This window comes from Mauremys mutica, chromosome 5 (genome assembly GCF_020497125.1).
Source record: "Mauremys mutica isolate MM-2020 ecotype Southern chromosome 5, ASM2049712v1, whole genome shotgun sequence".
NCBI lineage: Eukaryota > Metazoa > Chordata > Testudines > Geoemydidae > Mauremys > Mauremys mutica.
Genome location: NC_059076.1, coordinates 107,978,528 through 108,189,845, shown reverse-complemented (window position 1 = coordinate 108,189,845; position 211,318 = coordinate 107,978,528). Strand labels below are relative to the sequence as shown.

Here is a 211,318-nt window from a genome sequence, read left to right as displayed (position 1 = left end):
GAGCCCGCCGCCTTGCAGTTGGAACCTGCCCGGAGCCTGCTGCGCGCCACCCCAGGGCTGAAGCCGGAAGCCAGAGCCCCACTGCCCCCGGGAAGGTGGGGAACTCACAGGTGTCTGCTACTCCAGCACTGTGGCTCCAAAGGGGGGCAGGGCCAAACCCACCCTGGCTGTCCCAAGGGAGGGGCCACTGTTTTCCCCCACCCGTCCAATCACTGCCCAGAAGGCTCTGGCCGCAAGAAACACTGATCTATCCTCTGTGAATTTATCTAGTTCTTTTTGGAACCCTGTTATAGTCTTCTGTTATACTGTTAATAAGGTCATTATTTTACTAGGCTTTTGCTGAAGGGGTGGCTTCAGGGAAAAGAAGACGTTTGGATGAGAATTTACAATTTTCTTGGGTGATTTCTACGAGATGGGGTGGGGTTGGTTTAGAAGTTGTCATATTTTGAATTTTTATGCTCAGTTTTGTACATTGGAAGTATTTGTACAAGGTTCTAGAACATAAGGATAAAGAGATGTAGAAAAAATGGGAAATGTAGTGTTACTTTAACTGAAAGAAGAGGAGTAGAGGCATTAGGCTCATAATTAAATTAGAATCATTCTTGTATGACATGTATAATAGAGTTCTGTAAAGTGTGAGTAGAGGTTTAAAAATTTAGATGATTTAAGTCCAAGCTGTTCTCTGTAGTCTTTGAATGGCAGTCAGATTTGTTCAGACCCTCCCCCACTCTGAAATGATACGCTGCTTTCTAAGGAGGAAGAGCATAATTGAGGTTAGCAATCTATCTGTCTCTTCTGAGATGATTTTTCCTTCCAATTAATGGGGTTGTTGCCTATTAATAAGCGGTTTGTATAAACATCTCTTTATATTTTCCTACTCTAGTATTTACATTTATCAGAAGCAAACAAAATTTGTGAGACAGAGATTATTCTATTTGTTGTGTTCCCAACCAGTATTTTTGTACATTGGGACAGTTCTAAACATGGTCATAAAAATCTCAGTCCTGTCTTTTTATTTTTGACAAAGTAAATAGTCTTTCCTAAACAAAACTATTATTTGCCCAATAAGATATGTACAATGCAGAAAATGTTCTAGTATAAGTAACCCTTAATAGATAAGAGCTGATATTTTTTTATTCACACTTCAAAACAATTTTATGCAGACTATTCTAAATGGTAAGTCTTTTCTCATTTTTTTGTTTTTTGTCTTCTGAGGGTTTCACATTAAGTTCTAAAATTATATAAAGCTTGGAGACAACCTTTTCTAAACCAAAATTATTGAAGCAAGTTTCTTATAGTCTTAAAAGTTGTCTTGTTAATGTCTTTTAGACTGAATTTTTTTTCTACTTTTAGAAAAATATCTTTAATCTGAAAACACAATGGTAAGATTTTGTTGTTGTTATGAAGAAAGTGCTTAGTGTATTTCTCTTCCCTGATTTGAGTCTACACACTCAAATAAAGAAATGTTGCTGATATCATTCAGGAAAATATTCCAAGGCAAACAGAGCAAGGCCACAGAGTTTTACTCAGCCAAATTCTGACTGAAGTATGCCCTAAACCCCTAATTCTTGGTGGGACTGGACCATTCAAAGGATAGGTTATTACAGGATTTAGAACCTTTCACCTCCAGATAAACTTCCCAGTTTGAAACCAGGTCAGATCAGCAGCAATAAAACTGATGACTTTAAGTGGTATATAAGTGAAATAAGTTTGATTGTTTGGTCCACTTTCTAGCAGGCAAGTAATTTCTCACTCAGCCAGCACTAGTTTGCAACCTTGCCATTTTTCGGCCATCGTGAACTGAGCCACACAGCTTCCGCTGCAAACTCTGCTCACACTTCCACCGCAAACTCTGCTCTCCCACTCTTGCAGCTCTAGCGAGCTTCCCAACTCTGTGAAAGCTACAGAAGACAACCATTTACCACCTTTTATCGGCCATCTTGAACCAAACAGCTCTCCTACGTTTTGTGCCCTTTTTTCCAGGATTACCCATGCAGGCGCCATAGCGCGGCAGGCATGGAGCCCATTCAGATCTCCGCTGCAGTTTTGACTATTGTAAATACCTCGCACATTATCCAGCAGTATGTGCAGTACCTGCAAAACCGGGCGAGGAAGCGACGACAGTGCGATTTACTATACTGATGAGGACATGGACACAGATGTTCCTAGAACCACGGCATGTGGCGATTGGGAGATCATGGTGGCCAGGTTCATGCTGTGGAATGCCAATTCTGGGCCTGGGAAACAAGCACAGACTGGTGGGATCGCATAGTGTTGCAGGTCTGGGATGATTCCCAGTGACTGCGAAACTTCCGTATGCATAGGGCCACTTTCATGGAACTTTGTGACTTGCTGTCCCCTGCCCTGAAGCGCAAAGACACCAAAATGAGAGCAGCCCTCACAGCTGAGAAGCGAGTGGCCATAGCACTGTGGAAGCTTGCAGTGCCCGACAGCTACCGGTCAGACGAGAATCAGTTTGGAGTGGGCAAATCCACTGTAGGGGCTGCTGTGCTGCAAGTAGCCAATACAATCACTGACCAGCTGCTATCAAGGGTAGTGACTTTAGGAACTGTGCAGACCATTGTGGATGGCTTTAATGTGCTGGGGTTTCCTAACTGTGGCGGGGCAATAGATGGAATGCATATCCCTATCTTGGCCCCAGCACACTGGGGCGGCCAGTACATAAACTGTAAGGGGTATTTTCCATGGTGCTGCAAGCACTGGTGCATCACAAGGGACGTTTCACTGACAACAACATGGGATGGCCGGGAAAAGTGTATGACGCTCGCATCTTCAGGAACTCTGGTCTGTCTGAACAGCTGCAGGAAGGGACTTACTTCCTAGACCAGAAAATTACTGTTGGGGATGTTGAAATCCCTATAGTTATCCTCGGAGACCCAGCCTACCCCTTAATGCCATGGCTCATGAAGCTGTAAACAGGCACCCTGGACAGTAGTAAGGAGCAGTTCAACTATAGGCTGAGCAAGTGCAGAATGGTGGTAGAATGTGCTTTTGGACATTTGAAAGCGTGCTGGCTCAGTTTACTGACTTGGTTAGATCTCAGCGCAACCAATATTCCACTTGTAATTGCTGCTTCTTGTGTGCTCCACAATCTCTGTGAGAGTAAGGGGGAGATGTATATGGCGGAGTGGGAAGTTGAGGCAACTCGCCTGGCGGTCAATTTCACACAGCCAGACAACAGGGTGATTAGAAGAGTGCAGCAGGGCGCGCTGCGCATCAGAAAAGCTTTGAAAGCCAGTTTCATGACTAGCCAGTGTATGGTGTGACAGTTGTGTTTGTTTCTCTTGAAGTTACCTGCCCCCTATATATATGAAAGGAAATAAAGTCAAAATTGTTTTAAAACTGTTCTTTATTATTTGTTGCACAACACATAGAGAGAAATCAGAAGGGAGACCTGGGAGTGGCGGGGGGGGGGAATATTGGGTTAGTGGGGTGGAAAAGGAGGGAAGGACAAGTCCAGAAACCAAATCAAAAGTTCGCATATGCCAGCTTTCTGCTGCTTGGGCGATCCTCTGGGGTTGAGTGTGTGGGTCCCTGTAGCCCCTCCCCTCATGTTTTTGGGCATCTGGGTGAGGAGGCTATGGAACTTGGGGAGGAGGGAGGGAAGTTATACAGGGGCTGCAGCGGCAGTCTGTGGTCTTGCTGCCTTTCCTGTATTAGATCCAGCGGAGCATGTCAGTTTGCTCCCCCATGAGCTTGACCATAGCGTCCTGCCTGCTCTCATCACGCGTGTCCCCCCTCTCTTCATGTTTCTGTAATGCTTTACGGGACTTTGCAATTGTTAGCCTCCACGCATTCAGCTGGGCCCTATCCGTGCGGGAGGACTGCATGAGCTTGGCAAACATGTTGTGGAAGTAGAGCAAGAACTGACAGGGATTTGAAGGGGATTTCAATGCAAAAAGTCTCTTTTGTGAGCAAGAGTTAGGCTAGCTGTTACTCTAATAACGCAAGATTTGTAGAAGCGAGGATTGTGTGAGGCGAGTGGGAAAGAACTGTGTGAGAAGTTGTTGCAACCTTGTGTTAGATATGGAATGTAGACTGTAGTCTAAATAGAAGTGAGAAAAATAAGATATCAAGATGACTTATGTATAAACAAAATGCCGCTGTTGCTTATTATTGTGTGTAACAAAAGGTATAAATGCTGTAATTGTTTACCTGTAGAGAGACCTGCCTAGGATGGGGAAACCCCGTGTCCTAGCGCACTCTCTCCCTCTATGCAATTGCTTGAGAATAAAGTATCTGACTTTGCTGCATCCAACCAGAGAGTGAGAACTATGTTTTTCTCCGACAATGTCGTCCCGAGTTCGTTTTTTCTGCCTTCTAATCTGGACCAGCCTCTGGGACGGAGTAGATAGGAGCTGCGTTGAAACATTTGCACCTGCAGGAGGAGAAAAAGGGAGGGTAGTATTTTAAAATATACATTTCAGAGAACAAAGGGGACACTTTTTGGTGTGAGTAAGCCATCACACACAACCAGGCAACAGAATTCAGCTTGCAGGCAGCCTGGGACACGCGGGGTTCTGCTTCTACATTCATTTCAATGCTTTCAAACTGCTGGTTCCCCTTTCCCATAGCAAGCAATGCCTGGTGGGTTTGCCATATAAAAGGAGGGCCTGTGAGTTCTCTGGGATGATTGTGTGTGTGTGTGTGTGTGTGTCTCTCTCTCTCTCTCTCTCTCTCTCTCTCTCACACACACACACACACACACACACACACACACACACACTTGCTCCGATGAGGCTCTGAGCAGGGATGAGCCCTTTAAACTAAACGCCCCCCCATCGCGTGGCTCTGATCAGGCTCTCATTCACCAGAAGTACCCTCTCCAGGGTCATGGTCTGGGAGCCTGCCTTAGGAGTGGGGGGAGGCTGTTGGCTCCAGCATTAAGAATAGTTCCTGGCTAGGGGGGGAAACGGATTCCCCACTTGCCGCCTGTGTACTGTCCCTCCTCCTCCTCCGCCTCCTCCTCTTCATTCTCCAATGACTCTTCCTCCTCTCTCCATGCAACTCCCCCCTTGCAGGTGTCCACAGACAGTGATGGGATAGTGGTGGCGTTACCCTCCATAATTGCATGCAGCTCACGGTAGAAGCGGTATGTATGGGGCTGTGATCCAGAGTGCCCGTTTGCCTCCCTGGCTTTTTGATACGCTTGCCTGAGCTCCTTGATTTTTGTATGACACTGTGTCCCTGGAGTAGCCTCTTTCCGTCATGGCTCTGGAGACTTTAGCGTACGTATTTGCGTTCCTTTTTTTGGAACGTAGTTCTGCCATAACAGACTCGTCTCCCCAACATACGATGAGATCCAGTACCTCCCGTTCAGACCATGCTGGAACTCATCTGCGAATCCGGGACTGCGTGATCTCTTGTGATAGTGGACTCTGCATGGTCACCTGTGATGGTGGACTGTGCTGACGGTCACCTGTGCTGATGGTGACCAAACAGGAAATTAAATTCAAAAGTTCCCGGGGCTTTTCCCGCCTACCTGGCTAGTGCATCCGTGTTGAGAGTGTTGTCCAGAGTGGTCACAAGGGAGCATTCTGGGATAGCTCCTGGAGGCCAATAATGTCGAATTGCATCCACAATACCTTTAACCCGGGATTGCGATCTCAATTTAAGCGCTACTCCACTTGCCGAGGTAGAGTACAGAAATCAGATTAAAGAGCCCTTTAAATAGAAAAAAACTGGTTTGGTCGTGTGGACGGAATCATTTTTTTTTCTGAATTAACTCGGCTAATTCCAAAATAACAGACTAGTGTAGACCAGGCCTCAGTATTATAGTAAGTTTTCAGGATTTCCCTCACCCACAGATGTAAACATTCAGCTGTGTGATTCCATTTCCTGTATAGTAAACTAAGGTAGCAACAGTTCTTCCTTCAAGTGTCCTCTGAATATTCTTCTTTGAGTGATTGCTCCTATGCATTCCATTGTAGGTGTGCGCGCCGCGCGTGCACGGTTCTTCGGAACATTTTTACCCTAGCAACTCCGGCGGGCCGGCTGGCGCCCCCTGGAGTGGCGCCGCCATGGCGGCTGATATATACCCCAGCCGGCCCGTCCGCTCCTCAGTTCCTTCTTTCCGCCCGTGACGGCTAGTAGGAACAGTGGAGTGCTCCCTTACCTCCACAGCCCTAGCGTTTCTCCATAGTTTAGTGTATATAGTTGTTAGTATTTCGTTAAAGTTTCCTGTTATAGTTGTTCAGTTAGTTGTATAGTGTAATAGTTAGGGAATTAGAGGGGTTAGCCCTCTTCTTCCGCCCCGGTGCGGGCTTATGCCCGGAGCACCGGGATTCAAGCCCTGCGTGGCTTGCCAGCGGCCGATGCCAGTGAGTGACCCGCACGACTCCTGCCTCCGCTGCCTCGGAGAGTCGCACAGGACGGATAAGTGCCCCATTTGTGTGGCTTTTAAGCCTCGTACGAGGAAGGAGTGAGACTCTCGTTTAAAACAGCTCCTTATGGAGTCGGCTCGCCAACCGCCGGCACCAGCTCCTTCGGCACCGAAACCGGCCTCCGTGAGCAGCGCACCGGCAGCACTGAGCCGCTCCAGTACCGACACGTCTCGGCACCCTGCTCCAAAGACCCGGCACCGCTCACTCTCTCCGAAGAGGAAGCAAAAGGTGCCGAAGACGGCCACTGCGAAGCAGCAGCAAAAGCCGTTAGTCCAGCCACCACCGACCAAAACGGTACAGGCTGAGACAGTGCACCAGAAGTGCACCGGGCCGTCGACTCCGGCGCCGCAAGGGCCGTCGAGTCCGGCACCTCCCAGCTCCCCGGTACCGACCGAGGAAGAGCTGAGGCTCCCGTCCACGCCGGAGGCGTTCGCGACGGCGAGGGAGCTGATCGACCTCACTGCTGATACGGGCCGTCAGCTTCCGCCACCGCCGGTGCGGACAGTGAGGTCCATCGGAAAGCCAGTGATGATGCGCCCTCCTTCTCCTGGCGGCCGAGGTGATCGGAGCACCATGATCCGCTCTCGCTCCCGTTCCCCCTCTAGACGGCAGTCGCCAACACACCGGGGCCGAGCCGCACGACGGTCAACATCGAGACGCCGCTCCCCATCTCGTCACCGGTCGCAGTCCCGGTACCGCTCGCAATCGCGGTACCGGTCGCACTCCCGGCGGTGCTCTAGGTCCCGGTCACCAAGTCGCCGGCACCGCTCCAGGTCCGGCTCCAGGCACCGCGGGCGATATCGAGACTCTCGCAGCCGCTCACGGCGACGTCGATCTCGATCCAGGTCTGACTCCCGGCACCGCCGGTCGAGCTCCCGGCACCGTCGGTCGGGCTCCCGGCACCGCGCTTCGCGCAGATCCCGTTCGCCCGTCAGACCGCATGACGACCGGCACCGTCCGTCGGCACCGGAACGGCAGTTGACTCCGGCACCGGACGTCCGCCCGGGACCCGCAACGGCTCCTCCCTGGCCTTCGAGGGAGCCCTCAGTTGCTTCCCATGAGGGCAGCGCAGTAGACTTTAGAGCAGGCTCTCTGCCGCAGGACCATGGACCCCAGCAGTGGGGATTTTGGGTGCCCTGGGCTCACCATGAACAGGGGGCTCCCCTTCCTCCGAGACAGCCGGGCTCGGCGCGCTCGGTGCCGGTGGCCACGGTCAGCAGGCCACCCCTGTCTCCAACGCCACAGACAGCCACTCAAGGCACGCCGTTGGGGCATGAGACGCTGGCGCCTGATCGCCCAGAGGCAGAGCAGGCACCTGAAGAGGTGCTTCCAGGTCAATCCTCGTCCTCCTCTCCCGACGAGGCTGTGGCAGGGGCGTCACCATCGGAACCCCCGCCGATTGACCTGAAGGCACATCAGGACCTTCTGCGGAGGGTGGCGAAAGCCATCAACTTACCCGTTGAAGAGGTCCAGGAGGTGGATGACCCCATCACGGATGTCGTGGGAGCTGACGCCCCCGTGAGAGTGGCGCTACCTTTCATCCGCACGATCCAGCGGAACAATGCCGCTATTTGGCAGTCGCCATCCTCCGTCCCTCCCACGGCACGCGGCGTGGAGAGGAAGTATTGCGTGCCACCTAAGGGGTACGAGTACCTTTACGTGCACCCCACGCCGGACTCCTTAGTGGTACAATCTGTGAACGACCGGGAGCGTAATGGACAGCCGGCAGCTGCGCCCAAGTCTAAGGAGTCCAAACGCATGGACTTGCTGGGACGCAAGATTTACTCGGCGGGCGGCCTACAACTTCGCATCGCGAATCAAATGGCCTTGCTATCCAGGTACACGTTTAACATCCTGGGATGCCTGGGAAAGTTCGCGGAGCTCACCCCACAAGACTCCCGCCGAGAATTCTCGGCCCTCCTAGAAGAGGGCAAGCTGGCCTCCAGGACCTTGATTAAGGCGGCGGTCGACTCAGCGGACTCGGGGGCCAGGACGGTGGCGTCCAGTGTAACCATGCGACGCATCGCATGGCTGCAGTCGTCCACTTTGCCGCCGGAGGTACAATATACCCTCCAGGACCTCCCCTTTGAAATGCAGGGCCTGTTCTCCGAGAAAACGGACACACGTATTCAGACCCTGAAGGACGGGCGCGTGGCAATCCGCACGTTGGGGATGCATACTCCGGCCACTCAGAGGCGTCCCTTCCGGCAGCAGCCCTATCGGCCCGGGCAGCAGGCCAGGTTTCGGCCATTTAATAACCGCAGGGCCCCATTCCGCCGCAGACCATCAGGCGGGCGCCGTAACCAGTCCCAAGGCTCGTCCAAGGCCCCTCAAGGTCCCAAGCCGGCCTTTTGATGGGACGCCCGAGGACGGCGCACCACTCTCACCCCAGGATCCATCCCCTTTGTTTTCAAGTCGGCTTTCCCGCTTCCTTCAGGCGTGGTGTTCTGTAACATCGGACAGCTGGGTGCTCAACACCGTGCAGCACGGCTACCGCCTACAGTTTATTTCGCCCCCTCCCTCCCACCCACCTTCCCCGTCCCTCTTCAGGGACCCCTCTCACGAGCAAGTCCTCTTACAGGAGGTCCAGACTCTGTTGAGCGTGGGTGCCATCGAGGAGGTGCCCCCAGGCAGGCGGGGCAGGGGATTCTACTCCAGGTATTTTCTCATCCCCAAGGCGAAAGGAGGTCTTCGTCCCATCTTAGACCTCAGGGAGCTAAACAAATACCTCTGCAAACTCAAGTTTCGGATGGTAACCTTGGGGACCATTATCCCTTCCTTGGATCCGGGAGACTGGTTTGCCGCCCTCGACATGAAGGACGCTTACTTTCATGTGGCAATTTACCCCCCCCCCCCCACAGACGCTACCTGCGCTTTCTGGTCAACGAGACCCACTACCAGTTTGCGGTGTTACCCTTCGGCCTCTCCACCGCACCGAGGGTATTCACCAAATGCATGGCGGTCATAGCCGCAGCCCTCCGTCGTCGCCAAATCCATGTGTACCCGTATCTCGACGACTGGCTGATTTGTGGTCGTACCCAAGACCTTGTAGCGGCTCAGGTGTCCGAGATACTGCATCTGTTTCGGTCCCTCGGCCTGCTCGTCAACGCCGACAAATCCCACTTGGTTCCGACTCAAAGAGTGGAATTCATAGGAGCCGTCCTTGACTCCACTCTGGCCAGAGCCTGCCTCCCTCGGGCTCGGCACGAGACGTTGGCCTCCCTGATACGGTCACTACAGGCCTTTCCAACGACAACAGTGCGGTGCTGCCTACGGCTTCTAGGCCACATGGCGGCGTGTACGTTTGTGACCGCGCACGCAAGGCTGCGACTTCGCCAGTTCCAAATGTGGCTGGCATCGGTGTACCGCCCTCAGCGCGACCCGCTAGAGATGGTGGTGGTGGTGCCGAGTTCCGCTCTCCAGTCACTCATCTGGTGGCTGGATCCGGAGACGGTCTGCGCAGGGGTTCCCTTCCGCCCTCCTCGGCCGTCGATCACCCTGACCACGGACGCATCGGCGCTTGGATGGGGGGCTCACATGGCAGACCTGCACACCCAGGGCCTCTGGTCAGCCCAGGAGCTCTCCCTCCATATCAACGTTCGGGAGTTGAGAGCGATCCGTCTGGCGTGTCTCGCCTTTCTGACTCACCTTCAGGACCGCTGTGTAGCGGTGTACACGGACAACACCACGGCCATGTTCTATGTCAACAAACAGGGCGGGGCTCGCTCCTCCCCGCTCTGCAAGGAGGCGATGCTCCTCTGGGACCTTTGCGTGACCCACTCGATTTGCCTCGAAGCGTTTTTTCTGCCAGGAGTACAGAACACGCTGGCCGACCGTCTGAGCAGGTCCTTCGCCTCCCACGAGTGGTCCCTTCGCCCAGATGTGGCTTACGCAATCTTCCAGAGGTGGGGATTTCCCCAGGTAGACCTCTTCGCCTCCCGGGCCAACAGGAAGTGCCACAGGTTCTGCTCCTTCCAAGGGCGAGCTCCAGGCTCCCTCTCGGATGCGTTTCTCCTGCCGTGGACAGAGTCCCTCCTTTACGCGTTCCCTCCGTTCCCGCTCGTCCACCGAGTGCTGCTCAAGCTTCGGAGAGACAGGGCTCGCGTAATACTCGTCGCTCCGGCCTGGCCGAGACAGCACTGGTACACCCTGCTGCTCGAGCTGTCGGTTCGGGATCCCATTCCCCTCCCGCTATGGCCGGACCTCATCACTCAGGACCTCGGCAGGCTTTGTCACCCGAACCTGCAGTCCCTGCATCTTACAGCTTGGTTCCTGAGTGGTTGACCGACGCAGAGAGAGGATGTTCGGCGGCGGTGCAGCAAGTTCTGCTGGAAAGCAGAAAGCCTTCCACGCGCTCTACTTACCTCGCGAAGTGGAAACGCTTTGCGCTATGGTGTGACCAGCGAAGTCTTAACCCCTTCTCAGCCCCCATCCAGACCGTCCTCGATTACCTCTGGTACCTGAAAGGTCAAGGTCTCGCGATCTCGTCCCTCAGGGTGCACCTGGCAGCTCTGTCGGCCTTTCGACCCGCTGTAGGAGGCCGCTCCGTCTTCTCCAACCCAATGGTAGCCCGCTTTCTCAAAGGGTTAGACCGTCTCTACCCTCAGGTGCGTCCTCCTGCTCCGACTTGGGATCTGAACCTGGTTCTCGCCCAGATGATGGGCCCGCCCTTCGAGCCCTTAGCCACGTGCTCTCTGCTCTATCTCACCTGGAAGACGGCCTTCCTCGTGGCAATCACATCCGCCAGGCGAGTCTCAGAACTCCGCGCCCTGACGGTCGGTCCCCCGTATACCGTCTTTCACAGGGACAAGGTGCAGCTTCGACCACACCCGGCCTTCCTCCCCAAAGTGGTCTCGGCCTTTCACCTCAACCAGGAGATCTTCCTCCCGGTCTTCTTCCCGAAGCCGCACGCCTCACCTCGTGAGCAGCAGCTCCACACCCTGGACGTCCGCAGGGCCCTCGCTTTCTACATTGACCGAACGAAGCCCTTCCGGCGTTCGACACAGCTGTTCGTAGCGATCGCAGACCGCATGAAAGGCGAACCGGTTTCTTCGCAGCGAATTTCCTCCTGGGTGACGGCCTGCATACGAACATGCTACGAGCTTGCTCGCGTCCCCCCGTGCCGACTCACTGCACACTCGACCAGGGCGCACGCCTCGTCGGCCGCCTTCCTGGCCCATGTTCCTATCCAGGACATCTGTAGAGCAGCCACCTGGTCTTCAGTCCACACCTTCGCCTCCCACTACGCGTTGGTGCAGCAGTCTCGAGACGACGCAGCCTTCGGCTCTGCGGTATTACACTCCGCCACGTCTCATTCCGACCCCACTGCCTAGGTAAGGCTTGGGAATCACCTACAATGGAATGCATAGGAGCAATCACTCGAAGAAGAAAAGACGGTTACTCACCTGTAGTAACTGGTGTTCTTCGAGATGTGTTGCTCCTATCCATTCCAGACCCGCCCTCCTTCCCCACTGTCGGAATAGCCGGCAAGAAGGAACTGAGGAGCGGACGGGCCGGCTGGGGTATATATCAGCCGCCATGGCGGCGCCACTCCAGGGGGCGCCAGCCGGCCCGCCGGAGTTGCTAGGGTAAAAATGTTCCGAAGAACCGTGCACGCGCGGCGCGCACACCTACAATGGAATGGATAGGAGCAACACATCTCGAAGAACACCAGTTACTACAGGTGAGTAACCGTCTTTTCCCTCTCCTGAGATGCACTGGCTGGTGCAGTCTGAATGGTAAAAATCTACTAGCAGTAGTCATTTCCTCCCACATGCCTCCCTTGCCTGCTCCTCTCCCCCATACACACTGAACTCTGGATGTTCTAGGGCAATGGATTAAAAGGAGCGTGGTGCTCCACTACCTCAGTTCCTTCCCCCATGACCCAAAGCCCTTTGGTAAGTAGGACTCCAAGGTAGTGAAGAAAGGTGGATGTGGAGTATGAATATGCAGAGTCCATCTCAAAGAACCTCACTTACAGGTAAGTGTCTTCCACATATTCCCATTCATGGGATAGATTACCGAGAACTCTGGGTCTCACCATCCTGGGTCAGAATACTGCTTATTAAACAAGGAGAGCAGGACTGCCTTGTCAAATTTTGTATCTGATCGAGATTCCGAGTCTAAAGAATAATGTTAAGTAAAAGTGTGAACAGAAGTCTAGGTTGCTGCTCTACATGCCTCTGCCAGAGGAATATGTCTACAGCAGTAGTTCCCAAACTTGTTCTGCCGCTTGTGCAGGGAAAGCCCCTGGCGGGTTGGGCCAGTTTGTTTACCTGCTGCATCCGCAGGTCCGGCCGATCGCAGCTTCCAGTGGTCACGGTTCGCTTCTCCAGGCCAATGGGAGCTGCTGGAAGCGGCGGCAAGTACGTCCCTTGGCCCGTGCCACTTTCAGCAGCTCCCATTGGCCTGGAGCAGCGAACCGCGGCCAGTGGGAGCCGCAGTCGGCCGAACCTGCGGACGCGGCAGGTAAAAAAACCAGCCCGGCCTGCCAGGGGCTTTCCCTACACAAGCGGCGGAACAAGTTTGGGAACCACTGATCTACAGAAACTTGTGCTCCACCACCTCAGTCCCTTCATCTGCAATCAGCTGGATGGTTACAATGTGGCTGTATGATCCGTACGGATTCCTAGTAGCTAAACAGTTGGTATAGGTTAGTTCTTTCTTAAGTACACAGTGTTGTTTAGAGATCATTAGTTAAAGGATAACATGTCGGATCAGAAGGCTAAGAATCCTGGATTGAAAACCTGTCTCATGCCTGTGGTATTCCCAGCATGAGATGCACATGCTAGGTGCTTGGCATGTTAGGGGGAAGGTCATTCTCCCTCTAAATGGCTGATCTGCTCAACATTTACCACAAGAGCAAAGAAAGAAAGACAAAACAATCTACCTATAATAAAATTGCCTGAAGTGCCGACAGTGGCGGCTGGTTCTTAGAGACTGGCTTCAGCTGCAACAACCATAGGCGGCAGGTTTGTGTAATTTTTGGTGGGGCCCAAAATAGTGGTGCCCCTCCCCGCCCCCCGCTCCCGCCCTGTAAGCCGATATAAAATGAAGCTACAACGCGTCAGCGCCACAAGATTACAAGGGTCAATTAAAAGTGGAAAGTCAGAAGCAGCACTTGCCTACTTCAATATACAGTATTATATTTTGTTGTACCTGTTGTGATGAAGTGGGAATGTTCTTAATATTTTCTCTGAATACTGTGTGGGTGCCTCAGTTTCCACTGCAAGATGCCAACTGAAGGTGTTGGGGACAAAGAGATCAGGTGGCCTCCTTGTCCGGAAGAGACACAGAGGCCAGAGGAGGGAGTGTCAGTTTGGAGCTGGCTGGGGAAATGGGGAGAGACTCAGAACTTGGTTCTGGGCTCCCCACCCCGCAAGATGGACCTGACCGAGGGGTTCTGTTTTCTGTACCAACAAGCTCTGTTTAAACTGTGTTCCCATCATCTAATAAACCTTCTGTTTTACAGTCTGGCTGAGAGTCACATCTGACTGCCGAGTTGGGGTGCAGGGACCTCTGGCTGCCCCAGGACCCCGCCTGGGCGGACTCACTGCGGAAAGTGCACAGTGTGGAAGGGCATGCTGAATGCTCTGAGGTCAGACCCAGGAAGGTGTAAGCTTCTTGCCCTGGAGACAGTCTGCTCAGAGAGGAGGCTCCCCCAGAGTCCTGACTGGCTTTGAAGGAGTGGTTCCAGAGCATCCCAGCATCTCCTTCTACCCCAGGCACTTCTCAGAAGTCCACACAGGCACTAACACTCCCTCCTCTGGCCTTTGTCAAGAAGGCTAACATCATTTTGGGCTGTATAAGTAGGGGCATTGCCAGCAGATCGAGGGACATGATCATTCTCCTCTATTCAACATTGGTGAGGCCTCATCTAGACTACTACGTGCAGTTTTGGGCCCCACATTGCAAGAAGGATGTGGAAAAATTGGAAAATCCAGTGGAGGGCAACAAAAATGATTAGGGGGCTGGAGCACATGACTTCTGAGGAGAGGCTGAGGGAACTGGGATGGTTTAGTCTGCAGAAGAGAAGAATAAGGGAGGATTTGATAGCTGCTTTCAACTACCTGATAGGGGGTTACAAAGAGGATGGATCTAGACTGTTCTCAGTGGTAGCAGAGGACAGAACAAGGAGTAATGATCTCAAGTTGCAGTGGGGGAGGTTTAGGTTGGATATTAAGAGAAACTTTTTCACTAGGAGGGTGGTGAAACACTGGAATGGGTTACTTAGGGAGGTGGTGGAATCTCCTTCCTTAGAGGTTTTTAAGGCCTGACAAAGCCCTGGCTGACAAAGCCCTGGCTGGGATGATTTAGTTGGGAATTGGTCCTGCTTTGAGCATGAGGTTGGACCTTATGACCTCCTGAGGCCCCTTCCAACCCTGATATTCTATGATACTCTAAACTGACCACCAAATTTAAGTTGCGTGTTTTTCCGGTCAGGTGAGGACTCTGGGGCAGGGCTGGGGATAAGGAACTTGGGGTGCAGACTGGCTGCCCCAGGGCTAGAGCCAAAGAGGACTCCCCTCCACCCTCCCTGGCAGCAGCAAGCTCCAGGGGAGGGACCCCTCCTCTCCCCCGCAGTTCACTGCACATGCTCCTAGGGTCCCTCTCAGGTCCAGAAAGCCCACTCGGCTCCCCTATGGTGGGTACCGAGGGGGGAGGTTGCCATCACGTATGGCCTCCCCTGCTGCCACCCCTCACCATAGCCTCACTGGGGGATGGGGCTGCCCCTTGCCCAGCATGGTGCAGGAGTGGGGACTGCAGGGTGGTAGCTGGGAAGGGGCACAGTATCACAAAATTCACCTAAGCCCCAGCTGCACAGGTCTAGGAAGCTCCCCTCCCCAGTGGTGTAGCCAGGTTCTAACATCAGGGGGAGCAAACATATCCAATTACTAAAAAAGATGCCAGCCAACATATCCAATTACTAATCAGTTAGTTCTATAACAGGCTGCCCTGACCCCATCACCCCCTGAAGCACAAGGTAGAGGTAGGCACCACCATGTTGTGCAACAAACACTTGACAAAATTACTGGACTTAGTGATGGACAATGCAGGCAGGTGGGTATTATGTCATTCAATCATTCAACCCATAAAATTGCACACATTTTGCCTCAGTGAAATTAAATATCCAGAGAATTACTGGGCCTGTGATGATGATGATGACCAGGGCTTGCTCACCTGTGGCTCCCCCTCCCTGTGCTGTGGAGGCACAGCCAGGCAGGTCTGCATCTGCAGGCAGGCACCCTGCCTCAGGTGCAGCTTCCATGGGCCCTGCTAGCTACTAGACTGGGAGCCTCCCGGCCAATGGAATGGGCTGGGGTGGAAGGCAAATGGGGAGATTGTAGGGAGCTTTGGAGGAGGGGAGGCAGTGGGGGAGGGGAGTGGGCTGGCACAAAGGGGAGGGCTCTTTGGAGAGGAGTGACAGGGGCACAGGGGTCATTGGGAGTCTCTCGAGGGGGGCAGAGGGTTGTGTGGGTCTCTGTGGGGCAGGGGGCTGTGATGGGCGGAGCCAGCTGCAACCTGGGTCTGCTCTGCGGGGGGTGTTGCTATAGTCCCCTCAGGAAGCCCCCCCCCCATCCTGTGTATTTTATACCAGCCCCGGGGTGCCCATTGCTGCTCCTTTCCCCACCCACGGCTCCATCTGTCTGTCCCCACAACTCCCCCGGCTGTGTCCATCTGTCTGTCCCACAACCCCCTGGCTGTGTCCTTGTGTCGGTCTGTCCCACAACCCCCGGCTGTGTGTGTCTGGCTGCCCCCACCACCCCCGGCTGTGTGTGTCTGTCCCCCTTCCCTCCCGCTGTGTGTGTCTGTCCCACAACCCCCAACCCCCTGGCTGTGTCTGTTTGTCCCCACCAACCCCCCCCCCGGCTCTGTCTGTCTGTCTGCCCCCCGCTGTGTGTGTCTGTCCCACAACCCCCAAGCTGTGTCTGTTTGTCCCCACCAACCCCCCCTCCCCGGCTGTGTGTGTGTGTCTGGCTGCCCCCACAGCTCACAGGCTGTGTCTGTCTGTCCGTCCCCCCCCCCCCGTGTGTGTCTGTCCCACAACCCCCTGGCTGTGTGTGTTTGTCCCCACCAACCCCCCCTCCCCGGCTGTGTCTGTCTGTCTGCCCCCCGCTGTGTGTGTCTGTCCCACAACCCCCAAGCTGTGTGTGTTTGTCCCCACCGACCCCCCCCTCCCTGGCTGTGTGTGTGTGTCTGGCTGCCCCCACAGCTCACCGTCTGTGTCTGTCTGCTGCTCACAATGCCCAGGGCTCAGCCACTGCCTGTGGCTCGCTCCCCCTCCCTGCTGTGGAGGCGTGGCCAGGCAGCTCCGGCACCGCCCCCGGCAGCTCCCATTGGCTGGGGTTCCCAGCCAATGGGCTGGGAGTCCAGTCGCTCCTGAGGCCCCTCCTGGGAGCTGCTGCTGCCGCTGCGGTGAGTGAGAGCGCCGGGTGTTGCAACGCGGGGACCCCCAGCACAGGGCCTGGGGCCCAAACATTGGTGGGGCTGAGCCCAGCTCCTGGATTATTGGTGGGGCCTGGGCCCCACGGGCCCATATAACTCGCCACCCCTGGCAACAACTTCACCTAGAAAGAAGTAAGATTCAGCTTCTGTGTGAGGCACAGGTTCCAAGAAAGTTAAGGATCAGAAAAAGACCAGGTTTGGATCAGTGACAGACCCTGTTCCCACAGCTATTCCTTTCAGAAAGACTTTGGTTGTGGTACTGAGAAAAAATGTGCAGTCCTCCTCAGTGTTGGCCTCATTACAAAGAGCCAATCCAAGAGAAAAGGATTTACAGGGACAGAATCTCATTATGGAGTCAGGCTCTGACTCAAGCTCTCAGCGCAGAGTTGGGAGTCATCCCTTTTTGGATCTGACAATATCAGATCTGGAGGAGTTTATTCTAAGAATGAGATCTAAACATCCAAATAAGAGAACTGATGAGGGTTTAACAACTAGCACGGCACCGCATGGTATTACTGTTAAACCAATAGTTCATCAGGTGGATTGGCGTATGGTGCTGCTGACAGTTTAGCTGGGTACTGCATCTACAAACAGTCAGGCTGATTGCGTCTTCAAGAGTCTTCGAGTGAGTAAAGAACAGGAAGGGTTCAGGAGATCTTTACTGCTGCCGCTTCCTAAGACCACTTTGGGATACCCGCAGAAGAACTCCTCTCTGCTCTCCTTTTCAAGGACGTTATTGTCTCTGGTCCCATCTGAGCAATAAATGTATTCGGGCCAGAAGAGAGATGCAGCTCATATAATAGAACTAACAAAATAATATTATAATCCATTCAATGCAGCCCGCTGGATCCACAGGCACAGAGATATTTCCAGCAGGATCCATCAGTGGGGTTTTGGCTTGGGTGTACCTCTTCAGGTAAGGTGGTCCCACTGGCCATTTCTGGCACCTTATCCGGAAGAATTGATGTATGAGGACAGACCTTCAGAAAGACAGTATCAGGGGGACATTCATTTGTCAGATCCAAAGAATAAGGTCCAGGCAATGCTGCTTACTCAGAACAAGTCACCTTTGGAAACAGATGAAATATTATCTTATGAGGAGGGACTGGAACTGGCAGAGTTTGATTCAGAATTAAGGAACATTTGTTCTCTAGTTGAAAATGTAGGGAATATAAGCCATCAAATGATGCTCTAGCCTTTCATGAATTAGTATCCCAAGTGTCAAAGATGTTAGATATTGCTTCTGTTTTTGTAGAGAAATCATCACATCCTGCAATCTTTTATATTTTTGGGGCACAGGCTATATAATGAACCACACTTCCATTGTTAGAGGGGGTTGCTTCAGACAGCAAAGGCAGTCTGGAAGACCTCCTCCACCACTCAGCCTCTGTCTAAGAAGACAGACAAATTACATCATTTCCATCAAGAAGGACTTGCTACATTTCATATTCATCTGCCTCCTAATCAGTTGGTGGTTGAAGTGGCACTTCACAAATCAAAAGTTGCACAAAATCACTCTACTGCATCAATAAAGAAGGGAAGAAGGTGGATAATTAAGAAGACAAATATTTTCTTCAGCTGCATTGTACATGCACATTTCCAACTATGGAGCTGTCATGGCTAGGTACAAATACCATCTCTGGAGCAATATGTCCTCTTTTTCTTAATGCTCTTCCAGAGAAACACAAAAAATAATACAATGCTGTTTTGGCTGAAGGACTGAATGTTGCTAAGCAACAATTGAGATCAGCTTTTGACTCCTCAGATACTTCAGCAAGATCAGTAGCTTTGACTGTCATTAAGGAGACACGGACGGTTAAGATCAGCAGGACTCCCTTGCAAAATAAAAATGAGGATTGTGGATGTTCCATTTTGAAGGAGATAGTCAGTCTGTTTACTGTTCAGACTGATGAAATACTAGAGAAGATGAAAAATGTAAGCTCCACTGCTAGATCTTTAGGTTTCTTTAATACAGGAGAGAGGCCTTATTTGACTCATTACATAAATATCAAATGCAATCCGAACTCCTTTATGTCCTTCAGTTCATTACAATTATGAGAAAAGGTCATATCATTTCCACCTATTATATCCCACACCACCAGCTACAACCGAGGAAGAAATTTAAACCTTACAATATTAAAGGGAAAGTTTCATGTTCATCTTCTATGTTTCCTCTAAGACATCTGCTTTGACACAGAGCTTCAAGCCAGTCCACTTGGACATTACTTATCCACAGTTTGGGTACCAGTCCCATTTTGATAATGATATTGGATAGATGCATTTTAGAAGTTTATTTCATGTGGTTTCATAATTTAATTCAAACCTTTTCCCCTAACAACCACCAGCTTCATATCTGGGCAGAGATCAAAGTCATCTCGATTTGTTTAAAAAGGAGGTTCAATCTCTACTACAGTTAGGTGCTACAGAGGTAGTTCCATGAGATTGCAGAGGGAATGGGTTTTACTTGTTGTTTTCTATTCCCCAAAAAAGAAATAGGCCTTTGCTTTATTTTGGATTTAGAGAGATTGAACAGATAGGCTGTACCTAGACTAGATAGTTTACAGCAGCACAGATATAGGTGCAGCTGTGCCACTGTAAAATCTCATGTGTAGCTGCTCTATGCCGAGCAGTGGCAGCTATGCTGTGAACACTGCCACTTCCGCCAGCAAAACTGATGTCACTCAGGAGGGGTGGGGGTGTTTTTTCACACCTCTGGGTGACATAAGTTTTGCTGACATAAGTGGTAGTGTAGACATTGCCTTATATAAAGAAATGATGCTTCTGCATGTTGTCTCTAACTTCTATAATACCTTCTCTTTCTCTCCAGGAGTGGTGTGTACCTCTGGAGCTCAATGATAAATATGTCCACATTTCTGTAAGGCCATGTCCTTGGAGGTACCTGCATTTCAGTGTTGAACAGGACCATTTTCAGTACAATGTCCTCCTTTATGAGTTGTGTACAGCACTCAGGGTGTTTACAAAATGCCTGTGTGTTGTAGCAGCATAGTTAAGAAAGCTGTGGACATATGTATCCCGCACCTAGAGGACTGTCTAATAAAAATGTCATCCAGGGAAGATATCTTAGTACATGTAAATCAAATATGTTCACCATTTGTCAGTCTGGGAGGTCAGATACATTGGGAAAAGTCCTGTCTAAATGCACTTAAAGGAGTCTTTTTTTATAAAAGCCATATCGGACTTAACTGTGGAGAGAGCTTTTCTCCCAGACAAGAGAGAGATTAAAATAAACAGATATATACGTTGCCTCCACCAGTTACCAAGACAATTCATTCTTTTCTTCCTTTGATTGCTGGGTCTGCTGGCATCATCCACAGCAGTGACTCCTTTTGCTTGTCTTCAGATGAGAGACCTTCTGCACTGGTTAGCAAAGAAATACCAGGTTTAGATGGCATGAATAAAAAAAAATTAATTCCACAACAAGTGTTAAGGTCATTAATGTGGTGGACAGACAATTAAAGTGCAATGAAAGGTATACTTTTCAGTCCCCTTTAGACAATCTTCAAGGCTGTTTATAGGTCATGGACAAAAAAAATTAAAAAAAGGTTTCTGTACAGACTGTCTAGATGGGTTACATTAAGCATTTATGAATCTTATAAATTGTAGGCAGGGCCGGCTCCAGGCACCAGCCCAGCAAGCAGATGCTTGGAGTGGCCAATCGTGAGGAGCGGTACATCCGGGTCTTCAGCAGCAATTCGGCGGCGGGTCCCTCACTCCTTTTTGAAGCCAAGGACCAGCCGCCGAATTGCCGCCGAAGACTGAAGCGGCAGCGGTACAGCCGCAGATAATGATTGTGGGTTTGTTTGGGTTTTTTTTCTTCCTTTTTGCTGCTTGGGGCAGCAAAAACCCTGGAGCTGGCCCTGATTGTAGGGATTATCCACTCCTCCCGGCAACAAAACTCATTCAACTAGATCAAAGGCAACTTGTATGGTTTTCTGTAGACATATTCCTCTGGTAGAAATATATAGAGCAGCAACCTGGAGTTCTGGTCACACTTTTACTTAACATTATTCTTTAGACTCCAGACTCTAGCTCAGATGCAAAATTGGGCAAGGCAGTTCTGCACTCCTTGTTTAACTAGAACTCTGGGTCTCACCATCCTGGGTCAGAGTACTGCTTATTAATCTATCCCATGAATGGGAATATGAAAAGGACACTCAAAGGAAGAAATGAATGTTACTGACCTATAACTGAGGTCCTTTGAGATGGATCTGCATATTCACACTTCACGTCCACCTTTCCTCACTACCTTGCAGTCCTACTTACCAAATGGTTGGGGTCAGAGGGGAAGGAACTAAGGTAGTGGAGCACTACAGTTCTAAACACTTGCCCTAGAACATCCAGAGCTCAGTGAGGGGAAGGCCAAGGGAGGTGTGTGGACACTCCAATGACTACTGCTAGTACATTTTACCATTCAGGCTGCACCAGTCGGAGCACCCCACGACTGGCAATATGTAGAGTCTATCTCAAAGAACCTCGGTTACAGGTAAGTAACCTTCATTTTCCCTGCATAGCCTCCTCAAAGGCAGAGATATTTTGAGATTTACTATTTTAAAAAATATATTTTTTGTGTGTAAATATATTTGGAATATATTTCCCCCCTCTATATGGCTTCACGTTGTACTATTCACTGGTATGCTATGTGTATGAATTATTCTATCTTTGCTTGAAATTAGAATATAAACGCTGTACAGCAGGGACCACAGGCCTGGTCTTTAAAGGTCCTGGTTCTCTACTCTGTTACTTCAGTTGGAGTGAAGGGCCTTGAGCACCTTAAGAGTTTGGGTTCCCTATTGGCTTATTTGCTTGTACAGCACCGAGCACAGTGCAGGCCCAACCTACACTAGGAGAATGTCTAGTTTTATCACTATCTATTGGCTGGTCCCCATGAAGAATGTGCCTGCTACTGCTTTTGTCTAGGGGAGTCAATCCTTCTGCTCAAGCATTACAGGCTCATGCTATTACCACAGTAAGTCCTGGACCTGTTGAGGGCTCAATTTTGTTTTATATATTAGCTTTTATGTGAACAAGCTTCAAATACCATTTAGCTCTATTAATTAGAATAGTTTGTACATATGTGACTTTTAGCATTTTCTTTTTTGTAAAATGTCTCACTTCCTTTTAGAATAGAAAGCTTTCCTTTTATGTCCCTTCCTCAGTGAAAAGATGCTAAACTTATGAGTTAATTTAACATAAGCTTGATTGTGTGGCTCAATGTTTTAATATGGATCACTAGAACAACTGTTCATAAAGATATTTTAAATCTCACTCCTACAACTCACTGCCTGTGAAAGAACTGTTCAATTGAAGTGTACTTCTGCTTGGGGTCCTTAGTGGTGCTCTTGTCTCATTAATAAAACCCTAGGCTTAGCACTTCATGGCTGAATCATGAGTAGACCCCCCAGGCTCATGGACTCTAATCCCTGTGCATTTCAGTTTCACGATCACATTGCCAAACCCACTGCAGAAGGTCTCAAACTCGTTAACAGTATGTTAAATGTATCTTAGTCCATCAAATAATCTTTCTAGTGCCTTGCTTCCTGTGTGTGATCACAAAATTTCCCTGGGGCCTCTATAGCAATTTGCACAAAATGTTACAGTATTTGTTTTTCAGCTGCCTTGGATGTGACAGCTGGTGGGTCCTTTCTGGAAGAAAGCAGGGCTTGATTTGTGCCAGGTCTTGCCAACGCTGAGTCCCACCCCCTCGCTTGTTCATAGCCCTGGCACCTCAGGGCTTGTCGCATCAGTTATGAATGTAAGTAAATTGCAGGAGCCCCGGAACCCTTTTTCATTACGAGTTAAGCACTGAAAAGACGTTGTCCGTAACCCTTCCCTCTCCCCTTCCCCCGCCTGCCTTCAGCAGGGGTCTCCCCCCGCTGGCCTCCTGCCTGCAGCTGCCCTGTTGTTTTTCTCTCCTGGACCAGCTCTGGAGCCACCTGCGCGTCTCCCTCGTCCCTCCCTCTGCCCCCCCCGGCAGCTTCCTGTCCCCCTGGCTGGGGCAGCCCCGCTTCCCCGCCGCGCCTCTCACAGGGCGGGGCCCCTGCAGAGCGGGCGCCTCCCTCCGGCTGCTGGCGCGCGCCCTTGGCGGCCTCTCTGCAGGGACGGGCCCGGACCCCAGCCCGCCCCCTGAGCTAGCCCCGCCCCTGCCCTTCTTAGCTCCGCCCCCTCGCCGGCGCCTCTTTCCCCGAGGAGTTATCGGGCACATTTGCGCGGTGACGTTTTTCCGCGCAGGCGCAGAGCCCCGGAAGCCCGCGGCGGGAGGCAGCGTGGGGCGCAGGGGGCGGGCGGAGCGCGGCTCGGCTGCCGGAGCCGGAGCCGGAGCCGGGCGGGGGTGGAAGCGCCACAGCGGAGCCGGTTGCGGTCGCTGCAGCAGCGGCACCGATGAGCGGGGTCCGGGTCCTGAGCGGCGCCCCGGGGAGGCGGCCGGGGGCAGCAGGAGCCCCCGTCCCGGTCCTGCTGCTGGGGCTGGGGCTGGGGCTGCTCCTGGCCGCCGCCGCGGGATGCGAGTTGGAGTCCGGGGACGTGGCCGGGGGCAGGAGAAGAGGCGGCGCCTCCGCGGCAGAGTCCCCGGCAGTGATGACAGGTAACAGCCTGGGAGGGAGCGTCCCCCGCGCGGGGACCGGGACCCCGGACAGGTTCCCCATGGGCCCCGGGCAGAGCCTGGGACTCATCAGCCGAGCCCCGTCCCGCCCTGCCCCCGGGGAGACCGGCGGGGAACCAGCCGAGCCCCGGCCCGTCCAGCGTCTAGAGACCATCCAGACACGCTGCAGCCCCGGCGGGCTGGGGTGGGGGGGGTGCGGGGGTGTCTACGGGCTGCTTTCCTCTCTGCGGCCGCGGTCTCCCCTTGACTTGCAAACTCCGCCAGCGCTTGGCTGCGCTTGCGGGTCCCACCCCGAGTTCTGGCGAACCTTCCTTCTCCCCAGCGGGGCTGGACACTGCGGAGCCGCGGCTGCTCTCTGCAGAGAAGCCAGCCGGGTCTGCGGGGGACTGTCTGGGGCTGTTTTTTGGATGTTGTTGCTTGTGAAAATGAGCAGCATCAGCAGCAATGCGGTATTGACTCTGCTGTGAGAGCTTAGCTGGCAGTCACAGGCTTCCCACTCATTAGCCCAGCGAAGCCCCCGGAAAAGAATCAGAAAGTGGATCTCCGCTAGAGCTTGTCGAATTAATGATCTTGTTAAGAACTGGAGTCCCTTCTCCTGTGATAGTCTCCTGTTGTGGGTTGTGTTTGTGAGAATGGAAAGGGTGTTTTGGAGGTTGGTTGGCTCGGAAGCTCTCTTCAGGTATAATGAGACGTCCCTCTTAACCATTTATCGTGAGTCTAGCTCCCAGGACATGGCTTGTACTAATGAGTTCGTGATTCCTCAGCAAAAAGGCACGTTCCTGGCATCTTTCACAGGGTGGAGATGTCTTAGACACACACACAGTGACTATTTAATTGTGCATTTATATGTATATTGGTGGGAAGGTTGCCAGAGAAACTGTTAATTTAATTCCCACAAAATGTATCTGCAACACTAGTGTGCAGGTGATGGGTCAGAATGTGGGTGGCTTTAACAGAAGAATCATGAACAAATTTCTGTCTGTGTGCTGTGAAAGGACCCCTAGGGTGATTTTTAACAGCTTCAGTGTGGGTGGGTGTGGGTGTATATATATCATGGAATCTGCATGGGCCCATTAGACTTGTATCAGAATATGTGGCAGTGAATGACTCAGTAGAGCAGCAAAACAGCTTTGGGAAAATTAGATGGCCCTCAGAAGCCTAATGGACAAACTTGCAAGTATTTCCAATATTGCCAGCACAGCTGCCTATAAAGCTGCCAAGGAGCCAGATGCTGCAATGAAAATCATGCCTTCCCTGGGTCCTGGATATGCTTGCATGGAAAGCTTTTGCTTCAGTTTATTATTTTTAAAATAATGCACATACTCAGTTTTATCTCTGTAGAGAGTAAAATGTTGGTACCATTGATTATTTGAAAACACAGATTATGATGAAACATTTAAAAGGAGTGTCCGTAAAACAGCCTTTTAATCTTAATATACATTTTTCATTAAGAATTTGGAAATATTGATATCAATCAAGTAACAAAGTACATCTGTTGAGATGCTTGTGTACATTTTAATAAACTATTCTAATATTTTTGAATGGTAAGAAGCTTATAGCAGTTGTGAAAATCCTTAGACTGTTGGGTTCTTAATTGCAATGGGACAGGATTTATACATAGATGTTGTATTTAAAAGTGGTTAAAAGTAGAGTAGAGCTTTGGTGTGGGGTCACCAGGCTTAGAAAAGTCTAATCAGGGAAAGGAGTAAGAGGAAAACATTGTAAGGATGTAAGTCAAAAGAGGCAGGGCCGACCCACGACATTTTGGCACCTGAAGCAGGGAGCTCAAATGATGCCCCTATGCCCCCTCACTTGGGCCAAAACTTTGAAACGTCTCTTCTGCCTTCTTCCTGTTCTACTCCTCTTATGGTACAGCTCTGCTACCTACCCCAATGAAAGAGAACTAACAACTTGAAATGCCTTGTTCAAAAATTTTAAGTAACATTTAACTTTCAAACACCTGAACAGCAAATGTAACTTTTCTTGTCTGCATAGTAAACACTGGCATTTTTATCTGTTTGAATAATCAAAGTGGTGCTTTCCGTGCCTTCTTGGTTACAAAGATTTGAACTGCTTCCTGGAGGTCCACAGTCTGGGCCAGCTCATGCTCTATTGAGATGCTTGCAAGGACGACCAGCCTCCCCTGTGTCATTGTGGAGCATAGATGTGTTTTTATTAACTTCAGCTTGGAGAAGCTGCGTTCTCCACTGGCAGCTGTTACAGGAAGTGTTAAAAGTATGCACAGAGCAACAAAAGCATTTGGAAAGAGGGTGGTCATCTTATTTGTGTACATATATTCCAGAACAGCCTTTGGAGTTCATCCTGCTGAAATATATCTTGGCAGGGCTTTCAGTTCATCACCTACATCACTCGCATCAATATTGCACATGTCATTATGTGTCAACATTGTCTCTAGTGCCCTGCATTGCTGGTGTAGGTCTTCTTCAGGTATAGTGCGGAGTTTTGGAATATCATACAACATCCCAAATATACTGCTGTGTTCCTTGAGCTTCATGAAACATTCTTCAGCTGACTGAATTGCACAATCTAGCACCTGGTTAAAGAATTCAACTTTGAATTGTTGTTTGGGGTCTCTTATGGGATTATCCCGTGCCTCGTAATCAAAATGTCGTCTTTGTTGACTCTTGTATTCTTGAATGGGTGGGAAAATAGCTTCAGTGTGAAGTTCCTCTGCCAACTTCTGTGCGCTCTTCAGAACGTTTTGAAATCCCTCATCTGACTGGTAAGACTGTAGGTATGACTTTGCTTTGTCCAGTTGTTCCATTGCTCCAGATATATCAAGGTCAACGCCTTGGAGTCTCTTTCTTACAACATTTATTTCAAACAGTATGTCATGCCACAACACTAAGCCACACAGAAATTTGAAGTTATGTATGTTTCTGGTGACTCCATTTCCCTCTGCCACTCTTCTCCCATGAACAGTTCCTGTCATAGCATTATCCTCCATAATAGCAACTATGGCATCATCTATCTTCCCAATTTGGTGTTTGATAGGCTTTATCGCCTCCACTCGACTTTTCCATCGTGTGGCACTCAGTGGTTTCAGTGTCAGAGAGGATGTTCCCAGATGTTGCTTCAAAATTTGCCATCGGTGAGTTGATGCAGAGAAAAATATATAGATGCTTTGAATTACATAAAAAAATTCAGCAGCCTCACTAGAAGCTGATGCTGCATCACTGACCAAGTTCAATGAATGAGGACTGCATGGGACAAAAAAAAGCTTGAGGGTTTAACTCTTGGATCCGTGTCTGCACTCCTCTATTCTTTCCTCTCACATTGGCACCATTATCGTAGCCCTGACCTCTCATGTCAGCTATCACAATTCCTGTATCTTCCAGCTTTTTAAGAAGCATATTTGTCATACCAGCTCCTGTAGTATCATCAATGTCAATACATTCTAGAAAATGCTCTCTGACAGTCGCTATTGCAGGGACATTTTCACTGTTGTTGTTACAAAACGCACCATTAAAGTCATTGATGTCAGTTGTGCAATCCAGAATAAGAGTAATATCTTGCTGACTTCAGATCTGTCTTCTGTTTGACTTTTGTTGCCAGTAACTGTATGATCTCATTTTCAATTGTTTTTCCAAGGTAGTGGTATGTGTACATTTCTTGGGTGGTGACTCTTCGTAGATGCTCCTGGAGTACAGCATCAAACTCAGCTATCAGTTTTAAGGAAGTTTCTATTGTTTGGCACATACAGCTGATCTGAAGTGCCACACAATGCTAGGTTTTGGGTAGCAAGAATTCTCACAATGGTGATGAGCCTTCTCAGAACATTTTGCCAGTAAAGAGACTCTGATGCAATCTTTTCTGGATACTGATCATCTGTGGTGGCCTTTAACCTTAGTCTCATCTCAAGCTCTTTCCACCTATGGAATGCTCTCTGGTAATTTGCTGCCTTCTCATGGCATGCCAAATTTCTAGCCAGATTTTTCCAGTCCTTTGTTACTGTAGAACCCAATGTGACTGGAACATTAGACTGGAAGAGTTTGCAACAAAAACAGTATGCAGCCTTCTGGGGTTTTGAGTACATAAGTCATGGCCTCTCCACTTTGTCACCATTGGGGATTTCACATCAGTAATGTGTTGGATGGAAATTTCTATTGTCATTGTCTTTGGGGAACATGAAGTTTTTCACTTGCTGTGGCCCACGCAGTACAAGGAAGTCCCTCAGGCTACTGCTCAAGTGGGTCCACAGTCCTGGATCATCTAGACTTAAGGAACTAAACTCAGCAGCAGCTGTTTTTTGTGCCTCCACCACACACTTCTCTGATCTACACTTTTCTTCAGGAATGTGCATGGTTACATCCATTTGAGATGGAGATATGGATGCTGCAGTAGCTGCCAGGTCACCTGCACTCTAACTGGAAGATCAGGCATCTCCTCACCACTCACATCCCCACTGGGACTGGAAGGCTCAACATGAACATTTGTCTGTGTATCTCAGGAGAGCTCCTTCCTTCTTAGACAGAAAAGCTTCCTTTGCTTTTTTTCTTTTTCTGAATGCTGCCCCAGAGGGGCATTTTCTTCTTTCAGTCATGACTGCTGTTCTGTGCCAGCTATAGTGGCTCTCAACACTCAGCTGAAGGGGACAAATAAGCAGGCTGGTAGCAGGGCCTGAGTGAGGGAAGATATCAGAGTCTTAAGTGCCTAACTGGCTCCTACTACTTCAGTTGACTTCCTGTTCTCCTCAAGTGGGTTCAGGGAAGCAGCAGGAAACAGGAAGCTCCCTGAGAAGCTGGTGTTAATCAGTTCAGGCTCCTGGGGATGCTAGAGAGGTACATAAGAGGCTCCTCCTCCTCTCTCTCCCTGCAGCTCCTGCTGCTTTCTGTTGTTCCCTCTCACGTTTTCACCTGCCTGTTATGTCTTTTGTGCCCTCCTTCCTCCAGGCAGCACTCCACCATTTCTGTGCATCTAGAGCAGAGAGAATACATATGCATCAGTAGCAGACACAATTTTCTACACTCTGGGTCCTAGTGGTGCCCCCCCAGAGTCTGGCACCTGAGGTGGCTGCCTGAGTTTGCCTCATGGTAAGGCCAGCCCTGAAAAGAGTTTAAATAACTTAACAGTGTAAAGACTGTTAATGTTAAATGAAACAGTATTCTTGGTGCCCTGAGATAAAATTGTTAAATTTCTGTGGGTAAGATCTTAATGAATCTCTTAATGATAAGAATGACCTGAGGGTTAAAAAATGCAGGCTCATCTACAATATTTGAAATCTATAATTGATATCCTGAGTGACTCCTGCAATGCAGGGAAATGAGGCAGCACAGTCTAGTGAACTGAACTTGGATTTGGGCGATGGGCAGTTGTGAATTCCAGTCTTAGCTGTTCTGTTGACTTGCTGTGTAGCATTGGGCAAGTCACTTTTATCTTTTTCCCTGTCTGTAAATTTGGGATCATACCTCAGAAGGGCGTTGTGAGGATTTGGTGTTTGTAGAGTGTTATATAGTGGTGGTTGTTGGTATTAGTAAACAGTTCAGAGATAGGGTACTGTGATTTATATTGATGCCGCTGTCTGTATTTCATCATCTTTACAGACCAGATGAGTTGGTTTTTCAAGTGTGGATTTATATGAAATATAACCACAGAGACCTGTTCTGATTTTATGTGGACTGTAAAATGCTATCTTTAATCATTGTACAACATTTTAATATCTTTATAGCCTTTACAGCTTTTTCTCTTGTGGGGCAAGAAATCTTACTTCATAGCGCTATGTGTATTTAAGGTGCTCTGAGTGATTTTTTACTGGATTTTTTTGTTTATACATCTTTCACATTTGAAATATCTCAGGCAAAGTGCAAGCTGCTATACTTGCTAACTATGTATTTTTTTTAAAGCGTTATGTATAGCATCATTATATATATGGATGGCTTTGTGGACACCCACCTCACTGTCCTTCAGTCTGTCCAAAATACTACCATATAAACAATTCCCTGGCTTGCTATTTTATCTCCAGCAATTCTTCAAATCAACTGTTTAGCATCAGTCAAGTTCCTTGGCCTTCCCTTCAAAGCCCTACACAGCCTGTCCCCCCTCCCCCTCCCGCCTACCTTTTCTCATGTTTCTTTCTACTATTTCACTCTGCAAAAAATGTACATCTTCATTACTACTTTATCCTACTTGAGTGCCTATGCCGCCTTCTTTGAGACTCCCTACACTTGAAACGCTTCTCTGATCTTGATTATCATGGCTCCATCCTCATTCTGTAAATTTTTCCTTAACACAGGTGATTCCAAAGCATTCTGTGGGTTATGATTATTCCACAGAAAAGTGTTGTCAAACTAGACTATGCTGGTTTGTTCATTTACTTTAACTGTATATACAATTTAACTCCTCAGCTTTGAGAATTATTGAAAAGATGACTTCTTTTCTCTCTCCCAGAAGTTTTTGAAAAAATTACTGAGGTCTTCTATCTGTCTCAGAGCATCCCTGCAAAAATATAATTAACACTTTTGTACTGTTGTTCTAACTCAGGGGTTTTCAAACTGGGGGTCAGGACCCCTCAGGGGGTTGTGAGGTTATTACATGGGGGGTTACGAGCTGTCAGGCTCCACTCCAAACCCCGCTGTGCCTCCAGCATTTATAATGGTGTTAAATATATAAAGTGTTTTTAATGTATAGGGGGGGTCGCACTCAGAGTCTTGCTATGGGAAAGGGGTCACCAGTACAAAAGTCTGAGAACCCCTGTTCTAACTTGTAGAGATCTTGAAAATGACTCACTAATTTGAATTGAGGGATTCAAAATTAGAGCATTCCAAGAAAAAAATGTCCTTCTTAAGAAACAGTTGCTTACTGTAGACCTGTCCTTGAAAGGATTACTTCACCTAATTTTTTGTAGGGAATTATAGAATAGAAGCTAAACACGGAAAAAATATCCCTGTCAGTGCCAAGTTGTTTACCATGCTATAGTTTTGTTTTGTTTTTGTTTTATTTGTATAGTGGTAATATGTAGTAAATCCAAACTTGGATCTGGACTGCATTGTATTAACACATAACAGAGGGATCATCCCTGTCATGAAGAGTTTACAATCTAAGTATAACTCAACGAATGGATACAGCATACAGATGAGAACCCTGTAATTGCCAGGGTTGCCTCTGAAGCCTTTTTACAAAGTTGACGTTACATTAGTTGCCTCTGGTCATCAAGTACAGAGGCTGATTTAAGTGGTAAGTTGCATACCACAGTTAGCAGTTCTGCTATTTCATATTTGACTTTTTCCAGAAGTTTTGGGTGAATATCATCTGGTCCTGGTGACTACTGTTAAATATATTAGTTTGTTCCAAAATCTCCTCTATTGACACCTCAGTCTGGAGCAGTTCCTCAGAATTGTCACCTAAAAGAATGGCTCAGGTGTGAGAATTTCCTTCAAACCCTCTGCAGTGAAAACCAATGGAAAGAATTCATTTAGCTTCTCTGTAATGGTCTTGTCTTCCTTGAGTGCTCTGTTAACATCTCAGTCATCCAGTGTCCCCACTGATTGTTTGGCATTCTACCTGCTTCTGATGTACCGAATAACAATTTTGCTGTTAGTTTTTGTCTTTTGTTAATTGCTTTTTACATTCTTTTTACACTTGACTTGCCAGAATTTATGCTCTTTTCTATTTTCCTCAAGGTTTCCTAAGGTTTGACTTCCAATTTTAAAGGATGTCTTTTTGTCTCTAACATCATCTTTTACTCTGTTTAGCCATGATGGCATTTTTTGACCCCTTTCCTGATGATGATGACGATGATTATTTATTATTATTTTTATTTGGGGTATACATTGTTTCCCTGCAGCTTGCAGGCATTTCACTCTTGTGACTATTCCTTTTAATTTCCATTTTACTAGCATCCTCATTATTGTTTAGTTCTGCTTTTTGAAGTTAAATGCTACTATGGTTGGGTTCTTTTCGGCTATATTCCGTTCTTGTACTAGATCTTGTTACTTGGGACTAAATCAAGAATTGCCTCCCTGTGTGGGTTCCAGGACTAGCTGCTCCAAGAAGCAGTCATTAATGGTGTCTAGATATTTTACTCTGCATCCTGTCCTGAGGGGACATGTACCCAATCAATGTGTGGATAGTTGAAATCTCCCACTATTATTGAATTTTCTGGTTTTTTTAGCCTTTCTAATCTCTCCGAGCAATTCACAATCACTGTCAACATCCTGATCAGGTGGTGGTTAGTATAGTCTGACTGCTATGCTCTTATTATTGAAGCATGGAATTTCTATCCATAGAGATTCTGTGGTCCAGTTTGATTGACGTAAGACTTTTTATTATATTTGAGTCTACACATCTGTCTCATATAGTGCTACTCCCACACTATGCTGTCATTCCTACTTATTTTGTACTCTAGTATTACTGTATCCCATTGATTATCATTGTTCCACCAGAGTTCTCTGATATCTATTATGTCAGTATCCTCATTTAATACCTGGCACTCAAGTTCACCTATCTTAGTATTTAGATTCCTAGTATTTGCGTACAAGCTCTTATAAAATTTGGCAATATAAAGTTGTCTGCCTTCGTGTGATGTGATTGACTTTTGATTGTTTCTCTTCAGATCCTACCTGTACTTTATCAACTTCTGTTTCCTTTTTACAAGATATAGAGAATTCCTTTTAATAAATCCTTCCCAGGGGATGTGTGTGTTCAAACTCTGTGCTCCTCTGCACCAGTCAGCTTTCCCCCAGCCCTTCGTTCAGATAATTTTATTAATGTGCTGCTCTACCCCTGCAGATGAGCTCATGAAGAATGTGCACAAACATACACCTTGTTAAATTAGGTGTTTCAGGTTGTGTCTATACTTTGAGTTGCGCAATCAGTAGCCAGGGAATCTGTATAGCTAAGCCATTGCAGAGCCCAAGTAAACTGTTACCAGAGTTTAATCTAATTTTTGAGTTTTCCCCTGCTTGATACAGAGGTAAGCTCAATTGGTGCAATTCATTGCTACTTTGTCTATACCTGGGGTTTGCCCTGATACAGTTACACTGGCTGTTGGCTAGCAACTGCTGAATGCCAACTATCGAGTAGGGCTTGAATATAGAATTAACGAAGGCTTCTTTGTCCATAGTTGAGCATTTCCCAAGACTTCCTTTCAGATGTTTCATATCTTTAGTCCTCTACTATTTTATTGTAATGGTACTGTAAATGCCATACCCCTGGGTTGAGGCAAGCTTTGTTTCATCCAGGGGTGTTCCTTAGGGACCACTGGTGATCAGTGAACATTGGCTAGTGACACGATGCTTATTTTTGTTTCCTTCTGTTGCATTTCATTACAGAGAGCTGAAGATACATTACTTTCCATGCAATGTGAAAGTATTTAAAGAATGGCTTCACTTGTCACAGGGAAGTGTTCAGTCATAAGTGAGAGTAGGGTGATCCATGTTATCTTGAATGCGAGAGGACATACTGGCAAGTCTACCTGCATACTTGGCTGTGGTCAACACTATGGAAGACGCTCTTCTTTCTTAATACTTCCTATGTATATTGAAAATAATAATAGTTAAACTACTAAAAGTTAGTGTCCTTTTGATCAGTTTCACTTACTGAGCTGTAATCCTGTGTCCCTTTTTACTTAACATATCTGTGTTCTGTAGATACATTTTAGGGGAAAAGAGATGGGTTATATGACTTATTCTAAGCAGCTGCCATGTAAGGTATGAGGCATAAAAGTGATGGTTTGCAAGTTTGTACAGATTTTATTGCCATGAGTTAGGGGTGGAGCCATGAGTGAATGATTGAGATCTTCTCAAACTTAAAGGCAAGAAAAAAAGTGTTTATGCCATATTTGTTAACTCTAACAGTCTTAGTTTTATGCAATATTTGTCCTTTCTTCTGGGTCCTTTTGCTTTTCCCCTTTTAAAGCTAATTACTATGGGAATAATGACATTACTGGTATGAAAGGAGTTTAGTGACATCCACAACTGTGGCATAGTTATGTAATAGCTCTAAAATTCTTTTTAAAATATAGGGATCTATGTAATGTTTATAGTATATGGCATAAATATATAAACCCTACATATAGTCCTTAAAAACAAAATACACCCCAGTTTGTGGAATATAGGAGTAAAGTTTCAAGTTATATAAAATGAACTTCTCTCATACTAAAGGCAACAGTGTTTCCATAGTAACTAATATATTTAAGAGGGATAGAAAAAAGAGGGGGGAAGTGAATAAAATGAATACACATGGTTGGAATTGCTCGTGTCATAAACAAAATGTGATGATGTTGAGGTACTATAAAGTTTTTATTGTATAATTCACTTATGACTAATACGGGCACCCCAAACTCATAGCAGTAATTTGTATCTCCCCATAATATCAAATTCTCAGTTTTTGTCATTACCCCTTCCTCCTTCCCCGTACTTTCTTCCCCCATTCCATCTCTCCCAGAAAGGCAGTACCACACAGATGAATGTGAAAGGAATAATTAAAATTATGTGCAAAACACAGGAAGCTACTCTTTGGTTTAGAGTAAAATCTGTATCTATGAAGTGGGAGGCAGTGTTGTCAGAACAACTGAGAGGTTTTTAAAAAAAAAAAAGGGGGAGGAGGGAGGAAAGGGAATTTATCTCCCCCTGAAGCCCCTTTACCGTGGTGTATAAGGGCTACAAACAGCTCACAACGTGCCGGAGAGAATTTCTCTAATGCAGATGATACGCTGGGCTTCTATAGGTGGACCTTTGCTGGTCCCCCTGAAAGTCCTGGCTGTAGGAAGTGAAGCTCAGGATGGAAGGGGTCTGGCTGGGTGCCATGCCACTGACCATTCTGGCTTGTGTGGCACTCAGAGTAGTCCTCAAGACTGACTCACCATGGCTGATTTAGCTTACTCACCAGCCCAGAATTTGGTGGGTGCAAAGATAATTTAAACCTACTTTGGCCACCTCTTTTCCTTCAGGTTGTGTCTTCTTTGCTGTGCCACTCAAAAGCATTTAAAAAAAATCCTTTGTGCTCTTTCCAATTAAAATTAGTACCCAAATTGTGGGTGTGTTGTTTTTGGTCCCTATTGTTAATTGTTTATAGGAAAATTTGCTTTTCTTCCGCTCACTCTCTGAAACTGAGGGACAGATGATACATTTTCTGATGCCGTTAATGGTCTGTTCCAAAAAGTCAGTCTTTCATCTGTGTTGTAGAAGTGTAAGGCTGGAAGGGACCTTGAGAGGTCAAGTCTAATCCCATGCGCTGAAGCAGGACCAAGTAAACCTAGACCATATCTGACAGGTGTTTGTCTATCTGTTCATAAAAACCTCCAAAGATGGGGAATCCACAGCCTCCCTCAGAAGCCTGTTCAAGTACGTCACTATTCTAGTTAGATATCTTTTCCTAATATCTAGCTTAAACCTCCTTTGCTGCAGATTAAGCCCGTTACTATTTGTCCTACCTTCAGTGGACACAGAACAATTAGTGAGTCAAAGTGGGGGAGGTAATATTTTTATTGGACCCACTTCTATTGGTGAGAGAGACAAGCTTTCAAGCCACACAGAGCTCTTCTTTAGTCGAATAAGATACTACCTCGCCTACCTTGTGTCCCTAATGTCCTGGGGCTGCCATGGCTACAACTACACTGCATATACAATAAGAACAATTAATCACTCTCCTCTTTATAAGAGCCCTTAATATGTTTGAAGACTTTATGCCTAAAGCCCTCTTAGTCTTCTTTTCTCAAGACTAACCATGCCCACTTTTTTAAAACCTTTCCTCCTAGGTCAGGTTTTCTAAACTGTCATTTCTGTTGCTCTCCTCTGGAGTTTCTCCAGTTGGTCCATGTCCTTCGTAAAGTGTGGCACCCAGAACTGGATGGAGTACTCCATCTGAGACTTCACCAGTGTTGAGTAGAATGGGACAATTACCTCCTGCGTCTTACATACGACAGCCCTGTTAATATACTCCAGAACTTTTTTAGATAAAGGGAAGAGTCAAATTACTGTAATTTAATAAGCACATATGCTAATGTTGCTCACAGATGTATGGGGATAGTCTTCCCACTTCAGTCATATGACTAAGGACTAAATTATAGTAGCATTGCATTATTAAACTTGAACATAGTAAATTGAGATTTAAGTATCCTCCATCTGGGGCTTATATACTTGAGAAGCAGCAAGCAAATTCGCATGTAAAAATTCTTTTTTTTTTTAATGACTTTATTAAGACCATTCAGATTTGTCAGCAGTACCTGTAGCAATTTGAACCAGTCTGGTTTTACCACAAAAGCAGTGATAGTATGGACTAACTACGTTTGGGACTTCCGTGATGCTTCAATTTTATATTCTGTTTGTTATATAGCAAGAACTGTGCCTATGCCAGATTTGCTAGGAAGTTTCTGAAATGATTTCCCTGTCCAGTGTGTGCTAAAATTACTTTGAGAGTTTTTTATGGGGGCTTCAAAAGGCAGTTGATTTTCTGCATCTGTTATGTCCACATCTGAAGAAAAGAAAGGATGAGAAATTGTTGCTGGTAGATTAAACTCTAGTAACCGTTTATTAGCAAAGATCCTTAGCGGTAACCACTTCATAAACTGTTAGAGGAGGAAGAGAGAGACTAATCTCTCATATATATCATTTGGAAATATCACTGCCAGATATTGCAACTGCTTGCAGTATCTTTGGGGACCATTCTTTATTAAGTTAATGAATGGTTTATGCACCATTGTAGGCAAAGGATTGTATGCAACTTCAGTGGAGAGGATTATCAGAGCTCCTTCAGAAACTAAAATCTAGATCTGAGGAGGAGTGACTTAGGCAAATCACTGAGGCTGTGGACAGCTCCAGAGAGTTATTGCTCCCTGGGGAGGCTTGCATATACTGGTTTAAACTGGATTTTCGGAGGCGTACAGACAAAGACAGGGTTTTTGGTATACAGAGGCTGAATTTGAGGCAACTCAGTGCCTTCTTTTGATTCATTGGGCAGAAACTTCTATCCATGAGGGGACCCAACCTTTGTGGAACAGTTGTAAAATCTTTGGCTTACTAGGACCCCATGAGACTGATGGGGGATCCCTGATGTGCTTTTAGCATTCACATAGGAAGTTATTTTTCAGTGTGTTTTTTTTCGATATCACTTTTGCCCTATAACATTTATCTTGCCTTGTGAAGATTTGGTATACACTGTTGCAGCTCCTGGAGAAAAAGTTAACCACTGGTGTTGGACCCCAGTCAGACCTGCTGTGGGGTAATCACAATGAGGTGCAGAAAGACTGCAAGCCCAAACCCCCAGTATGGAAGGAGAAAGACATGGGGACGTTGCCTGAGAGGTGATGACTGATAGTCTGAAACCTTAAGTGGGTGCCTTTGAGGGACCACGGAGGGGGAGATGTAAATACAGTTACTCCTGAAATTGACTCACTTTTTTCAGTTTTTGTGCATTAGTAAAATGAAGAGCAAAAATGACATGAAAGAAATTATACGCTTGATGTAAACAAACTAAAGCTAATTTGTTGATTAGTTTGACATTTGTTTCAAAATCATGTTGATACAGGAGTTCCCCTTTCCTGTAGCTTTACAGTCATTCCCTAATTGCTATCAAAAGGGCTGCAAGACAATTGTTTTATTATTTCTAACTTGCAGCTTTTATTTGAGTTACAGGGATGATGGGGAGGGGATAAAACTTAGAAGTGTGAATTCATTAGGCAAAATAAATAGCTAATGGTTTGACTGTGAAGCATGGCTTCCGGTTTCTATATAGAGTTCTCAAATTTATCTTAATTAATGGTATGTATCTTGGAGTGTCTTATTTTTTGTCTTGTTACATTATGAGATATAGAAGAAGCCTACACATGGTGTTCTCCTTGTGACTTTGGAACTAAAAATCATGTTAATTAGGTGCATCAGAGCAGGTAACACTTGGCCAGTGCACATTTTTAATTAGTATTTGTCTTTTGAGGCATATAGTTTAGCAATTAGATTGTGGAACACTGCCACCTACCAGATCTCTTATCTCCTGCCCAGTTCAAATTTACAACAAATTTACGCTCACCAAAGTGAAACTGCACAGCCATAGAGAGTATTGTAGTTATTGAGCTATTTAAACCTAATCTTGTTGACTGAAGAATGAATAGAATTCCACTGCCTCCTAAGCATATCAGTGTTTGTTACTTGAAATACACCAAGTAAAATAAAACTCACAGAAAGTGCAAGAATGTTTTTGTTTTTAAACAAACAATTTCTCAAAACGCATTCTCTGTAGTGTCTCTTAATTTGGTTGTGTTGCTGGAATTGATTTGAGACATGTAGTTTCAGTATCTCTTCCAAGTCTCTTTCCTTGCCTCTGTTTAGGGACAGAATTGGGCACATATAGGGGGAAAGTAGGACCAGGTAACATATGAAGGTGTTGGGAGCGGGAAGAGAACACATAGGAGGAAAGCTTGCTGAGAGAGAGTTTGGGAGACTTTTGATCAAGGCAGAAAGTTAAATCATGGTGCCTGCAAGTTTCTGTACTAGGACTGGTGTTTTAATGTATTGGATCTGAAAAAAGGGGTCAATACTGAGTGTCTAAACTTGCAGAAGACTGAATTAATTAGATTTGTCAAGACCACTGAGAACTGAAGAACTTCTGAGAGACCTAACCAAAGTAGGTGAGTGGAGAAAACAGTGGCAGATACAATGTAGTGTTGGCACATGCAAAGGAGTGGGTGTTGAAGGGAATAACTTGAACTATATAGACACCTTTCTGGGTTTTAAATTAACTGTCACCTGTTTGTGGAACACTCTGTGTAGCGGTGGTATAAAAATAATCAATATTAGGATGTATGAGAATGGTATGGAAAGAAAATATGATAATCCCACTCTAAATCAGTGGTATGACCCCACTTGGAGACAGTCTTCAGTTCTGGTTACCTAGTATCAAAAAGGTTTTAATAGGAATAAAGGAGGTTCAGGGAATAGTAACAAGAATGATTAGGAGCATAGAAAAGTCTTATATGAAGAGAGATTGAAAAGACTGATTGACATGCATCTGACAAAGTGGGTATTCACCCACGAAAGCTTATGCTCCAATACTTCTGTTAAGTCTATAAGGTGCCACAGGAATCTTTGTTGCTTTTTACAGATCCTGACTAACACGGCTACCCCTCTGATACTTGAAAAGACTGGGATTGTTTAATTTAGACAAATTCCAGGGGACATGATAAAAGTATAGAAAATAAATAACTGGAATTCTAGTCCTTTTTTCTTTTAAAAGAACAAGGGTACATTCATAAACTTCATCTGACATGACCTTGAAAGGTGCCATTCAAAACTGTTAGAAGGAAATACTATTCCACACAATGCATTTACCCTGTGGCAATGGGATCTTCATGCTAACAAGGCCAGGAGTTCAGCAGAACTTTTTAAAAAGGGCTAGGCAGTTATATAAAAACAGTATCTGATTTATTATAATTTGGAAAAAACCCTAGCTTTGGATTAATATAAATCCTCATGCTTCAGGGTTTAAGCCAGTTTCTCACCAGTCATCACAGTTAACCATCTGCTGTAGGGCTAAAGGAACACATCTACGCATTCACTCCAAAACACAAATATTGTGTATGACAGTGTCATGGGTAGTGTTTCAAAATCTCAGATTGTTGGGTACTGCATTGGGAAAGTATTAACTAGGGGCAAATACTTGTTAGTGCCCTAAGACAGTTCCCCTGAACTCTTTGGAACTGTTGTTGTGTGTTTGCGTTAATATATGCCCATATATTTTCTGTACCAGCACATATTTTTAATGTCAAAGTGCTATACAAAACCAACCTTCATTACCCATTTATCATCTCTATAATTGCAGAGTTCACTCGGGACAAGAGACTCTGTCATTCACTTCCTGACTATTCTGTTTTCCTTCCTCAGTGCTCTATTGGTGGTATTCTGCAAATATCTAAAATGAGTAACTACGTGGAGGATTAAATAGGGGAAGGCTAAAATGGTGCTGTAAATTGCTGTGACAGGGTCTTGCGGTGTAACTTGTATGCTGTGATGAATGGTTTTTGGGTGTCATTGCTACTTGAGTGGAGTTTTGGAGTAGATAGTTGGTAAAATTGTTCAGCGGCACCAGTAATTTTGTAAGTGTGATTTGGTTTAGCTAATGTTATCAAATTTTGTGCACTTTGTGACATTGCACTCTATATGATTTTATGAAAATATGCTAATATAACTGGAATATGCTTCATGCAAACGGTCTCTTGTAAGGTATCATTACAAAGCTTATACTCTGAGTGTGATCATCATCCTGTTTGTATAAATGTATCACTCTTGTATCTGAAACTAGAAATATGAAATATAACTCTGAGGGCCTATTGTAATTATGCAAAGTGTGGGCCATTAATGGTGGTTTGGAATCTTGATGACTCCCATTAACCAGGACAATTGTCTGCAAATGGCTCTGTTTTACCTGTAAGTCTTCCTGTATATGTGTGCTGGCAAGTGGGTAATGAAGTCTTAGGTCATGGCTACACTTGCAGATGTGCAGCGCTGGGAGGTACAGCTGTGTAGGGAAAGCGTTGGTGTGTGGCCACACTCACAGCTACCAGCGCTGCAGTGTGGCCGCATTTGCAGCGCTGTTGGGAGTGGTGCATTATGGGCAGCTATCCCAGCATTCAAGTGGCAGCAACGTGCTTTTCAAAAGAGGAGGGTGGGATGGAGTGTGACAGGGAGCGGGGGAGAGAGAGAGAGTGGATTTTTGGAGCCGACACTGTGTGTCAGCTCCCTGCCTTGCAAAGCCTGCCTTGCAAATTCTGTGTCAGCTCCCTGCCTTGCAAAATTTGACCATTTCCTCGACCCCTCATTCACTCTTAACTGCAAGTAGCCTGCAGACCAGATAAGCAGCTGCTCCAACGGACTCCCTTTCTCCCCCCGCCCGCTGTTTCTCTCCTCAAGCAAACACTAGCTGTAGACATTCATCCCCCTGCCTGCCTCATTCACAGCAAACAAGAGCTGTGTTTGTTTTTTAGATAAGCAGCTCCCGGAGCCCCGAGTTCACAACAAAACAAAGAGAGTAATTTAGTTAAAAGCATTCTGGGATATCTCCTAATACCCTGGAGGCCAATAACAGTGCTGGTGTGTGGCCACACTTGACGAGCAGCGCTGCATCACCAGCGCTGCACTCGTTATACCCCAAGCAGACCAGGTGTACAGCCAGCGCTGCAGCCAGGGAGTTGCAGCGCTCGATGTGCCTTGCAGGTGTGGACAGTTACTAAGTTGCAGCGCTGTAAAGCCTCCACCAGCGCTGCAACTCTCCAGTGTAGCCAAGCCCTTACAGTGACATGTGATCATGTCACCTGAACTGGAATCCATCTTTAACCTGGTGCTTTTCCATGGTGGGGGGGAACCACCCAGAGGGACAAAAGATTCACGCCTTATTCAAAAGATATATAAGTGGGTGGAACAGAATAAAGGGAGAGCCATCATGAAGAATTCCCTAGCTACCACCTGAGCTGGAACAAGAGCTGTACCAGGGGAAAGAATTATGCCCAGGTCTGGAAGGTGTCCAGGCTGAGGAAAAAACTTACTGAAGCATCTCTAAGGGTGAGATTATCTGTATTAGATTTGTGTGTTTTATTTTGCTTGGTAATTAATTTTGTTCTGTCTGTCACTACTTGGAACCACTTGAATCCTACTTTCTGTATTTAATAAAATCACTTTTTACTTATTAACTCAGGATATGTATTAATACCTGGGGGGGGGGGAACAGCTGTGCATCTCTCTCTATCAGTGTTACAGAGGGTGAACAATTTGAGTTTAACCTGTATAAGCTTTATACAGGGTAAAACGGATTTATTTGGGTTTAGACCCCACTGGGAGTTGGGCATCTGAGTGTTTAAAGATAATAACACTTCTGTAAGCTGCTTTCAATGAAGCCTGCAGCTTTGGGGCAAGTAATTCAGACCCTAGGTCTGTGTTTGAGAAGATGGGTGTGTCTGGCTCAGCAAGACAGGGTGCTGGGGTCTCGAGCTTGGCAGGGAAAGCAGGGGCAGAAGCAGTCTTGACACATCAGGTGGCAGGTCCCCAGGGGTTTCTGTGATTCAGCCCGTCACACACTTGCTTAGTGTTGATTGGCACATTTTAAACACATCTAAATAAACTGTTAGTTTCCTTGTCACATGATGACTGGCCCTTTAAAGGGAGCTGTGTCAAGCCCCACCTGTGACAAACATAGCTTGCCTCTCCAGGTGGAGAAAATGAGCAAATGTGCATGACAGGCAAGTCATCTAGCAAATCAGACCTTCTGCAGTGGAGGTAAGAGGAGTCATCTGGGGAGAGCTGAAGCAAAGATTCAAGCAGGAAGAAGCCCTGGGAGTTGCTGCTTGATAGAGAGCGGGGAGAGACTCCATGAGTTGCTCTACACAGAGACATGCTTCCCAGCACTCAGGCAGAGGGCCTAGTGGTGCAAGCCTGCAGGGAGTATGAGCCAGCTAGGAAGGCTGGAATGTGGAGAGAAAGTCTGCTGGAGGAAAGACTCGGCAGGCAGGACTAAGAACCCTGCACAAAGACCGAGGGTATTGTGAGCCAGCTAGGAACACAGAGTGGGAGTTCTTGTGTTTACTTGCCAACTTAGTTAATAAACCCAGACCCCAAGAAAGGGTGTTTCTCAATATATGAAATCCTATGTAGCAGTTATTATGGAACCCAAGTGGGGGAAACTGAGACAGTGACTAGCCTGAAGCCAGATGGGGTAGGCCCCGCTGCTATATTCCTAACTGGTGAACTGTGGCTGATTTTTGGTCCCTGGTCAAAAGTTAATAAAAGTACAAATGCTGTTATGTTAGTGTGTTCAGACTCACTTAGCAGGTTTCAGGTACAAAACTAAAAAAATTTAGCTCAGCAGAGCAAAAAGCTGCTTACAAAAGCCAGAATCCATGAAACAACCTGTGTCCATTATTCATGTTCTTGTTTTTACCTCATGAGATATGAGAACAGCAATATCTATTGATCAAAGATTATTTGTGTCCACAGCAGTGTTTTTATATAAGAGAAAAATAATCTTACGCCTGTTTAGTTCTTGTCAATTCTTGTTCCAAAATTGCTTTCCTTGTGGTATGAAAAAAATTACCAGAGGTTTAAACTTAACAGCTAGAGGGAGGTGTGTATGAATAATAAACTTGGCGGCTCCATCGGTAAGGTTTAAGTGTTATAACTTAGTATGAGAGTATGCAACCGACAAAGTGGGTATTCACCCACGAAAGCTCATGCTCCAATACGTCTATAAGGTGCCACAGGACACTCTGCTGCTTTTACAGATCCAGACTAACACGGCTACCCCTATGAGAGCTTGACTTCTTACCACTGCTATCTACTAGAAAGGAGAAGGATCTATACTGAGCAGGATGGTGACTCTATTTTTCATAACAGCCAGTAGCATCTGATTAGTAGTCTAAAAAGTCTGAAGATCAAGCTAGCCTCTAGCTGCTCAGAGGGAGGGTTTTATTTACACTAAAACTCCTCCCAGAGCCTTTTGACTCATGGGATCTGAGCATAGAGGAGCAGGGGAAACCACTATTGTTCTCCAGACTTTAATTTGTGTGGTCCTCCTTTAATAATAGATCTAATGTTTGCTTATGCTTAGAACTTTCCCAAGCCTGGGCAGTGTGAAATTGACATGTTAGTTTCTGTGCTGCCCATCTTGTTGTGAATATCAGCAATTAAACTGGCCAGTCTTGTTAAAGCATGGTTCTGCTCTGATCAGTGACTGTAGAATTGGCATTGTGTGTATTCCCTGAGTATGTCAGTAACTAAACTTTCTCAGTCTGTACAAATAAATTGTTTTTCAGCCCTGCAAAGTAAATGTGGAATCTGGACATGAAACTTTTTTTTTTTTTGTCTCTCATAACCATCAGGTGCAGAATATTCATTGTTTGGTTAACAAGTCTGATGTGTGAGGCTGAGGGCAACTACCTTGCTGTCCTGGAGCTGTATTGGCTCTGCTGTATTAATAGAGTAAAAAGGTGTCAAAACTTACATTGGTTAGTAAAATAAGCAGATACAAGAACCAACTGAGCAAAAAAACTGCATTCCTTTGCTGTCACCTTTCAGCAGAACCAAAAATGAATTTCTTTCTGGTTGGCAAAGCTATGGTCAGCATTAAATTTTTTGAGATGTCTGACTACAGACTTGGGAGGATGAAACTATCCATCTACATTTCTGTTCACATTTGGAATGTTTCTAGCCATAATGGCTAGAAACTTCGATTTAAAAAAAATAAAATTAAAAAGCTTAAATTATTCAGAACTGATATCAAGTCCGACAATCACCAGGGAGGCCTCCTATTAGCCACAGATTGGATTTTTTAAAGCCTGGTTTTCATATATCTGTATGGTGGTGTTCTCCTTTGATATTTGAATCGGGAGCACCCTTCAATAGCAAAAAGCATTTTCAGTAAATCCTGATATTTATAGATTAAAAGCTTTTGCTATATTATTGTGTAGTATGATGATTGTAACCTATAGCTTATTTTATCATTATTGCTCCTTAGCTTGAGTCTGGTTCTCTTTAAGAAAGGGATATTGAATATTAGTAGGGCCCTACAAAATTCACGATTCTGTGAAATGTGTGACCATGGACCGTGAAATCTGGTCTCCCCTGTGAATTCTGGTCTTTTGTTTACTTTTACCCTATACTATACAGAGTTCACAGGGGAGACCAGTGTTTCTCAAATTAGGGATCCTGACCCAAAAGGGAGTTGCAGAGGGGTCACAAGGTTATTGTAGGGGGATTATGGTATTGCCACCCTTATTTCTGCACTGCCTTCAGAGGTGGGTGGCCAGAGAGTGGTGGCTGCTGGCCAGGCACCCAGCTCTGAAGGTAGTGCCCAGCCAGCAGCAGTGCAGGAGTAAGGGTGGCAATACCATACCATGCCATCCTTACTTCTGCGCTGCTGCTGGTGGTGGCACTGCCTTCAGAGCTGGGCTCCCGGCCAGCAGCTGCCATTCTCCAGCCACCCAACTCTGAAGGCAGTGCCACTGCCTGCAGCAGCGCAGAAGTAAGTGTTAATACCACAACCCCCCTACAATGACTTTGCAACCTCTTTCCTCCCCTCCTCCCCCCCCCAAAAAACCCAAAAAACCAAACTCCCTTTTGGGTCAGGACCCCTGCAGTTAGAACACCAAGGAATTTCAGATTTAAGTATCTGAAATCATGAAATGTACGATTTTTAAAATTCAATGATCATGAAATTGACCGAAATCGACCATGAATTTGGTAGGGCCCTAAATATTAAGCAAAAATACTCTCCCACATCTTTTTTTAACTCTGTTATGTAAAGTACTGGAAATTCATAGACTAAATAGCTTAAATCATGACAAATGCATGTAACAGTTCAGGCACCTGTTTCTTTTACCTACTGAAGTTCTGACAGCCCTGCAACTGTTAGTACAAGGACTTTGCAGAATAATCAAGCATTGTAGCTTGACCAACACATCTTGTCCAAAAGTTAAAACGCCCTGTTATGCACACTAGTGATTCTGAGCTTTCTCTACACCTGGCATGACCGCTTGTAATTTTATGGAACAAAAAACTTGGCATGCTTTAAAAAAAAGAAGGGGGGAAAAAAAAAAGGCAACACCTGCTCACCTTCATGGCCATTCCAAACTTTTATTAATCTTTCCCTTCAGATTCTCAAACACAAGTTCTTTCAGAACTGGACCAGGCTTGTATCTGTAGAATGGATTGATTTAAATCACTGATGTTGATCAATCAGGAAACATTAATTTTAATTATATTTTCCTTTTGTACTTTAGAACCTTACTTTCAGAAAATCATTTTCTGATTGACTGGCATAACCATTGAAATATGTTTTGATTATTTACAGCTAAATACAGCTTTTACACTAATTTTGGTACTTTTTGCTAACCAGGAGGATATACTATAACAATGCACAAGTATGTAAGCAATTATATGTCTTAATATGTAGAAATTAAGAGTGACTGTTTTTTATTGTTAATCTAGTAAAATAAGAAACATTTAACTATACTGATGCTTTGTGTAAAATTGCATTTGTATGGAAATGGGAATTAAAAACTGCAAAAACATGTTAAGTTTTTATTAAATAAAATTACTTTAAACAGAGGGAAAAATGAAACTAAGTTTTTCTGCACAGTATAGTGAAAGTACTGACACGGGGGGGGACGGGGGAGGGAGCAATAGGTGAATACTAGAGTTTGATTCATAGTAAACTGAAAAATGATACCGATACTTAATACAGTATGAATGTGACATGCTGTTTTAAAAAGTGAGTAAAAAAAGCAATTCAGTATGTCTTTTATTGAAATGATTTTAATAGATTGGGTCTTAACATAGGTTGTCATAATTCCAAATTTAATTTTAAGCAGGTTCATTTTTTAAAAGTAAAGCGTATGATAAGTGAAATTAAAAAATCCCTCAAATTGAAATTGAATAATTTTTAAATAAAAATTAATCTCCCTTCCATGTTGTGTACTCAGTGTTTTACATGAAACTGAAAGTGTCTGCCAAACTCTCTGTGCCCCCTTGGTGTTTACGGTGAGCCACTCACAAAAGCAAAAAACTTTCTTCTGCTGTAGTAAACCAGTCTGGAGCAACATAGTAAGAATAAGAAATGTAAATAATCTGCTCCAGAAATCCAAACTATCAGGAATTTTGTTAGTTGTCTCTTAAGAATGTATTTCATGCTCACAGGCAACAGAATAGTTTCTCATGTATTGGAAACTATATTTCAAACTGTTCCATTTTAGGTCTTAACTGAAACGTAATGACTTCATTTTATGGAAGTGAAAGCTTGAGTATTTATGGAATGCCGAATATTCTTATTGTTGATGAGCCATGTTGTGCTTAAATTCACAGCTGTCCAGCACATAATAAAGGGGGAAGCATGTTTTTAATTACTTTATGAAACTTCATGCCCGAATGATTTTATATTGTGTCTACAACTAAGCCCATTGGAAACTATGGCAGCCTATGGAGTAAAACTTCAGATTCCTGGCTTCAGCCAGGCCTTCATAGTTCAGGGCCCCAGTGACATAAGAGCTTACTTGTGGGACATTCTTCACCTGAAGGGACCCTCTTGACTCCTTCATTTCCCACATAGGGGCAGGAGCATCTGGCTCATCCCCCAGATGCACCACAAGGGGTAGAGAGGAGAAACTGAGGCGCACAGCTGAAGTGGCTTGTGTAAGGCCACAGCAAATTGTTGGCAAAACTGGATTGGAACCCAAGTCTCTTTACTTCTGGTACAGTGTCCTGTCCACTAGGCTGTGCGGCCTCCAGAGCATGATGGAACGAGAAGTATTCATAATATAATCAGTGACATTATCCTGTACCCTGGTCCCCTATTTCCTTATTAGTTTCTTTCACTTGCTACATAACACCTTTTAGACAGTAAGCCCTTTTGGTGCAGGTACTGTCTTTTAGATCTTTTTGCAACGAGTTTTATAGCACCCAAAAGTGTGCTAAGCAAATGATGATTCATTGCTCTTGTAGAGTGGCTACAGACTCCGTTTGAGGTTGAAGTACTGTGAGTATCTTTGAGTATGTCTTGCTTCTTCTGTCAGTTACATTAATTATAGCTGTGATGTTTTAAAGCTGTTATTCAGATATAGGTAGGTGGTAACCTTTTTGGTATCCTCATCCTTAATTTGCTCTTAAAAACTCTGGGGACTTAAAAAAGGCAGAAGTAGAAAAGGAGGATAAAATAGATCTGAAAAAGCAGAAGCTTGCCTGAAAAACAATGTTGAAATCAGTTATGAAGTTATGCCTTCAGTCATTTTAATTTAAAAAAATGTAACTAGATTTCTATAGGGCTTTTAGCTGAAAAGTTGGGTTGCAATTTATAAAAATTGTTAGGAATTTCTTCAGAATGTCTTATGTAGGGTTTTCTTGGATGACCTGATAACAGCCAGCCTAGAGACTCTGGTGCTCTCCGCCCTGGTGTCTTTTTTTTTCCCTACTGTTGTCTTAGGGCTTGGCTACACTTACAAATTTGCAGCGCTGCAGCAGGGTGTGAAAACAAACCCTCTCCAGCGCTGCAAATTGCGGCGCTGCAAAGCGCCAGTGTGGTCAAAGCCCCAGCGCTGGGAGCGCGGCTCCCAGCGCTGTCCGTTATTCCCCACAGGGAGGTGGAGTACGGACAGCGCTGGGAGAGCTCTCTCCCAGCGCTGGTGCTTTGACTACACTTAACGCTTCAAAGCGCTGCCGCGGCAGCGCTTTGAAGTGCTAAGTGTAGCCACAGCCTTAGTTGCTTTTCTGTTCTGCCTTCGTACATGAATGTCTCAAACCCTCCTAGGCTCACATTCAGTTCACCACTAGAGACTTACTCCTGTGTGATCCAGACAGTGACTCACATCAATCAATTGCCTTCTGCACCCCAACAGTTAAAGTGAGTCAATAAAAAAAAATAACATAACTTTCTCAAGATCAGTTTTACATCTTATCAGTGTGTGGATTTTATACTGCAAACTCTCTTGCACACCATTGCATAACAAATGTACGTGAATTTTTGATTGGACAAATGCTGAATAGGTTTCAGATGGGGGGAGGGATAGCTCAGTGGTTTGAGCATTGACCAGCTAAACCCAGTGTTGTGAGTTCAATCCTTGAGGGGGGACCACTTAGGGTTCTGGGGCAAAATCAGTACTTCGTCCTGCTAGTGAAGGCAGGGGGCTGGACTTGATGACCCTTCGGGGTCCCTTCCTCTTCTATGAGATAGGGTATATCTCCATATATTATTATCTAAATTCCCAAGCAACATAAGAATGGCCATTTTGGGTCAGAACAAAAATCCATCTAGCCCAGTGTTCAGCAGATGCTTCAAAGGGAATGAACAGAGCAGGTAATCATCAAGTGATCCATCCACTGTCACCCATTGCCAGCTTCTGGCAAACAGAGGCTAGGGACACCATCCCTATCAATCCTGGCTAATAGCTATTGATGGACCTGTCCTCCATGGATTAATCTAGCACTTTTTTTAAACTCTATTATAATCTTGGCCTTCACAACATCCTCTGGTAAGGAGTTCCACAGGTTGATTGTGCATTGTTTGAAGAAATACTTCCATTTGTTTCTTTTAGGCCTGGCACCTATTAATTTCATTTGGTGACCCCCAGTTTTTGTGTTCTGAGGAGTAAATAACACTTTCTTGTGTACTTTCTCCACAGCATTCATGATTTTATAGACCTCTCTCATATTCTCTCCCCCCCACCCCCGTCGTCTCTTTTCCAAGCTGAAAAGTCCCAGTCTTATTAATCTCTCTTCATGTGGAAGCTGTTTCATACTGCTGATCATTTTTATTGCCCTTTCTGAACCTGTTCCAGTTTCTTTTTTGAGATGTGCAACCACATTTGCACGCAGTATTGAAGATGTGGGCAGACCATGGATTTATACAGAGACAATATATGTTCTGTATTATTATTGATCCTTTTCTTAATGATTCCCAACCTTCTGTTAGCTTTTTTGACTGCCGCTGCACATTGAGTGAATGTTTTCAGAGAATTATCCACAATGACTCCAAGATCTTTCTTGAGTCGTAACAGCTATTTTAGAGCCCATCATTTTATACATATGGTTGGCATTATGTTTTCCAATGTGTATTACTTTGCATTTATCAACATTGAATTTCATCTGCCATTTTGCTGCCCAGTTTAGTGATATTCCTTTGTAACTCTTGGCAGTCTGCTTTGGACTTAAATATCTTGAGTAGTTTAATGTCATCTGCAAATTTTGCCACTTCACTGTTTACCCTTTTCTCCAAATCATTTATGAATATGTTGAATATTACTAAGTCAAGTACAGACCCCTGGGGGACACCAGTATTTACCTCTCTCCATTCTGAAAACTGACCATTTATTCCTACCCTGTGTTTCCTATCTTTTAACCAGTTACTGATTCATGAGAGGACCTTCCCTCTTATTCTATCATAGTTTACTTTGCTTAAGAGCTGTTGGTGAGGGACTTTGTCAAAGACTTTCTGAAAATCTAAGTACACTGTATCCTCTTGATCCCCCTTGTCCACATGCTTGTTGAACCCCTCAAAGAATTCTAGTAGACTGATGAGGCATGATTTCCTTTTACAAAAACCATGTTGACTCTTCCCCCCACAGATCATGTTCAATGTGTGCCTAATATTTCTGTTCTTTACTGTAGTTTAAACCAGTTTCAACTGGCCTGTAATTGCTGGGATCACCGCTGGAGCCTTTTTAAAACATTGGTGTCTCGTTAGCTATCTTCCAGTCATCTGGTACAGAAGCTCTTTTACGTACCACAGTTAGTAGTTCTGTAGTTCTCACTTACGGTGAGAGATGAGGGATATGTGAAAGAGGCTCTGTTGTGAGCTATGTGCATACAGGATATGTCTACACGTCAGTAAAATACCTGGGGCTGGCCTTTCTCAGCTAAATTGGGTTTGTGGGGCCTGGGCTGTGGGGCTATAAAATTGGAGTGTGGACATTTGGTCTCTGGAACTCTTCCCACTCGCGGGGTTTCAGAGCCTGGGCTCCAGCCCGAGTGTCTACACTGCGGTTTTATAGCTCTCATGAACCAGGCCAGCCACAGGTGATTTATCGCAATGTAGATGTACCCATAGAATTTGAGAAGCAAAGATTGGGCTGTCATCAGTCCAGATGGCTCTTAAACTCTAACAGAAATAGCTTGAAGAAGTCTGCATGCTAGCTCTGCTTTCAGGTTATGAGAACTGGAAAGAACTGTCGTTATCACCACATGCATTTGTTGCTTCTGGAAACTGTGAATAACATTTTGTACATCAGAGAGGAACGTAGTGCAAAGTTGTAAATTGTGATACCATCACCCACAATTGCTCAGAATCATGGAACTGTTTGGTTTAGTCACAAGTGATAGAATACTCTTCTGCCCACACTTTCTCTACAAACTAATGCCGTGCTGAAATTGTTCTAATTCTTGCAATACTAGTCAACTTTGATTGCCAGTGAGATTGAGGTACACTTCAAAGAGCGTGGATGATGGGCAGAATTGGTTTCCTCTCCAACTGTCTGAGATTTTCCTGCCTTTCATCAAAGTAACTGACTGGCTCAAGGAGGGATCCAAAAGAACCCTGCTCTTTCAAGAATGAGTAGGGTCCTGTAGTCACTTGTCAGGAGGCTGTGACCATTCCTCTCTCAAGAGGACTTTGTAGAAATTTTCCAGTCTATACTATACTCCCTTGGGCTAATATGCTCTACTTGGGGCTACCATTGAAGCCTCCTTAGAAAATCTAGGTAGTGCAGTGTAGGAGCCAAACCCAAACATGTGCTGAAGGTTTTGTGCTTTCTCTTTTTACTTCTAGGGAAAATCTAATGTGTGGGTGACAATTAGGGTTGCTGGAAGTCTGCAGGAGTACATTTTTTTTTAATTTGAAGTTCTTAACCATTGTCTGTTTGGAAAGATGATTTCTCTGCAGTAGAACAATTAAACAAACCCCCAAAACCCTGCAGGGTCAAGGAGCATATGTGACCAAAGGTGTTCGGTGGAAGAAAACAGTTGAGAGTGCTACCAGAAACCTTTTAGTGGAAGATTAATGTAAATGGCAGTTACATTAAATATTCCTGCAAGTATTTATAATAATCAAATAGAATTTGCTAAGCAAGATAAACAATTAAAAAAAATCTCCTGAATTGGTCTCTTGTGGGGTTTTCTTTCTCTATCATTGAATTCATAGCATGTCTATAAACAGAATTACCAGTTGGATGTTTTGAGGGAGGCATTTTAATAACCTGGCATGAGTGTTCAGAAACTGGATGAGAGACTTTTTTGGCCTTATTGCCTTCTGAATTTCTGTAAGACATTGTGTGGTGCTTGCTCAACAGAATTTCCAAAGTGTGTGTGTGTGTGTGTGTAGCTATGCTTATTGCTGTTTTTGGCTATGTCCAGACCTGATGGGTATAAAGAGTCCAGCTATTCAACACCGGGAAATAATGTTACGTTATCTTTCTACCCAAGGGCTACCAAAGTACTTTACAAGATGTATACAAACAATACACAAGGTTCAGTTTACCACTGAAATGTGGTGCCATTTGTGCACAGTAATTCTACCAACCAGTATAAAACAAGAATTGGAGTATGTTCCCCAGTTGAAATAATAAAGTGAGTTGTAAATAGGTAGGATATAATTTGCCAGCTTGACATTTGGCTGGAACACAGGGGGGTTAACACTCCTATTCCAATGTATCCTCATAAGATCTGTAATAATTACAGGTGGTCAGGGCGTTGTTTTTTTTCTCTCATTGAAAGATTACACTTCCAACAGCACATTGCCTAAAGACATGGAGAGAAGAAAGCTGCCCATTAAATCGTGTATCCTGTTTTCTGCAGTCTCATGGCTATTGTTTGGATTATTCCTACCCAAGTACTCTCTTTTGTTGTTGTTCTTTTGTCCATGCTGAGCAAGAGTTAATAAGAAGCTTGAGTTATGGAGAAAGCATTGTCTGGGTTACCAGTGTCTCTTATTCAGCCTGCTTGGTTTTTTTATGCAACAGATTTGTTTGTGGTGAGGTTTTTGTTTTTTAAGTAGTATTTACGTTCGCTGGTGTATATTGGTGGTTTCTGGCATATCATTCACTGTTTTGTTTTATGCAGTGTTTGGTGTCTTTAATAGGATCAGATTTTTAAGTAGCTCCAATTAACTAATGTCCTGAGTAACCTACCATAATCATTTTATTGGTAGCTAGGTGATAGTTTCACTAGAAATACTTCTGGACCATATGAGCTTCTCCTGCCTTGGCTTTATGAGACATGGTTGTTCAGAGGTTGGAGCCATTCTGAAATTAGATTACAGAAACTTCCCCTGTGGATTTCTTGCAGTTTCCTCTCAATTTGAAGTGCTTACTGAGGAATTATAGGGGATTACTGGCCATTGTCAGAGACTGAATAATGGCCTGGATAGGATGCTTGTTCAGCTGCAGAATGTTACAGGAGAATGAACCAACTCCAAGGTCAGGCAAATCCATGGGTTACTTCCGAGCACTGAAGTAGCATAGTTGGAACAAAATAATCTTTGAGATGTACACTTTCGGTTTATATAACACACAAATAAAAGCTAACATAGGTGCTTTGTAGAAATCCAAACCAATCACAGGCATATGTCATCCAGGGCCATGTTACTGAAATTGCATTTTTCAGGAAGGGAGGGGGTTCAAATCTCTCGTGCTATCAAGGCTCACCAAAACAGAATAAAGTCAGCTTCTGGAACAGAAAGATCATATGGCTCTTTTGTAAGGCTATGATCTACAAATCTGCCCATGCCTTTTGGAGATGTGGAAACTGAAGTCTTCAATAGATGGCTCTTTCAGCAGGAAATTGTTACATGCTGTAACTCCTTAGTAAAGTCTACTTTTGGGGGTGCAAGTACACTCTTTTTTTTCTTGTGGACCATGTTGCTCTTCAAATCCCATTGTGAACCTATCCTTTCTGAAGAACATAGGAACTGCTATGCCATCTGGTCTGTCGGTTCAGGATATTAGTGTCTGTTCTAAGAACACTTTGTCAATATGAAAATGCAGTAGTGGTGCTCCATGAACGGAGCCGAAGTCCAATACTTCTCTGGATGCTATAACTCAGGGGTCGGCAACCTTTCAGAAGTGGTGCACCGAGTCTTCATTTATTCACTTTAATTCAAGGTTTCGAGTGCCGGTAATACATTTTAATGTTTTTTAGAAGGTCTCTTTCTATAAGTCTATATATTATATAACTAAACTATTGTTGTATTGTAAAATAAACAAGGTTTTCAAAATCTTTAAGAAGCTTCATTTAAAATTAAATTAAAATGTTGATCTTACGCTGCCGGCCCGCTCAGCTCGCTGCTGGTCTGGGATTCTGTTCACCTAGGCCAGCAGCGGGCTGAGTGGGGCCCGCGGCTGGGACCTCAGATCAGCAGTGGGCTGAGGTTCCATCCGCTGGCTCCTGCCAGCTGGGATCCTGGCTGCCAGACCCGCTCAGCCCGCTGCCAGTCTGGGGTCCCGGCCCTGCCCACATACAGTGGGTACCTACCTTCTCCCTGGTTCTGGCCCATTCTCTTCCTCTCTCTGCACTGAGCTGATGGTGGGAGTGCACTGAGCACAGGGCTGGGGGCAAAGGGTCAGGCCAGGAGCTAGAATGAGGGGAGGGGGCTCAGGGTTGGGGCAGGAGGTTTGGGGCACTTACCTGGGCAGCTCCCATTTGGTGCGAGGGGTGCAGGTGGGAATGTGGGGAGGGGTGCAGGAGCTCCCATTTGGTGTTCAGGGTGGGGATGTGGGGGGTGCAAGAGTCAGGATGTGGGGGGAGTGTGTGGTGCCAGAGTCAGGGCTGGGGTCGTGGACGGGGTGAAGGAGTCAAGCAGAGGGCTGGGTGTGTATGAGGGGGGTACAGCCTCAGGGCAGGGGCCTGGGGGGTATGCGTGGTGCAGGGCTCAGGCCATGGACCTGGGTGGTGTGCGGGGCTCAGGGCAGAGGGGTGTGTGTGTGTGGGGGGGGAGGGGGAGTCAGCGTAAAGGGCTGGGGTGTGTGTGTGGGGGGGTCAGGGCAGGGCGCTGGAGGGGATATGCCCCTATTCCACCTCCCCTCCCCCTTCCCCGCAGCCTTGCCCCCGCTTCTTCTTTGCCTCTGCCGGGCACAGCAAGCACGCTGACTCTGCTCATCAGCTGGCAGGGAGGGAGGGGCGGAGAGGCGGAGGAGGGGCAGGAACCCAGCACACTATGGGAAGAGGCAGGGGATCTGGTAGGACCAAGCTTCTGCCCCTTGCCTGGGAGGAGGGGAGGCCGGAGAAGAGCGGGCTGTGCTGTGCTGGGCAGGATTTTTAATGGCACGCTGCTGCCTGCCGGAAGTCCGGCAGGCAGCAACGTGCCATTAAAAATCAGCTTGCTTGCCATCTTTGGCACGCGTACCATAGGTTGCCAACCCCTGCTGTAACTATTGCAAATTGCTTGTCTTTGCTGCCGACTTAACTCAGGCTCAATCTTAATGTGCTCTGTGTTTATGCTTCCTAGAGATAGGGCAGACTCTGAGGTAACTGTTAAAATGTACTGCTACCCTGAGGTAACTGCAGACGGTCACTTGCCCCCTTGTCCGGAAGCAGGCTATCAATCTGCCTCTGCTCAGCTTCCTGCTTGCAATTTGCAGTTTCTCTACTTTCACACACAGCTCAGTGTTGCTGAGGCTCAGAACCCAGCTGAAAATGGGGATGCTGTGAGGCAGTTAAGGACGACTGCATAATATTTCTATTATGTGATTTCTACCCGAGGGTAGCAAAAGCCCAAGATGTGTTTGTGGCAACTGCCTATAATAGAGGACTCTTTTCAGTGAGTGGCCATGGATATTGTGGGAGACTTCAGTTGAGGACCCTGACTCACAGCCCACATGGAGGTGGGGCAGAAAGGAATCTCTGCTTGGGGAAAGAACATGGGGATAGTTTCCGCATATACACACAGCCCATGGTTAGAGACGGATTTCTAGGGAGGGCATACCAGGAGATGAATTTTGTGGGCTACACAGTTTCCTCCCACAATCCCCAGAATGGGCAGATGAGTTGTTTCATGACACTATGTGAATGAAATATAGACAGGTACAGTGAATTGTGGCACTCTGAATCTTGGGATATGTGCCCGGATAGCTAGTCATGGTCAGATAGGCACTGTTGTGGATGCAGGGCACGACAGCATATGACAGAGCTTTTGTGGGTGAAACTTCTGCAGGTTAACTTTTATCTTCTGACTTAGTGCACAGTGAAGACATAGCAAAGTTAGTTGTTGGGTGTGGAATATAGTGATACGTTCATTAGAGGCTTAAAAAGTTGCATGAGAATATTTGGTGCAAGGTTGTCCCTAAGGTGGAGCCCTGCAAAGTTGCTGAGGATGTATCAGAGGCTGCTTGGAGAAGTCTGTGTCTGGATGATATGGTATTTTCTTCCCTCTGGACATTACCCATACACTGGATATAGTTGATGCACATACCTATTTTTTGCTTGGATGCCTTTGAACCTAGAGTGAGACAGTCAAAGGAATTCTAGTATGTGATGTATTTTTGCTGTGTAACTCTGCTCTATATGTATACCAGCGTTTGATTTTAAGCTCAGTTGCACAATATATTTTTTGTTATCTCTGTTGATTTAACAGAGTAATTCCTATGCTTAATTCTCCTTATTCTTTATTTGCCTCCTCTCAAATCAGAGCTGTAGTTTTCTCTGTTCAGGCTGGGAGAGGAGCCCCTCCCCAGGTTAGTTGATCTTTTCTGTTTTGGTGGCAATTCTAGAGCCTTAAGTATGGCTTGTCAGTTTGCTCTGAGGCAGCAGTAACCTAAGCACTTCCCTGGCGTTGTGTACGCTCATGTTTCTGCTAACCTAGATTATGATGATAGGGCGCAAACAAGGAACTAAATGAAGTGGAGGAAATAGAAGCATGGGCTGTGGTTTTGAGCTGGCTTACAGGAGGGAAACGCAGAGAAGAGGGAGGAATGTTTGTCACAGGAAAAGAATCAGTAGAAAGAAGGGTCTAGTTATGAGCTGTGCTTCCAGGAAGTGCAAAGCAGAAGGTGCAGCTCACTGGAAGAGGGCAATCAAAGGTGACATTACACCACCTTTACATCATCAGTATTGTGTGCTGTGACTGGAATGGCCCCCAGTGTAAATTATAACAGTTTAGGGCTGCTGTAAAATACTTCATCAGTCCTAGCCTGTCTGAACTGCAGTGCACCCTGGGGTTCATAAAGCACATGGTCCTGTGGCTTACTGCCTTTGGGGTGTCCCTGTGCTCGAGCATGCGTGGGTGACAGTACAGAGGCATTTGACTACTCTAGGCTGTGGTAGCATTGTAGAAATTCTCTCTGCCCCCATGCCCTTTACATCTCTGGTACGCTGCTGCACTGACATATGGGGGCTGAAGAGGAGGGACTGGCTCTATCCTGAAATGTTTAATTTTCATGTATATTATAGATTAATTAAAACAAGGTTTCCTGCTTTCTGATTTTAATCATGATTAAAATAGCTGTTTTTAATCACCTTGACTTAAATCATTCAGTTCTAATCATGTTATTTTCCAAAGGAAAGATTGATTCCCATTGGTTGGTAACCATTAAAACATGTTGATTTGCAACTAAATGTAGATTTTTACACTAACTAGGAGGATATATGAATATGGGTGTGTGTGTGTACGTACGTGTACACACACACACACACATTCATGCAATTATACAGCTTACCTTATATTTATTCACTCTTAATTTATACATTTTTTTTATTGTTAAATGGTGAATGATACATTTCTTAGTTACTAGATAACTATTTTTAGTTGTGATTTGTATCAACCTCTTTGTGGATAGAAATTCAAATTAAATTAAAAACACACAAACCAGCATTTTACATTTTTTTAAAATTAAACTACCTTAAATATGGTGGATCCATAAGGAACAAGTTTATCCAAATATTTTGCATTTAAAACTGATTTATTAAACAAAGGAAGTATCTGTGTGCTTCAGGTCATCATATCTGTGAAGTCTTTAGAACTTTTATTTCATCCTCCAACACCCAGGTTTGATTCATAGGTTGGAGATGGAAAACAAGCTTTACTGCTTTTTCAATTCCCAAGTGGTTTCTTAATTTTGAATGAACTAGACATTGAACTGAACTAACTGAATAAACTGAAATGAAGGTATCCTCTCTCCGCCTGGAGAAGAGGCTATTGCTATCAATAGCTGGTTTAGCACTTCAATGAACCCTTGTTCCACATGCTTTAGCCAGTGACTTCCACAAGTTCAATGGTCTGTCTTTAAAAGTTGGCAGCAGACATGGACTGATTTATAATATTTACTTTATTTAATACCTAATCTATTACAATGATTTCAATTATATTAAGTTTAGGCCTTACCATTGATTGTCAATATCTAAATTTGTTTTAAACAAATTTATTTATTTTTTTAAAAACCCTGTATTTAATTTAAATAAAATCTGGTTTTACTTTTGAAAAAAATCATTGTTTTTGAGTATCCATCTTGTATCTAAGTATTAAAAGCAATAGGACATACACTTAATAAAAATTTACATTTTTCACTTTAATATTGGTGCATAATAACTAGGTAATATCAAGCATTAATTAGTGTGTGTATGTGTGGGAAACAAAATTTGAAATAGATTATTTTGTTTCAGCATCAGCGGACAGTCACGAGCTCTGGATACCATTCCATCAGAGATTCTAAAGGCAGACTTGAACAACACAGTAGACATTTTGATAAGCCTCTTACAAAAATATGGGAATAAGAAAAAAATATCAAAGAAGTGGAAAAGGATCATAGTGAAGCTGTCAAAGAAAGGAGACCTCAGTCAGTGTGAAAACTAGAAGGGCATTTAATTGCTGTCTATCCCAAGTAAAGTATTTATACACATTATTCTAAGTGGAATAAGGAAAGTGATAGATTCAAGGTTACAACAGACACAGGTATGGTTTGGACAGGAGGATAGGTCAAATCATCTCACAACAGTTCGTTGAATGGCAGTCACCGCTTTATATGAATTTTAGTTTTACAAAAAGCCTTTGATATAGTCTATGGGACATTTTAATGGAAGTTGCTATTCTATAGTGGAATGCCTCAAATTTATGAACCTATTCAAAGCTTCTATGAAAATAGGACATGCAAGCAATACCTATCTGTTCATTCCCTCTGAAGCACCTGGAATTGGCCACTGTCAGAAAACAGGATACTGGGCTAGATGGATCATTAGTCTGACCCAATATTGCCATTCTTAGCAGCAGCTCACTAAGCTGTTTAAGGTTACTATGGCTATTAGACAAGGGTGTCTTATTTCACTCGTTATCTTTTTACTGGTAGTGGATTGGGTAATGAGAGAGACCACAGAACAACCAAGGAGCATACAATGGACTTTTACCCAGAAGTTAGAGGACCTTGACTTTGCAGATGACATCAACTTGTTATCCCATAGCCATGGAGACGTGCAAGCCGAAACAAACGATCTCTAGGCTTATGCACAATTACTAGGGTTGAAAATCAACACTGAGGAAACTAAAACCATGAGAAGCAAAACACTACAAGAAACACCAACAAAGCTTTGTGGGACTGATACATTAGAGGTCTGATATTTCACACACATTGGCAACGTAACTACAACTGGTCGAACAGACATTAAAGCTAGAATAGCAAAAGCCAGATGTGCTTTTGTAACTATCTAAAGCTGATCTGGAGAAACAGAAATCTTGCCCTCCAAAATTCTAAACTAAACTTTGAATATTTAACACCATTGTAAGACCAACTTCACTATATGGTGCTAAAATTGTAGACTTAAGACCTTACTATCTAAACTCCAAGTTTTCATTAACAGCTGTCTCAATATCAAATGACCAGTTAAAAAAAAATCAGACTAAGAACTCTGGAGCAGGATAAAACGAACTGATAGGACAGGAAATTATGGAGTGAAAATAGAGAGAACATATATGGTGGAAAGATTGAAATAACATAATAACAGGTGTTGAGCTGGAACCCTGAGGGCAGGAAATGATGAGGGAGACCAAGGAAAATATGGAAACACACAACAGAAACAGAATTGAAAGCCTTCAAAATGAAATGGGAAGAAGCTAAGATTGCGGCAGGAGTCTGGCAAAGCAGGAAGGACCCATGTTCTGCATAGAATAGAGAGGCATAAGAGAATTTTTTTTCCAGCTGCTTAGAGCATTTTAAAAGGAAAATAAAACACAGCTGCTTTTCTGTTAGAAATGTATTGTTAGATATTTCACATCTTGATTTAAAATAAATAAAGGGAGGCATGATACACGACTGAGAAGGAGACGATTAAGAGGATCTTAACAATCTTCCATAGTATGCCAACAAATTTTATGAGAACAATCTTCCCAGCACACCCTGATCTAATAGATGAGATTTATATATCCTGAATTATATAATGTGACCAAGAATTTCTCTATATTTAATATTTGATGTAGGCATTAAAATGTAAAGAATATTGCTGGATTTTTTTCTCGCTTTCTACTACTGTGGGTAAAAGGAGTTAGATTTCATTTAGTATGTTTATGTGCATTTCTAAAAGGACTGTTGTATCAAGAAGAAATCTGTATATATACTATTTTTGTTGGTTAATATTGCCTAGATTATAGAGGTCTACCGGTGGTTATATAATTATGGGAATAACATTTCCATCTGGTTAATTAGGCTCTTAACCAATGGTAGAATAGTTTTTACAGTACTCGATATCACAGTCAAATGCTGATTGTCTTGCATTCAAATTGAAGTAGCATGTCTTTTTAAAAAAAAAAAACCAAAACACATTCCACTTTCCAGACTGATGTAGTAAAATAAGATATGTGCTAGGTTACAGTGAAACAGTATATTTATTTTAATAATTATATATATTTATTTTAATAATAAAATATTAATAAAATCCTGTGAGCGCCCCCCCCCAACCTCTAGCTATTCAGAGTGAGCGTATGTTGCTACTCATCCATGATGTGGGATTCTAACTCTCACCCTCCTAGCCCCTTCTACCCTACAAGTGCATTAGATTGGAGTAAATAGGGTGCTTGTGTCACATAATATATAAAATCTAATGTAAAGAGACATGGCCAACTCAAAATCTAGTCAGTTAAAAAATAGTTGCATAGTTCCACGTCTCTAGTCAGCTTTTGTGGTTTTACAGTTACAGTACAAACACCAGAGTTACGAACTGACCAGTCAGCCACACCTCTCATTTGGAACCAGAAGTATGCAATTGAGCAGCAGCAGAGACCAAAGGGGGAAAAAAAACCCCAACCCCCAAACACAGTACAGTGTTGTTAAATATAAACTACTAAAAATAAAGGGAAAGTTTCAAAGTGCTATTAAATCAGTGTTGTAAACTCTGAGGTTCTACTGTACATTTTTTTTTTAAAAAATGCTGTTGTCTCCTTTGTGGCTGAGTAAAAGACCCACAGGAACAGGACGGATCTGGGTAGTAAGTTTCACTATTCTGTCTACTTAAAGTATTGACAAATATATGAATTGGGGAAAAATATTTGTTTACATTTGTAAGCCTTGCTAATACAATACAGGGAGGGACTGAAGTATTAGATTCTGTGACTCTTTAAATAGGAAAGTGCTGTGAATACAATGTCCCTGTTGCTCTCTTTTAATAAAGAACATTCCTAGCATCTTTGAATACTACATAAATTTTAAAAAATCTTAAAATTAAACAAAAGAACATATACTGTAACTAGGAAAATAGTGTGCATTCTAGAGTATTAATAACACAATCTTGGTTTACAGTGAGTGGTAGTCTATTTTAAGATAATTTAAACAATATATTTTTAACATCTGAATTATACAAACATATTACTTAACAATCCTTGTGACCACAAATTAGAGGAAAGAGGCTTATCTATTTTAAATTTTATTAGTTATTTAAGTTGAGATGGTGAGTGAGTCGATACAAATATAATGTATGCTTGAGAAATTCAACTAGAAAGTACCATCTATAGAAAAGAGCTGTTTGATGCATCAAATAGGTGGTGTGTAATGGATTGAATGAACTGGAAGAATAGAGGCTCATGAACGAATAGGTGTTAGGCAAGGAGTTCTCAAAAGTGGGGGTTGTGCCTTTGAAAAGGGCAGTGTTCTGTAGGCATCTTTGTATTCCTGTATCTGAATTAAGCTCAGCCCTGGAACAGATACAGACACTTAGAGACAAGAATAAGGGAAGAGGAAGAATAGTAAAATAATAGTAAAAAAAAGATGACAAATTAACATTTTAAAAATATTTTATATTTCAATAAAATGAATGTTTATAGAATAGTAGCATATATAGTGCCTGCTTTGGGACCATAAAAAAGGAACATTTGCCTAAAATAATATTTGAGAACATGGTAATTTTCTGTGGATAGAATATAACAGGGATCGGCAAACTTTGGCACATGGCCTGCCAGGGTAAGCCTGCGCCGCTTCCCGCAGCCCCCAATGGCCTGGAGCGGTGAACTGCGGCCAGTGGGAGCCACGATCGGCTGAACCTGCGGATGCAGCAGGTAAACAAATGGCATGCACCACGCCAGAAGGTTGCCAATCCCTGGAATATAACTTTGGTTTCATGCTGAATAGTCTCTCTGTAAATTTTGAGTTTTTAATGGTCGTTGTGTCTCTGTACTGTTTGTGCAAGCCCAGGCTTTTGAATTTGTGAGAGAAGGTGACTTCCTACCTCTGGTGATTCATTCTCTTCTTTGGGTGGGGGTGGTTTAGTACTATCAGAGTTGACTTTTATCTCTAGATCTTTGCTCTTCAAAAATATCTACTCCTCTTCCCCTCCCCCACTTGCACTGCAGCAGTTAGGTAAGTAACTTTTGGAAAAATTCTGTGTGGATTAACTTTCTCTATAATTACTACAACATAGACTGGACACACAAATATTGCTCAGGCCACTGTAATTATGAAAACAAAACCAAACTAGAGCACAAGTCCCTACAACATCACTGGTAGATCCGTGTGAAATATTTTTTGACAAGAGTCAACTTGACAAAAAAATCATTTTTTTCCAGTGCATGAAAACTATTTGTGAATTTGAGTTGAATTTGGGAAATAGTTTTGGTTGAAGAAAACTTAGTTTTTTAGAAATTTCAAAGTGGTTTGTTTCAACATTTTCAAAACACTGTTTGACACTGCAGATTAGCATGTTAATTGAGTAAGATGATTTCCCATTTTTGTAAGCTGCATTGTTTATCTGAGTAGCCTTAGAGGTCTGGTGGAATGTATAGGCCACAATACACAGAATAGATGGAAACTTCTAATTCTGAGTACCCCAGCATGGTCTGTTAGTGCTGTCATTCCTTCAGAAAACAGCTAGCAATTAGTGCTCCTACTGAGCTCACTAAAGAGAGTAGCTACACATGGGGAAATTGGTGTCCCCAGTGTTATCTCAGAGGAGTCTCAAGCAATGACGTTACCAAAAATTCTAGGGCTACAGCCACTTGGCCATGACTGGTTTCTTTTCAGCTCCTCACACATTATTGCTCTGTCGGTCATCTGCCTCAGGTCTAGGATTTCTGTTTCTACTAGGTTCCTCCCTGCTGTTGCCCAATGTGTCCCCTATTCCCCTACACACACACTGTCCCAAACTCTCTGGCACATCTTCTCTACCTCTGGCTAACTCAGGTGCAGTGTAAACCCTGTTTCATTGCTGCCTCTTTGGTGTGGCAATGGCTGATCAGGCAGCCAATATGGAGTTGAATATATGACATCCAGCTGGATCCCTTTCTGTATGGGTGCAGATATCGGCTAGCACACATCTTAGTTAGGAGTGCACCAGTCTGAAAATAACTTGTGTGGGCCTTTCAACCCTATTTGCTTAGAATAAGCCTAAGCAGTCCCTGTGAAAGTGGTGCACCTAATTCACCTGATAATAGCATGACTTGCACATTTACCAAACAGGTGAAAAACACATGGGCCACCAGATATACCTACAGCCACATCTACCAAAGCCAAACAACCTGCAATTTAAAGGAGCTAAAACACTTCTGCTCTGTATGTAACTTTCTGATACCCCTGATCATGATATAACCACCTTCATTCTCAGATGCTTGATAATTTATGAATCGTGTGGTAGCACCCAGAGACGCCACTCAAGACAGGACATATCCAGGGAGCCTTGTTAATAGATAAACTGTACCATATATACTTGACAAGTAGTCATGCATTTAAACCTATATTACATTTACCAAAGGTAAACCTCTTAAATAATAGGCCAAAGGCTTTACCTTTATGTTCTGGGTAATGACAGTGACATGGTTATTCTATACCTAAACTGCTGTAGAGGGAGATTTCAGTCTGACCTTAAAAGGTCACCAGTTCCCAGTGAGAGGCCCACTGACATTCTCCAAATACAATTCAAGTGTATTAAGTCTGGTTATATTGTATGTAGCCCTGACTTTCCCAGCAATTCCCTCCTAGATCCTTCCCTCTAAATCTGCTTTGAATTCCTTAAGTTCCCGAGGAATATTCTCTCTGGAGGGAGAATTAATGATGGTTGAAGTTCAGTTTCATCTGTAGACCTCTTCTCCCTTTACAGTCACTGGGAGATACGGGGGCCGCCCACAGCCACTGGGAGCTGCCCACAGCAGCTAAAGCAGAAAAACTTATGGAGGTCTCTGGAAGTCACAGAATCTGTGACTTCCATGACCTGCATGACATAATTGTAGCCTTACCAATAATTTATAAGCTAACATGTTCATGTGTGGATGTAGCTGCACCTCACTGTATCTAAAATGTCTGATGCTTCGGTGTTTTAAATCACCCGTTAGATGCCCTTATTCCTAAAGGTGTTACCTGATTTCAAGATGTGCCAGTGCATAATTATAGGAAGTGGGCAAACATCTAGCAGTTTTGACCAACTGAGAGTTGCATCTCCATGACTGGGGTGTTTGATTGTGTGCCCATTTCCCCAGCTACATGGTCACTGACTTTGCCCTTGTGCTTTGTGCGTCAGGTGTGCTGGTTTTGTGTGTGTGCACACATACATTTCTGTCAGAAGCGCACATCTGCTTCTGAAAATGTGGTCCCTAAATGTAAACTCTAAAGAGTTGACTTCATTTTTTTACCCTTTTCCTTTTAGAATATTTCATGTGATCTTGAATGAAAAAACAGAAGGGAATTTAAAGACTCCAGTATCTAAAATTTGTTTATTAAAACCACAGTCAGAAAATAATTGCATTAACCCTTCCCTTCCCTTCCCTTCCCCTCCCCTCCAAAACAAAACAAAGAACCCTTTTATACTGTACAGGGATTAGACTGAAAATAACACTGTATGTTACGGCTAACTTCTGTTTTACAATTGGCAGAAGATTATATAAAGAAAAACTTAGTCCTTTGTAGATGGATAACTTCTTGGTGTAAATTTATGAAATATGCCAATTTCCCATTTGAGATTGATTTCGTTAAATATGGTTACTTCAGAAGAATTTTAATAGCTTTACTGTGCTTACTATGTAAGCTATTTCTGGCTAGTACAAGAAGGATTTTAACTAACAGTGTTATTGAAAGGCTAGGCTTTAATAGATTAATACTCAGGCGCACAGTTTGTACAGTTTCATAGAGCAGCTGATGGTGTATAGAAAAAGTTGGCAAAACATTCTATTTAGAAATAATTCTGTTTACACATTATATTCATCATTTCCTTATCATTTCCTACTCAAGTATTTACACACACATGGGCTGTCTCCAAACTACTGAGGTCTCCTTAGACACCCATCCCCCCATCAAGACTGAATTTTCTTGGATTACAAGTGGGCATTCTTTCAAGGCGGAGAATGGGGTTGAGCTTTGCAGTTCCTTTCATTTTACTTCACTTTGTGTGGCTTTTGAACCTATACAAATTCTAAAAACTTTATTACCTGATGTGAATATGTGATCTTCGGTTTTCCATTTCAGACTCCCAGGATATTTAAAGTTCAAATATCTTTTTTAGAAAGTAAAAATTTTAAGATCAAAACTAGTCCTTTTATTAAACTCCAAATCTAAGTGGTGCATTCATGTACACATGAAATGATTAAGATTGAATGGGACATTCCTGATGAATGCTCATCTAACACATTAGTAAATTTTATATCCATTATAGAAAAATAACTTTCTATAGAAAATTCACCTAGAATTTCTACAATTAATTTGTGTAGATTGTGTCCTTTTATTTAACCATCTTGGATACCGCAAGGATTTATTGCAGAAGAGACACTACAGCTTTTAACAGACCCTTTCTCTCTCATTTGGATTTGAATTTATTTTTAAAGTTCTTGTGGCACGTTGCTCTAAAAAACCCAGAAAATTTCAGGTTTGTTGCTTGCTTTCTCTCTCCCTCTTTCTCTTCCCCCTTCTTCCCCAATTCCCTGATAGTTACAGTATTTGCTTTGCATGAGAGCTGCAAGTGCTATCTTGTATTTTTATCAAGATTAAGTTGTAGTCAGCAGTAACTTCAAGCATATAACCCTTTCCAAAAGTGTCCTCTTCCTTTTACTCACCAGACCAGAAAACTGTTTCTCAAAATCAAAACAAACTATACTGTCTGGATGCAAGAAAGAGGATAGAAATCTTAAGTTCTTAAAAGCTCTTTGATGCTGGTGTGAAAGGAAGGCCAAACTCTTCTCAAATTTACCATGCTAGATGGGCCTTACTGCTTCTCAGAAACATACATTACCAGTGGCATTTAAGCTCAGTCCAGCAAAGCTGTAGCTTGTGTGTGGTAAAGGCACCTCACTGCTAGGAATATGTACAGACATGGTTTGGGTATCCGTTTATTCTTTGTCATTTACCCTGGGCTGGGCATATCCATGATTGACTGCAGTCTTGGCTACTAAATATCTGCATAGAAGTATGTGTAAAATTTCATCATCTCTTAATTCTCCAATAAAGACTGCAGAATGGACAGCAACTTTGTTTCTGTGTTGTGTGGGGATATGTGTGTGCGTGTGTGTGTGGGGGGGGAGTTGCAAAAAAACAAAACAAGAAAGCCAGTCCACTCACTATGTGAAGATTATTTATGTTTACAATCCTTGATCAGCTGCTCTTCCTGGATCCTGATCAGGCTTCTATTCCAGACCCAAACCTTGGCTTCCATATGCCCTTCATTTGCTGGGACTGGACATTGTTTAAGCTCTGGAGTCTTCCCAGTAATCCAACTGTTTAAGCCCTGAAACTGGTGCCAGCTCTCCAAGCCATTCCAGTAGCAATTGCATACTGTGTTCCACCAAAGCTGTGGACCTCTTGTTTACAGTTTAACTCTTGGGGCACCGTGTGATAGTATAAGGCAGCAATGAGTTTTTTGCAACAGAATTTCTGAACATAAGCACATTTCACTCTTGACAAGCACAGGAGATACACAGATCTAAGTAAAAACAACAAAACCTGCATACAGATCCCTGCTTCAGTTTCCTCACCATAACAAGAGCCATTTGGGATTTATTCAGTATTTCTTCAGGGGATCTAGAAGTCTTCCTTCCCTTTTGCTGCTCAGCCTTGTCTGTGTCTGGTCTTGGTCTGTTCCCCTCTCTGAAAATGGCAGGGGTGCAAATCTTTCTGTTATAAGATTCCAGTTTCTCTCTCCCTCCCTCCCCTGGGTCAGATGATGCTCCTCAGCAACTTCATGTCCCTTGTCAGATGATGCATTGCTTGGTTACAACTCACTAAGGCTGTGTCTACACTTCCATTTTCAGCACTAAAACTTTAGTCGTTCACTGTGTGGGCAGAGGTTTACGGTTACCCCTTCAGAAATGTATCATAATGAACAAACAGACATGCAGGCTTTGCAAAGGGTTCCAACCAGGAATGTCTTTGCTTTACTAGTGTAAAAAGTATACATGTCTAGATAAAAACAAACACCTATGTGCATTTCCCTCTCTCCTCAACAGTCTTGAGTATTCTTTGGGTTCAGAGCAGACTCCTCTGAGTCCAGAATCCTCCAAATTTTAGTGTCTCCTCTTTCTTGTTGTTCCAATTTCCTTCTTCCTCAGTTGGTCCCAGTGTTTAATTGGTGCCAGGGCTGAGACCTGGCACATTTTAGGTTTGGCAGTTCATAGTCCTGGCACCTCTGGGCTTGCCACATCAGTTATTAAAGTAAAAAAATTTCTTGAGCTCCAGCACCTCTTTCATAACAAATTAACCCCTGGCTGGTCCTGTAGCTAAAAGGCTCCCTCTGCTACAAAAGCATGTTCAGCTCTTCTGCCAACTTTCCTTTGTCTCACTTCCTGACCCACCAAGTCTCTGTGACTTCAAAAGGTTGCATCACCACCTTCATCCTGCTGCTGTGGAAATTCCACTCCAAAATCATAGGTCTCTAGACAAGTGGGGTGAAACTGGTTCCATGCAGATTGCAGTTACCCCATTTTTCTTTTAGGGCTCAATCTGTTCAGGTGCTAATAATCTTTAATGAGCATCCTATTCAAAGCCAGATACACTTGTGCTTCTTCCTTCCTTAAAACAAGGGCTATGATGTAAGAGACAGATGTAAGAATATAGACAGTTCATAAAATGAAACTGGAATACATAAACTGTAAATTCCCCCAAATTGGCAGATACATACAGACATACTCTAATCTGTCAACTTTACAAAAACCTCCATTAAAAGAATGTTAACGAAGTACTCACAAGTCAGACAATGGCAGTTATTGGTCCAGGCAACCTTTGCTTTGCTCTTGGGTGCACATTACCGTAGCCCTAAACTGCAGTATAATTTTAAGTCTTGAAAGAATGTTGCTCTTCAGAGTTTATTCATAAGTGCATGTCAGAACTTTACAGTTCTATAAACCAGGGGTCTCAAACACACGGTCCATGGAGTTATTTCCTGTGGCCCGTCATAGGCGCCAACTCCACTGGCAGCCAAGCTCCAAACATTACTTAGTGTTCATATTTTATTAAATCCCCTTTTCGCTTTACAGTTAACACATTGACTTTTAATAGCATAATAGGTTACTCTTCATTTTTTACTATACTTTTGTATCATTATATGAAAGAGTTTCAGTGATGCGATCCTCGGGCCAATGTACTAGTCCTGTGGCCCTCATGGTGATTTGAGTTTGAGATCCCTGCTGTAAACTATTAAGTTGTGGGAGGAGCAGGAATCATCCTCATATAGAGCAGCTGTTTCGTTTGATCAGTAAGGGATTCGTGAACAGAATAAGATGTTTGAGATGGGGGTGAACTGAGAATTTGTCAATCCCCAAAAATCTAAACTCTGTTCAATTGGATTGGTTTTTGTGAGTGAATATTATGCCTTGTTTAAGATAGGGATTTAATTACTGAAGGAGAAACTAAAACACAGTAGGTATGACTAATTTTATATGGTAATTCTTGTGACTGTTTAAGTTACAAGAATATGCCTGAAGGAGATGATGTAGGAGAATGATTTTGTATATACTGAAATATTTTGCTTTAAAAGATACAGTGCCAACAGATTATTTTCAAAGAAACTGACATATTACAAACAGAGGTGGAGAAAAATTAGCAATTTATACAATATTTCCTATTCATTTTATTTTGAAGGTCAATGGCAAAGAGACAATAGAAATTATTTATTGGAACCCTGAATACTTAATCAGCCTCCACCATATAGCATTATGTTTGATACCATAATGAGTGAGCTGTGAAAAGAGGAGAAAACAGTCATTAAATGGTAGATATCTCATCACTTACACCACAGATACTGGGCTGGGATTGTCTAGAGATCAGAAATGCTGCCATACTAAGTATATAAATTAATCTACCAGAGGTATTTGTTAAACATTACGCTGCACATCTTTGATTTGGTGTGATGATAGAACTTACACTATCTGAAGGAGATCGATATATGTTGTAAGCAAAAATTCACGGAACAGGTTGAATTTTGTAAGATTCTGTTTGTATCGATGAGGTATTCATCTTAAAATGGAAGTGTTGGTCTGTAACTGTAAATTCATATATTGTGGCAGAAGTGAGTCTGAAAACAGGAAGGAAACCTTTTCTCCTTTCTATTTTAATAGAAAAGAAGGGACTGTAGACTTGGGTCAGTGGATGGTTATAATCATATGCTAGGTTTTCTTCTTAGCCCTGGCCTCACTGAGTGCACAGAGTGGAGGATTTGCAATGAATGAGGCAGCTGTTGAATATTTGGATCTCTCACAGCACTATGTCATTACACATCCCCACCTATCTATCCTGTCTTGAGGGCTGAAATAAGTTTGGTAAATTTGGTTTTAAATGTAGGCTTAAATTCTACATCTGCAAGTAGGACCTCTGTTCTACTCACTGTGTATCCTTGCCTCATTCACTGCACACTGAGTGAAGAAAGGATTCTGCAGGAACTTTGCCTTATTGTTATGTGATATTTCCTAGTGTGATGGGGCAAGGCCAGATGGCTACAGTAAAGTGGTGAGGGACAGGTATGTTAGCCCAGGCTAAACAAATCCCTGGTACCATGGTAACCAAATGGCAGTTGTCCAGGTTAATCGACACCTGGGGCCAATTAAGATCTTTCTAGAAGGCAGTGGAGGTAGCTACATTGATTGGGACACCTGAAGCCAATCAAGGGCTGGCTGGAACTAGTTAAAAGCCTCCCAGTTAGTCAGTGAGGTGCGCGTGTGAGGAGCTGGGAGCAAGAGGTGCAAGGAGCTGAGAGGGAGAGGGTGTGCTACTGGAGGATTGAGGACTACAAGCATTATCAGACACCAGGAGGAAGGTCCTGTGGTGAGGATAAAGAAGGTGTTTGGAGGAGGCCATGGGGAAGTAGCCCAGGGAGTTGTAGCTGTCATGCAGCTGTTACAGGAGGCACTATAGACAGCTGCGATCCACAGGGTCCTGGGCTGGAACCTGGAGTAGAGGGTGGGTTCCCCCCAAACCTCCCAAATCCTGATCAGACAGAGGAGAAGTTGAACCAGACTGTGGGTTCTATCAGAGTGGAAGATCACTAAGGTGAGCAAATCCTCCAATAAGCACAGGACCTACCAAAGTAGAGGAGGAACTTTGTCACACTAGACCAATTACAATCCCTTGGAACTGTGTGTAACACAACTAGCTGCCATAGCTGTCACTTGGAATATGGCAGAATTTCCTCTGTTTGTGCACTCATATGCAATTAACCTATAACAAGCTTTTAATTTCTCCCCTCAAATCAACCCCTCATTGTTAAATTAAAATCAATGTGTATATGCAAAGTCCATTTTCTTTAAACTTTACAGTTCTGTCAAAACACTTTAATTGAACCAGCAAAAGATGTTACCCATCACTAGGAATTATCTTCTCAACTTTCTATCTCAAGCAACTAAGATGCCAGAGCTGTTGAAGAAAATGCCAGTTGCTTTTATCAAGTAAAAAGTGGTGGTGGTCCTCCCCTCGACTTCATGCTAAAAACCAACGGAACTGCTTTTCCTGCTTGTACTCTGAAATAAATCAGTCATGCTCTGAGACAGTCTAAGCCTCGATGATTGATGTAAAAGTTCAGTTTCAGAAAGTTAGAAGTAACTGAGACAGACTTTTCCCTTACATTCCGAGGAACCCAAACTATAAAGGCAGAGCTCTGTGTATTCTACATTAAGCTGGACCTAACTTTTTTAACAAGTGTCAAACTAGAAATTATACAACATCTGAGGGTAAATTTAAAATTGTGGTTTACATAGAATTAAATATGAAAATGAATAATGCAATCCATATTCCCTGCATTAATTTAACATCAAAATAATTCAATTTTTTTCTTCCTCTCTGATGTTAACCGTACTGCAGAATTTTTTACTGAAAACATGTAATTGCACTGAAGATTTGTTCAGGCTAAGTTGGAGGTTTGCACAGCTTGTATGGGATAGTTGTGGTAATTTCAGGTTTTAGGTGCTCACAGAGTGGTTGAAGCATTCAATAAATCTGTTCTTCATCTTTCTTTTTTGGACAGGGCTGCAGGTGACTTGAAATCTTGGGAGTTTTTGTTGACCTGGTCACCCAACCCAGCAACTCTTTACAGCCAGTTGCCTTTCTACTCCCAGTATCTATCATTGGATGTAGTATATAAAATGTTGCTTCTGAACATTGTTATAAAACTGGCTGTCACTGCAGTGTTTTAGTCCATAAAATATATCTGCATTTTTAGTGGCCTCACAGTTACTGTTATTGAGCAAACTATGGAGGTTTCATCTTCTTGTTGTGATGTGAACCTAGCTGAAACACTTTATTGCTGTGCTAAAATCTTATGATTCTACAGTGGAACAGAGTTCAGATTTTTATAATCCGCACAAAAAATGGCGCTCTCTTCACCTCCAAGCACAGATGAATAGGCACTGTAGTGAAATCTTGTACTAACACTGAGTAATTTTCAAAATCTACACTTAACTATGAAATATTACTATATTTAATTAAAATTAAACTACAGCTGACACAGTCCATCTGATATGTTTACTTAACTGCCAATTCAGAATAGGTCCTGCCAGTCATTAGTTTAGTAAAGTCACACAAAATTCAGTGTTCAGCAAATACTTGCTAGCTTTCTTACAAGTGAGCGCATATCAATAAAATAATAAACTATGGTATGTTTAGTGTCTTGGAACTGTCACAGTTAACAGCTTATAGCAGCAATTGGTAGGATGACATGCTCAGGGACTCTTAACGTAAGTGCAGTTAACTCTGAAAGCTAGCAGGTTTTAAAATTGTGTACCAAGTAGCTGAACACTGGAAGCCAGCTTTATCGGGAATCACAATTAGAGTATTAGTGTGGACTTAACAGATCTTACTTTGACAGACCATATGTCCTCTTTGGCGATTTTACAGAGGTGGAGGGAGAGTTTAATACGTGGAACTATGAAATAGGGCAGTTATGAGAAGGTGTGTTTGGTAAAAGACAAATGAGCATATGACATCACTTTGTAATGATGTGGACATTTAGGCAATGCCAGAAAACATTTTTAAAGCCCTGGCACCACGTGTAATAGTAAGACACAGTAAAACAAGAAAAATCAAAACGATTGTGATCTTGTCAGTGTTGTAAGGTTGCTTACATATTTTGTTAAAAAACACATGCAACTCTTTAAATTATTTTCACTTGATGCTTTTACATGAATTCTAATTGTAATTTGACATTGTGTATAAGAGCTTATCACTTCTGTAATTCCTGCATTTTTTCAAATGAAAATGAGACCTAGTTGGGCATGACAAGCCAAATCACTGCAGCCCCATCTTACATACACCTGTTTGCTTACATTTACTTACTTAATAGAGACAGGTGGATTTTTTGCTCTTAAAAAGCATACAGTTAAATCCTTTTGAAAATATATCAGAAATAACAATCAATCTGTACTTCTCATTTGTATAAAAAGGTAGTATAGTGGAAACGCTGATGTCTCTGGTCATATATGGCACTGTGCCCATTATCCTAGTCTGAATGTTGTACAGAGCATATTGCAACTGGAGGTTTTTAATTCCAGATATCTGAGGTCTCCAGTTCCATTTACAGGATGTATCCAAGCAGACTTAAGTATCTGATAACTGATTTCTTTAAAGACCTGGTAAGTACTCTCACTGGTATATGTGAATCTAACGCTATTTAAGTTATATGCCCATAAGGACATTGTAATAATAGGTACTTAAAAAGGGAGAGAGAGAGAAAACCCTTTAAATGTTAGACTGAAATTCAAGCAAGCAGTGTTTTAAAAGAACTGAGTATTACAGTTTAGTACTCAAAATGTGATACGTTCTTTACAAACAAATCAGTAAAAGCCATGGTCCCTACTTTGGAAATATATCTACTTTAAGATACAGGATGATAGGGAAGATAGAACGTGATGCAGGGCAAAGGGATGGCAAGCAAGGGTTACAAATAAAAGATGTTTGGTGGGTCTGTGGATGTCTCTTATTGGTCCCTTGAAAGTCTTTTAGAAAAATGTGTGGCATTTTCCCCCTTGCATGTGGTTAAGGGAATGGATGGTCTTGAGCGCAGTATGGGAAAAGAAAGGGAGATGGTGGGGATTGACAGAGTATGAGAGTGAGACTGAAGGTGAAAGGGTTGGATAATGTATGATGAGAGGAGGAAAACTGATAAGCGATAGGATAACACAGAGGGCACAGACACATTTAGCTGAGAAGCGTAGCTTGGCAGAATGAGCTTGGAAGGAACAGATGTCTGTGCAGGCCTAGCATTAAGTGCCCTGTGGTTCTAGTATGGACTGCAGCAATGATGGCTGGAGCTCATTACTTTTATTGCTTCATGGGGAGAATCTGCAGGGAAGGGCAGACAGTCTTAACCCACTTCTAGTGTCCTGGTGGAGGCTGCCTTTAATTAGTGTTATGGTTCTGTGTGTGTGTATTTTCACTCAGATTGATAATCTTTACTTGAAGTACCTGTGTTACAGACTTGGTTTAACTGGATGAGATAACCAGGATCTCAGTCTTTTGAAATGCTCACAAGATGACACTCATCTGCCAAAAGAACATGCAACTGGCTGTTGTGTGGTTATTTGTTTTCAGTGAAAGTATTCAGTCACTGAGGCAACTCGTAAATTGTATTTCTTTATGTTCACAAATATTTTTTCTTTAAGAAGAGAAACAGCTTGAGTGCAGAAGTGGGAGTCAAGAAGTGCTCAGTTCTAATCTGGCTCTGACAATGACTTGCTCTGTTACTTTGGGCAAGTCATTTAGTATCTGTTTCCCCATCTGGAAAATGGGGTAAACACATCATCGACCCTCTTGAGTCCTCTGAGAAATATTTTTTTTTTTTTGGTGCTTTGTAAATAAAGAACCAAGAATTTCTTTAAAAAGGAACTCTTTGTTTTAAAAAAATCTGCTGTCAAGCAGCATGGGTTGCATTACCGTATATTGTAAAACCTTCATTTTATGGGTCAACTTATTGCTTATTAGTTGGACTATGGCTAGATTCAGGTGTAGCACATTCAGGCACCATGCTAGTTCACCTCAGTCCTGACCTGCAACCCTAGTGTTTTTCCTGTCTTAGACTAATGGCAGTCACTTCACACTACACTAATTTTTTATAGAGATATTTATCCTTTAGACAAATGTGAGGAGGCTCTTAAGAAATTGTCCAACTCCCTTTTGTTTGTGACACTTCAATAAAATCTTGTAAGATCTGAAAGTGAAAGTCAGCATTAAACCTATGTACATGCTATTCCCCACCTTTATTTGACTTAAAGAACTATATATATTTTTGAGTATAAATCCCCCTTTAAAGAGCTTCACTTTTTGCTAATTAATTCCAGTTTTATGACTCACCATATCCTAGGATGTGTGTGTCTTGTTTAAGTGAACAGTTTACTTTATCAGGGTCTAGTTGCTCTGGGCACCAGAGATAGTGACTCCACTGTCTGACTTATATACTGAAGTCATTGACTTTTTCCTAAAATATAAACGTATTGAGAGAACTGGACACCGCTTCTTCAATGTAAAATGACTATTAAAAATAAAGGAATATTAGAAATTTTAAAGAAGTGAACTCGCAGAAGGGTGCATAAAAATCAGTGACTTTATTTGGCATTTTTTAAATTTAAATTAAATAGTTTTTAAATTGACAGCCAATGTGGAAGCCTAAAGTTAATATAATCTGTTAAAATCATTTAAATTACAAAAAACAATATTAAGCAATACATATTTGTTGCCAAGTTTTAAAGGCAGTCCAACTGCTGAACTGGTGGGTGGAAGTCACTGACAAAGCATCTGGAACCAGAGTTTGTTGAAGTGGTAAATCAGCTTTTGACGGCAGTACCCTCTTCTGCAGGTAGGGAGAGAATATTTTCTTTACTTCTGTGTGTTCAGCTAGTTCAATTACTAGTTCTTTCAGAGTTAAGAAACTAATTGGGATGTTAAAAGCACAAGATAAGTTTTATTTTCCTCTTCCTATCTATAAATAAATAATTACATGTGAGAGGATGAAATTTACTAGTTCTAAAATCTTGAAGATGGTTACCAGAAATAATCAATTCAGATCATGAACCTCAGATAATACAACTGTTGTTTAATAAACCAGTTAGCTTTAAATGCAAAACAAGTTTCGATAAACGTTCTCTTATGTATCCAGCACATTTAAGGTAGCTTTACTTAATTAAAAAAATTTAAATGCTGTTTTTGTGCATTTTTAATTGAATTTGAATGACCAATTAGAGCTTGACACAGATCACAAGTGAAAAATCAATCTAGTATATGGAAAATGGTGTATGACGCATTTCTTAACATAATAACAAAATAAAATTAAGAATCTGAATAAATATACGCTGCGCTATATAACAGCATATCTTTCTGGTTAGCAAAAAAAGGTACCAAATTTAGTATAAAAGTGATAGTGGCCATTAAAGATGTTGATTTGCAACTACCAGTAAGAATCAACCTTTTTCTTTAGGAAAATAACTCAAAAATACAAATGCAAAACAAGATTAAAATAAATTATTTAAATCAAACTTTCCTGCTTGGTGATTTAAATCACAGAGATTTAAACCAAGCCATCCTGTTTGGCAGAAGATACTCTTGCTTTTCTAGAAAATAAGTTATATTAAGCTTTTGAGTTATAGTAAGCATAATCTGTTTTAAAAATATGCATGGTAAGTCTGCAGTGCTCTCTACGATACTGATATTGTAAAAATGAATCACTGTCTAAATGTTACAAATGTGTGGGTTATAACATAACTGAAATATTATTTTCTGGGGTACATATGAATACCTCACTTTTTCAGAGGTCCTGGAAACTTCCAGGTAGTACTCAAAAAATATTTGAGATGATGAAAATCCAGTGAGACAAGGTGACCTGGGACCCCACCAGCAGTCTGTCAGCCAAGTTTATCACAAGAAAAATCCCTGTAGCATATTAGGAAGAGCAAAAATGTCAGTTGTGTAATCCAGAATTGGACTTGGGTGTTAACTGCAGGATGGTTCATGCCTCTTCTGGAAGAGGAATTGTAGTGATGTCTTCTTAGCTGCTGGTGATGTGCACTACTAAATCTGTGAATATTTATTCTCATATTAAACTGCCTACACAAACTACAGTATTTTTGTTAAGCATTAAAACATGCTAATGTCGAATGGCAATACAAAGAATATTTCAGAGGAGGTTTACAAATTTTAATATATTTAAGGCAACTGAATATGTGAATTATATTTATGAAGGCACGGGCATAGCAGTTTTGCTGTAAATATTAAAGGAAATTTACTGGTCTGTGCACATATGATGTAATGCTAATAAAAGCAAATATTTAAAATGCCTTTGCACTGATGGATTAGATCTTTCACCATGTGTAGTGTATCATTCGTAGTTTGGGTTTTCATCAAATATCTGTTTTGATTTGTCCTCTTCAAAAACAAAAGTAAAAATACATTCTGACAGCGTCTAGTTACCGGAACTCTGAGGGGTCTGTGATATTATAAGTGGTGTTTGTAGGGGATTAAAATTGATTCCCTAGTGTTGGGACAGTTAATAATACATGCCCTAGATCCACTAGTGTAGAAGACTAAAGTAATTCAGTAATGCCAGTGATGTCATGTATGATTCATTGATATAGGATATGATTATGAATCATGTGCGAAAAGCAATATATCTGAAAAAATAGATGGGCAATTAAAAGTATAATCTTCAGAATGTGAATTGTTATAGTTTTGTGTGAAAATGTTGCTATTAATACATGATTTAAATTGCTAAAGATGTCTTGAGTTAACTCATATGTACACAGTATAATTTTTGCCATTTTTTCATAGTGGCCCTTTTCATGTATTCCTCAAAGTTTCAGTTTAAGATAATTTAGTTTTTGTGAAAAGTTTCATAATTGGACCGATACTACATACAAATTCTATTAAAATTTAAAATTCAGTTTGTAAAACTGGATCACATCTTAGTCAATGAAGTGAGTTTTCAGCACTCTTGACTTTGTTTTAAAGAATTAAATCATTTTAGATGTTTTTGTTCATGTTAAGTAGTTGTGCATTAACATCACAATTTTTTACATGCTGAAAACTTAAAAAAAATTATCTGCCTCACCACTGGTAGTATTTCTATCTTATTCTGGGAGCCTCTCTCCTCCAAAAAGATAGCTAATGGCCCACATGCTGTCTAGCTCCTGGGTTTTACCCAGGGGGTGAGGATTGGCCACATGTGATGGGATTTTGATGTGGGCTTCTGTTCAGTAAGGCTAGATGTCAGATCACCAGAGCTTACGTAATCTTTTGCATTTCCACAGTGCCAAACCATACACATTTGTAAGCAGGAAACTGATATTTTCTATCTAGAAAAACAATTGTAATTATGAGGAAGCTTGCTTGGCAAATCCCATGTACATGTTTTCAGACATCCGGAGGTCACCTATAAATCACTTGTGCTTTCCTGACCAAATTAAGCTTAATTGTGTTAAGCAAGTGGTTTAAAATACCACACCTTTTTTCTTGATGTCTTTTATATTTGTGTGTGTGCCATAGAACAGTTTTAGGCTTGCATGTCCCAGATCATTTTTTATTCCACAGGATGGGAAGGGAACAAGTAATTGTTACTCCTCCACTATTCAATAATCAGCTAAGGTGTTTTTTGTTTTGTTTTTTAGGACACACAGTAAAAGTTTCCTTGGACATGTTTCACCCATTCATCACACATTCATCAGTAGTCAGTTTTATAAAGTGGTAGTGCTAGGAGGATGACACAGGGTCAGAGATCCTTGGAGTGAATACAGGGCTGTAATTCACTTGAACAGCTTAGCTGATGACGTGTGTGGCTCACAAAGAACACAAGAACTCCCAGAGTGAATTCAAAACCTCATATCCGCCCACTACCGAGCCATCTTCTACAGTGTATGAAATACAGTACAAAAATTACTTGGAAATGTTCTTGCTCAATTAGCAAAATGAATGGATTTGAGAAATTATTTCATTGTCAGTGAAAATCTTCTGTATTAAGATCAAAAGTCGTATATACTTTTAGTTTTTATTAAGGCTTTGGTTTTAGTTTTAACAGTATTGTAGAATTCATAACCCTTGTTTAGTTTGTACGTGAACTCTCAGCGCACACCCTGTTTCACTCAGATTCTCAAAGTATTTATTGTGAGGTGAATGTCGTCCATGCTTGTTCTTTGCCCAGAATGAGTTTTTTCTTTCAAAAGTTTGTAAAAAATACACTCATCTGTTTGAATTATGTGAGCATGAAAAAGACACCTGACTTTCTGTACTCTGGAGTAACTCAAGCAGTCTTAAAACTTGGCATTTGGCTGTTTCTTCAGGAGAAATAAGTCTGAGCTATGATATAATTTTAAAAATCTTTTCTCACTTAACTGTCAGTCCATACCTGTGCCTCTGGCCTTGAACAGGGATCAGAACCAGCAGCAAGATGTGAGCACTTAGTGCGTTCATCTCAATATCTGTGTCTTTATTTAAAATCAGAATTAAAGAGATGACTTTTTTTTCTTCTTTTCATCAGTTTTCCTGAACAAACTAATGTAAAAGTTAAGGTGCACATGTGATGCATGGCCAGAAAAGGTTAAACATCCTGCAGGATAAATGAGTCAAACGGGAGCACTGACCACTCCAAGTGAGGAGGGGAGCAGGGGAAGTTGGAGATGGAAGAGGTTTGTCTACATGGGGAATTTATTGCCAAATAGCTAGTACACTTTAAATTCACATCCTAGCTTTCTGTGCGGTAACTTCCTGTGTAGACTAGTCCTTAGTCTGTTAACCACTGTATACAGTAGTTAATTTGTTTAGTGATAGTGAGCCTTTTCTCTTCCCCTTCCTGCCTGCCCCCCCCTTGAAGATCTTGAATTCAGCCTTTTGCTTTTTGTCCGGCCAAACATAGCTACTAAAGATTTAGTTCTTTATCAGGAAATCTGAGACATTGTAAAGATCTCCTGCCTTCTCCCTGTCAGAAATCCATGTGAAATACGATGAATGAAGATGTGCACAAAAGCTTCCTCTTGTGGGAAAATGTTGCAGGACATGCCTGAATGGTGCTAATTCAGAAGAGTTGGGAGAGTCTATTGACTTGCTTCAAGGAGAAAGGCCTTTGCTTTAATTGTGTGTGTTTTTCATAGCCATGTCAAAGTAAAATTAGTAATGCAGCGTGTGTAATGTGGTAGACTGTAGAACGAAAGCATTTTCAGACACCAGGTTTTTCTAACTGTGAGTAAATGTTTTGGATTCCTCTACAGTCTACCAGAAAGTTAACCATCTGTGCTATTTATACAAGGTGTATTTCAGTAGTTTAACCAGGAAAGACTTATTTTACAGCAAAATGTGAATTAAAACCCATTTACTAATTGGCTTTGCTAACGGTGGTGTACTTTAGATTTCCATTTATTTTTACACTTCTATTTAAATTACTTTTAGTATTAAGTCCTCAGAAAGATCTGTTGGAGGTGGGGAAGCAAGAGGGCTTAAAAAAATCCACTAACTTCCAAGAAATGCCTAATATTTTGATTTGACATGAAGTAACAAGGAAGATATATAGCCTCATACTTTGCATGCCATGAGATCCACAAAACTTATAGAATACATTTATGTATGTGTCATAGGTCTTCTCCCCCACTTGGAGCTTTTGGGTTCCAAGATGGGGACCTGCATGGGCTCCTCTAAACTAATCCTAGTCTAGATCCGGTTCTGCTGCCACCAGTTAAGTTTAAAGTGGGTAACACACTGCCTGTCCCCCAAACTTCCCCTGGGGAACCCAGATTCAAACCCCTTGAATCTCACCAGAGAGAGAGAAACAGCCAGTTCCCCTCCCCCCCTTCCCTCTCTCCAGTCTGCTCCGGAGAGATTACACACCGAGTCAAATCCTTGACTCAACACAAAGAGGGGCTCACCTCCCCCTCCCCTTCCCTTGAAAATGCAACCAAGAGAAGAATCAATCAAGTCCTAAAAAGAAAAGAGTTTATTAAAAGAACAAAAAGAAAGTACACTATCTCTGTAATACCAGGATGGAACAATACACAGGGTCTAATTTATAAACCTGGAGAGATTTCTCCCTCCCCCTTTCTTTCTCAGTAAAAGCAAAGTAACAGCAACAGAAATAAAGATATTCCTTGAGCAAAACACACAATTGCAAATGTAGAAATAAACTTATAATACTAGTTCGCCTTTTTAACACTTACTAGCCTGAATAGATGAACAATACTGCAGAAATCTTGGAGGACTTGAAAAAGGTGTCTGGACTCCCTTAGCTCCAAAGAGAGACTCTACTCAAACAAAAAAAACAGAAAAAAACCTTCCCTCCACAGAGATTTGAAATTATCTTGTCCCTGATTGGTCCTCTGGTCAGGTGTTCATCAGGTACTGCTTGTTAACCCTTTACAGGTAAAAGAGACCTTGACCCTTAACTAACTGTTTATGGCAGTATGTTTTGTGGAAGTTATTTTGGGCAGAAAATATTCTGACCTTTTCATTCGGAGTGATCCGTTTTTTTTATGGGCAAGGTTTATAGAAATGGCATATTTTTTGGCTTTCCGTAGAGCTGTCAGGATTGTCTTTCCTGATTGTACTAGATGCCTCTTTATGGGGTTCTAATGTATATTGGGAACTTTCTTAGAACTAAGCTGAAAGAGTGGGGATATTGAATGTTCAATAAAGACTTAATGATATCTTAAGAGAAATTAGGCATTTAGAATAGTGTGTTAAGAAACAAGTGTTTAAAATATCATCCTGAAAATCTCCTTTCAGTTGCTCATCTTTCAGTCTCTTGTGATGTCATAATTCATTTAGTTTGTTAATAGAATTTCCTGAATGGAGATTAGTTTCTAATGTAAAATAGTAAACATGCTAAGGTTTTCAGTCTCTAACACATAATTGACAGAAAATAGGGGACAAACCCAAATATTTTTACATTCCTGGTCACTATAAGGAATCTTGTTGTATTGATCAGGAAGATGCAAGTTATTTCTGTAATTATTTATGCTTTTTTTCTTGAAAACCTTGTCCATGTGGTTGCTTTTATGTTTTTAAATGAAGACATGCTGCTGCATTACAGACGTTCTCATTTGTTATTTAAATAAGTGTCACAAGTGACACAGTTGTCAAGTTAAAATTCTGTTCTGTGCAGCCTGCTTGCCATTCGGGAGTGTTTAATAATTAGGTGTAGGAGTGGTTGCTTTTGGCAGTATTTAATAGAAGGAGTGAGTGAAGGTCCTATGGCAGTTTTTCTTGAAATACTTGGTAAAGGTTTTAATGTCTCACTCTTTATCATGTGAGGATTTGAGATGAGGGGCATGAGAACATATTTTTGTTGAATTGCCACTTTGAATACCTGTTTCAAATGCCACATGGTGGGTCTTTAAAAGCAAAACAGCTTAGCTTTTTTCGGTAATATCAAATAACCAGTATTGTGCCAGAATATCTGGGCTTTTCAGCTTGTGTTCTTTTGTCTTCCGAATCACTTCCTGCTGTAGCATTTTTCTATTCAGCTTTTGTATTGTCTTTTTAAAGTCTGTTTTAATTGCTAGAAGGAGGTATTGTGCTTAGGTGGTGCAGTATTTAAAGTATAATCTACAGAACTGAAGCAGGAGGGAAGAAAATGGGAATGTCAGTAGCAGAAAACTGTATGAAGATGCAGACAGGCTTTGGCATGAGGAGTACTTGTGAATCTATACCCTGGCTGTGGAAGATGCAAAGAAATCCCACTTCTCCATCATAGCGACCTGTAAATTGTGCCCTGCTGAATTGTTCTAGAACCTGATTTGCTTTATTCCAGGATGCCTGTAGTCAGCTCCAGAATTTGGCACTTTCCACTGTGAAGAATACCCAGTGTACTTCTGTGGAAAAAAATTACCCAGATCTCAGATTGCTTCTCCAGAAATCAGGAGCATAAAACTGACAAATCTGATAACATGGTACTTTTACTCTCTGAATTCAGCCTATTCGTAGATAAGGATGTCCTAGAAACTCTACAGGGAAACCTGTGGCCCTGATCCATGCCCTTTTCCTCCCCTGTGTGTGCTCACAAAAACAGCGTCATAAACCAGCAGTACTTAAGAAACCATTGTTAAATGCAGCCACTGTCTCCAAATACTGCTTAATACTGAACTTCCCACTTATAAGCAAACTAATTGAGAAGCTTGTCTGGCCATATCCTGACCCCTTTCAGTCAGGTTTCAGTACAAGACCGAGAACAGAAAGGGCACTGATGGATGAGCTCCCATTGGCCATGTGCATCACACTCCTATTGTTGAACTTCTCCACAGCATTTGACATGATTGATACTGCAATTTTATTTTAATACCTCGATTGTCTATCCTCTTAGAGATTCTCAACCTTTTTCTTTCTGAAGCCCCTCCCCCCCCAAACATCCTATAAAAATTCCACGCCCACCTGTTCCACAATAACTGCTTTTCTGCATATAAAAGCCAGGGCCCGATGTTGAGGTAGCGAGCAGGGTAATTGCCTGTGGCCCCATGCCCCAGGGGCTCCTGTGAAGCTACATTGCTCGGGCTTCGGCTTCAGCCCAGGGTGGCAGGGTTCAGGGCCCCAAGCTTAAGACCAATATGATGGAGCTTCAGCTTTCTGCCCTGGGCCACAGTGAGTCTAATGCTGGCCTGCTTGGCGGACCCCCTGAAACCCGCCCAAGGCACCCCAAGTTACGTTTTCTACATGCTTTTTAAAATGCATCAGGGAATATGTTTTGAGGCTACAGTAACATGAGATCTGTTCTTTAGGTGTAAAAGTTGAAAACTAAACATACGTGTGTGTGTGCGCGCGCACCCGCGCGCACTGGAATGGTCCAGTAATTAGGGCACTGGTGTAGAACTTGGGAGAACTGCCTTCAAATTCTTGCTCTGCCACAGACTTCCTGCATGATCTTGAGCAAGTCACTTAGCTTCTCTGTGCCTCAGTTCCTCATCTGTACAATGGGGATATTAATATTGTTCCTTACTGGCATGTTGTGAGGATAAATACACTTAAGATTGTGAGGCACTCGTACTATATGATGGGGGTGTGTGTAAGTACAGGATGATAAAGTTTTTGAAAATGATACTCACAAATACTTGAAACTAGCAATGGAAGGTGTACTCACTCTGCCTGATTTCTAATCTGTACTGATATTATGGCTTCAGAAGTTCAGTTTATATTGCTTTTTGGAAGGAAAAGAGTGCAAGGCAGTGCGGAGAGAGAGAGGGAGATTCTAATGGAATGCCTGATTTCACTTTAGCTTTAACTCTTTGTTTTTTTTTTGTTTGTTTGTTTTTAAAATCACCTTTGGAAAAATAAGATCTGCCTAAATTACAGTAAAGATTAAAATTAGTTCAGTGTGCACAAAGTCTGCCTGCTGCCTCTTGAAACAAATCCAAATACTAGATTAACACCCCTAATTTATTGACAGACCTTCTACTGTGAGAATGGCCAGTTAGGGGCCCACTTGCCTGAAGAATTCCCTGTGGTAGGAAGTAGGCTGAGTATGGTACATTTCCTACTGGCCCAGAGATAGAAGACATAGTTACTCAGTGACTTGTGGCAGGTGGAGGGATCATTTCAAAAGGCTTCTGCCAAGTACATTGACTCATTGAGCCATAAATTGCAATAGTTTTAAAGTTTAATCTTTCATTGACAAATTTCCTCCTGGTGATGGCCACATGCTTCCTTTTAAAATTTCTCTCCCGCCCCCTTCCAAAAATGACACAGCTGTATGGTAACTTCTAAGCACACTTTATGCAGTTTTACTCCACATTACTTCAAGTGAGTACAGCTTCACTTGCATCTTTACTGGCAATAGCAGAAGGTTAATGGCAAATTCAACTTCAAAGATGACTATACCTTGCTACCTAAGAGTGGTTTTTCAACCTTTTTTTTTATTTGTGGACTTCCTTAAAAAAAACAAACCGTCATACCCCTTTGGAAATCTTATACATAGTCTGTGGACCCTCAAGGTTCCAGGACCACAAGTTGAAAATCACTGGCCTAAAATATTTGACACTATTCCTTTAATTCTTCACATCAGTACAGTTTGGGATTAAAAGTAAAGATGTTATTGTAGAAACATGACTGCATGTCATAGTAGGCCAGAGAAATTGGTCCATACATAAAGCCAGCCTGATCACTAAAGTGTAATGGAGGGTTTCAGAACCCAGATGATTCTACCTTTGACACTCTGGATCCAGATAGGAAAGGGTTAAAACCAAGGTAGCTTTGCACCACCTTATTGCAGTCCCTAACATTTTTTTAGGGTTTCTGCCTTACTTTAAGATAAATGAGGAAGAAAATCTCCATTTCTTAGAAGTTTGATAAGCTCCTACCAAGAAGTCACTTGATATTAATTTCAAGTTAAATTTCTGCCTTGCAAACAAGCACCAAAGTAGAGCTTATCCATGTGCATACTAAGAGATTTTCAAAGCTGTACCTGATTACTCAGTTTTTCCAAATGAATGGCTTTACAAGGTCTGAACCAAATCTGAATTTTTTTTAAATTGTTTTTTATCTGTGTCCAGAATAATATTTAGGTGAGTGATGTGTATCTAAAGCGAGCTGAAGTATGCTGTCAGCTAGGGAATTGTACTTCTAATTTTACTATATAAAAATAAGCCTTGAGGTCAGACTGATTTTGTTCAGCATATTGTGTGTCTTTTCTTTTCAACCAAGACATGGTTCAACTTCATGTTCCTCACTCCGAAAAGCAAACAGGAACTTGATCTGCTCTTTAATCTGAGGGAGGTATCAAGTGTTCCCTCAATCAGAGCTCAGGACATGTGAAGCCTGGGTTGTCTGTCTGTTTTTTCTCTTAATAAAAGCTGTCATGTCTTTTAAAGTACACTTTTTAGGCAAATACATGTAATGTGTGCAGCTATGCCTCTTTTCATTCTCAGAGATATTAAGAAGTTAATCAACTTGAGTACACAAAACTTTGTGATCAGAGTAAAGCTGTCTAGAATGAAAAGATAAGTTTTTGGGGTTTTTTTTGGATCTATTCAACAAAATGTTAAAAATATTTTATGGGTGGAAACTGATAACTGTGTGACCAAATTAGTCTAGACTTGGTTTTTTCTACATGAGTAGATTAGCAGGTGTAATTAAATACAAATCCGTCACTCAAACACACTTCTGTGCTATTTATTCTCTTTTTACCTGTTCTGATTTTCTTATGCATGTGGTTCTCTTTTTACTTTCGATTAGAAGAAAAGACTCATCAAGTAGATGTAATGTTATAGTGCAAAAATAATTATTCTGATCTATTAGATTTCTTTTTGTCTGAGATAGGTAAGAGAAGTCAAGGTGCATTTGTAGGAGTATGCAGAAAAGTAGTAGTATACTCTGTTGTCTTGCTGACTGGCTGATGCTGTAGTACAGGGGTCGGCAACTTCTGGCACGCAGCTCGCCAGGGTAAGCACCGTGGTGGGCCGGACCAGTTTGTTTACCTGCCGCGTTGGCAGGTTTGGTGGACCGTGGCTTCCACTGGCCTTGGTTCACAGTCCCAGGCCATTGGGGGTGGCGGGAAGCGGCATGGGCAAGGGATGTGCTGGCCACGGCTTCCTGACACCCACATTGGCCTGGGACAGTGAATCGCGGCCAGTGGGAGCCATGGTCCGCTGAACATGCCAACGCGGCAGGTAAACAAACTGGTCCGGCCCACCACGGTGCTTACCCTGGCGAGCCACGTGCAGAGGTTGCCGACCCCAGCTGTAATATAAATTGCGTGTCTTTTGAAGGCGAAGGGCAGGGGACAGGAGCATGAATGGAAACATCTTCCCTTACTATTTGTAGCAAAAACTTTCCAGGTGGGTCATAGATTTTGGAAGGCAAGTTATTATGTTAAGCACTCTGCATAACATCTTTATATTTCATAAATGTCATTGTTAGGACAAAGGTTTCAAGGCTGTCAATTTTTGTATAAACTAAACCTATTCTTCAAAGAGGCAAAGGCTGCTAAATAAAATCTGGGGATTTTTGTTTGTTTTTTGGGGGGGGGGAAAAAGAGCAGATTATTCTGACCAGCTTTTCATTCTCTGCACTGCAAAACTGAGCACTATGTGGTGAATCACGTTGGCCTGTTGTTGAGAGCTAAAAAGTGATCTCATTGTTTAAAACGTATGCTGAGCACTCCTGTCTACAGTCATGACCTAGTTAATGCAACTAGTGTTGAATTTCACGGTGACTTCAATGGGGATCCTCTTCATTTACCATCACTGTTAGGAATTTGATAGCAGTTGTATATAGTCTCACTCCTTGTCTCGTCCCATCTGGGATTCCAGAACAGATGTGCACAATCATTAGTGGGATGCGGGACAGTTTGGACATCTGACCTACAAAGGAGGGAGGTATTGGTGCTTACCTAATCATAGTCCTGATAAGGTAAATTGTTCAGTCTCAAGTACATTCCCTTCTCCTTTGCTCTGTAGCTCTGTGATGCACCAAGCCTTTTCAGCAGCTTTTGTCATTGACTTGGATGCTCCTGTCTTTCTAGCAATGTTACCATAGAGCTTGGAAATAGAGGCTTCTGTAATTTACTACAAGGAGGTCAGTTTGGATGTTCCAAACCTCGTTAATTCTTCCACTCATGGACTGTTGTCACCTGTGGGTGTATTTGTGGATCATCTTTGATACTCAAGCAAATGAGTGTGTACTGGCTTCTTGGTAGCTGTGTGAAAACTTTTGTAGTTCTTTAAGAAACCACCTGTGGCAAATGTTCACATGCTGCTCATTTGGCTTGACGTCTCATTTAAATTGCTGAAGGAATTGAGTGCCCAACTGCTCTGTATAGCAACTCAGCATAGCACTTCATTGCATTTTTGATGATGAGGGAGGGTGTTTTACTTGTCTTTTTGTTTAAGTGGAGTTTTCCACAAGCGTGCACTTCCTCCTATATGTTTCGGTGCCTAGATAATGCAGTGATGGGTGCATTTAAATGTATTGTATATTAACTACCGGCTGATACAGATATCCATAAAGGATCTAGTACAATACACCTAGCTAATAAATGGCCAATCGCTATGAGACGTGGGGTTTTTTAAGAACAGCATCTGTTGGTATGACTTCATTCAGGCATTTGAATCTCTGCCTCTTTCCCTACTCCTGACACAAGGAGATCAGAGCACCCTGTACCTTCAACACGGCTATTGAAGCAGTGACAGGGAAAACCAAAATGTATGATTTATAAACTGGAGTTTTCCCTCCACAACAAGTTACTGTTTTTAAAATGACTGTACAGGGCTACCAAGTGTGTGGCTTCAGTTTTCTCCCTGACATGCCCATGTCTTGTTTCCTTTCATTGCAGCCCTTTTGCAATAGCCTACATCCAGTAGGGTTATGGATATTTAGCAGGCTTTCCTGTTCACTTAACCTTGTGTGGACACCAGGACCTGATGTGAAGCCATAACTGCAGAATTAAACTTAGTTACTTCTCTTCATTCTTCTCCTCCTCCTTTCTCCTTGCCGCCCTGCTGGCGGGCAGAAAACTAGGTGAGGCAGAGGAGGCACTGGCTCCATTGGCTGTTGCAGTGATCTACCTAAGGGTTGGGGAGAGAAGGAAAAGGTGGTGAGCGTACTTACGAAGAAAGGAGTATTGGAGGAGGGGAAACAAACTACCTTTTTTTTCCTCCTCTTATTCTCTTTTCTCCCTACAAGAGTTCACTCATTTCACTCTTTTTTCCTGCAAGAAATGTCACTCAAGAAGCTCCCAAAACTGAGCACCTATGACTAAAGGTGTCTACAGTCAAGCCACACAGAATTTCTGTATTAAAATGATAAAGGCATGCATTTAGTTAATATTAAAAATTGAAGCAGTAACTCATGCTCTGCTCCCGAAGAGGGGAAGAGCCACTTTCTTGGTTGGGAATTGACATTTCAAGGCACTAAACTAATGCTTGGTTCTTGTCCTTCAGATACCTGTAGTTCATTGAGTCCACCATGCTTTACTGAGGAGGACCGATTCAGTCTGGAAGCTCTCCGCACGATCCACAAGCAAATGGATGATGACAAAGATGGTGGTATTGAAGTAGATGAAAGCGATGAGGTAGGTGGAGGCCTCAGTTCTTTCCATTTGATATATTTTTGTCTCAATTTAAAATACACTGGAAATAGTGCCTTGGAAATAAAACTTCTCCGTGACATGTTTTGAAAATGAAGCCTTGTTTCTAGAGTTGTCTATCGAGGATTGTCATCCTTTATATTGGCACATTATAAAAGAAGTAAAAGGAACAGTAACATTGTCCATATAATGTTAGGCATGAGGATGGGTAAAAAATCATGTTAGGCAAATCTTGCTTGCGGTGAAATCAATGGGAGTTGACTGGGCCCCAAAATGGTAAAAACAAATCTTATTTTTGTTTCTAAATGGTATTTTCCTTTCCTGTCTACCCCACTTACTTCCTCATGGAGTGAATCCCAGGAAGTAAAGAATTCTACTCTCCTGCTCATCTAAGGTCAATTCCAGTTGCTTCATCCTGTGGAATGATGTCTTACCCCTTGCATAGAGGGGTCTGAGAAGAGGTCATGTTTCCTCTTCTTAACACCAAATTCCCAATGTGTCTTTGCTTCCATGTTTGTTTATGGGTAGGAAAGAAACCACTCTTGCTTCATGGCAGGCTACCAAGGGCTGGTCATAGTGGACCCAAGCAGTTCCATGTCCATATCATCCTCTGTGGCTGCAAGGGCTTGATGGCTCAAGAGTCCAACATCAGAACAGACTTGACGAACCCATATAATAGGGTTTCTGCCTCTGGGCCTCCTCCACTTCTCAGCTGGTGGAACTTTATCCAGGATGTTATAAGCCACAATGGTCCCATCAGTCTGTAGACCGGAGCTGCCATTAACATCTGCCTTATAAATGAAGTCATTCCACTTTGTCCATCTTAACTAGCAACCCTGTATTCCTTTCCTTAACTCCTGAGGACATAATTGCCCATGCTAATTATTTAAGTTTAAAATGATGCAATTTAAAATTAATCAATTTAATTTTTGAAATGTTTCTTGATTCATATGAATGTGTAAGGAATATCCTGGTACATGAATCCGGGACTTTCATTTCATAAAGGCATGGAGTACAATGGAAGGAATAGTCTATTTTGTACCATTATATGTAGCCAAAGTTTCCTTTTTTTATATTATAAGATACATTTAATTGTATTATAATGTGTTAGTCTGTAAACCAGAACATTAGTGGCATACTGAGACTTCTAAAATACATTCCAGTACTGTTGGGATTCATTCCTGACTTCCATTGTGCTTGTGATATATAAAGCTGCAGAAAAATAAAGAAAATACAGAAATATTTGTTGGTGGGAAAACGGCAGAATCTTCTGCATCATAGATAATCAAGTGAACCGTCCTTAGAACCAATGGAGAATTTTCAATGTTCGAAGATTCACAAATTCAGAGAATTTTCCATAGAAGTGTCAAACCAAACCACGGCAATTGCTATATTGTATCTGTTGTTGGAGTGACAGGGGAAGAAAATACACATGAGGTCTCCCCAGAACTATGCATGATAAAGAACAGTGCATGATGGTCATGTTAGATGAGGTATGGGAATGTGAAGTGAAACTCTCTACACAGAAGTGAAACTTGCTATACACCAAGTGCTATCACATACACAGAGCAAGCTGAACATGCATTTTTTTCCTTTTTATTTCAGTAATCTAAGATGCTATTTCTAACTATAGTAAGGGCAGCACAAAGACTTATTTTTAACCATTTTTGTGTGTGAACATGAGACTGGGTAAAATACACCTGTGCAAATATTTACTAGCACGACTAGTTTCTTCTGTGAGATGTTAACATGCTGACCAGAAAACCAGGAAAAAGCTATTTGTAAAATAATATGTACAAGGAAGTTTAATCAAAATTGTAACAAGGTAAATAAAAATAACGTATAGATCAGTGGATTTGTTTATGGAGTGAGAAGCTATAAAATCTGGTCAACCGCTTCCAGCTTAATTTATAGAAATGTTTATCGTTTTTGAACTTTAATTATTCATTTGACCCCATTGAAATTGGAGTAGATTGCATGTTTGAAATCCTACCAAATTCACGGTCCATTTTCATCAATTTCATGGTCATAGGATTTTTTAAATCGTCAATTTCATCAGCTATTTAAATCTGAAATTTCAGTGTAGTAATTTTAGGGAGGAGTTGTGGGAGAGAGGGGTCGCAAGGTTATTGTAGGGGAGGGGTTGCGGTACTGCTATCCTTACTTCTGCACTGCTGGTGGCGGCAGCTGGTGAGTGGTGGCTGCTGGCCGGCAGCCCAGCTCTAAAGACAGCGCCATTGCTAGCAGCAGTGCAGAAGTAAGGATGGCATGATGTGGTATTGCCACCCTTAACTTCTGCGCTGCTACTAGCGGGGCATTGCCTTCAGAGGCAGGTGCTTGGCTAACAGCCGCCATTCTCCAGCCACCCAGGGAACAGGGTAAAAGCACACACAAGACCATGGTCTGTGATGCATTTTTCATGGCCGAAAATTTGGTAGGGCCCTAGTCATAAACTTTTTCTCTTTAACACTTCCTGTTGTGAGGAAGCATATGTATTGATGCTTGTAGAACATAGCTACGTCAGAGCTATATTTGGTAGAAAGCTGCCAGGCTGTGCAGAAGGGATTTGACTAAACAGCAGAACAATAGATTATATTCTGGTTCATGCTGCATGGTTTCTACTTACAAAAAAGCCTCCTCAAAGTGCAATAAGTGTGTCTTATTTTGTTATAACAGGCAGTAGCTTTTTATCAGGAAGTGGAAAATTTAATACTGAATAGTAATTTTCTGTTTCATGTTCCATGGTAATCAGAGAAATTAACAAAGTTAGTTTTTCACAAAGAAAACATTAAATAGGGTTTGAATTAGGTTATTTTTAAGGGAGGGAAGGTAAGAGTTTAAAGTACAAGGGTTGTTATTAATACTATATTTTCTTTCTAACGTGTGGAAACAGGCCTGTATTTAAAAAGAACACTTTCAGTAAGGATTCCAGGGCTTCAGATTACCTGTCGGAAACCATGTATTACTCTTTATCTCCTGCTCTCACACTTTCTGCTGTAGTTGTTTGCTTTTCTTTATGTACACCAAGTCTCACTTGTGTGATATCACTGTAGGGAACATTCCTGTATTCAAGTTGCTGCTTTCCCCTTAGTATACTGAGAAATTAACTGTTACACCATACATAGCTAAAAACTTTTCAACATTTCTAGTATAAACCTTATTTTTCAGGGATTCAGAATTTAACCCTAACATTTGTAATAGGAAGAAATTTAGCATAAACCCTTCTGTGTGGGGGGGGAAGGGGAGGAGGAAATCACCATTATCTATGCACGGAGGGCTGTTATATAGGAAGTCAGACTAAGTGATCATATAGTCCTTTCTAGCCTTAAAAGACTCTGAAATTTCTAACACCTCTCTAGTATTAGCTCAATACTTTGAGCTCTTGTCTGAGTAACCATTTGTGTGTTTGAATCCTCTTTCAGTGCATGTCATCATGCTACTGAAGAATCACGCTGAATTTTGCTGGTTATAAAATGGTAGCAGGGATATGTGGTTCTTCCCACATCTGGTGAATAAAGACTTCTGTAATAACATCAAAGTTCATGGTGCTTAACAAACACAGAAAATAAGTTCTTTGGGGGCAAGTTAAAATGAGAGCGGGGAAGATCATGATACAGGGGGTGGGTAGGAGAAAGGAAGGATATGGGAGAGGACAATGAGTATGCAGTCACTTGGGCCGGCTAATGTGTACTTCCTGTCTGTGTGCTCTAGAGACACATCAGATTTAGCTTTAGTATTTTTTTCCCTGTTAAATCCGTTAGCCAATTAGTGTTGTTTGCACTCTACGGCTCTTTAAAGATACGGGCTGTGAAAAGAAACTTAAAGGAAAGGTTGATGCTTAGTGGATGGAGTTGATAAGGTGGATCCACCCATAGAGTGCAACAGATTTTGCACCTCAGACATCATGTCTGTTACCCCATATTGTATACCTTTTGTTTATGATGGAGAGGCACAATCAGTAAGAGGCACATGGATTTGCTATTTTGCATATTGTTTAATTTTCCTTTATTTGGCTTCCCAAGAAGCTCTGTATAGAAATGTCCCATCAGTATCTAAGTAAACTCATAATGGAATCTTGTATTCCATCAGTCAGTCAAGAATGTTGATAGCTGCTTCTTGATTTTTTTTTAATTCCAAAACATTTAATTTTAAGAAAAACCATTTGCACTACTATACAAAAGTGTGTGCCTCTAGTCACACTGAGTACTGTTCTAGGTAGGAACTTCAGGTAAATCACTTAATTCAGTTATTTGGTTTGATTCTTTCAAATGTACTTCAATGATCATTTAAAATAAACCTCTTTGAATTAGGATGGCTTTTTAAGCTTATGTATAGCTTTTGTAGCACATGAAACTTGGGTGCTAAACAACGTGGATGTCCCCCCTTTAACCAAGTCTTTTATCTGAGTAGTAATAGTTGTTGTTAGGCACTGCTGCAAATTAAACATTAAACTGACAACTGCAGCTAGGTTTGGGCTCTTTTTGCTAAGTGCTATGCAGACAAAACAATAAATGACAGTCACTGTCCCAAAGAGCTTATGGTCTAAGACGAGATTTAACAGGTAGTTGAGGCAAACAGTGGCGCGGGAGGTGAGGGAGATGTGGTAATAAAATAGAATGTGCAGATACTTAGCTAGTGAGCAGTAGCAATCGCAACTCTCCGCTTGCCTATCAGGTTATGTTTTACAGACGGAAGAGATGAGTTTTGATTACTGACTTGAAGGATGACAAGGTGGTGGCTTATGGATTTTAAGTGGGAGCTTTTCTCCATATTAAGGGACGGTTTGGAAGAAAGCACAAAAGTGTTTGTTGGAGAAATGGAAAATTGGATGGATGACCAATACTGGACAGAGCATAGATGGGAGCTGACCTTGCATAAGATAATAGTTTGGGTAGGTAAGGTGGTGCTAAATTGTGATGAGCTTTGAAAATAGGAGTAAGAAATTGGTGTTGGAAGGGGAGCCAATGGAAGGTCTTAGATGTCAGTGATAAACCAGCAAGATTGTTAGCAGCAGTATTTTGAATATTACTTGAAGGATATGACTCAGGGTTATAGACATTGACCTCAGGGGAAGTGCTTTGCAGTAGGCAAGGCACAAGTTGATCAGAACTTGGACAAGAGTTTTGGCAGTTCTAACAGAGAAAGAAGGTTTGTGTAGAAGAAAGTGGCAAGATTTTAACACTACCAGGGGAAGGGGGAGCCAAAGGAGAGGGCCAGGTCAAAGATGAAGCCAACATTACTGGCTTGAATAACAGGGAGGATAGTTGTGTTGTCCACCGTGACAGTCAAATGGGAGAAAGTAGGTGGCCTTAGGAGGAAAGAATAGGGCCAAAATTGAGCTCTTGATAAGTTCAGTTGATGGCTGGACAACCAGGAGGAGATATCTGTACAACAGGCTGAGATTTTAGTTGAGATGGAGGGAGACTAGTCCAGAGTAGATGGGCAGTTTTGAGTAATCAGCATACAGATGGTATTCAAGCCCATGTTTGAAACTGAGATTGCCCATAGTAGGATATGAAAGGAGAAAAAGAGAGGGCAGAGGATAGATCCCTGAAGGGGAAATCCTCACAGAAAGAGGAAGTGGGGGAGGAAGACCAACAAAATGAGACAACTTGAAAGGTAGGAGGAGAGACAGGAGAAGATGGAATCATAAAAGACCAGAGATGAGGGGATTTTGATAGTACGGTCAAATAGGTCAAGTAGGATGAGGATGGAGTACTGGCTAAAATACTTGGTCAGGATGAAATCACTGGAAAGCTTGATGAGAGCTGCTCAATGAATGGTGGGTGGAAGCCAGATTGGAGGGTGTTCTATAATGGAATTCGAAAAGATACTGAAGGGCATGGATTGATAGGAATTCTCTGATAAGAATATGCCAAGTAAATGAAAGAATAAAGTGTATAAAAGCATGATTAGGCCAGCCATGACATATGGGTCGGGGTGCTGGCCAATGAGAGAGGGAGAAGAGCTACTACTTCACACTGCTGAAAAGAGAACCTGAGTGAGACGAGAGCTGATACTACGCAGTGAAATGGCATCAGCCATGATGGAGGTAGCTCCCATCACGGAAGAGTTGAGGGAATAGCTACTGAGATAGCTCGATCATGTGAGATGACCAGATGTGGGCTATGTTGGTCAGAGAGTATAGAAGAGCTAGGAGCCACAGGGCAAAGACTCTGGGAGGAAGACCTAGAAAAAGGAGGTTTGAGATGCTGAAGGTGGACATGAAGGAGGTTGATGTGAGCTTGGAAGATGCACTTTACAAGAACACTTGGAGATGAAGAGCAAGAACTGCCAACCCTGATTGAGACAAGGTGAAGGTAAAGACAATGACTGAAAGGCATGGATTGCAGAATCCATCCCAGGACAATGTCAAGAGCTAACGTGGGCACTCATAAAATAAAAAACAGCCTTGTGTGCAAGAAAACTTGCCCTCTTTTATCACCACAGAAAAGTTAAAAATTTGGTACAAGAGAAGTGACAACAGTTGGTTCAGGGTAAGAAAATTAACAAGGTCCAATACCAAGAAGTTAAATGTGAAACCATTGCAACCCATGTGGTGTGGAGGAAGAATGGTTATCCCCTCTCTCATACCATTGCAAGACAACAGAAGGTCAAGAGAGCCCCAGATTTGTACCACTGTTCGCACATGGGGGACACTTACATGGACAGGTGTAATGTCTTACAGACAGAGTTGCTGGCATGTGGGTTCACGCTGGGGGAACAGTCTCCAAACTGCACAGTATGGTGGGGATGTTGGTAAAGTATAAACTGCCTGTGGTAGTGATGAGTATTGTGTGGTTACTGAAGAATACCACTTCTGGTATAGACCCAGGAAATGTTGTTTTAATTGGTCTGTGTCTTGTTTCACACCTAAACTTCCTGTGGTGACAAATATAAAAATATTTCTATTTTGTACCAGTTTTTTTAAAAATGTAATTAAAATAAAAGCAAAATTAAAATTACAGAAAGACGCTTTAAAAACAGAGCAAGCGTATAATGTGTATAGCCCTGGTGGGCTATACTGGAGAAGGTGAGCATCCCCTTCCTCCCACAGTGTGTCTTTGAGCCCAATACTAATGGTTGTTCAGATAATAACAACTGATTATCTGAACCACTGAGTACCACTACTGTGGTCTTTGGAATGTATTGCTGGGTAAGTAAACTTTAAAAAGAAAACACACACAAAAATAGAATGTAAATAAAGCAAGTGTGTGTGTAGATAGATATAAAAAAAGAAATGGAATATAGGCCTGGATTGACATGAGTAATTGGTAATGGGTGAGGCCTCATTTCTTGAGAGAGAGGATTAGGGAGGTAAATAGATCAGCAGGCTGGAAACAGACTGTGTGTACTAGCTTAGATAAAACACCCAAGGAACCAAGATAACAATGGAATAGATAAACCTGGAACATAAAATGAGGTAAAGAATAAGTTGTGCATGGACAGTGCATGCTGTACAAGAATTAGTTTCTACAAAGTGACCAAGCCAATCCCAAAATGTGTAGTGCAATGTATAATCACAATATAACATGTGAACGTATATAAAGGAGGAGGTTTGCTATGTGTGGTACACCCTATACCCACCTGCTATGCTTGAGTTGGATCGACTCAGCATAACTTTGTTGTATGCCAAATAAAGGAACCTGAATGTTGAGACTGGAATCAAACTGAGTTCTTGGGGAATCAAATGGAAGAGGTCTGTGGGAAACCCCAACAGGATCAAGTCTGGGTTTTTGTGGTTGGAGAGACCAGTTCATTTTCCGTTCTTTGTGTGATCTGTATAATGTACTGTTTTGGGTTTTTTGGTTGTTTACTCTTCCTTGGTAATCTGTTAACAATGAAAATAAAAGAAAGTTATAACATTTACCACAACCTAGCTGTTTCTAATATTTTAGTTAATGAACCTTTAAAATCAGTAATTCTGTTCTCTTTATTGCCATTAAAGAAACAGCATAACTTGTCAGATTGGAGTAGCTCAGTATGGGAGTAGTCTGACAGTGTATGAAGGCAGGTTTATGATAGGGTTATAGTGGTTATGTTTATTCCTTACATTAAAATTTCTTAATGAGTCATGAGGGGAAATGGGAAGGTACATGAGGACATGGGAATTGCCATAACTGGATCATACCAGAAGTCAGTTTAGTCCAGTATCCTGTTTCAGTGGTCAACACCAGATGCTTTAGAACCTCCATAGTAACAAGATTCTGATTCTAATTCCCAATAGTTAGATTGGTTTAAGACTTGATGTCCCTTCCAAAATTTGTTAGCATAAATTATAACAATTCTGGCTATTTTTAACCATATAAATGTTCATTCCTTCTTTGAATATTGCTCAATTCTTAACCACATATGCAACCCAATTGCAGGGCATATACCTTGCAGGGTTGGCTGCTTCTTTCGTCTTTCTAATTGCTCATCTGTTGAAAGAATAAAGATTTAGGAAAATGTATTTTGGGGTAATATTTTGGTGGTGGTATTTTTTGGAGCTGGGAGGAGCTGCAGTGTTTGATGTTAGCTGAGACTTCATTTTGTGTCAGTGGAGGGCCTTATGGGCTATAATTTTTATAGGACTGCAGATACGATTGCAAAGTTTGGTCAGAAGTTTATTGGAGCTTATTCTAACATGGGAGTTTATTGTAGCTGAGGTATTTTCTTTAGTTTGGAAGTGTGGCATAGGTCAGACTGGGAGTTAGCTTAGCTCAGGGCCTAGTTTACCTTTAGGACCCTATTCCACTCTTGAGAAACTTAGTTTGGGTTAGGAGTTCAGCCCAAATTGGGACATAGAACTGGTAGATTTCAGTTAAGGGTTTAAATTACAAGTCTTTCTTCCTTAAAGAGGGATTACCAAGAAGGTGTTTTGTTTCATAAGAAATTTTGCTGTTGGAATGTGGTAAGTTTAAATTAACATGATTCTTACACAATCTTAACTTTAAATCCCTTATTTTCTATATTTCAATTGACTCTTAATTTTTTTTCCTGTTCCCTTTCTCTGCATATCTGACCCAAAGCTCTCATGATCCAACCATAGAATGATCTAGTGTGTCAATAAAAATCTTTTAAACACAGAATTTTTTTAAAGTGTGGTAGACAGATTTACTTCACTGTTTAAGAGGGGTTAGTATTGTGGCATTAACTTCTTGTGCATAGTTGTTGAACAGGGCTTGTGTTCCCTTTTACAGTGCAGGGCTTAAGAACATTCTTTTAAAATGTTCACTCCTTGACTTTTAAAAATTAAAATGCATGAATTATTTTCCACCCAATGCAATGAACTCTTTCCACAAATTTACTGTATTGCATTAAAGTGCTGGTGTTCATGTTCATGTAAGGTTATAAGTCTCTTTTGATGTGCTAAAGTATTAAGATGAAAGAATGACATTCTTTTAAGATTGGACTCTGATCTCTGGATTTTTTTTTTTTTGGCAAAGTAAACTGCTGCATGTTTTCTGAGAATTTAAGAACTGTAAATGAAAAGACTTTTCATCTCTGCTCTTCACAAAAGATGTTTGCACTGAACTTCATCATTAGACTTAATGTTTTGTTTTTTTGTTTTCTGTATGTAATTTCAAACTCATGTCTTTAAGCCCCCTCCCCCTTCCCCCAGTTTTGTAAGGTATGTTTTATAGGGGTATTTGTAAAACAATAATCTGTGCTACTCATTATGTGTCTCCTGACTTCATTATAAACACTACGGCTTTTGCCCATGACAGGTAAATGCTCCGAATGAAATACCCTGCCAGCTGAGCTTGTTTGTTACAGTACCTGCTTATGTCTGCACTTATGGTTCAGACATTAGTGGATTCAAATTGCTGACATTAATAGCTATTGCCATGCATCCGATGAAGTGGGTATTCACCCACGAAAGCTCATGCTCCAATACGTCTGTTAGTCTATAAGGTGCCACAGGACTCTTTGCAGCTATTGCCTAGTTTACTTAATTCTGATTAATCAGCTAATATACCTGTTTCCCCTCATTTTTGACTTGTAATATAAATTTTTGGTTGCATAGAATAGACATTTGGAAATGAGATAATCCTAAGTATTTAAATATTGCTCATAGCTACCGTACACATCAGGTGTTTTGTGAGAGTTGCCTTCTGGATACAAGTGTTTTACATGCCAGTGCATCTCCTTTGAAAGGAGTGCTTTCCTGAGTTTCTCTTTCAGCTTCTGCACCAAAAGTTGTGAGGAGCAATTGTGTAGCACTTCCTACTTTCAAAGCCCTGGATAGTGCTACCCAGTGCTGTAACACTAATCAGTATTTGGCATTCCAGTGAAATAGTATTCTTATCCCACTGCTTAAGGCCACACAGCAAGTTGGGGCAGGACTAGAACTTGGATGTTCTGGGCTCCGAACTCCATGTTGTAGTTGAGGTTAAACATTAGTGGCATTTTTAATTTACGAAAACATTTTTGAGGAAAGTTGTATTTGTGATGCTAATGAGAGAGAGGGCGAGGACTAGCTCAAGAGGCACTTGGCAGACTGCTATTTACAACATTGTTGGAGTTCAGTGCTACAATGAAACATCCACTTAAACTTTAGCTCAGGTTGCCAGAGGTTGAAAAGTTACAAAAGTTACTCCAATATGCTACCTAATCCAGAACCAGGAGTTTTTATAAATGCTATCAAATTAATTAGTGACCTGGTAAGAGTATTTTATGTGGAACAGGCCAGATTTAGAGAAGAAAATTTTTCTCAGACCAGATCCATGTGGTCTTCCAAAATAATAGGATCTGCATGCTCCTTAAAGTATATCTGACACTGTTTTCAGACATTCAAATTTTCTAGTAAAACATCTTGTACTGTCTCTAAATATAGTACCTTATTTTAGTGTGTGGCTTACTTGGAACCAATTCTTTAAAGGGCTACAGTAAACACTGACATGCTTTCTAGGTGTTACATTTTTATGGGTTTTAGCTTCAGTGTTTCTTTGGTTTTCATATTGAATTTTTTTGAGAGTTGTCAGTGCCTTTTTTTCCCCTCTCAACTTCATGATCTTAAAAGGCACTATCTCTGGTGAGCAATTACATTGGCTATGATGATGATGTTTGGTCTGTTAGACCTTACTCATTTTACCTCCCTATTTAGAGTTATTTTCTTAACCTCTTCTGGCCACCATAGCAAGGAACAAAAATATCTACCTATCTATCTCAGCCTTTTTTTATGATACCAATCTCTCCCTCTGTCAAAGGAGAACTTCCATACTGGAGCCAACTTGGACACAAGAATACTTTTAAAGAAAAAAATGTCTTTTACCAGTATGTTTTGTTCTGTTGGTGGTAGTGAAGGTACTTGTATGTTAAGAACTTTATTCTTCCTAGGCTGAATACTACTCCAGGTTTCATTGTGCACTTATGTGACAATCCTATGTTTAATATACTTTTGCTATGGAGGTCATTATATCTTACAATCAATATGAAGACAATATTATGGAGGATCAAAGTAAGAGGGATTTGCATGTGACAGCAAAGCTCTTATTTAGACCTATATAGTTAATAAACAATAAGAACACTTATTTAAAGTGAAGACATGAGAGGTAAATAAATTTAAGTAGTCTGTTCAAAACTCTTCTCTGTGCTGGTATGCTATTTCCTTTGTAAAAGGATGCTGTCAAATACTCCTAATTATTTGTAATAGCCTCTCAAAAAAAAAAAAACCTAGAATTTTTTCCCTACACATTTTTATTCATTTTTTAAATTTGTTTCCTGTGTTTGTAATGGAATTTGAAATTAATCTGGCTTTCCTGCTCATTTTCTTGTTTGTGTGTTTGCATTATCCATGTTTTCAGCAGAGTTCTGGGAATATAATTTGTTAACTTCTGCTCCCTCTGCTGGCTCTGTAGCAGCAAAGCACAAAAACATTGTAGATTTTATAAACAGTAGCACTCTTTACATTTTGTGAAGGCCCAAGTGGTTTATTATTCCCTTGTAGTGAATTAAAGTACTGAGGGGAAGACTCTGAACCAGAAGTTTTTATGTTTCTCTTTAACTGACTTGGCATCTCCTTTTTTCTTAAGAATAAAGCAAAAAGAACTGGTACCTCCATGGATGGAACTGGGAGATTTCCTATTCCTTAGACTGTTTCTTTTAGACTGTAGTCGCACGTATGTATGTATGTATGTATAGATACCATGTGAACCAAGAGGAGTATACACCTGAAGCTCTTTCTAGATAGTTCTACACTATATTACAGTTAGTTTCTTCTGTCCCCTGAATATTGCGGTTTGGAATCAGTATTGACTGAAAACAAACCAGATCTGTGCAAGGCATTCAAAGAATGATTAGACTAAAAATAATGTCAGAATACAGGCTTCCAGGATCTCAGTGTACTTGACCACATGCTCATTGGGTTTCTTAGAAATTTTTAGCTTTTTACAAAGACTGTTGGCTGCTTTGTATGTATGCGTTCATGGGGATATTGAGCCTTCCTACTGGATAATTCCAGTGTCTCCCTCTGTGGCTGCACCGTAATTTTTAAAGCATCATTATGAAATAGATATGTAGATATTCTTAACAGTGTGCGTCCCACAAGCTTCTGAATAGCAACAAAAAGGCTGATCAGAGACTTGTTCCTTTGAGCATTGGCCTGCTAAACCCAGGGTTATGAGTTCAATCCATGAGAGGGCCTTTTAGGGATTGGGGCAAAAATCTGTCTGGGGTTTGGTCCTGCTTTGAGCAGGGGGTTGGACTATATAAACCTCCTGAGGTCTCTTCCAACTCTGAGATTCTATAATTCTGTGAAAACAGCTACTCTTCAACTGCTTGAAAAAGCTATGAGTTGTGGCAGACATGCTGGCTCTGTCTTCAGATTCAAGAATGTGGCATTCAATTTGTTTATATTTAGTCCATGTTCAGAAGGTTATCACAATCATAGGAGCCTAGAAACTTCATTTTAAAAATAAAATTGATTCTGCATAAATTGATGTCTTGGATCTCCACTCTCCTAGCTCTCCACTTCCCAGTGTCAAGTCAGTGTGTGATTTTTATCCCATGCCTTTTTTGGGGGGGCACTTAAGGTTGTCAGGCTTCTGGTTTTCAACCAGAGCTCCCGGTCAAAGGGATCCTGGTGGCTCCAGTCAGCACTGCTGAGTGGGCTGTTAAAAGTCCGGTTGGCCGCCTACAGTAGAGCAGGCTGGGTGCCTTCATGGCTCTGCACAGCTCCCGGGAAGTTGTTAGCATCTCCCTCTGCCTCCTAGGCAGAGGGGCAGCCACAGTGGCTGTGCATGCTGCCTCTGTCCCAAGCACCAGCTCCACAGTTTTCATTGGCCAGGAACTACAATGGGCAGTGCGCACTCTGCAGAGACTGCCAAACTAGGTGCTGATTGTTTAGAAAATAACTTTAACGTGCCAATTACATATGCCCATCCCCATAGTGTCAGTTATCACCAAATTGACATAATGTTATAAGGTACTTAGATGTATTTTCCTGTAGTTTTCCTGCATTTTTACAGCAGTTCTTTTGGTGATCATACAGAAAAATGGCCTTGATTGTCTTCCAGAGAATGAAAGGGTTATATATATTTGCTGCGAACAGGAGGAAAGCAAACTTTGAGTGGCTGATTTAGACTAAGAAGGCCACACTACTCAGAATGTGAGACCACCTTAAATCATCTTGTCTAGAATCAAGAAGATATAGGTGGTGATAGAGAGCAAAATGATTCCTGTTCCTTTTTTTTAACCTTTTTTTTCTTTTTAAAATAATTTGTTTACTTAAAGTGGGCTCGGATGGGATGGGAATGAGAAATTTGTCCCAAGTCTGTGCACTTACTGCAGCATATGAGTTGTGATGATTATCCAGCATTGCAGTAGCTGTGCCAGTGTGATAATTTCTCCACATACTCCACAAACTAATCTGCTCACCAAGAGTGGTATCTCCAACAGGCTATCCCTGGCAAACTGCTGCAGTTGGGATGCCCTTTTGGGTAAAGTTAAAAGTACCTGTTCGGTTGCATTCCAGTCTTGTTACTAGTTTTGGTGCTCAATAGAGCCAGTAAATTATCACTGTCCATATACAGGCTTATGGCCTGACTTTCAGAGGTGCAGAGCGCTCGCAGTTTTCAGTGACTTCAAGTGGAGTTGTGGGTGCTGAGCACTTCTGAAAAATCAGGCCCATAATGAGTATTTATTTAAAATGAAACCATTCATGTCTTCTGAAAAATCGCTGACGCCCCCCAGCAAGAGAGAGAAGCTGGAACATAACGTGCCCAGGTTTTACTGCGTTTTTACAATAAATACATCAAAACTTTGAGGCTGTCTTTATAAACAACATAGAAAGAAGTGAAAGGTACAAGCATGCTTTGCTTTGTTGTCCACCATTAACTATATTACAGTATCATAGCATAATTAACAAACGTTTCTAATCTCCAGTCAATATACTTGTAATCACATATTTTTCATACTAAGATTTTTTTAATTTTCAGGACTTTCTCATGGTTTTTGGTTTCAGTTGTTACTGATTTTATTTAAGGTGTTTTTCTTTTGGCTAGTTTTTCTTGTAAGCAACTATTTTTTTTCTAAGAAACTTTTTAAAATTAATTGCATTGTTTTGATTTGAAATGAGTTATATGACAAGCCCTGAACAGTGACTTAATTCACCTTGGGGCAATAATATAGACATTGGTTACTGAATGGCAAATCATTCAAATACCCTCAATACTAGCGTGCAGTATGGCAAGTACTTGTACTGGTGCTGAGTGAACAGGAAGTTTACTTTATGGTGGACAAAATAAACAAGTATTAAAAAAAGGCTTAATTTATTTTTAATTGCCGTGTTTGTTCCTTAGTTTATATTTAAAAAAAAATCTTTTACTGAAAATGAAATGTTTTCTCTTTGGTAGCCTTCAATTTAAATTGAAAACTGTAATCCCTAATTACACAAAGCTTGTTTTCAGAATGATTTCTCATGAAAACGTTTACTTAGTGTCTACATCACAAGTTATTTGTTGATACTTCAGAGAACATTGTACAACTGGTTCATTATTTATATGGATAACAAGAATAATCAGAATTGTTAAAATAGGGATTACGTATAAAAGAAAAGCTTTGGAAGTGATAGAAATTCTCACACTTCAGGATCTGGGACGACTTCTAATGAGGGTTAGGAAGAGTCTTTCCCCATGGGAACGTTTTTTTCCACAACTGCTTTCTGCATAGTTTCTTGTACCCCCTTCAAAAATATCTTGTACTGTCCCCTGTCGAAGACAGTACACTGGAATAGATGGAGTACTATCTGATCCAGTATGGCAATTTCTGTGTTTCTGTTTTGTGGCAACCTTTAATTACAATAGCACTTCTGTGCAATACTGTAACTTTGCAGCTAATTTTTGTGTATAATACGGCAATGTTACTTTAAACTGTACAATTATCAGTTTTCTCTTTCTAGATTTGTATCACAAGGTGGTTTTGCTTTACTCATCTATTGTATTAATTCATGTTCCTATAATAAATGGCCCCAAACACTTTATTTTAGCTCACCTAGGTTTAAGTGATTATTTTAAATCACTTGGCCAAATTCAGTATTTTTCTTTGGGAGCAAGTCACTGATCTGATTTCAGAAATCATTGTAGGTGCAATGAGAGTAGAAAGCAGGTCAGGGAGGTTCAGATATTACTTTCTCTGTCTAGTGATTTGATATTAGGCTTCTGGAAACAGTTCTTAATTTTAGGCTTTTTGTGACCATTACATTCATCTGCATGGAATCTCTGTAGGTTGAATGTAAACATGAAAATACTGACAGTGAATAGTTTGCTAGTGTGTGACTGATGTTGCTAATCTGAATTTCTTCCCACAACAACGTTCTTAAATTGCTATGTGAAATTGTAAAATGGGTTAGGAAAGGTCATATTTGGTGAATAAAGGTCAAATCTGTTTTATTATATGTACTCAAACTATATCTTCCCCTCCCCCTTGCCCAACCCCTCTTCCCCCCCCCCCCCCGAAACCGGCTACATGTAATTACTGTCAACCTTAATCACAAAAAAAAGTACAGCAGAAATTATATACTTACACTTGCAAACAAATTTTTGGTTTTGTTTGAGTTTTCCCACTTTTAAAAAAATATTCAAAACATTGAAAATAGGGCGTGGCCTAAACAGGTTTTGTACTGTTACAACTGTCATCCAGAGGTGTGATTTTTTTTTTAATTTAATTTAATTTTTTTTTAAAGTGAGGTAAACCAGTGCAATCTCTAATGTAGATGTAGTTATACCAATATAACGGTTCCCTATTTAAAAGTACCAGTGAAATGGGAATTATGGAAATAGCTATACCAGTATGAAGCACCTTTATACTGGTACAGACACATTGACATGGGCAATGTACCACCTACAAGTACAATTGAAGTGGTACAACTTTCTAGTGTAGAGAAGACATTAGAGAGAGTAGCTGAGGTCTAAGCCAGGCAGATTTAAAATCAATGGGATTTGGGTGCCCTTTGCAAAATCCAAGCCAGTGCCCCTTTGGCACAACAAATTAACTTTAAACTCTATCCAGTTTAGCTCAGTGACAAATTATCCAATATGGTTCATGTATTCACTGCATGTGGAAGTGAGACTGCTCCTTGTAAAGATGTCCACTGTGTGTCATTGTCCTCAATGGGAGTGAAACCAGGGACTTCCATCAATTAAGGTGGCTGCTGTTTTCCTACACACTTTCCATTTTCTAGGGTGCACCTCATTTCCACTTGCAATTCTCTTCATTTCTGCAATGGAACTGAAGACAGGGTTGCCCTCAAAAAATTGCTATCTTGTAGTCTATATGGCTGGGGAAACTAGAGAGAAAACTGTGAGGAGGCTAGGAAATGTTGATGTAGGTTCTACCCACCGTTATTCTGTTGTCAACTGATCAGACATCACTGAACTAGTTAATTGTTAATAATTTTGACTTTTTTCAACAATATGTAATTCAGTTGTATTTTCTTTATTGTACCTTTTGTCATTTTTCACCAAAAGTGTTCTGGGAAAGGTGGATATTGGCAGGAGGAAACTCTGACTTTCCAATAAGTTTGGAACCCAAAAGTATTTAAGGAAATTCAGACATGCTCAAAATCATTTCTGTTATTTTCTCCAGAAATAGTTAAATCATACCAGAACTAAAAGGTTAAAAAGGTCCTATAAAAAAGGCAATTCTGGTATAACTTCAACTGATGTACCACTAGTGCGCCACTGCTATAAATATTTGTTTAGTCTCTTCCTAAACAATGTAAGTTGCATATGAAGTATTTTTACAGAAATATTTGTGCAATAGTTGCTAATTTTCTTTACCTTACTCTCATCTCCGCTAATCTTGTTGAATGGGTTGCCTTCCTTTTTGCTTGTAGACCAGGGCAATTCAGTCCTGTTGGATGGCCCCCAGGAGCTATATCAGCAGAATTTTTCCAAATTTGTGAAGACATTAACTTGTAGAAAACAATATAAATTCACATTAATGTAAAAGATAGCTACGTGATATGCATCACTTTTGTAATACACCTGAATCATTAAAATCAAAGTAGATGTAGCCCATAATGCCAAAGCATGGTAAGGATTGGCTGGATGAGAAGAGATTGGAATCCAAGAAATAAATGTTTTGGTAAATTAAAATATTCCACTGTTCCCTTCCATCTCTATTAATTCTGTTGAATCAGACATAGCAAGTTGAGAGGTAGACTGTAGGGAGGAAAAGACAGAAGGAATAGATGGCTTGCTTAGTTTTATATTTGTGCCATTTATATTCAAATATGGTTTGTGTTTCTTTTAAAATTAGGGGAATAATAGTCATCAGCCTTCTAAGCTATGGCTGTGGTGGTTTGGTCAGTAAGAAAAATTGTGAACTGCCCAGCAGTATTAGCCATAATCGGTAGAAGAGGCAAGATCAAAATCTATGGGCTTAGATGTGTGTGTGTCTCCTAGCCCAATATACTTGCTATAGACCAGACAGTAGTCTGTGAAGAATGTGTCTGTGTCTTGTACAAGAATTTTATCTGAGTTGTAGGCAGGGATTCAGTGCTGCTGCTAAGTGCTCAGGATGTCAGAATAAATAAAAATAAATTAAAATACCCCCTCAAATAAATTTAAAAATTAAAAAAAAATTTACAGTGTTTTTTAACATGACTTGGAAACTAACTTGTTTGCCCTGCTTGTATGTTACATCACGTTTTCCTGTTCTGACATCTGGCTTGTGTATTTACATTGTAAGCTCTTTAGGGCAAAGTCCACCTTACTCTGGGCAGTTTCTAGAATAATGACATCTCCAGGCCTTATGGTAATACAAATATTCATAATTTCAGGCTTCCCTCTCCTTGTCTGCCACATGGCTCTTGTCAGATGAATTGTATGAAGTGGCTCTGCAGAATGAAAGTTTCTAGATTTAATTTGCATAGGTAGTATAAATGTGCAAAGATGAGCTTTGAAGTAGCGTGGCGTTAGAACAGAGCTGGTAACTCTGTTAAAACATTGCAGGTTTTAATGTCCGCAGCTATGCCAGAATTCTGTACCTTTGCAATTGGTTTTAGTTTTGAATATCTATAGCAGATTGCACTTCACTTAACTGCTCTTGCATGTGGCAGTATAGATGTTTTCTTTTTAAAAGCCAAAGAATATCCTGACAGGGTGGGTGTGAAGGGACATTGGGAACACTATTTGTTCCTATCTCTATAGTAACATGCTTCCTTGGATTCTTTTCTCCGTGTGAACAGTTCCTGCTATGAATGAAAATCATGTTTAAAGCATGTAATAATTCTGTGTATCAACAACTTGGAGCACTACAACTTACTTTGCTGTTAAACATGATTATAAAACTGATCTTCATACCAGAGGTGTAGTAGGCATGGTCTTGACCCATGAGAGAATTTTGAAAACTGTCTGTATTTGTATAGGAGTGTTGTTCCAAAAAACCAGGATTTGAAAACAAACCTTAAATACTGGATACTCCTTTTTGGCCCAAACAGTTGCTTTAAAAGAACATTGCAGGTGTTTAGACTGTACAACTGAACAATCATTTATGAAATTTAAAAATATGTTCAAATCTTCTGCTTTCTGTTTTGTCTTATAACCTTTTGAACTATGGTTTACCTGTTAATATCATAAGCTGTAAACTGACACAGTGCCACGCAAATCTGTATAACAGACTAATAGACACTTTTTCTGATTCTCTTACGTGATTGGGAGGAACATAGTAATTTCCCTGCCAGAATGGAACATCTGCTGTGGAATCTGTAATCCAGCATAACCTTCTGATCACTCCTCCTTCAGCATCTCCTCCTTTTTTATCCTTCTTCCCCTTCACCCTGTGAAGGTACCACAAAGTGCTCCTTCACTCCCCCCCTCACCCCCCATTCCTCTACATCTTGTCCTTGGGTGACTTCATTCACTTGCATGGTTTCAGTTACTGTCTTTGTGTTGGTAGATTTGAGTCACCTACCTATGTCTGATCTGTGTCACTCTGTCCAGTCCTACATTTTATGCTAACCTTTCTTTTTAAAGGCGCTATAACCTTTCCTTTTAGAGGACTCACTGACCATTTGGAGCTAACATGGCTGAAACTGAGCTTCTTTCCTCCTAAACCTTTTGCACTCCCCCCATTCTCTATTCCTGTCAGCCACACACATCACTATTCTCTTTTCATCCCAGCCCCTAGCTGGGGGATCTTCTTTGACACTTGACTTTGCATGTCCAGGCTGGAAGACTCCTGCATCTCCTTCCTCTCACAACACAGCAAAAATCTGTCCTTTTCCTCACTCTCCTTCCATATACACATTTTGTTCTTAACCTTGTAATATTTAGTAGCACTTGGTGCTGAGCTGCCTGTTTGTGATGGAGATCTTCTTGGAGGACTAGAGAACATGGGCAGGAATGTTTTAAGTCTTTTAATGAGGGGATAGATATGCTGAATTTTTTCAGTACGGGAGCCCTATTCAGTATTGAGCATTTGCTGTTTAGCAAAAACACAAAATAATGTTTAATTAGTCCAACTAAATTTCTCTTAGCCTTGCTCAGATTTCGTTTTCTAGGATTGTTATAATCCAGTGAGTCCTCTTGGGGGGAAGGCGGGGGGGGGAAACCAAAAAAACCAAGGCATGTAGAACTGATATTTCTAGTGAGGAAAATTAAAATCTCTCCTACCCCATCCAACTTTATAGTAGACAGACCATTTAGGTCTCCTTGATACATCAGAAGAATAAAGGCTGCAAACGTTTTCTCCCTTTGCATATAATTTAAAGTGAAAGGAAAGCAGGGACTTATCTGTAATTACAGTGCAGTTCACGTGAGCACATGCACCATGAACATTTTTTGCCTAGTTTTGCATTTTGGCCTAGTAACATAAGGATATTCAAAGTTCCTGTATACGGTACTATTCTTACTCATCAGAAACATGAGCAAGGTACCCAAACAAGTGTATAACCCAGCTTGCTTTGGCAAACCCAGAGCAAGACTTTGACATAAGTGGAGTGCTTAGACTATAAAATTACTTGTCTACACTTGCCCTACATGCCATGCATATGTAGCTACATACTGAATTGAAAAGCTGTGTCCATACTGCGGTGCGTAGCCACATGTGAGAGTGAAAGGCTCGGCAGCAGGGAAATGCCCTGGCAGCAGGAAGCTGCCAAGCCCTTTACTTGCTGCTAGAGCCTTCTTCTGCAGCATCTTGTGGCAGTGAACGTCTCCAGCAGCCAGGAACTGCCAGAGCCTTTCACTGTGGCAAGGAAAGGCTCTGGCAGCAGAGAGGCAGTGGGAAACTAATAGCAGTGTAGATGTGTTAGGCAATTCTTGGGCATGCAGAAAGCCACATAGGGTACATATGCACAGGATTCAGGTGCGTCTTTACTCACCTAATCCGTGCCTCACTGTTTACGTTATTTATATCTTATCCCAGGGGTGCATGCAGTGTCTGTACTCCACACTGCCATAAGTGTAGACAAGGCATAGATTTGTATTACTATAGCACCTAGAAGCCTCAGTTAACAGACCAGGACCCCATTATGCTAGGCTTAGCACAGGCCAGCTAACTTTCTCTGTTTGTTGCATTGCAGGTTTCCTAGTGCTAGAGAACCTCCTCAATGCTAGCTGGCTTTAAAGTATAGCTCATTTAAGCTGTTTTGGTACTGTTTTGGTACTGGAGAGACTTAAGGAAGTGGAGAGAGAATGCTGACCCTGCAGTGTCTAACATCTGCACTCCACAATGTTGACTTCAATTCTATGAGGCTGGCTTCTTGGATTTGTATTTGTTTCTGAAGATTGAGTCCCCTGAAATGTAATAATTTCTGCAGCTATTAAACTAGTTTTCTTGGGCAGCTGGTTGGTATTTTAGGTCTCTCAAAATCATACCTTTCCATTGCCCGTTGCTGATTAGAGGCATACAAATACCCCAAATGTGGATTACGTTTTTCTCTCTCTCATTCCTGTCCCTTCCTTCCACAGTATATTCAGATGCAGCTTCTGGTAGATGATGGTCAAACATTTTAAAATGTTTTAAAAAAAATAAAATATTTAGAACAGCGTATAAGCCCTTCTGGAGAGGGTGGAATTTCACCATATTCTACTCTTTATACTGTTTTAGTTGAATTTTCTCTTAGTAGTCTGAGGGACTGCAGACATGCTCTTGCTTGAAAACTAAAAATTTGTCACCCCTTGCTTGTAAATTTATCTTCTGAGACATGTCCAGCAGGCCTTTGGTTTAGGATGATGCTGGCTAGAGGCAGTTCTGGATAAGTATTTGGGACCCGTTGGAAAGTGTAGATAACTAACCATAAGTGGTATGTGTGTAGTATTTTTGAGTTTTACCATGAGTTCATCCTGGCAGGTTGGATTCATGGTGTTAAAGGGTCTTCTGACCCTGCTTTGCCGCTAAAGCCTTAAAGGGGAGAGACCTGCCCTCTACTGGGGTCTGAGAGACAAATCTAGGAGAAGAGAAGTTTAAAGTTAAGGGGACCTAGACTACACAACAGTATCTTTTTTAAAGTATAGCTTTCAGTTTAAATATATGTGTACCGAAAAGAATCTTGTGCTTAATATGGTTATAAATGTGTTCAGTGGTGTTGCTCCATCATTATCTAATACTGTTTTTTCCAGAAGGGCTAACTAGTAAAAGAAAATGAAGCTGTGCAAATAATAATAATAAGAGATTATACCAATCTCCTAGAACTGGAGGGGACCTTGAAAGGTCATCAAGTCCAGCCCCCTGCCTTCACTAGCAGGACCAATTTTTGCCCCAGATCCCTAAGTGGCCCCCTCAAGGATTGAATTCACAACCCTGGGTTTAGCAGGCCAGTGCTCAAACCACTGAGCTATCCCTTCCCCCCAAAGCTTCTCCTGCAGTTGGCTAAAAGAATGTCACACACAGCCATACTGAAGTGAATTGCAAAGGGAGACAAAGTAGTTCCAAGATTTCAGTAACTTGACTTAATGATTCTGAAACACTGCTATATTATAGTTTTTCATGTATTACAGAATATACCCTTTATGGAGAGAATTATGGTAGTAAAATGTGAAACCCACATACTAGTACATGATGCACAAAGAATATTTAAGGAAGTCAATGTGACTTTACAGATGCATGCATGCTTTCAAAACTATTTGCCAATGAACTTTAATAACATCTTTCAGAGGCTAAGGATTAAAAGGTAATGCTGTCTTTTTATACCTTTGAGCAAGTTGTAAATTTGAGCTTACTCTTAGTATTGCGCTTCTCACTTAAACTATACTGTCCTGAAAACCAGCTAGGTAGTGGATGTAACATCGGATTAATGTGCCTGGAAAAACAAAACTGAAAATTGAGATTGATTGAATTGAACATGGACATTTCATAATACAATATAAGGATTGTTTTGGACTTGCTCTTGAAGGAAGGACTTACTGTATTCATTTTACTAGAAACCATATACCAACCTGAAGAAATTACTGCCATCAAACTTTGCTGTACTGATACTGAGTGTAGTGATTTTGCAGATTATGTTATTTCTTGATCTAAGGTTACCTACCAAAAGAATGTGTAGCTATTGGATTGTTAGTCTTTTTATTAAGAATAGAAGAACGGCCATACTGGGTCAGACCAAAGGTCCATCTAGTCCAGTGTCCTGTCTTCCAACAGGGGCCAATGCCAGGTGCCCCAGAGGGAATGAACAGAACAGGTAAGCATCAAGTGATTCATTCCCTGTCGCTCATTCCCAGTCTCTGGCACACAGAGGCTAGGGACACCATCCCTGCCATCCTGGCTAATAGACATTGATGGACCTATCCTCCATGAATTTATCTAGTTCTTTTTTGAACCCTGTTAAAGTCTTGGCCTTCACAACATCCTCTGGCAAAGAGTTCCATGGGTTGCATTGTGTGAAGAAATACTTCATTTGTTTTAAACCTGCTCCCTATTAATTTCATTTGGTGACCCCTAGTTCTTGTGTTATGAGAAGGAGTAAAATAAAACTTCCTTATTTACTTTCTCAGCACCAGTCATGATTTTATAGACCTCAATCATATCCCCCCTTAGTTGTTTCTTTTCCAAGATGAAAAGTCCCAGTCTTATTAATCTCTCCCCATACCGAAGCCGTTCCATACCCCTAATCATTTTGTTGCCCTTTTCTGAACCTTTTCCAATTCTAATATATCTTTTTTTGAGATGAACGACCACATCTGCACTCAGTGTTCAAGCGGTGGTTATACCACGGATTTATACAGAGGCAATATGTTATTGTTATGGCAGAAGGGGCAGGCAAAATAAAGTGTTCTAACTTTGATTTTTGCTAGTGGACCATTTTAAATGGAGGGCTCTGCATGATCTCTTGCTCCTGTCACCTTTTCCATGGATCCTCCTTGTATCTAGTTCACTTGGATCTTCATCTGTGGAGTTTGGTACCTGGCAGGGACAGACGATTCAGACGGTGGCTGCCTTGTGAAGAGAGGTGGAAGTGACAGAATTAGATGTGTCCATGAATGGTGGTCATGAGTAGGGATTGAGGGAGTGAAGGAAGATGGGCTTCTAGTGATGGGGAAGCTTGACTTTGTGGCACAAGGAGTAAGAAGCTGTTTCCCAGAACCCAGATATTGATACTTTGAAGATCGGCTGTACAAGGTGCTGAGTGGTGATAGAGAGGGGACAGAGTTCCCCTATTCTCTGCCTACAGAGCTTGAGCCCTAAATGCTTGTCTTGTCAGTGAAATGGCAAGAATGTGGTTTTTTTGTTTGTTTGTTAGTGTGGTTTGTCACTAGTTTGCAGTGCCACTGAGGCCAAAGTAACTCAAAGCTCTAGCAGTGGGAGATGTTTGAGGACTAGAATGTTTGGGAAGGATGGGTTTTTAATTCTTCAATTATGTGGGGGAGAACAACTGCTGTATTACGTAATTTTTTGGGGGGGTAAAAGGTGCCTAGATTATGGGGCAGATTTTCTGTGTGGATATATATATACGGAAGAATAGAGAAATCATTGGTAACTCTCCTCCTCAGAGTGGCTGGGTATTGGTGCTGGAAGAGATGTTCTGCTCCTGGCCTAACAGCTTCCTCAGGCCATCATTTCCAGCTGTCTGTGTATTTATAAGATGCCTCTCACCTTGGTATCCATTCACTGAATTGATTGGAGCAGTGGCGGAGTCCACTTGTTGTTGCCTTTGGGTTATTTTCCCTGAGTGGACTCTGCTATTTGGGGAGATCAAGAATTGTGGAGTTTTTGGAAAAAAGTGAAATCTGTGGAGTTGGGTGGGAGATTTAAAGCCATGAATATAGGTGCAAATAACTATATAGCACCTTCCTTTCAAGGAGGTTTTCCAGAGAACTGCATACTTGTTCTGTTAGGATCACTCGTTAAGCACTGAAATGTAGCGATCTCTAGGTTTGGAATGTAGCAGTGATTGCACATTAGCAATGCCACACAAGTCTCTGTGTTGTAAAGAAGAGGAAGTGGGTGGGGGAGAACTTCCTCAATTGAAATTACAGGGAGCATTTTAAATAGGTAATATGTTTACGCAGATTGAGTTTGTTCAGTAAATTGGGGCAACAGGTTAACATGGGTGAAAAAATTTAGCTACTAGAGAGGCAGATGTGGCTTTCACATGGGCATCTTCTCGTGATTCCTCTGTCATAGCACCCATAATCTGTTTCAGGGCACTGCTGAACCATTCCATGCATTTGCTGCTAAATTCCTAAAGAAAACATAACCCATGAACTGGTGAAAGTTGCAGGCCAGCCTCCCAATTTAAATTTGATAAACTGATTTCATGTCAACCAAACTTTGTCCGTTTCCCTTCTCAGCTGATAGCTTCCACTTGCCTTCACTGTCATCTACAGATGTGCCTGTCACCAGTTCCATATTTTTGGGCAAGGTATAATTCTCCTATTGAAATCACTGTCTCAGTGCCATCTCTAAAATCCTCATCTTCAATATTTACCATTCCCTGTTTGTGTAATGCAACTTGCTTCCATAAGACCTCCCCAAATTTCAGTGCTTCATGAAGTCTAGAGAGTTGTCTGGTTCTGTCACATGCAAAGTAGCCCGATAACATCTCTCTCTACCTCAAACATCTATCTCCATTTGCTCTCTGTTCTTTCTAGTGTCCAGTTCAAATTGTTCTCAAAATTGTTTAACTCAGTGACCTTTACTCCAACTGACCGTACATATGTCTCCTGCCTTTACTCTCTCCTCTCTTCTTGGCTAGCAATGACTGACGGCTCTCTTCCTCCACACATTTTTAATTACTAGATCTCTTGCACCTGATCAGTTTGCTGTATCATTTCAAATCATAGCTGAGAATGAAGTGTGTGTGTGTGTGTGTAGTATTTCCCCTCGCACTTACCTTTTAATTTTTATCGTACTGCTATTTTCTCTGTAGTTATTTAATTCTGCAGAGTGACGTAGAATGTAAGTTTATATGAAAGATGCAATGCAGAATAAAGCATCAATTTTATTATTAATAATTGACTTAGGAATAGACAGTTGCAAAGCAAGATTTCCGAGTCTGACCAATTAATGTAAAAAAAAAAGGATATTCTGCTCTAGGTAGTGGGCACAGTGACTTAAAAAGGTCGGTGTAATACTCCCACAGCTATTTCACTCCAAGTATTGAAAATTGGATAATACCAGGAACCATTCCAGCATATAAGATTTTTCAACTTAATTCATACTTGTCTATAAGGCTATAATACTGTAAAGCACACTCATGCTGCGACGAGTGACATTGATGTGCAATGCTGGTGTATTCTTAGTAAATTGAACTGGCTGGGGAGACCAACTTCTGTATTTTTCAATAACTACAGTTTATGGTGTCCTTAGTTCTTGACAGACATGCATGTAAATTCACTCTTTAATTTTTAAAAGTTTGTGTAAGAATATCCCTATAAACAATTTGTTTTAAAAAGTCTGGCTGTTTAAAAACCATGATCTTTATCGCTATCTCCCTGCTCCTCACCCAGTGGCTTTTTAGTCAACCACACTTTAAAAATAGTTCTCAAAAACCCATCTGTCCTCCTCAATGTGATGCACAAAAAACCCCCCTCAGCAACAGAACATAGCATCTTAGCAGGCCACAATACCAGGAAGCTCTTTACGCCTCATGCAGCTGTCTTTGTCCGCTTTAGATCAACTGTGTTTATGTTTTGTGGGTGAAAATTGGAGTAGTACTAAACAAGGCAGAAGCAAACTACAAAACAATAGATAAAAGCAAAGGTTGCTGCAGGCAAGGCAGGGAGAGTAAGTACTGATGTGAAGTCCTTTAACCCTAGGCGAAGAAATAAACAGCTCAAATGGAAAATTGAGGGTTTATCCAAGCAGCCACACCCTTCGCATTAAAGCCAGTTTATTTTCTCTGTAGCATTTACCAAGGGTTACTTTTTTGTCTAACCAACCACAGTATTTTTCTCATGGAAACGGGAGTTGGATTAGAAGATTGTGAAGGGAGGGTTCCACAAGAGGATAGCTGTCCTTAAGAAGTTGTCAAGAAAAGGCAAAAGTTAAACAATCTGTCAGCGAGGTTAGTGTAGTTCATGCTGAAGCAACTGACCTCCTGAAGGCAGCTGCCATTAGGTACTTTCTCCATCTGCATGACGCTTTTCTAAAGAACATTTCTTTTATTCCTTAAATATAAAACTGTTGTAGGCTTTTGTGCTTTAAAAATAGAAGCACTTAGTTTTTCCTTTGATTCATAATATAGCTATGGATTTTGATTTGGGATTTAGCAGTCATCTCTGCCTGGTGTTCCTTCACCTTCCTCAGCATTCTTGGAAAAGGACAAAAGTCCCATTCAAACACCTGTGTGCTTTGGTATCAAGGGAAGTCAGTGCTGCCAGAGTGGAGCATATCTGCTGAAACATGAAATAATTCAGGCTCTGTTTGATGGGAATCAGTTGGTATCAGTTGAACTCACCTGCAGCCTTGTTGCTCTTCTATAAAAAGACCACCCGGAGTGACAACAGGTGAACTCTTCCAATTAGCCTGTGCAGAGAGATTCTGAAAATAGAAATGGATTTGGTCTCCTTTTGGCTTTATATATGTCTCTGTATCTGAACTGTTGCACAGGACAAAAACTTGTGAAGAAGCAGGGCTTCCCATGGCCACAAGTTGGGTCAATGATCGAGCAAACTGATGCTGTCTGTTCAGAAGGGGATCATGTCCTCTTGCCCAAGAGGGGGAGCCCAAGTAAGTGCCCCATCCTGAGAGACTGACGTGTAAGAACATAGGAGAATAAGAACAGTCATGCTGGGTCAGACCAATGGTCCATCTAGGCCAATATCACATCCTCTGACAGATGTTTCAGAGGGAATGAACAGAACAAGGCAGTTATTGAGTGACCCATTCTTTATTGTCCAGTCCCAGTTTCTGATAGTCAGAGGTTTAGGGACACCCAGAGCGTTGAGTTGCATCTTGGCTAATAACCACTGATGGACCTATCCTGTATGAACTTATCTAATTCTTTTTTGAACCCTGTTATACTTTTGGTCTTCACAGCATCCCCAGCAACAAGTTACATAGGTAGACTGCGTATTATTTAAAGAAACACTTACTTTTGTTTGTTTTAAACCTGCTTCCTATTAATTTCATTGGGTGACTCCTAATTCTTGTATTATGTGAAGGGGTAAATAACACTTCCTTATTCACTTTCTCCACAAGATTCATGATTTTATAGACTTGTATCACATCCCCCTCTTTTTTAAACTGAAGTCCCAGTCTTTTTAATCTCTCCTCATATGGAAGCTTTTTCATAACCCTAATAATTTTTTTTGCCCTTCTCTACACCTTTTCCAATTCTAAGATATTTTTTGACTTGGGGTGACTGTGGGCATGGATTTATATAGTGGCATTGTAATATTTTCTGGCTTACTGTCTATCTTGTTCCTAATGTTCTGCTTTTTTTACTACTGTACATTGAGCAGATGTTTTCAGAGAACTATTCCTCTGACTCCAAAATCTTTCTAGTCATAACAGCTAATTTAGACCCCATCATTTTGTGTGTATAGTTGAGATTATTTTCCAATGTGCATTATTTTGCATTTATCAGTGTTGAATTTTGTCTGCCGTTTCATTGTCCAGTCACCCAGTTTAGTGAGATCCCTTTAACTCTTTGCAGTCAGCTTTGGACTTAAGTATCTTGAGTAATTTAGTGTTGTGTGCAAACCTTGTCGCCTCACTGTTCACCCCTTGTTTCAGATCACTTATGAATATGTTGAACGGCACAGGTCCCAGTACAAATCCTTGGGGGGGGGGGCTGTTATTTACCTCTCTCCATTGAGAAAACTTGCCATTTATTCTACACCTCATTTCATGTCTTTTAACCAGTTACTGGTCCATGAGAGGACCTTACTTTTTATCTCATGACGGCTTCTTTTGCTTAAGAGCCTTTGGTGAGGAACCTTATCTGAAAGTTGAAGTACACTATATTGACTGGATCACTCTTATCCATGAATTCCCTCCCACCCCCCAAAGAGTTCTTATAGATTAGTGAGGCATGATTTTCCTTTACAAAAGCCACATTAACTCTTCCTATAGTTTAAGCAATCTCCTGGTACTTGAGTTAGGCCCATAATAGTCAGATCGACTCTGGAGCCTTTTTTAAAAATTGGTTTCACGTTAGCTATCTGCCAGTCAGCTGGTACAGAAGCTGATTTAAGCCATAGGTTACATGCCACAGTTCTGCAATTTGAGTTCCTTCAGAACTCTTGGATGAATGTCATCTGGTCCTGGTGACTCATTACTGTTTAATTTATCAATTTGTTCCAAAATGTTCTCTATTAACACAGACTGGGACATTTTCTCAGATTTATCACCTAAAAAGAGAGGCTCAGGTGTGGGAATCTCCCTTGTGTGCTGTTCAGTGAAGACCAATGCAAAGAATTCATTTAGCTTCTCTGCAATGGCTTTGTCTTCCTTGAGTGGTCTTTTAACACCTTGATCATCTACTGCCCCACTGATGATTTGGTAGGCTACCTGCTTCAGATGTACTTAAAAAAAATTTTTTTTCCTGTTTAGTTTCACCCTTGGCTTGCCAGAGTTTATGCTCCTTCCTATTTTTCTCTGTAGGAGTTGAGTTCCAATTTTTAAAGGATGTATTTTGGCCTCTTTTACTTTGTGTAGCCCTGGTGTCATATTTTTGATCCTCTTACTGTTTTTGAATTTTGGGTATATTTGTAGCTTGAATCTGTATTATGGTACTGTTTAAAAGTTTTCCTGCAGCTTGCAGGCATTTCACTCTTGTGAACTGTTCTTTTTTTAATTTTTGTGTATTTATCTTCCTCTTTTTTTTGGTGTAGTTCCCCTTTTTGAAGTTAAATGCTACCGTGATGGGTTTCTTTGCTATTTCCCCCCTTGCAAGTCTGTTAAATTTAATTACATTATGGTCGTTGTTGCTGAGCAGTTTGGCTATGTTCAATTCTTAGACCAGATCCTGTGCTCCACTGAGGATTAAATCAAGAATTGCCTCTCACATTGTGGGTTCCAGGACTGGGTGCTCCAGGCATCAGTCATTCATGGTGTGCAGAAATTTTATCTCTGCATCACATCCAAAACGTCTGTTAGTCTATAAGGTGCCACAGGACTCTTTGCTGCGATCCTGCAGAGGTGACACGTACCCAGTCAAAATAGGGATAGTTGAAATTCCCATACTGTTGTTGTGCTTTTTGCTTTTGTAGGCTCTAATTTCCCTGAGCATTTCACAGTGATTTCAACATCCTGGTCAGATTAAGTATATTCTGATAGCTATACTCTTATTGAAACATGACATTTATATAATAGAGATTCTATGGTACAGTTTGATTTTTATGAAATTCATAGAATATCAGGGTTGGAAGGGACTTTAGGGAGGGTCATCTAGTCTAACCCCCTGCTCAAAGCAGGACCAATCCCTAGATAGATTTTTTTTCCCCCAAATCCCTAAATGGCCCCCTCAAGGATTGAATTCATAACCCTGGGTTTAGCAGGCCAATGCTCAAACTACTGAGCTATCCCCCGCTTCTTTCACATACAGTGGTAGTGCTCCACCCACAAGACCTACTGTCATTCCTACATATTTTGTATCCCGATATTACTGTGTCCCATAGATTATCATCATTCCACTAAGTTTCTGTGATTCCTGTTATATCAATATCCTCATTTAATGCCAGGCACTAAAGTTAATCCATCTTAGACTTGTAGCATTTGTATGCAAGCACTAATACAATTTGTCAATATTTAGTTATCTGCCTTCATGTGATGTTATTGAATGGGACTCTTTTTTTGGTTTGTTTTTTCCATTTGTCTATTTCTCTTCAGTTTCTGCCTGTATTTTATCAACTTCTATCCCCTCCTCTTTACTAGGATATACAGTATCCCCTTTAATAAATCCTCCCCTAACAGGCGTCCCTGTCTGAACCATGTGCACCTTCACCCCTGTTGGCTTTCCCCCAGTCCTCAGTTTAAAAACCTTTCTTCCACCTTTTTAATTTTACAGTTCAGCAATCTGATTCTGTTGGTTTAGTTGGAGCCCATCTTTCCTGTGTGGGCTCCTCCTTTCCCTAAACCTTTCCCAGTTCCTAATGAACCTAAATCTTTTCTCCAAACACCATTCTTTCATCTATATTAAAAGGAACCACGAAAGCGTAGGGAAGGGGAAAGTCACCGTGATGCGTGGCAAATGAGGAACTATAATAGGAGTGATAGAATTCCTTCAGGAAACAGTAACCGTTTGGCCAAAAGTGAAGATTGTAGGGACCGAAGGGGCAGATTCTCTGACAGGCCACGTAGTGGTCCAAAGGATACAGAACTGCTCTGATCAGAGTGAGGGGGACAGCTAAGAGTTGAGACAAAGTTCAGCAAGGCTTTCATTGTTCAGTGTGGAAGAGCCTGAGATGTTTGCTTGTTTCTACAATGAGATATGGCAATTGACCTCAACCCCAGAGGAAAACCTTTCCCTGGATGCAACCTCAGTGATGTCTATGTCTTTGACTCCATTTCTCTTTGTAGGATGTCAGAGCAGGAATTTGCACAGGGAAATTGCTTGCTGGCAATTGCTCCTGTCACAGACCTCCTTTTCTCCCATTCTACATTGTATCTTCTTGCAAAGCCCTGCTGCCTTGTAGTTTGTATCTTTCTCCTGATTTCTTTTCTCCCTCCAGAAGTGTTTGGTCTCAGGGTAAAAATGGGCAGACTGGGCCCTGGTACAAAGGGCTTAAATGAGAGATTCTTTCCCCATGGCCAGATTAAAGGTACCCTCCCTTGGGTACCTCACTGCGTCACAGCCCTGCTGCCCTGCACTGTGTTATTTCCCTCTTGTCCCCTGCTTGGGGTTTTAGTGGTAGAGTGCCCCCATGACGAACTCGTCTTATCGTGAAGAAGGGAGGACTCTACCTGCACCCTTGTGCAGAGGACATACAGCACAAGAGGACTGTGCAGAGTACTCGCCACCTCAGTATAGCTTTGAGGTGTCAGTAGTGAGGTTACAGTCTGGGGTTTGTTTTACAGAGATGTCAGCCTGTTTGGTACCATGGCTCAAACACAACTAAAAATCCTTTAACCTTTTATTAAAGATAAAGAAAAGGAGAAACAGTGTTTGAAATGTCAAGTATAAAGTATCACTTTCATTTTAATAGCATTTCTTGTTCCCTTTCCCCTTAGCTGGAGAGAGTTTTCAGAAGGACAACTCCCTTTGTTTTACAGTCCTAGATGGTATAAAAATGATAATAGTTCCTCTTTTGTGGAAAAGAGACGTTATTTGAGATGGGCTAGAGCTGTTGTTATAGCTGCTGATGTTCAAGTCCGATCCCATTTCATGATAGCTGCTGATTGGGATTCAGCTGAATCTGGTAGACCAGAGGTAGTCAATAGGCGGACCGCATGCCAAATCTGGACTCTCATGTGCTTTTGAACAGACCTTGAAATCTTTTAATGTACTTATCATTTTTTTTAAATTATTTTCTCTGGATTCTGGACCTTGACTATACCTTGACCAAGAACTTTGGACCTTGACAAAAAATAAGACTACCCTTGTGGTAGGGGTCCCGATTCATCTGGATACCTCTCTCTGGCCAGGGCATCTTTCAAGATCACAGGGAATGAAGGCCCGGGCTCCCAGGATATAGTGGTGGTGACAGCCATGATGGTGAAGTTTGCTTCAGTAGCCTCTGTCTGTTCTTCCCCATTGTTCTCCCCCCCACTTCCCCCTGAGTCTTTCTTTAAAGATCCATTAAGGGAACGATGGTTGGAATAGCCTGTGTCTGCATTGTTTTTGCACCAATTAGACCTAATATCCAACAGCAATTTTGGCTCATTAATTTCAGATTTCATATCATCTGTTTTTACCAAGCATGATTTTAACATAGTCCATGAATCATATTAACTTGGCTCTCCATGTTTTGACTAATTTAGTTTTTCTGTCTCTCTTTCATACATGTTCCCACCAGCGTTTATTATTGATTATTGTAATGTTTTATGAACTTTCATATGCTTAGGGTAAACTTGTAGGCCAAATTATCACAACAGCCCTCACCTTAATTTTTCTTGGTTGTACATGTCTGGTAAATGTTTTTAGTACCTAATTACTAGTGACTTTGAAGTATTAAACTAAATGACTGTGGTACACATAAATGAGCAATATACACTGATAGATAGGATCCCACTTTTTAACAATTTTTATGTGCTTATTAACATTCACGTTACGATTTTGCCAAAGGCTTCCCGTACATTATTGCCAATTGTAAGTTTACTATGTACTATTTATGTGTGTAGAATATAACCATTCTCTTGATCATGCATCACAATAAAATAAACCCACGGCTGAAGATGAATTGTATGTTAACAACTAGATTTAATGAGGCAGAACGTGATCTTTTGGTGTCTAGTCATAAGACTTTGAGAGGTGGGAGAAAGCTAACTATTAGTTTCATTTAACTGATATAATGGGATTCAAGATGGACAAATAACTGCTGGTTTATAAAGCACTGGCACACTTTCAAACCCTATCATGTGGGCTTGCCTTCAGACAGGTGAATGTCCATAGAATATAAAAGCATGAGATAGAACTTGTTTGGGATGTTTGTGGTGACTAGCTGTTAATCTTTGGAGTATGTTAACCACACACTTCAATTTGACTAATATCCTCACAAGTGCAACATTGTTTTCCCAGGGTTTATTACATTCCAATTCAAAATTTATAAGAATGTTGAATTAATTATGTAGGTTGACTACTTTAGAAGCTTAACTAAATAGTGCCATTTGTACAGGGCAGATGCAAAAAGCATGTCTACTGATCTACTTCCAGTTTCCCTGTTAAGAACTAGGCTTGTTTACTGTTAAAATTTAATCAAACTTTCTTTTCTTCCTCAGTTTATCAGAGAAGACATGAAATATAAAGATGCTTCCAATAAACACAGCCATCTGCACAGAGAAGACAAACATATCACCATTGAGGATCTGTGGAAACGCTGGAAAACCTCTGAAGGTAGGAGTCAGGAAATATACCATTTCCAGATCCATGTCATGGTTTTTTTAGGTGGCACAGTACTAAATCCAGGCTTGCTTGAAGTAAAGATGATATTGAGATAAATGTGGTTGCAACTATTGGCATTAAATGACATATAGTTAGGGCCTTACCAAATTCATGGTCCATTTTGTTCAATTTCACAATCATGGGATTTAAAAAATCATAAATTTCAGGATTTCAGCTATTTAAATCTGAAATTTTAGTGTTGTAACTGTAGGAGTCCTGACCCAAAAAGGAATCATGGGGGGTTGGCAAGTTTATTGTAAGGGGGGGGTTTGCAGTATTGCTACCTTTGCAACTTCACTGCTGCTAGCGGTGGCAGTCAGAGCTGCCTTCAGATCTGGGCAGCTGGAAAGTGGTGGCTGCTGGCCAGGAGCCCAGCTCTGAAGGCAGAGCCGCCACCAGCAGCAGCACAGAAGAAAGGGTAGCAAGATATGGTATTGCCACCCTTACTGGAACAGAGATGGGTTTAACATTTCAGCCAACTACTGAACGGACCATCCTCAATTAGAACAAGTGCTATTAATCAGAGACCTCAAACACCTATTTAGCACCACCTTGACTCACCACCCTCACTTGAAGAAATAGAAAAGGCAATCACTTTGAGCTCAGGAAAGTCCTCGGGCAGAGATGGAATACCGGCAGAAATATATAAATCTGCAGGTCCAAAAAGTGGTGGTAACACTCCAGAAGATGCTTATTAACATCTGGGACAGTGAAGAAATGCCACAAGACTTCAGAGATGCCACAATTATTCCTTTATTTAAAAATAAAGGCAGCAAAATGGTCTGTGATAACTACCATGGGATATCTCTCCTATTTGTCACTGGAAAAATCTTTGCTTGTGTCCTTTTGAACCGACTGATTTCATCTGTTTCAGAAGCCAATCTACTTGAGACTCAGTGCGTATTCAGACCTGGTTGTAGCACCATAGACATGATTTTCAGTATCAGGCAAATACAAGAAAAAGGTATCAAACAAAACATGAATCTGTTCAGTGTTTTCATCTATCTGACAAAAGCATTTGATACAATCAGTAGAAAAGGATTATGGATGATCCTCAGCAAACTTGGTTGCCCACCAAAACTGGTAAAGATCATTCGTTTATTTCATGAGGGGATGCAAGGTCAAGTACTTTTTAACGGAGATCTCACTGACTTCTTTCCCATTTCAAATGGAGTCAAACAAGGTTGTGTCCTTGCCCCTGTGCTGTTCAACCTCTTCGTCACCCAAGTTCTCAACCATGCTACAGATGGGCTCAACAGACGCATGTACATGAGTAATCTGGATTCAGAGCAGGATAGGGAATTGAAACCACTTTAGTGGCACTGATGGATGATCTCCTCCTGCCAGTGAATAGAGGGCAGTCATTCATTCTCATCTTCCTGGACTCCTTGCAGCTTTCACCTGAGAGAAATGGCAACAGTCCAGGGTAATGTGCTAAAAGGGTATGAGCCCCTCCTAGAGAGAGACAGCCAATTCCCAAGGATGGGAAACTGTACCTCTACCTCAAGCCCCCTCACCTGTAGAATCCCACAAGGATACATTTTTTTCACCAGTCCTATTCAACATCTACATGCAACTACTAGAGGAAGTGATTAGACATGAATTCAAGTGCCGGCATACATAGATGAGACAAAGCTCTGCTTATCCTTCACCACACCACTACTACTAAGATAGCCCAATGCCTGCACGAGACCAGCTCATGGATGAACAGCAGCTGGCTGAAGCTGAACCAGAATAAGAGAGATGATGATGGTGGGCAAAGCATTTTGAGTAATTTGCCACCATTATATGATCTCCTTTGGTTGAAGGTACCACTCATGCCTGATCAATCTGGTCAGTGGTTTAGGAGTAGTCTTGGATTCCTTGTTGATACAAAGCTCTCACATAGCAATGTTCGCAAGTAACACGCCATCATCTCTGATTGGCTTGCACTTAGGAAATTCCCAAGTAGTACAGAATACTCAAGTGTGTCTCTTCAGCAGTGTGGGCTACCGCGAGCACGTCAGATCTGTCCTCCTCTCTCTACACTGGCTTCCCATAGGATATTGAATCAAGTTTAAGGTCTCAGTCTTTATCTTCAAGGCTCTCCATTGCCTGGGCCCGGGATACCTAAAGCCCTGGGATGAAGACCATGGTTGACAGCTTTGTTCCTCTGACACTAGGGAATTCTCTACAATAAGGGTAAATCTCATCTGTGCAGGACAGAGAACTTTCTTGGGGGCTGGTTTGAGACTGTGAAATTACATTACTTACTTTGTCTGGCTTCGTTATGAACTTGCTCAGGAATTTGAAATTTGACATTGGCCAGTAGTAGGCTTGAGCTGATTTATCTGTTTAGTGCAATTGCTGTGTGAATAAGTCTTACCCTCTTTGTCAGCTTTTTTTTCTAGTTGATTCAAGCTGCTGTCGTGTGAGGTCATTGTCATGGAAGAAGAGATCTGTTAGGTAGCTAGCTCCAGTACAAGCAGGTCTCTGAAAATCAGTACAGCAGCCTTGAACTAGACCCTGCTTAATGGGGAGCCAAGTGCAGTGAGTAATGAATCAGGGTGATATGTTTCTGGTAATATGTGCTGGTGAGCAGGCAACCTGTTGCATTATGTAACAGTTGTTGTTCCCTCAGGGCATTGGGCTTCATTCCTAACTATAAGAAACTGCAGCAGTTCTTCTCTCCTTTCTTGATACACAAAGATTACGTCAAGTCTGGCAATATTAGTAGTAGAGCTTTTTTTTAGAGGTTAAATAGGAGGGCTGGTTATATGTCATGATTTGTGATAGGCTGCCTTGCTTTGGACTGGCATTGAACAGCAAATGTTCTTGCGGCAACTGGAAATAAACGACATACCAGAGAGAGATGCTTTGGTTGCCTTTCACATTCTTGATCGATGCCGGTCTTGGGTTTTAAATATCCAGACAGTGGAAATGCACACAAGCCAAACATTGCTAAGGATGCATTACATGACACCGAATTCCATTCCAGACAGAACTAATACAATATTTCAAACACCATTCTTGGGAAGAGGAAACTGAACTATCTTTTGTAATATTAAGCCATTGAATATATGAAATATCAGGGTCACTTAAACTAAATTGTTACTCCATTCAGCTCCCTTTTCTGTCATTTTCTTTGCTCTTGGTCAGAGCCATCCCTAGAGTATGGCAAATTGGGGCAACCACCCTGGGCTCCATGCTTTGGGGGACCCTGCGCTTTGTGAAGAGGCAGGTGGGGAGGTGAGGCGATGGGTGTGGGGGGGGCAAAGAGAAGCCTCCTCTCTCCCCAGTGCCTCCTGCCCATCGGCAGGCCCCACTGATCAGCACCTTCCCCTCCCTCCCAGCACCTACCACCGATCAGCTGTTTTGCTGCATCTAGAGGCACTGTGGGGGAGAGGAGAGGAGCAAGGGCTCAGTGCGATCGGGGGAGGGGGTGGAACCAGGTGGGGCAGGGGTGGGGCCTTGGGGGAAGGAGTGGAATGGGGGTGGGGCCTGGGCGGAGCCAGGGGGAGCACTCCCCAGCAGATAGAAACTTGGCACCTATGTCCAGGGCCCCACCCCCTAGGGATGGCCCTGCTCTTGGTATTAGAACATATGCTAGTAGCAGCAACATGTCCTGTACTGGTGCTCTCTATGGCAGTGCTTGCTAAATGAAAACATGCTCTATAAATTCTACTGAAAGTCCTGTGACATACATGGCTTATGTCAGATAAAGTTCATGTTTCTCTGGTATTCTGCCCAGAGTTTCAGGGAGACATGGGTGGACAGAATTTTATGGCTTCACATGGTTCTGGTGTCATTCTCCTTTTGCTACATACTGACACCATCTGGTTTAGTGTCTTACCCCAGAAAGAAATGGGGGAGAAGGTAAATCCCATGGACCCCGAATAAATAGCTAATGTGACCATAAGAGAAACTTCTTCTAGGCTATGCAAGGGTATCTATAGTAGATAGACTATATAGGAGAACAGTCTGCAATATGATAAAATTGAATTATTTTCCTACACTTAGAATAGGAAACAACTGAATAACTTCAGCTTCTGTGGGGTGGTAACTGTCTGTAAGGGCTGACACTATAATAGCAGCCCCTGTAGTATTATGGCAGGTGATGCAGACCGAGGTGAATTTCAACCAGCATTCACTGTTTGGTTTTCAGTACAGAACTGGATAAGCCCTGTGTGTGTCACTTCTTTTACCCTCTCATGCTCCAATGTACTTGGCCCTCTGTGCTGGGTGAAAACTGTAATTTACAGGAACAGTTTAGAGTGCAGTATGAGGTGCAAGAATGAGCTTGTGTACTCAGCGGCATGTTGACTTGTGTTTCAGCGATGGCGTCACTAGGGCAGTAAGCTTTTTCTCTTATTAATAAATGTTCTCTATCCAAGCATGTTCAGTTATATGAACCTGATCTTGTGTGTGTGCCACACTCCATATGTCGTCTTTGGAGGTATAGCTTGAGGCTCTTCAAGGAAAGGGGTGTTGCCCCAACTGGAAAATCTGTTCTTTACAGCCTGAGCTTGGAATTTTACTGAAGTAGGATTAGTTGTCATGAGTGTCAAACAGGTAATCCCTGCAAAGTCTCCAACAGATTCCACAGAAAATTAATTTTGTGATAAATAGAGCCCTCAGGGTTTTACTGATTAATAAGCTCCTGTTGTGCAACTTACTTTGTGACTTGCCTTAAGTTGCTTGGCATGATGGATAACTCTATAACCTGATTTGGTTTTTGTTGCAGTTTCTGTTTTGTGTCAGACATGCTTCAGAATTCTAAAGGTTGTGAAAGGAATTAGACTTTATCCAGGTCATCCAAGGAATGTAAACTCCATGAACCCCTAATAAATGGCTTATGTGACTATAAGGCAGACTTCTTCTAGATTGTACAAGGTTGATCTATAGTAGATAGACTATATAGGAAATGAATTATGTTTTTTTTTCCTCATTACATAGAATCATAGAATATCAGGGTTGGAAGGGACCTCAGGAGGTCATCTAGTCCAACCCCCTGCTCAAAGCAGGACCCATCCCCAAAGGACTATGGCTTGTTTTCAAAGTTAACCAATGAAGTGGTCAAAATTTCCACTTTCTAGTGTTTTACTCAGAAAGAGAATTTTCTTATTTCATAGGGTTAAAGAAATTATGATTGAAAGAGAGGCCTGCTAACACATTTTAAAAGGTTTTAAACCTGTCTGTGCTAAGTGCTAACATACTTCTAAACACCACTTAAAATATAATACCTAGCACATTTTTTAAATAAAAAATGAATCTTTTTCCTCATCTAGACAAGGCCTATGAGTGCCTGGAGGGTTGAGACGCTAGTAGTCTTTTCTTGTAAGTCTTTCTCCTTCATCCTAAATAAAAACAAGGCCCATTTCCCACTCTGTAAAAAGTAAGAAAAAAATAATCCACGCCAGCGTGCTTGACTTTTTTTTTAGTTCATTATAAAATCAGTTTTCTGTCTTTTCACTATATTCATTCTTCTCCCTTTTCTAAAAGCTGAGTTGTCCATGTCAATTTATGCTGACTAAATGTCTCATTTCCCCATCTCTTATTTCATATGTTCCATGCATGTTTTTTTACCTTATTTCCGCCTAAGTTTTTTTGTTCCTAGTTTTCTATTTGGAAATTGGTCTTAACTTTGAAACTCCAAATGTTAAAAATTGTCAGTCAGCTTAATAATTTTGAAAACTTCTGTCCATCAGAAAACGAGACTGCCAGATGAATAACCTGACTCTTTAAATTTTCCTCTGTTTAAATAATTCAAATGTAGCATCTTTATTACTGCACTCTCTTCGGGTAGTATTTTCCTTTGCACTATATGTTGACCAGTACTGTATGCTGTGTTTCATAGATCGTTCTTCAGTTCTTGACTTCGGTAGCAAGGTAATTTTTCCCCTCTCTGTAAACTGGTTTTCTCTTGATCATGTTCTCCACTCTGGACTGACTTGTTGTTTACTGCTTGTTACGATAAGTAGGCAAACAGCTGTTGAAGCTTTTCCTTCCTAGTAAGAGGAGCTGCTTTAGGTTTCAGTAGGGAATACTAGGCAGTTTTTCCCTTAGCTAACTTAAAATTATTTATGAACTGAAACAAGAGAACTTGCGGAACATGTCAGTGATGTACCCAAAAGTTTAAAAAAACACAGGAGATTCAGGCTTTCAGATTGTTTTATATGAACAACAATTATTTATAGGTAGGGACTACAATTTATAGGTATATGTACTTTCTCTGCTCACCGGGTCCTCTGATTTGGATGTATAGATTATATGTAGCAACAGTCCGGGCTGTGGAGTGGGAAGATTTGAATGAGTGGACTTCTGTGCCTAGAACCTTGCATTTAAAGTTGCATCTGCCAAGCCAGATTGTCTAATCTGTTGTGCATAGAGAAAGTGTGTAGTGACCTCTGTGTGGCAGTCCCTACTGATCTCTGAAGTGCCGACACTTGTAGACCCAGATGTGGCTAGGGCCCTTTCAGATTGGGGTTGGCACTAATGTGGGCAAACTAACTTCATAGAATGCATTTTGAGACCCACCAGGGTGATGAAAAGATCTAGAAGTCTTTTCTCACTTTAGAGTCCTTCCTAACAGGCAGAGAGAGCTTGGAGTTCCTGATTTAATGACAAGGGGGCTACTGTCAGGAATTTTTTCAGTAAAGCACCGCTCAACAGAAATTGCTTTCCTCCCCTTGGATCAACAAGATATTTGTCTGATCTGCAGGCCTAACTCAATTTCTAAGTGGAATTTATTACTGAGATAATTTTTGAAGCAAGAAGAATTCATAATGTATTGATTTATTTGTAAGATTTGTTGTTATTAATCTACTTATTCTCAGAGCAGTGGTTCTTAACCGGGGTCCAGGGCCTCCTGGGGTGGAGGGGCGCCGTGAGCAGGTTTCAGGGAGTCCACCCATCAGGACCAGCACTTGACTTGCTGGGGCCCAGGGCAGAAAGCCAAAGCCCCACCGAATGGGGCTGAAGCCCAGGGCTCTGAGCCCCGCCACCTGTGGCTGAAGCCAAAGCCTGAGCAATGTAACTTTGCAGGGGCTCCTTTGGCATGGGGCCCCAGCAACTGCCCTGCTTGCTCCCCCTAATGCAAGCCCTAGATTTTGTATGCAGAAAACCAGTTATTTTGGCTCAGGTGGGCCATGGAGTTTTCATAACATGTTGGGGGGCCTCAAAATAAAAGGTTGAGAATCCCTGCTCAGAGCATTAGATGAGTGAATTTTTTGAAAATGTACATAAGCATTTGTTTCCTGAAATGTAACAAGAAAAATGTAACCCAGTTAGCATTGAGAAGGGTGTACTGGTAGCCCAAGCTCCATACAGTATGTAGGGTGGAGTTAAAATTGCCGCAAGGACCCACTGAAAATACCCCATCCACCACCAAAGCCAACTTTCAAAGGTTTTCCTCCACTCCAACAAAAAAAAAAGAAAGAAAAGAAAAAGTGCCTGGGAGATAACTAAAGACAAATGACTACCACAGTGGGGTCTTGATCTCTGACAGTAACCTAAATTTGCGCTAGTTCAAAGCAAGAGGAAGGGTGAATTCTGAAGAGTAGGGCAACCACAAACAAAGCCCACTCAGCAGCCCCCTCCATTTTAAAGATGAGAAAGCTCTGTCATAAGCCCCCGTGCTGATCCCCGTGGTGGCAGTCTCACACTGCAAGAATGGTGATCTCTCAAATGGGCAGCTCCGAAACCATGTAGGGCTCCATGTCCGGAGCAGCCCCTCCCCCCCTCATATTTCTCCTGGGGACCCAGAGGCAGACAATACAGACTAATGAACGCTGATGTCATGTGCTAACAACAGGGGTAGGTATGTTCTGTTCCAGCTTGGATTTTTTTTCAGATGGACATTGGTGGGTGGCCAAATCCGAGTCCTCCAAACGTCCCTCTGGAGTGCCGAGCCTCTGGTCCATTGAACACTGATCCCTACTCCCAAGGGGATAGTACACACTAGCTTACTAGATTCAGCTCAAGATTACCACGCTGTTTAACACACAGCACTTAGATTTGTAGTGAAAACAAGAATAAGTTTACTGTCATTTGAAATCTGTTATTTGATAAGTAAGCAAGCATATTGGAAACGGTTATATAAAAAACAAAATTATCACATGCTTTCTAGAGCAGTCATTTTCAACCTGTGGTCCGTGGATCCCTGGACAGTCTGCAGACTACCTAAGATTTTCCAAAGGGGTCTGCACCTTTATTTGAATATTTTTAGGGGCCCACAAATGAAAATAGGTTGAAAACCACTATTCTAGAGCCTAAACTTAACTCACAAGACACTTCCCTGTCTTGTACAGGATTGCTGACCCCAAGTTCTTAGCCACCCTGGTTGAAAACATTGGGAAAAGCTCCTCCTTTCATAAGATCAAGCCCACTGGCAGTTTGTCTTCCCAAACTGAGGAATCCCCAGTGTACCCCCATACCCGCAAAGATTCATTGTCTTTATTTGTAAATAGAATGGCTCTTGCTGGTTTTGTTTTTTCTGGTAGCATTCTCAAAATTTCTTTATTAGCATGTGACTCAGTATGCAAATAGTAAGATACGCAATGGTCAACGGATGGATAAATGTCTCCCACCTTCTGTCTGGAGAAGTCTTTCTCAATGCTCGCTGCCTCTGACTTGCCTTTAGCTACAAGGCTTTAAGAACATAATTTTCAGTGTACGTACATAACTCCTACATATTATGTGCATATATATTTTTGAAATAATTATGATGACCATTGTGACACAGGTTTTCATAGACACCTTACATGACCACTTTTGGATTTCAGGGATCCCTGAAATCTTATGTCCCCTGTGCCCTCTGCCAGTGGGCATCATGAGATTCTTGGGTCACACTCTCATCTGTTCTTATCTGTGAGTGAGGAAGTACCAAGGCAGAAGTGCCCTGTGCTGAATTTTCTTCAGCTGCATTCAGGACTTTAGCTATGGGAGCATCCCAGCTGATGATTCCATGACTGGGTGTAGGAGGATGGGGCATGACAGTGGTCTGTGAAGTAGCTGGGTTCCAGGATATAGATGGTATCCGATATCTTAAAGTGAACTTCTAATCTGAGTGACTGTTTAAAAATGGATGTTCATTGACTCATTGATTGGCATATCATAATATGTTCAGTTTACAGATATGAGATTTTTTTCCTAACTGCTAGCCCTGTAAACTCAAACTGGGCTCTGAAAGTCATGCTTGGTGCTTTCCATCTGGCACCCAGTCACTGTTTTGCAGGCCACATTATACTCAGCTATAATGGTACAAGCCTACAGAAGACCATGGGTTTGCACAGGTGCCTTCAGTGGATGATTCGGCCTGCCGAGTCTTCCTTTCTGGTGGTGATGGGTGAGATGGGAAGAATTCTGACTCTGAGCCCATGCTGAACTTGTGGGGATGGCATTTAAGAAACAATCTCTTCACTTGCAAATTTGATCGGAAGTCAGTTGGACACAATGAATATTAAACCACACAATGCCATGTTACAAAGGCACTTTTCAGGGTCAAACAGTTTTATACCCTGTATCAGAGGGGTAGCCGTGTTAGTCTGGATCTGTAAAAGCAGCAAAGAATCCTGTGGCACCTTATAGACTAACTGACGTTTTGCAGCATGAGCTTTCGTGGGTGAATACCCACTTCTTCGGATGCAAGCCGAAGAAGTGGGTATTCACCCACGAAAGCTCATGCTGCAAAACGTCAGTTAGTCTATAAGGTGCCACAGGATTCTTTGCTGCTTTTATACCCTGAAGTATTTTAGCAGCCAGTGCAGAGTACGGAGTGCTGCTATTAATGGTCAGAGCAATCTGCCCACTTATGATTTGATAAAGTCTTAAACTGATTGAGTTTGGTTCGCAGTCTCAGAAGTATTTCAGAAAATGCATGCTTTTTTAAACTTGTTTAAAGCTTTTAAAGATTATATTTTTTTGAAATCTTCAAGATCGCAAGGCTAGCAAGGACAAGAAAATAACCACACCCGTGATACAGCAGAGATGATGTAACTATCAGGACAGATCTGCACTGGGAAATTTCTTTGTTTTCTGGCAAAGATGCAGCAGCTCCGGTACTACCCAATAGTGTAAGTGCTGCTTAGATGACACAGAGGTAAAAAGTGTCTGCTCTTGGTTTACACAAGTGGTTATGCTATTGGTGGTGCTTGTACAGCTACCTGCGCTATTGCTGGGAAATGGGTCACAGATTTCCTAATCGAGTAGAACCCTCCCTGTAAGTGAACCTGCCCTACAGTGAGATTTCCCTGCTTGATTTCCTACAAAAGGAACATCACTCCATGTTGGGTGTTAATATCAATAGTTAGCTTGACTGTCAGTAACTGTTATGTATATCTCATTTGTTACATAGTAATGATTTTTGGCCATTCATTAGGACTGAAAAGGAGAGCAGATTTGAGAGTGTGAGAGAACCATCATATGAATGTTACGGTTTGGTTGGTCCAGGCTATGAATGGAAAAAGCATACTGGAATATATATAAATGATAGAACTCCCAGAAGTTCAAAGATGTTTTGGAATGTGTATGAGGGGCCCTTCAAATTTGATCTGTATTTATCTGGATCCAGTTATCTTACATCTAATCAAAATGTTCTTGACCTTTATCTTCTGATAAGGGTTCGACTGGAGTATTGTGCCTGGCTCTGAGTGCCACACTTCATGAAAGATGTGGATAAATTGGAGAAAGTCCAGAGGAGAGCAACAAAAATGATTAATGATCTAGAAAACATGACCTATTAGGGAAGACTGAAAAAGAAGGGTTTGTTTAGTCTAGAGAAAAGATGGAAGGGAACATAATAAGCAGGATTGTCGCTAGGAGAGGTGCGGGGCCCGGGGTGGAAGTGACGAATCCATCCGTCACTTCTGAGACCGACCCGTCACTTCCAGGACTGACCACGCCAGCCAATCACACCGGCCCACGGGGTCCCCCAAAGCACGGGGCTCAGAGCAGCTGCCCAGATTCGTGGTACCCAAGGGATGGCTCTGATAAGTTTTGCAAGTACATAAAAGGTTGTTACACAGAAGAGGGTGAAAAATTGTTTTAATCTCTATGGATAGGACAAGAATCAATGGGCTTAAATTGCAGCAAGGGAGGGTTAGCTTGGAAATTAAGAAAAACTTCCTAATTGTCAGGGTAGTTAAGCACTGGAACAAATTGCTTCAGGAGGATATGGAATGTCTGTCACTGGAGGCTTTTGAGAACAGGTTGGGCAAACACCTGTCAGGAATGGTCTAGTTATTACTTAGTCCTGCATAGTGTGCAGGGGACTTGACTAGATGACCTACAGAGGTCCCTTCCAGTCCCACACTTCTATTAGTCACAAATTGTTGCATTCTTCAAAAATAAAATGCTATTTCTCTGGATCAGAGTTCAGGCCATTCAGATGAGATTTGTAGATAATACAATATTTTTAGAATGTCTTCATGTTCCATCAAGCATTCCCACAGGAAACAGCTCCTACACCTCTTAGAGTTCATTGTCCTTATCGAGTGGTGATGTATCCTGAAGGTCATCTTATTTTTAATCATAAGATCAAATAACTTTTTTTTTGGCAGCTCTTCCTATGTTTGACTCTGTTGCACAGAATAGGGTTTACTAGAGATTTCTGTAAATTGAGATTCTTCCAGTTATCTGTTACAAAGTATATTGTCATGGATTTTAACAAGCACTGCATTCTATTTCCTTGCAATGAGGAGACTTTTGTCATTTCATTATAAAAGGTCTCGGGGTGTAAGTGGGTCTTGCCCAGGGTGAAAGTAAGTTAAAGGACTTATCGGTAGCCAGAGTCCTGAGCAGGGGTGTGGCCTCAACAGGAAGAGGTGTGGCCTCAACCGGAAGAGGTGTGGGAGCTTTAAATCAAGATTTAAAGGCCCTGGGGTTCTGGCTGCGGCTGAGAGCCTCAGGGCCTTTAAATCACCGCCGGAGCTACCAGCTCCAGAGGTGGCTGGGAGCCCCGGGGCTCGGGTGATTTCAAGGGCCCGGGGCTCTGGCCACCGCTACCGTAGCAGAGCTCCAGGCCCTTTAAATTGCCAATGGAGCCCTATCGCTGCTACCCCGGGGCTCCGGTAGCTGGGCTCGGGCAGCATTTTAAAGGGCCCGGGGCTCCCTGCAGCGGCCAGAGCCCCGGGCCCTTTAAAGTGCTGCCTGAGCCCTGCTGCCGTTACCTTGGGGCTCTGGCAGCGGGGCTTTGAAGGCCATGGGAGGCGTTTTTAAAGGGCCCTGGGCTCCAGCCGCTGCAGGGAGCCCCAGGCCCTTTAAATCGCCAGCCTGGGGAAGTCGGTTCAGCACGGTGTACCGGCTCTTGCTGGTACGCCATACTGGCTCGGCTTACTTTCACCTCTGGTCTTGCCTTATCACAATTTATAGTTTCAGAGGAAAAGGACAAAACTGGTGAAGATTAATTATTACAGGATGCTGAATACTGGTAGATCAGTGCTTAGAAGATTAAAGGGTTTGTAATCTGGAGGCACGGGAAGAATCATTACAAAAATGACATTGTACCCAGTTTAGGGTCGGGGACTATTAGTTCTTGAATGCTGTTTATTTTTAAAGCTAATTAGTGACATTGGAAACAGTGTAGAGTAAAACTGAAACAGTTTAAAAACACCCATGGAACTATCTGGTAATGCTTAAACTGGATTTTCATTGATATACTAAATGTAAATAATAAATCTGTAGGAATCCCAGTTGAAACTTCAACTCATATGTTAATCATACCATGCTAAACAGTCTGAAATGGATAGTATCAGAGGGGTAGCCGTGTTAATCTGGATCTGTAAAAGCAGCAGAGTCCTGTGGCACCTTATAGACTGACAGACGTATTAGAGCATGAGCTTTCATGGGTGAATACCCACTTCGTCAGATGCATTGGTTTGAGCATTGGCCTGCTTAAACCCAGGGTTGTGAGCTCAATCCTTGAGGGGGCCGCTTAGGGATCTGGGGCAAAAATCAATACTTGGTCCTGCTAGTGAAGGCAGGGGGCTGGACTCAATGACCTTTTGGGGTCCCTTCCAGTTCTGTGAGATAGGTATAGCTCCACATAAAACATTCTGTTGTGTTTGCACACAAGTGTGTCTGCAGTTTACAAGTGGAAAGCATTTGCAATCTTTACTGCAATTTTTTTGTAAAGGGTCCTTGTCAAGCTTCACTATTGATAATGCACTGTTAGTGTCAGATTTTCAAAGGGGTCTTAATCTAGCCTTTCCTTATCCGGATACAGTTGCATGGAGAAATACATACAGATAATGGTCTAGCAGTTCCATGCACAGGTGGTAGCGCTTGAAAAGCCTGCAGGTGTTTGTGCATGCAAAGTTATGTGTGTACAAAGGGAGGCCACTACTTGGTGATTTGCTCCAAAGCACAGAGGGTCTAGATAAACTTTGCAAGCACAGTGGAAGAGAGAGGCATTTATCGTGTATAGCCTTACAAGGTGCAAAACTGGCTAGCAGTGGCATACAGTGCCTGAAGCTCTGCCCTGGGCTGAGGCAACAGTTTTATCTAAATGAAAAGCTCCAGACAGTGTTTCCTTGTGTGCCGAGACCTCTGCAATTACCAGGGGGTCATGTACACTGCTGGCTGGCAGTTTCAATAGTAGTAGCAGCCATTGCAAATAAATATAAGGGGGAAATTGTTTTTTAAGCTTCTGTTGTTGATATTCACTTCAATAACCTCCTTAGTAAGAAAAATAATTTGACGTAACACAAGATGTCCCAGGAACATTTGAAAGGTGGTGGTTGTTTTTGGTATTTTTTAATTGTACCCCATTTGTTCAGTATCGGGGGTAGCCATGTTGGTCTGTATTCACAAAAACAAGGAGGAGTCCAGTGGCACCTTAAAGACTAACAGATTTATTTGGGCACAAACTTCCGTGGGTAAAAAAACCTCACTACTTCTTTTGTTCAGCACTCAGGGATACGTCTACACTACAGGATTATTCCGATTTTACAGAAACTGGTTTTGTAAAACAGACTGTATAAAGTCGAGTGCACGCGGCCACACAACGCACATTAATTCGGCGGTGTGCGTCCATGGTCCGAGGGTAGCGTCGATTTCTGGGGCGTTGCACTGTGGGTAGCTATCCCATAGTTCCTGCAGTCTTCCCCCACCCCTTGGAATTCTGGGTTAGGTACCAGTGCCTGATGGGGGAAAAATAATTGTTGCGGGTGGTTCTGGGTACAGCCTCACCCCTCCCTCCGTGAAAACCGTTTTGCGCCTTTTTTCCTGGGTGAACTGTGCAGACGCCATAGCACAGCAAGCATGGACCCTGCTCAGCTCAATACCGCAATCGTGGACGTTTTAAACACCTCGCGCATTCTCGTGCAGTCAATGCTGAACCAGGACCTGCAAAGCCAGGCGAGGAGGAGGCGGCTACGGCAGCGCGGCGATGAGAGTGATGAGGACATGGACACAGAATTCTCTCCAACCACGCGCCCCTGCGTTTTGGAGATCCTGATGGTAATGGGGCAGGTTCTAGCCATTGAACGCCGAGTTTGGGCCCGGAAAACAAGCACAGACTGGTGGGACCGCATAGTTTTGCAGGTGTGGGACGATTCGCAGTGGCTGCGAAACTTTCGCATGCGTAAGGGCACTTTCATGGAACTTTGTGACTTGTTTTCCCCTGTCCTGAAACGCCATAATACCAAGATGAGAGCAGCCCTCACAGTGGAGAAGTGAGTGGCAATAGCCCTCTGGAAGCTTGCAACGCCAGACAGCTACCAGTCAGTCGGGAATCAATTTGGAGTTGGAAAATCTACTGTGGGGGCTGCTGTGATGCAAGTAGCCAAAGCAATCATTAAGCTGCTGCTACGAAAGGTTGTGACTCTGGGAAACGTGCAGGCCATAGTGGATGGCTTTGCTGCAATGGGATTCCCTAACTGTGTGGCGGGGCGGTAGATGGAACCCATATCCCTATCTTGGCACCGGAGCACCAGGGCACCCAGTACGTAAACCGCAAGGGGTACTTTTCAATGGTGCTGCAAGCACTGATAGATCACAAGGGATGTTTCACCAACATCCACGTGGGATGGCCGGGAAGGGTTCATGACGTTCGCATCTTCAGAAGCACTGCTCTGTTTAAACGGCTGCAGCAAGGGAATTACTTCCCAGACCAGAAAATAACAGTTGGGGATGTTGAAATGCCTGTCAAAGCAGCAAAGAATCCTGTGGCACCTTATAGAGTGCCAAAGGATTCTTTGCTGCTTTTACAGATCCAGACTAACACGGCTACCCCTCTGATACTTGACGAAATGGCTGTCGTTATCCTGGGGGACCCAGCCTACCCCTTGATGCCATGGCTCATGAAGCCATACACAGGCAGCCTGGACAGTGGTCAGGAGCTGTTCAACTACAGGCTGAGCAAGTGCAGAATGGTGGTAGAATGTGCCTTTGGCCGTTTAAAGGCGCGCTGGCGCACATTACTGACTCGCTCAGACCTCAGCCAAACCAATGTCCCCTTTGTTATTGCTGCTTGCTGTGTTCTCCACAATCTCTGTGAGAGTAAGGGGCAGACCTCTATGGCGGGGTGGGAGGCTGAGGCAAATCACCTGGCCGCTGATTACGCGCAGCCAGACACCAGGGAGATTAGAAGAGCACACCAGGAAGCGGTGCGCATCAGAGAAGCTTTGAAAACGAGCTTCTTCACTGGCCAGGGTAGGGTGTGACTGCTGTGTTTGTTTCCCCTTGATGAACCCCCACCCCCCTTGATTGACTCATTCCCTGTAAGCAACCCACCCTTCCCCTTCGATTACAGCTTGCTTAAGGAAATAGTCACTATCGTTTAAAAATAATGTATTCTTTATTAATTCATTATAAAAAGAGGGAGAGAACTGAGAAGGTAGCCCGGGTGTGGTTTGGGAGGAGGATAGGAGGGAAGGAAAAGGCCACTAAAAAATTTCACAGTAATGACAACCTTTTGGTTGGGCTGTCCACGGGGGTGGAGTGGGCGGGTGCACGGAGCCTCCCCCCACGCGTTCTTACACGTCTGGGTGAGGAGGATGTGGAACATGGTAAGGGGTGAGGGTGGTTATTCAGAGGCTGCAGCGGCACTCTGTGATCCTGCTGCCTTTCCTGAAGCTCCACCAGATGCATGTCAGTTTGATCACACAGCAGCCCCAGAGTTGCATCCCGCCACCGCTGATCATCCTGCTGCCACCTCTCATCTCGAGCGTCCCTCCTGTCCTCACATACACTGGCATCTTTCCTGTAATTTGATACCACCTCCTTCCACTCATTCAGATGAGCTCTTTCCTTGCGGGTCACTTCCATGATTTCGGAAAACATTTCTTCTCGCGTCTTTTTTTTCCGCCGCCTTATCTGAGATAGTCTTCGGGACGGAGTAGGGATGCTTGAAAAATTTGCAGCTGCATGAGGGAGGGAAAAAAGGGAGAGAAGTATTTAAAAAGATACATTTTACAGAACAATGGTTATACTCTTTCACAGTGAACAACACTATTCACCTTACATAGCACATGTGATTTCACTACAAGGTCGCATTTTGCATCTTAATATTGAGTGCCTGCGGCTCTGGTGTTACAGATCTCACAGATGCAGGTCCGGGCATCAGAATTCAGCTTGCATGCGGCCATGGTAAGCCACTGTCTTTTGGCTTCTGCAGCCTTCATATATACAGTGCTTTACCCCTCCCCCCACCGCATGGCTGGTATCATGCAAGCTCACTGCTAATCATCCCTCTTCCCCCCCAACCCCACCGCATGGCTGGTAGCTGGGAAGATCCCTGCTAGCCAAACGCGAAAAAGCTCATCGCTATTTCTCTCCTCCCCTCCCCCCGCTTGGCTACGTGCAAGGAAGGATTTATTTTAAGCAGCAGGCCACGAGCCCAGTAGGAAAATGGGCATCTCTGTCCCCTTAATTAAATTCCTGATTTTCAACCAGGTTACCCTGAACGATATCACTCTGCTGAGGATAACACAGCGAGATAAAGAACGGATGTTTCTTGAATGCCAGCAATCACCGGGACCATACGCAGCTATGCTTTGTCATGCAATGATACCTGATTACTTGCTACATGCATGGCGTGGTAAAGTGTCCTACCATGGTGGACAGAACAAGGCTGCCTTGCCCAGAAACCTTATGCAAAGGCTTTTGGAGTACCTCCAGGAGCGCTTCATGGTGATGTCCCTGGAGGATTTCCTCTCAATCCCCAGACATGTTAAAAAAAAACTTTTCTAAGTAACTTTACTGGCTGTGAATGCATCCCAAGTCCTCAGGGCAAATCAATCATTAAAAAATGCTTGCTTTTAAACCATGTTTTATATTTACTAAGGTACACTCACCAGAGGTCCCTTCCATGGCTTCATTGTCTGGGTTAGTGGCCTGGGAGGGCTGGTAGGGTAATTCCGTCTGGGTCAGAAAAAGCTCCTGGCTGTTGGGGCTAACAGAGTGCTGTATGCTCTCTGCAAGCTCGTCCTCCTCTTCTTCATCGTCATCTTCCCCGTCCGCAGAATCCTCAGCCATGGCAGAGATTACAACCCCCACCTCGGAATCCACGGACAGGGGTGGGGTAGTTGTGGTGCAGCCCCCTAAAATTGCATGCAGCTCAGCGTAGAAGCGGCATGTTTTTGGCCCTGCACCGGACCTTCCGTTTGCTTCTTTGGTTTTCTGGTAGGCTTGTCTGAGCTCCTTAACTTTCACTCTGCACTGCACTGAGTCCCTGCTGTGGCCTTGTTCCATCATAGCCTTGGAAATTTTTTCAAATACTTTTTCATTTCGTCTTTTGGAACGCAGTTCTGTTAGCACTGAATCCTCTCCCCATACAGCGATCAGATCCAGTACCTCGCGTGCAGTCCATGCTGGACCTCTTTTTCGATTCTCAGGAGACTGCATTGTTACCTGTGCTGATGAGCTCTGCGTGGTCACCTGTGCTGATGAGCTCTCCACGCTGGCCAAACAGGAAATGAAATTCAAAAGTTTGCGGGGCTTTTCCTGTCTACCTGGCCAGTGCATCCGAGTTCAGATTGCTGTCCAGAGCAGTCACAGTAGTGCACTGTGGGATACCGCAAGGAGGCCAATACCGTCGATTTGCGGCCACACTAACCCTAATCCGATATGGTAATACCGATATTAGCGCTACTCCTCTCGTTGGGGAGGAGTACAGAAACCGGTTTAAAGAGCCCTTTATATCGATATAAAGGCCTCTTAGTGTGGACGGGTACGGCGTTAAATCGGTTTAACACTCCTAAAATCGGTTTAAACGCGTAGTGTAGACAGGCCTCAGACAATGTAAATTCACCTGCGAAAAATAAATAAACCTGTCCATTTTTTTGAATATTATCATTGAGTCAACATATGGATTGTTAAATATGCATAATCAGAGGTTGCATTCAGTTTAATAACATCTTAATCAACATTTCACTCAATTTAATACCCGACGTGTCACAGGTAGGGTAAAGATGCTCATTCTGTAACATAGTATCACCCTCTTCAATAGAGAGATCTGATGAGTATATTACTGTATAGTGTTTCTCTAAACAAAAGCTCTGTGTTATAATGATTATTGTGTTGTTTCTGATACTTAAGTGGCTAGAATTTTTAAACCTGTGTATTTCTAAATAAAGAAATAGTTAAAACCCACCCACCCATCATACATCATTTCTGCCCCTCATATTTTCTTTTTACTCCAACTCCACCCCCATCCCTCACCCATACACAATTTCTGTGTTTGAATGGTATGAGTTTGTATGAAAATGCCAGAAAAAAGGGGGTCTGACTGGCTAAGATCTTGACACATTAACTTACGTGTTACTGCATCTGCTGGCATATGTTCAGCGCTGTAAGGGTATGAAGGACAGTAGAATTGGGGCTGAGAGAGCACTTAAAATAGGTCACAAGATGCTGCCCTGATTTTAAAAAATAATTCTAAAGTATACTACGGAATTTTTGATGTTTATGTTGGTTAAACACTTGTTTACTTACAACTTGTTTAAGCTTTGTCTTTAAAGAGCATATAATGAAAAAGGCAAACTGCTAGAAACAACTTTTGTTAGTAAATGTGAATACTTATTTATCTGTGGTTCCATCCAGGTGAACTTGTTTATGCTGGCTGTATAACCTGCCAATCTACCATCTGTTTTATTTTTAGCTGTGGTACTGATTGTTTTTGTATTCCTGAAAATCAGATATCTGTGATAGTCTATCTTTTGTCTTGCAGTTCACAACTGGACTCAAGAGGAGACTATTCAGTGGCTGGTAGAATTTGTTGAATTGCCCCAGTATGAGAAGAATTTTAAAGACAGTAGTGTCAAAGGAACAACACTTCCCAGGTGAACCTTCTCTTCTGGATTAGTTTAAAAAACCTTATTATATTTTTCTATTGGACAACGTTCTCTCTAGCTTGTCTGTGCAGGATGATTATCTAAATTTAATACTGGCAGGCTGTGCTCAGGTATAAGAGAACTGATGTAGGCCTGCAATTCTGAAAGGCCAGGGAACCAGAATTTCAATTTTCTTCTGCCAAAATATTCCTGAAAGTCATTTGTCTCCAGCCAGTGTTCCCTACCTCAGTTTCATTACTTTCTTCCTTTTAAAAATAATTTGCTACCAGAGTGTTTCAATAGCAATCATTTAGCTTTGTGGTAGCTAATTTCTGTTGAAAAGCTACACATGTATTCAGCTTAGTAGAAACACATTGCCAGTGTGGACATGAAAAGACTTTGCAGACTTTTCCCTTCAATATTAACTGTTGGATTTTTACAAGTATTAAGTATGTTAGGGGACTTGATGCCATCAGGCTGCACATAAGCCGTTGCAGTTAACTTCTACAAAATGGATTTAGTTAGTGGTGGTTGCAGAAAACCATTACTACATAGTGTAATGCTTTTGATAACATAAGTCATAAAATATTAGCGATAGAGATAGCAAGAGATATCTCGTGTTAACTGTGTACATATTATCCGTATAAATTGCAAATAGATTACCACAGTAATTCTTCTACAGTATAGTTCTGTGTATAGCTTACATGAACGTGTGTGTGAGAATTACATTTGATTTATTATAAACAGGATAGCAGTAAATGAACCTGCTTTTATGATCTCTCATCTGAAAATCATTGAACGGAGCCACAGACAGAAACTTCAGCTGAAGGCGTTGGATGTTGTTTTATTTGGACCTCTCACACGTTAGTATTATCTAGTTTTTCTAACTTGTAGCTGTAAAAATTCAAACACCAATTTTTTGCTCTTAGACTGAGATTATACCTCACTCCACTTGGTCAGTATATTGGTTTGTTATTTGGCTCGCAGTTGTGGGACATCAACTAAGACAATGAAGACTTCAGAATAGGCAACCTAACTGTCCTTTGTATAGTAGTATAAAGTACTAATTTTAGTGTGTCACCCAATAGTCTAGTAAATTCTTGAAATATTTTTTGTGCTGACCTAATGTGCTCTGAATCTTTGATTTTGTTGGGTTTTGGTTAATGTGTAGTTAAGCCCAACCTTAACTTGATTATTTTCCTGGTTGGGAAACTGGGTAATATTTTGCTTAATTTAACCAGTATGATTAAAGTCAAGTTAAACCTGTTACCCTGAATTTACCCTAGGAAAAAAATAAACTTAAGTTGGACTTAGCTAATGCGCATTAGCTAAGCTTAACTTAAAACCAACCACTTTTCCTAGACAAGAGCAAACTCTTAGATGTTCCACAGTGTAGGCTCTATTAAATTGTCAAATAGGATAGTGGATGCAGCACAAAGCCACAAGTCTGGGAAGTTTTTTTTTAAAAAGTTAATATTTTGAGTTAATAGAAACATTACATTTTTGTTAAAATGTAGCTTATACCCTTTGCTTCACAAAACTTCAGGCGGCTCCTAGAAAAATTGTTAAGAAAGGAGTTCATGCAATAGATTTCTGGTAACGTGTCTCATTTAAAAAGAAGCATTATTGACTTCTTATCCATTTTCAAATACCTTTTGTATAGGAAAAAAAATTGTATAAAAATCAGTTTCATTTCGGCCTTCATAATAGTATCCAAGATTTATTTTCTTTACAGGGCATTTCATAGGCCTCAGTTTATGAGACAATTACTTGGAACCTGAAGTATGACTTTGTTTTGGGCTTCTGTAATCACTTATTTTAGTGTTGTCTATTGATTCAAGGGTCGCAGCACACTTTCTGAAATACTTGATAATATATGCACATTGGTCCAGATGAACATGTCAGAACTGCATATGGATAAATGACTCCTGCAGTTGTATTATTGAAAGTGAGATTAGATGGAACATTAACTTCCAGTGCAACATTTATTGCAAAACTCCTTTATTTGTACAGAAATATCTCCTCAATAGCGTGAGTCCCACCTTTCTGTAATCTTGTTTTTGTTCCATCTGGTTAACAATTGATCCTTTTAAACTTACCACATTATTTCTTGCTCTGAAACATGGATTGACTAGTGGATTGACTAGTGAGGCCTATCATTTCATATATGCTGTTTGAGGAGGATACTGCAATTCTGAAGGATAATGTCCTCTAGGGAAGCTCATCTGCCAGGTGCTATCTAGAACCAGTTTGTGTTAGCAGTGGTTCACAAACTTTTTTTTGTTCCCACGGACCCCTTTGAAATTGCTGAGGGTCTCGGCGGACCAATTAATGATCTTTGCAAATGTTGTTTGTACTGTTAGCGAACTATTGTAAAGTGCTGTATTTAAAAAAAAGTAATCATAATTAACATTTTTTTTGTTCTACAAAAAAAGCACACAACTCATTTTAATATCAGTAGTCTCACCTTTCTAATGCGATGGAAGTGCCCTCTCTCCCCCATCATGGCAGCCCCTGGGCTGCGAAGGAGTGGGAGTCTCTCCCTCACCATGGCAGCTCCTGAGCTGGGCCTGGGAAAGAGGGGGGGGGGAGGGTCTTACCCCCGCCACAGCAGCCACAGAGCTGAGGCTGGGAAGGAGGGCCATCTCTCCCCAGCTGCCGCAGCCCTGGAGCTGGGGAAAGTCACCTCTTTTTCTCTGGCAGTTGCAGCCCTGCACATCCAAATTCCCCCCTAAACCCCTCTTCTCATCCCACTACCCCCTCCCACCTACCCCTTATTCCCCCCCAAAGGCCACCACCTCCCCTTACATGTGCATCTTCTCCAGAGTCCAGGCACCTAATTAGTGGAGCCATGCCTGCATGGCTCCACTAATTAGGTGGGTGGCCCTTTATTCCCTTATGTACGGCCGCCCAGGCGTGCACCTTAGAGGGAACTATCTGCAGACCACCTGAATACAGCTTGCGGACCACAGTGTGAGAACCTCTGTGTTAGAGAAGATCATTCATATTGATTCATGTGCGAATCTTGGGTACCTGTTGAAACATTGTGAAGTCTCCACGTGTGCAGTTATATCTGTCCTTCCTTCACAGTACCACAACTGTGCAAATTAGAAATGCCATGCATAATTATTTAAAAGGTATTGTAAAATCTAATCTAAAATATTTTACACACACACACATCTGACTTGACAAGCCCAGGACCCAACCAGATAAGGAAAATTCTTGGTGTTCACAAGCAGCAGAACTCAGTTTTGGCAAGTGAAATTTAATTACTTGCCATCAAATTGGCAAGCTGCTGACCTGCACTTAAAAGTCTCGGGTGCATTAACTGAGACAAGAGGCTGCACGTGTAAACTAGATGCCTGTCTTTCCTCCTAAGCATGGCTGAAAGAACAGATGATTGGCCGTCCCAGGCTGCTGCTTTATTAACTTCCTCCTTTGGAATGCTGATGAAGCAGCTGCACCCAGTTCTGCACTCAGGAGAATGTGGATGCCCAATTAAATGTACACTCTCATGTGTGGTGTGGGACGTCAGAACTTGTTTGTTGCTATTTACGGGGTAACTGAGGCAGGAGGCTAGTTGCCATCTGTGGCCTTAAAGTAGGCACACAGTGTTCCCAGGAATACTTTTAAACATTTCCCTATTGAAATATGTATGAGAGGAGTATAGAGTATACAGTGAAAGCTATCATCTGTTTTATACTGTTGAGTCCTTGTTTCCCAAATGTTGCTTCCGAGTCTGTAAACCTGTTACAAGCAGTATTTTAAAAGTCAGATTAGATGGCTTCCTTGTTCCTGAGGATGCGGCGTACAGCATCAATTCATTTATTAACTGCTTTTTTGGATACTTTAAATACTATTTTTTAATATAAAAGAAAGTGACAACCATATCTTTTTAGTTGGGTAACCAAACTTTAGATTCTTATTGACCTTTTAAAATTCATTTTGTTAGTCTGAGCCCCATCATTCACCCATTCCCTTGAGGGACTACCATGGAAATCAAAGACAGTTTTTTTGCATGCAGAGGAGGGACTGTAGGATCAGACCCGACACTCACTAGCCACATAATTTGATAATGGATTAAGCTATACTGTAGCCTGTGAAATAGAAATGTTTCATGAAGAGTCAATGTGTAATTATCATGTAGAAGATTCATTCTTTTCAGTATACAATAAGCATTTAAGTTAATCTCTCATAGATAGAATATAATATTAGCAACAGAGCTGTTGGGGTTGTGTTAGAATGCTCCCAAAGTAATTTCAGTGGGGATGTGGAGAGATCTTGCTGGTTAAATGATCTCGAATCTCTCTTTGAGCTCCAAGTTGCACCATTTTTATGTGCTGAAAAGAATTGATTTCGATAGTGCACCTATTAAATCTGCACGGTACTTGATTGTTTTAACTATTTGTACAGGCCCATCTCACAACTGGATGAAGGATTTTGTACTAGCAATTTCTATAGTGATTGGTTTTGGAGGCTACTGGTTTGCACATACTCAGAACAAGACCTCAAGAGAGCACATCACAAAAATGATGAAAGATCTAGAAAGCCTCCAGACAGCAGAGCAAAGCCTTCTTGATGTGCAGGAGAGGTATGTGAACTGAAAAGGTTTAAGTGTTCAGTGATTTGTCTAATTTTTTGAGGTAATGATGTTTAGCATTTAAAGCAATAAAGTGAAAGATAACAATTTGACTATAACAGGCATTGAGTTTTGTGCACCTTCCTCGATTCATTGCACACATTTAACTGCAGTCTTAATGAACATATCTGTGTGTGGCATGTTGAAATATCTCCTTGACATTTTAAACTGTAATGTGAGAGCTGAGCAATGGAAAGGAAAGAGAAATGGATACAGAGATGGGTCAGATGAATATAAAAGGGACAGTGGTGAGTTAATCTGTTACTTTACCTGTTGATGTAGGAAATTACATAATCTTTATTACTGGAGATTATGGCTGAATTTGGGATAAAACTGTTTCTTACCCTACTTTGTTGTGGAAGAAAACTTCTTGTAGCATCTTCCTTACAGCTTTTTGAGCACATGAGATTCAGACAAGCCTTCACTGAAAATTGTTTACTGTTTTTCTACCAGTATGGAGAAAGAGTGCCTCCTCTATAGTTAAGGCAGTAACTCTTATTGTAAGCCTGGTATTTTTGTCTACTTTCATACCCTTAAAGTATATATGAAGGAGATTATCATTAAAACTGATAAGTTAGATCTAGGGTGTTTGAGGCTGATTTATGATTGAATTTGGATATAAATGCTGCAAATTATATTGACGTGTTACATACAATCTGTATAGGCTTCATTCTTTACCAGAACACTGCATCTTTAACCACTGTTCTTTGAGTAGTTTCTCACTTCTTTGCTAAATTGTGTTCTTAAGGCTTGAGAAGGCACAGGAAGAAAACAGAAATGTTGCTGTAGAAAAACAAAACCTGGAGCGCAAAATGATGGATGAAATCAGTGATGCAAAACGAGAAGCTTATCGACTAAGGGAGTTGAGGGAGGGAGCCGAATGTGAGCTGAGCAGACTCAAGTATGCAGAGGAGGAACTAGTACAGGTATTTATGAACTATGGAACATTTCAGTTTTCTTAACTTAATTTCCTGGTTTTATTGTGGTTTAGTTTACTGAAGAGATGTATTTTTATTTATTTTTTTTTCAAGTGGCATTTCTGTGATGCTAGGTTTATTGTCCTGGAAGTATCCTATAAGCCTCTGAATCTTTCATTTCTTTACATTGACCACTATTAAAACTTGTGAAGCGTATGGACCCCTGTAGATATGCTACTGAAACATATTTAAAAGAACAATTCTTCATATTTTAAGTCCCTGTATATAATGTACATGGGCCAAACAATGCCAAGACTAGACCTATGAAGGAGGTTTCCTTCTTGCTACCAGAACAGAAGCAGCTGGTGTCTTTACCAGACTGTTGCTTATATTTTCTTTAGTGTAAATCTAATGTATAGTATTAGAAATTAGTTGTGGCATATCAGTAAGTGTTAGTTTCAGCTTGGTCACCAACATGAAATAGGAACAGAAAGTTTGAGGCTGGTACAGTATATGCAAATCCACAGCATGACTTTTCAGAAACTTCTCACAACTTACTCTTGAGAGCAAAGAACCACATGCCAGAGCTACATGATCCCAGAGCATGGTTGCATGAAGAATGAGTTTTAGAGGTAATTACAGCAGTATTCGTGGCAGACTGCTTTTTACCTTCAGTCTTAGGAAAATTATCTCAGTGACTTTTTCATCTCTTTTGACTGCTAGGTTCGCATGGCTTTAAAGAAGGCCGAGAAGGAGTTTGAGCTGAGAAGTAACTGGTCTGTTCCTGATGCATTGCAGAAATGGCTCCAATTAACACATGAGGTTGAAGTTCAGTACTACAATATTAAAAGACAAAATGCAGAAATGCAACTAGCGATTGCTAAAGATGAGGTAATTTACTTTTGAGTTACTTCAGTATGTTAATGTGCTAAAGACTCACAGACCTGTCCATTTTGTTGGATATAGAGTATTCAGATAGGATAGAATGTTGATTACTTACATTTTCTGCAGTCAGAATATAAAAGTCCTGTTTCATTCAGATACTTACTGCCTTTATGTCCTCTCAAATTATTTTTTGTTATCTGCATTATTTATACAGCCTTTGGCTTCATGTTTATCCTACATTTTAGGCAGAAAAAATTAAAAAGAAGAGAAGCACTGTATTTGGGACATTACATGTTGCACACAGCTCCTCCCTAGATGAGGTGGACCACAAAATCCTTGAAGCAAAGTAAGAGCATTGACTAGATGTATATTGTCCCTTGCTTTCTTTTATGCCAGAAACAGTGAAGTTCACTAAGAAAATGATATGAAGGAATTCAGCATTTTAACATTATTGTACTTTAAGTAAAAATCTGCTGTCAGAAGATGTTGTAATGTGAGTTTTTGCACACTCAAATAGGTGATTGCTTTCTGAAATGCTGCACTGATTATACTGTTACTGTTCCATACTACGTCCAGCATTCAAGTTTTAGTCCAATGACATAGTAACTAAGTTCAGTATTTTTATTTTTTCCAGGAAAGCACTCTCTGAATTGACGACATGTTTGCGAGAGCGTCTCTATCGATGGCAGCAGATTGAGAAGATCTGTGGCTTTCAGATAGCACACAACTCAGGATTACCAAGCCTGACATCCTCCCTCTACTCTGATCACAGTTGGGTGGTGATGCCCCGAGTCTCCATTCCACCTTACCCAATTGCTGGGGGAGTTGATGACTTAGATGAAGACACCCCGCCAATAGTTGCACAGTTTCATGGTATGTGGTATATACTCCGAAGGGAGATATTGAGGAAGGGAAGCAGAAGTGGGGGAGAGACTTTAAGTGGCGAGACGAGTTACCAGTAAAGGGAAAATTGAGCAGGAGGGCAACCTAAAGCACAGAAATTCAGGAGAAAAGCAACCTCAGAAGGAGGAGTGCAGGACGTAGAGACAGGAGCAGCACAAAACGTAAGGTAATAGTGATGGACGTCTTCAAAGAAAACAAGCCCCTGCATGAGTCTTCTGTTAATTAGATAGAAAGTACAGTAAATGGGCTGGGAGTTGAAATAAAGGTAAAGTGAAGCAGTAAAAACTATTTCCTGCTACTCTTCATTCTGAAAAAAAGAATAACCTCAATCTGGTCACCATAAATAGGTAACAGGTTTTTTCCAGTAAAATCCATAATCCTAAATTTACCCTGTAACTTTGCTCTTGGCCCATTGCCCTACCATTATGGAAGGGCAGGAGTTTCTGTCAAATCAGGCGAGCAGGTAGGACGAGAGATGATACTTTCTGTGGGAGCATGTGTGCTACACAGCCTTCCAAGCATTCTTTAATGACTGGAACAAAAAAGTGGTGGTATCCAAGGAAGCTTCCAAACAGAGTGTTTTTGTGCTGGGAGGCAATTGATTGTACTCACTGGAGAGTCAGACCATCTTGATGTCTGACTTAAGTCATTGCGTCACTAAGAGAGACCATCTTATTGTAGCTGAGATAAACTAGACAGTGAAGATGAATTGATATGAGCTTACACTTGACTGTTTCAGCACACAGAAAAAATCAAACTGAAGAAGGGATAAAATTTTGTGGCAATTACTTCTACAATTTCTTGTTGATTATAATTTCCTTTGAAAATACCAGCACTGTATTTTTAAAAGCCTCCTAAGGGAGTTAGATGCACAGGAGTTGGATGGACCTTTGGTCTGACCCAATACGGCCGTTCTATGGAGTTAGAGGATAGAAATGAAAAGTAGGCTCTGTCTGACGCTCGCATTGTTCCTAGTGCTGCAGAAAGGTCAGCTGTGAATAATGGCACTTTCGCCTCTGGACCCAAACTCGCTTCCCTGGTCTGGCTTGCATGCTCTCATCATCTCCCACTGAGGAGCAGAGATATCGGATATGTTTAGGTCAGGTGCTGCTAGTTGCATCATAAGTTGTGATTTCCCCAGTGACCTTCACCACTAAGAGTAGGATGGTAACAAAACTGAATGTGAGATTCCAGCAAGTAGAAGTCAATGCAACATGTGCCTTGTCCTTGCCTGTCTTGTTTGCTTACATATTTATATTTAGACTTCTGCCTAGTTAATACAGAGGAATGGAGAATATAATTTATCCAAGATTAATACAGCATCCCAGGAGGACAGGTGTAGATGGCATCAGTCCAGAGCTGTCTGCAAAATTCTTGGGTTTTCTGACATTTTTAGTTGAGTAAGCAAACTTGACCCCTGGCCTTTTTTTGTCCAAGACAGACAATACAAATTACAGTAGTCTTGGTATCGAAAACTTGGTGGAAACTTGTCCACAACAGAGAGTCTTGAAGTAGTTCCATTGGCCCACTTCCACATGAGAGCATTGCTAATCTGCATGCTTTCCAAACTGAAACCAGATTGGAAGATTTCCAGAAACTGCAATGACTACAGCCTCCTATCAGGCCTTTCTTTTGTTTTGCTCTCACCATCTGCTGGCAGGGAGGAATGGACTGGTGTCTGGACTGGTGTAGCAGATCTTGAAAAATGAATTATCAAATAGGGAAAAAAAGGTCCCATTACAAATGAAGTTGGACAAACATTGTGTTTTGCTTGCTTTCATTTTGGCTGGCACTCCTGTTGAGAGAGTGCACTAATACAGTTCTAGAAAAATAAATCACATTTAATGACTGTAGCATTCATGATTGTAATTTGTGTTGTTTACTTCCGTCCTTCTTTTTGGTTAGGTGAAATTATCTTAAAAACAGTGGTGCTTCTGATGCTCACTCAGAAAGCTTCTCACTTTTGCAAGATTTGAATGACCACGAAATTAGAATGGATGAGAATAATTATGTATTTCATACTAATTCAGCACCACCATTTCTAGTCTATAAACATGTAGGGCCAGATTCTCAAATGAGACTTGGCCTCTTTGGGCTTCCCAGGAAGCACAGAGGTCAGAATCTGGATGCAAATGGTCAAAGGAATGGTCTGTTGGCATGAGTCTTGCACTAGCTCTCATCTCCTGATCCAGTGGGTGTGACAAAGCAGAGCTTTGTTACCCCTATCATCCATTAAGGACCATACCTGAGGCCTGGTCTACACTACAGAGCGTCAATACTAAAATGTAGCTCCCACCGATGTAAGTCGTCCACTACATCAACTTAATAACTCTACCTCCATGAGAGGCGTAGCGCTTAAGTTGATGTAGTTAGGGTAATGCAGTGTTCGTGAAGACACTGCATTATTTACATCCTCTGTTGGTTGTCAGCCCTACTGTCCCAGGCCTCACAGCCGGAGCCCCGCGGCCCCAGGGCTCTCAATGCCCCACATAAGTAAATCAGTGGCAGTGCTCCTGGTAAGGATGGGCACCGTGGACGTGAAACCCTGCTTTCATTACTGTGGGGCTGTATGTCAACTTCAGTCAACTTAATTTTGTAGTGTAGACATGCCCTAAGAGTCAGCTGAGAGCAGCCTCATAGGAGCTCTAAGAATCACTGGGACTGGTGCAGACTGGCTCCCAGAATCATTAACCTGGTGTACCTGCCCTCAGGGAGAGAATCTGCTGATAGGGTTTTCAGAGTAGATTGTTAATTTTAAATTAACACGGTTTGTTTTTTCTTCCCCCAGGGTCCACTGTAAAGCCTCCCAGCACATTAGCAAGAAGTAGTAGTGTGTGTCGCTCAAGGCGGAATGTTGTGACATCATCTCCACAATCTCTGCATGCTCAACATGCTCAACATACGCCGCATACCTTGCATTCCCCTGACCCTGACATCCTGTCAGTGTCAAGCTGCCCTGCTCTTTATCGTGCTGAGGAGGAGGAAGAGGCAATTTACTTCACCGCTGAGAAACAATGGTATGACAAACAGCAAAACATTAGAACTCTGGTTGGATTGCTCTAAATAATTATGAAGGGTTAGAGGTTGAACTATGTCAAACGATGAAGTAGCCACCTGAATAATATAAATTAAATTATTGGGCCCAAATGGAACAACAATTGGGCTATTTGTGCTACTGTGTGAATATAAAGGAGTGAAGTTCTGGAACAGCCTTCTAAGGGGAGCAGTGGGGGCAAAAAACCTAACTTGTTTCAAGACTGAGCTTGGTAAGTTTATGAGGGGGATGGTACGATGAGACTGGCTACACGTCATTGTAGGCAATCTGTGACTGCTAGTAGCAAATATCCCCAGTTGCGGTGATGGGACGCTAGATGGAGAGGGCTCTTTGTTACTGCAGAGAATTCTTTCCCAGGTGCCTGGCTGCTGGTTTTGCCCATAGCTCAAGGTCTAACTGATCACCATATTTGGGGTCGGGAAGGAATTTTCCCCCAGGTCAAATTGGCAGAGACCCTGGCAGTTTTCACCATTTTCTGTAGCATGGGGCATGTGTCACTTGCAAGTTTAAATTAGTGTAAATGGTGGAGTCTCTGTAACTTGAAGTTATAGAATCATAGAAGATTAGGGTTCGAAGATGTGTCACTTGCAAGTTTAAATTAGTGTAAATGGTGGAGTCTCTGTAACTTGAAGTTATAGAATCATAGAAGATTAGGGTTCGAAGTGACCTCAGGAGGTCATCTAATCCAACCCTCTGCTCAAAGCAGGACAGACCCCAACTAAATTATCTCAGCCAGGGCTTTGTCAAGCCGGGCTTTAAAAACCTCTAAGGATGGAGATTCCACCACCTCCCTAGGTAACCCATTCCAGTCCTTCACCACCCTCCTAGAGGAATAGTTTTTCCTAATGTCCAGCCTAGACTTTCCCCACTGCAACTTGAGACCATTGCTCCTTGTTCTATCATCTGCCACCACTGAAAACTGCATAGCCCCATCATCTTTGGAATCCCCCTTCAGGTAGTTGAAGGCTGCTATCAAATCCCTCCTCACTCTTCTTTTCTCTTTTCTCATGGTTCAGTAACTAGGTTAGAGGTCTATTACAGGTGTGTGTGGTTCTCTGGCCTGCAGTGTGCAGAAGATCAGACAAAATGATCAGGATGGTCCCTTCTGGCCTTAAAGTCTGAGTCTAATTAGCCAGTGCAAAAGGTTTAATTCAGTGCTGCCACTGTCCTGGGTATACTGAACTAATCCAGTTTCTTTCCAATAGTTTGTGCTTATAGCTTTAACCTGGACCGAAAGCAGACTTTAGTGCTCACTGCTGTTGCTACACTTTCTCCTAGGAGAAAGTTAAGTTCCTTTAGTCATGTAACACATGGACTAGTTAGATTGTATATTGAAAGGTGAGGATATCTAACTTTCAAATGTATTAATCTGCTGCTTCTGTGACTTTTGTAACTTTATTTACTCTGTTACTGGTTTTGTTTCTTCACAGCCAATCTTCTCTGCCTGTTTGTTTCTATAGTAAATTCATTCAAAATTTTTGACATGACAGTCAGTCCTAGCACAGCATCTTGTCATCTCGTAAATAAACCATTATTCTTTCACTTGTATCAACCTTAATCCTTCTGATTATCAAAAGAACTGGCTTCATTAACAACTAAAACACAGGCCAAGTAAATTTCATATTGCATAAATGGTTTTTTTCAAGCTTATGCCAGTATGAATATACCCTTCTAATTTAGTTGCTTCAGGCTGCTTTGTTCTTTGGGTGTTAGGGAACTCCTCAGTATGGCTCTTCCAGAACCATCCTTTTTAAGAGAATATTCTAATGCTTTATTTGGACAAGGGTTATTGCTCTTCTACAGTGAGGTGTAACTCACTGATCTGAGCTTGATGCTTATTTTGGCTGAGATTAAAATCATTCAGCTTCTTTTACCTATTGGCAATCAAATAAGTAATATTTTATTATGGTCTCTGGTAGTTTTAATCTGTTTTTTGCCAATTGGTAGCAGTGTGTCACACACCTAAAATTACTATCACATCTGTATCAGATTACAAGGCTACATACATAATGGCATAGATTTTAAACTGGTTTCTTTCTCCTCTTAATTTCATTAAGGCAATTTCTGTCTAAAAGTTTCTTTCCTCTCTCTTTGCTTTTACTTAGGGAAGTACAGGATGCTGGTTCAGAGTGTGACTCCTTAAACTCATCCTTTGGAAGGAAACAGTCTCCTCCTTCAAGTCTTGAGATGTACCAACCTCTATCTCCACAAAAGGTATCCCGGGAGGAACTGTCACTAGAGGAATCGTCCACAGGAGACTCCTCATCACTAACTGCAGATATTTCTAGAGGTTCTCCTGACTGCCCAGGCCTAACAGAAACTAAAAGCATGATATTTAGTCCTGCAAACAAAGTGTACAATGGCATCCTGGAGAAGTCCTGCAGCATGAACCAGCTTTCTAGTGGGATCCCAGTCCCAAAGCCTCACCACACCTCCTCTTCCTCAGCCAGCAGTGAAAGTAAACCCATTCATGAAGTCTCCACTGTCCCTAGGATCAGCAGCATCCCACAGGACCTATGCCAGAATGGCGAGAAAAACAAAAAGCCATCAAAAATTAAAAGCCTCTTTAAGAAAAAATCTAAGTGAGGCACAGAGAAGTAACCCATAACAGTGGCAAAGTTAGGCATCCTAAACTTCAGGAACATAAGTTCCATTTGGGTCTTCCAGACTGGACATCATAGTGGAATGCCCTGTAGGTCAACTGTCTACTATTTAAATGATCCTAACGTTAAAGATCATGCCAGCTGTTAATGAGAAATCAAAAGTTCAAACAGTTTAGTTATTTCTGCCTATTTATTTCTGCTTTGTTTTTAGTTATAGATAACTTTTTAAAAATGCCACTTTGGACTGACAAGCTTTAATGGACTAGTAAGCCTGCATGGGCTTGCCAAAATTTCTTGTTTACCAGATCATCTTCTTATCTTTCCACAGAGCTATGACATTTACCTACTGAACTTAAGTAACTTAAAAGATGTAAAACTAATTAAATTGCACTACTGTTTTCCAGACTGGAAAAGTATCTCTGCAAGTGAAACTAGGATTTATAAATGACTGAGGAGATGGGTCTTTACACTTTTAGATCTTTTGGGGTTTTTAAGTAGAACCTAGGATTTCTAATTGACTTGATTTCTGGAAATGGAAACCCCACACTTTTATTATGGGACGCTTCCTTAGATGCATTTATTATTAGAACGGTTCAAGTCCTGCTGTAAAGATCATTTTTTCCCCAGGGCTTTCACTGTGATTTTACTGCATTGCAGGCTGTATGATAAAATATATAGATAACTTAACAAGAGAAGAAGCTCTTGATTCCTTATGCAAGCGATGGAATGAAACTTGATTGAAGGACTTAAAAATTCACATGCTTACAATGGGGAGGGGGAGAATACAGCCCTTGTTTACAGACTTTGACAGACAAAGGATGTTTGGTTTATGAAAATGTGTACTATGGTAAAGATAATAAATTGGAGACATTCTTGTGCTTGTAATTGTTCTGATTTTAGCTGATCTCTTTCAGACATATTCCTGAGGACCTGTTTGTTGAACCTGCTATAGGCTACATTGCTTATGCTTATAAGTGTATAAATTATTTTTGTTGTTAGCTTTTAACAATGTCTTTATGTCCCTTTGTAGGATTTCATACTGTTTAATTTTGTATAGTTTGAGGAATTAGCTGTTCAGACATGTCTGGTTGAAGTAAACGGTCTATAATTTTATAACGTACATAGACTATTATGAACTAGTGTAATTTAAAGACTTTAAAGTGAGAATCAAGACATGCTTCAGATAAAGCAGCTTTTACATTAAACAAGCTTTTATCATAAGGCATTAAATTACCATTGGGTAACAAAGAAGCCTTCTTAGGAAAACAGTGGCTAGTTGTTCAAAACCATCACCATTTTTTACATTTTAGATGAACAAAATGTACTGAGTAACAGTGCCTTTTTTATTCCGTTTGTCTGAAAATGTTTAATGCTGAGCAACAGTTTTCTTTGAGGTGAATTCCAAAGAAATATTTTTGCTCTAGTGAACACAAGCAATTTATCCTGTGATGACTAGATCTCTTCAGTTCTGCTATGGGGTTGTGTTAGTGGCCTCAGTAGCTGCTGCTGTGACTGGACTTCTGTGATTAGGAGTTCAAACCTTGCCAGTACACACACACTGTACTGTAGAAAACAATGAATTCATTGACTGCCTAAACAGATTGCTGGTAAGGAGACATTAACAAAACCTTTAACCATTTGTTTAAACTTGAAGCAATACATAGCTTTCCTATTTTTGCATGAAGGTCCCATTATATGGGATTTCTCTTTGTTTATATGCATTTGCAAGACAGTGGTGGTATTTTTAGCAGAAACCTTTACTATGCCCTATGAAAAAATAAAGAATATCGAAATTACCAGCTGAAGTTAATATGTCCAGAAAAGCTGTGTTGGAGCTTTTAAGCATAGTTATTTCAGATTTCTGTTACTGGTTGTTTATTGTTAAGTTTAGGCAGCTTGCCATCTCAAACTTATCCAGAATATAATTCACTACCCCTGCCGCTAACCTGGCTACTCTGGAGGCATTACCCCTTATCCTTCTAAAGAAGATGTTGAACAATGCCATCCTGTTAAAGCTCATAATTTAAATATCTGATCAGACAGATGAGTGGCTCTTGGAACCTTGGTTGCCCTCCAGGCTAGTGCAACCAGACTTTAGAAGTTGCTTGCCAGGAGAAAAAGCTCAGTTTTGGTCACTGGCATTGAAGGTGGATTCTTCCTGGCAAACTGCTTCAGCAAATCCAACCTTCCTGTAGAGGGATATGGCATATGTCCATATCCTGTAGATAGAGGGGTGCGGTGTACTTCAAATGACCTACAGGTTTTCCTGTGCTCAGCTAACTGTGTCTTTCCACTTCAACTATTTGGATTGGCTGACAGTCAATGAGTCCAATTGGCAAGGCAACCATTGAAGTGCTCTTGGAGACTTGCCAGTCCTCCTAGACAGCCTTGAATGGCACAGGACTCTCTGATGCTCTCAGCCAATATTGTGTCTATGATCAGAGTGGCTCCTGGGATATCTGTCTAAAATCATGCTCTGAGGATTATCTGAAGTAGGAGATAAGGGTTTTTTTATTGAATATATTATGATGGTGCCTAGAGGCCATGATCAGGATTGGGAGCTCATTGTGCTAGGCCCTGTAAATAGGTAGGCACCCCTAAAAAGCTTACAATCCAAGAACTCAAGTAACAAAGAGTGGGGGGAAAGGAGGCCAAATATATGCCATTTTGTAGTCATAAATATATTTTTATAGACACAAATATATCTCAGGCAGGTTACATTAAAACATGTTTTCCAGTGGATGGTGCCTTTTCCCATCGGACTTCCAGTGAATAGGGTTAGATGGGGAGATGCATTCAGTTCTACTTGCTGAAGCCAGTACAGAGAATCACTAGATGCCACATAGCTGCTGTAGCTGCTTTCCAGTGACCTTCTGTGTATGTGTGTTTGCTTCTCTTCTTGCAGAAGGCTACTGAAAGAATAGGACAAACAAGGTTTGCTGACCTTTTCCAACTGTTCCTCGACAGAAGATGCCACTATTTCAGGTTCCATGTGCCTTCTTCTCAGAATAAAATCAGGCAAATTATGTACCTGATAGCTAGGTGCATGAGAGGTTAACACTGCAAGAGGAAGGAGTTTCTGAAAGGTAGCTATATCCTGCTAAATTTGAGAGAGATTGTAGTGTCTATTACTACTTCTGGTTAGTATGGACAAAAACATTCTACTGGTGACAGCCTAAGAACACACTGTTATTGGTGTACCTCCAGATAATTCTTTCTCTGTAGCAAGGGTTTCATGTTGGCGTGAGTTTGCATGCTCAAAGTTTATGGCTCAACTCTCGTTTGAAGTTTCAGTAGAAGGTGCTTGCCCCCTAATCCACATTTTTGAGACCCTCTCTTTAAACTCTCCATGAAGACAGACCTGATCTGAAGCTGCACCTAGTCCTTTAGATCTTAGATAAGATTTATTTTGAAGCTGTTACTTTAACAATATTAACCTTTAAAGTATTCCCAATTGCTCTGTCTGCCAGATAGACAAGCTTTTCTTTCTACCATCTTGCTTATTTTATCAGCCAATTCTTGCTCTTTCACAAATATAAAGTGGTTTTGCATGCTATTCCACTGTTTCTGCACAACTGTGAAACTGAGTTTTGCCTGCACCAGAGCAGTATGTTCTGCGTGTATGCCCTTCCCTCTAGTGCAGTGGGAGAGTCAGTCCCACTCTTTGGACATTAAAAGGGCTTATGAAGGTGCATACTAGTGTAGAGTACAAGAGTTTGAACAGAGAAACTTACAATCTTTCTCATTTCAGGGGGCAAGAAAGGGTTCAAAAAAGTCTCCAAGCTGGTCGTATGAATAGAAGTAGTACATGCTGCCCTGGGGGGTGACAGGCCTGTACCTGTTACACTCTCGCTACTAGATCAACCTCTGCTTCTTGGGCACATAGAAATAAAACCTTTCCTAATAGGCTTTCTTATTCAGACTTAAACCTAATTCTTTCCATATGTGTTCTGCTTGCTTTCTAATTGCTATGACTGAACCTGTGGCAGGAGAAGTGTGTAAATTTAATCAGGAGCATTTTTTTGTTTTGTTAGCGACATATAGATGAAAACCTAGCAAGTTGTGAACTGACCTGAACCAAGGCACATACATCCCACCCTTTGATTTAACAGCTTGTTTATTGCCTCTGACTGGATGAAGAAGCGAATTACTTTTTTATTTGCCTTGTATATTTCCGACCCACTCTTCTGCACAGAACAATACAGATGCACATATTTTCAATAAGTTTCTTTGGCGCGGGGGAAGGTGTAGGTACATTTATATATGTATATTATTACCAAATCACAGGTTGGATTGAATTTAAATGTATTAATATCTGAATGGAAGGCAAGCACAATTAAAGCCTGACTCTGTGTTCCTTATCTCAAGCCTGTAAAAATGTAAATATTTTTGTAAAGCTGAAACATGGCCAGTCCTTGGATACCAACATAAATCTTTCTTTCAATACAGTAGCAACCAACAAAGACCTAGACAGTTTAACTATATGCACTTTAATTTAGAATAATACTCTGAATTCTGTCATGGTGGGCTGATGCTCCCCCCGCACATAGCAAGTGCAAACTCTGCTGCACTGTACTTGCTCTTAGCTCCTGAAGGTTATACATTTACCCATTAAATTAAAACAAGCAGCAAGATCTGAGATTTCCCCCATCCCCGTATATATATTCACGCACAGTACTTGCATAATCCACTGCATGTCACTACTGCTTTAAAAAAATGCAGCTGGAGTATTTATTTGGCATTGTGTGGCATGTTACATTTCATTCACCATTACAAGTTTACCCTGTCTCCCATTAGTGTGATTGGTTTATCACTGGATGCGACTGAGTTTTGGGAATTAAATCTTTGTTCACATTTACAGTCACTTTTCTGAGATTCTTCTGAGGAAAATATCACTCTTGGAGATTTGCTGTACAGTGTCTTCCTGTTTTTTATTCTTATGGTTTTGCTTCATTTCGTAAATGGATAATGATTTTTAATGTGTCACATTTAATGTCTGAATAAATCTGAAATTTGACAAGTAAAAAATATCAGTGCAAATATTGTATGTGTTAATTCAGCTTCGGTTACCCCGTAATATGTACAGTATAAACTTTGTCACTTCTACCCGCTTAAGGGCCAGTGTCTACCCCGCCTAAAATGTTTGTGTAATCTTGCCTGCTTTACTAAAGGCATGATACCATGAGTACTGGAGAGATGGACCTTGAGGCAGTTCTGTCCAGTAGTTAGGGCACTAGATGGGGAATAGAAATCCTGGGTCCCTCTGCTACTGACCTGCCATGTGACTGAGCAAGTTAGTTACCTTCTCTGTTTTTGCCTCTCGCCACAAATTTTGAAGACTACTTCTTCTTCTTTTTTTTTTTTTCATTCAAAGGAAAGCTTTTCTTAATAGCCATTTGGGTAGTCCAGTACTTTAGTGTGTGACTGTTCCCTTTGATGTCATACTGACTATCATATATGAGTGAGCATTCACTATTGAATTATTCATTCTTACTTATTGGTAATGTATTTTCCTGTCTTAAGTGTTTGTAGTCCAACCAAGGAGCAGAAATACCAATCACACATCAAAAGTAGCAAATAATTATTACTTTGCCCACAATCAATCCCATAGGCCAAACTGTTCAATAACAAATACAAGTGCAGAAATCAGGATCATTAAGAACATAAGAATGGCCATACAGTGTCAGATCACTGGATTTACCTAGCCTAGAATCCTGTCTTCTGAGAGTGGATAGTGCCAAATGCTTCAGAGGGAATGAACAGAACAAGGAAATTTTGAATTATCCTTTCCCTGTTGTCTAGTCCCAGCTTCTGGCAGTTGGGGGCTTAGGGACATCTGGAGTATGGGATTATGTCCCTAAGCATCATGGGTAATAGCCATTGATGGATCTATTCTCCATTAACTTCTCCAATTCTTTTTTGAGCCCAGTTATACTTTTGTCCTTTGCAACATTCCATGATAATGAGTTCCGCAGATTGGCTATGCGCTGTGTGAGGTAGGTGTGCGCGCACCGTGTGCACAGTTGTCAGAAGGTTTTTCCCCTAGTGGTACCCATTGGGTTGGGTGTGGAGCCCCTGGACTTGCGCATTCATGGCGGTGAATATAGGTCCCTGCCAACCTTCCACCTCTTCAGTTCCTTCTTACCACCCATGGTGGTTTTGGAGCTGCTGCTTCTTTTCCTTGCTATGGCAAGCAATCCCCTAGTGGACTTTTCCTATTTGTATCTGTAAGTAGTTTTTACTTAAAGTTAGTGTTTAAGCATTTTTAGTTAAGTTTCTGTTGGGATTTCCCGCACCATGTTCTTCCCCTCTGGGGGATCAGGGCATGCGTCAGTCTCAAGGCTTCAAACCATGCGGGTCCTGCCAGAAGCCTATGCCAAGGGGAGACTTTCACAACACCTGCTTAAAGTGCTTGGGAGAAGCCTACCGGACTGACACTCTACAGTTTTTGTAGTTAGTCTGTATCTCTACAGATTTTAATGAGGAGTCCATGGCACCTTAAAGACTAACAGATGAAGTGCGTATTTTACCCACAAAAGCTTATGCCCAAATAAATCTGTCTTTAAGTCTTTAAGGTGCCACCGGACTCCTCATTAAAATCTGTAGAGGCTTCCATCCATGAACCAAGAAGGAGAGAGACTTTAGGTTAAAACTTCTCCTCATGGAGTCCTCTGTCCAACATGAGCAAGCACTCAAAGAATTAAAAACAATTATCTACCTTCTCGTGACTGTTATTCTTAGAGATGTGTTGCTCATGTCCATTCCAAGACCCACCTGCCTTCCCCTCTGTCGGCGTATTAGGCAAGAAGAAACTGTAGTGGCAGCGGGTCAGCAGGGACCTATATACATCACCATGAAGGCACGACTTCAGGGGGCTCCACAGCCGACCTGATGGATACCACTAGGGGAAAAAACCTTTCAACGACTGTGCATGGGCACACACACACCTACTTGTAATATACATGAGCAACACATCTCAAAGAACAAGTTATGAGGAAGTAAGTAACCGTTTTTTTCCTGGTTTGTTTTAAACCTGCTGCCTATTAATTTCATTGGATATCCCCTAGTTCTTGTGTTATGTAAAGGGATAAATAACACTTCCTTATTCACTTTTTCCACAACCTTCATGATTGCATAGACCTCTATCACATCTCCCATTAGTCATCTCTTTTCTAAGATGAGAAGTCCCAGTCTTTTTAACCTCTCATTATGCTGTTCAGCTTAGAAAAGAGATGACTAATGGGGGATGTGATAGAGGTCTATAATATTAATATATATTTGAGATGTGGGGACCAGGTCTGCAGGCAGTATTCAAAGTGTGGGCCTACCAGGGATTTGTATAATGACATATTTTATTATCTATTCCTTTCCTAATGGTTCCTAGCATTCTGTTAGCTTTTCTGACTACTGCCGCACATTGAGCGGATGTTTTCAGAGACCTGTTCATGATGACTCCAAGATCTTTCTTGAATGGTAACAGCTAACTTTAGACACCATCATTCTGTATGCATAGTTGGGATTGTTTTCCAATATGAATTACTTTGCATTTATTAACACTGAATTTCATCTGTCTTTTTGTTACCCAGTTCAGTGAGACCCCTTTAACTCTTGACAATCAGCTTTGAACTTAACTATTTTGAATAATTTTGTATCATCTGCAAACTTTGCCATCTCACTGTTTACACCCCTTTTCCAGATCATTTATGAACATTAGCTGAATATGAATATCAGAATAGGCTAGTGAACGGGACTGAAAATGGGATTTTGAGAGTGGGAGAAAGATTCCCCAGCTGAATGAACAAGATGCGAGTACTGACTTTGGAGTGAGTCAATTTGTTTGGCTGTTTGTGTTTTTATTTCTCTTTCAGGTTATTTCAGTTAATTTCAGTTATTTCAGTTACTGGGTCAGTTGGGAATGTGTGTTTGAGCCTTTGTTCCCTGAATCATTCTTGATCTGCTACGCTGCTACACTCTCATTACGTGGAAGCTGTTTCATACACTTAATCATTTTTGCTACACTATGATTTTATGCTGGACCTTAAATAGAAATATAGGACTGGAAGGGACCTTTATAGATCATCTAATCTAGTCCCCTGCACTGAGGCAGGACTAAGTATTATGTAGACCATCCCTGAGAGGTGATTTGTCTAACTTGTTCTTAAAAACTTCCAATGACATACATCCCATAACCCTCTTCAGGTCATTTGTTTCTGTGCTTAATCACCCTTACAGTTAAGAAATGTTTCCGACTGTCTGACCTAAAACACCCATCCTGCAATTTAAGCCCATTACTTGTCCTGTCCTTAGTTGTTAAGGAGAACAATTTATCACCCTCTTCTTTATAACAACTTTTTACATACGTGGAAACTGTTAGCATGCCCCCACTCAATCTTCTCTTCTCCAGACTAAACAAACCCATTTTAAAATCTTTCCTTGTAGTTCATGTTTTCTAGACCTTTAATTGTTTTTGTTGCCATCTTCTGGATTTTTTCCAATTTGTCCACATCTTTCCTGAAGTGTCATGCCCAGAACTGGGCAAAATACTCCAGTTGAGGCCTCATCGGTGCTGAATAGAGTGGAAGAATTACTTCTCATGTTGTGCTTATGGCACACCTGCTAATACATCCCAGAATTATGTTTCCTTTTTTTGCAGCAGTATGACTTTCCTTGCTTTGCTTGTCAGTCCCTGCTCCTTCTAGCTTCTGCTGCATTTTCTAGTGTTCCTTGGAAGAAAGCTTCCTTGCATCTTCTTTCACAGGGCCCTCTGAGAGTGTGCGCTCATTTTGTTTTCTGAAAATTTTTTATACACTCCCTATCAATCTGGGGTGGGGGATGGCTTTTAGCTATTTGTTTACACATGCTGCTCCAACTAAAGGCATGTTTATACCTACTTGAAAGAAGAGCATCTAATATGTTCGTCCAAACTTCGGCTTCTCTTTGGCTTCTGCCAGCCATTTCCTTCTACCTCATGCACCAAACAGTCATGCTGAGGTTTTTAATGGCAATACTTCAGCTTTACTTTGCACTAACTTACTTGCTAGAGCTGCAAAGAGTAATTTAGATCCTCTGTCTACTGTAGTTAACAATACTCTAGTGTCCTATCTTTCAGAGGAGCCCTGGATGAATCCATTATTGAAGAGATTGTGAGTTATTTTGTGCATTATGACCAAATGGCAATTTTCCCCTTTTGCTTCAGAGGGAGAAGGGGATGTACATTCCCCTCCTTTTAAAGATGATGATTATCTCTTAAACATTGTGCATGCCAGTATCTATTATAAAACTATGAACATCAATGGAAGAGGCAGCACTGTAATTCACACATTTTGGTTTGACAGCTGGGTCACAAATACATTAAAAATGTTCAACTTAGTTGATGCTGCTGCTGTTCTCTTTCTCAAGGGAAAATTAGTATGCACATCTAATGATGGCTCCTTTACAAAAAGTAATATAAACCAGGAGGCTGGCTTGGTTTCCAAGTTGTTTGTGAGAGATTTTTAATCCTTTCTGTATTCCCTCTTTGGGGAAAAGACAAACATTCATCTGAACAAAAAGACTTGGAAGTTAAACAAATCGTTCCTGCACTTAACCGCTTTTTTGAAGTGCTTGCTGTTTCCTTTGTTTTTGAGGGGGTAGCATCAGTGAAGCACTACAAATCTGCTGATTTAATGCTACAGGCTCAGGGTACAATATTAGAGGTAATCACAATCTGTTGAAAGGAAGGCATTAGGGAAATCTGACTCTTCTAACAATAGGCTATTTTCCATGCTAAAAAATGAGGGGGCTCACCTCAACACAGATAGGTAGAAAGGCTAGTAGTGACTGCTACTCCTAATCCTGTGCAACATGGTATGTAATATATCAGTGCAAAGCAAACTAGAATTCTCTAGTGATGATCTAGGTCTTCTAGAGAATCAGGACATCTTTTTCTTTTTTATAGCTCTGTCTGGATTACACTGCAGATTTAAAAGGAAAACTCCCATCCGACTTCCTTCTAACTACTTCCAGAAACTAAACCCAGTTTTGTGAACACAAGTCTGATTTATCCCCCTGTAGAAGTGGCCCTCAGTCCCCACTATGGCATAGCATAAGAGTTTGAGGTCAATGGAAGACCTAAGGTTGGGTTTGCAGCCATAAGTCCCAATCAAAAAGCTTTACAAGGGCAACATGATTCGCTCAGCTTGTTCCTGTGTTCTGCTTTCTAAATACCGTCTTATACTATTTTGGCTACTGTACATTTCAGTTTTACTTGGTTTTGTTTTGCAAATGGAGGCCTTTGTTCATTGCTACATACATCTTTCCTCAGTCCTAAATAAAACTAGATTATTTTAAGTTATTTGAAATGCTCTTCTGAGGTGCTCCTCAAGGTAGCATTTGTGCATGTCATATACCGTCGTGCATGTAGTAACTAACTTTTCATTTCAGAATAAAGAATTGACAGTACACATTAGACATTTGAATTCAAGGGACCTGGAATATATACAACCCTTTAAGTACCAATCTGTTGCAAGTGGAGTTCAATAGGTGAAGGCTAATCCCACACACGGGTCCAGTTTAGCATGTGCATATAGTCACATTCAGTTACACACACTTTTGCATACATCTGCTTTGGGCATGCAAATACATGATCAATGTCCATTCATGCAAAACTCTTCATGAGTGCAACACTAACTTCAACACATGTAAAAGTGTTTTACATCTAAAAGCACATGTTTGAGATTACTCTTGGGGTAGTCATTCTGGTCCATCTTTGAAGACAAGGAAATCAAATTGTTGATAACTGATGAGAGTCAGAAGGAAGGCAAAAAGATACCTGCTTTGGTCACTCAAAGGCAACACCCAAGAAGCTGGCTGTGATTGGTACGGCCATGGGAAGAGAAGGGCAAACATAGTACCTATCTTTAAAAAAAGGGAATAAAGAAGACCTAAGGAATTATAGACCAGTCAGCCTAACTTTTGTTTAATAATTTGTTCCAGTATCTTTCCAGATATCAATCAATGCGTGAGCACCTAGAGGATAATAGGATTATAAATAATAGGCTAGCATAGATTTGTCAAGTTTAGTGGATGGGGGAGGGGGGAAAATCTGTAAACATGATATAATCTCAATTTTAGTGAGGCTTTGACACAGGTCCACATGACATTCTCATAAGCAAACTAGGGACATAAGGTGGGTGCATAACTGGTTGAAAGATCATACTAAATGTGTAGTTATTAATGGCTCGTAAAACTAGGAGGGTGTATCTAGTGGGGTTAGCAGAGGTCTGTCCTGGGTCTAATACTAGTCAATATTTTCATTAATGACTTGGAGAATGAAGTGGAGCATGTACTTATAAATTTTATGGATGACACCAATCTGCGAGAGGTTGCAAGTACTTTGGATTAGAATCCAAAACGACCTTGACAAATCAGAATTTGTCTCAAATCGACTCATTGCATTCAATAATGGGCTGGACTGGATGAGCTTTTTAGGTCCCTTCCTGCCTTACGTTTCTATGATTCTTTAAACTCCACAGACCAGGAGGAGTAATAGGGGAATCAAAGCTTAAACTTATTTTCAGATTTTTATGCCGTCAGTCTTGGATTGCTCATTGTATTTAATAAATTGACTGGGACACTAGAAAGATTACAGAAAAAGGATTAATACTCAACTGGTATATCAATGTAGTTCCACTGATGTCAGTGACTTAAATAGAGCTATGTTATGCTGATTTACACCAGCTGAGGATCTAGCCCAGAGCTGCTAATTTGGAAGAACATCCCCATTTTTATGGAATGTTGTATTCTACCTACACGCTCAATACTGTCTGATTTTTTTCATTAAACTCCTTTCTGCATCTCAGTTACTATGTGATTTCAAGGCCAACTAAAATCTCAAGCTTCATTGAGATTCACTTAAAATCTGCAGAAAACGCTGCATCAGATGTGTTTTATGTGAGCTTTCAACCTGTTTTCTGTATAGTCAGTAATGCCATAAATCAAGCATGTAAAAATATTTCGGAAATGACTCTCAATTGCAAGGCCCAAGCACTGCAATTTATTTGTGTATTTTTAGTGAAGGGTATAACTTCATTTTCACTTCACAGCACTCTAGACCAGGACACTTTTCTAAAGAAATTCTGTATCCCTCTGTACAGAGCTGAGGTGCCACATTGGTTTTCCTCAACAATAAAATGCATAAGAATGCATTGTCATCCTGCTAACATGTATCTTCTCTGCTCTGGTCCATGTTCTCCTGTATGCAGTGCCAGTGAGTCTGCTTGACGAACATTTAGACAAATGACTACTTTTCACATGGTTGACTTCTCTCTCACTATGGAGATGAACTGCTTAACAAAGTGGTTCTCGCAGCTGCTTCCTGAGATGAAATTTTAGAAAGCGCTAAGGAGCCATTAGAGTTCAGTTTCTTTCTATCACAATCTCTCTGCTGTAGAACTCACAAAGCACAGGAACTGACATGGCAATCTTCCTCAGCCTGTTCCTTACTAGTGCCTTACCAATGCCTTACTCATTCCATTTTTGGTCACTCTGGCTAGATTGCCACTGATGAGTTTTTTCATATGTGTTGAGGAACCTTATTCAATAGCACTCAACCAAGAGTAACTCAACCCATTCCATGAAGCCTAATGAAACTGCATAAACATGGCAAACTTTACAGCAATGATACAGTGACAAAATGCTTCATATTGCATTGCCAGATGTCCGTTTATCTGCTCCCACCCACCTTGAGCTAGGATGTTTCTTCTTGCCATCTTGTGTGTTCCACTATGGTTTACTAAGTTTTGTAAATGTATGTAATTTGCTATAAAATATTTTGATAAAGTTTGAACAGTGGGGGCACTTCCCTGAAACCGGCCAGTGCTAGAGCCCTGGATAAACTCCCATTAATGCATTTTGGCAATAACTTGTAGTGAGGACACATTTCTTCTTGACCCAACCTGTGCACTTGTGTTATCCTAAGATTTTAGATGCCAATTATGTCACCTACAAGTTTGGTGTTGGGCTCTCTTAAATAGCACTTAGCTCATCAATAATTTAACAAAAGGGTAACCAGGTTGTGGACTGCCCTAAAGGAATTGCCAGTGTGTTACCGGGGGTTTCTCTGACCTCCAGAGAGCTCCCCAGAGCAAGCTAGTCTTGCTAACCCTCCAAAATAACAGAGATACAGCCTTCCGCTCAAGAATAGATAACAAGCAGTAATTCTTCGAAAACAAAAAGGATTATTTTTTTAAAGAAATAAGTCATTACAATGTAATTTAGAAAAGCAAGAAAATATATAGAACAGAGCAAAATGCAATAGATTTACAGCTGAAAGAATTATGGTGGCGCAGCAAATAAGAGAGACTATATAACATATAATAATGTAACCATTCACTTAACACTAGCATTTAATAATGGGGAATTTAGATAGGAAGATGGGGAGTGAGAGAGAGGCAAGTGATTATTGAAGGAAGGTAAGGTTGTATGAGGCCATGGAGAGGGAGTCAGGAGGGGAGAAAACACTGAGCGAGAAGAAAAAGGATGACAAACTAATTTGAAGGGAAATGGATACGAAAAATGCCAGGTGAGGGACAACATAGCAGAAAAGGAAAGAGATGGAATAAGTTAAACCTAATTAAAATATAAATGATTTACAGTGCACGAAAATGCAAAATGTTTGACTTTTTTGCTAAAATAGGTTTTGAACAATGCACAAAATATGACTGCAACACCCCTAAATGTCTCAATATGTATATATGTAGTTGGGAGTGTTTGTTTCTACTCAAGGTTCTTCTTTGAGTAGTGTCCCTTTAGATGCTCCTTTCTTGGTGGGCTCATGTGCCCCATGTGTACCCTCAGATGGAGATTTTCATTAGCAGCATCCTTTCAGCCCATGCATGCACTGTTGGTATCCTCATGCCCCGCGCCAAGGCTATATCAGGCTGTGTGGGCAAACCACCTCTCAGTTCCTCAGGCTTTGGCCTGAGATGAAGCTGGTGTGTTTGTTTCTTGCCTACCATGGTAGTTTTGGAGCTTCGAGGGAGGGAGGGAGGGAGGGAGGATTGTTGGTTTATAAAAATTATTTTCTGGTTAGAGACTCCCACTGGGGAAATTCTCCCTGTGAGGGGCATGCCTGGTACACCAGGGTTCAAATGCTGCCTCTCCTGTAAAAAGGCAATCCCAGTCAATGACAGACACTCTAAGTATGTTTGCTGGCTGGGTGAATCAGACATGCCACAGTCCTGAAATCTCTGACTTGAAAGAACTGGCAAGTCAAACTTCAACTCCTCACGATGGACTGTTTCCCCCACTCCACTTTGGAACCAGGTAAGGACCCCTCTGGATGTCAGTCGCCAGGATCATCTAGTGCCCCTTCCATCTTGGTGCAGCGTTCTCCTAGCAAAGCAAAATCCCCAGAGCCCTCCTCTAAAGCCTCCCGGAAGAGGAGATCTAGTTTCCCTTGCAGGTATCACCCCAAAAGACCTTGGTCTCTGGCCAGATCTACAGCCTCTGAGAGGTCTTCCTTGAGGCTCAGTACTGTAGACGTGAAAGGCTCCTCCGGTATAGGGGATGCAGGAAAACACCATGGTTCTAAGACCAAACTGGACTCTGGAAAGACCTTGGTGCCATTGTCTGGGGATGGTATCAAACATGGAGGATTAGTACATTCATCTCTGATTCCACTTTTGATGCCCTTACCAAGTGCCATGGTACTGTGTAAGCCTTCAACATCAGCACCAGTCCTGAAGCGCCCTAAGGCTCTGTTAGCATCAGATAAGGACAAACACTTGGTACTACAACATCTCTTGGTACTGCAGGACTTCAGATACCAGAGGGAATTGGTGGCGAATGCTGAACCACAGTTTCCGTTGCTAGTGGACACAGAGCACCTCTTGGTATCAAGAACCTCTCAGTCTGTGGATCCCTTTGCATCCCTGGTGCTGTCGCCCTCCTATTCTCTGGGAGCTCCTCCATTAGAGGAGAAGACAGGGCTGGCATGGTTCCCTTACCTGTTTCACTTTGCTCTCTATCCTCGGATTGATCTTCTAACTGTCCTTCAGTTCCTCTCTCAGGAGGCCTGACATGCCCCAACTTGAGTATTCTTCACCTCAAGATGTGGTTCCTCAATGGTTCATGGGGCTATGGTCATCCTGCTCTGTGGAGGTACAACATTTACTATTAAATAGTAGAAAAGTTTCCCCCAGAAATTCTGACCTCTAGAAGTGGGCCAGATTCAGTCACTGATGTGAGCACCACAATGCTGCTCCTGAATCTGCACTGCTTCCTCTCATTCTGAAGTACCTGCTACTGCATAAGAAATCAGGATTGTCCCTCAATTCCATCAAAGTTCACCTGGCAGCCCTGACAGCTCTTCATACTACTATTGAAGGTTTGTCTCTTTGCTCACCCCACAACTGCAAGATTTATGAAAGGCTTGGAGAATCTCTTCCCACAGATAAATGGTCTTACTCCTTGGAACCTGAATTTGATTCCTGAAAGCCTTACAAAGCCCCCATTCGAATCAGTGGCCACCTGCTCCCTCTTGAACTTATCAAGGAAAACAGCCTTCCTAGTGGCAATTACCTCAGCCCAGAGAGAGATTGAGGTGTTAATAGCAGACTCCCCATTCACAATGTTTCACAAGAATGGGTGTTTTAAAGGCCACATCCCAGGTTTCTCCCTAAAGTGACTTCTGAATTTTACCTGAATTAGACCATATGCCTGCCAATTTTCTTGCTGAAACCGCATACTTCCAGCTGGGAGCTGGTTCTCTACACTCTAGATATCAGGAGGGCATTATCCTGCTACCTGAACAGAACAAACCATTTAGCAAATGCAATAAACAGTTCCGTTCAATTGCAAATAGATCCAGGGGTTCTCCCATTTCTACCCAGAGACTCTCAATAGATTTCGGATTGTATTATGGCTTGCTACCAGACTGTCAAAATTCTCACCCCCTACTAGCGTTTCGGCAAACTCAACTAGATCATAATCTACATCTATGGCTTTCCTTTCAAAATGTTCCTATTTCAGAAATCTGCAGGGCTGCTACTTCGTCTTCAGTACACGCTTTCTCTAGACAGTCTGCCTTGGTTGATGCCTCCAGGTCTGATGCTGCAGTTGGCAATGCAGTTCTCTCTTATGTGATGGACTCCATTCCAAAGCCCCTTCCTCATTCTGGGGATACTGCTCCGGAGTCATCCAGAGTGGAGAACCCATAGGGACACGACTCGAAGAAGAAGAGGTTACTCACCCTGTTCAATAACTGTAGATCTTTAAGATGTGTATCCCTATGGGTGCTCCACTACCTGCCCTGCTTCCCCTTTGCTTTGGAGTTCCTGCTGAGTCTTAGTGGTGCAGAAGGAACTGAAGGGGTGGTATAGCCTTGGCGCAGGGCATGAAGATACCTTTGGCACATGCATGGGCCAATGGATGCTGTTAATGAAAATCTCTGATTGAAAGTATGTGGGGTACACACGTACCTACCAATAGTGGAGAACCTACAGAGGGACACCCATCTTGAAAAACCTGCCCAGGGTGAGTAACCTCCTCTTCTTCCCAGTACTCAACTAACTTCTCTGTGCTTTGCCTGAGTTTCCTTTCTCTCTGACACCATCCACTAGGTACAATAGTTGCCTTCTGGATATCATAAGGGTAGTGCAAGGCTTAATTATTGCTTGCTGAACACTTGGCAATCCTTGCATGAAATTGGCTGTACACGTTAACTGAAGAGTATCTTGTTGCTGAGGAGGGTGAGGCTGTTGCTATTCAGCAGTGATGATTTAGGAATGGCTTTAATAAACTTTGAAGGGAATTCTTGTCCAGGCCTTTTCAGGCAGCAATTGGAAGCTTTGTGGGCTGGGAGCCAAAGGGGTTAATGCTGGTTGCAGTCCCTGGGTTTTTCTCCTGTGTAAAAAGGAATAAGGGGCCTAAAGGAAAACAATGTATAAGTTCAGTCTGTTAGTCATGGTGGCTAAAGTCTATTGACTGTGAAAATAGATGGGTATATTCTTCTCCAAATACTGAAATAAATAAATATATGTATTATAAGACAGTATTTGGTATCTCAGCACTTCTTTTTTATGGGAGACCTCAGCATTACTGTTTTATCCGCCTGGAGGGGATGGCTTATTGGTCTAAGCTGAATATTTGATATGCCTAGACTCACTGAAACCACAGGTTCAAATCCCAGGAGACTAGTCATCAGCTCTTCATCCCTTTGAGCTGAATAACTTGAATCCTATGCAGATTACTCTGTGTGTGGATTTTCAGATGATACCTTAAAATCCTAACATCTTTCTTTATTTTGAAATTTTATGTCCCATGACATTCTTCCTAAAAGTAATAGTTTGCTGTGGAATAGCCCAAAATATCCCCATCCCCAGGCTTCTACATGGTGCTTTGTACACTAAATGGCTGTAGCTGTCTGCCACAGAAGCAGCTGCATTTGCTGCATCTGTATGTACAATACAGAATCCCTCTTCTGTGGAGATAGGTTAAATCTTCCAATGTGCACAAATTAAACAATTCCTCCTAGTTTGAAACCATGTCTATAGGGATTACACCAATATCCCTTTGAGTTAATGAAGTTCTGCGGTATGGGAAGTATTGTGGGATCCTTTATGATTAAAGTAATCATCACAGAAGAGAATTTTGTGTGTGCGTTTATGTATATAATAGAAAAATCTAAATTTTTCACCTGGCAATTCTGCTATCTGACACTGCTCTTGTGCAGCCTACTAATTACTGTGCAGTATAACATCAAATATGAATATAGCCATAAAATATGTGCATTTAATTACCTGACAGGAAATGTATCAATTAGTGGCTCTCCAAATGAGTCTGGGAAATGTGCACAGCAAAATCACATGCCTCATTTCTGTATTGGCCTCTAGGTGGCAGAATTGCACTGTGAACAATATATGAGGCAGGCATTTAAAAACAAGAAAATGGTTAATGATGTATACTTTTCCCAATGTGAATAATTCTTGTTTCTTAAATCAGCAGCCTTATTTTTCCAATAGTGTCAAATTTATCAGTAAGCAGGTAGAATCCATAAGCAATATTTTTTTAAAGAAATAATAAAAAAGCAATCTTTTGTTCATAGGTGCTGCCTGATTTTATTAGAAGCTTCATTGTGTTTTGTAAAATATAATTGCCATGCTAACACTGGTTCTTGAAACATCTTTTTTGGGACTGTGTACAAAACTGCTACGTGTGTATGTGAGAGAGAGAGAACCTTCAAACAAGTTAAAATGTCAAACACTTTTCATTTGGAACAATTTATTAATTTCTGACAGATAATGGAAGCTGCACATAAACACAGGGAGCAGAAGAGCTGAAAAAACCATTTGTAAGACAAGGAGAGCTCTCTGAGATAGAAATATAAAAAGCCAGGCAACTTTGAGTTGGATCTGTCAGCTTCATTATGTAAACATGGAAAATGTTGAACTGCTATGAGAACTATTGTTAGATGTGTGTAAATTATACTAATTAACATTTGAGAACAATTCCATTCTAGAGCATATTAAAATATTTCACTTTACAGAACATTGGATTTAATTTGTCTTGGTATATGACAAACATAAATATTAGACTCTCATCTGAATAAGACATGCCAAACCCACAGGGAAAAAAACAGAGAAATTGGGCTTGTTTTTGGCTTAATTGGTTTGTGAGTTGCTTGTTGGCTAGTTTTTTGCTTGTATCTTGTTGTAGTTTGTTGCTTCTCTTTTTTGATCAGCTCCCGGCAAGCAGGGGCAAGGGGGGCAAGCAGGGGTAAGTCGGGGGTGCACAGCGGGCCCACCACAATCCCAGACTGCACGCCTGGGGAATCTAGGCACATAGAGTGTTGGGGTTCTTAGGGATTGGCTTGTTTTGGCCTTGTTTTGAAATGGGATTAACTTGACTTCTGGTTTATTGCAAAAGTCGGGGTGCTTATTTTCAAGTTGGCAACTGTGATCTGAATCTATCTTCACAATGGTACCATCTATGTTTCATTGCCATCCTTTGATTTATATAAAAACAAGAGGAAGTTCCAGGAGATGGAAGCTCTAACGCGGACTTTTCAATTACATCTCTCTTCAGTAGAGGGAGAAACAGATGGTGTAGAGGGTGAAACTCTGAAGTTCCCCTATGAATTTTCCCCCAGAGGGTTATAGTAGGGTGGGGATTCTTCCTGCCCCCTCTTGGCTACCAACACTCCACCTTATGGCATGAGCACTGAGTTCAGCCTCCAGAATATGCAGACCTCATGGGATCCATAGGAGGACTAGGGATTTCCAGGTGGGGGACCCGTGTCATCATACCATCTCCCTTGACTCCCTAGCAGTGGTTTTCCTCTCCATCGGCTGTACATAGGAACATAAGACTGGAAGGGACCTCCTCGATCATCGAGATCAGTTCAGGCTATCCCTGAAAGATATAAAGAATTAAACTCAGAGTGAAGAAAGCTCCATTCAAATGTTTATAAAGTCTCAAGCTCTATTATATTTTGCCACTTAACAAATGGAGTGGGAAGAAGAAATGTATGTGTGTCACCACTACCTGCTAACCCATCCCATACAGGGATCTGCTGATACACAGATCTTCACTCAGTCTCTTCAAATCCAGTCCAGATTTATCAGTTGGTGAGGTTCCAGTGTGTTTTGTGAGGTGAATTGCTCTGACCACCTAGTTTTTAGTTGCCCATGTCCCAAACTACCACACCAGGTGTTCAGTGATATTGTAAGTGGCAGAATCAGCACAGAGGCCAAGGATTATGCATGGATACTGTCCTAGAAGTATTCTCTCCAGGAAAGGGTTGAGGCATATTGGCAAGACTGGGGCATCTTGCACTGCTGCTGTTCTTGTATGTTTAAATAAAGGACTTCAGCCTACACTACTGTATAGTGCTTCCCTGGAGTATTATGTTCTCTTCAATTGTATGAAGAAGAGAGCTAGTATTGTGCTCAATTAATTAAAACACTAATTTAAAAAAAGTGGGATTTTTTCTAAATCTCAAGATGGTTTTTCAAAATTTCAGTTAATTCTTCTGATCACTGGGAAAATTTCAAGCCACTATAGAACTGGTTGAAAACTCCCAAGGATTTTCTTCCCCATTGAAAACTGATTTTTTGAAATATTTAATCAAACTTGAAAGGTGGAACATTCCAACCGTCTCTAAACACTATGGCTTATTTTAGTGCAGTATGCCTAAACCTTTAAGACCAAAATCTGATTCTTTACTCTGACTGAGTAGCACCTTATGAAGTGGTCTCATTGAATAAAGTGAGGCTACTCCTTGAGTACTTTTACTGTGAGTGAGGGAATTGGAATCCAATCCTTTATTACAGAGTTTCTCTGAAACAAGGATATAAGGTACAGAATTCCTAAAGCAATGTCTTAGTTTGTAAGTTCTGAAGCAGGTTTATTTGATACTGTTGATCTTTAATCAGAGAAGATACCTTTTCCCCAGAAGAACTTTAAATTGTTTAATGCTGCTGAGTTTCATCCCATGAAAACTGAAAGGAAGTTTGCATAAAGATATTTTGGGGGCATAAAATATCACTTCAGAAAAATGGGAAACTCAATGTTTGATGGATTTATGATAATTCTATGTTCCAGTCCACTCACTACAGTTGTATTTGGTTCAAAGATGCCTATGAATATTTCTAAACAAACAATACAGAGCAATGCAGTTTACCTATTCTGAGCTTTAACTTGATTTACACATAAATCCTGGAAAGCCTGAAAGCTTAGTTTTAGCATTTCTATAGACTCTAAAAGCAGCCTTTTTATTGACCAGAAATCTAGTGAATTTGTATGCCTACAATATCTAAAATAATAAAGCAACACTCATTACTGAATGGAATTTAAAACAGCTTCCCAATTGTGCAGTTTATTTGAATGAAATCTGTTATGTTTGCCTACTACAGTGTAATCAGTGATATATGGTTGTGGGAATGTTGTGACTCAAGGGATTTTGACATTCTGCATGCTAACTAGTGCTACCGCAATGTAACCATTTATCATGACGGAAACCTTGAAGGTCTACCGTACTAATGCTGTCATGGACCGCTTAATATGACAAGACTAGTGTTTCCACAGATTACTCATACCATGCCATCAATGGGAAAGGTCATATAGGACTGAATTCTGCTTAACATAATCATATTTTTTAATTTGTGACTACTGTTATTTTTAAACAAAATAATTTCTCATAGTAGTAAAACAATTTCATTAGCCCTGATGCTCTTTTTTGTTTCTTACTATAATTCACATATTTTTATCTTCTAGAAATATAAATGTATGTTGCCATTTGTCTTTAAGATTAGGTAGAGCTCACCTTCCTGATAACCTTCTTCCCTCCCATAGGCCCGAATGTCCCCACATTGGCATTTTGTCCTGTATGTAGTAGGATGACTACATAGCGCATAGTAATTTTACTTAGTGTTTTCCAAAGATAGTGGTGCAGTTCAGGAGGTGTAGGTTACAGCCTGTGTAGTGCTTCACCTATGCCAGAAGGTGTTATGTTTTAGATTCTTTCTCCGTTAATGAAGATGCCTGGAAAAAATTGACTTTCAGTGAGCTCTACCCTCTAAGAAAGTGCCAGTGAAAGCTTTATGGCACACAACATTATCTTGCATTCTGTATTTGCCTTGTATTTTACAGACAAAGTATATAAAACATTTTATTAGTGCTATTTTTCATCTGTCTATCTGCCCTCCTCACCATAGTATCTGAGTGCTTCCCAAGTAGTTAAAAGAAGGAAATGGCAATAAGTGGCTCTCTTTCTTTCTTCCCAGCTGGTATGAGCAATGCAAGTTTTATTAGTTCATAAAGTTCTTTTGTTTGTGTCTGAGAGAGTTTATTGAGGGAAATCTGAGGCAAGGAAATATTGCATTTTGCTCTGAAAGTGTTGGTTCTCTGGTAATTTGTCTCTTGAAAAGTTTAGTCCCATAGTCTAGTTCCTCTTTTTCTGTGAAAGTTCTCTCCTGCACTCTCATGCTCCCCCTATCTGTTGACAGTTTCATTTTTCCAGTGAAATGTAGGAATTGTGGGATGTCATGGTCTTAAAGAGTTCCTCTCTCAAGTAGCTAGGGCAAATCACATGGAGGGACCTGCCAGGTCAGCTTGCCATAGCTGCTGTGAGTAGAGCTGGTTGCATTTTATTCCCTCAATGTTTTTTCAGTACTTTTTGGAAGAAAAACATTGTTGTCCATTTTGACAACAAAAAACCCATTTCTCTGAGAAATGTCCATTTTCAAGTAATTTTGTGGGAGTTTCCATTGAAAAACCAAAACTCAACAACTTGAAATTATTTTGGTTTTCAACTGAAAAATAATTGGTTTGGATGTTGTTTTTTCACTGAAAACTAGACATTTTTCAAAGGAGCAAGAAACATTAACTGACCAGCTCTAACCATATGTCCAACAGTACAGGTCTGCGAGGCAAAGGTTATAGAAACTTCTGAAAATAACCTAAAATTGCTTTTGCATATATAAAATCATTATTTTCAGGACTGATACTTTAAGACTTTCCAGCGCAAGCAAGTGCAGTGTCTCACTGGAAACCTGGGATTATTTCATTTAGAAACCAGCAACTCTCAGGATATTGAACTTGAAACTTGTCACTGGCACAGGGCTAACATTGCATTTCCAACCAATATAATTTGGGAGAATGGGGAAATGCTCCATTTTTTTGTGAGGGCCAAGGAGGGAATATCAGGTATCTCTGAAATTGCTCAGAAGTTTGTAAAAGCTTGACATGTCCCAGTGGAGATGGATGAGAATGCAGTTAGTGGTAATAGATGCCTTGTAATGCAGTTTGAAATGGTTCTACAATTTATTACATGCATGTCACTTGACGTGTGTATGATGTAATTAAGGTGAGTTCCAGCTTTTGTCAGACTCACTTTTCAGTGCTCCTAACTTCCTGAAATTCCTTTGAGGCTGAAGTTTCTCAAGTTTTGTCTCAGCTCTAAGTTGAATGATGGGTATTTGTGTTAATTCAGTTTTGACATTTGTGAGCTCTGCATGTATTCAACTCCAGTGCCATCCTCTTCTTTCTTTGTGCTTGATAAAGTTTGTAGAAGGAGGGATGCATAAATTCTGAGGTGTGAGGGCTTTCTTTACAGACATCATATACCATGCTGACTTAATTTTGGCATGCATTAAAGAAAAATGGAAATGAATAAAAGCCATAGTTAAAGGTTTGCAGTTGAAAGTGTTTTATGAGCCCAGTTCATGAGCCAAAAAATTACACTTTCATTACCAAAAAAGCTTACACCATTTACAAAACAATGACCAAAAAATCCATTAATTTAAGCTTGGAAATAGGAAGTAACTAGATACCTTAACTGCTTAATTGCCATATAACTGTTCATCATTGTCACCCTACCTGATGTTTGTTGCCAGTCCAGTCTTAAATTTACCACTAAAATTTGGAAAAATATATAAAAAGTTTGCGGTGTATCACTGGGAGATAAGATCCTATTGTTTTGTTCAATAAATCAATTTCAGGTAATCTATCATACGAACATAGGGTGACCAAAGGGTGAGTGTGAAAAATCGTGATGGAGGTGGGGGGGGGTAATAGAAGCTTATATAAGAAAAGGCCCCCAAAACTGGGACTGTCCCTATAAAATCAGAACATCTGGTCACCCTATACTAACACATACTTACAGCACTGCTTATTACAAAACACTACATATCTTAGTTGTTGCCCAGTACAGTTGATATAACTAAATACAAACTTGTACTGCTTCCATATGCTTCATAAAACTATAGCACATTTTAACCAACACATTTCATAACATCAAACAGATCAATCATTCCAATGTTTTAATACAGTATTCCTCCCCACTAGCACAACACGCTGAGCAAATATACAGAACTTTGAAATAATTTAACGTGCCTTGAGACCACAGGTGCTGGCTTCCTCTTTGCCTCGGTGTGCTCAACCCCTGCTCACTCCCAGGCCCTGTCTCCACTCCACCTCTTCCCTCAAGATCCCTCCCCTGCCCTGCTTCTCCCACTCCCCCCCCCCAGTGCCTACTGCATGCTGCAGAACAGCTGATCATGGCAGCCAGGAGGCATGGGGAGGGAGGAGGAGGAGTTGATTGGCAGGGCTGAAGGTGGGTGGGAAGTGCTGGGTAGGGGCAGTAGGGAGCTGGCTGCTGGTGGGTGCTCAATTTTTTTTCCGGAGACTATATTTCATTCAGTATTTTTACTACCTCATAGATGCTGGAACAAGGGGTGCTGGGGATGCTACCACATCTCCTGGCTTGAAGTGGTTTCCATTATATACAGGATTTACAGTTCGGTTCAATGGGTCTCAGCACCCCCATATAAAAATTTTCCCACCACCCTGTACTATCTTATGCTAATTATTATTATAGCAATATATAATCCAACAATTTATATCTAAAATATGACCCGAGGTGCCTAGGGTAGCCCACACTGAAAATGCCAAGGTCAAGACAGGTTGCAAAAAGGAGAGCAGATTCTCCCAAAACTGGTGGTTAACACTATAGTTAGATTCACCAAGCAGTCACAAAACTGTGCTCCTCATCCCCCACACTGGTTATCGAGAAGCTAGGGGGGAAAAACAGCCCCCTTTATTTCATTCCAATCTCTACTGAATGTATTTGCTGATTGGAAGACAAAGTGAGAAGTTACTTAAAATTCCATTCTCTGTACTAAATATTCTTCTGATTCCCAAAGGGCCAGCCACATTACCAGATTAATGCTAGTTTGGATCTTACCCAAAATACCATGCTGCCAGCCAATCCTCTAGTATCTATAACCAAAGGTTTATTATAAAAGAAAAGAATGAGAAGAGAATTGTTAAATGGTCAAAGCAATTAGATACATAGGACTTCAGAGTCCATATATCAGGTTCTTTAGCAGCATTAGTGAGTTTGCTGGCTTGTAAAGTCCCTCTGGAACACATCCAGAGCTTGGATGGGTCTATCAGTCCTTTGTTCAGAGCTTCAGTTTGTAGAAAAGTTACTCCAGAGGTGAGAAGCAGGATTGAAGACTCAATGGAGGTGATGCAGCTGCCTTTTTATATTCTGTTATGTGGCTTGTACATCCTTCATCCCAAACACAAGCTCACAGCATATGGGCATAGAAAAGTATTTCACATTCCCTGTCCCCGACATGTCCTGCTGACTCATAGGTGTAGCTCCTGGCTTCTCTCAATGGGTTCATTGTACAGATGATTGCCCTTGATGGGCCATCAAACAGGCTGGTTAGTGCTGATGCCAATCTTTTTGGGAGTGTCACCCAGATATACAGCACAAGTTTGAAATATCAATATACCACACATTTATAACTCACAATACAAAGATGACACATACATACAAACAAACATCATATTTAGCAAATCATAACTTTTCCGCTGATATCTTACATGGCATATCTTGTATAAAATTCATTGTAACTTTGTAATATTGGTATCAGTAATATTATAAATGGTCACGCATATTCCATACAGCGTTACACATGCCTCCCCACAGTCTTAGTGATAGTGGAAGGTTTGGTTGGAAGAGTAGGGAGTTGGTCAACCCCTGGAAACCTGAGGAGAGGGCAAGTGCTCATACTCAAGTGTACTTTCCCTTGCCATTGCCCTTCCTCATGCATCAGGGAAGGGGAGGGATTTCTCTGCCTCTTATTGACTAACCAAGAGGGGCTAGAGAGCTGATTGGCTCTCATACCAAAGCCCTTCTCCTTTTGAAATCCTCCTGGGCATCTGGCAGCCATCTTTGTTGCTATTTCTGGCCCTTTCCCACATAGTTAATATATTGTCAGACTGTATTTCCAGGATCCGATAGGTCTGACCAGATTGCCTCTTTTGAGATGAATAAGGAATTTTTCTCTCTGGACCACATTGGTGACCTGTGAAGGTGGTTGTCTGCCTTGTAGCATAGTAGAGGCTTAGTTTAAGGTTAAAAAGGAGTGAAAACAGGAATTTTTAATTTTGAAGAGGTAGTATAGGAATGTTCAGTTTGTTGCAAGTTGTGACCAGTGTTGAGTGCAGATGAAGGCTGAAAGGGCCAGCTCCCAGAAATAAATGAGTAAGAGACATGGGATATGGCTGCTGGATTTTTTTAACCTGTAGGCTGGGTTTATGGGAGGCTGTAAGTCTGCATAGGCTGAGGTGCTATCCTCATTTTCCCTTGTAGAAGGAGTGTGGTGGTGAGATAGTTCAGAGGTGGGTTGAGTGCTAGAGGTTAGGCAGAAGAGGCACAATCCTGATTTATTGTTAAATTGTGTGATGCCATTTAACCTCAAACCAAACACAATCACATTTCTGGTGTTTGCTGGGGGATGGGTGGATTGCACTTCTTCCCATTATTAAGATTAATAAAGTTACAGTTTGCCACTTTAAAATCCATCCTAGTGTCTATTTTGTTTGCTTGTATTAATAGCATAATTCTATCACAGTTCAAAACAAGGAGGCAAAGTTAAGGTTGGGCAGAAGGTGCAAATCAGCTGAGCTGAGGAATAGAGGAGGATTATGAGGCAGTGAGGAACTGGCTATGTCCTTTAACTGTTAAAACCCCAAAAAGGTCTGGAAAATTTAAAGAAACAGAATTTTTGAAAAAAAAAGTGGTTTGTGTGGGGTGGTTAGTTGGGCTCCAGTGAAACACACTTACAATCTTAACATTTATAACATATTTTTGTTTGTGAAGTTCATCTCTATCTCTAGGAATGCATCAGTTGGAAAGCAGTGCTTAACAGGGTTTGGATAAAAAATGACTTTCATCATTACAATTCAAGGGAAAGCAGCTTCACTTGATTCACTTAGATCAAACAAGCTTTTTCTGGGTGAACAGCAGATAATATGGGAAAAAACTATTTCATCTTAAATCATGCTAAGCCATGTAAAACCCTTATCATAGCTGGTTCCCTGGCTATAGAGAGTAACTTTGACAAGGCTTCTTGGATGCACTCTATTTTTCTGCTAACTATATAAGAATGGGACTTTGAAAGTTTGTTCAATAAGCTAGAATTCTCTGCATGAAGAGTTCATACAGGATTTAAACTGCACCCAGTGTAGTTTAATGCCATTTTATCCTGGTTTTAGTCAGTTTTGACACTTTAACAATTTCTAATATTGCTTGCTGTGTAACACATGCAAACACTTGCATTTTTACAGGGAAGGATTTATTTTACATTTGCCTCGCCTTTCAGCAGAAACCTATAAAAATATCAATGACAATTTAGGAGAGAGAATTTTGCTCTTAAATTAATAAATTGTGGGTCTTTAACTTTCTTCCTTGCAGCCTTATAACCGTAACTAAATTAATAGATGGTAGTAACATGAATAGTCTTTGCCCATGTTTGTGAATGTCCATTATTCCATAATTATTTCTATCTTGTTTTTCACTTTGGGGGAACACATTTGATAGTTTTATGCTTTTTAATATTTTATTTATTTACATTCTGTCATGGTTCAGGGTTAGCTGCACCTTTGACTTCTCTTGAGTGATGGTAGAGTTAAACCTCCACATTGGAATCCCAGGAATTGACAAACCAAATCCCCAGGCTTCAGCCACCCCGGTTTACCAACTGGGTTTTCACAGCATGTCCAACTGGAGCTGTGCCCAGTAGATAAATACAATGACTTAGAACAGCTTCTTCAAAACTAAGGCCCTGTCTTTTGTCACTCAGGGGTGTGAAAAAACGATAAAAGTTTTAACGATGAAAAGTGCTGGTGTAGACAGTGCTTCATTGGTGGGAGTCGTGCTCCTGGAGATGAAGCTACTGCCCCTCGTTGGAGGTGGTTTTATTTTGTCACCAGGAGAGCTTTCGCCTGGCGATAAAGAGCGGCTACACTGCCTACCTTACAATGGCGTGGCTGCAGCGGCATATCCATACTGTTGTAAGTGTAGATAGTCTAATATTTATCCATTGAAACACTGCATTCACAGAGAGATGTTAAGACAAAAGGCCTCCATGCATGTGTTTTATCTAAAATTTAGCAATTCTCTGAAAGCTTAGGAAAGCCCCTCTTACACCAATTATCCCTGCTTCTGGGGACCGGGGTCCCAACTGTTTCCCTAAAGACCCTGCCTCCTGTCTCTCCCCCTCAGCTTCAGGGCTGAGTTACTTTTTAAGACCCTAGCAAAATTCTTGTTTCATGTTCTCTGCTTGGATTCCTCACTTTCCACTCCAGGGGTTCCCAGCCAGCTTGTTGATCCAAAGCATGGGAGAGGTGAAACTTCAAAGGAATTCACAACTGTAATAGAGGGGTAGCCGTGTTAGTCTGGATCTGTAAAAGCAGCAGAGTGTCTTGTGGGACCTTATAGACTAACAGATGTTTTGGAGCATGAGCTTTCGTGAGTGAATACCCACTTCGTCGGATGCATGTAGTGGAAATTTCCAGGGGCAGGTATATATAAGCAAGCAAGAAGCAGGCTAGAGATAACGAGGTTAGTTCAATCAGGTGGCCATCCTGCAGCAAAAAAACTTCAGGACCAGACTTCAAAAAGAAACTGCTGAGCTTCAGTTCATCTGCAAATTTGACACCATCAGTTCAGGAGTAAACAAAGACTGTGAATGGCTAGCCAACTACAAAACCAGTTTCTCCTCTCTTGGTTTTCACACCTCAGCTGCTAGAAGAGGGCCTCATCCTCCCTGATTGAACTAACCTCGTTATCTCTAGCCTACTTCTTGCTTGCTTATATATACCTGCCCCTGGAAATTTCCACTACATGCATCCGACGAAGTGGGTATTCACCCACGGAAGCTCATGCTCCAAAACGTCCGTTAGTCTATAAGGTGCCACAAGACTCTTTGCTGCTTTCACAACTGTATTGTTTAAGTACTGATGATTGTGTTATCTGAAGCCACTGACTTCGGTTCCTACAGACCTATAAATCTAGGTAAGAGTGACTAAACACCTGGTTAAGTAAGCAACACATAATTATCGAACTGAGCGTTACAAGTTTTAAAAATGAGATCTCCCACTTTCTTCACACATGGTATTTATTTTGATCAAGGATTTTTTTTTCAGATTTACAGCCTTTCATCATACTGTGTGCACAAAGTATAGAAAAATATCCAAATTATTTACTAAGACCATATATTTTCATGCATTTTTAACTCCCACATAAATGATCAGATGATTTTTCAGAGATAATGAGCAACAGCAGCTCTCTTTTGACTTAATATGCAATTGTCAGTGCTCACTACTTTTGTGCCTAACAGGTGCTATGTCTGAAATTTTTGTGGGGTGTGTTTGTGTGCGTGTGTGTGTGCGCGTGCGTGTGAAGCTATGGGCTTGTCCACATAAAATGCTGCAGCCATGCAGCTGCACTGCTTCAGTGAAGTTGGTAATCCACCTTCCCGAGAGGTGCTAGCTAAATCAATGAGTGAATTCTCTGTTGACCTAGCAATGTCTGCACCGCTGGCTAGGTTGGTTTAACTGTTTCTCTCAGGGGCAGTGGATTTTTCACACACCTGAGCAATGTAGTTATACCGACCTAATTTTCTAGTGTGGACCAAGCCTAAGTCTACACTTAAAACATTCCAGTGGCAGCACTGCAGCTGTGCTGTTGTAGTGCTTCAATGTAGACAATACAGCACTGTGATGGGTTTTCCCACTGTTGTACTAAATACACCTACTCAAGAGGCAGTAGAATTCTTCCATCAACTTTGTGCTGTCTATATGGGGTTGGGAACTTAGATTGGCTTAACTACATCTCTCAAGAGTGTGGATTTTTCACACCTCTGAGCAATGTAACTGGGTTAATATAATTTTCTAAGCCCTAAGTGGCTTTTCACTGGTGTTTGTCTTCACAGCTAGAGCTGGAAAATCTTGATTTCTCATGTTTTTAAAGAGTTCATTTGTAGTTCTTCCTCTTCGCTAAAGATCAATGTTCATGTCGCAATCTCCATCAGTATCCAGCCCAGGCTGCAGAAGCTAATGATTCAACCAGCAGACCAAATTCAATGATGAATCCAGGTCACGTGCTACCTGAGACACATTGTGCATATGCTAAGAAGATTGAAGACTTACACCAACCAAAAAGGGAGCAGGATGGTGGGATGCAAGCAGGGGCGGCTCCAGGCCCCAGCACGCCAAGCGCGTGCTTGGGGCGGCATGCCGCGGGGGGTGCTCTGCCGGTCACTGGGAGGGCGGCAGGCAGCTCCGGTGGACCTCCTGCAGGCGTGCCTGTGGAGGGTCTGCTGGTCCCGCGGCTTCGGTGGAGCATCCACAGGCACGCCTGCGGGAGGTCCACCAAGCCGCGGGACCAGTGGACCCTCCGCAGGCACATCTGTGGGAGGTCCACCGGAGCTGCGGGACCGGCGACTGGCAGAGCACCCCCCATGGCGTGCCGCTGTGCTTGGGGTGGCGAAATGGCTAGAGCCGCCCCTGGATGCAAGAGTCCACTTGCATGGAGCTCCTTGCAAGATTAGAGCCTTATATTTTCCTATTATGTATATTTCTTTAGTGTGAGGGTTGTGAGACCCTTTGGAGTCAGTTTGATGGGGTTTATTGCTCTAGGGATAGAGAAAACTATAACCTGGCTATCTAAAGGCTTGACAGGACTGGTTATATCCACTTAACATACATGCACTTTACTGATCTTTTGAAATGCGTTACAGGTAACAATTTTTCTATTAATGTTTTAAAAGGTGATATGTTTCCTGATAAAGTATAAATAATATATATGATGTAGGGGGCAAAAATTCCAGTGAAATACCCAAATCCTGTCTGAAATGCTGAATTCCTGATAAATCCATGCCTTTCCTTATGGTTTAGTAGCTGCAGCATGATTTTTATACCAATGAATCAGATTGTCCAAGTTGGAGGGCTTGCAGTATTTAGACTGATGGAGTAAATAAGCTGTCTACAGAAAGAAGTACTATGGTGGACCGATGCTTTTAAACAATGTATGCATACCTTGATGTGACATCTAAAATCCTGTTAATTTAAATGAGGGAAGAAAGCAATAGTACCGTACCTAATTCTGCCTTAACCTTCCAAGACTTAAACTGTTTCACAAAACTGGGAGCAAACTGGTTTGAGGATCTTTAATACCTTCATTCTTTGGAGTATATTGACCTTTTGGGTAGGTTACAATATTGTAACCAATGTAATTCTTAGATCTGATGCCCAAATTACCTTTTTACTATTAGTGTTTTACTAAAATAAATTCGCAGTGGGTTATTGCAGCTAATCATCCTCATTATTATCACCGAATCTTTGAAGCTGTGGAGATTGAAGTCCCTCTTTAATATTTTTCTCCCCTTATTTCTTAAAAAAAAACAACAAAAAAAAAAACCACCCAACCACCTCCTAGTAAACTCCACACAAAATAACTTAGGCACTACTTGATACTTTCCCTAATACTCTTAGCCTATGTTAAGACTGCTCATGCAACCTTATCTCTGCCCCACTTGTACCCATTCATTATGAAAAAAATTATATAAACAAACTTCATAAAAAGATACACATGCTGATATAAGATTGTAGAAAAATGTATGTTGTATTTGAAAGATCTGACGTGATTATGTAACTAAAGGCTTTATTTCCCACACATGGGGACAGGGTTAAGGTTTCTCATACAACTTTAACTATATAATTTCCTTAATTTTTATTAAACATGCACACTTAATGTTCTTTGAACAGTGTGTGCTTTTTTTTGCAGGGAATAATATCTGAAGAAGTATGAACTCTCCACTGATATTTCTAATGAGCTAAACTGCAGCTTTACACTGCTTCGCTAAACAATTGCCACTATAAATGATGATCTGAATTTTCAAAGTTGTTAAAGGGACCTACTGTATTTTCTGTAGGTGTTACAATCAACAGTGAATTAGACCATCACTTCTGAAATATCAGTCCTGATTTATTTCAGACAATTACAGATAATTTTGACAGATTGGATTGCCTGTCTCGTTATGAACAGTTTAGACACTGTCAGATTAATTTAATGCTCTGTACCACCTTAATTATCATAACATTTCCATATCACTTTCTGAATTTTAGACTTACATAGATTAAAACATCAGTCCTCTGTCAGTTTCTTCCTGGCTTTCAAAAAAAGAAGCTCTTTCATAGTCATTCTTTTGAAGAAACATGACAAAACAATTAGACAAAATGGTATTAGAAATCCTAATTAAAGTGTGGTTTCTGAACTGAAACTTTTTGTAATGTTTTGGCAAAATTGTAGGTCATTATTGTACATTATCACTCTTTTATATAAAACTGGGGATCTTATATTCAGACCTGGATTAGATTTATGAGATTTGAGACCAAATCAGGATTAGATTCAGCATCAGAGTCAATTGTGTTTAACCCTTTCAAGATTATTTTAAATTATTATAGCCCCAAATGGTGAAAATCTCAAAAAGAATTAACAGATTTTCATAGTATATGTATCATCTTGGGCCAAAATCTCACTAGACTGGCTATTTTCATCAGATTTCATTTAATTTGACCCTTTTTGGGTTTGGTACAGATTTACTTCTAAAGCAGGCCCAGAGGTGATTATGCTAATTCTAACACCTGAAATTTGTAGGGATTCAGAGTGGAAATTCTAATTTTTAGCAGTTCCCCAGATGGAATTTGATTTCAGGGGACTTGGTGATGTCTCCATCTGTTCTGAAGCATAGAGGAATACATACATTTCATTCTGAATCTGCATGCACTTAGGTACAATATATTAGGAAAGCATTTATATTTGAAGTGGCATGTCCAGCACAACTTCCAGCACAACATAAGGAAGTATTATCTATCTTTTATTATTATTGATCATGATATGTTTGTGTGTGTGTGTAGTGTGTTATGATTGAGGCCCTCTTGTGACAGACACTGTACCAAATCGTAGACAGACTCTGCCCCAAAAAGCCTAGAATTGAAATAGATAACACAGGAAATGGGTAGTGAGAAAGAGTGAACACACAAGCAAAGTGAACAATGTCATGGCAGCAAATGTCATAGTAGCATGGTGATTTCTTGGAGGCTTGAGTTGAGTAAGAATGGGATTAGCTACATGGCAGGATAAGGGAAGGGAGAAGATATGAGGGGTAGCTCTGGAATAAGGCTGAGGTGAAGATACTGTGAGTTGGGGCAGGAAGTGGATGGAGCAAACAGCCAATCACCATTGAGGAGTGGGAGGGGAAAGAGTCCTGTCAAAACTACAGAAAATATTACCATTGTCGTTTGAAGTACGTTTAACAATGCTGTTACACACCTGCTAACATATAGTGCACTGGTGAGGAAGCTTCAGATAAATGGGCTGGTGATACCAATAATGATGTCTTTTTTTCCTTTCAGAACAGCTTTGCAGACTTTAATAGGGAATTCCACCTATATAGAACTTTAAACCAACCTACCAAACATTTATTAATTGTTTGGCCACTAAATTCCTATAGAATAATTTTAAAAAATTACTTTGTGAAGCTAAAACTAGAATTCCTTTCCATTGTCCACCATTACATATCGTTTTTATACTGCAAGGATTTTTGAAAAAAGCTTCATGATAATATTTGTGATGAAAATGGCTGCACAATTTCATTTGTGGTGGGTAGGAAGCATTAATCTGTCTTTGCTTTAGTGTCTCTTTCATGCAGGTGACAAGCTGTCAAAGAACAGTTTTATAGCATTTCTTTTTTCTGTTCTTTCATTTCTATATTATAATTTTGAAGGAACTTGAATCATTTTTGTATTTCTTTACTTTGTGAGTTTCTCAGTGCAGGGACCACCTTTAATTCTCTTCTGTTGTATAGCCCTTGGTTCATTATTATTTAAGCACCAAAAAATGAGGGAATCAAATATGGGTGAAGTTTTCAGCGTCAGAAATGTGTGGATTGATGTAGTTGCTGTTTGAGCCATTTGGGGACACTTTTCACTGGTGAAGTTAACTGTGAGTGTCATGTTCAATTGACTTAGGAAGGGCTATGAAAAGCATGTCGTTGCCTGTTGTGACAGAGGAGCTGGGGTCTGTCAATTTGTTTCATGGCAAGGCAAAGTTATAATGGGACTTAAAAAGAGGCAAATCCATGCTACCTCTGTGATATAGTTAACATAGAATCTGATTACATCTACACGGGAGTATAAATCTCATGCAGGTGTGGCTCCACTAATTAAGTGCCTGGACCCTGGAGAAGAAACGCATGTAAGGTGAGGTGGTGTCCTTGGGGAGAATAGGGGATAGGTGGGAGGGGCAGTGGGATGAGAAGAGAGGATGGAGAGAATTTTGGACGTGCAGGGCTGTGGCGGGCAGAGAGAGGCTGTTGTGTATTTGGTTGTCATGGTTTTTGTTGCTATGGCAACTGAGTTAGATTACTATGGGTTAGCTCAGCCAGATTCAGCCGGCTGAGTGAGCTCTCTCTCTCTGTAAATAAAATGGTGGTTTTGTTAGCTGTCAGCTCTCTGGCCTCAAGTGATTTCTTCCTAAACCGGCTGCCCCCAAGGATATAACAAGTGGCGACAAGGGTGAGATTCCGGTGCTGCTCCAGTAACAGAAGGAAGTAGAAGTCAAGGTAAAGAACAAACAAACAAAAAAGCTGCTTGTTTGCACTGACTGTGAAAGTGAAACTAAAATCATGGCTACTCTGACCAGGCCACTGGAACCTTTTGATGAGAATATAGAGCAGTGGCATGTGTATACTGAGCGTTTTGAGCTTTTTTTTATTGCAAATGACATTACAGAAGCGAAGAAGGTGCCAATATTCTTAAGTGTTGTAGGGGCTAAAACCTACTCCCTGCTACGCAGCTTACTACACCCTGTTAAGCCTGAGACTAAATCTTACAGTGACATTGTGGAAATCCTGGGGTCCCATTTTTCCCCAAAACCACTGGTAATTGCTGAAAGATATAGGTTCCACAAAAGAGACCAAAAGGAAGATGAAACAGTTGTACAATTTGTAGCCATTTTAAAAAAGCTAGCAGAACACTGTGAATTTAAAGAAATGTTAAATGATGCCCTGCGTGAGAGGTTAGTGTGTGGCCTCTACAGTGAAGCTATACGGAAGCGCCTACTGATAGAGGCTCAGCTTACCTTACAGAAGGCTGTTGATATTGCTGTCTCCATGGAACTGGCTACAAGGGAGGCGCAATACATCGGTGCATCCCCTAGGGTGCAAAAAGTGTCACAAAAACCGACCCACAAAACTGTGCAGAGTCAAGAATGTTACCGCTGTGGTAAGCTGGGTCACCAGGGATCAGAATGCTGGTGTAAGGAACTGGTGTGTCGACACTGTGGCAAAAAGGGACACATTGAGTGTGCCTGTAAACAAAAGAAAAAGAGGCCTGTTGTCTGGCCGACAAAAAGAGGAACCCTGCATACCCTAGAGCAGACCCAGGATGATCAAGGTGACACCTCATCGCAAGAGGAAGTGCTACTGCATGTTTTGTCTTTGGCAATGGGCTCACATGAATACTGGGTAACACCGTTATTGGATGGCAAACCTATACGCATGGAACTGGACACCGGTGCAGCTGTCTCGCTGGTCTCAGAGACTGTGTATAAAGAAAAGCTACAGCATCTTCCGCTTAAGGCAACAAAAACTGTTCTGAAGACGTATACGGGAGAAGCTGTGCCCATGTTGGGCACTATTGATGTTAAGGTGGAGCTCAATGGACAGGTTGCTAAATTGCCACTGTTTGTGGTGAGAGGTAACTACCCAGCCCTAATGGGTAGGTCTTGGCTTGGGAAGATTCAACTGAACTGGGCAGAAGTGCACCGGATGACTAAAGAAGAAACCAGTCTAACCCCTATACTAAGGAAACATGCTGCTGTTTTTGGAGATGATTTGGGAAGTATGAAGGGAATCACTGTGACATTGAACATTAAACCTGACAGTCCACCAAAATATCTGAAAGCCCGAACTGTGCCATATGCCATCAGGCCAAAAGTTGAAGCAGACCTGGAGCGCCTGGTCACCAATGGAGTCCTAATACCAGTTACCCATAGCTCATGGGCCACTCCTATCGTTCCAATCGTGAAGAAAGATGGCTCTCTCCGGATTTGTGGTGATTTTGAAGTCACTGTCAACCCAGTGTTGTGTGCAGAGCAATACCCGCTTCCCCGCATCGATGACCTCTTCGCAGGCCTGGCTGGGGGACAAAAGTTCAGTAAGACTGATCTAAGTCAAGCATATTTACAGATGCACGTCGATGAAAAGTCCCAAGAGCTGTTGACTATTGCAACTCATAAGGGGCTTTATCGATACTGTCGCCTACCCTTCGGAATAACATCTGCTCCCGCCCTGTTCCAGAGGGCTATGGACCAGATCTTGTGTGGCTTGTCAGGAGTTCAGTGCTATCTGGATGATATCCTGGTCACTGGAAGAAATGAAGAGGATCACTTAAAGAATTTAGAGGCTACCCTACAAAGACTGGAAGAGTATGGCCTACGAGTTCGCAAAGACAAGTGTGAATTCTTCAAGCCCTCTGTTGAATATTTGGGACACATCATTGATTCTGCAGGTCTTCATAAGGCCCCTGCAAAAGTTAAAGCTATTGTGGAGGCTCCCCCACCTCGAAATGTAAGCCAGCTGTGCTCATTTCTAGGACTACTGAACTATTATGGAAAGTTCATCTCACAGTTAGCCACACTGCTAAAACCACTTCATGAGCTCCTTGGGCAGAAAAAGGCCTGGAAGTGGACTGAAGCCTGTGATGTTGCATTTAACAAAGCTAAGGATGCATTGCTAAATTCTGAAGTTCTAACGCACTTTGATCCATCCTTACCACTGCAATTGGCCTGCGACGCCTCCCCTTATGGAGTGGGAGCAGTCGTGTCACATATTATGCCTTCAGGAGAAGAGAGACCTATTGCTTTTGCTTCACGCACTCTAAGCAAAGCAGAAACTAACTACGCCCAAATCGAACGTGAGGCATTAGGAATTGTTTTTGGAATTCGGAAGTTTCATCAGTACCTGTTTGGGCGAAAGTTTACTCTTCTCACAGACCATCGACCTCTGACATCAATTTTTGGACCCTACACAGGCATTCCCCCATTAGCTGCTAGTCGTATGCAACGTTGGGCATTGTTACTTTCAGCACACACACATGAAATCAAATATCGGAAATCCACTCTGCACGGCAATGCAGATGGCCTCTCAAGGTTGCCTTTGCCGGTCAAACATCAAGATAGTGCCCAAAAGGAAATCTTCTACTTTGAACAGGTAGAGAATACACCCATCACTGCTACTCAGATAAAGAAGGCAACTCGCGTTGTTCCAGTATTGTCCCAAGTTATGGACCTGGTGATGCATGGAAAATCTCGACAAACCTCTCTGGTCTCATCCGACCTTGTTCCCTACATGTCCAAGCGGACGGAGTTATCGGTCCAATCTGGTTGTTTGTTGTGGGGGAGACGTGTCATTATTCCACCACCACTGAGATCACAGATGTTAGAACAGCTACATTCCGGTCACTGTGGAATAGTGCGCATGAAGGAAATTGCACGAAGCTATTTTTGGTGGCCTGGATTGGACAGCGCTATTGAAGAGAAGGCAAAAGCTTGTATGTCATGTCAGGGTGTGAGGAATGCACCCCAGTGGGCACCCCTACACCCATGGGACTGGCCTGAAAACCCGTGGCAATGTATTCACGTTGACTTTGCTGGCCCCCTTGAAGGAAGCATGTTCTTGGTGGCAATAGATGCCCATTCTAAATGGCCAGAAGTCTCTATAATGCAGTCCACTTCTGCAGAGAGTACTATCCAAAAACTACGAGGACTCTTTAGTCGTTTTGGTCTGCCAGAACAACTTGTGAGCGACAACGGACCGCAGTTCGTTTCTCAGGAGTTTCAAAATTTTATGAAGGCAAATGGGATACACCACATCACGTCAGCACCATATCATCCGGACACCAACGGATTAGCTGAAAGATTTGTGCAGACAATGAAAAACGCTTTGAAATCAGCAAGGGGACAACACTCCATTCAAAAGTGTCTGGATACCTTTTTACTTTCCTACAGAAACACACCTCATGCTACGACCCACGCATCTCCGGCCTTTCTAATGATGGGACGACAGCTGTGCACTTGCTTTGATCTGCTGAAACCTTCTGAACCCCGACGATATTGCTGCTGATGTTGCACAATTTAAGTCATCAGACGGGCACCCAGAGCAAAAGACCGAACCTTTAGCCCGGGACAGCCAGTTTTGGCTCGGAATTATACTTCCAGAGCTAAATGGGTCCCGGCCACAGTCATCACTCAAACAGGACCTGTTTCCTACACAGTCCGGACTGCAGAGAATCTTACCTGGCGGCGACATGTAGATCAGCTGTTGCCAGGTCATGCCAGTCCTCAGGACCCATCTGCAGTTGAGGGGTCTGACTTCACCTCTTCTGGTGAGGCACCGAATCACGAGTCACCTGTTCCTGACTGTTCTCCTCCATTACTGCCGGCGGCTGAGATACCCCTTTGCCCAGCACGAGCTGATACCACCTCCTCACCCGTTCGTGCTGCGGACCCTGAGCCCCTAGTGCTTTCGGGTGCAATAACACCAGAAGTTCGCCGTAATCCACCTAGAGACAGAAAGCCTCCTCATCGGCTGGATCTTTAGCTAGGGCGAACCCACGGTTATGGGGCAAAATAATCCCCAGGGTTTAGCCGGGAATGGAGGCAGTCTACCCTCCTTCTCTAGTCTAATGTGTGTTTTATTTAGGGGATGTTCTTATTAGGGGGGGGAGGAATATGTTGTGTATTTGGTTGTCATGGTTTTTGTTGCTATGGCAACTGAGTTAGATTATTATGGGTTAGCTCAGCCAGCTTCAGCCGGCTGAGTGAGCTCGCTCTCTCTGTAAATAAAATGGTGGTTTTGTTAGCTGTCAGCTCTCTGGCCTCAAGTGATTTCTTCCTAAACCGGCTGCCCCCAAGGATATAACAGAGGCATCTTTCCCCAGCTCCAGGGCTGCGGCTGCCGGGGAGAGATGGCCCTGCTTCCCAGCCTCAGCTCTATGGCTGCTGTGGCAGGGGAAATACCCCCTTCTTCCCAGCCCCAGCTCGGTGGGGAAGAGAGGGAGAGACCCCTCTCCTTCCCAGCCCCAGCTCGGTGGCTTCTGCGGTCGGGGAGTTACCCTCCTCCTTCACAATCTCAGCTCGGGCTGCTGCAGTGGGGGAAAAGACCCCCTTCTCTTTCTCAGTCCCAGCTCAGGGGCTGCTGCGGCAAGGAAGAGAGGGCACATCCATCACATTAGAGGAAAGACTACTGATATTAAAATGAGTTGTGTGCTTTTATTGTAGAACAAATAAAGTTAATTATTATTGTTTTTTTTAAATAGCGCTTTTATCCAAAGTGCTTTACAATAGTTAGCTAAGGGTACAAACAACATTTGAAAAGATCGTTATGTGGTCGGCCAAGACCCTCGGCAATTTTCAAGTGGTCCATGGAAAAAAAAAGTTTGAGAACCACTGGTCTATACCATCCCTGACAGGTGTTTGTCTAACCTGTACTTAAAAATCTCTAATAATGGAGATTTCACAACCTCCCTACATAATTTGTCCCTTATAGGAAGTTTTCCTAATGTTTAACATAAATCTCCTGCAATTTAAGGCCATTACTTCTTGTCCTGTCCTTAGTGGTTAAAGTGAACAATTTATCACCCTGCTCTTTCCAACAGCTTATTTATGCATTGGAAGATTATCATGTCCCCCCTCAGTCTTCTCCAGACTAAACATACCCAGTTTTTTCAATCTTTCCTCATAGATAATGTTTTCTAGACCTCTCATCATTTTTGTTGCTCTTGCCCAGACTGTCTCCAATTTGTCCACGCTTTTTCTGATGTATGGTGCCCAGAATTGGACACAGTGCTCCAGCTGAGGCCTTCTCTGTTCTGAGTAGAGTGAAAGAATTACTTCTCATGTCTTGCTTACAATTCTTTTGCTAATATCCCAGAATGATGTTCATGTTTTTTGCAACAGTATTAAATTGTTGACCCGTATTTAGTTTGTGATCCACTGTAACCCCCAGATCCTTTTCTGCAGTACTTCTTCTTAGGCAGTAATTTCCCATTTTGTATTTATGCAATTGATTATTCCTTCCTAAGTGTGTAGTACTTTTCATTTGTCCTTATTGAATTTCATCTGTTTAATTTAGACAATTTATCCAATTAATCAAGATAATTAAGAATTCTAATCCTGTCCCCCAAAGCACTTGCAATCCCTTCCAGCTTGGTGTCATCCACAGACTTTATAAGCAAACTTTATGTGGTTATCCAAGTAATTTATGAAGAGATTGAATAGAACTGAACCCTGGACAGATCCCTGCCAGACTCTACTCAATATGCTCTTCCAGCTTGATTGTGAACAATCATGTGACCAAAATTTGGGGGGTGGGTGGAGGGACAGGGGAGCAAAGACATTTACATTGTATTCTGAAGAAAATGTTGATACAACTTCATCCTAAAATCTAGATTTGTTATTGAAACTGTTTCTGTTTTCACTAATTGATTTTGTTTTTCAGAAAAACTACTCTGTCAATTGGGTAAATTTTATGCAGCCTGTCCCTAAGGAGTGTTGCTTAAAGGTAAAGTTTCTGAAGTCTACCCCTCTTCTGCCAATTTGTGAGCTCAAGGTGTGGACAGAAGTGTCCTGTGAAGCCTAGGGCAGCAGCTTGTGTGAGGAACCTCAATCTCAAGGAGAAGACGTGACTTGGAGAGTTGCAGTTAGCAGCTGTGCATGGTACACTTCAGTGAAAGATTTTACCTATTATTACCATAGTGATCTCAGGTCTTATGTACTTATCTGACCCCCCCCTTTGCTGTAGTATCTAAACACCTCAGAATTTATTGTGTTTATCCTCACAACACCCACATGAGATAGGAAAGTGCTATTATCCCGGGCTAAAGATGGGGAAGTGAGGCCAGTGACTTGTCCAAGGTCACAGGAAATCTTAGCAGAGTGGAACTGAACCCAGGTTTCCTGAATCCCAGACTACTTCCCTAATCACAGGACTACCTTTCCCCTCCCACTCTCTCTCCTTGGTAGCTGTAATGAATGAGACAGTTTGAAGCCTTAAAGAGGGATGAAGTTATCTTTGTACTGCATAGTGAAATCTGTTTCTGCATTTATTGTAAGGTTGGTTTGCTCAATAACAAGACTTGTGAAATGCATAGAAATCTTATCATGAATGAATGGAAGAAGTGGGACCTGAACTAAGTCTTCCCTTGGGTCCTAGTCTAGCACTCCCAAGTTTTAGGCCAGCAGAACTAGGAAACATTCTTAGTGTAAAGGGAATATTAAAGAGAAGTTAGCAAAAATTCTCTAGCAGATCTACTGAGCATGTTCAAATATCAACTTTAAAAGGCTTATTGCTGGCCAAATTTGGGTGGACTTTCATAGGGCCAGGAAAAACTACCTCTCATACCCTTCTACTATGTCATTAGCAAACTACCGATATCTTCCTAACTTTGTTTTTGCTATTGACTGAACTTTTTTTTGTTGAAACTTCCCAGAAGAGTTCAGCACATGGCATAGAGCAGGGATTGGCAACCTTTCAGAAGTGGTGTGCCGAGTCTTCGTTTATTCACTCTAATTTAAGATTTTGCGTGCCAGTAATACATTTTAACGTTTTTAGAAGGGCTCTTTCTATAAGTCTATAATATATAACTAAATTATTGTTGTATGTAAAGTAAATAAAGTTTTTAAAATGTTTAAGAAGTTTCATTTAAAATTAAATTAAAATGCAGAGCCGCCAGGACCCGGGGAGTGTGAGTGCCACTGACAATCGGCTCGCGTGCCGCCTTTGGCACATGTGTCATAGGTTGCCTACCCTGGCATAGAGCAAGCATGGGAAATTTCAGCCCCCTAATGGCTGAAGTTTGGCAAAGGTAGAAGGAATTGAAAAGTGGGGTTTATAATGGAAAATATCAGCCAATCTTTGTAGAAAATGCTGCTCTGACAGATGGAGATGGCATGCTCTGGTTGTAAGAGTGGGGAACTGGGAAATCAGCCTCCCGGGTTCATCTGTGTCATCAACTTGCCCTGATACTTTGGGCATGTCACTTAACTGCTCTGTGCTTCAGTTTCCCCATCCCTAAAATGGGTTTAATGACTTCCCTTCCTTACAAGGATTGTGTGTAGCTTGGCACATGCATAATGCTTTGAGACTTTCAGATGAAAGATATGCTGTGTGAAATGTTTTTTGTTTTGTTTTGTTTGCTGGAAGTCTAGACAGCATGTATACTCCTAATGGTTAGTATAAAAATAAATTTAGCTCTTACATTATTAGACAGCTTTTAGGGTAAAGTTATCTGAGATTACTTCTGACAGTCCAATGGAACACACCATATGTCATCTTTTGAAAAATGAAGACAGTACTCCTTCTAGTCTTTGTTAGGAACTTAATGAGTTTAGAGAAATGTCGTTTGCTTTCTACAAGACACATGAGTAAAAGGCCCTGATATGAAAAATACAGCTCAACAATGGATCTTTAGTAAGAAATGAAATTGAATTATGCTGCTGTTTTTGTTCCTATGAAGCCTCTGAATAAGATTTTCATCACAAAGTTATTTAATTGTAATTGCTCAAGTAAAACACAATCTATTACAACCCACAATGGAATCCAGTGGGGTGATTGAATGCTCATTTTGAGTTCACTTGTCTAGGGCTGAGCTGATGGCCCAGTAGAAATATTAAAGATGTAAAACCTATGGGCTGCAAAGCTGCCTTTGGACTGCAAGCATCTTAAGGATGATTCTCTTTCTCCATTGCTGAGTGAGGAGAAGTAGCATACTTCCCATTTGAGCATCATTCACTGGCCAATTACAGCACAACAGTGAATTTTCATTGCTGCTTCTGCAGGAAAGCAAATATAATAAATGTGGCTGATAGACCCTTTTCTCACTAAATCAATTTCCTTTTTCTGAAAATAACCAGTATACAAAAGACTTTAGACTGCCCTACTGGATATAATATTTGACATACGAGTCTCTTACGTGGAGACCATTCAGGAAACCATATTATCCAATCTTGGCCAGCGAGGTATTTATATCTCTTTCATCATTGTGGTACCTGGCCACAGCTGTTTCTAACCAGGAATTTTTAGTATTACAAGACCATGCAACAATATGAAAACTAAATATGAATAGTTCTTGATAATTATGTAAACCTATATTGATGAAACCAAACCTTTGTAAATATCCAGGTTTGTGGCTGAGAAATTCTTTAATCTATACCTGGTTGAAATTTATTCATTCAATAATTTCCACAAAATGCTTTTCCCCCCACAATTTTCCAATGTTTCATCAAAACTAAAAAAAGTTTCATCAAAACTAATTTGAAATTTCAAATTAGGGATCATGCTATTTTCCTTATTCTAAAAAATGTTGAGACAGAAACATCAAGGGGAATCTTGCCTCAAATTCTGCCTTTGATGTTGAAACTGTTTTAGTTCAAGCAACTCAGATGAATTACTTGTTCTACACACAAATCAATTCTAGGTAACGTGAAGTAAACAGAAAGCCTTTACCGAGTTCCTGGTGTCTAGTGCTTAGAGTAAGGGTTTGGGAATCCATTTCCAGTTTTGCCACTGACTACCTCTGTGATGCTATGCAAGCCACTTAACTTCTCTGTACTGCTTCCTCTGTTTCCTCTTCTGTAAAGTGACATCCCTGAATAGAAGAAACTTTTACATTTTGCATCTATATTTTTTACTCTTACAAGTATGGGAGAGAGGAGAGGGAGGAAACTGAAAACTGAGACAAAGTGAAAATTCAGAAAGAGTATTAGCTTGCAGAATGCAATCCAGATTGGTCACTTGGACTGAAACCGGCTGATATCTATGGATGATGAAAAGCGCAGTGACACATAATATGGATGAACATGTATGGGAAACCAGAGTAGCAGTATTAATATAGGAGTTTCTCAAAATATGTTTGGTATTGTTTCAATTTTGTAATGGCCGGAATATCAGGATACCTTCAAGTCAATAACAAAACAGCTTTGATAAGGTTGGTGAGATTTTTTAAAAAAAGAGAGTAAAAAAGTCGAAGTGTTCAGAGTGGTAGCTGTGTTAGTCTGTATCAGTATCTGATGAAGTGGGTTTTAGCCCACAAAAGCTTATGCCCAAATAAATTTGTTTGTCCCTAAGGTGCCACAAGTACTCCTTGTTGTTTTTGTTTAAAAAGTAGTTTTCCAAAAGCTTGGTGAGATGTCTGATTTCAGTGGTGTAAAAAGTTCAAGCTTACCACAGAGTAAGAATATCAACTAGTAGGAACCAGAAGAGAAAATATGGTTTACGCCTTCCCCCCCCACCTCCGCCACCAAAAAAAATCAGAAGAGTAAGCAATGATGTGCTTACTGAAGTAATTGAAAGTGCTGGAAACCAAATGTTACACTTGATCACCAGTAGGAGTATTAATAACTGGCTACTAGCAGAATTAAATAATCCTGTTACTGAAGAAAACAATTTTTAGAAGGTCTTGAGAGAGCATTATTTTATGCATGTTTTATGTTACAGGCTATTGATCTGAAAGTAGACACCTTCCCCCCACATCACTGCCACACACTCGTGGAATTGCACCGTTTGAAGAATGAGTTTCCCCAATTATAAGAATCCTTTGCATTTACAAAAACATTGGTTTTGGTGGTATCTGTAGCTACCAGAATGTATGTGTATTGCTTTCTATGTACTACACTGTTAGGAGTAATTGTGTGACTTGTGGCTTTAAGAGTGCAGTGGTCCCCTGTTTGCAGGGTGTGGTTTGTGAATTTAGCTGAAGTGGATGCAGCTGCAGAGTGAGGCACATGCACAGTGTACTGTCATGGAGATCTTCTTTCATATCAACATTATCCAGACTAAAAGTCCATGATGGCTCTTTTTCTACTGTAAAGCGGGATAGGTCTTGATCCAGCTTCACATTTTGCATACTATTTTAATATGGATCTGCTGTTCCTGTCCATGCGGACGTGGGTTAAGGGTGGGGATATACATTCAGATGCAATATGCAACATCTAGGGACAATGTAAGAGTTCGCAATCACTTACTCTTTTGTATTACCCGAGATCCTTTACATTTTTTAATATATCAAGATAACTTTCATTACTTATCACTTTATGATTAGTGCCATTAAAAGCTAACACTACAGGATTTGAAGTTGTATTGTTGCTGACAGACCCTGGAATGGCTCTTTTGTGGTAAAATTATTTTCACAGAAAAGGCAAATTCACGAACATACTTGTTACTGTGACAAGCAACACTTCTATGATATTTTGAAAAGCTGCCAAAAAAAAATAAATAATAGCACATGAATAACTAGTGATGCTGTGAAATGTTTAGTGTTGTGCCTGCAAATTGCTCCTTGGCATAAAATGTGTATTGCAGCTGTTATCAAGGTGCGTGAAGGCTGGGGAGGGAAATTCAGATTGGGGACAGGGGGACTATTGGGTACAAATGATTGGTTTGCCCATAGTTAGACAAAGCCAAAAATTACTCAGATGCATTGTTTGACAGCAGCAGTGCTCGGAGAGTACTAACAAGCCAAGTTCACTGCTTCGTATATAGGGACAACATCACTGAAGGCAACTGCTTTCACCAATAGTGAATTTGCCTCCGGTTTTTAAATTACTCTTACACTGTTTAATGTCAGAACATAAAAAAGCTTTTGTTACAGGGCTTAAACTAATTAACTAAACAAAGTCCCTGTCTCTTGGGCCTGGTCTACACTACGAGTTTATCTCAAATTTAGCAGCGTTAAACCGAATTAACCCTGCACCTGTCCACACAACGAAGCCACTTATTTTGATATAAAGGGCTCTTAATATCGATATCTGTACTCCTCCCCAGTGAGGGGAGTAGCGCTGAAATCGGTATTGCCATTTCGAATTAGGGTTAGTGTGGCTGCAATTCGACGGTATTGGCCTCCGGGAGCTATCCCACAGTGCACCATTGTGACAGCTCTGGACAGCAATCTGAACTCGGATGCACTGGCCAGGTAGACAGGAAAAGCCCCGCGAACTTTTGAATTTCATTTCTTGTTTGCCCAGTGTGGAGAGCACAAGTGACCATGCAGAGCTCATCAGCACAGGTAACCATGCAGTCCGAGAATCGAAAAAGAGCACCAGCACGGACTGTACAGGAGGTACTGGATCTGATCACTATATGGGGAGAGGATTCCGTGCTAGCTGAACTACGTTCCAAAAGACAAAATGCCAAAACATTTGAAAAAATCTCCAAGGGCATGATGGAGAGAGGCCACAATAGGGACTCACTACAGTGCCGCATGGAAGTTAAGTAGCTCAGACTACCAGAAAACCAAAGAAGCAAACGGAAGGTCCGGAGCAGAGCCGCAGACATGCCACTTCTATGCTGAGCTGCATGCAATTCTAGGGGGGAGGGGGGCTGCCACCACTATCCCACCCCTGACTGTGGATTCTGAGGAGGGGGTAATCTCAGCCGTGCCTGAGGATTCTGCGGACGGGGAATATGAGGAGGAGAAGGAAGAGGACAACAAGCTTGTGGAGAGCACACAGCACTCCATTCTCCCCAACAGCCAGGATCTTTTTCTCAGCTTTACTGAAGTACCCTCCCAAGGCATTATCCCAGACCATGAAGCCATGGAAGGGACCTCTGGTGAGTGTACCTTTGTAAATATAAAACATGGTTTAAAAGTAAGCTTTTTTTAATGATTGATTTTCTCTGAGGACTTGGGATGCATTTGTCGCCAGTACAGCTACTGGAAAAGTCTGTTACTGAGTCTGGGGATGGAGCAGAAATCCTCCAGGGAACATCTCCATGAAGCTCTCCTGGAGGTACTCCAAAAGCCTTTCCAGAAGGTTTCTGGGCAGTGCAGCCTTATTCCGTCCTCCATGGTAGGACACTTGATCACACCATGCTAGTAGCAAGTAATCTGGTATCATTGCATGACAAAGCCTGGCAGTGTATGGTCTCGGTGTTTGCTGGTATTCAAGCAACATCCGTTCTTTATCGCACTGTGTTATCCTCAGGAGAGTGATATCATTCATGATAACCTGGTTGAAATATGGGTATTTAATTAATGGGACAGAGGTGGCCATTCCTACTGGGCTGTTTGCCTGTGGCTGAAAAGAAATCCTTCCCTGCAGTTAGCCAAGGTGGGGTGGGGAATTGGCGCTGAGCTTTTTCGTGTTTGGCTAGCAGGGATCTTCCCTGACACCAGCCACGCGATGGGGGGAGGGGTAAAGCGATCATCCCAGAGAATTGGATTGGGGGTGTTAGTTTGGTTTCTGCTGCTGCATGTTAACAGGAAAGCTGCAGCACTCAATGGGCTTTGCTTGGTATGTGGGAATGGAGGGCACTGGTTTTATGAAGACTGCAGAAGCCGAAAGATAATGGCTTACCATGGCTGCATGCAAGCCGAATTCTGCTGCCCAGACCTGCGTCTGTGATCTCTAACACCAAAGTTGCAGGCACTCAATATTAAGATGCAAAATGCGACCTTGTACTGAAATCACATGTGCTATGTAATGTGAATAGTGGTGTTCACCGTGAAAGTGTATAAGCATTGTTCTGTAAAAATCGGTTTCTGTAAAATCGGAATAATTCTGTAGTGTAGACATACCCTTGGATTAGAAACACAAACTCCTCCTTTTTCTGCCCTTATCAGTACTTCAGTTTGTGTCAAAACAGTCAACATGAGAAGACTAAGAACATACTCTTTTCTTCTTTAATCTGTCCCAGTTAGGTGATTTTCTGCCTCTTCTGGAACCCAAGAAGTCTTATTTATAGGAGTCTGCCATGCTTGCATCTATAGAGCAGAGTGGGGGCCAGAGTTTGACATTCATCTGCTCAAAATGTCTGGAATTCTTCTGCTCTAGCTCAGTATACAGTATTGTGGATTGTTCTGGTCTTAGTAGAATAGAAATGAAATAGGGGAAGGCCTAATTACTCTGTACTATAGCGGGTCAAGAATTTTCTATTTTATTTTGTTGAAAAATAGTTCAAAATGTTCTGCAGGAAAGTTTTGATTTTTTGAAGAAATTTACTGATTTTTAACACTAGGAAAATTAAAATATTCCTTCAGGTTGAGTCAAATCAAATAGAAACATTTTGTTTCATGTAAGGTTTGACTTAATTCTATCTGCCTGAGCTGCCACAGTGTCTCATGGGAATTGTAGTTTGAGTGCCTCGTTTCCTTTTATGGGCCAAGCTCTGTGGCTGGCCAACATCTCCCATATTACACCCTGGTTTCCCCTCTGTTTCATCATGGAATACATAGTCTGGGCAGGCAGCTTGGCCCATAGAGGAGAACGGGGACATGAAATAGAACTTCTATGAGGCACTTAAGTAGCCAAAGCAGGCACAATTCAATGCCGAACTGAGCAGAAATGAAATTTTTGATTTAGTTTAACAAACTAAAGTGAAATGATGTAACTCTTCTGGATTGTTTTTTTTCTTTCTTTTTTTTTTCTTTCTGTTCTGTGAAGAACAATATTTCATCATTGTCACCCTGATTCAGGATGAAAACAAATGTCAAAATGACCATTCCAATCTCCCAGGCTTGGAAATTCCAGTTTTTGACCAACTCTACTTAATATTCATCTTCAGACAGTTTAATTAAATTTAAGGGTTATTTTATTGTTCACTATTTCTTAGACATGGATGATGTGCTCTTCCCTGTACAAGAGACACAATGAAGACAATCCTTGCTGTGAAGAGCTGACAAACTAACTTTTAGAATATATGAGGCGGGAAGCCCTGGTTGTAGTCAAGGAGGAAATAACTTGGTTTGTGTGCTTTTGTTTTTTCTTATGATGGGATGTAAAACAAATGATGTGAGTCTTCAGGAGGGACCTAAATAAGAAGAAGAAGTCATCTAATTGCAGAACACTGGTTCTGCGGGCAGCAGTTATGGTGTGCCTCATAATAACCAGTTGAGTTCCTGAGCAGAAACATGACATTTGGGCAAGCAGAAGTCATTTACTTTGAAGCTAACATTTTAAAAATCCTTACAATAAACATTTATTACTGGTATAGACTAAGTGGGGGGAAAAATCAGTCCGGGGGATATGGATTAGATTTAGACTGTGAGGGTTACTGTATACATGCTGCTTGCTTCCAGTTCCCACCTCCCCAAGTTTCTAGTTCTAGTGCTGTCCTGGAAGTAGTAGTCTCCAGCCCTGGAAGGTGAAACAGCACTCTGAGAGAAGGGCATTTTTTTCCTTCTTCTGGAAAATATTGATTTAATTCTCTCATTGCCAGCAACTGTGTAATTGCTGTAATGCTGAAAATCTCTTCTAGTGTAACCAAGTGCATTGCCAGCAATCATGGGCATATGCCACATGAACCAGTGTAGAAAATGTGATCCTGAGGGTGCAGTAATTCTAACTTCTTAATATTTTTATTCCAAGATGTCAGCTAGGTAATTAGGTGTTTATTAATTACTTCTGAGTTAATTAAGCTGTTATAGTGGCATCTAATTAATAAAGGGCTATAAGGGGCAAAGGTAGCAAATAAGCATGATTCAGTAGTTAAGGCGCTAGCCTGGGACTTGGGAGATCTGGTTTCAGTTCCCTGCACTGCCACTGGTTTCCTGGGTGACTGTAATATCTCTGCTTCAGTTCTCTGCCTTTAAAATGGGGATAATAGCAGTGCACTACCTCTCAGGGCTGGTGGTGTAAGGATAAATACTTTCAAGACTGCGAGGCACTCAAATACTATGGTGACAGAGGCACCTTTTATAGATATGCTCACCATGAATACAAGTTAGTTATTGAGGCGGGTTTACAGCCTCTAAGCCTATTTAATTAATATATTTCTTTCCCTTTTGCAGGCAGGTTGTGTGCAAGAAACGACTTGACTGGTTTCCAGCTGCCATCCTGCACTGATAAATATTCAGATCTTCAGGGATTGAAGGCCTAATCCAAAGCCCACTGAAGTCAGTGGAAAGGTTCCCATTGACTATGAATGGGTTTGGATCAGGCCCTTTACCACTTTATATCCTTTCAACTGAAAACAATGCATGTACTTCTGTTGAAAACTCTTTTGTCTGTCAATATTACCATGAAGAACAGTGCATCTTGATAGTCACACAAATATAGTCACTAAATTTATCTTTGCGTAGAAATAACATCAATATTTTGCAAGATTAACTTACTACAAAAGGGTGTCTGAGATGCTACAGTTTGTTTTCATACTTGGCATAAGAAAAAACTATGGTACATCAAATGCCACTGTAAGAACATAAGAATGGCCATAATGGGTCAGGCTAATGGTCTGTCTAGCCCAGGATCCTATCTTCTAGCAGTGGCCAGCACCAGATGCTTCAGAGGGCATGAATAGAACAGGGCAAGTGATCCATCCCTGGTTGTCCAGTCTAAGCTTCTATATGACAACTGTTGGAAACGCAGACATTTTAATGGTGACCATTATATATTCTGAATGGAAATCTTTCCAGGATGGGCATTACTTTCAAGTAAATCACTTTTTCCTTCTGAACTAACATTCTGAGGGGGAGATAACGTTAGATGTCCAGAAAATATTCTGTTCCTGGAACAATTTATCAAGCATCATGGTGGATTCTCCACCACTGACAATTTTTGAATCAAGGTTAGATGCTTTTCTAAAAGATGTATGCTCTAGGAATTATTTTAGGGAAGTTATATGGCCTGTGTTGTACAGGAGGTCAGAGTGGTCCCTTCTGACCTTTGAATCTATGAATTGATGAAAATATCATTAATCTCTTGAAGTTAGTCATAAGCCAATATTTCATTCTTATATGTAATGATATGAACTGTCCCAGGATTAAATAAACTAATTCAGTCTGTACTATTCACACTGAGGTCTTGGAATATACCTCGTTATACATTCCTGATTCAGTGTTTCACTTCCATCCATTCCAAATACAGCCAGTCAATCTTATCATAAAACCCTAAAGAACTCAGCAAGCCAAATGCTATTCTTCCTACTTGATCTTCTGAAATTTCAATTGTCTTTCCAAAACAGATTGTTATAAGCAAAAAATGTTACTGTCAATTACTTAGTCACTTTGACTCAAAATACATCTATGGTACTGTCCAAGGAATGATGTGGCAGCTATTAGGAAAGTGTTACAATATTTCTAAACCAGATAAAAATAGTATATTCAATAAATAACAGCAAATAAACTCCAATCTAGTTGCTCTCAACACAGTATGATATCGCTTCCATTTTCACCCTGCTAATTATCTCTAATGTTCAAACAAGCCATTTTTTCAATTGATCGAAGTCTATTTCAGTTCTAACACTTTTAGTCATTTCACCATCTAATCAGGTCTCTGACAATTCCCAAGTACTCATTTCCTTGGAAATAAAACAACTTGCAGGTGGTGCTACTCATAGTATTGTGGAGTGGTGTAATATCCATCTGCTTGTTAAGAGATACAGCATGAAGTGTTTATTTAGATGAGAGTAGTGCTCTTGGTAAAACGTACTCAAAATGTACATTGTATTCAAGTTGGTTTTGCATGTCACTTGACTGTACCTTTTGGAACTACCTTGTTTTCAGTAGACTTGTACAGAACATGTCTATATAATATATGAGTACCCATAATACCGTTGCCCTTTGTCTTGGTGTTTAGCTAGTTGTCAGGGTTCTTGCTGGGTTGTTTCCATTAGAATAAATGGATGAGAGACAGGTATTTATTTTGTGCAATCTTTTTTATTTATAAAGAATGTACACAAAATCCTGTTTCCCTGACAGTGTAGAAACAAACAAGAGAAAGTTTCCTTGTTCACAAATCTAAGCCTACTTTTCAGCCAGCCCCTGTTCTCAAAAGAAATTCTATCTTGGCTTCATCCAAGGGCTACACTCACCATGCTTCTCTGGATTTCTGTTAGCTTTCCCTTGGTTTTCTGGTCCTGTTTGCTTCTGACACACACAGCTCCACCAAATCATGCCCCAACTTTGAAGTTTCCAATCAGTCCTAGGAAAAACCCCTTTCCCCATGAATTAGTTCTCCATGTGTGGTTCAGTGCTTTGGGTGGTCGCTTCTATTTCTTCAGCTTTCTCTAAAGAAAGGACTTCTAATTGCTCCCTCATTTTCCTGAATTAAAGGTAGATAGCACACTCATAAGCTTCAGCACAGTCTATGATTGCTCATAGATCAAAGACATGCTTACTGGTAGCTAGCAGCACACTGTAGTTTTACCTTTTAGCCTAGCTTTTTAATAGAAATGAAGAGTGTGGTTGTGTACAAAAGAAAACTGCTATTAACTTTTAAAAAGTTGACTTTAATGATGTTTGAGGTGGCTAGAGTGCTTGTAAACAGGTAGTGCATCCTTTCAGATATCCACTGTTTGTGCTAGTTCATTGGACTTCTCTTCACAATAGGCTGTTAATTTTGTGTACTAGAGGATTCTGAAACGTTCAGACAGGGACATAGTGTACAGGCTAATCCAGTAAATGAGTTTTTATGAATTTGATACTTCCTTTTCTGTTACTCTCACAAAGAAGCTTTGTGTACTTTTAGTTTAATTTACATTGTTTTTCATTGTTTGTAATACTCTCTAACTTTGAAATCATACTGCTTTTTGTACCTCTTTTGACTTTTCTATTATTTGGCAAATGCTGTTTCCAGTATTTTTAGTAGGGCTGAAATTATTTTTTTTCATTCTATTCCCCTTCTCTTTCATTGTGCACTAGGATCCTTGCTGATGTCAAGACTGCTCTGTAAGTTGTGCTTTAGTTCAATGCTTTTGTCTAGCAAACAGGAAATGGTCATATAGTCCAGAACCATTTTGATGGGCCCACCAAAAAGTGTTGATATTTATCATATGTTAACTTCTGGAACTAAAGTCTTCCCATAGGTAAGCAGATGAAATTTAATGTTGATAAATGCAAAGTGATGCACATTGGAAAACATAATCCTAACTATACATATACACTGATGGGGGTCTAAATTAGCTGTTACCACTGAAGAAGGAGATCTTGGAGTCATTGTGGATAGTTCTGTGAAACCATCCACTCAATGTGCAGCGGCAGTCAAAAAAGCGAACAGAATGTTGGGAATCATCAAGAAAGGGATAGCTAATAAGACAGAAAATATCATATTGCCTCTATATAAATCTATGGTATGCCCACACCTTGAATACTGCGTGCAGATGCGGTCGCCCCATCTCAAAAAAGATATATTGGAATTGGAAAAGGCTTAGAAAAGGGCAACAAAAATTAAGGGTATAGAACAGCTTCTGTATGAGGAGAGATTAATAAAACTGGGATTTCTCAGCTTGGAAAAGAGGTGAATAAGGGGGATGTAAGCGTATGAAGTCACCCCTGGTCTCTCAGGGAATTAGCTTGATTTCCAGCCTGGAGTGCCCTCTGGAGGGCGGTGATCTGCCACAACTTGGGCTCTGTGCCCTTCCCGGACTCCAGTGCCCCGTTATCTGGGGTGCTTCCCCCTGGCAGTAACCCCTCACTTTCAGGGTCTCCTCTCCCCAGGGACTCCAACCCCCTAATCCCACCTTGCCTCAGCCGATGGCTACTGCCAGGCAGCAATAAGCCCCGACTCCCTGGGGCAGACTGCAGTATAAGAGCCAGCCATCACAGGTAAGGGGGTAGGACTTGCTGTCTTCTCTACCACCCAGTACCTCAGGGGTGGGCCTAGGACCAGGCCCTGAAGCCTGGGGGGTCGCCAGCCTGGAGCTCCCCTGCTCCTCTGGCCTTTCCCCAGCCCTGCTTCACTCCCAGTGTCTTTGCTACCTACACCCAGGCCCTGCTCCGTCCAAGACCAGAGAGAGCTACTCTAGCTCCAAGCTAGCAGCCTTTTATAAGGACCTGCTGTGCTCTGTTTGGGCATGGCCCCAGCTGTGCCTGCTTTCCTAAGCAGCCTGGGCTTTTCCTTACAGCCCCAGTCCTCTCCCAGGGCTGGCCTTAACCCTGTCAGGGCTGGAGTGGGTAACCACCCCACTACAGGGGGATATGATAGAGGTCTATAAAATCATGAGTGGTATAGTGAAAGTAAATAAGGAAGTGTTATTTAGTCCTTCTCATAATATAAGAACAAGGGGCCACCAAATGAAATTAATAGGAAGCAGGTTTAAAACAAACACAATTTTCACGCAATGCACTGCCAACCTCTCGAACTCCTTGCAAGAGGGTGTTGTGAAGGCCAGTACTATAACAGGGTTAAAAAATGAGCTAGATAGATTCATGGAAGATAGATCCATAAATGGCTACTAGCCAGGATGGGCAGGAATAGTGTCCCTAGCCTCTGTTTGTCAGAAGCTGGGTTTGGCTGACAGGGCACAGATCACTTCATGATAACCTGTCTGTTCATTCCCTTTGGGGCACCTGCCACTGGCCACTGTTAGATGGCGGGATACTGGGCTTGATGAACCTTTGGTCTGACCAAGTATGGCTATTCTTATGTTCTATGTAGAGCTTCCACGGAAGCCAATGAGTTGTGTATGCTTATGATAGGGCAGAATTTTGTGTGAAGTGTGGTGTTTCTGAATCGTTATTTATAATTGAGAAGATGTTCGTAAAAGATAATTTTAAAATGTCAATTTTTGAGCCTAAATTTGTCAGTGGCTTAATTTGATTGTACTGTGGTTTAAATGTCTGGCTCCATACAATAATAAAACTTCTCTTGGATCTGCAGATTTCAACAAACTTTTCAAACATTAATATATAATGTAGAATGCAGGCACAGAAAGCTTATGGCTTAAATTTTCCAAAATGGTCACTGATTTTGGGTGCTCAATTTGAGACCCAGAGGACCTGATTTTTAGGGGTGGTGAGCACTGACATTTCCCACTAATGTCATTGGGAGCCATAGGTGCTCACCACCTCTGAACATCAGGCCAAAACATTAAGTTGTGAACCCAAAAATGTGTAGACATTTTCGAAAATTAAAATAAAAAACTTTCTCTATACCCTTCAGAATTAAACTGCAGAACAGTGTGTTTTCCCATCCTATAAAGGCTTTCGTGCCCCTTAAAGACAGACGATCTGCTGTGTTTATAGGGAAGAGGAAGGTGTCTTGGAAAGGCCAGAGGTCTAAGAGGAGCATCCAAGCTGGTGCTGTGCTGTGGGGGTGCCCGGTTGGGGCTCCAAGTAGCAAGGCAGCTTGGAGCTTTCCCTGGTCCTGTGGCCCTGTGAGCCTATGACAGCATGACACAGTCCACACAATTTTGTTTAAACATAAGCTTTTAGATCTTAAAGTATCCAAATCCAAGACACCTGTTTTTCCCCATGCTGTTCCATGAGAACTATCTTAATTTTTATTTTGTAGTGCATCACTATTAATTCGATTGCTAAAACCCTATAACATTTTTGAACCCTCTACCCAAACCAAGCTTCATTTTCAATTACAGGGCAGTGGTGATGGAGGTGATGAAGCAAGGGAATCTGTGTTGCTCTAATAGCCTCTGCTTTGGTAAAAGTGAATCCCAACCAAAGGTTCTGGGGTCAGCGACTAGTTTCCAACATTTGGAAATGTTTGTAAAGGACAATTCTCCAAATAAACGGGATCTGGGAACTGCCAGGTCCCCACTTGCCAGAGAATTTGTTGTGGGTTCTAGTGAATGTTGTGGTATTTTCTTTCTTTCATAATAGCCACCAATGTCCCATCCATTTCCTGCAGAACTAAGAATTGCAACAAAATATAGGCACAAAAACCTTAACTTTAATTAAAAGTTAGACTTCAGATACAGAGAGAGGGGGCTATAAATGTATGTATTTTGGATAAATGAACAGAGCGACAATTAATTAATTGGTATCTGAAATGCTACAGGGGACTACTGTTTCAGATCATTGTGTCTGAAATACTATAGTTCGTTCCTTTTATAAATGTAGGGAAATACTGTAGTGCCCCATATATATTAGGATGGTAAATGTTGGCTTTTTATTGGTGGTGATTGTATTATGTTAGCAATAAAAATAATGTTTACATTTGTTTGTCATCTGATATTTCTCTCATTCGTGAGATTTCTGAATTCTGAAAATGGAGAAAACGTGGCTTTGGCAGTGAAGAGTCTGCTCAGATGTGTAGTAGTCTACAGTTTGTGGCTATTACAGTCACAAACAAGCTATCATAAACCTATCATGAGAGGAGGCTACATCAAGTCGTTATGATAACTAAATTGTACAGTAACTGGTAGGATTAAATAGCTGATTTGCTCCTGTATGGAGCTTTGTGAAGCATTGTTTTCAACATACAAAGAAGAAAACCATTTCAGAAGAAAATTAATGAGGAAATAGCCCTGCAGAATGTTTATGTAAATTGGCTGTTGTCCTTTCAAGAGAGGCTTTGCCACTTGTAAATGATGGGTCCTACCCCCTTTTAAGAAGGGATGAATATATTATCCTACTGCAACTCAATGTTTGTTTTGACTGGATATGCTTTCTCAGTTTTATACTTTTGCTTTCTTTTCACTGTTCTTTTCATCTCTCTAAATTTTGCATCATGATCCTTTTATTGTTGGTTTCCTTATTTTTGTTTGCTGGAGGTTTGTGTCCAAGGTAAATTTTCTGCAAGTGTGTTTTTTATTCTGATATCTCTTTGATGGTGAGTGATTTTTTTTCTGAGATAAACATAGCATATTTATTCAGATCTGTTTATTTATGGGTTACATAGCTATATTTTTCTATGTGCTCATTTTCTATATTGTACTGTTGACTCTGTCTCATGTACATATACATTAGTTGCTGATTGGTATCACCCTTATATTATCTATTACATCTATTATACTTTGAGACCTATTTGTACATTCATTTTTGTGGGAGACATGGCATCATTTTCCTCATTCATTAATATATCATAGCATTGTCCATGTTGACTGTGCTTCTTTCATTTCTTTAAGTTTTTTTTTCCAGTAGTCATTTTGGTATCATTAGTTCCATGAAACTTATTTCATTCAATTTTGCAAGGTAAATATACTCATAGCACTGAGCACAATGGGCCTGTGGCCTCCTTGTTGAAGTGTTACTGCAATAAAAGGGTTCCGTAATATGTGCAGATACCAAGTCTTAGTAAAGTCCATGTTTTCAATGAGGTTGTATAACAGTGGGTCAAATCCATCTTTCTAGCTGCACCTTTATCAACTCTGTGAAGCTTGCAGACAAGGTGTCACTTCATGCCTTGGCCCCAACTGAACACTGACGAATGCATAGCTGGAAAACAGTCTGTCTCACTGTGTGCCAGTAGTATTAAAATAGATATTATTAGATTGATAAAAACATGTTTAGTATTTAGACTTTATGAAATGCTTGTGGGATGCTGCATATATTAATCTCACTCAACATCTGTACCCCATATTATAAGGTTATATTAAGTGTTTGCATTGTAAACATCTGTAACAACTCATCAAAGAAGCGTTAATTAACATAAAGGCTGGCTTCCTCCAGAAGTTGTTGGGTTCTGCACACACAAAGGCCCATTGAATCCAAATGAGCCATTGTGAAACATTAGGGAGGGATAGCTCAGTGGTTTGAGTATTGGCCTGCTAAACCTAGGGTTGTGAGTTCAATCCTTGGGTGGG

The 211,318-nt window shown here is 41.8% G+C and overlaps 1 protein-coding gene across 1 annotated transcript; it reads left to right on the top strand.

Annotated features, from left to right (window-relative positions):
* Positions 1 to 23,234: 23,234 nt before the first annotated feature.
* STIM2 (stromal interaction molecule 2) lies at positions 23,235 to 158,956 on the top strand. Its single transcript, XM_045019731.1, has 12 exons — positions 23,235 to 23,451; positions 87,634 to 87,764; positions 121,530 to 121,644; positions 140,840 to 140,951; positions 141,690 to 141,805; positions 145,356 to 145,533; positions 146,330 to 146,507; positions 147,222 to 147,389; positions 147,629 to 147,729; positions 148,018 to 148,256; positions 151,075 to 151,303; positions 153,447 to 158,956. The coding sequence occupies exons 1-12, from the start codon at positions 23,250 to 23,252 to the stop codon at positions 153,925 to 153,927; spliced, it is 2,250 nt and encodes a 749-aa protein (XP_044875666.1). The 5' UTR covers positions 23,235 to 23,249; the 3' UTR covers positions 153,928 to 158,956.
* The last annotated feature ends 52,362 nt before the right edge of the window (positions 158,957 to 211,318 follow it).

Coding starts and splice junctions, on each gene's coding strand:
- STIM2 (XM_045019731.1), top strand. CDS start 23,250: ATGAGCGGGGTCCGGGTCCTGAGCGGCGCCCCGGGGAGGCGGCCGGGG. Junction 140,952..141,689: donor AAAGGAACAACACTTCCCAG/GTGAACCTTCTC, acceptor TATTATAAACAG/GATAGCAGTAAATGAACCTG. Junction 147,390..147,628: donor TAGCGATTGCTAAAGATGAG/GTAATTTACTTT, acceptor CCTACATTTTAG/GCAGAAAAAATTAAAAAGAA.